Raw genomic sequence first — 243793 nt, 5'->3', positions numbered from 1 at the left:
CTGTATCCATTTAGGTCAGCACATCTTGAGCATTTATCACCATTATACCAAAGATGTGTATTGATTATTGGCCGTTTAAGATTGATTCCTCAGTTTTTAAATGTCCTAAAATCTATTTGCTATTTTTCACTGTGCATGCAAAACATGCACAAGGCCATGCTAACTCATTAAGATGTACTATTTTCTTCAACTATTCATTTATTTAAATTGGATAATTGGAAAGAATCGACCCACTGGATGACCGGAGCATCTTCACTATCCCCAAGTAATTATATGTTAAACATTTAAACACTAAATCCTTAACATCAGCCCAAAACACCTCCACTGGTGCCTTTAAAACAGTTTATTAGTTCGGCCTTCCCAAATACTTGATACACTGGAGGGTGTTTCTGAATATTCCCATGGGTCATCTCTCATGCAAGCCTCTGAGCAAGTACTGCTCACCTTGTGCACTGAAGTTAGGAAATGACTCACGGGGTGCTAATAAATCAGTTTTGTTATACAAGCCAATTAAGCCAAACAATTTGAAAAACTATTTAAATGTTTAAAAAAATGGGATGAAGAGTTTACATTAAAGAAGAACACAAGCCTGGTTTACATTTCAGCATTGTACAAACAAATGAATATCAGGTTCAACGAGATCTGAGCAGAATGCTGTCTTTAGGAATGAACACAAAACATTAAGAAAGGTGGTTGTCTTTAGGTATAAATGGATGGTGCTATTTTGCATTTCTTCCATATCAAACACACTTACAACTCATTAGCTCATTATTTCATGCTTTGCATCCCAAAATGACTGTCAAATAAGAGAGACATTAAAAATATAAAGTAGAGTCCTTCAGGACTAGGACTATGGCCCACTGCATGAGGGTCTGTCTGTGGCAGGGGGTCTGATGGAATATGGATGCAGTACTGTATGGGCCTGCAGGTGGAGCTGTGATGCAGTGTTTTGAGAGCTTGGCGTTCAGGAATATTGCAGTGAATCAAGCATACCATGATGCCAACCAGTATTTTTCATATACAGCGAGGTGGAAAAGTTTGTCAGATTATTGGTTATGAAAGTAATGGACGTGGCGAAAAATCATAGAAACCCGTTGGACTATATTTAGATCAAGTCTGCAATGCGATTTTATGAAATGTTTAATATTTTATTTCAACTCAAAGAGTTAATATCCTATTAAATAACATTTGCACGTTCTTTTTGTTAATTACATTAACATCATCGCTTGGATTGATTTATTTACGAATCTATTTTGATTAATATCTGATGAATAAAATAATGAGCGTAAATAAATTAGTGTAAAGCTAATCTCCTGACATGATGTTTGTATTAGCTACATGTTTACATCCTAATCTCCAAATCATTTTGTCGATTAGATATTCAAATCCGTAAACCATTCTGTCTGCAGTATTGCATTCACCCGTGTTTCCCCCCCAAATCCGTGCCACTGTGTAATGCACGCATTATAGACACATTAAAAGACATTGGGGTGCAGCGTATGCCTCATTCATGCCAGCCGCGCGCGCTGATTGCAGCCAATGAAATTTTACAATTAGCCCAATCAGCGGCCAGATTCGGGATGTCACTGCGGGCGAGTCAGGAGGGTTTGTAAAACAAGACAGTCGCGCTGCGTCTTAGCAGAAAGCCACTGACTCACGCCTCTCCTCTGGTACTTGGGAGTCAGCTGCGACCCAGCAAACTCAGAAACAGCCTCTCTGACCGCAGCGCGCGTTCTCTCGCTCTCTCAACTGCTGCACGCGGGATTCCGGTTGCCGTTTCAGCGCGCTTTAAATTCTGTCAATCGGCGCTTCATGATGGAAACTATAGCGTGAGCGGCAATTTTAACGGTCACCAGCGCTTCAGCTTAGTCGTTGATGGGATTCTGCAGCTCGTTTGTCGTTTCTTCCTGGGGAAATTAAACGCGGAGGATCTTTTCGATAGAATTAAGAGTCGCTGATACGCGAAAGCCACCAAGTCGAGTGTTTTATTTGTGGCTGTGTTTGTGGAGTAAGTGAGTTGGGATTCCTGTGAAGGTGCCCATCATCCGCAGTGTGAGCGCGACTGCGGCGGTGAGGTGAAATCCGCAGCGAGAACAGGTAAGCGCTTGACACGGGACAACCGTATAAACGGGATTGGCGTTTTACATCTTGAACTTGTTATTTAACGGAATAATGCATGGGAAAGGTTATTTGAGCAGGTAAGCGAAGCACATTACCTGCGATGTAGTATAAGGGCGTGCTGTGAGGAGGCAATGCAGCATCCGCACCCGCGCGTTACAGGGTTGCGTGATGTTTTACTCTCTGGAGCTTTTACATTTAAAACAGCATATGGAGAGTGTTTTAAACTGCTAATTTACAATGTGTAGTGCTTTATGAAAAGCGCACAAGCGCATACGACTCTTAAAGGGATAGTTCACCCAAAAATGATAATTCTGTCATCGTTTGCTTAACATCAAGTTGTTCCAAACCTTTTTTACTTTCTGGTTAGCAGATATTGTGGGCATACAAACAGTTCACTGTCACTGTTTGGTGATCAAGGGTTGTCAGTCACTAATATTATGCCTTAACATCATATCTTGTGTTCCACGGAAGAAAGTCATAGCCTATGTTCGGAACAACATGAGGTGTAGTAGGCTTAAATGACACAATTTTTAGTGTTGGCCGAGATATGTTTATAAGACTTAACACGTTTAGATTAGGATATGCTGTTCCATTTGTCTCATCATACAAGGCTTAAGACGTGACTTAAAACACAAAGTCGAGCTGACGCAGTTCGCATGATATTCATTTTACGCACATGTTTCTCCGCAAAAGCGCTGTTTTGGAAACACTCTTTATGGCAGGCCAGTGATGAAACGCTACAAACAGCGCATATGGGACGGTTAAAAGTCCGTTTCAGGCATGCGGCTGTCCCGCGAGAGCGTTAACTAGAGAGCGCAACTCGCTCTCTGAGTCGCGTACGTGAGCGCTGCTTCTCAGCGTGCGCCCTTTACCTGACGGCGCAGGGTGGAGAATGAGCGGCTAGGATACGTGAGATTTTACCCTCAGCATTACTGGCTAATACCAGTAATGTTATGTTTAGACACTTAGAGTCTGATACAGTGGTTGTCTGTTATCGTGCGTAATTTTCAGTCATTTCATCATGGTCATCAAAGTATAGAGGTCCGTTTTAAGCGCTCATGATGGTACGCGTCACTCTATCTATCTATCTATCTATCTATCTATCTATCTATCTATCTATCTATCTATCTATCTATCTATCTATCTATCTATCTATCTATCTATCTCCATTTTTTTTATAGGCTACTGGTCTATTTACACACACAGTTGCAATTATGGGTGGGTTAAAAGTTTTCCCTAATTTACATGTGAAATCAGGGGAGGCTGCAGTAATGTCATGACTCCTGTTCAGAGAGGGAGCCGCTGACCATTTCCATTTGAGCCATTGTTTTGTGTCTCAAAGCAACGCATCTGCAAACCCTTATGTCTGCCTCAATGCAGCATAGATCAGCTGAGGACACATCTAATGCATGTTTCTGATGTTCAGTTTGTCCGGTGGACACGTCACCAGTCCTCTGCCCTCACCGCTGTGGAAGTGAGCATCATCTTTAGTAACCCATCACTGCTGTTTGCCAACCGTGTAATTGGCAGATTTTCATTGACTTATACGTGAACTGTTTTGTTATACTCATCTTTAGTCGGCGAGAGTGTGAGTCTGTGGGGTTTGTACTGGAATCTAAAGTAATCATAGGAGTTCACACGCTTGTGGTGAGTGGTATTTCTGTAAGGATTCTATTCATAGTGGGACTTCAGTGTTCACAGCCGCTGACTGTATCCAGAGGTTTCTGCCTATAAATTATGAATTCATGAAGATTGTGTTAATGAAGTATTTAAGCTTTTGTGAACTGAGTGGAATTTGTTCTCTTTAGAGGCTGATAAGAAACAAGGCTTTTGTACTGTGAGTGTACGTTGTGTCAGCATGTGGCCAATTATGGCTTGCTTTTTAATAGAGTAAAGCTATAGGTGAATGCCAGTATGTGTGTGCATTTACATTCAACAATATGGCAGTTTTTTTTTTTGCATCCGTTTGTTAAAAGTGTAGGTGTGGATGAATGTGTTAAGCACTCCGTGCATGCTTTTGCAGTCAGAGTGCCCCTGAGTTTCAAGGAGAAACAGCAAGTACCATCAGACTGTGATAAAACACGAAACTTAATCATTTCACTGCGTTCCAGTGGCGTCACAGCCTTGAACGTGTGACAGTCTGCTTGTCTCTCTGCCCCCAGAGAGCTTTCAGAGACCTTAAACACAGTGCTATCTGCAAGGATGAATATAATGCTGACATTTTTCAAAATCTTTCTTTTCTTGGCCATAGTTAGAGATAAGCTTAGAATAGATAGAATGGAGATAGAATGGAATACGGAATGCACTGAATGTAAACACAATATTATTAATGATATGAGAGTGAGACTTAATAAAATATTTGAAATAAAGCTGTTGGGATGAGAGTCCACTGGACTGTAAGAGTGTTCACTCTTCAGTATGAACTCAGAGCAGCTGACATGAGGCTGAATGACTGGTTTGGGAACTGGTGAATGACTCTCTCTGTCCGTTCTTCCAAAGAAGAGCCGCCCCCTCTGTTCTTATAGGTTGCTGATTGGCTGTACCAGCCAATCAGGTTTAAGTTTTTCTTTCGCTCTCCAAGACAACAGCATCTGTATTTGAGTTTGGTTATTGCTCTGTTTATGCTCTCTAATTGGCGCAGTTATGGTGAGAATAATGGCAACGTAATGGCATCTTCTAATTAAAAGTATTATCCAACTTTATCATTTCAGTATTACACTCATGTACAGCCATATATACTGTAGAGCAAATCCCAACTACTTGACTTTTGTTGCAAAATATAACTACTATTGCTAAGCTCTTTACAAAAAATTTGATACAAGTATGTTTAACTTTATCTGCATACATACAGTATATACTTGCAAATGGCGAGATATACTATATAGCATTTCTCAACAGCTTTATTGCTTGTATTGACACAAAATGTGTCTCTGGACCACAAAACCAGTCATAAGGGTCATTTTTTTGAAATTGAGATTTATACATAATCTGAAAGATGGATAAATATGCTTTCCATTGATGTATGATTGTCCAAATGAAGTTCTTGGCAATGCATATTACTAATCAATAATTAGGTTTTGATATATTTACGGTAGGAAATTTACAAAATATCTTCATGGAACATGGTCTTTACTTAATATCCTAATGATTTTTGGAATAAAAGAAAAATTGATCATTTTGATCCATACAATGCATTTTTGGCTGTTGCTACAAATATTCCAATGTGACTTATGACTGGTTTTGTGGTCCAGCATCACAAATGTAAAGTATATTATCACCCAACTATAAGGCATGCAGATATTATAAACGTCGTCCTCTTGATTTTCCATAAAGCTTCTCTGGAACAATGACTTGACATTGGTTAGCTCTTCTATGGAGTTTATAGATTTGCTGTTCTGTATACTGTGAGAATGTGTATATCTTTACCTATGACCCAATTAATTATCAGCTCGATGAGTTGACTTCAGGAAAATGATCTTGAACTGCATGAGCTTTGATCATAAAGATGTGTGCAATTTGAACAGCTCGGTAAGACACAATAGCCAACAGAAATCTAAGAGGAAAAAAAATCAATTTTTGTAATCTTGTTGTGCTTAATGAGACTCTGCTTGACTGTTTCCCTCTACTGGCCTGTTGAAAACGTGTTTGGGCATGTGTGGTTGAGCAAAAAGTACCATGTACCTAACCCTTCTGCTGTGACTTATCGTTCCACTATTTATGTTAGCTTAGCAAAAAAACACGTCCTTGATTTTTGTCCTGTGTATTTAACATGCAGTGTTTCTTTGGGAAGTAAATTAACCTTGTACCTGGAAAGTGTTTTGTGCCTTGGCAGAGCACAAAGTTTATTTGCGCAGTAAATATTTGTGTTAGGAATGTAGAGAGAGTTTCTAATTGTAGATCTGTCCATGCATATGCACATATGCTCATGTCATGTGCGGTTCTGTGTGCGACTGGATGGGATTGTCTGTAGGTAAATGTGTGAATTGCGAGTGACAGTTCTGTCTGCTTGTGACATCTTCAGAATAGACTCCTGCTGTGCGTCCCCCATGTCCCACCGTGTGTGAGTGCTGGTGAGTATGTGAGTGCGTGTGTCTGTGTGGATAATGAGGAGAGAGTGATTTCCTCCAGTGAGAAACTCCTCTTCCTGTCACCACTGTTGCACACGTGAGTCCCATTACGAAACCACAGGCTTTCAGTCTTTTTGTATATCTGCTTTTTTTTTTTAAAACCTTTTGATTTTGCCTTTTTTTTTTTTTTAAATGCTGTCTTTTTTTATACAACTTAAGCCTTGTGTTTACAATATGTTTCTGTAGGTTGCATGTGTAAATTTCACTAGCACTTCATTTGTGTGCTGCTGATTATACAGTGATGGAAATGTAATAAGAGAAAGCTAAATTTTTTTGAAGTTTTTGTTGTGTTATTGCTTAAAAGTGTTTAAAGTTCTATGTTAGACTTCATACACGCATGCATTGTGATTTTAGCTTAGTGGCTAAACATCTGGGCTAGTAAATCAAAGGTTAAATGTTCAAATCCATGAACTAACACCATTGTGCGCTGAACCTTAAACCCTGTTCACACTGCTGGCATTTTTGAAGCAGAAAAGCAAACGTAAGTCATTGTTTTTCAATGAGAGTTTCTTGAAACATTGTCAGATGTTGTCTGCTTTCTGAATGATTTTATGCATTGATGATTGTTCATTTTGTTCATGATAAAACATTATGCGCTGCTGCAGTGTTCTGTATACAAGTGTTTTCTTTGCAATATTGGTGCCTTTTCAAATCGGTGATCTGTCTAATTTATAATCAGATTTTCCAAAAGCCATGCAGCGGCAGCAATGTTACTAGCAGCTATCAGTACAGTGTCATTGTGAACAGGGATTTAGGTTGTTCCAAATTTGAAACATTGTTACGATGAACTTGGTGATGTGACCTTTCCGTGTATTTTTAGTAAAATATCTGAGGAAAGAGAGCAGAACAGAGTATTTCTGGTGCAGATCTTCCCATGGGTTAGGTCAGGAGGATTACATCCTTCTATACCGGCTTTTATATTTGCCTCTGCTAAGCCATGCGTGATAGGTAATAAATTAGTATTGTTTCAGATGCATGAAATGATTTGAAACTTGCAGACATGCATACGTATCTTGTTCCTTTTGTAGGTGAACTTGCTCTTTGAAACGTCCACCTTAAGTCTCAGTTTTAAAGTGGCATCAGTGCCAGCAAATGTGTATGAGTTTTAAGCAAGATTTCTCGTTCTTGCAAAAAGAGAGAGAAAAGATGAAGCAAGATTGTCATACTGGTTTTCTATTTGCTTTTTAATATATCAGTTGTGTTCAGGATGTCAGCAACATTTCTATTTTGCCATTAATATCCACTCATGAAAACTTTAGGATTCTCTAATGATGCACTTGTCCTTTGCTGTTATAACAGTGAAATGTACTCATGTTTTGAAGTGAGTCAACTTCCTGTTTAGTGTTTGTCTGGAAGATAGACCGAGGTGTGTCTTCTTTTGTCGTTATGCATTCTGGGTTGCCAACGTTGGGTTTAATTCCTCTTGACAGTGAGCATCGGACTAAACAAACTAACATGTTTTTTGCTGTCTTGATTTGTGCAGGCATAGGTGAATCCATTCAGCGTATTGCAACCATGTTATGAATGTCTATACTACATAACAGATGCATTGAAGCTTGGCAGTGTGTATGTCTGCAGTTGCATTCGTGTATTCAGTCTGTCAGTGTGTATGTGAGTTTCTTTCTCTGTGTTCTGTGCATTAAGCATCTCCGTTGTATCAGTGTGCTTCAGTCCGTCAGCCACCCACTCACACATCTATAAGTGTTCCCATGGAAACATGACTTTTTAGCTCCATTATCCTTCTTAATGTACCTCCCCACACGCAGATGTACACATACAAATCCCAAATGCAGTGTGGGCTAGAGGGCGCCAGTGAGTCTGTCATCATGAGTGTTGATAAAATGCAGGGGGGGAATGATCAAACTTGTCAAATCAACATGGTTCATGGAATGGAATCAGACACTGAATGCTGATTGAGTATTAAGCCTTATTCCTCATTTTAAGAATCAACATGTTTTTCAGGATTTTGTATTGTGTTATATTTCCAAACATTTCAGAGATGCAGACAAGAAACTACTGCTGTCACATGATCCTTCCCACCAGTGTTTTATGCCCTTGGCATCCCACATTCTTCCAGCGCCTTCAAGATAAGCGTTTTCAAGCCCTCATTGGATGCGCTTCACAAGTCGTCTTATTTGGTGCAGCTAACATGAATGAAGATGATATTAGAATCTTGTCAGAGCAATTCATGTCACCTTAGTGCCATGGGATGGAACATCCGCTTAGAGTAAAAAGGAAGGTAAATGTGGTAAACACACAGGTTATTTCCACTTTTCCAGTGTCACTGTGATTTAGCTTCTGGGGAGCGGTCATGCATGCTCACCAAGACCCCTCGGATTCACTTGCACAAGAAATGTGACGTGGTTAAGCATGTAGAAAATCAAACTAAACAGCCTGACCAACTGCAGAGAGGGAAAGAAAAGAGGAATGGATTACTTTTCCTTCATCCCAAACCACAGGAGCCCCTGCTGAAAGGACTCGAAAGCAGCCTTGCGTGTTTACGCCAAGGGCTCTGACAAACAGAGCGAGCAAGGAAGGTAAATAGAAAACAGAATGGAGTGCTATCTTCCGGTCCCGACTCTTGCACGCAGATGAGGAGGAGAAGAGTGCTGGCGTCAGGCCAGGCGCAGAAAGCTGGGCGCAGCAGCACCCGCCGCTCATTCAATGAGAAAGTTGTGGCAGAAAGTTAAGCTAGTGATTCTGCAGGCAACCACGGACTGCATTTACATTTTGTTTTGTATAAAATGCATATTGATGTGGCTCATCTGCATATGTTTTTTTGTAGTCACTTGTATTCTACCAGCAGTGGACAATAGCTTATCTGTCTACTCACACGCAAATGGATGGAAGTGAGAATATCATGGTTAGCCATCATCAAAGAAGCTTCTGTGTGCCTCTCGTTCTTCATTATCTCTACATACAACACCCATGACAGTTTGCCTCCAGCCCATTACCAATGTGACATCTTCACTCACGCTATATACTCGTGGGTCTGTGTGTGTGTGCTCATGCGAACGTCTTTGTCATCGGCACTTGAATGGTGGTATGGAATATCAGTTTGACCAGGAAACCAGACAGTGATGGTTTTGTGACATTGCGTTGCTTTTACCTTTATGGATACGTCTGGACCATAGAGCTTTGGAGTGGGAAGTAAAGGAATAATTCATTTTTGAGTGTGTGTGAGAGTGGGAGAGAGAGTGCGCACTCACTCTGTTTATTGATGACTCATACACTTTAAATGCGAGTCCTCCAAAATGCCTCTAAATGAGTGAGTCATTTCTTGAACTCATTCTTATCAGTAATTTAACAGCTATGGTTGTCTGAATATTGTGTTATTAGAATAACTTCATAAGACTTGACATAAGCAGATATTGACTTGACTCGCAGCATGATTCCTCAAAAACCAGCTGTAAGTATCACAATAGCGCTAATGTAAGCAGTCTTGAAATACAAGGTAAATCAATTTGTTTTGCATGGGGTGGAGAAATCCAATAAAATTCCATCCATGCAAAAATTGTCCCCTTGTTCTTAAACTCTCTGCTGCCTTATGATTATGCTGGCTGACTTTGTCGACTGCTGTGTTGCTAATGTTATTTGATATTTGATTCGTCTCCTGTCGCTCCAAGAAGTAAAACACATAGACGCAATGTTTTTCTTTTCTTTTTTTCTGGAGGCACAATTTTAGTTGCTTTTCTTGTGACCTTTTGGAAAACTGTTTCCATCTCTATTCTCTCTCCCTCTGTCTGTTCTTCCCTTTGGTCTCACAGTTAATGTTGAGGCAGTGATTTATCACTTGTGTAAGCCTGTAAGAAAATGGGTTTTCTCTTAGAACAGAGGCGGAGCTGACAGATTCTTTGCAGTCTCACTGGCTATTACAATGTGTTTCCAAGCTGTTCCAGTGTGTTCAATTGACTTCAGTGGGGCAGTGATTTATTTTAGGCTTTGAATCTGCACACATCTGCTTTAAGATCACTAGATTTAAAGGAAAAGCTACTGACAGGGTCTTATTGCTCTAAGTGTGTTAGAATTCAGCGGTCATGTTCCTAAAGTATGTCCACTCTCATCAGCTCACTGGCAACAAGAGGGAAGAGGCTTCATTGTTTATGGCCAGGGCTTGTGTCCAGTCTTAAGGGCTGTTTACCCCGAGGATGATAACTTTAATGATAATTTTAACTGTCAAGTTTTAATAATCATTCTAATTCCGTGAGAGCAGGGAAGTCCACACCACAGCTGTAATGATAAAGAGTGAGGGGAATTATATCGTTGGAATTACTTAATGATAAATGATAAAATCATTGAACCCACAGATGACAAAACTGCAGTGCACATTAATAAACAGAACGCTGTATGTTGGTGTGAATTCAAATATAGTTATTGTTCTTGATGCAATGCTCCAAATGGAGTCTTTCCCACATTTTATGTACTTTGAGGGGAGATCTGTAAAATAGACCTGGACACACACAAAATAAATGTGGCGAATGACAAGATTTACATGTCTTTTTGAAATTTAAATTGGGATTTCTGAGACTCTTTTGAATGGAGAATAACTGGAGGAAAGCTTCCAAGATTCCACCTAAGGAACACTGAGATGAATATGCGTGTGTGTGTGTGTGTGTGTGTGTGTATGTGTGTGTATGTGTGTGTGTTTGTGGAGAATGGGAGGGAATAAGTTGGATTACCAGTGTTGAATCCAGTCGTGTGTATCAGGGCCCCAATCCCAAGATTATTCCATCCCCCTCACACACACACACACACACACACACACACACACACACACACACACACACACACACACACACAAATTAAAAACACAGTTTAACGGTTTATAATAATCAGTTCTAAGCTTGTGATTATCAGGCATTCATGTCTAAGAAGTTAATCTTACAGGTCCAATTCATCCAACACTATTGGATGAGATTGAGTATTAATACTGTATGTAAACCAGTGCTAGATGGGTCACATCCAGTTCATCTTGTAGAATATGGCTCTAACAACGACAAAATCATACATACCCTGCTTTGGATAATTGGTTACAAAATGAATGTGAATGTCTCCCACATCTTCCTTAATATGGACTGTGTTGGCTGTTGGCTGAGACCATATCTGACTATATTTGTTTTTACATGCTTGCCCTCCATACATCATTATTCAGCTCACTTTGACTGTGCAATTTGCCTTTGGGATAAAACTGTTGGTTCCATAGAAAGGAAAAAGCTAGGAAGCTGTTCAGTTACTGATCTAGGGCCAGCTGTTGCCATCTAGTCACATTCATTATTAAAGACAAAACTAAGCTCAAGTCAGCTGAAACCTCTAGCCATCTTTCCTTTTAGTTGATGATAAGTGGCATGTAGTGATGACAGTCAGACCCCACCTCCGGCTGGCCCAGCACACATCAGCACTGTATTAGAGATCTGCTGTGTGGGAAATGAACTTTTACGATCTCTGATTTATTACCTGCATCAGTGCCTCTGAAACGCCCCAGGATTGCTTTGAGGAAAGCTGAAGGGAAAAGCCTTCAGTCTGGGTGAGAAATCAAATCTACACCTCCCATCGACCCCCACCACACACATCACTGCTGTCCCTCACTGCTGCAGCTCACGTGTGTGTACGCTATGAAGGCATGTTTCTATGTTTGTGTGTGTGTATGCAGTTATATGTCAGCACTGTCACTTCTTGTGTATGTTGTGCATTAGTTGCAGGGAATATATTTTGTTTTACATTTATGCTAATATGTGTGTTTACTGTATATATTTTTATATATATATATATATATATATATATATATATATATATATATATATATATATAAATTGGACCAATTTATTGGCAATATTTCACATTGGCCAGTTTTTCTCGTATCACTTGCATTTCATAAACTTGCAGCTCAGCTATACTACATATTTTTGCTGTAACGCTGCAGATTCAGCAGCACTGCTCCGAAACACTAGTGTGCTGAATATATTTGCTGTGGAAGTGGCTAACGTTTTAATTTAAGGTGCTGAACTGTGCATTTGTCTCACAGCAAGTGTTGGGATCATAAATAAGACTTCCTCTTAAACACTGAGAGGTGACCTCTCATGAATACCATTGAAAACTAATCAAGTAGTGTAAAAAAAAAAATGTTCACAGATTGAGCAGAAAGAAAGAACATAGAAAAGCCAGAGGAGAGCACATAAAATTTTCAGTGTGCAGGTCTAACGTGGTGTGACTGACCAAGGATATGATTTGAGCTCCCCGCATCTTAAATGTGGAAGTGAAGAGCGAATGAGGAAATGTGTGGAACGTGTTGAGACTCAGACCTTCAGGTGAAAGAGGAAAGGCCTGATTTGTCTACACGTTCTGCTTCTCTTGTCTAAAGACTTTTTAGGAGCATTTGGGAGTTTGAAAGATACACTTGGTTAGGATTTGGTTGGTTAAGCAGCCATTGAAAACTGGAAACCTCTTGTTTACTTTCCAAAAGTGATGATAGACCAGTATATCAGTGAGGTTAAGTAATTAGCCAGTATTTGACTTCTGACTACTTTAATTCAAGGTTAGTAATGTTGTGTAAAAGTGTTAATTTCATATCCATTTTTTGTGTTTGTTGTTTAATGTCATTATTGGTGTAGATGTTTGGTCCAGCTTTGATAATGCGCCTACTCGCCATAAGGAATTAAGTGTTTAATTCAGCTGTCAGACAGACTTGTTTTGTTTTTACATCAGTGTATTTGTACACTGTTGTGTGTACTTGATAATCTGTGTCTTTTGTTGGGCTGCTTGCTCGTCTTTTGTAATCTGGATGAATGTCTAAATGAAGAAAAGGAGGATTTAAAGCCTCTGAAATGACACATAATGATTTCAGTCCTTTGTTAAAATGGAAAATTCTCCAAAAAACTCTTTACTCTCTTCTGTGGTACACAAAAGATGATATTTTGAAAAATATTTTTTTGTGTTCTACAGAAGAAAGTCATGCAGGTTTGAAACTACATTTAAGAGTTGGTGTATTATTGCAGAATTGGATGAACTGTCCCTTGATTGCACACTTCTTTGTGGTCTTCCTGAGACATCAGTTAATTGAATACAAGACCTCATCTAGTCATAATAACGAGTGACAAATAAGACATTTGTTTATATGATGAGCTGGGCATGGCAAACAGCTACAGGAAGCAGCTCGGAATCTAACCTAATAACAGGATAATGACAATAAGGATCAGTAGCTCTTCAATAGGCCTCTTAACAGTATCAAAACATCTTTATCTGAAGAGATAACATTCAATGCATTCAACGCCCATGACACTGGGCATCAGCACAGATAGCGAGCAGGTGGACCGAGTGGGAAAGAGAAGTTATGTTGATGTGCTTCTATGCATGATTGAGCGTGTATCTTTATCTGATCGTTTATCATTTCCATGTGAGTCTGTGTGAAGTGTGTGTGTGTATGTATGTGTGTTAGTCAGAACAGCCAGCCGCAGTATCTTTTTATGGTCTGCAGGAGACATGTGCCCGCTCAAGGCAGAAAGCACCCCTGACAAACATGTTTTCATCTTGGAGTAAGACCCTGACTTGTTTGATAAAGGTGTGAGAGGGGAAAAATGCATTTGTGTGTAAAAGCGAAAGGAAGTGATTTGTGTATGTGTGTGAGCGAGGGAGAGGAAGATGGATGGAAAGCGTTTGACAGAGTCAGTTTGAACCGAAAGCTGCTGTGGAGGATTACGGTCCCTCTGATCAGAGCGAGGGAGGAAATAGAAAAAAGGAAATGGGAGAGAGAGCTAGGACAGGCAGATGTCAACATGTCTCTCAGATCCACTGGATTTGTCTGACCAGCGTTTGGTCTCAATCCATTGCTTTGAAATGCCACGATTCAGGGAGAGCTGTAGTTTTGATGAATTCTGTAAATAAAAAGGAGCAAGTTTGATGCATGCAGACATCAAACACCACAATAATTAATGATAAATGCTATAATACAATAATTCAAATTAGGGCTGTGCAAATAATTAAATGCGATTATCTTGTGCATCTCGTCAGTAATGTCGGTTCTGTGATTAGTAGTAAATCTCCATCAACTGCTTTTAAATGGAGCGGCATTTACTACACAGAGCCATAGTTCACTAACAAGCTACGCAATATCGCATTCATTATCTCGGGCGATACATCGATTATTTGCACAGCCCTAATTCAAATGGCGATTCACTAGTGCCGAAGTCACTTTGACCTTGTGCTGTGCTGACCAACAATGGTTTTATAAATGTTGGCCCTTAAATTCCATGTGATTTTAGTTGATTTTTATTGACACAGAATTTACTGACACAACACATTATTTGTGTTGAGTGTGACCTTTTTGTTGCTCTCTCTCTTTTGAGCATCCTAAAGTCCCATCAGATTTTGGTGGGTGGAGCTCCTTAGTCCTCTGGGAGGGCTGTAGATAATTAAAAACCCTTATCTGTATGTGCTCGGTGTATAAACATAACTCCCTTTCTTCCTAGCATCCTTCTGTCACCCTTTTCTTTAGACACCCACATCAGGGATGAATCCCTCCATCTGTCCATAGAGGGATGAGGAGTGCAGGCTGTGCTAATGAAAGTCGAACAGGAGGATGTGTGCGTAAGCGTCTGTGTGTATGCGTGATTTTGCCTGTGCGGGTGTCAGAGTATGAGATTTTGTGACATGCCGTAATCAAAGTTGAATTGCACTGTTCTGAGATAATGCTCTTAGATCAGGGAGGATAAATTCAGGATTGTTCAGATGCCCTTGGCCCAACACCCAATCCCACACACATCTGATGAAATTCAAGGTTGAGTGTTTGCAAAGCCTGGAAAGGCTCCAGTCAAACACTCTGGTCTTAGGTGAATTTAGTTGCTTGTTCTTTTCCCATTGGTTTTTTGGACCTATGTCAATTAATGCCACCAACTGGTCTCTGAGACCTTCACTTGACCTCGTTTGACACTCAGATGGCCTGGAGTTTAGCTCGAAATGCAAAAAGTAGCATGAAAATATAGAGTCTACCACTGCCAGTATCCACCCACCTACTTGAAGCCAGGATTTAAGCAGCCTGGTGTCAACTCAGTTTGCCATACTGATGCCCAGTGTGGAGCGTATGGTGTTTGGCAATTGGTGCACATTTTAGCCAGAAGGCCATGAATGAGACAGGGAAACATAGGCTTGTTCCAGCAGATTCAATCTGAGATGTCAGAAGGTAGTGTAATAATGCAAATGCTCTTACAATGATCCTTAAGAAATCATTTTTGACTGGATTTTGAAGTCTAGATGGTTTTATTTCATGTAGCTCATAATAGACTGAAATCAATATATCTGTGTCTTGCTTTTTCCAGTTCTGTAGTCCAGTCTTTTCAAAAATGCCTTTGACTCCCGATTACACATTTTCTTGTTATTGCTGTGTTACTCTGATTATTTGTGCTGGTTTTCTGAAAGCACAAAAGAAGCTGCATCAAGTGAGACTTCACTGTCGCAGTTGTATTCTAGAAAGACAAAAAATTGGAATGAGAAGCATGAATATCCAATTATTTATCAAGTGAACAAACACACAGCTTAAACCCTAAATGTGCCGTTTCCTCACATTCCCAGAGATACTGCTTGTGTGTGGTATTAAACATGAATTCATTAGCACTCTTTGATGTGACTACTCGGCATGTGGTCTCCAGTCCATGTATATGTGTGTGTGTTGCAAGCAAGCTTTCCAATAGAAGAACTGGTTTTCTATTGGCAACATGCTGGACTGTTGGAGTATATCCGGTCTGGAGGTCAACTCATGTTTCCTGTTCAAGATACTGGGAATGCTGTATCCAATCCAACTGGCAATCTCCTAAAGCAACCTATGGGAAGAGGCTAGAATTATAAACCTCTGTTTTTGGATGACCTTGCAGATTAGCTGATCCTAAAGCCCGGCACTAGATGCATTTTTAAATATTTTACCACCATGGATTGGCATGGATATTTAACATCCAACCATGCACCGAAAAGCCTCTAGCAAACCAAGCTGCTTATTATTTTACAATAGTTTGATACCTGCACATTAATATTTCAGAGAGTTGTTGGAGCCATAGCCTAATGGTTAGTAAACAAGCTACAGGTCCATTGAGCCATAGTATTCTTATGGGAGATATAGTTTTAAGTCCTCATCCCATTATTTCCTATATTCTCTCCATATAGTTTCCCGTTGTGTCTCTACTTTGTCCTTGTAAAAAAAAAAAATAGTATGTAATTATAGAGCTTGTACATGTGATTGCTTTATGGGACGGATGTTGATTCGTCTTTTGGTTGCTGTTTGAACCCACCAACGAGCCGAGGGGTCATAATTTGTGTTTTGATTCAGCTTTACAAGACCACCATTTCCTGATGCTTGTTTTTACCTCGGCTCACATCTCCGTTTTCTCCCACTTTAAATGTAATCGCTAGTAAATGATACCTGCTGTAGTGTTTTGAAGTGGTTCTTTGCTAGACTTTTCTATCAGAGAACATTATCCCCCACTGCTCAGATTACACACACTACTATATTTCAAACCATTCTCTTCCATGCACATGAACACAGCTGCAGCAGGACTGTTCTCATGCAGAATGGAAAGTATACCGAACTCTTTATTACTCTCCTATGCCTCTGAGTGGGCTAACGCTCCCTCCCCTAGTGCGTCTCTGCTTTCTGTTTCAATGGCTAATCATTACTGTGGAGTCCATACCCTTTTCTCTGTATACCATCTTAATGCCCACTACAATGGCTAGGCAGTGATTTTCACATCTGCTGTGAACCTCTGCAGTTAAGTGCCTGCCTGGTGTACCACTACTAGCTTTCTCTACAACTAAAAATATGGCTTTTATAAACTATACTCCTGTATGCATTCACGTTCAGACCTTTAGCATGAGTCAAAAGTTGCTTATTTTACTCAAGTATAACAAGCGAACTCTGTTGTTTTTTGTCCCTTGTCTTTTGTGCAGCCATTAGCGATTCCATCTAATTGGCCCCATGGTCCCACCACTACTCAGACATTGCAGGCATGACTGTGAGCTCTGCCCCTCCTTCAGCTGTGTCAGCAGGTGAACTGCGCTATCTGGAAAGATAGAAGAAAATCGGCAAAGCATGCAAATCGCATACTGAGGGGAAAATCAATTAGAGAGCCAGAGGTCCGGCTGTGAGGTGGGGCACAGGCAGAGAAATTGTGCCCATCCTAGCTGTTAACTCCTGGGGAAAATGCATTATCCCATTGAGAATGGCATCCATTCATGCCAACTGTGCGAACTCCCAGAGTGCCCTTTTCCACCTCTCTTTCTCCTTTCTAATTACTCTTGCGCTTTTAAAATGGTAGGAAAACTGTCATGTGGCTTTAATAATTTGTCTACCTTTCTCCTTCACTGAGAAGCTTTTGTGGAGGATACAGTGAATTGTGATATCCAGTTTCATTGCTGTCGAAGCTAATGTCTTCAATGCTAACATTCTTCTGTTCTTTCTCTCTGTTCAGGTACAGAATGTCCCCAACTTCACAAGAAGCCTGAATACTGATACAGAGCACAGGTAGCAAGCAGTGGACAGAGACACTCTTCCCGTAAGGCAACAGGACAATGGCTTCCCACAACAGTAGATGGAACTTTTTCACTTTTTCTTGCTGCATTATTGTTCTGCTAGTCCCCCTCATGGCTACGAGACCACAACAGCCTTCAGTGGCATCCAGAGTACATGAGAAATATAGCACATTCCGGATGGAATACCCAGAATGGACATTTAACCATCTTGCGGTGGACCACAGAAATGGGAATGTTTACCTTGGGGCAGTGAACCGCATCTACAAACTCTCACCTGGGTTGGACATTCAGGTGTCACATCAGACTGGTCCAGATGAGGATAACCGGAACTGCTACCCGCCCCGTATAGTGCAGCCTTGTAGCGAACCACTCACGTTGACCAACAACGTCAACAAGATGCTGCTCATGGACTACCGTGAGAACCGACTGCTGGCCTGCGGCAGCCTGTACCAGGGTATTTGCAAACTCCTCCGCCTGGATGATCTCTTTAAGCTTGGAGAGCCCTTCCATAAAAAAGAGCACTACCTCTCTGGCGTCAACGAGAGTGGCTCCGTTTTTGGGGTCATTGTGTCTTACGGTGACGCCTCGCCTGATAAGCTGTTTGTGGCCACAGCTGTCGACGGAAGACCAGAGTACTTCCCGACGATATCCAGTCGTAAGCTCACCCGTAACTCTGAGGAGGATGGGATGTTCGCCTACGTCTTCCACGATGAGTTTGTTGCCTCCATGATTAAAATTCCATCGGATACATTCACGGTGGTACCAGACTTTGACATCTATTACATATATGGGTTTAGCAGTGGAAATTTTGTGTATTTTCTCACATTGCAACCCGAAATGGGAGGAGGTCCAACGACTGGGTCATCCTCGGCCGGGCGTGAACAGGTGTACACTTCCAAACTGGTGCGACTCTGCAAGGATGACACTGCGTTTAACTCATACGTCGAGGTTCCTCTCGGTTGCGTTAAAGGCGGGGTTGAGTATCGCCTCCTGCAGGCGGCCTACCTGTCCAAGGCAGGTACCATCCTGGCACGTTCACTGGGCATAGGACCCGATGATGACATCCTTTATGCTGTGTTCTCCAAAGGACAGAAAAGGAGGCCCAAGGAGTCATCTCAGGAGTCAGCTCTATGCGTGTTCACTCTGAAAGAAATTAACGAAAGAATTAAGGACCGACTGCAGTCGTGCTATAAAGGAGAGGGAACCTTGGATCTTGCTTGGCTCAAAGTGAAAGACATCCCGTGCAGTAGTGCGGTGAGTACATTCAGCACACGCCTGCTTACCTGCCATTAGTGGAACAATTCTACTTGTGACAGTTACTATAGTAACTCTCTATGACTCACAATGATTGATGTGAGCACTGCTATTACATTCAGGGCTAGTCATCAAATTGTATACAAAGTTTTTTAAATGAGACCATTCAAGTTTTTGCCAGAGCGTAGAGCTAATTTTGTTCTGATAAAGGCGCACGTATGAGGTAGTGCCCACTAGCAATACAAGACCACTTTTGATCAATTACCACTGGCTGTGCTTATAACAAGTCTTTTGACAACACAGGACAAGGTATCGAAATAAAGTGACATTTTTAATGGTTCCCTGGAAGCTGTTTTGAAAGCAAAAAGCTTGTATTTTAAACTGTGGGTGTTTGGGCTAAATGAATTGGAGAATTTGTCTTTCCAATTTCAGTCTGCGTTTTATACCGATATTTACAGAAGGACAGTGATATTTTATCTTGCAGTAGATCTCATAACTATATCTGTATAAATGTATGTAAAAAATTTTGGCATATTTTTCTTAGTTTAATTCTCACAGTAGTGACAACATAATTGCTAATATTTTGGTTACCAACTTACAGCCGGTTCCAATTAAATGATTCATTTGGTCAACAAATTCCTTCAAAATAATGTCAGAATGTTTATCACTTGTTTACAACGTCTCCTTTAGGCTATGATACTCGGTGGGGATTCAGTTTTTCTAGACCTTTTGATAAAACACAGCCAAGCTGTAGAAATGTGAAATTGCCTTACTCAAAGAATCAAATTATTATTATAATAACACATAACTGAATTCCAGCCAGGGAATAAATGAATTATTACCACACATACCACTCAACACCAGACCCAACAAATTCTTGCTCCTTTCAGAAACATCAGTGCTGGTTTAATAGAGTCAAGTCAAACTCTACAGCAATAGAATGAGTTCAGGCATTTATAAGAAATATTCCATGGTAATAGCATTCCTTTGAGATACCTTGGAGTAGCATGTAAATACATTATGAATACCATGGTATATGCCATCATATTATTTTTATCATTACTGTTCCATAATACTGCCTATGTGCCTTTCTTAACGTGGTAAATGAGGTAACATGAGGGGTTCTGCATAAAGGGTGCGATTTTTGTCAAGTTTTTCCTGATGTGGAAAGGATGTGTGCATGAACTGAGGTGGAAGTGAAACTGACACACACACTTACAGGCACTCACACACAAGAATAAATGTGAAGCAGACTGTGAGAGAGTGGTGATGTGATAAGTGTACGGCTAGAGATGGAGGAAGGAAAGGAGTTATGTTGAGGAATGGTGCCATTTTTGCATGCACTGCAGTATTGCCACTGCAGCATAAATTAAAGAGAGAGCGTCACAGTGAGGAGAGAGAGATGGATGGCCTGCGTCTCCTCCTCCGGTAACTATGGCTACTAGCTCCTCATTTAAAAGCCAGGCAAGTGTTTGATTGGGGAAGAGAAAAAAACAAGTGAGCTCAAACACATTATATCCGAGACTGATAAATGCTCTGTTACTGTTTAAATTATCTTTTCCGCGAGCTGTTAGATCTCACACACAAATATAAACACGGAAATATGCAAACACATTATTACACAGGCTTATTAAAGACAACATGAAATTAACATTTCCCCCTGTTTACTGTAATAAATGCTTCTGGTCTCAAGCATGATTCATCAGTGCTTCATTATTCTTGATTCATATGATTCTGAAGAACACCGTATTTCATACAGATTGGGGATGCATATATATATATATATATATATATATATATATATATCTATATATATATATATATATATATATATATATATATACAGATTGGGGATGCATATATATATATGCATATATGCATGCACAATACATATTTAAATATATTGTTGTAAATGTATCGATTATTTTTTTTTATCAATATCTATTTATTTATTAAAATCTTTATAAAAAAAAATGTAAACTTGTACTGTGATGTCCAAATTCACTTGTAGAGTTAAAATGGTTGTTTTTTTTAATTTTATTTAATTGTTTATTATTCATTTACTTTGACCAAATGGATAATATTAATATTGACTTTCAAATTGTAATGTTAAATGTCATGGCTGATAACTAAATATTATTAATGTTAATGTTTTATATTTATATCAATATATTTATTTATAATCATTTTAATATTTATGTAGTTATATATTTATGTATGAATAATGTGTAATAGTTAAAATATTTATAAATTAAAATGTTATGACTTTCTCTACTTAATGAGTTGTCATGTCTGAAGATTTAACCAAGACTGTGGGTTGGGAGAAATAATTATCAAAACAGTGCCCACTTTTTATGGTGCAATTACATCCCAATGGATAAAACTTGAGCCTTGTCTTATTTGCTTGCCACGGAATATTGCGTCATCTAAATATACGGAACATTATGGAAATTGAATGCATTGTGAATGCTGTTTCATGTTGTCTTTCACAGTGAGCAGACTACATTAGGTATAAAGCAGCTTCCAAACACCCACAGGCAGAAGAAACATGGGCACGATTGCGCTGACTCACCTATGAATAAAAGCACACGCTCATAGACGGGTGCATTCAGACACTCATGTGTCTCAGAAAAACACCCACAAACAGACATATATTCGAAAGCGTCCCAGGGCAAAAAGAAATGACATATCTTCCAGGCGGTTTTGTGACTGAAGTTAAACGCTCTTGGGCTGTGGTATTCCTGAGTCTGCACTCAATGGGACCAAGCTGACAAGATAAAAAGTGGGGAATGACAGGAGTGAGAAAAAGGCACATTAACCTGCTATCTTAGTGGGGGAGATGGATGTTTCGCTAATATCACTCGGATGATTTTACAAGAATTGCAGTTGTTGGTCTCGGATGGGTTTGTGTTTTCAATAATACATGAAAAACTCACTGCTGCCAAGCTGGAATATTGCTTGAATATTGCACGTCATCACTTACCAAACATATACAATCTTCTCAGCACAAACCAAGAACCAAGACCGAAAGAAAAAAGAGGGAAAAAAAACTGGTAGCGACTCAGTAGCTTTTTGACTTTCCTGATATGAAAGTCTAATTAAGTAAGCAGAGAAGCGCAGTGAGATCAAGCAAGCCCTCCTTCATGAATGTGAAGATAACATTCTCTCAATATTCAGCCCTCTGCAAACATTACATCAACATGACATGATAGTAATGCAGGTTCGCTGAAGATATGAAAGTGATGTATATCTTAATATCCTCTCTGTGCCCTCTGCAAATGATAAGGATATTATGCTGTGAAAAATCATAGCATAATATAAGCCTGGCTCATATGAGATATATCTCTAGTTCTGTCCAAAAATCAGGTCTTTACAAACAGTCATCGTGATGTATCATGTGCAGGCAGATGGCAAGGATGAATAGCTTTTTTATTATTTTAGATGTATATCAAACATAATATAGAAAAATATATGAACTATGATCTAATCTTGCTGAGACCCAACAATGAGAATATTTGGCATGAATTCCATTACTGCTTTAATGGCAATTCTTCTATAATTTTAACAAGTGTTTCTTTCAAAAATGTTTTATTTTTTAACATAAATGTGCAAGAGGGACATCTGTGGCTGTTGCAATGTGTCTCACAGTGTCTTGCACCAAGAGCCACGTTTAGGATGGTGTGTCAAGTTCTACTTTGTAAAACACATCCTGAGACCCCTGTGCTCTGTTTTCTGTCTTTTAAACTTCCATGGGCAGCTTTTCCTGTCATTTTTTATTTACAGTGATGGCTTATGTCACATTACCATAGTTTTACTGTAGAAATAACAAGTAACTATGGTTACCATGGTAAGAAATGTATTTGCAGAGGCAGTAGCAGTACTCTGTGCTGACTCTTTCAAGCTCTTATGGTGTGTGTTTTTTTTCCCCAATTAATGAACAGATGAGCAGACCTACTGCTCATTAGGGCAGTCAGACTGCATGAAGGGGCACTGTTAATGTCAAACATGACATGTGCACACACACAAACTCACAAAAGAAAGGGTGTGCATTTCACTACGTGAGACAGACTAGCCATCTTCATCAGTTCATTAAAACAGACTTAGACTAAATCTTTCTAGATGGCGGTAATGAAGTCATCTCGCACGCACATACACAGAGGCGTGGCATGTCACACACAATGGTCATGCTGTCACCCTCACCAAGAAGAGATCGTGCCTCTTTGAAATATGCACCACTACATGTGACATGAGCTCTTAATTATGTCCCATGCCTTACTATTTTAGATATTTTTCTACTTCATTTAATTATGTACAAAAACGAATATTTATTTGTAATAAATATTATTATCCCCACTTTCCCCCCCGCAGTCAACGAATGTATTATTTGCCCAATGCAGATATGCGTTCATGAGATTTGAAGTCAGGCCCATGTTCTCTTAATCCCAAGTCCAGGGTTCGATAAGTCATGCTCACAGCTTTACTCCCACAGGGTTACAACTGGCAGCTGTGTGCTGCTATTTAAAGATCAGACACAACGAAGGGGAATCCGAATGCAGAGGGAGAGATCTGAAGCTCGCTCAAGAATACTGTAGCTTTGGTTGTGCCAAACATCTCTCAGACTTCCCAAGTGCCTTTGGCCCAGACAGATGAGTGTTCAAACCTGAACAACAAAAGGCATACTGATGTTTGTATGTATTTTTTTGCTTTAAAAATGTATGGGTTTGATTTGTGATGGACTGGAATTTCACTGCCTTGGCATGCTTTTTATTTCGAACAAAAACAAGTTAATTGTATTGTTCTGTTTTTGTACGGCCAAATATTTTAATGTTTATATCCAGACTTTTATATCCATTGTGTCTTGTGTCCCAATTTGCTTCAGGTGTGTCTGAGAATTTATATCTGTTGTCAGTTACAAATCCTAGTAAGGGAGAAGATGCTTTTAAAGTGCTTGTGATGATACAAACATGCATGGCAGTATCACATAATGAATGTATCAGTGTGGAAGTCTTGGTGTCTATAGATCATTCTTTGTTGACATCTGACCTATAAAAAATAATCTGCCAGCGCCCCATGTTCCCTATGTCAGCAGAACGAAATGGTGTGAAAATGAGTCTGGCACAGTAAATTCACCCCTCTCGTCTCCTGGAGAGATGTATTCAAGCAAACAAGGGCAGCCACACTAATAGGTTTTTTTTTTTTTTTTTGGTTAATTTATGCATTTTTCTCAACCTCATTCTCTCTTATAGAGACATTGCGGTCAAAGAGATAAAAACATTTTAAATTAAGATTGGTCTCATTATTATTCATAATCATCTCAATTATAAGTCATTAAAATCAGGCTATGGGCTTTTCCTACAGCTGTCAGTCTCTCTGCATGCTCATTACATATTATTGCCAAATAATTAGCGCTTTTCACCCTTCCTAGACAGATCAGGTTTTTTTAGACCTCATTCCATTGAAGTGGCTGTCAGTTCTCGTTAGTTTCCAACTGCTAGTCTTAATGTTTTTCTCAGTTTTTTTTTTTCATTAAAGGTGCACTTTGTAATTACTGTGTTGCGTTGAGCTGGCAGTCATGTTGGACTTATCCTGACATGCAGCGTTACACAAAAGCAAGCGTTTTCAAATAATTCTGCTATTCTAAAAGTGTGCTATTCATAATTAGGGCATTAGGGTGAAACATTTTTCCATGCAGATTTTGCAATGGGTTTAAATTTCACGCGAATTCACTCTGTTGGCCAACAGCAAGCTGGTTTTAAAGTGACTTCTGTGTGAGCGGTGCTTAATTTTTTTTTGTGAAATGTAGGTAGAATTAATGAGTGCACCTCTGAATTGAAAAACATTGCTAGCTTATCAGTCTGAAACACTGCAGTTCCCCTGAGATCTCTTGATTTTTCATTAATATGGCTCCAGTTCCTCGCCAAGTTTCCTCTTTGGTGACGCTTTCTGGGAGAACCACTTTATGGGTCGGTGTGACATGGTTTTAATCAGTCGCTTGCACTGTGCGCAGTGCATTTCCATTCATTAAAGTTGATCTCCAGGTTTATTGGCCTCAGTAATTACATCTCCCATCGTAACTACTGCAGCAAAGGTCATAATCCATCATAAGATCGTTATCTCCTAATCAGACTAAACTCACTTTACATGTAGATGTGAAAAGGTTATGCGCTCCAGAACTTGTTGGATGTTTCTTGAGCAGTACGTCAATTTTACCGCCTTTTCTTCATTCGTTATAGCCATCATAAACCTTATGTGGTTCTACACATGCATGTGCACGCATGTTGACATATGGGAATGTGTACTCAAGCACAGCTACAAACACTTTCAAGCGGTGAGCTGCATTGCCGTTGTGTAGCTTCTGACAGTTGAGATATCGGAAAACACAATGTGCATTATAACCTGCCTTCAGCATTTCATAAATGCATGAATTTTTTAATATCCACCCAACACACGACCTCAAACAATGGCTTAAGAACACACAAATGCAAACACAAGCTCTTTCTTCATAAGTGCTGACATTTCACATCCCAGGGGTTTCATTGATCCACAAAGAATGATGTATGCGGTGACATCATTGACATCTGCTGAATGCTTTTTTGTCACTGAGCTTTACTCAGCCAAATCAAATAAATGCCTCTTTTCTGATTGGTCTCCTGAGCTTTGCATAATGCTGTAATCGCAGAAATCTGACAGTTTCCATTTACTTCAGGTAGGTATTAGAGAATTTTTTTTTTTTTAAATATCTGTTTAAAGAAGCTCGAGGAGGTGTAGATCAGATGTGAGAAGGCTTCACAACTCATCTGCTTTTTAGATACCATCAAAGATCTGTGAAAAACCTGTCCTGTGGCTGTATTTAGATGTTGAACTCTACTGTATATCTTTACGCCAGCGTAGTGCCATAAGATGCGATTTCAGGGTTTGATTTTTGTATCTTTAACTCTCATTTTGATATATTTTGATAATTTCTTTGAAGCTCGAAGATTCAGTTGGAAGTAGTGATATTGCTCAGAAAAGGCCAATGTTGGATCAAATAATACTAGCAAAGTGCTTTCAAATGGAGGTCTTTGCTATGGAAGCGGAAGCTTGCCGAATCTTTCTTATCGAAAGGGTTCACAGTCATTAAGTCATTAAATGTCATTACGTGCAGATAGTTGTGCGATATTCATCACTCACATCTTTTCATTCTCTCTTAGCTGAGTTCTCTAGTAAAGTCAGCACTGGGTAGAGGCCACAGCAGGATGGAAATCGAGATGATGAGGCCTTTAATTCAAAAGAGCAGTGTGAAAGATAAGCATGAGTGAAAGAGAGGTACAGAAGGATGGAGTGTAGGGATGGGTGATAATGGTGAATACAGTGTTCAAGATTATTCAAGATCTTTCAATAAATAAAAAAAAATCAGTTGCTATCTGGTCATGCCTCCCTACAGTCCAAGTTTAATTGTCTTGAGACTCTAGCTCCATTCGCTTGATCTCTGTCAGAGATCTGTTACTAAAAATCTGTTACTAAAAAGTTACAGGCAGGTGAGCTAAACTCTGCAAGAAAGTGGACCTTCTTATTAAACAGTCAAGTAGTTATTCAGGCAACCCACCAAACAGTTGAATTTGAAAATTTGTTGTTTTGTGCATCTCTAATAGAGTGCCATTATGTTGTTCTCCCGAAAGGTTTTTCTCTGCGAAGAGCCAGCGTGATTGTTTATCAATCGTTCAACCCTGATAAAAACCATTAAGACAGAGCAAGTGGAGAATGCACCTAATCAAATGCATAACGGACACAAAAACAACCTCTTAAATGCCGCAGGATTGTGCGAGCACAAGGATTGCCGATCTCCGAGCTGACTGAGTGTTGATATAATTACGTCAAACATGGAGCTGAGATTTGTGGGAAATAATGTCTTTGTTGCTAACAACAATCCCTGCGTGAGATATTACTTGAGCATGAAAAGGAAAGACTCTGAAAGGGTAATTATATGACTGTGCAGAATTAGCTCTTGAAGAGCCGATTCATCATCTGAATGATGTACACTCGTAGCACTGATCAGGGTTTATTTGCATAAATTGTGCATTTTTATCTGTGATCTATTAATAGTGCATTAAAATGTTTTGCGCCCTCTCCGCTAATAGTGAGGAATACAAAAGGCGTTTTGAACTAAATAAGTGTGTAGTTCATGCCCCAGACTGCAACCAGGGTTCCTTTTACTTCTTCTGCCAGATGCTCAAGGTTAGTGCCCTATGTGCTCAGATTGGACAAAAAGACTTGGAAAGAGCTTTAAAAAAAAAAAGCTTGGATTTCACTTGTTGTCTTACTATCCAGGGACACAGAGACGCCGGCGCTAGGAAAGAGAGCTGCCTTTGTGTTGCAGGACGTAGCCAGGCAGCGAGCGGTCCGAATGACCTGATTCTGCTTCCTCATTCTCTGGAACCAGTTCAAATGAAAAAACGGCACCTGTGCCAGTCCAGAAGCTTTTAGTTGCACTCATCAAACCATTCCCTCCTTTCTTTCGACCCCCCCCTCCTTTACACCTTCAGATGCGCAGCGTGAAATTGCCAATAATGCTGCAGCTTGTTCCTGCGCTCTGTGCCGAGAGCGAGCGAGGCAGTGGTAGACGAAAAGAAAGCATAAAAGGCAGAGAAACGGAGCGCATAAGCAAGTAGAGGAGGGTGGCAGGCTGGGCGTCCCCCTCTTGCGCATGGGGCATTGAGAGATGTTATTTACATCGGGATGGGGGGAGAGAGGAAATGTCATGTTTATGTGGCTAGGTAATGAAAACGTGTCTGCTTCCTGAAAGGTTGACAGACAGGAAGCCTATTTCATTAGATTGCAGCACATAGGGTCTGATTGGCATGTTGTTCACTTTGCCAGAAATATCGTGGCATATGCCAATGAGAAGACGTCGAGACACATGCTCCATCCCCACCAAGTCTGTGTCACAGGCATATGCTCCCTGCCACGCAAAGGCCTGGGCTTTCTGATAAAATATCCGCAATGCCAAAAGGCATTAGTCTGTGTCACAGCTATGACTGTCATTGTGTTTATTCTTAGCACAGTTTTCTTAACCTCAAAGGTGGCAAGTCTTTGTAGCTGTTGCTAACACTCTACTGCGTTGGGCCTTTACACATTTTGACCCATGTAAGCAGGATGAAGGGTGCTGGAGGCCAGGATTGTGGTCGAGTTTTATTTTTATTTGCGTGTGTAAGCAGGTGCGCACGTAGAAGCAGGTTGCTGCTGCCTCAACAACCCGCGATGATTCATGGCCCCCAATATGGACAGGAGACATCTGCAGAAAGACTAACACTGCAGAAAACAGATCTTTCATGTAGCTGCGGCTTTCTAACAAGAGCCGTGCACTAGAAATGAGCGCAATTACTCTGGGCTGGCATTGGCGAGCCGAGCAGCACGCAGACTTTGGCTGACAGCAGAACATTTCTAAAGGTCAGACATCTGCGGGGAGGGAGAGAGAGAGAGAGGGGAAAAAACATATACGACGTTGAACATTTCCCTGTTCCCTCTCCCTCTCTACTCTCTCCTTCATTTCTCTATTTATTCTTCATTCCGGCTTGTATTGAGTGAACTGAGAATTGAGTGCGTTGTTCGCTATCGATTCGGCCAATCACTCATAAACCGCCATTTTAGAGAGACAGCCCCTGTCTTCCATTTGCTTAATGAAGGGTCTTGTATCTCCTGACCGCTGACAAATAGACATTTGCTATATGGCATGTAAAGACCCATCCGGTCACTTGATTGATCGCGTCTCTCCTAGGTTGGTCCTCTACGGTTTTGTCCCTTGGCCTGCATTTTCAAATAACATTAGCTGGGAGTCATTGTTATCAAGATAAATGCTACTTCAGATATAATTGAACTCTCATCAAGGGAGTATGCACATTATGTTGGTACATACACAAATAGTTTGTGAGTGATAATGTACATCCAGATGCTTCCTCTCGCAACCTGGGCATCACTCAGGATTGCCCTTCACCTACTTCATCACTGGGGACTGTGTTGTGGGTTGGTGCCTAGGGGCAAAACGCAGCTCAAGCTGTCTCGTATTTCATGATCCAATTGAGAATATATGCCATTAAAAACTGAAATATTAATGCTAATAAAGCAGTTTGAGACACCTGTTAGGCTGCGTAATGATGGACAATTATGGGTCATGCTTTCAGAGTGAAATTAGATATTTTAAAGTGCCTTACATCATCATGTAGGTCACACTACTATAGATGATACACAAACAGTGGAGGTTTTTATAGTACATACATGTAGGTTTACATAAGATAATGAAATTTTCTTTTTTTCCCCCTGTGGTTTGACAAAAATATTTGCCCTTTTTTCCATATCTATGTGTGCTGCTGGTTACTTTTTCTGACCTTTTACCAAATAAAAGAACATCATTTAAGGTTTATGATGTTGCATTATGCATAATCTGTGTAAGGTCAATTTATTTTTCTGTGTTTACAGAAAATGTTGCCGATTTTTCTTTCTGGAGCAAGTTACTGAATTTTGATAGATATTGGGTTTTTTCTTTAGAATAACATGAGTAATTGTTCACATTTAGAGAACAATTAGAAGGAATGTGTGCTCAAGTAAAATTGTTTTAAATAAATGTTTTATTTATTTATTTTTATCCTGAAAGATAAAGATTTTAAATGAATCAATTTGCATATATAAAAATCAGTTTAAATTAAGATTGGAACTTTATTTTCTGAGCAGGCCTTATCAGAGCCTGAGGAGACACTCATGAATGAATTAAAGGCCGTGAGCGTATCATATTTGGCAGTGCTTGAGAAGTGTTATGGTTTCATGCCCTCAATGAGTCAAAGCCCTGGGCATCATTAATCATGCTTTCGATTTGTTTGACATTTTATCCTGAGGTCTGTGCAGCTGTTTCAATGGATGCCGTTGTTTCCAAAGCCCACGCAGCAGACTGAAATATGGAAGCATTACCAAATTATTATTTCTATATCAAAAGCTGTAAATCACTCCATTCTGGCTGACACTGGCAACTTTCCCAGCCATATGTTACATGTCACATAAAGTCGCACGGCATCACCTGAAATGCCACATTTAAAAGATGTTTTTTAAACATGCTTTTCCACCTGAAATGATAAATGCACTTGGTCTTATATCAGATAAACCCCACAACCCTATTTTAGATATGACTGGCTGAATTGTTGCTAAGAAGTGACAATGATGTATCTGCTGTGAAGCTGCCTTGCTAATGGTCTAGTAAACATGCATGTTGCATCATAAACTAGTCAAAGGAAAACAGAAATGGCTTTGTCTGCAACATTTGTAGCAATTTCCATATCCTTGCTAATATTCATCACATTTCTCTACTAAACTAGAACTGACTCAACTAGCCACTTTATAACCCATTAGTTGACTAGTCTCATGCAGATTTACTATGAATAGATGAATTAAACATTATTTATCGTTCTCCTTTCTAGCTCCTCACCATCGATGACAACTTCTGTGGTCTGGATATGAACGCCCCACTCGGCGTCTCGGAGATGGTACGCGGAATTCCACTGTTCTCCGTATCCAATGACAAAATGACATCGGTTATCGCCTACGTGTACAAGAACCACTCTCTGGCCTTTGTGGGGACCAAAGGCGGTCGTCTGAAAAAGGTAGGACTCATGTTTCTTTTGCAGGAGAGTGAGAAACCGAGTTGACTGATCCAAGGATTGCATCGCAGTTGTGCGCTTCTAAAAAAAAAAAACTCAGAGGTCTGTCAAGTCTTGTTTAGTAATTGCTGACATTGGCTATTTTATGACACATGAGAAGATCAGAGCGTGGTCCACTACATCCCGCTCTGTAAGAACGTTAGATCCAGTGAGTTCAGTCTTCTGCCGTTGTGTCTGACGCATGTAGAGAGGAACGGTTGGTAAGCGGCGCAGGCAGAGAGGGCCATGGGAATCCCTGCACAGGCAGAGGCTGTCGGGGGTAATTGGATGATGCGGTGCAGGGGCTTTCGGCCCGGTACCCTCTTCTCTGACTGTGCCTCAGAGGAGCCGTGTCTGAGACAAATCCAAGGGCCAGCCAGACACTGCACAGAGCAGAAAATAACATTAAAATAGAGAGAGAGAGAGAGAGAGAGAGAGCATGACAGCAAGGGAGGGACAGACAAACAGAGAGGGAGAGAGAGAGAATGAGAGTATCATTTTTCTCTTTTTCTCAAGTGCTAAACCTCCAGGGTGTTGACGTTACAGACGGGCAAATCTTTGCCAAAAGGCAGGATTCCAATTTGACGCATTCTTGTTATTGTGGTGGTGTGTTTTGTAGTTGGATCTGGCTGTGGATGAAAATCCGTGGCATAACAGACTAGTCCTGTCCCAAAAATTTCATCCCTGAAGAAGGAAAGAGAGGAGCCATTTTGGTGGTGATAAATGCTTTTCTGGAACTTTCCAGCCTGTTCACACCAAGAAAGATAACTATAGCCTAATATAACTAAATTAGTGGCCACACCAATACGTGATAATGTTGTGTTTATTATGAGTGCATGTACACTATCAGTCAAAAGTTTTTGAACAGTACATTTTTTGTTATGTTTTTTAAAGTAGTCTACTGCTCACCATTTATTTGATCTAAAGTACAGCAAAAACAATACATTTTTACAAATATTTTTACTATTCAAAATAACTGTTTTCTATTTGAATATATTTTAAAAAGTAATGTATTCCTGTTATTTCAAAGCTGAATTTTTAGCATTATCACTCTAGTCACATGATCCTTCAGAAATCATACTAATATTCTGATTTGCTGATATATGATATTTGCTATATATATATATATATATATATATATATAAATATAATAAATATATATATATATATATATATATATATATATATATATATATATATATTATTTATATATTATTATATATATATATATATATATATATATATATATATATATATATATATATATATATATATATATATATATATATATATATATATATATGGTAGTATATACTCTGTTTTCAAAGAGTTAGAATGATTATTAAAACTTCATAGATATCTTAATAGTTATCTTCCTTGGTGTGAATGGGCCTTTAGCCATTTAATTAGACATGCTGCTTTTTCAAAATCCATCCAAAAATATACTTTGAGACTAATGTAATTGGAGATGGAGCGCTGATGCATCAAGACAACTCAGTGATGCCTTTTAGGTAATGAGGATGTTTCTGAGGGCCATTCCAATAAAAAAATCCATGTCTTGTTAGAGACTATAATTGACGAAATGACACCGACACCAAATTGCAGATACGAACAAAAGTGTGCAGCCAAACAAATCTCCAGGGAACAGACAGACAACACAGTGACGTTCTCTTTCAGGCAGACGGACAAACATAGCCATGCACACATACACAGAAACCTTTTAGTTGCCATTTCGGTGATTGCAGATCTCTGCGGGAAAACAGCAGATGATGTCACTGTTGCCTTTTAGACAAAACAAGAAAATAGTCCACACTGGCAGTCATTAATCAATGAAAATGAGTTTATTACCATCCCTTTTGCATGGTGATTTATAGGCCGCCAGCACGTCACACTCAGTAAATTGTTTACTAGCTGAAGACGAGCTCATCACGGAAAGTAAATATTATCTGGAGCAACTCTGGTCTTTCATGAGATAGATGTACGGGAACTTGGTTCAAAAAAGAGACTCCATAAAATCAAAATGAGAGTTTTGTGGCTTTTGATGCGTGTTTGATGGTTTTGGCATTTACATGCTAATGAACTCTAAAATGTTGACTAAATCCATTAAGCAATTTATACATTTGCAGTCTTTTTATTCTGGGAAATTGGAGCAATAAGGCAAATCACTCATCTTGCACTGGATTTTTGTCCAGTCTGTAAAATGAGAATGTCTCTTCTAAAACCACCTGTAACTGATTAGCAAGTTGCAAATTAAGCTTATTGGCTATTGAAAAAGAATTTTCCCTTCCCAAATTTTGTTTTAATTGGAAATACATAAGCACATGCATGAAAAAGAAAACTGTGACATCATTGGGGTCTTAAAGTGGCTTGTTTCAACAGTACAGCTGAATAAAAAAACGACAACATTGTAGATAATGTAGACCTGCTGAGACTAGAAAGTTCTGAGATGTATCTCTTTTGTGTGCGTGTTGCTGTGTTTGATTGTTTTCATTTAATGCAGTATTTTCTGAATGTAAATGTTGGTATTAGGATTATTTGGGTGGAACATGACAGCAGAATCCCCACCAGGTATTTATTTTAAATGTGTACAGGATAATCCAAGGCTTACAGCATTCAGCATGGCTGTGGTTCTCTAACTGTAGTTAGTGTTCGCAGTGTGATTGACTCCGAGAGGAGGTGCAATGGCAGAATGTTCTGTGTCTCACCGCGTTAAAAGAAAGAGCTGTAGCCAAACCCCAGAGAGAAGCAGTAAACACTAAACCCTCCAGAGAATATCACACAGACACATTTTTATGACGTGCACACACACACACACACACACACACACACACAGCCATCAGCATAAAGAGCACAGAGCTGAAAACACGAAACTGCTGCGTTTGCTGCAGCAGTTGTTCAGCACCCCTGGCACTGTGGCGGACCCCCAGACCAGATGTGGTTTTGGGACTTTGGAACCTCTTTGTCCCCTCTTGCTCCCTTGTTCTTCATTCATCCACTCACCCATCTCTGTCTCCCTCTCCCATGTGTCTCTCTCTCTTTTTTTAATATGTGCCTAGTACAAATAACGGAATTTATGCTTTAAATTGATTAAGATTTACATTATATGAATTATATTATAATTCATATTATTTATCATATTATTTTATAATATTGATTTTCTCTTTTGTACACACAAATATATATATGAAGAGTTAATTTGCAAAGTCAGATAGCTCCTTTTTTTTATTTATTATATTAGTAATGTTATTAATTATTAAATAATGGATTTTTTATGCTTTATTGTTGTTATTATTAATAATGCTGTTGTTTTTTTTTTTTTATTTAATAATTAATAATTATTGCTGATTAATAAAGTAGTAGCATAACACAATAAAAACATGATTTATGAAAATTAATAAAAACATCTATATATATATTAGTGCTGTCAAATGATTCATTATTTAATGAAAATTAATAAAAATTTTTAAAAATATTTATTTGTTTTTAATTGTTTATTTGTGATTAATTGCTTCTAAATTAAAGTAATGATTAATTGCGAATAATCGCATCCAAAATAAAAGTTTACATAATTGTGTGTACACTTTTAATATATTTATAAATTATATAAATGTATATACATGTAAATATTTTCAAAATATATACTGTATGTGTGTGTATTTGTAATAATATTGTAATAACATAATAAATATACACAGTACACATATTATGTAAACAAAAACTTTTATTTTGATTAATCGTTTTACTTTTATATAAAGAATATATAATATTCTTTGTCCTTCATTTTGTTGCACTAGTACTTAAAAGATTACTTTGTTACTCAGGAAGTTGAAATTGGTCAACGTGCTTGTTTTGTTCTGCCAAAAATCATGTTGTGTAATAATAACTGTTTTTAATAACTTGCAGGACTTCAGTCAGTAACGTGGCCACCACATATGATTTTACACGTTAGCTTAAAGCTCTCCAATCCCTTTAGTTCTTCTCATTGACATCTACATTATCCTTTCAAAAACCCCTCATGATGCTTTTCAGTGTTTACGTATAATAAAAAGACCATATGGCCGAGGCCTCAGTCTTCTCTTTTGGCCGGTAGCTATGTCAAAAAAGGTGAAATTAAACCTATTAATTGCGGTCAGTGCATCCGTGTCGAGCCAGGGGTGAAGTCGACAGGCTTCTAATCCTTTCGTGTGAGGCATTTGCGGTGGCCCGCTTCACGCAGACCGGGAGGGCCGGATAAGCTCCCCCGCCGAGGTGATAATGCATCCAGTAGGCCCACTTGCCGCTGAGAGAACCTCAGCCACTCACTCAATACAATGAGCAGCTAACCTTGAAGCAGACCTGGCACAGGAAGTCTGGCTGACAGCGCACTGCGTGAAGGACAGAGGGGAAAGTGTGTGCCTGTGTGTAGATTGGTCGAAGTGTGTGCGTTATCTGATGGGGTTCTGTGCATTTAGCCATGAGGTGTGCACTGAAGTGAATTCTTCGGCCCTTGGAGACGCCATTGAGGAGATGCACAGTTCAAAGGGCACGATTCAGACACTGTAAAATTGTTCAGGCAGTGGAGACAGGTTGTTTTAGGATGACGGCTCAGATTACAGGTTGTCGATGGTGATGGCTGGTGGAAAAGGCTTCAATTTGTCTATGAATGGTAGATGGTGGTGGGGAAAAGGTCATGTTATCCTTTAGATACGACTCAGCCTGTTCATTCTCCTTTTGCTTATTCTCCCCATCCTTTTGTATTGGTGAATAGACAGTTATTTAGGCTTGTCATTCTACATTTCTTCAAAGTAACAGACTTCTAAAAATATCACATTTAAATAAGTGATTGGTTAATTAGTAAAAAAAAAAAAATTTTTACATTTATTTTGTAATTAAATTACATAACGCAATTACATTAAATAATTGATTGTAACTAGTTACTCCCCAACACTATATATATATATATATATATATATATATATATATCTATATATATATATATATATATATATATATATATATGAGTAACTAGTTACATGTAATGGCTTTATGTAATTTAATTACAAAATAAATGTAACTGTAATCAGTTACAGTTACCAAGAAAAAATGTGTAATTTAATTACAGTTACTTATGAAAATTTTCTGACAATTTTTACGATTACAAAAGGGATTACATTTGAATATTTACACACATCCACATACAGATTTAACTGATTTCTTTCACAAATTGCACTGAGACATACGGCCCTATAATTCCGCACTGCAGAAAACACAGACTGGTTCATAGAATCCAGTCATAAAAACAGAATTCCTATAGCCCAATAACGTGGACGGAATATGCCACATTTTAGACAAATAAATCAAAAGTAGGTCAGTACACTTGAATCAAAACATGATATGGACTAGTGTCTTTGAATATTATGCCACAAAAAGACAATATATGAACCCTGCACATTCTGCGTGTCTATGGAAATCAGGCGCAAACTGGACATCGGGGAGAACCAGGACAATTCCTGGTGGCCTGGCAGCCGATTTGGCCCGCTATTTTAATATTATTATTGTATAATTGCCTGCCGAATGTACTAAAGCGATTATTTCTGAATTTGCCATTTGATAATTAAATCCCTAATAAATCATGAATCGGTTAGTTGTGACTGCAATGCTTCGTCTCGCGCGCTCTCCGCGCCTCCGCAAAATGGTTTGGATCAGAGTAATCAATGTGAGAGATAGAATGGAGTGGACTGTGGAAGCACACAGGTGGAGCAGAGAAGCAAAACTACTGTTCAGGGTTTCAAGTGCAGGTCAGTTTAATCTGTAAATATGCTATTGTAGTTTTGTCTTTGTTTACTTAGTTAAGCAGCAGCAGCCCATTGCTCATCATCACTCAAAATACTGTATAAAGGACATCATTATTATCTATTGTAATGTTACAGTAGTAATTTAGCAGACAAATAATCATATTTAATAATAGGTTTAGGGGGAACTAGGGCAGACAACAACACAACAATGTATTAATGTTTTATTATAGGTTTAGGGGGAACTAGGGCAGACAACAACACAACAAACTACACTAACCATAGTGTAACCATGGAATGTGTAGTAAAAATAAATGAACTAGGGCAGACAACAACACAACAAAAATGGTAATTCATTTGCCCACTTAAAAGAAAGGAAAAAAAAACTTTGTTAATATACTTAGTTACCAAACATGGTAAAAGCATGGTTAATTTTTATAAGGTAAAAACATTTCTCATGTTCAGTATTAAGATTTTTCTATAAAGATGTTGTAGTGATGTACTAATTTTGACATGAAGGCAATTTAGAAAGTATAGTTTTGTTAAATCTTGAGTATTAAAGTCATGAGAGAAATAGATATCAGGGCAAAATAAAGAGAATGGAAAGAGAAATGGAAGTGAAGGTGCAGTTCAGGAGAGAACTTTTAAATATTTTGCATGTCCCCAACCTAAGGATTTAAACATGTTTTATGTTAATACAAAAAATAGGGTTGTCCATGTTTCAGAATGTGTTGTGGGTATATGAGTGTGAGATTTCCCGGACTATTTTTTTTCCCCAGTCCACCCCTTAGTGGAAATTAATGGCACAGACATGCCATTTCATTTACTACACATACAGTAGGCCTACTGAAGCTTACAGTGTTTTCAACCTCTGCCACCTCAATATATGAGTACATGAACACACAGATTGCACAGATTTGATTGCACAGATTCTATTAAAACTGAACTGAGCTGGATGATGACATCACTGAATTCAGTGATGAATTGCCTTTAACTGAAAATTGAGTGTTTACTATTGTCCTTTTGCATTATTGACGCGCGTTTTCCTATTTAATACTGTAAAGCTGCTTTGACACAATCTGTACAACCGCCATAACTCTTGCACAAAGTTTGCACATTACTTATGTGATATCTATTGGCTCGCCTTCATGATTTACAACAGAAATATTTTCCAACATTGAAACGTTATCATTATCGAACATTATCAACATTATCGTAAACTTACCGAAAACGTATGACACCACTGTGTCGTATCGAATCGAACCGTGAATTTTGTGATCCGTTACTCCCCTAATATATATTATATGTATATATAATATATAATAAATATATATAATATGTAAATATTTAAAATGTTAAAATTGTCTGTTGTTGGATGACTAGTCAATTGGTTGACCACTGTGCCCCTTCCCTATTTTGTCTGCCCAAACTCAGTTGGTTGGCTCACATTCGTGCATGTGTGTGTTTGTTTGGACGCTCACCACAGATGCAGATTATTGAAATGATGCGAGAGAGCTGGAGTCACTGGAGCAGAGGATTAAGTGTTGAAATTTAATGATGAAATATGCTGCAGGACAGCGTGCTTTAGATTCAGGGGAAACGGCATGTGTGTGTGTGAGAGTGCATATGTGAATATGGGCATGTTGAGTGTGTGCGTGTCCTTGTATACAACAGTTTTATCACTCTCTCTGCAGCTGCTTATGCCAAACCCCAGAGGAAAACACAGTGTTTTCGAGGCGGGCCTTTCTGTAGAGAAACGGAGCAACCTTATAGAGAAACACACAGTGTTAAAATGCACAACTCATTTGTAAGAGACACTTCAATATGTGTGTGTCCTGAATACGTCTGTGATGACAACAAAACTTAGGCCTCTTCTCTTGCTTATGAATCTATGGGAGGGTTGCCATGGCAGCCAGCTCTCTCTCACCTGCCGTGTGTTGTGGCATGTTGCAATAGCTTTACTTGTCAGAGAGAAAAGGACCATTTCCTGTTGTGCGACAACAACCCAATCTAGTGATCATACTGCCTGAGATTAAACAGCTATTCTATAGTCTGCTTTGGACCAATTTATTACATTCAGGCAATCATAAGCAAACAATTTCTCAATTTTGGGTGCTTGGCAAAGCTAGCATTGATGTTCAGTTCAAAATATAGTAGTATATCTCAAAATAGTTGTCTTTTGTTTTCCTGAGGCTGACATGGTTTCAGTGTCCACACCATAACGTGTTGGTACAGCCCCTCCTGTCTGTCTTATTGCCCACAGACCTTTGCTCGCTCTCGCTCACTCTCTGTGTCTGTTTCAGTTTTAATGACTTGTTTGTGCAGTTTTTGAGGCGAGTTTAGCTGCAGTTGGTCTGTTCTGAGGCAGAGCTGGAAACCTTTGCTGTGGTTGTTTTGTGGGCAAAGCCTGCAAATGGCAAATGAGAAGTGAGGCACAATAATGACCTGGAAGCGGTCTGAGATCCACACTGCAGACAACATGCTGGCCTGTTAGTGTACTTGGGGTCAGATACGCACACACACAAGCATCTTCTGCTAGGCTTGTTATTCACCTAAAGCCTCAGAAAAAAAGAGAGGGCACAAGGGGGAGAGAAGCTAATACAGAGAAATAGGAGGATACAGCCTCACCTTTTCATTCTGGGAAACAAAACTGTCAGTGATCTCCAGAAAGCCTTCCTAAAGCTGCCATGGCATCGCAACGCCACGTCTAATGATCTTGAACAAATTCAAGTGAGCTTTAGAGATAAGCAAATTAATATTTAATTACTGCAGTGCTTATTTCTCTGAATAATTGGAATTGAAACGTGATATTTAGAAACTTAATGACTAAATTACTTTCAACAACTCTGTCGAAAGTATTTTTGTCATGAGCTAACTGCCTAGATGTTCGCATAAAGGACTGTGGGATATCATAGGCTTTTTTTATCTTCTGTATATAATTTGGCTTTCTTCTATATATATTTTTAAATCTAGTTACATGTATTGCATTTGAATGAATAACTTTATCATCCTGCTAAGTTCTAAAGAAAAGTATGTATACAACCATTTGAAAGTTTGGGATCATTTGTGACCATATAATGTTTTGAAAAAAGTCTCTTTGGGTTACTAAGACTGCATTTATTTGATATTTTTAATTTATTTGAAAATGGCATTTTTTGGATTTCTCCAAACTCCAGTGTCACATCCTTTTTTGTTAGTTATTAGCACATTTTGAAACAGTTGTGCTGCTTAGTGTTTATGTAGAAACCATGGAGAAAATGGCATTTTTTGGATTTCTCCAAACTATAGTTGAATCGATTGTTTATAGTTAGATCATATAGTTCAAAATGATTTCTTTGAATAGAGAGTTCAAAAGAACAGCATTTGTTTGAAATATTTTTTGTAACTGTATAAATTTATATTCTTAAAGTGAATAAAAAAATTTGGTAACACTTTTGATAGAATATGTTACTCTTTCAATGCATTGGCTAAGCATTCATGTCCATGTTTGTGTACTTTTGTAGAATATGATCCTGGCATAAGATTCAGTCTGTTAGATCTTTATCAGTTAGAGAGAGAAAGGGAGGGAGGTCTGAACTACAGTTTGAACACACTGTGTCTAAAAAGAGCCATGACACGTCATGCATTTGATGTCTGTCTATTTATAGTGGAGCTCTGTTTTGTCTACCTCTCCTCTGTGTCCTCTATAATTGATAAAGCCCGTTTGCAGCTCAGTGGGGTGACACACAGTGCACATGGCTTCTTCTGTTACGTCACTGATTACACGTAGCGTAGATGGAGCAGAGCATCATGGGACATGTAGTCATTGTGTTATTCATTATGTGCTTGTCTTTATTATTAATACGCTGGTTTTCTGTCTTGTAAGTACAAATAAATCATGCTCAAGCCTTCTTGTGTTGAAAATTTTGAGTGCAACAAAGACATTTTTCCCTGGCCGTTTTAAATTCAGCATATATTAGCCACAGTTCCACATTTGTGAAATTCTTGGATATTTTCTGAAAGGAAGTGAGAAATCAAAGCTGACAGAGACACCAAAAGAGCGAGAAAGAGAGAGAGAGAGAGGGAAAGAGAATATTCCTGGCTGTGCTCATTCATGAGGAGGGTTATTCATCCCGAGGTGAAGCGAATGCCAGAGCTCTGTAATCATACTGCAGTAATGGAGGATACGGGCTCCGCTCTACCATTCAGTGCCAGTTAAAGATATGCGGGGCTTAGATTACCATGTCTATTTTAGCTGGGCTGCATAGTGTCTGTGGAAGGGGTTATTCTTTGTATTTGTGTGTGAATAAAAGGCATTATGGGATCTGGGATGTGTGGATGTGGCAGTGTTAGAGGGATATTTCACCAAAAAATATATTCTGTCATCATTTACTCACCCTCAAGTTGTTCCAATCCTATATGAATTCATTCTGTTAAACAGGAAATAAGATATTTTGAAGAACCAAAGAGTAACCAGACAGTTGACGGCAGCTACCATGGCTACCATCACCCGTGTGGTTACCAATATTTCAAAAAAACTACTTTTGTGTTCAGCCGAGGAAAGAAACAGGTTTGGAACAACTTGAGTGTGAGTAAATGGTGACAACTAGTATCCCTTTAAAGAAGTAATTGTACAGTAGCTTGACTTTGTTAAGCTAGACGGCTTCACCAATGGTTCTTAACTGGGTTTGTTTCAGGACCCAAGACAACAAGTGATGGTGATTGTTTTATTTTGACATGTTTGATTATTGTCCTTGACTATTGCATGCTACAGTATATTTGTTGGAAAAGCAGTACTATTTTAGAGACGGCTGATTGTCATGCTGCTGAAAAATTACATTAGCAGGCCACTGCCTTTATTGCATTGTTCCCCAATGCTGGAATGTGGGTGTGCTCATCTGGGTTTATATATTCACATATTCTCTCAAATCAGTCCTCCAAACACCATGACTGTCCTTCTTTCATTTTTCTCCCCCAACATAATTAGCATGTCTGGATCCACCCTCTGAAAGTCCAGAAGCCTCTAGTATTTTATGAGAAGTCCTACTGAAGCATTATGAGCCAGACCTCTCCTTTTAAACAGCTGTAACCAGACCATTAAGACTGCCGTAAAACCACCCAAATTCTCTGGCAGAGATGGCTGCTTTCAAACGGCAACTTCGGATACCAGAGCTTCTCAGAACTAATGGACAACTGTCTGTTAGAACCATCTCTATCTTTTTCAACAGTCTCTAACCTCTTACAGGGAATCAAACTGTCATGTACCAACAGAAACAGTTTTGTGAGCCAGTGAGTGGTAGTCGATGCTGTATGATGATGAATTTTTAGAAGGTGAAAAAGCAATGTTTATTGAGCATCTTATTAAAAAAAAATTATAATAATTATGTGAAATAGTATGCATTATGCAACAATTTCTTTCATGAAGTATTTTGCATTCGTACAGTTTGATACAATGAGAGATTTATAACTTATCCTTAAAGGGATTCAACCACCCTCATGTCCCACAAAAAAACGTGATGACAGAAGTTCCATATTTGGGGTGAATTAAGGAATTGATAATCATGGCCAATTTTACATACAGATCATCCATCATGTTAGAAATGGATGATCAAGTTTAGTGCATTGCATAAAACCCATAAATCACCAGTGGAAGTGTAATTTTCCATAAATCACCACCATAATCACTTCTGCCGGTCACATTCGCCAGTTGCATAAGGGCTACATCCTGTCCAAACAGGCTCAGGCTTAGAACTTTAATATCTTTATTCTTGTTTGTACTCAGTAATGTCTTGTAAATTGTATTACTCTGTGAGCAGACAACTATACCAAGCTCAGGCCTCATGTTCAAAACATACTACTGTTTGGTTTAATCAACTCGGTTTGATCTGATCCATGCACAGGCGATGTCCAATCAACTGTGTGCGCGAGTGACAGAGTTTGTCAACATGTTCTTAAGCCTACGGAAGCAGTAAGTGTGTAAGATGTTGAGGGAATGATTAGAATCAGACATGCTGAGGCGCCACTCCTTTCAGCCAGATAGGAACTCCTTGATTCTACATTAATTACTCTGTGTAACAGACTGTGAACGTTCTCTTTCAAACGTTTAATTAAAACCAAAGTTGATCTTTAATTAAACAGTGTGGCGAAAGGTTATTCATATTCGTTCGGCAACTCCAAACTTCCATTGTTTTAATTAGTCTTCAAAACGTCTTTGTGTGTGAGGGTGACGGTTGAGAGCAGTTGTTTAATAGTTGAAAGCAAAACCAGCATAAAGAGTTTGAGTAGAGGGGTTTAAATGTGTCAACATTTTTCCACTCGTTTTTTTTATTCATCGTACACCTGTCATTTAAACGTGAAATAAAATCCCCAAATAGGCTGCACAAGGATGTGGATATTACACAAGCACAATTCATTGCTTTGTCCCCTGAGTTTATGCTACTTTGAACATTAAACTTTACAGTTACGTAACTCTCAATATGCGAGGCCTCCTTTGTTCAGCTGATTTGTGTTCCTTGAAACCGTACTGCATAAATTATGACCGCCATTGAACATGTTGTGTTAGCATTGCGACGGAGAAATATCTGCTGTCCTGCTTAACCGCAGAGCCAGCTCTTTATCTTTTTCCTTTGTTCCTTCATCTTCATTTCTTTTTCCTTTCTCTCTCTCCCTCTCCTCCTCATTCTCGCTTTCTCTGATTTATGAGCCTTGGTCTTCACATGTCACTGTAACAGTAGAGGACATATTGCAGGTGAGCTTACATTAGCCAATCACAGCGCTCCCTCCGGTCTCAAGAGGTGACCGGTGCAACTCTCTGCTGTGGAAGCAGGAAAATGGGCTTCCTCACAACTGGGTCACTCATTTTGTTCCCTTGACAATACAAGGCAGGAACAACCTAGAAAAGGTGCGCAGCGAGTGTGTGTGTCTGCTGATATAGAACTCCTTACTTTCTTTCCCTCCAGTTTGCCGCTGTTTGTAGGATAAATATAATTTGCATATGAAAACGGTTACACTGAAACCATAACACTTTTTACATGCGCTATATGTACAAAATGCGCTAAAATGTACAAAATGATGCAGAAATTAGGACTCTCAGTACTCCTTTCCTTCATTCCCTCCTTTTTCTCATCCCTTCTTCCCCTGCCGACAGAACCATCACCCAAACCTTAATAAGTGGATTTTTATCTCGGCTACACCGTCTCTCCCAAAGGATTATGGGGCTTTTCACTACGCTCATGGAATGGTAATTACAGCTCTTTGAGAGAAACACTTTCCTATCCAGTGGATGAGAGATACATGAGATGGGCTGCTCATTAGAGTTTGTGCCCTGCGTTTGACTACACATGAATTCATCATGCTGTGTCCTTTGTTTATTTAAAGGGTATAAAAGTGTATGTTGCTTGCAACTTTCCTTAGGGGATACAGAAATAGGAAATTATGAAGATCATGTAATCCATTGTACATGCATTATGGGAATTTCCATTTATTGTACCCTAACCTGTGAGAGTTGCTTGTCTGTCCAGAGATGTTAATGAATAAAAAGCCACAAAGACTCCTAAACATGGGATTGCTATGGTTGGTAGCACAATAGAGCCTTGGACCATCAATTAGACATAAGTGCGGGGAAGATGTTTTCATGTTCTCTGCGATATTTGACTGTTTAATTCAGCCTGCTGCTCATTAACTAATTTACACATTACTCAGTTTATTTCACCAGGCTGAAGAGTTAAGGTGCAGTCACATTTGTGAAATAAATGTTTGTTGTGTTGTCAATAGTGTCACTCTCAAGCTAAGCAGCTTTTTGTTAGTCTACGTGGTGAATTTGTATGACCATCATCTTGAACCAGTTGCGAAATCTGCGTGGGGAAATCTTTCACACTTGGATTTCTATTAAGTGGATTTCGCCTGCAAAAGTTCACAGAATAATGGTAAATGTAACCACACTTTTGAGATTCTGTGGACAGATCATTGCAGTCTCTTTCCACGTCTCACATCTTACTAGAGTTCTGATCTTCGGTTTGTTCAGCCATAATAGCCAATGATAGATCTGGGTTATCTTGTTCTCTGCAGTTGGATGTGCCCTTTTCAGTAAAAGACAACAGAAGGGAACATTTGAGAGAAGATATTTTTTTTGTTTGTTTTAATCAATGGTTTTCACCTAGCCATGGATCACATAAAATGGCTTTTCATCCAAGTGGCCATCAGTAAAACTTGTCTACTACTTTTCTAAAGGATGAGTAAAAAAAAAAAGTAGTTAGTCCTATTGTGCATTTAAATGAAAATAAATATTAATGTTCAACAAAACACAGAGGATTCACCCCCAAAAATACAAGGCATCATGGGAAATTAAGTTTCAAGGTTGTTCAGATGAGAATAGTCAAAGTCTTTGAGTTTTTATGATGTTAACAAAAGAAACTGCTGACAGCCATTTTGCTCTCTCGAGTTTGTGTCCTAGTTTAGACAATCGAGCAAATCTTTTTACTGAAAACAACATAATGAAAATTTGAGGCTTAGTCATAAATTTTTCGTATTTTGTAAAGTTAAAGAGGCATGTCGTGTTCTCTTTCCCTCCTTAAAGAGATTTTCTGTGTTACCTGAGCAAAGCACCAGAGAAGGACCAGGGCAATTCTATTGGATTTGTCTCTAATTGGTTTCTGTTAATTCATTATAGCTGTTTAGTCTCAGCTGTTCGTCTGGCAAACCAACCGTTCGTTCACCGTAGACTTGTTCGTCAGTGGGCTATACCTCATGCTGACTCGTTGCAAGGCCTCATCTGTTTTTATACGGTAGGCTCTTAACACAAACACACATTTCACTCTGTCACCAAGTCCTTCTGTTTACACCATTAAGAGAGCTGAGAATTGATGTAATCTTCTGCTGCAGAAGGTCTAATGGACCTTATATGGCCTTCAGGCGTTTCCCTGAAGAGTCTTGCTGGTTCTTGTAGCATGGCAGAACTCTGTGTACTTCTACACTCTCAAATCTTTCCCACCTTTTCTAAACCTCTCAGCACTTCATTATTAGCTCGATTTCTACTGCACATACAGTAATAATTATTGATATGTTTATGGCTACTACAATCCTATTCTAGGTTAGCATATGGAACACAGCCAGATCACTTGGGTTGATTAGGCAATTACCAAGAAATAGAGAGCATTTTGGAGCGGTGGAGGGGGTGGGATTGGCATTAAGCCAAAAGGTTTCAGGACAGAAGCAGAAGCGATGGGGGGCTCTCTTAAAAGAATAATTAATCTACGTATTGTCTCTGTAGCATGTCATTTAAAAAAATAAAAAATAAAAAACCCACAGCGTGACACAGCAAAAAAATTCAGAGTGCTTCACTCAAACCGACCTCATGACTAAACGCTAACCTTGACCTGTTTCTTCATTGCACTTCAAAGCTAATATCGGGTTTAAATAACCCTCTACCCCATTGGCATCTGCTGAAATGTAGCTGGAGTGCTCCTCTCACTTAGCACTTATCAGTGTTTAGCATTGCTTTATTGGCTCTGGGCTGCGCTGCACACTTGCTCCTGTTGTGTCATTAATTAATCTCAGCCTCTGTTCTGCGTGGCCCAGAGTAGGAGACCCATGCCCATTCTTTTTATTGTTTTAGCAAAGTGCTCTTCACGGCAGACCCTACTCGTCGACCCCTAATTTCCCCTCGCCCCTTGGATTGGCACTGATGCTCTTCTTATCAGGGGAGGACATGCATAATTGATTCAGGAATGAGGAGTGAAATTACGATGATCCACGGAAAACGCCGACTCAGACCAGCGTGACTATTTTGGGTTTGCCAGGCCGGAAACTGTCTCTCTACGGGTGTCTAACAGCTCACTTGACCTCAGGATGGTTTTCATGGACACTGGATACTTGCCTCCTGGGCTTTCTACAGATATTTACTTAAATGCTTAAGTAAAAACAAAACCTGAACATTTTAGTAATTTACCTCAATGAGCTTCAGGTTTGCTCAACAACAGCCAATTTGCTCTTAATCTTCTCATTGGAGCCATCTGTTTGAAATAAAAAGATCTTGTTAGAGTCAGTGGTTTGATTCAGAAACATGGTTTTGTACTATATTCTCTCCCTGTCTTTTGATATAACAGTATTACGCTTGTATTGTGTGTGGCAGAAACCCAATACGGGCTGGAAAGCAGTGAAGCGCTGGTGTTTTTATGAAACGCTATCCACTGTTTCGGCAGCTGAAGTATCTGTTTCCACACCTTCTACGGGCCACAATCGATGAGGCCGATCCATTTCTGTGGAGTTTGGTGTGCAGTGTTTTCCCCTGGCCGTGGGTTAATGAATGGCCATTTTGCAGAGAGAGGGACTCTCTCTTGTCTCTCATCTCTGATCTGAGTGCTAGTAATCGCTCTCTCTCTTTCTCTCTCAGCTGATAGGCCATTCTCCATACACACAGCCACTCTCTCGGATGTCAGGAGCTTTCTGTTGCAAAGTGAGCTACCTTGAATGTCCCAAATGGCACACAAAACAAGCAAGGTTATTTTATTTTTATTTTATTTTATTTAATGCATTTATTTAAATATTTGTTAAATATTTTGTAGTTTTTGGAGCTTAATTTTTAATTGTCGGACACATTTATACTTTTTTTGTTAGTAATTAGTTAATGATGGAATCAGCAACGTTTTAATGCATTCTGATGAACTTTTGTCATAGTTTATAGTTATATGGAGTGGTTAACATTCAACCTGTTATTTTTCTTCAGTATTTGAGATCTGAATTTTGTGAACGGGCGATCCTCTTTGTGACAAGAAAAGATAATTGTCTGATTTGCTTACATACATCTATACATATTTCACTTTTTAAGACTAAAACAAAAGATGGATTCTTTGTTATTCTTAATTAAAAAGTACATTTTAATGGGGGTGTACTAGAAAAACACATTATTCTAGGTTGTTCAAAAAACACATTATTTTTCACATATTTTACATTATTACAACACCTCTTTCCCCAGTCTGGCATGAACGGCTCGAATAGTTCCTGTATCAAATGAAGGCCAACCTTCTTAAATACGAAATGTGCTGTGATTGGTTAGCTGGGCCAGTGTGTGTTGTGATTGGCAGCACTCGGCGCCTGGTCAGGAAATGTCATGCCCCTTACCATAGTTGCCTGCTGTGAGCTTCAGTGTAAATATTGCATCAAAATCAAATAAATTTGAGCGTGATTTAAATCCGGATGATTGTAACCACTCTACGTTTGTCTGCCTTGGGAAAGCTAGCGTATTTCCGACATAGTGATAACACTCATTGCCTTCTCTAGTGCAGCTCAACCAGGTCTCGTCCCATTCGTCGGTATTTGTTATATCAAAAATCCCGGAAAATATGCGTTGTAGTCCAAACGAGTTGTTCGTTGTAGTTTTTGAAAAGCTTTCAAACTTTGCAGTTCTTTTATGTGCTCAAACAGCAACATTACAGACTAACTTAAGTTGAAAAAGTGAAAAAGCCTAATAGCACCCCTTTAAGAATCGGTCTTTTACTTTAGCTTGAAAACCATCCATTGTTTCCTCAATATTTGCGTCAATTTTGCTTCGTGCTCCTGCTGAAGTGGCGAGTATAAACCAGGCTCCACTCTCTAAGTGCTGCGCAGTTCAAACGGGTAGCGTCATTTGATGTTCCTCATATGCAACAGAAATGGCATGAGCTTATGAGTTGAACAATGCTGTTGTCGTGCCAGTGCAAGCGCTCTCAAAATTTTGTCGCACAGGCTGAAAAAATGGTTGCAAAATGCTACCATTTGGTCGCAGTCTGGAGCCCTGGACAGGTATAATTTATGTAGCAAATGCATGTTGTTTTATGTTGATTGGTGCCACAAAATGTGCATTAAAACCCTTAGATCTGTCCTCAGACTTTACCGCCATTAGCCTGTGTACTGCATGTGAGCTTGGCTTTTAGCTATATTAGAAACACGCGTTTGTTTAGCCCAGGGGAGTCCAGAGTTACAGTCTCCTGTCTGCGTGCTGTCATAACACTTGAGCTGTTCTCACCTCATTTCTGAACGCGCTGCTGATTTATAGGTTTAGAGGTGAACTATGCAGCACATCATATTGTTAGAGAGAGGCCATTTATACATTGCTCGCTCTCGCTCTCTCACCTGTCCAACAGTATTGATTATGCTCTCCTTTTGAGCTCCCGTAGAGGTGATAGTGTGACCTTCCCAGCCATTCCATTAGCGCTATTACTATTCAGTTCAATTGCACTTTAGACTATAGACACACACACACGTTCATGCTACCACATTATTATGTCGCTGCTAATTCAGGTCTATATTACTAATGTTTCAATTGGAAAAGATGAGGAAATGTCAAAATGAACAGGCGTCAAATGACCGTGATTAAATCAAAAACACTCCCTATGGGGCAAAGTGCCAAATTCCTTACAAGGGCTTGCGGCTGTTATTTACTATGTTTGATAGCCATCTACTATTATACGTTGATATATCATTTTCTCCATGGGGGCTGCATAGGTTCAATTTTGGCCCAGTAGCAAACAAAACTGTGTTTATTTCTGAGTGCGTACTTCACTGTATATAAATAGATAAGACTGCCTTTAGCAGGTTGGGGCTTGTAAATAGTAGACTACATATAGAGATACTACATATAGAGACTACATATTAATTAAAAACTTGTTTCATAGAGAAAGATCTGATGAAATGCATCATGGAAAGACATCTTTCACTGAGAAATTTATTGTCACGCTGATCACCTGTAAACATGTGGCTCTGAGTGCAGATAATAAATGTCACTCTGTGATAGGGAGATGCGATCAAGCCGGGAGTAGAAACGCATGGGATTGTAAAAAGAAGCCACTATAAAAATGTACCTCCCCAGATGTCCTACTGTTTACGAAACCTCACATTTCCCACTAAGTCTTTCAAAAGAGACACCCCACTGATCAAAACAAGGACATCTCAGCCCCCAACCAGGGGTCAGAAAAGTTGATTAATCTGGCAGTGAGTGTAAATAGGATTATTATTCTGAGTTTAACATGGATATTGAATCTGATTAGTGGGAGTGCAAAACAACACAAAAAGAAAAACAGCGTGGCTGGTGTTTAAATGCCACACACATACACCGTTTCTCCATTCTCGCGCCAACGCTCGGCGCATCCCCACAGCCCCCGGTTGTGTCTCTAATTGGAGTGTGTTATGAACTTTGTCATTTGCTGTGATGTGATGTTGAATGGTGACAATAAAATGACATGGGTGGGTGTGAAGGGGAGAGTAATGGGGAGAGTGAAGAGAAACCGGAAGGACACGATTTGCTGATGGCTTTTTGTGTCGCTCGCAGGTTATGTGCTAAGTAAAATCTCTTAGACTGCCCACAATAGGCTTTCACTTGGGTTATGTTGTCGGCAAAGCCTAAGATCCCTGAATTTCGGTGACTGTTATTTTGGATTTCTGAGGCTGTTAACAGTAAGCACGTCATGTTTTTTGCAGCGCATCCTTTGACTTTGATGAATCAATGAACCAAGCTGAACTCCTTTAAAGGGATTATTCATCCAAAAATGAAAATGCTCTCATCTACTCACCCTCATGTTATTATTTACTGAAAATCTTTCAGTCCGCTGTAGCAAAAAATGGCAGAATTAGGTCTGATGTCAATGTTTGACCATGAGACACTTGAGAATCAAAGCTGTGTTAGATATCAATGATGACTAATGGTGTCAGTGTGTTTTTTGTAGCCTTTTGTTACTTTTTAGCTCATATTTTTATACTACGATATATTTTTGGTTGAGCTATTCTTTTAACAAATTGCAGTCTAGGATACAAAGGGGAATCATTTCCTTCACATGTCAACAAAACTGACATATGTGACTGATGACTAGGTTGGTCAGACATTAAACCAATTGACCAGCTGTTTGTATACTTTGTTGCCCTTGAGCTTTGACCTTGATCCTATGCCTGACCTTGACCTCTTTATGTAATGCATTTGGGAAGACATGGACAGCTGCCGTCATTGATTTTAGTGACCTTTCACATGTTTGACTCTGACTTTAATCACATTTTTTCTATTTGTTTATCCAATGCTTTGAATTTCCATTATTTGAAAATCAAGTTTGGCTGCCCCACTTGTACTGATAAAACTGTGTACTGTTCACCTGCCCAATCCTGTTGGAGCCTTCAGGCCCCAGAGACCCCTGCTATGCTTCTTGGCCAGGGTTGGTTTGAGTATATTTGTTGTGTTTTGTTTTGGGGAGCTGGGGATAGAAAGACACAACAGGGAAGGTTTGACTCATCTTCTTGTGGTTTGTTTGAAAATCAGTATGTCACTTTTCTTTTGATGTCTCTCCCTTTGTCTCCTTCTGTCTGTCTCGCTCTCTCTTTGCTGTCATCTCTCGTTTAGGATGAAGGGTTTAGGAATAGTGCAAAGGTTTACAGTGTTTTCATCTCTGAAGTGACATCTACTGTAAAGCACAGTTTGGGTTTGGTTTGAGATATCACATGCACGCACACGCAGATCTCTGTTGCATCTCTGAATAATTAACATTTTGGGAGGCAGCATGTGTTCCTGTAAGAAGTCAGCCCAAACTGAGTGTCAGATCGAATATAAATACCTCCTAGATTGCTTGTTGCGGTATTAGACAACCTCAACGCACCCTCACAGGACTGTAGTTCATACGCTGTATCTACTGAAGAACGGTTTCATTCTGTTTGTAAATGTGCACTATTCAAGACATCAGAACATGCAGATGGTAGTTAACAAACAGCCATCAACAATATAGATTATCCACCAGTTTAAATGTAGAGTTTGAAAAAGGCGAACGGGAGTTTCTTTGCTCTTTTTACTGTCATTGTTTGGAAAAGACCTGATAAAGATTTATTATTGGGTGACCCATTCCTGTAATCTCACCACATACACTCATTCAATAATTCAAATCAAATTATGGTGTGAGACATGAAAACAACATATTCATTCGCTGTTAGAATGTGTCAATGAATCTCTGCTGTATGAATTTTAAGTTTAGAAGGCTATCAGTTAGGGCTGTGCAATTAATCACATTCGATTGTCATGCGCATCTCGTCAGTAAAGACAGTCCCGTGATTAGTAGTAAATCACCATCACCTGCTTTCAGATTGAGCGGCTTTCACTACACAGAGCCGTAGTTCACTGACAATTAGGCAAAATCGCCTCCATAATCGCAGATGAATCGCATTCGTTTTTGAACACGATATCGTCTAGCTTGTCAGTAAACTACGGCTCTGTGTAGTGAAAGCCGCTCCATCTGAAAGCAGGTGATGGTGATTTAATACTAATCACGGGACTGGCTTTACTAAAGAGATGTGCATGACAATCGAATGCGATTAATTGCACAGCCCTGCTATCAGTGGTATTTGTTATGATAGAGAAAGATGCATTTATGATATATAAATTATGACACCCCAAATATAAAAAGGCGATGAAGTGCATATCTGTGCAATAACAAGTCTATTTCCCATTTCCATGATTGATGCTTGACATATCCCAGCTGACCAGTACAGCAGAACTGTGATCTCTCTCACCCGCAAACACCAGGAAATTAGTATTACAAATGAGCTTGTTTATTAATACGCTTTACAGAATAGCAAACTACTGACTGATACTCTAGCCCCTGTTTGAATATTTGATTATTAGTACATTCATGAATTATAAATTGCTTTTCATTACTGAATACAGCTACAAACCAGTGATGTTGACACACTGGCTACATACAGCAACATGTGTGGCCTTTAGGGGACTTTAATTTATTGATGCGAAAAGAGCTTTGAACCATGTTAGCTAGAAAAACATGATAATCATAAGGGGAAATTTCCCCAAATTGAAGTCAAACTCCAGTCTTGGCCTATAGGTTTATTTTTAAGTATGAAGTGGGTGTGAAGTTGAGAGGGAGAGACAGCATTGGTAAAACTGTCATACAGCGAAGACAGAAATTGAATTGCGAGTGAAGAATAAGGCTCTATTTTTAATCTCTCCTCTATTTCAGCGAGTGGGGACGAAAGGCTCTGAGTGCCGCTGATGGAGGGATGATAGAACCAGCCCTCCCATCAGATAGCGCAGCATCTTTCCTCTCACACACAAGATACTAAGCCCAGTTCCTGTTCCAATGTTTTGTGTCTATCTGTTAAGACAACAGCACCATCCAATCCCCGCCTCTAGATAAGCATGCTCAGGAGCAGGAAAGACTTTTATTAGCTGATTTAATGATTTGGGGATGATATAAATCCTCCCACAGGCGTTTTATTTGATAACACTTTCTTTGTAACCTGTGTATATAAAAATGCATTAAAATTCACATTGTAACCCATTATATCTTTACAGTTGTAGATACTTATAATGTCACGTTCAATTCAAAGTTTGATGTGGGTAATTCATACTTGACATAATGTTGGTATTTTTTGTGCATTTCTGTGCTTAAAAGTGAATATTTATTATATTGGCACATTCATAAAATCATACACTTGTACCTTGGCAGTGATTGGTATGAAATAGTTTAATTTTCATCGAAAGTTTCAAAAGTTTATTAGTCTCACTTCAGTTGTCAGTTTTAATGCTAACTATTCATAATTGCATGTTTTTTTGCTCATGCTGTGTTAATTCATTATACAAATTATGAATAGGTGGGTATTATATCTATGGTTACCTTTGTTTACCAGAACATACAACTAAATATAAGGTATTATGTGTTCATTATGTACACAGGCTACATAGAAAGTGTTTATTTCTTACCCCGTCCCCCCATTGTCTACCTTCTTTCACCATCTTGATCTCACAGGCTCTTTCTTTTCGGTAGATGAAAGTCTCCCCATGACTCTTTTCTGAAGCCCTCAATGAGCCCAAATGAACGGGGAGAGATGGCGGCCCCTCCTCAGCCTGCCTCTCACTGCAGGCTGCGCAGATCAGGATCCGGGAACAAGGCAAGGGATCCGGGCGCAGCCCCCCGCGGGCAATTGGACGACATCAGAGTCAGTGTATTATGGGGGTGTCGTGGGGTGTGTGTCAGTGGGGGTTGGAGCTGGGCATTGTGAAGTGTTTTTTTATTAAACCGTAATCCGGACAGCTGTTCTGGATAGATGCCCGCTCCCCAAACACACCGCCTCACTGCGACTCTGCCTTTGTGGCTTCCGCCTGTGGGCAATAGATTCCTCTAATTATACACATCAAGACACACACACATCAACACACTGGTGTCATTTTCCTTATTCCATGGTGTACAGTGTGGCATCCTTATTGTGCAATTCACCAGGGAACCATTCGCATACGTGTCTGGGTGCGATATGAATCGTACGCGTGCCAAAATATTAATCACGTTTTTATGTGTCATAATAATTAATGAGTTCGGTTGAAGGTACAGCTGTACCCTGGTTTCTGGAGATTTATCTGTATTAATATAAACACACGCTCATCAACCCTTCACACTTAAACACAGTAGTAGGATCTGAGGAGCTCCTTATACCTGCAGCTGGCTTTTGATTGAGTCGTGTCTCGCTGGGGGACCTCTCAAGGCGAGACACGTGCGTCCCTCCCTTAATTACCCCTTCAGCCGCCTGCCAACTTTCAGTTCCCTTCTTTTTAACGAAGGCGACTTCTCGCACAGAGGGGTGCGGCGCTCCTCTTTTTGGAGGGCAGATATCAAAAGAGCCTTGGTCTCAGTGTCTGGATCTCCTAGAGCTTTCAGAAGTGTATTGAAATGAAGCTAATGACTGGTTTAACACTCGCCCTGTGGGATCATTCTGCGTATGGGCCGAACCTGACACCACTGGCGCACAGATTAATCTCCCAGGAAGGTCAATAAAAGATCACATAGGGCCTTATGTCACTTATCTGACCTGAGAGGAGAAAGAAACAGAAATGCAGAGATTATTTCTTCAAGAGCTACTCTAAAACATTCATATTTTGGCATAATATTCAATAAATCTCTACCAGAAGCTTCGTGCCCATTAAAAACTGCCCTCTCAGATTTTTGAGCCAAGTGAAAAAATTTTACCCGAGCCAAGACTAAAACTCTGTGACAGAAATCGAGAAAAATTACACATTCACATGTCTAAATTTGGTCAGTCTGTACATTTCACAGATCATTTGCTTCACAATGAATTTGGTGTCACTTACCCAGCACCGTGCAGCTCAGTGTAAGACATTTTTAATGTGGAACACAAAAGAAGTTTCTGAAAGAAGTGTCAAAATGTCAAAGCTGCTCTTTTACATACACAACAATGAAAATGCATGTTGATCACTGGCTGTCAAGTTCAGCTGCAGTTTTGCTTAGTTCTTTAAAAAGTATGGGAAGGAAGGATGAGGGCAGATCTTTTAAAGCTGAAGGCAGTGGTTTGCTCTTTGATGTATTAAGTGTACGAGTGGGCTCAGTGCAGTAGTGTTGCTCTTTTAACAGCAGGAGTGGTGCGTCAAGTGCCATGCAGCTGTGGATATGAATATCAAGAATCAGATTCAAATCAGGCGAACTTATTACATCAGTTGATGTTTTCATGCCTGTGTGGTTGTATGAAAGTTCATTCGTTTGGGTACTGTAGCCGAATTGAAGACACACCATTGTCCTGTCTTGAAGTCTTGATTAGATGTCCACATCTGTTTTCCTTAGCCCACTGTGACATTGGTTCAGGAAAAGCCTCTGGAGAGAGACACTGCTGCAGGCTAGAGGGTTAACAGTGTCCCGTGACTGTGTCTGGCAAAATGTCTGGATTAAAAATAAATGCGTGTGATGATCAGACTGCCAGACTGAGTTAGACAGTTGAAGAGAAGAGGATAGAATATATGAAATGTATTCTTCTCATGCAGAAACCCTCCCTTGCTTCTCCCACTATTTTGATAGTGTCATAGCTGAAGCACAATCTGGAATCATTCAACACATTTTTAGCTTGTGATGGCTGAATCAGATGCTGAATAACTTGGTAAATTTGGATTTGATTTGGCATTTTATTTAGCATCTGAATCAAATGACATTGTGAAAACTCATAAGAAGTGAAAGCAAGGCCCATGATGTGCAGTATTTATTTGTGGAAATGTTATGGTACATACTCCAGTTTTCTGAAGTTAGTTGAAATACATAATGGTTCCACAAGAAATGTACAAATCCTGGCTCAAACCAGTGTGATTTTAGCTGGAAACATGCGGCCAGTTTTCTTTCTCTTTCACATTGTTTTTCTGTTTTACAATAATAAGCAATGTGAGGCAGGTCGGCTGCAATGATTAAGAGAAATGCACTACTGGGAGATGGACAGTGGCCTTTCTTTGCATTGTTTTCCCCCTCCATTGTTGCTGGGTGTGAAATGACAAGAAGAGACTGAAAGAGAGCAAGAAACAGAGCAAGCCAGAGCTGAATCAGTCCTACTTTTTTTGTCTTGAGAGGTGACCCTTCGGAAAGGGTAGCATTTCTCTCCATCGTTTTTCTTGGTTCTTTCTTGGACACTGAAGCACGAGGCTCTCAGCCAAGAGTTTTTAAAACAACACCCTCAAGGTGTCACTTTTTAGAGAGTAATTTTGGGGATAGCTGTTCTCTGTGATAGAGAGCTTACAGTAGGCGTCCACAGGAATAGACAGGAAGTGGCATGTGTCTGGAGAAGTGTCAGCCGTCTGTTTGAAAAGGTTGTTGCTGTCGATCCAGAAGACAGCTGTTTTTTTTTTTAGAACCTGACGTGCTCTGTTATAATTGACCTATCGGTAAGCCACTCCCCTCGAATGCAGATGAGCCAATGGCAGTCGAGTAGCAGTTGCACTGTGAGCGGAACTCAGACATCTGTAGGTTTCAGCACCATAGAGAAACATTAGAAGATCCAAAGCTCGCATCGGTTTGATGGTGTTTATGCTACAAAAATGGAAAAGCAATGTTCCTGGGGTACTTGTAACACTGATTCCAGGTATTCTGAGAGGATGGGCAATGGAATTTATTTTATTACATTTCCTAAACCTAAACAAAACAGAGCAAAATGTCCATAAGCATTCAGCTGTAAACCGAACGAAGATCTGGTCGTCACACTCATTAAGTTACAGTTTTCATCTGCTCAAGCAGAACATTAATGCCTTCTTGTGCTTCAGCAAGGTATCACTGGCTAAAACTAGCCAAAGTTGAAGTTAGTGAGTCCATGCTAATGTACAAACCAAAATAGCAGACTGTTCTCACATCATGTAAAGTGTAGGTCAAAAACACATAAACGAAAGTCTACATTTCAGTCCCTCTCCATAGTAAAATGGTTAAATGTAAATGAATGTAATGGTACCCTGATTGATTCCAAATTAATCGAGTTACCTACCATATTTATTTTTATATCTTTATATATCCCTCCATGGCATATTTAATTCCCACTTGAATGGTGGTCCTTTATTGTTCAAGAACATCTTGTGACAAGGTTTTCACACTGACAGCTAAGATTGTAGGAGCGTTTGCAGCTCTGTTTGTTTGTCCGAGGGAGCAACAGTATCTAAGGGGGACGGGGCTTACAGATAGGTCAGTTGTTCTTTTGTTTGTGTATATTTATGTGATAGACACTCAGCACTCCGATAAAATGACACTCTCAACCCCCACCCTCACCCCAAATCAGCACGTATATGCAAATCAGTAACCTAACAATCCAGCTCTTTCAGTCCACAGTATTAAACAATACACTATGAAATAGAGGTTCATGCTGTGAACAGCTCAATGACCTTGCAAAGAAAACTGTTTTTTACTTTTCCTCACAGTTTCTGTGCTTTCTACGCAGGGTTTTTATAGTTGATAAGTGTATTTAAGAGAAAATCACAGCTGTGTGCTGAAGAGACGACTGCTTGATGCTGTTGGCACACAAGTCAGTCAGACAAAGTAGCTTGAGGAGATCAATTTTGAAACATCTCTATTATGCAACTGTATAATGAACTTTAGGTTAGTGCTTTTTCTTAAAATGGGTTCCCTCTTGAAAATAGTTTTTTCATCAGTTTAGAGTTTTTAAAGTGGCTTTATGGTATATGTTACATGACAAGGTTCCTTGGATCAAGGTTTTGGTGTCTGGATTCCTGTAAAAAGATTTTTACAGTATTTCCTAAGAAGGAGAGAAAGAAAAAAGTTTATATGCAGCTGTATGGGTGTGTTTTCTTTGTGTGCACGTCAACTCCTTTGTTCCTTTCAACACTAATGGGAATGAATTTTAAATAGGTGCCGGTTGACGTATGGCCATGTGTTTACAGGTTCTCACATATGCTAGTTGTCTGTGTGTTTAATGACAGCCTCTAGTGTTGCTGACAGTCTGTTTGGGCCATGTGTCTGCTTGTGTTGTCATAGATTTATGGCATTACATTACCCAAGAACGACACCGGGCCACTTACCCTCAGTCCCATGTGTGCATTAGCACACCTCCTCAACACACACACATACGTCTATACATCAGACACACATGCGCGTCTGCTTCTAAAGTGCAGGTCGGTGACCATACGACTGAGTTGGTTCAATATCGCAGCAGCTGCATGTGATCTCACCCCGAGAGCAGAGTGCAGGACACAAGCATCGCTTTAATGGCTTTGAACTCGTGTTGGCCGCTAAATGAAAGTATATCCACACTTACACTTCCTGTGCACACATACACCCTTCGTATCATCTACACTGAATAATTCTACTCTGTTGTAAAGTTTCCAGCCTGTGCTTATTAAGGAAGAGAGATGAACAAACTGTACCCGTCCTGCTGGAAGAACGATGAGAAAGAGACAGGAATAGAGACAGCCATTCTTTCGGCCTCAAATCATTTATGTAAAAAGCACTTCATCATGCTTGATTCTGCCCTGTGTGCTCCCACTTCTCTCGCCCTCGCTCCGTTTCTTAATTTGTCTGCCTTTCTGTCTTATTTCTATCTCAGCTCCAATGTTTGTCTGCCACCTTGCCTCAGAACACTTGCTGTGTGAATATGTGGGTTTTAGTGTGTGCGAGTGTGAAATTGTTGGCTCTCTTTGAGCTTGTCAAGCCTTTATACAGCAATCACATTGCATATAGACTGATTAGTGGTGTTTACTAAGGCAAGCATCACTATTACTAGTGCTGATGCATGCGGAACTCCTCAGCAACCACCTACCCTGTCATCTTGGCAACAGCTTTTACACATTTTCTTGCTGGTGCTTCAGTTTTCACATGCTGGAGCTACATTAGGAGGAATAAATTAATTTATTTTTGGATGAACTATCCTTTTTCTAAGCAGATGTTTTGAACTTAATTTTTTTATTTTTGGATGAACTATCCTTTTTCTAAGCAGATGTTTTGAACAATGTCTATTTAAAAAAAATGTGTTTATTTTATTTTTTTATTTTATTTAACCACCCACATTAGGAAACAAAATATTATTATCTTTTAGTGCACACCTTTTTTGTGAAGTAAGTGATCTAATGTCTTTTTAATTAATTCCTTTTCTTGTTTTTTGTATTTTTATCAGCCAGTCTAATCACATTGTACACGCTCTTTTATTTTCACTGTCCTTCATTCTGTTGACGCCTTAAGCTCATACACACTCACACGCACACACATATATGCATCATCAGCCGTCCCCTTTAGAGGAGTATCACATGGTGTGGTCTTGTGTTTGTGTGTGTTTTGTGTGTGTGTGTATTTTTTGGAACTGTGGATTTTTGGGACTGGCAAACGCTGGAATGATATGCTATGTATTTGTATGCTATGTCACTGATGGTAGCGCTCACCTTTGTTGCGTTTCATGATGCAGGCTTCGGAACGTGTACAGCTTGACTTTGTGTCTGTGTCCATGGCTATACTTTATGCAGAAGCTTTTGTTTATTTATGCACCTGTCTCTCCTTCAGTCTCACCTGCCAGTCTCTTTCTACCTCATTTTGTCTTTCTCTTTGGTCTTCCTCTTCCATTGTTGGACTCAGATGAGGCTAGCCGTTATATATTTAGTTGTGCTTCCAAAGGCAAGCATCACTATTATTATTATTGCTCACAACTGATTATTGGCCAGTAAGAAACCTTCCGGAATAAAAACATAGCAACCATGTAGTAACAAAACAAAACAAATACCTAGCAGTGCTTTAGCAACTGTATTGGAGAGTTTTATTGATAAGCATCATTCATTTTCTTCAAATCATGTAAAAACTCCAAGTTTGGAAAAACATGAGGGTGAGTAATGTTTTGCCTTTTTGTACTGCCTTTATTTGGTTTATTTTTGTGTCTTTTGTTTTGTTCTGTTCTGTTTGTTTTTTTTTTGTTTTACGTTGCTTTGCTTTTTTTTTGTCTTGCTTTACTTTGCCTTTTTTGTCCATGCATTCAAAGTCAAAGTTGTTGTTTTGGACACCATACACTTTCATTGTATAAAAAAAGTGTATTATATATATATTAGGGCTGGGCGATATATCGCATGTGATTGTCACGCGCATTTCATCAGTAAAGCCGGTTCCCTGATGACCGCTTTAATATACAGAGCCGTAGATCACTGACAAGCTACGCAATATCGCGTTCATTATCGAAGGCGATTCATCTGCGATAATGAACCCGATATTGTGTAGCTTGTCAGTGATCTACGGCTCTGTCTATTAAATGCCTCTCCATTTGAAAGCAGGTGATAGCGATTTAGCGGTAATCAGGGAACCGGCTTTACTGACGAAATGCGCGTGACAATGCGATATATCGCCCAGCCCTAATATATATATATATATAATTTGTTTTATTTATTTATTTGTGCTTCATTTTTGTTTCAAAGAAGAAAGTAAGGTTTGACATTGACGATTATATTTGTAAATGGGTTTGCGTTCATAAGTATGTGTGGGTTTGTTTGATATCATGTTAGTTAGGGAGATTTCTTTCTACGGTCTACGGAGGCAGTAAGTTTCCTTCTGTGGTCACCCTGATGACGTGTGGACTGAATACCCATGAGTGCAAGTGTGTTTGTGTGTATGTGTGCACTTGTATGTGTGTTATTGCGTACCATGTCTAGGCTTGCTCCTTCACCTGGGAACTTTGGATGCAAACACAATAGACATAACCAAATCTTTCCATGAAAAGTTAAGTTTACCAACCCTTAAACTAAGTTACAATGGAGCATGTGGGGTTGACTCCAGGTTACAGGGTCTCAACAGGGACTGCGTGTTGTGGAATATAAGGGAGCTGGGAGTTCTCCGGAGGGGGTTTTCCTCTCCCACAGTCTCTCTGGAGGACATGGCGTTTGCCTCGACTAGTATTTATATATACATCAACCTGCGGCAGGAAAACACACATTATGTACACACACAACGCTTGGTCTGATCAATGGGCTGGTGACTGTTTTGAGATTTATCCTGTATATATATATATCAATTGGACAGTGCAGCGGGTTTTATAAAGATATGTAACTCAGGCTTGGGGGACAAACCACCGCCAGACATTCATCTCCTCTCTTTTCAACTCCACTCGCTCACTGCCCAAAACTGACCATTTATGGAGAGAGAGAGAGCTCTGAAAGAGAGAGAGAAGAGAGAATACAAAGCAAGAATCCTTAGAGAAAGAAAAATGATTGTGTGTATTGTGCACTTGTATACAGCAAAGGAATAGTGGAGAAAGTCTAGGCAGGCTCTGTGAAGTATTGGAACTTTGGTGCATTTTTTATGGTGTCTGGTCTATGAAGGATATGTGATCTGTGATATTATGCACCAGCTCACTTAACTGCAAGTTACATATTGTTTGACCACTGGAGACGTTACTCCAGTGACAGGGTCTGAGCAGGGACTGCGTTTAATGCCATATAAGGGCGCTGGGAGTTCTCCTGACTCAAAAATATCCTCTCCCATAGTGTAACTGGAGGACATGGCGTTTGCCTCGTTTGTAAAAGTATTGGCATAAAACCTGCGGCAGTTTTTTACACATTTAATTATACGCTTGACCTGTTTTTTATTCATTTAATTATATTTCTGACCTCATATTAAATAAGTAAATAGTAACAGATCATGATAAAATATTATTTATTATTCATTTAATTATATTTCTGACCTCATATTAAATAAGTAAATAGTATTCTTCTCCTATCTATTTCAGTACAGTCCACTCACTTCCCATTCGTGTGCCCAAACTTTTGACTGGTACTATATGGAGAGACAGTAGATACATAAATAGAATAGGAGACAGAAACATGTTTTTTGCAAATGATCACTCAAATGTGGTGAAAGAAACAATGATTTAACATGAAAGATCTACAGTAAAAGGAATAGGGCATTTAACAATTTAACAATAAACTTGAATTATCCAAAATGAGCTGACATCATGTCTCTGCACAACAAAGGCTCTGTGATCTTCCATTCAACTTTAGTCCATGCACCATGGTTTCATTTACATGCAACATTAATCACTGTTTGACCACTGGAGTCTTTACACAGACAAACATTATTGAAGTGTCAAGTTAAAAAAATGCCATTTAAATTTGCGTCTCGCGCACTTTCTGCCCTTTGAATGTAAATATCAAATCCCTTGGAACTGTAATCATGGCGAAAGTTTGTGAAACCCACTTTGCGAAAACTTACGGTCGAAAAAAAACTGCACTTGAATCCTGCTATTCATTAATTAAATTTCTGACCTCATATTAACTGAAGTAAATAGTGTTGGCTGGTGTCACTATCTTGCAAATACGGTGGAGGATCTCCACCAAATTCGGGGGATCCCTTCAGCTCGAGGAGCCCTCTCGAACGCCACTCTCTGCGCATCGGTAGCCCACCGGGATCACGAGATGGACTCCCGACCACAAATCGATGACATATTTGCTGTTGCGATATGTGTTCAAGTGGTTGATTCCCGACCACAAATCGATGACATGTTTTATGGTTTTGTATTTACTCTTTATATAAAATATTACCTCACCTTAAATGCAATTTTAAATTAAATGGTCAGTGGGGTGTTTCTTAAATCTGTTTTACACAGGTACAACTGTTGCTCTCTAATTGGACTGGATTGTACTGTGCTGTTGTGAGTCTTGTGTAGACATCTCCCCTCCCCAAGAGTGCTGTGTGTACCTGCAGTCAGTAAATTCAGCCTCTCAGGGAATCTCTGTGTTTGCCAGAGCTCATGCAATGCGAATTAAGTAGGATGATTCTGACCTTGTTGTTGTGTAGATGTCTAACACTGAAGTAACTGATCTGCTTTTGTGGTCTAATCTGAAACCCTTTCCCACTTATCCCTACATTTTTTTTTATTTATTTTTTTCATGCAGAAGCCATTTTGTTTTCTGCGTCCAAGAAAGTTTAAACTGAAGTTTCGGAGATCAATGAGTAATTTTAGGGAAAACGCTTCTTGGCATTTATTGAGCCTTAGAGAAATCATGTTGTCTTAATAGTTCACGCTCTAATGCACAAGTGGGTTTCGCTTTATTTGGGTAGAAATGTCTATAAACAATTTCATCGAAGAGGCCTTCATACAGCGCTTTGCACGCTGGGACGGCATAATGTAATAAATCAATTCGCCCGTGGGTCTTGACACGTCTGGCAGCCCTGTGAAAGCCTGGCGTAAACACACTGATATCATCTGCTTCTGATCGGCATGGAAACTTAATACCTTATTAAATGTTTCACTAGAACTGATGCTCATGCCTACAGCTAATTGGGAAGGCAGTGTGTTTGTGAATGCGTCTCTTCTCTTTAACCCCTTGATGTCCTAGAGCGAATGCCAGCATGCCAACATTGCCTTGCCAAATGGTAAGCACAGGTGTTAATTCAACATTAGACAGATGTTAGATGTTAGTCTTGGGTGAAAGTGTCAATTAACCCCATAACAATGCATGTGCTTTTCTATGATTTGATTGGATGGTAGAGCGAAGACATAAAGTTCAATCTGGTAATGCATTTATTACCATGTCAGTGGATAGTACACAAATTTCTGTATTCAGTTCTTTAGTAATTTGAGTAAATATTGTGTTAAGGGGTCATATTTCAGTGATTTGCTGTACATATCAGTTGCTTTTATTACAATACGCATTAAATCATCCATTGGCCACCCTGATATATAAATCTCAAATCAGTTAACCACTAGTTGCTTATCTCCATCTCTTTTCATGCATCCTCATTACTTTGACTGGTTCTGAACTCTGCAGTGAGCCTTTGGTGCCGGTGCGGAGACTCTTTAGCTCAGTGACCCAGTAAATCCTCCCAGACATGTGGCCTCCTGCCCCCTGCCGTACCCAGGCCATTAGATCTGCCCCAGGGCCCAGGGACCAACCTGCACGAGAGGAGATGAAGGGATGAATGAGTCTGGATGATTTAACACCAGCATCCGAGATGACCTCATCAACCTGTTTTGGACTCGTGTAGCTTTGCCATTCAGCCTCTTGTTGGCAATCCTTATTTAAGTTAACCAAGAATGCTGTTTAAGGAAACTGTGGTATGTTGGTAGATAATGTTTTCATAAATTATACAAGGAATGCCATTGACAACTCATTTTACTTTTGTGATCTAGCATATTTCCAAGTGAAAAAAAAATATTACACTAGAAGAAATATCTAATAGGAATTGATTTGATCACAAAAAGTAGTGTAGAGTACATGAAAGAAAGCAGTTGATTAGGTTGAAAAAAGAAAAAGGGATTTATAGCATTAACTTAAGGGGAAAGTCGTTTCAGAGGTGAAGCAATTTATCATACTAAAATTCAAAGGTCAGTAACTTTTTATAAAAATGGTGATAATCATGTTTTTTTAAATGCTGTTCTTTTGAACTTTCTGTTCATCGGAGAATCCTGAAAAATATGTATTATGATTTCCACAAAAATATTAAGCAGCTCAACTGTTTTTAACATTGATAATACTAGTATTCGTTTCTTGAACAGTATAATTATCTTGAATAGTTATAATTATTTCTGAAAGTTAATATAACACTGAGGACTGGCTGCTGAAAATTTGGCTTTGTCATCACAGTAATAAATTACATTTGAAAATATATTAAAATAAAAATCTGAAATTTTTTTGATAAAATAAATGCAGTATTAGTGAGCATAAGAGACTTCTTTCAAAAAAATTTTTTTATATATTACCTTGTTTTTATAAAAGATTTCAAAGATATATTTGAAATTATGTGCATTAATGAACTTTCATGAAATATATATTGAAATATATATCTGAAATGATGTGCACTGATGAATTGTGCACAATAGGTCCAGGATTATATATTTAAAGTAATTTTATTTGATTTATTTTTTACTTTAATCATAAGTATAGATTTGGTTGCTATATTTGATAGCAGTGTCCACAATCAAGGTTATTTTGCCTGCAGTTTTAATGTCAAACACTCAGCTGGTGTGTGTGTGGAAGCTTGTCATAATGGTTCTCAATGCATTATGTTAGACGCAGCTGCGTGCTACGAATCTGCTCAGCTGAAGTGTACGAGTGAGAAATGAGCTGTTGTGTCTTAGCTGGAAGCCATCTTACTGGAGCACAGACGATAGAGAGAGAGAGAGAGACCGGGTTTGTTGCTCTTTATAAACAACGCTGCACCTGAATCAGAGAGGGGAGGGATTTTTTCCGACACTCGTGAGAGCGATGGAGAAAGAGGGAGGAAAAAAGAGAAGGGGGAAGAGAGAACAGAAGGAAGGGTGGGGGAGAGAGTCACCTCCACAAATAAACAACTTTGCTCAGTTGATTTGAATTATTCAGGGTTGTCAACAGCAGAGAACCAGAAAAACAGCCCAACAAATAACAAATTACACCATCAAGCTCACTGGGGCGGAATAGACAGAGTGTTTGGTTGTGCAATGAGAGCTGGAACATGCAGGATTGGAAATTAAAGGAATGCAAATGCGCTTTACAGGAACATGTGTTTTCCTGTAAACACTGTCAGGTTAAATCAAGTCCAAATCGCATATATAAGGTTTTACTAAGTTTTTATTAATTATGCATAGGGGAAATGAACATGATGTAAATGGACGGGTGCATAAATGCATTTTTGTAGAACCGCTCAAAAGCCAACTGAATATATGAGCATTCTACATACACATAGCAATTCATCTGATTCACATTTGAAATCGACTTAGTTTAATTTGAGTCTTTAAGCTAATAATGAATTTTAGATTATGAATGGTTATAGCAAAGTCTATGAATCTTCCATTAAATACATGAAGCTGTAAACTAAGAGCATTTCTGAATAATTAAATTAAGCAAGAGTCATTAAACAGGGTTTAATATTTAGCCTTTTTTTAATTAAATTGCAAGTTCAGTGTTCTAAGTAAGCTCAGATGTTTCCCATACTGCACCTGCATGGCTGAAAGCACCAGTGAGGTCAATAGAGCGTGACTTTCACCTGCGTCACCTTTACACCTGAGACCAGCAGGTCTCTCCCCATTCCTTTTTTTCTGTCTCTTTCTTCCAGCACAGTACACAGGTGGATCAGTGCATTCCTGGACTATTTAAATAGGCCATTCCTTATAAAAATAGCACCGATCCAGCCAAAGAAATGCCCAGATCTCACCTGGACCAGGTATTACCGTTTTTCAACTTGGTTCATTGCAGACTAACAAGATCTGTGTAAAGACAGAAGGAAAACAAGTTTCTTAACCTTGAACTTACTTTCTACTGCCCCTGTTTCCATGGCAATAGCACTAGTTCAGAATAGAGAAGTTCCTCTCTCCTGCCTTTAGCTCAGTCACAGATACACACTGCTCAACCCCTTTATCAGCAGTTCTGAGGGATAACATGGCACTTCACACAAACACAACTGTCAGGAATTCACAGCAGCACACAAATCCCAGCATGCCATTCTACACACTTAATGCTTGTCTCTGTGGAGACTGGCACGCAGGGACGGACAGAAACATGCAGTGTACAGGTGTAGCCTAGGAGATAGTCGTGACAGACTCCTGACAAACCTTCGCCTGGAGTCTCTCCTCCTGTCTTCAGAATTCTGCGGTGGAGAAGTTTCTCAGTAAATAACTATTGTTGGACGTTTTATTTTGATTTAGGTCTGTGGAGTCCCTAGTTGATGACATCACAACGTATGTCGTCTGTTCACACCTAGCAGGTGCTGCGTCATACCAGACTCACTCTCACTCTTGGGGGAAAGAAAAAACATTAGGTATTACACCACACACACTCACACATGCAACAAAGCTTACTTGGCATCCACTGTTTGCCATGGGCAACATGATGTGTTAGTCTCTAATGGCTGCTGTATCAGGCTGGGGAGTATGACGGAACAGACTCGAGCTGTGTCTGATGCAATGAAAGCTTCTAACTTTCACTCTTTCGTTTTCCTTCCTCTCCTACTTTACCATCACAGTGGGTGGGTGACTCAAATCTTTTAAAGAAGTGTTAATATTTCACACCAAAATGAAAAGAATAGACTATTTTGCTGAAATAATTAAAAATGTAGATTATCTTTATGGCCGGTGCATTGTTTATCATGGTTACATTTTTTTTTTGTATGATAGTTGAGCATGTTTGTGCTCCATTACTCATTATTGCAATACCTAAATATCAAATTCTTACTACTGCAATATATATGTTATGAATACTATTAATTTATTAACTTGTTCAACTAATTTGTTCAGTCATTTCAGTAGGGATTTTTTAGCAGGTTCAATTTGGTTTGCGCGTATTCGTTACACTGGAAAGCAGTTTGATTTGAAAGTTTATTAAACATAGCTGCACCATTAACAATAGACGAAAGATCTTTTTGACCACAAAATATTTCCAAAAACACCTTTAAAATGGGAATTACAAATAATAATAATAATAATAATTCATTCAGAATGTCTCAATTTATCCTCAAAATGGGAAATTGTGGTTGATATGTGCTTAATTGTCAGAAATAATTCCTCAATGAAAAATAAAATCCAATTTTATTGACAAAAAAAGCCCACCTGATGCATTTGTACAAACAATTCAAAAATAGCGCAGTAGAAATTGTTCCATCTCTAGACAGTCTCTCTGTTCCGGCTTAGTGGCTAGCCAGGGAAATACTTTTGGCCTCCAGTAAACACTTGGACAGAAATTTTGCGTCTTTCCTCCCTTCCGTTTCTTTTCATCCCTCCATTCCACACATGCCCACCTCCTCTCAGTCTCTCCATCCCGTTTCATTCCCAGTTGCCCAGCTGATTGAACAGAGCTACATATCTTAAGCTGGAAGCACTGCCAACAATTAGAACAATTACTGCCAATTTCGCCACCTGCGGCCCTACTGAAAGGAAGAGCGGAGCCTGAGCCAGTGTTTTATTTGCTGGAACGCCGCTATGCACAATGTTTAATTACAACTAAGCAGCCAACATTTGTTTAATCTGTCTTTGAATATACACTGCTCATTACTTCCTGCCAGCTCGGTCTTTCCATCCCTGATTTTTCTCTTTTTCTTTTTAAATATGTGTGACGTGAAGTGGGTGTGTTGAATTTGTCTGCTTTTGTGAGGAAGTGTTGGATCTGTTTCCTTCTGGATCAGAGACATCCCATCTCCACTGTGAGCTACAAAACATACACACACACACACACACACACTAATATCACAACCATGCCTGCATCAATGCAAGTGAGCCCCACTCAGCACCTGCAGCCGGGTCGAACGGCCCTCTCTGAATCCTAATTCAACCTGTAAATGGGGAAGAGAAAAACAGAGGCCACTCCTTTGTTGCATCTCAACGAGTGTGCGAATGTGTGTGCGAATGCCTTCTAAAACCTTTGAATGGGTCTCCCAGATTACTCCAAAGTGCAGTCGTTTCAATGACATGACAAGCTTGTCAATTGCTTGTGCTATCCTTCCCTTGCGTAAATGGTTTGTCTAAGCGTTTGTGCATGCCATTCAGTTTTAATGGGTTTTAATGGCTCTGAAGAGGGCTCTGATGCAGGGGCTTGTTTAAGAAAAATGCTCAAGGGCGGAGTCCCGCCGCCTCGCTTTTTGGGTTCTTATTCGCGAGACAAAGCCTTCTCATCCTGTCTCATTTTGCTCCCTTTCGTATGAATAAGTGATGAGATTTCATACATCACTGACCTCGGGCCTTTTTTACAAGTTCATCAATCATCGAGCCCCCTCCTTTTCACAAGGAGCAGATGTTTGGGGGTGCAGTCGTTTCAGGGGTACTACGATACTGATGACCACATCAGCATCTGACCCCACGCAGACCTGAGTCAGCACACAGACAGAGGGAAGGTGGAGGGAAAGGTAAAAATGCTGCAGTGGGAAAGAATATGTTGGGAGAGGGGAGAAGTTCGGAAGCAAGAGAGGCTAAGAAAGACTGATTGTGGGAGAGGTATTAAATGAGCCACGAGGGATCATTGATCTGCTGAAAGTGCAAAGTCTGCACTGAATTGTAAGTGTAGAAGCTGTGCTTTGAACTTGTACAACATGTTTGTGTGAGATGGAGAGAAAGACAGAAAAGAGAGATGGAGAACCATGTCTGACAATGTCTGAATCAAACGACTGCATTTGTGTTTGTAGGAATGTGTCTGTTGAATCATATAAGATACTGATGATTCAACTATTCAACTTTGTCATCATATAAATAAATTACAACTTAAAGTTATTAAAATAACAATTATATTAAGTTGTAATATTCACATTATTACTGTATTATAACAGTATTGTTACTGTTTTCAAATTTTCAAAAACATAAAAATCCCATGCTTTTGAAATCATACCAACTGTTTTTAAGAAAACTGTACTTGGAAATTGAATTTTTAATTTCTTTAAAAAATAATATAAATATGCACACACTTACAGTACAATAAATGAAAAATTGCAGTGCAACTCCAAAACAATGTTTCTCTCTGCGGTCTTAATGTGCTGTACTCTTCAAAAGGTAAGCAAATATTTGAGAAATGGAAAACTGTTTCCAATTTGATATCCGCATTTGGTGCGGTTTCAGTTCTGATTCAATTATAATATTGTGGCACATTGCAATGTGTAGTGTCATGATGCAGTTTACACATGATATCCAGCCCTAGTTTGTAGAATACTACAGTACATCAGCACCATATAACTCCCTCACATACTTTTGGTTAGTCATCTCAGAATGAATAGGGAACCAATTCTCTCCTGCATTTCCCACTGTGGTTGTAAACGGTGTATAAAAGTGAAATCGATATTTATTTTCTTATCAGAGATTATGATACCAGTACATGTGGTTGCAGAATGCTGCAGTACTGTATGATGTGTTGCATGATGTTTTTGCAACCAATAGATTGCAATCAGTCTTAGTGAGGCTCATGGGAAAGACAAGCTGGGAAAGGTATGAAGTGGCGATAATGCAAATCTCATGCAGTTTCTATGCACTATATTATAAACACAAATACTTGCATAACACAGACAGAGAGACTGTTCAACCGCAAAAACAATCGAAATGGAGATGATCAGACGCTGACTTCTGCTTTGCCACCAATTTGTATGCCCTGGAAATGGCTGTATTACTTTTGAAACACTTCTGTATGCAGCTCTTAATGTATTGTCTCCAAAGCAGCACTGAGGATGACGTATTGATTTGATCAATCAATGCAGTAAAAAGCTATAAAGGCATGCTGTAATGGTGGCACTTAAGGAGAGAAGGCAGAACACTGATCATTCTCAAGGAGATACAAAGAGAGAGGGAAAGAGGGTCCAATAAAAAGTGAGAAACAAAATGAGTGCTCAGAAGAGTGCATGTAAAGTGGAGTTAAGGCTGCGTCTGCTGCCTGTCTGTCTCAGTGCTCCTTTTGTATTTTAATGATTAATGCGCAGCTAAGCAGGGGGTCTGTTTCATCATTACTCTAGGCCTGGTCCTTTATTCCTTCTCCGTATCCCTCTGTCCTTTGTCCCTCATTTGTTTCCACCCATTTTCATTATTCAGACAATGAGCGAATATGTGAAGGTTCTTGTCTGCATCTACATTATTAGCTTGCTGTCCATCATATTGCAGACAATGGATCATCCTGAGATGTTTCCACACTTGCCCCGGTTGCTTGATTGGAACCAGAATTCGATTCTGATCCATTTTCACTTTGTAGTTTTGACACGACTGCATTAAAATCATGTGAACTGTACCCCGGACAACCTTTCTGACCTTTTTGAGTTTAGAAAATCATTTGTGCACTCAAAGCTCAAGTAGCTTATGTGTGTTCATGTAATGTAAACTGTATCAGTCCTGTTCATTATCCTCAAAGGACCACCCAGACAACTTTTCTTCCGTTGTATCCACACCACTCTCCCATCATCTGTCTGTTTCCAGAAACTCATTTAGTCGCACTTCTGCAACACTAAAAGCCCTTCGTTCCCTGGCAGCTGTTTGAGGGATAAAGCCATTTTGGTTCATCAAAGATTCATTGCCCTAAAGTATGTCCTACGGAAATGGCCAGTATATGTTTTAAAACAAACCTGCAGAAGCCTTAAACGATTGCTAAGATACTGTAAAGAAAGGCCAGGGCTGTGTCAGGGATGAGACTGAATCTATACTGCATCGTTTCACTGCAAACACATTCTTTTCCTAATTAGGATTCAATTTTGGTGACACAAGTGGTGCAACATTTCCACACTTCAAGTTTAAATATTTATGGGTGTATGTTTGGAGGTAAGGTCAGGCTGAAGTAAATAGTGAGAATGGTTGTGGGAAGTAGATGAATGATTGGGTTGGGATTGGGAATGTTGGTTGATGAGTGAAATGTTTAACCCTAATCCAGTAAAACCTTTTTCCACTTAGTCCTGGGTCATTCGTTTGGCCTCCTGCAGGCAGAACGGCTCCTGGGCTCATGTATGTTTTAAGACGGCTCATATACAGGGATGAAAGACGGTATTGACTTGCTTGATGAGCTTCTTTCCTCTGGGAGGGGGTTAAAGCTCTTGAGTGCCTTCCCCAGGCAAAAACAGCATGGAGAACGAGAAGGGGTCTTTTACCTCACTGACCTGCCCAGATTGGGCAAGGCTTTGGACACCGCAAATGGGCTTTTGTGGTTCCACCGTATAGCCATAAGTATCTCCATTGGGACTTCCATTCTGCCTCCCAGTCATCACCCTCTGTGCCAGGCGCTGTGATGTTTGTGGGAATAGCGTGGATCACAGGGAATGCTGGGATAGAGGGGGAGAGGGGTGCACAATCTGAGCCTACAGAGGTTAAATATGTTATGATTGATGAGGTAGCTTTAATAGCGCACGTCTGGCCTCCTCTATCGATTAAGGGATGGATTATGCATGCATTTCCCCATTGTGTTGGCACAACAGATGACTTAGATTACAGTGACGGATTCGGGAAATGTGAACTCTGAGCTGATTGCTTTTCCGTTGTGTCTCAGCTGCATTATGAATGATGAAGCATGCTAGTCCTTCGGATGCTCCGAAAGCAGAGGCAAAGAAACCTTCCGGAAGCCTATAATAATCCTGGTGTAATATTTGGGAAATCCTATTACGGACGTTTTTATGTGCCGAAGAAAGAAAAATAGGTAAAGACGACGGCATCTCATACAAGCGAAAACAGATTAGGGCTTAACAAGATAGATGTAGACATGTATTAGTCTTTCCTTTTCCTCCTCCCTGTAATCCGCTCCCTCCTTGTAGAACAGGGCCTACTTTCATATTTCTATTGAGTTGTGTCTTTTCAGAAGTGGAAACTGGGTGTAACCAAGATAAAATGCCATTAACAATAGCCAAAAGGAGAAAAAAAGATTTATATTTATTTAATTTATCCTCTTATGGTCACAGACAACCAAAAGAGCATTTGGAAATATTAAAGCTGATTTAAGCCTCGTTCACACAAAGAACGATAACTATAAAGACAGCGATAAAGATATCTCAATATTCTCAATATTAAAGAATAGCCACACCACAATGACTTTCAGAACATTTTTTTTTCCCATCTAATGTACAATCCAAACATTGACAGCCAATTAGAATCCATCCTGTTATAATGAGCTTGTGAATTTAAAGTGGCAGACTAGCGTGTGTTTAGAATAACAGATTGTCCAACGGTGTGGATGCTAATATCTTTATAGTTCTCGTTCTTGGTGTAAACAGGGCTTTGAAACTGTATACGATTATAAATGTATGCATATTATTAAAGAAAATAAAAAAAATAGACTTTATGACTGTTTGTAAAAATTATTTTTATATTGTATCTTTGAACTAAAGATGTGAAGCTGTGTTTCTGGTTTATATTCTCTTCAGTTCAAATGGAAGAATCTGATCCTACTACAGCTGTTTTTGGTGTTCAGGACTGGACAAGTTCATATATAGATGCAGGCCATGTCTTATTCAGACTCCTCTAGTGTTTCATTGAGTCTCTGATTTGTGTTTCAACCCTGAGGGCCAGAATTCTCAGACCTCTTTAGCCGATCACAGAGTCTGACCGCTGCCCTGCAACAGCCGGCTGATCACAGAGTGCAGTGGAGCCTGATTCCACTCAGTGGCCCAGTGGGTGTCTAGTGACTCTTTTCAAAAGCAGAGCAGAAAAATTTCCTTGTTTATTTAATCACACACAGAGTAAGGCCCTCCGCCTAAAGCCATGACTGGTCTAGACACATTCAACCCCTGTGTCGCAGGATCAACCCCACAGGTCGAAGGTTGAAGGTCAGGCTGAATGGGAAGAGAAATGATTGTGTTGATGTCACCTCAGGGTGTGTGGAGCACATCATGCAAGCGTGTGATAAGGTTATACATGCATGAGGTCTCTCTCATTTACAGCCTTTCTTTGCATGGATGCTGATTATGAAGATTGAGTCGTTAATCGTCCCCTGTGTGTGACTGCCAGCGTGAACTAATATTGTAGAATGTTGCATATGAATGAAGATCTTGATTTATAGATGCAAAGGTAAGCGTTAATATTACAACAGTTCCTGTCATGGGAATGCAAATAAAGCATGAAATATAGTCTAGATGTAATGAAATAACAAATATATAGTCCCATTAGATTCCCAAATAAAGCTTGTTAAGTGATAAGCACTGAATGAGCTTTCACTCAGAGAAGGGTTTCCTCTGATTTAAGTAAGGGCTGCTGGATCTGTGTTCATTTGTTATGGCTAATGTGTGTGTGTGTGCGAGCCAGTTGGAGTCGAATAATGGGCTCAGGCTGAGACACAAGTAAAGACTTCCCTGTCTCTCGCTCTTCTCTAGATACTCTGTTTAATTGAAATGACCCCATGGGGTTGTAGCACTGACCGCAGCAATTAAAACTGCCATGCAGCACAGCGGAGGGAGATAGGTCAGAATGAGGGGGATACAGGGCCCTGTGAGTGTGTGACTGATTGGGTGTGTATGTAGTCCACATTCATGCTCAATCAATAAGAGCTGATGGCTGTAGATAGTGGCCCTGATACTTAATATTTAAAAGGGTCAAGTGCTTTACCTCCCCCCTACTCCCTCCACCCCTCTCTGTTCTTCCTATCTGCTCCCAATTTGCATATTACCTCTTTATGGTCAAACACTGATTGAAACCTCATGCTGGTTTTGTGTGTGTTTGAAATTTGCTCTGTCTGTCCTCTTATCTAGAGGTCTATCGATGAGTCTTTTTAAATAAGAGTTAATCTCATTTTTTGCCTTGTTGTTAAGAGTGCAAAATTAATTCCTGACGAAAAAGACACTGGCTACTGGGAGATATTTCAGTCCACATGGACTTTTTTAGACACGTTTATTTAATAACATTTATACATTTTCAGGTTGACTTGAAACAGGTGGTAAAATCAGGTGTGTCTTAGATCTTAATACAGACAAGTTGTTGGACTCCATTTTACTGTAGTAATTCTCATCTACCTTTTGATTATTTCAGACATTTGTGGTATTTCAGCATCGCCTTTTATTCATAAATGAAATCACTAAAACGCTAAGAAAACAGAACGTGCATTGAAGACCCAAGCAGACGTGCAGGTATATGATTCACAATGACCACATCTGTTTGCTGTAATTATGCACAGGCTGTTGATAAACTTCTGGAAGCGTCTTTATAACGCTGGCATATGACCATGTGTAGGATGCTTCCTCCATTGGGACATCAGACAGTATGTGTCTCTTTCTCTACAGCGTGGCAGCAGACACAAGCGCGCCTGTTTATACCAATATTCAAATTCATTTCCCAGAAGAGGGCTTTGGGCTTGAGAACACAAGTCCAGATATTTCCAAGTCCAAATGAGAGGGTGCCTTCATCTTAAACAACAGATGGGCTTCTGCGGTTGTACTCCTCTTCTTTCGCCCTCAGCCATAAAGAGCCACTTTCTTTCTGCATGTTTCTTCGCTGACAGTTTGAGTTGTTGGGAGCTCTTGTGTCATGTACGGCTGTCTCTGTTGTCAGCATACACCATACTAATAGTGTGTGAGCAACCATATTGAATTTCACATTTACACACCCTGACTGCGACACCAGTGTATGTATGTAAATACATAAGCTGTTCCAAAACCTAGCAAGCCGCCCTACATAGACAGTGGGTCTTATTCACTAACCATTTGTACACACAAATCTCTGTATGAAATTTTTTTTCTAACATCTTAATGTCAAACTGTGTTGGAATCATGTGAGTAGTGCTATTTTTGTTTTTTGCTTATGTAGAGCATTTCTAATCTGCCACCTGCAGTATGAGAAATGTTTCAATTAGGATGCTGCCATAGAACACAAGGCAGCCAGCTAGGTTTTGGAAACATCTGTAGTGCGTACTGACATGCCTAGTGTGGTTATCTGTGCCCGTGCTTCTGCTGCTGAGATAATTAGAGCCGTGTGATTAATGAACTGCAGGTTAATGTATAGCTATAGAACAGGATGTGGAGCTCACTTAGATTCACAGGGAGTCTCAACACGGCTATAAAGCAGCCCCGCTTCCTCTCGTACTGCCACATGACTGATTAACGCTAGATGCATAAGGACCTCCAATTGATCATTTATAACCCAGCTCAGGAAGCCACTCTCACTCTTTAATGATACAGGATGTTGTGGTCTACATGAACAGTGTTATGTGGTTTTAATCCAGATATATTATACAATAGCGTGTCTCAGTCTGTGGAGGTCTCTTTTATTCATCCTTCCCTATCTGAAAGCAAATGGAAATATAGTGGGCTGCTCACTGACCATGTGCGTGTGGATAAATCCTGACATGAGACAAAAGGAGAGGCCTGTGACCTTTTCAAAAGGGAAGATTTTCCCTGTCGTGACTTGCCTTCGACCTACACGCTGCTGGATGATCACGACTGTTCCTAGAACAGCAGCTGCTGCACAGGGATGTCAAAGCTGTTTCAGATGTGTCTAAAATGTTACACTACCCAACAGTAAAATGACCTTAAAAAGGGAACGAAGTCTTGGTTTACTGCATCACTATGTATAGTCATGATCAATAACCAAGTCTTGTTTTTTTTTTAGTTACCCCACATGGGATCCCTTTTTGGGCCTTTGACACTTTTTAATAAATGGTGAGGAGACTAAAAGATGGAATAAATGGACACTTTGTAAGCTCTCCTCAAACCTGAATCACCTGCATGAGCACCATAACTCAATGTGCCTGGAGAGTTTTTAATGACAGTATTAGTCAAGAAAATTATGGCTAGAAGAAGTGGCCTATAGAAGCACAATGTGATGTAGCACTGATCACTTAACCAGGGGACCAGGGCCCACGTGGGGTCCTCAGCAAACTTAAAAACTTTAAAAAGACAAAATAAGCATTAAAAACAACAAATCAATTTTTTTTTAAATAATCCAGATATGTGATGACAGCCTATATTGTGAATTGTGATTTTTAGACCAAATGGGCATTTTTATGCATTTTTACTAGTTATTCCAAGCTCTAAATTATTTTATGTAGAAACAACTGGAAAAGCCATATCGTCTTTTGAATATTATCCTTGGCAACTGGCTCTTTGAAATCAAGCAAGTTCTTTGGAATTTTCAAATGTTCTTCAAACTAACTGTTAACTGAAAGGTTCTTCGGGGAACTCATAATTGTACTTCTATGACAGGGATCCTCAAATCTGGCTCGCGAGATCCTCTTTCCAACCCTGTTCAAACTCACATACCTGTGATTTTCTAATGATCCTGAAGACATTGATTAGCATGCTCAGGAGTGTTTGAGCTAAACTCTGCAGGAAGGTGGATCTCACGAGCCAGATTTGAGGATCCCTGATCTATGGCATTGCCATTGGAACCTTTTTTTAAGAGTGTAAAATGCAACATTTTAAGTTGCTCTGTAATAGAAAAACCACCATTGACACATTTGGTCAGTTTCCAACATGAAATTGCAGTGAAGTGCTACCAATTTGTTTAATTTTTTTTGCTAGTATAATTCCTAGATTACACTAAACACAGAGTCAAAGTATAGCCAGAGCTGTGTGTTTAACTGGAAGTGTCATCCTGCTTCATTCCCTGGTATTCTAGCCCCAGGCACTTACTATGACATACTGTGGGCAAGATGTTCATTTTTCACACAAGCAGCATGAGCCCCTCAGCGCCCACAGCCATACAACACGAGACGTGCGTCTCTCCAGGAATCTCTCACTGAATGACTTTATGGCCTCAAATATTCCTGATGGAAATGGTGCTGCCGGCCTCATGGACATGCAGCGGCCCCGGCTCTGATCAATAATGAATGGCCCTAGTGTGGAGCTAACAGATTGTGTGAAAGGAAAGGGAGGGTTGCAGACAGTCCAGTGCACTGACACAGTGGGAGCTGTCACTGACCTGCCTCTCTGACAGTGAAAGAGAGAAAGAGAAAGAAAAAATAATAAGATTAATGCTCCAATTAAATAGGGAAGTGATAGCGGAGAGTCCTGTTGTGCTGCCAACTGGAAAAGGAGACTATGCTAGCAAAACGAAGAATGAAAAACAGACGGAAGAAGATGTAAGGAATGTGTAAGGTTGGAAGAGTGATGGGGAAAGAGAGAATAAACATGTGGAAGGAAGTCTCTGGTCCATTAAATCAGAGCTGTCAGTATGTCTACCCATCAGCCCCGTCTGGAGAACCCTTGACATGTCTGTCCCCGCCTCATCTGCACAGTCGCTACTGTTGTTATTGTCAATTACGTCCAATTGACAGGTAATTACCATCGTTTTAAGCGCCATCATCATTCAGTATGAAGTAACAACGTTAATTCTACTGGTAATTAGTAAGGCCAACGCTCACATTTAATTTGCAGTGAACCACAGCATTGCTATAGGGCTCATTCTGAATCAACGTTGGAAGAACAACTCGCACTTATTCTCTCACTTACGTTGCAATGATTTTTACTTTGTCTTTTATATATATATCTTGGAACGATTTGTATCATAGACATCTCCTAGTGGTGAAATGTCATGCAAAGCCTAGCTTGATGACTCCCATCTGCTCAAACCTCATCAGCGTTCCCATAATTCTCCCCCTCTCGCGTTTTCTCCTTCTGTTTTTGTGGGCGTTTATCTTAACAGAAATTGCTTTTGCAGTAGTGTAGCGACTCGAGGCGCGAAGCACCTCGGCCATATTTGATTACATGGTGACACTCTGAATATTTTTATTATGCGATAGAGCGTCTTTCTTGTATGTCACACTGTAACATTCATTGGCTTTTATTAATCTCACACATAAATCTGTGTGATCGGAAGTATAATCCTCCTGCAATGAGCTTCCATATTTTCAAACCATTTATATTATAATGTAGCCTTGCATTTAAAAGAGTAAAGAAATTCATGTTGTTCTTTAGGCATTTGTACTGTTATATTGTGTCTAGATTTTGCTGTGGATCTCCTGTAAATGTAATGCCTCACTCTGCAAGCTTCATATTGCTGTAATGTTTATTTAAAGCCTGTGTTATTGTAGCATTATTGTATTATATTGCAGTTCCTTCATGTGGGTATTCCCAGGGTAAGGAAATAGTCGCAGATCAATGAACTGCTCCCAGGTCAGCGTCTGAGCCGAATGATATGTTGTTGCTTTACAATTGACTTGGCCTCCGTGTTTCACCAATGCCGACCACACATATCAATATGGCTGTCCCCTTTGACCCTATGCAATCCAGACATTATTGTCAGGAGAATACAGCAGTCTCATATTTGACAGCACGTGCGGAAAGGAGAGTTGTTTCAGTTATGACAATCTTCAGCTTCTTTGGAAAATTACATTTGTATTATTTCAATGTTGCTGGATGTCTTTGGGTTCGATGCATAGATCGTTAAAGGAGGATTGAATCTGGTGTCTCCGCCATGGCATAAACACTGAAGAAAAAACTTCCTCCTCCTTCAACACATAGGCTATTTAGATTAAATAAACCTCTGTTAAACTCCAGATGTAAACCTTTCAAAATCCAGATGGTTCTTTCGGGAACAACCCATCTCCTTGCGAGTTGTGCGTTACATAAACATTTTGCATATATCAAAGGCTGGCTCACTTTCCATGCATCCTTCTTACATGACTGAAATGGGCCCTCCCAAAGCTCATCCATTAGAAATGTGAACTCTGGGTTGCCCGAGTGCCACAGCGAGCCTGTCCTCCAACAAAAAACGACCATATAGGTCGTTTGTGCAAGCACCTTATTACGACCTATATTTACGTTTTAAAGTTAAGCGGCCTCTAGCGGGCGTAAAAATAATGACAGTATCGCGTTGCGTCTGTCGTCATGAAATGACGTATAACGTCATGACCAATCAAAAACGCACGTTTATTTAAATGCAATGTGTGGGCTTTTTACACCGATCTCACAGTAATTCGTACATATTTTACTAGGTGGCTTATTCGTTCGAATGACCACACCTAACCCCACCCCCTAAACCTAACCCTCACAGAAATCATGCTAAATTATGATTTATTGAGCATATACATTTTACATGCACGTCCGTTGTCTGGGATCGAACCCATGATAGCATGATTGCATATCAAGGGATAACGCAATAATCTACCAACTGAGCTACACGAAACGCAAATCACAGTGCAAATAAAAGAGTACAAAACATTAATATGAAAACAACCTTTTGCCGATAGGGGCGCAATTGTAGTATACGCTCTGATGGGTCGTATTTCAGGGATTTGGACAAACGACCTATACGAGCGTATTAGTTGGAGGACAGGTTGGCCACAGCGCATTAAACAGTGTTATGACAGCCCCGGTTACCCTTTTTAACATCCAACCCCTTCTGGGGATATTTGAGAAAATGCCTATGTGGGCCGCACAGGACTGTTTAATGCTTCAGGACGTGCAGTGTCGTTCTCGGGGCGGCTGGAGTGGATGCCAGTGAGCTGGCATGGAGATCAGAGCCATTAGGAGATGCGACTAAAGCCAGCTGCCACACTCAGCAAATTTAGCATTGACTCAACATTTAGAAGAAAAAAATCAGGATAGTGGATACCGCAAGAGTTCTTGCCAGGAGTTTAGATTTGATCTGTTACTGTGGAGGTGTTGAGCTAAAAGGTTTTTGACATCAATTTCAGCTGTATTCAGACAATTCTCATCCTTCAGGTTTTCTATAGATTTATGCTGTTCTAGCAGCCTGAAAATTAATTCATTATGTTCTGCAGGATCAAAGAGAATGCAAACATTAAAGTTTCACACTTTTATCTCTCTCCAAGCATGTGCAACAGTGAAATCTTGCTAAGTGGCTTTATTGCAGACCTAGTTTTTGGGCCAAATCCATACCCACATTCTTCTAAATCCAAACATCCTTCCATTTTGCTGGACAATAAAGCATGTGTTGGGCCTTAGAGGTTCCCTGTTTTGGCTTGTTGCACGGTGGACCTTTAAAATTGTCGTGCAATTGCCGCAATCCACAATCTCTGGCCACGTAGGACCTTATTATTCTGGACATTGATTAATAATGCCCTACTACATGCAGAAAAGACACATGATTGGGTGAGAGGAAAGAAAGGCAACAGAAATGTGCAGCTTTCTGATAAAAAAACAACCTTGCCTTCAGCTAATTATCCGCGGAATACTTGTTTCCCTCCAAACAGCCAGATTCCTTCAGAGGCGGCTCCCCTGAGGATTTGCTTTATAAACGCATTGTCATATCTATACTTTAGGAGGACAGTGATAGAGAAGGAAGGGGATTTGCGGTCAGCATTGAGAAGTGAGGGGCGTCAGGGTGAACATAATAAGGTTACTCTTGGGTCTGAATCTGATTAATGAATTTCAACTGTAACCAAAAAACCTTTTGGTTTTTTGTAAAGCAATGCAGAGAGGAAGTACCTCTGGTGCAGTCACATTACAGGCAACGAGAAGGAAGAAATGTTCTTCCATCTGCAAAGAGGCAGCAGAGGACTTGAAGCTGTGGAGTCACAGCAAAGACGAGGCGGTGCTGATTTACCTGCCAGAATGCCGTATGTCTGGTCTGTCTCTTTCTGGCCCCTGGCACTGTTGAGCGTTGATCAGATTGCATCTGTGTGCCGGGCTCAGGCAGCATCTGCTGTCTGCTCTGAACTGCCCACCCTGCCAGCCGGCCCACTCCACTCACACAGAGCCATCTCAGGGTCGAGAGCGGTAAAACGTGCACCCAGAGCGCCTGGTAATTACCGTTTCTCTCTGGCTCTTTTATGTTCTTGCTATAGCTTCGTTCCAAAACCAAGTGAGCTGCTTCACTGCCTACGTAGGCAGCTGCCTTTTAAGAGAGCATTATAACGTCACATAATTTGACTGGTTTGGAACATTCTACAATTTGCATGAAACAAAAATACCACGAGTGATGTGGTTTACAATATATTCCAGTAAAGTTTCATGTTAACATGTTGCCAAGCTAATGTTTAGTGCATTTCTATATATTGATAGCACACCTATAATGCTCATTGTATTTTGCTATCTTGAACATCAGTGAGATTTCTCTTGCTCTTTGGCTACCATCTCTGCAGATATGCTAGTAATGAGTTTGTTGATGCGAAAAATGGAAATTAGACACTGGAACGCACATTTATTATCATGTTTTACCATCATGATTCAGTACCTGTATGGCCGAACAAGGTCTGAAGTTACATCAGTGACATTTAAAGACCAACAATTTTACACCATTGTGGTATCAGTAATTAAACTACATAAAGAACAGTGATGCTAATGCTAGCTGAAGAACTACTGAATGCACCCTTAAAACATAGCTCACTGCTTTTTGAAACAGCACATATCTCTTTTGTTCATATCTCTTCACCTTCTGCCACTTTTTTCCTTTCCTTATTGACTATCTTCACATCTCTTCTGTCCTTTCTCACTCCCGTCTACCTGTGTGTGGCCACTGACCCTTCCATCCAAGTCCAGATGGGATGGCCACTGAGAGATTAATGAAGCACACTGGCCCTCGTCTGAGTTTCTTCCGCTGTCTCTTCATCTGACCACTTGTGACCAGACCCCACACCTTTAGGCCATATTGCGACTGGCTCTGCAGTCACACGCCAAAGCAATGAGTCAACGCATCATATCCTACACCTAGTAGAGCAACGCTTCAGCGACTACATGACTCAAACCATAGGGGTTTCAGTTTGGGGTCTATATCGGAGGCAGTTTTAGTGGTGATATTAACTCCAAAGAAAACATGAAGCTAGAATCAACCCTATTTACTTTCTTTACTGCTGCTATTAAGCACAGTTCTTCAGGGGGAAGAAAAAATTGCCTTTGGTGAGACTATCTTTTCCAGACACTCACTGAAAGTCATCCGAGATTGGCAGATTTTCTGGCCTCTTAGTCATTAAAAGTGACTCTTGAGCTGTTTCTGTCTGTCTCCTCGTGCCAGCCTGACACTTTTGATATTGATTTAAAGGTTGAGATTTGATTTAAGGAGACAGAATGCAACAGATCCAGGTGTGCTGGTGTGTAGAAAGGGTTGAAGAGCTGTGTTTGTGTATTGATCTGAACGAGCTGCTCTGTGTTGATATGGCTCTGTCTGGTCTCTATTTGAAGGAAATGACAGATATGTTTGTGTCTGGCACAGTCTCTCAGTCCCTCGTGCCCTCTCTGGCATGAACTCAGCCTATGGTCAGTGATATAAAGTGTTTACAGTGTAAATGAATGCCTGTGTCTGCAGTATGTGTGTATGAACACGTCCTTGCATTGTTTGTTTCTGTATATAAAAGCCAACTACACACAACTCGCACACATAAACACACTGGTAAACATTATTTAGAGCATGTTTTACAGCTCTGACCCAATCCCAGCAGTCAATAAAGGGGCTGAGCAGATGTATACATTGGACATTACTTTTATATAAGCTTCTCAAAGGAGTTTAGACTACAGTTTGCCTCCTCTCGCTCTAGAAATGTGCTCCCATAAATACAATTTCTCTTCCATTATCCGTTTATGTCCATGCATGAGGTATATCAGATATAATTTCAGGAGATCAGACCGCATCGGGTCTGCTCTCTGTCATGATTGGCTTTCATCACCGGCGTGGACACTGAGCTCAGTGTCACCTTGGTTACGCCTTGAACATAGCTGCATAACTTAATTACTGGCATTTTCACTCCATTTTCTCTGACTATTTTGAGCAGTTTGAATAAAGCTAATATCCCTGCTGTTTACAACAAGGACAGATAACCCGATCAGGCCTGTAATGAAAGTGATTAGTTTAAATTGTGTTAAGACTCGCTGGTCGTGATGTTTTTTTTCCTTCTAAGCCTTTGAAAACATGCTGGTTGACTTGATCTTGACCTCATCGTTTTACGTGGGGTCAGAAGAGCATAGCTCTCTGCATACAGACATGAAATGAGATTGCAGTATTGGAAAAATAAGCCACAAAAGTGAGTTTCCATCAAGTGATACATGAAACCATACATGAAAGGGTAAAAACATGTCCTGGAAATCCAAAAGAAAAATAAGAAATTATATCATGAGTTGAGAAAATTAGTAATATTTTAGCATTTGGTGCTTTCTGGCATTATTTTCATGAGAATTATGCACATATCCCCCTCAATTTATGTTGTAATGTGCAAAGAAGTTTTTGTATTGCTCTCATTGGTGACTTGCTTAAGAATCACTTCCAATGTTATTTTTTAACAGCATAAATTATAAGCAGTAAATTAAATATTACTCTTAAATAGCACATTACAGTAATGAGATCTGAGGGATTTGTGTACTACTACTAATACCAAAAATTTAGTTGTAGACATTTTTTTGGCAGGATTTGTAAGACTGACCCTGATATGTGGTTAAAACACTGTACTCATACTGCTTTCAGTTTAATCTAATTCAGTGCAATTATTTATCTATTATTTTGTCAATTGTGTTCCTAGCAAAACTGTGCCACTACTTCTTTCGTTCTATCTTTTTTTAAGGCATAGATTGTGTACCTGTTCTGCTCTGGTGCATTTTTCTTTATTTGTTGTTATGAGAAGACACATAACCCTCAGTTTCTGCTGCTCAGTAAAGGAAACAGGGATCAGGAACTGATCTGTTTCAGATAATTCTTCTCACACAAATACCATCCTCCTGCTATCATGATATCTAGAAGTCAGATGAAAAGAAAAAAAAGAAAATACTTGACCTTTTTGCATTTTTTTTTTTCTTTTCCAAATTGCAGTTGACGGGATTGAGCGCTTAAGGGAATATCACTCATGTACACTGTCCTGGCTCTCATAAATGCTTTTTTGGTGAATGGCAAATGGTGAATAGACGAAAGCACTTAATCTGTCAGGATTTGTCAGGAGACTGGAGGAGTTGTGATGTGTCAGAGGGGTTTGTCTGAACGTGTGCACCGAGACGTTTAAACACGTTCTTCCTTACGTCTCCTCTTTCCTCTGTCTCACTGCTTCGTCACCTCTGACTCCCAGGGTGGCTCACTTCCACCTTGAAACCTGCGAAATGCATGCAGTTAAATGAAACATGCTTATTTACCCACATACACACTTCTTACATGGGCCTATGACAGCATCCAAATCATTGTTGTTAGCATGTTAGCATGCTGCTAAGTTAAGGCATAATACTCTAAATATTCAGTAAACTAACTAATTGAAGTGCATTCTGGGTTTGTTTTCTCTGCATAGGATAGATCCAATGGCAACTTAGAATTTGGCTAAAATTGGATATCTAATGAGGTGGCATTAATAAGCTGATTCTAAAATCCCTTATAATGCTCCCTAAGTAAGCAGCTCTCTAGATTTTAGAACGTCGCAAACTCTCTCCCTCTTCTTCCCTCTCACCTCAGTGAACTGCGGCACCCTTGTGCTTAATAACCCACTGAGTTGTTTTTCCAGCCCCTCAGAGCTCTTGCCCCCCTCAGAGCTCCCACAATCCACCACGGCACCACACTGCGCTCTCTTCTTCCTCTCTGAGCCCTTCTCCATGCCCTGCCTGATGCGTAATGAATGCAAATTTAGGCAAACGAGATGCACGAAAGAAGAGCCACGTGTCCCAGCATGCCTCCCTGTGCTGACTCGTTACCTGCAGGATTCATCGGTCCGCAGGAGCAGCCAGACAAGCATCTGTAGGACGAGCGCTGAGAAGAGATGCAGCTGCCTCACAGTGTGATTGGCTGCTGCAGCAGGGGGACGAGTCAAGGGGGGTTCATTTCCAAAGAAGCTTGTCTCTTTTTTTTTTTTGCCGGTTTTGATTTGGTACGTCGAGTGGAGATGCGCTTTCATGCTGAATGGGATTTTGAATGGTAGGTTGAAAATAGATGGCACACTCAAGATGACACCACCTGGTTTTCAGTGTCCTCTCCAGACCCGACGTACTTTAGATCACTCGCCATTTATGATTCACGCTCTCGGCTACCAGTTACGGCCAGACTAGTCCCACTAAAGCTGCTAAATAAAGACCCAACTGTCCTCGCAGCGGAGGGAAACTGAAACTGTGAGCTGCATATTTGATGCCATCGCCACCATCTGCTTTATTGAAATTCACAGAGAACGTTTCCACCCTGCTGAAATGCTGAGTCATTATCTCTCAGTGTCATTACACCTTATGAGTGACAGAGTTGAGACTTTACAGGTCACGCTAACACCCATCAGGCGTGCCGAAACGCATCATTACGCCCTTACAAGGGATTATGACATCACAACATCATGACATTGAGAGAGTTTTACAGTATTTTAGCTCATTCGTGCTGATTTACATTAATCATTTGTCGACTGAACACTCCAGCTATGTTGAGCAGCTGTAACTTTGCTAACACAGCATCTTAAGCATACCTGCATAGGATGATCTAAAGAAATTAGATAGCAGCTTCAACACTGAACATTTCTATGCTTTTTAAAAGCTTACCATTGGACCTGCCTAATTATCATTGAACGTGATGACCGTGTGGTCTTCCTTCAAGTCCCCCTCCTCATTATTATGCACTATGACTGACTCCTCGGGCACATCATAGTGCTATCATAGTATCATCACTCCCAGGAGTGAATATCTGATTAATCTGTCAGGCGATGATATAAAGAGAGCGTAAATCATTTATTGATGTGTCTCTCTTAGGCGCTTTTCTTTTAAATAAATGTTCAGTCTTAAGCAAGAGGTGACACTTAAATCCAGGTCCTTTAGGATATATAGGCGGTCTTTGCCAAGCCTGTCTTTTAAAACCCTGTGAAAATCTGGTCTTCTGTGTCTTTAGTCTCTCTCAATTATGTATGACCATCAGTTCTTGAATCAATTCAGAGAAAAAGCATCAACGTACTAGCCTGATGTGGCATGGCACTGCAACATCTGTTGAATGTAGTTTCCATGGAAATGACGTGCTCTCAAAAATGCACTTTATTGTGTGCGTATGAAAAATATATTTTTTTTAATTAAATTGGCGCCTTTGTGTATGGGCATGTCTTTTTCTTTGGCGATGTGTCCTTCACTTTTTTTTTTTTTTTAATTTAACATTGATTCTTCTGAATGCACCTTTGAAAGAAATCCGTTCGCAGCGGACCTTTCACCGCAGCTGTTTTGTGGGTTATTACTGTAACTGGAAGGCGACCCTGATTTCTGCAACAAGCCATACAATGTGTCTTCCACCTGACAAGAAAACTTCTTTTGATGCCCTGAAAGTTTTGAATTTGAATAGCTTCAGTTGCAGAATTTGTTACAGCACATTATGCCAAAAAATCCACTGCTATCATTTAATCAAGCTTTAATTTATGTTAGTATGACTGCTATCTTAAAGATCTATGCAATGGCTTTGAAATGGCATTTTTCTGCCTTGTGTTGGTGTATTTCCTGTCAAAACAGGATGTTTCATATGGCTCATCTTTTTTTGAACAGGCTTTAGTTGTGTTAAACATTTTCATTCTAGAGAGCATTTGATTGGGATTTTTTATTTTATTTTAATTGCATATATCTGCTTAAGCTTTAGGAGACAACAGATGGTCTCAAAGCTAACAGACTTTGACTAAAGCCACAAAAGTCACTGGGTCCAGTGTTCCAGTGATGGTTTTGACTGGTCAGTTGCATTAATTTGTAAACCAAAAAGATCATGGCAAACCTTTCCAACAACAATTATTAGGTTTTGAATTTAAATTGAATGATTATAAGTAGGGCTGCACGATAAATCGCATGCGTTTATCATGCGCATCTCGTCAATAAAGCCGGTTCTGTGATTAGTAGTAAATCTCCAGCACGTTTCAGATGGAGCGGCATTTACTACACAGAACCGTAGTTAACTGACAAGCTACTCTATATCGCGTTCATTATCAGCGATGTATCGCATGTGATAATGAAAGCTGTTTGTGTAGCTTGTCCATGAGCTATGGCTCTGTGTAGTAAATGCCGCTCCATCTGAAAACATGTGCTGGAGATTTACTACTAATCACAGAACCGACTTTACTGACAAAATACACATGATAAACGAATGCGATTTATCACGCAGCCCTAATTATAAGTGAAATTTCCCCAACAGAGTTCTGAAATGTTAAAACCATTATTATCATAGAGCTTAGTCTATATTTGTTAAATCTTCCAGCAAGCACATTGGTGAATTGATGTTTTGGTTAAACAGTTCTTGTATAAAAGCACAAATTTGTTCCCCAAAATCTCCCTGAACTGCAGTAATTTGTTGCTGAGGCTGCCGTCCACCTTTGTGATTCACTCATGAATATGCATGTATTTGCTGTCCAGGAAGCTTTTTCACAACCGTATTGTTTGTTTAACTTTGAGTGAAGGCTAGTTACCACCTACGGTACTGGCTTCACAATGGCAGCCTGGATGAGAATCAGTGTGTTCATGAATATGCATTAACACCTGCCCACAGTGGAACTCAGGTTCAGTGCGGAGACAGAACTTTGGATCGGAATGATGGGGAAGGAGAAAGAACGGAAATAGGAAGGCAAGTTGTTTGGTGGGGGCTTCCGTTGGGAAACATTTCAAGTTGTTTTAATTGTGTAAATAATAGAGAAAGAAAGATGAATGCACTCTGCGAGATGTCATCTTTTATAACTGTGACTAAAACACTGTTTAATGGGTGACCATTCTCTCATCAATGCTCTTGGTTTGACTCTGTTAATAAGCTCTGCCCCAAGGCACTCACAAAACTCCATCAAAGCATAACACACAGACACTCACATAAATGAACACTCTCAGAGATTAGCGCACTCATTAGATAATGATGCACACATTAACTACAGTAAAGGGCGCGTTTGTTAAATAGTTAGCATGCACAGTATTTCAACACAAAACCTTTAACAAATTGGGTGCTAAAACAATTTAGACAATTAAATTCCCCCCAAATAGCTTAAAATGTGATTTACTACAACTATTTGTTTACAGACACATTAAATCCTGGTTATCATAAGATCTCTGTGGAAACTCTTTGGCTCATGCTGGAGGCAGGTGATGAAACGCCGTGTAAACCACAGGAGGCATGAGTCAGTTCGAGGCCACGGCTAAAGTGCCAGTTCTCCACTATCACGGTGGTCCTCTGGGAATTCCCAGCTCTTGGGCACAACAGGTCAACCTCTTTGCCTAAAATATTAAAGACCACTGAGCCTGCAGAACAGTGCAGTGATTAGACTATTGAAAATTCAGCGTTAGACAGAAAGGCAGGAGGGGGTTACCTCCTGCAAGTGTATCCGGCTGATAATTAGCCCACTCTTTTTCTCTCTCCAGCTCATAAAATTGGACGGATGTGTGGAGTAGGAAGTGAAGGAACATGGCATGGCTCTTAAAGAGTGAGTTTTAGATGAACTGTCAATGAGAAAAGGAGAATGGGCAGCAATTCTCATGACGAACAGTAAGGCAGCTGACAGAGCAAGAGAATGAAGTAAAGTTGTCAAGTTAATACTTGCTGTGCAGGTGTGTATGTGTTTGTTTGTGTGTGTGTATAAAATTGCTCGGTCAATCAAAGGGCAAAATCATACACTGTGAATTGCTTAGGGGCTGATGACCAAAAAAGCACAACATCTTGATAACAGCACACTCAAATCAGGTTACTTGACTATTGCCACATAGTTGTTATATCTGGGTGTTCATGTTAAGCACAGGCATTGTGTCATGCAGACAGGCTGGGGAAAGGTGAGCAAGGTCTGATTAGTATTTATTGACTGCCTGTCACGCTTGGATTGGGCTAATGCTCGTCTGTTTTGATGGGTCTGAAGTCAGCATTCATTATATTCTTACTCATGGAGACATCATCAAGACAGCACATTTCTGCTGTGTGTGCGTGTATACGATCATAAACCATGGGTAATGTGTCACTGTGCCACAATGGCAGCCTGATAGAAAAGCTTGCCATGGCCACAGGTTGCATTTTGTTCCAGACTCTCTTTATACAGCATGATTTCTTGCTGACAGGAGGCATGGAAAAGAAGAAAATAGAAACATTTAGAGAAGAAAGGGGGCAGAATTAGACAGAAATGGTGAGAAAGGTTTCTAGGTTCGTAAGCTTTTTCCTACACACTTCTTTTCCAAGCTATGAATCCAAGAAAACATTCATCAGAAGTATATTTACACTATGTAAAAATATAAATGTAACCGTTTTCTTTCACTAATTTAGAGCCAAAACTGTTAATTCCACAAAGCTGTAAGTCGTCTGTTGTGTACTTGCTTTTTAAGTAGTGTGTGACAAGGCAATCATCACTATTACTATTATTGAGTACAAACTTCTAAAAGTGCAGCCACATTCATCATTGATTATTTGCTGGAGAAAACCAGTCATTTCAGTCGGAATCCATGTGATCAGGAATTCTGCATGCATATTTCACATTGGTTTCAAGTTGGTTGCATAAATTGGCACGTTGACCAACAGAAAGCTTTTTGGTTTGACTGTTTGAGAGATGCCTTAATCCTAAGTAATTAACTGCTTGAGGAGATGTTGTGCTATTACATTTCTAAGTTATCAGCCTTGTGATTGAATTTTTTTTCCTGGCAAATAATAAAAATAAATAAAATTTTTACCCTTTCATTGAGGGAGTAATCCAAACAACCACTTAGCAACCACTTATCAATACACTAAAAGTCTCTGAATTTCTTAGTGACCCATCACTCAACATCATGGCATACACCTGGCAAGAAAACGGTGAGTTTTGCATGTGCTAGCATCACTTTAATTTTCTTAAGTGAATGTAAAGGTGTAGTCATCTATCTCAAAAAAGTTCCAGAGCATACTACAGAAGTTTTAATGGAGAGGTCGGTTTAGAGAGCACTCAACACAATATATCACAATATATAGAGCTCCTCCGCTTCTGCAGAGCCTATATTAGCATGCTAAATATAAACCACCCTCTGAAGCCATCAAACTCATTAATCAAACCTATCCAGCCTGCTGTTCCCCACCAGGGTGTTTGTGTACTGTGTAAAGTTGTCACTGTCGTCACACAACGGAAAGAGTCTGAAACAAAGTTCATATTCTTCGGAGTGCTGATTTGGGATCAGTTTGTATGTGGTTCTGTTCTTTTTTTGGTCGCAGTCCAAAACAGACGTCGCAGAGGCATCCTGTGGAGTGATGGAGGAGCTAATATTACCTGTTTGTCCTTTCCTGTCTCTCGATCTCTCTTCATTCTCTCCTAACTTTTTCTTGCTCTTCCTGGAGAAATCCAGGAGAATAAAAGTCTCTCTGGCCTCTCAAAATGACCTCCACCTTCCCCACCAGCATGATCTCTTTTTTTGACAGAGAGAACTGTCACAAGAGAGATGAAAGCTCTGTCCCAAAACCTAGTGAGCAGCCTGCCCACATAGACAGTTTTCTAACAGTCATGGAACTTCATAGGTGACCCGATTTGGAATATAGACAGCAACTCATACTTGAGTGAAGTTAAGCATAAAAAATACATACACACCCAATTATTATGTACAATAATCTATTTTTCATAACATCAAGCTATTTTTATTGATACTTTCTAATTTTCAATGAACTGTGTATTTATATTCAACATTTATTTTGCATCTTTCACTATCTTAGTGCAATGCAATTCATTCTAGCAGACAATGCAACCTTAGAAATTTGATGAAACAAGTTATCTTAGGAGGTAACATCATTAAATTGCCTACAGTAGCTTTTGGTGATGTGTGCCTGGTGCCTTAAAATCCTCTCTCCGTGTGCTCACTGGGTTTTGAAATGGAGCAAATGTCTTTGAGCATTACTGGCCCTGCACTCTCATTTTCCTCTTCCTCGTACTCCTTTCCACTCCTGTTGTGATTCTGCATCAAATAGGCCCCAATCCACAATGACTCCTCACCAAACACAGACAGCGAGAGAGGAGAATGAGAGGAAAGCCTTTGGGAGGGTCAGAAAGAAACTTTAAAGGAGAGATTAATTGCAGAGGGACTTTGCACTGTGAGTCAGATATGAAAAGTACTCCGAGCTGAATTTGGGATCTCTTTCTCTCTCCGTCTCGCTCTCTCTAACAGTGTCTCTCACATACACATATGCCGTGGCTCTCAGTTAGTTACTTGGTTATGAGTCAGTGATATGATTTTTCCCCCCTCTCCCATAAGGCGTACACAATCATGCACAAACCCATATGAAAGGAAAAACACAAAGGACATCTTTATCTCATTTCATTCTCATAGACAATAAATGGAGGAAGTTTTTACTCAAGTTTCCTGCTGTTCAGATTTTTCTCTTGAGAAAAAGACCTTACAGTTTTAGTATCTCAGATTTCCCAATATATTAAAGCCTGCAGTTAATTATTTATTTTATTCTCTTTTAATTTTTTAGCAAGAATCAGACATTTCTCATCAAATTCTGTCCACATTCATTTGATAGCTCTTTACTTTTATGTCTCATTTGTTTCCTTTTTTTTAAGGCAACAATGATGCTTATGTGAAACACAATGTGAAACCCATTTAGGTCTTCTGATCTATAAAATATAAATCTGAGCAATTGTGTTTTACTTGGGAAACACTCCCAGGTTAAGAAATCAATGTTTTCTAATGGTAAAGATATCTAGTGTTTTTAAGGGTCTGTCTTAAGGTCACATCTAAAATAATCTACTAAAAAAATCTTGAGAGTCCATCTGTTATTATTCCAAATAGGCAGTAATGTTTGTTTGTTTTGCTGTGAGCTTTTGCCTAATGGTCCTTGCTAATGAATGGATTGAACATTTCATTTGTAAAGCTGGCATGCATAGATTTTTGCACTTTTCATTAGATTTTTGCACTTTTTTTATTTCCACACACACAATCATGTTGAGTTTACCATGAGTTGTAATTAATTTGCTTGTTGTTGAAGGATATTCTAATGGAGTGAGGAATGACTGTCCTGATTGGATCTGAAAGGTGCTGAGGGTTGTAGTGATGCTCCATTACTCTCTCCACCGTGGACATTAACGATCTGTCCTACTGAGTCCTACTGAGTCTCATAATAATGATCAGCTATTGATGATTGTTTTTCTGCATTTAAAGCTCCAGTGGTATTATCTGTTGATTTGTGTCATAAAAGATATCTAGCAAAAAATAAACACGTGTCAATCCTGAGTCACTGGTCTTCACATGTTGAATGGATGGATAGTCACCAGGAGAATGGCTCAAAAAAGACCCTTGTTCAACATGCTACACAGTCTCAAGTATTTGCTAAATACATAAATTCAGCAGGTTACTGTAAACAAGCAATTTGTCTGTCTATACTGAATGCAGTTTTTCTGAGACATCACAGTTTCAGCAAATCAGATTGTTTAATGTAGTTGTGTGCATTTAGATTTTGAATCAGTGTTATAGGTTTTAGAGTAAAAACAAATGAAATGAGAAGGTTTTTGTATGACGTTGGCCTTTAAATTCCATATAAGCTTTTTGTGGCCACAGATTCCATGTAGGCCTTCTCATAAACTTTCATTATCATGCACAAGTCATCAGTCTTTAATATAAACCCGTTCTGCATCAATTGGCTTGAGACAGTGACGGACACTAGGAGCACATTTTGAGTTGGAAGCGCTCACAATAATGAAGCGATCAGTGTCTGCGTAGACTCGAGTCTTAAGTGCCAGGGAATGGCTTTTGTTCATAACCAAGAGTGACACTTTGATAATTACGATTCGGTCTTGTGACGTCCCAACTGGAACGTTGACAAATGACTTATTCATGCGACTTGCCCTTGCACGCAGGAGTGAGAGTCCTCATACATCTCTGCGTTGATGTTGAAGGACGTTTCAGTCAGGAAGCAGTTGCGAGGAATTTGCGCAAGTGCTCTTAGTATTCAGAGGAGACTGTATTGTTTCTCCAGAGAAGAAAAGGGAAGCGGTAGATGGAAAGAGGGAGTTGAAAAGTGCTCGTCACACTGTGCCAAGATGTTGGATCTCTATAGGCCTCTGGGTACCTGGCTCCAGTTAGAGACTCTCTTCCTCCCCTCTCTCTCCATCCACACCCTCCAACTCCAGTCCACCATGCAGGCCCTTGTTGCCATGGTAACTGGCGGAGCGAGAGCCGCAGTGATGGAGGGAGAGCCGTCGGAGGGATTCAGACAGAATCTCTGGAATGTGGTCTGACATCAAACACGCCAAACTCTCTCTTATTCTCTCACTCTGTCCGTCTTTCACCTTCTGTCTCTGAGTTTACGATGGAGGAGCTGAAGGTGTGTGCCATCTGCTTTAAAACTAGATGTTTCCTTCTTTCTCTCTGTTGCTGTGAACATTCAAACTCTCAGGGTGCTCTCCATCTCTCTGATAGTCGGTTTGTGCTCACATTCTTTTGATGGGCCTGCAAGTGTGTGTGTGCGTGTTAGCTTGAGTTCAGTCTCAACAGACACTTTATAAAGGGAAGAAAAAAAGAACAGACAATACCATAACACCGGCAGTTGTACAAAAGATCTCCCTGTCTAAAAGAAAAGAGACCATATGGCCACCAAATCTACCAACTTATCTTTCCATTGCACACCTGAAGTTACACCTATTTTTCCCTGCGTAGTGAAGTATAATGTCAGTCATGTTTATATTCTATAATTGTGCCTATGAGTAACCAAGTGTCAGCGTTGGTTCATCTGTATCGTGAGCTTTTGACAGGTCTTTATAAGTGGCTGGGAGAAGAGCTTATTAACAGAGTCAAGCTAAGAGCTCTGATGAGTGAGTAGTCACCCATTAAACAGTGTTTTAGTCACAGTTATAAAAGATAACACATCTCAGTGTGAGCGTTCATCTCTCTACTGCCCTCTCTCCTCTTTAAACGGAGACGGTTCATTACTGCCTGCCTCCAACAGCCTGCTAGGAAAAAAAGATCACTATCCAAAGGAAATAAAGGAGATTGAGGGGAATAGAGAAGGGAGATGTTAAACTCATTCGTTAGGCGGAGTCACTCTGACACTGATTGGTCGACTCAGCTGTGATTTGATCTTTCAGTTTTGTGAATGGAAAACAAGTAGCTGTAATATTAAATGCATGCATTATACTGGATAAATACTTTAGCCCAGTTTCAAAACGCTGCATCACTTAGTCACTTATGTTCATGCGTGTCTCATAAACTGCATTAATTTGAACAAACATACATTAAAAACAGTATATATATGTGGTTAAGAAATATTTATTTTCTAATATTTATTAAATATTTATTAAGTCATGCACAAGTTTCTTTGAGTCTTTGATAATTGGCAATATAATTGAAATATAAATGGCTTCCCCTCGAATTGTGCCAGTGAACAGATGAGTTGAAGAGAGCAACCTGTGTACATGTACAATGAACTACAAAATACAACATTTTCAGAGAAAGGCACATTCTGACTTTTAGTAAAAATAAGAGGTGAGATGACCTGCCATCATGATGTTGATCGGTCACCACCAGATCACATTTCTGCTATATTTATTGCCCATTTTTGCAGTGTTGTCGTCAGAATTAATAGGGAGACCCTGCATGTAGGCCCATGAGTAATAACAGTGCATGTTTACTGTGTGGACAGTAATTAACCCCCTGAGTGAAAGAGATAATTTCAGTGTAATTACAATTCTGTGTAATCAATTTATTTCTGCACTCCTTTTTGCTGTGCTGAGGCAGCCAAACAAAGCCAAATGTGTTGCTCACTCACTCCTAATTGCAAACATATCCAATTAATTACACACAAACACACTCTCTCATCTGACTAGACAGACAGAGGGATAGGCACATGTACAGACAGACAGGAAGACACACAGTCCTTCTGTTAAACAGATATGTCTTGATTAAAAGCACATGCATGTACATTTGATGTGGGTGGCATTCATAAACCCACAGATCTCGGCTGGGTTTCACAGAAAAACAGGCGCGCAACACACACTGTAACAGATCACTCATGTACTTTAGATGTTTTTCTAGTACCTGCTGCGTTTCTGTCCTCCCTCCTGCTGAACGCACACAGAAATACATACATGTACACACAGACTGTACCACACCTTCATGATCCTTTCAAAAGTAGAATCAGATCAAATGGAGCTGTGGCTTAGCAGTTTAACATTGAGCCTTGGTGCTTGTGTGGGAAATTTGAGTTCGAACTTTGCTTATTTCTCAAACCTGCTAAATTTCTATAATTTCCGGTCTTCATTTTATTAAATCAGTAAGTAAAATTATCAACAACGATTTTTTTTTAGATGCAACTTGCTATGTTAACACACTGACTGCGTTTTTTTGCACATGAACCATACAATAATTATTCTCCAGGATGTCCCTAATTCCCCCATGCATCTATGATAATTACCACATCTTTGAGTAAATTAAACATGATGCCCTGTGTGGATAATACCCTCTAGAGACCCCTGCACCCCAGTGGTTGTACGTCCCAGCGGGAGCTGGCCATCCGTCTCATGCTGCAGCTGGCTGGGACATGGCCTGCCGGGGTCATACAGGAAATGCATTAAGAGCTTTACCCGCATATGTGCCATGTGTGCCGAACCGCTCCAACAGGCCCAGCACTGCATAAACTCACCCAGCACAAGCACTCAGCCGTGATGTTACACTGCTAACAGGAATTATGTAACAAATAGCCCTGCATCGCTGAGACTACACTCGCCTTGCACACTTCCTTTTCTCATTCCAATTCATGGGCGCTCTTACATTAACTGTTTTCTTCTTTTTTTTTAAGAATACCTTTTAATTTCTGTAGGCATATTTAAGTTTATGGTCAGTTGATGTCTTCTGCTGCCCCCTAGCTCAGTTTGCTAACAGCCAACCAAGTCTTTTGTTTTTTAAATTGCATGTTATGTGAACCTGTAATAAAATGGTAAATAATGATAGTATTAATTCCTTAATGCTCTGTCCAATACTGATCCAAATAGAAAGGAACCTAGGAAAATAAGTAAATAAGTATAAATAAACATTCTGGTTCATTTGTAATCTAATTTTAGATGGATAATGATGTTTTTTTTTTTAAATGCTTTTAAAACATATGTAGAATTAGAAAGATGCTTTTAAGACCACCATCCTTTCACTTTGACTGTATATGGTGGGCTTCAAACCATAATATAACATAATATCCTCCAGTATACTTCAAATTAATGTTTAACCAATATGGGTGTTTCAGTGGTTGACTTATAAATGGTAAAATTTGGTCCTTCTCAGTCACAAACGTGTGGTTGCATCTTGCCCAAAACTCCTAGTAATTTGCACCCAGATCCCTGAATCTCTTTGATTCGCTCTTTCTCTGTTTTCCTCCTCTCCTCTTTCCAAATTGATTTAGTCTTTATGTCTGTCTGTCATTCTTCCACTGCTTTATCCTGTCTCAGCCATGCTGTCTGTTCGTCTGTCTGTCTCTCTGGCGGGACAGTTTGCAGTTATCTCATGAATTAATTAAACCCTAAATCAGTGCCTTGCACTTTTCTCCTGATTTTTCATTCATCCGCTTGTTATCTACAGCCAACCAATTGTCTTTGGATTTTATTAAAGTGTGTAAATCAGTGCTGAGCTCTTCCACTACCCAAATCTGTTTTTCAAACACAAACTTGCTCATCCCTTATCTGGGACAGTGAGTGCAATAATTAAATCCATAATGATAGTATCCGACTGGAAGGTGTTGGAGTTGGTACATCTGCTCACTGATTGTTCTTCTGGTTCTTGTCTGCTGTAGTTTAGAGCTGACTCAACCGTGGAGAATCTTTGACTCATCATCTGGTCTCAGACATGCAACATGCAGATTTATAGAGGTGTTAATGTGTCTATTTATTCATTCATTCATGCATTCTGCATCTTCTCAAGTTCAATAGTCACTGACCCATTCTTCGTCTGAAGTCGGGCCTCAGCCCTGGGGCTCTGCGGTGAATGCCGTGGAGAACCAGTCACACTGGCGTTCTCTTTGCCTCAGGGTTTGCGGCCGTCTTCCAGACCGTGAACACTGACTTCTGCCTGTCAAAGGCCCCTGTGCATTCATATTGCTCTCGCACCACAAAGAAAAGGCCACAGCCAAGCGTCTCTTTGTAAAGGACTCGTTTTTATCACAAAAAAAAGTCTAATTTCAGTCTCATTCTGATGCATGGCAGTTGAGGTCAGTCAAGGTTATTAGCGCCTTTTGAATGAGATTATCCATGCATTCTTTCATCAGCAGTCAAAGGCTCCAAGACAAGATGGAATCTTTGGAATTCTGATTCTCCATTATTTGCAGAACACTAAACGAGCCTCTCAAACGCCCCTGATGAGTGGTACCTCTGAATGTGCAATAGAAAAGCCTCTTTCCGGCCCTTATTTGAGGATGGGGTTTGTCTGTCTGTTGTATTCTGGCCTTTCAAGATATTTCTTTGGGAAACGTCCTTTGGCATCAAAATTGCCTTGCTAAAACTGTTAAATGGAAGCGAAATGTCAAAAAATCTCTCCACCCTCATCTAGTCCTCCTTTGTTCCATTTAGTTCTACTAGGAGTAGTATTTTACTCCCTCGTCTTAGAATAAAAGCATGTGGGCATCTGTGTGTCAATATTAGTTACATTCATGGTAAATGATAGTCACATTTGATTTCACTGCTCATTTTAAGTGTGATTCAAATATTAGATCACACTATTCAAACTGTGTCTGGTATTTTATATTCACTTGAACAGCCTTTGTTGTAGAGAGTAATGTATGCAAATGAGTAGTGGGTGTTTCTCATGGATTTATATGAATGTTATTGTCTTTCAAAACTAATGTAGCAAGACTATTTAAATAACAATGCACAATGTATACATTATAATATGCTATTTAGTCATTTACACTTTGTCTACTTTTTAAAATTATGCTTTAATATATGCGATTTTAAATTGTCAGTAAATTTATGTTCCTGTAATTACCTTCCTACTGTAATAATTATCAGTAAAATGTAAATGTTCTTCTCTATCTGCATAGTTCACACAGCTCATCTATAATGGTTTCAGAAGGTGTTTTCCATCAAAGGTCATAAATTGTGTTGTACTTCAGGGCTGTGCGTCCCCTCCACTCCTGGTGTCTTCTGGTTCAGAACGTATCAGCTGGGAGGCACAGGGCAGCTCTGCTTAATAATTTACCCCACCATTCCTCTCCTTACCCGCACTTACACAGTCGACTGATGCAGGATAAAGCGCCTCATTAAAATGCTAAAGAGTTTCAGGGGTTTGTCATGGAGCAGGCCTTCCGTGTATGATGCTCGAAATAAAAAAATAGCAGGCTGGTGATTGTCGGCTGGTCTGAAGTCAGCTTTGGATTCCCTTATATTGGTTTATATACAGTACCTGGGAGAGTTTGAAGATCAGGTTTAAAGTGCTTGCTGGTGATTAAGCATAGATCTTCTCATATGAGTCACTGATTTGAGGGTGTGTGTGTGTTGAGTTGATTCCCCCTGAAGGTAAAACAGCATGGGTTGTTCATATGTCTGTACAGGGACATACAATTATTGCTAATGATGTTAAACGCTGCATGAAATTGCTCAGCAAGCTGTGTTTTCTGTCATGTGCTGATGTATTTTCTATTGAAACTGGAAGTTTAGGTTGGGACATGCTGAAGGGCTCGTCACATGAGTCATCAATATTTATGATATCTTTTTCCTGAAGAGAAAGACTGTAAATTTTAAACATGTACAACATAGTCAATGCTTCTGGATGACCTCAAACCTGGATTATAACTCTTATATTGATTCCATGGTGTCTTTATAACTGCTTAAGCATTGAGAGGGTGGTCAAGGTGCATAAACAGCCTGAGCACAGATGACATGGCATAGGTCCGGTCCAGGTGTTTTGAGCGCAGGTGACCTGTGTGTAGAGCAGTTGGGAAGGGACTGAGGTCATGCTGACACGGCCAAGAGGAGACGTGAGTGAGAGCCGACCATCTGTCTACCTATAACAATCATATAGTCGCTCATTCAGAGCCCTGCTCTCAGCTGAATATCTGCTGGCTGTGAGTTAGCACTGCAGCTCATGCAAAGCTTGACTTTTTGTAGAACTGCTTGTAAATCTAAATTTGGTTTGTATTGTATTAGGTTTTTATACTATTTGTTTGACAGGTTTCATCAGTTGCTGTCATTGGCTCAGTAGCATGTACTGGGGCCAAGGCGAAATGTACATATGTTGTATGCCTGCTGGCACAGCTTATGTGTGTTTCAGTAAATATGTCCAGTAAAATTAAATTGTTTTCTCCCCAGTGCGCTGATGCAGAATTTTTTCATTGTTGTACTTCTTACCTAAATGATTATTCTGTACAAACAGTGAATCAAAATCCTTCCAATTAGCCTTTTTGTAAATTCATGAGATAATTAAACACTAAGCTATGCTCACTCTGTTCATTCTGATGCTGTTAATAATGACGCCACATTAATTTATTCATTTATTAAACTATAATTTCAGTCCTACTTCACTAACTTTATAGAAAAACAGGAAATAATTGAATAATTTTCAGCAAGTGCTAATGGTTTTAGTTTGTTTAAAAGCGTTGTGCCTGAATTGAAGTTTTTTTCTAACCATTTTCTCTGCATTGAGATAAAAGAGGTTGAATGTGTCCACAATTTGTCCACAAGACCCGGACTCTAACCTCAGATAGAAAATGTCAGCATTGATCAAACCAACATTGCATAATGGGTAAAATTTCAGTAAGTCCAGAAAGGTTTTTCTGTTTGTGTCTGTGTATGAACTGGAGAGGAAAATTGTAAAAGCAATTTTCACTCAGAAATTGCTAGTAAATTTCACAATTACTTGCAAAAAAATGGCAAGTAACACACTGTATTAAACATTACATTTTGAAGTAGGAAGACTGAAATAGTATTTTTTGTAAAACATGTTCCAATATTTGTTTTTTTGTCTTTTTGGTTATTTGGTTTTTCTTTTAATTCATGAATTTTCAGTTCGAGTCTCGGGCCGGCAGGAATTGTAGTGGGGGGAGTGCATGTACAGTTCTCTCTCCACCTTCAATACCATGACTTAGGTGCCCTTGAGCAAGGCATCAACCCCCAACTGCTCCCCGGGCGCCGCAGCATAAATGGCTGCCCACTGCTCCGGGTGTGTGTTCACAGTGTGTGTGTGTGTTCACTGCTCTGTGTGTTTTCGGATGGGTTAAATGCAGAGCAAGAATTCTGAGTATGGGTCACCATACTTGGCTGAATGTCACGTCACTTCACTTCATAAGTTTGTGTTTATTTGGCTATAGTTTGGGGACAAAAATGTTTTCTAAAATGAGCTTAATCTCACAAGGGGATAGTATAGTCCTATATTCCCAATATGTTCAGAAATCTTAACATGTTGCAAACCCATGTAATGAATTGACTGGAGAGTGTGTGTGTTCATGAGTATGTGTGTGTGGGTGGGTGGGTGGGTGGGTGGTTGTGTGTACACAGAGGTCCTAGAGGACACACAAGCTTTGGCAACACCTGCCCATCTGACTCACAAGTTCTGCGCTGTCTCCGTAGCTTCTGTCTTTGGGTACAGGGGCGGCCCGGTCTGCCCAAGCCCTGAAGGTTTAGCACTGCCTGGGCTTGTCATGCTTAACCAGCTTTGTGCAAGAACTCCATTCCGGCTTTAGGCCCACACATACAAGCATGCACACACACGCCTCTATACATAAACATAAGAGACATGCAAGCAAGTGTGGGATGAGCCCTGTGATTATTGATGTTGCCTTCAGGCATTCCAAGGTGAGATGTTAATACTGCCCTTTATTAAACACAGAGTGCCATTGAACGCACATACAAACACACGGCCCTCCAGTTGTCCAACTGCCAGCACTTATAGTTACTTCAGGGCAGCTCTAATTAAATTTGTGCTGCTGTTTGTGAGTTGTCAGCATCTGCTAAAACATGCAGCGTCAATTGGTCTGTGTTCATGTTTTCGAATTCGATCATGTTTTCGATTTCTTAAATGCATATAATCTGTGTAAAACTGTGTTGTTTGATAGGTAGAACCTGCATTTAACACTTCCGGAACTGTAATGTACTGCATTAAACTCTAACTTGCTAAATTTTATTTTTATTTATTTTTTGGTCAGTAGGATATTTTGGGTCTAGCTTGATCAATAGGTCATTGGCTAGAATTTGAATAACATTTTCTCTGGCTCCATTTAAAAATAAATAAATTAAAATATTTGTTATATAAAACATTTTTAATTTTGTATTTTTTACATTTTTATTTTATTTTATTTTATATTTTTCTCAGAAGATACACTGAATCCTCACCCCAGAGTATGTCATAATGGCTTTTGTTATGGTTAATCTTATGTTTTATTAGCTTTCATGCACTGATGTAAATAACCCTGAGTGAAAGCGTGAGAAGTAGAAGTGTGCCAGCAGGTCTAGAGTTAAGTCAGTTTGCTAACAGTGCTTTGAAATATGTTTAGACACAGTTGAGGGAAGGACCGTTAGCTTCTCTTATTCCCCGCTCCCTTTATATCTGTCGTTTTTTCCACTTCGCTTTTTTCCTTTTTTTTTTTTTTTTTTTAAACAAACAAGTGCACGGATAAAAAGCTTCCAGGAATGCTGGCAGACAGGAGTGCTTTACAGTAATCTAACCTGAGAAAGATGAAAGCCTGCAGGGAAGCGCAGAGCCAGAGAGCAGCGTCTCTCTCTGTCTCTCAAACACACATATACACTCACTCAAATCGGTATTTTACATAAATACATGGATTTTTTTAATACACTGCCATTCAAAACTTTGGGATCAGTAAATATATATGTATATTTTTCCAAATATTAATACTTTTATTCAGCAAGGAATTCATTATTAGAAAAGATTTCTATTTTGAATATGCTGTTCTTTTTGATAATTCTTTAAAAAACTAAAAATCTCACTTTTGAACGGCAAAGAATATTTTTGTAATTTATTATATTATGCATTAAAATGTTTACACATGAATATACAATATTATATATATAATATAACATTAATGTTAACATTTGGATTTGATCCCAAATGTCACATGCATATTGCCACAACCCTTAGCTACATCCCTGGAGCTTAATGATATAGAAATTAAGTAAAACACAACTTTCTGGATGGATTAATAGAGGAAAAGAAAAGAAACGGGAAGGAGGACAGGAAATGGACTCCCTACAGTTCCTGTTCTGTTTTCTAATTGAAACCGCATGAAAGGATTTCTTATGGCTGTTGACAGACACAATCTTTGATCCTCTTTAGACTTCTGTCTCTGTGGGGAACAACCCATTCCCGTCTCTCCCGAATTAAAGCTTTACGCTTATAAGAGCTGTCTTTCAGATTATACACACACACACACACACACAAGTACACACCTTTCTCTCTCCGTATTTATTGCAGCATAGTTTGCCTTGTCACTCAGCCTTAATGTATACAAAGACAACGCCTGCCAGGTCTCGCTCTTTGCTCTTTGATATGTCACCATGCAGAAAATGATGAGAGCACACACTAAGTGTAATCTCTGATATAATCTCTCTCACACATATTGTGTCTGTGTCAGATTTTGAAAAAGAGGTTTTTGTGTCTACTATAATAGAGTCACAAACATGAACAGAAATCAGAATAGATATTCTCTATAGCTTCTGTTAGTTTCATATGCATGCTAGTGTTTTAGTGTCTTGTTGTGTGTGGTTTACATTGTGTGTGTGTGTGTGTGTGATGAAGAGAGATAGAGCTCTCCCCGGGCTCATATGGAGTGCAGATAGCTAGTGACAGAGCACTGCTGTTAAGTGCCAACACTTCTCTCAGGCAACTGAGAATCCGTGTTTCAGAGCTAACAAGGCGTAATACAACCTTCACACCTACAGACAGAGAGAAAGAGGGATGGCCTCGCACCTCTCAGTGCACATGGTGGTCCAGGAGTTGATGGATTTAGAATGGAGTTTATAAAGGCTACATATAGCCTAAGCCAGGGATCTCCAGCCCTGCTCCTGGAGAGCTACCATCCTGCAGACTTCAGTTCCAACCCTGCTCCAACACACCTGTCTGTAATTATCAAGTAGCCCTGAACACCATGATTAGCTGGTTCAGGTATGTTTGATTGGGGTTGGAGCTGAAATCGGCAGGACAGTAGCTCTCCAGGAGAAGGGTTGGAGACCCCTGGCCTTAGCTATAGCAAGGAATCAGTGGTTGAAGCCATAGGCAAAGTGATCACATGACCATCTATGCAGCCATCTAAGGCTTGGTACAATGCATGGACAAAATTAGCTTTAGATGAATAAACAATGCTTCACATTCATTTTGTAGCAAAAGTTATGCTTTTCATTGAGCTTGTATATTACACACTTAAAAAAGCAAATAAAAATTAATTAAATTAAATCAATCAATTAATCTTCAGTATTTTTTATTTTAGAAACATATTGTAAAAGCTAGAAAGCTATACAATACATATACAATATAATAATAAATGAAGCCTGCTGAGTGTTAATCTTTATGTAATAAAGTTTAGGGTTAGTTGTTTTTGATTTTAATTAGACATGTTAACTTTAGATTTTTATAGCAATAGATTTTCGATGACAAGTGAATATTATTAGTCTTTCTATCATCTATTATTCACCAGAGAGCATTCTCACAAGTGCAGTGCGTAAAATATGAATTATGGTAATTTGATTTATTGTACAAGTGCTGGAATGTTAGATTGGTTTGATGTGTGGTCGACTGTCTTTGTTGTGAGGCGACGAACACATTTCAAGATGTGAAAATGTGGTAAGGTGAGAAATGTGGCTTATTGCTTATTTTCTCAGTGTTTCAGCCCTTCACTTTGCTTGAAATGACAGAGTGCAAAAAAGTGCGAAAAAATGCAGATGGATGCAAGAACACATCCTGTGTCAATACATCCTTATTAGCTGAGCTACTAGTAAACAAGATTCAAAAGAACATCTTTTACCAATGTTGTGTCTGTTTTTTTAGAAAACATCTAAAGTTAAAAGAAGCTCATGTTTAAAAATTGTGTAGCGAGATCTGCATTTCTGTTTTGTTCTTTTGTACTGTGTGTAGCTGTTTGTACACACAAGAACAAACACTGCGTGAACTGCTCCTACGAGAGAATTTTCTTTGAGTACCACAGAGAATATGATTGGATGGTGCGGACCAATCAACCTACAGTCATTTTAAATGATTCTCATTTTTTGTGAGCACTTACACACCAATACAGAATCAGTTCACCTCACTTTCTCTGTGTAATGTGTGTGTGTTTTAGCAAGACAGAAATGAGAGAGAGAGAGAGGCAGACTTCAGGGCTTTAGGGACGCTCAGTGGTAACTGGATCAGCGATCGGGTTCTGGTCTGATGACTGTTTCTCGTCTGGCCTCGGCTCTTCATGCATTATTCACACCTTTAAGGACTGTTTTCACTCATCCCTCTTTCATCCTCCCTTTCACCCCTCTCTCTGCTCCCTGAAAGGATAAAGTGTGCTGTCACACTCCTGACTTCATCTGACATTTTCTATTTCCAAATCTGTTTCATTCTTACTGATAAGCAGTCACTTATCCAATACAAGTCGTGATGCTTTTAATTCTTTTGATTCAGTTCTTCAAAAAGATTCATTCTGATTTGTTCTGTCAATCTTTTATGTTACATTATTGCATCAGTAGATGGTGACCAGTATATTTTTTCTATATTAATAAATCATTAAATGATTTACTGAATTAATTTGCTTGAAATCAATTGAAACAAGGGTTATAATTACTACATTTATGGCTCTATTAATTTTCCAGAGCAGATGAGTTGTAATGCACTTCACAAGGAAGAGAAAAAATGAGAATGATTCATTATCTGAAAAAAAAAAAAAAAAAAATCCATTAAAAAAAACATTGATTCACTCATTACAGAAACACCATGACTTTAAATACACTAATCTCAGGCGAATCAGTGGGGGAATGAGTTCAGTGGCTTGATCATTGCATAAATAGTCATATAATTTCCTGTCCAACTTCTGGGTGACCCCTGTGTGAACCTGCAAACTTTTTGTCTGTAGTCTAAATCCTCACATATTAGACAAGCCTGACCGTTTGAAGAGACGCTATTATTGCTGCCAGCATTTATCAGACTTTCAACTGAACAGACACGCACTCTTTACCTGTCGCGTCTCTCCACTCTTCTGTCCCGTTGGCTGTTAGCTGCTGTGAATGGAGTGGCATTATGTCTGTTTCAGGTCTGCCGTCGAGAAGCTAATTGAGGGTTGTACGTGTGAGAGGGGAATCAGACCTGTTGTTTTAGCTGTCGGAGCATCTATCATTTGCTGAAGTGCCGCATGAAGCTCAGACAGGGGAAAGTGTCAGGTGTGTGTATGTGGTATGGCAGAGAGACTGACACACTCTGCAGGAGTCTATCAGCATCGCTATTTCAGTTAATCAGCCCACAGGTATCAACTGTGTGCGAAGGCATCCTTGAATTATTCCTGAGCTTTTCAGAACAGTTCAGAATGCCCTGCGAGTATATCATTTCACTTTAAATGGCATTGGTAAAAATTCGCAAACTTCCATAAGTACGAAGTACAACTTGGTAGCAAGTTAAATAGATACCCTCAAGCTTTGTTTTCTAAATGATGTCTGAGAATTAAGTGCCTATTATTTATGATAGGACAGAAATTCTGATTACAGTCACCTGCTGCATAGTAGCAATCGGAACAGCCCCAAATCCGTAGCAGCTCAAACAATGGCCTCTTTTACTGCCAAAGACCATAGATCCCTGAGAAAGAAATGTCTCTATGTAACTCTATCAGCATCTGGTCTACCACAGCCTCAGTCTGCCAGACACTACAGACAGAGAGAAAGGGAATTATTGTTACAGGATAGCTTTGTTTGTCACTCTATCGTTTGGGTGCATTTCTGATTGCATTTTGTGAGCTGTTGCTCATGCAAGTCATCTGTGACAGCAAAATGTGCTCACACACATACTGTTCAAAAGTGTGGGGTTAATAAGTTTGCTTTGTTGTTTTTTTATCAAACAGGACAGTAAAGCATTTCAGTAAGTATTTCAAATAAATGCTGTTTTTTAAACTTTCTGTTTATTATTAGCATCAAAATTTAGCTTTGCCAGCAATTGTAATAATATTTCACAATATTACTATTTTTACTGTGTAAATGCAGCCTTAGTAAGCATAAGAGACTTTTCAGAAATATGAGACTTTTCAAAAAATCTTACTGACCTCAAACTTTTGGAAGTTAGTGCATACGTTGTTGTTTTTGTTTTTTTGGTCAGATCTACAGTTTTTCTTCTTGAGAGATGATCTGCTCTTTCTCCTTTCCTCTCCCTGTTTTTCTCTCACTTCAAAGCTATCAAAATTCTCATCCACCATATGTCTCGCAGCCTGTTCCAAAAACTCTCACAGGTGCTCGAGCACACACCTTCCCCTCTTTTCCTCACACTTGCTTTCTGTTGTAATGTGCATCATCTTACAGGGCTCATCATTCATGCTGAATGTAGCTTATATATGGAACATAAAAACCATTTGCGCAACATAAACACTGTTAATGGTGGCTAATTCACCATATGTAGCCAGTATCAGGCTCCATTCACACTGACAGAGATGGAGCGGACGTGTGCAGAGAGTTTTCTAATAAATTATCTCAAGGAAATGGATCACATAAGCTGTCTTTGGAAGTCACTGCATCATGTTGTTTCTCATTTGCATAAAGTTCAAATTTTCTCAACTTTGTTGAGTCAGTGGGTCGCCGTCAGTGTGAATGGCTTTGACCCATACCACACATGGAGCCTGTTGTTGTAAAGTGTGCGTTTTTGGCCACTGGGCGCGTGTGTGAATAAGATAAAAGAGGAAGAGTGCAAAATAATTGTTTTTATTTCCCAGGTGGAAAAATGGGGCCGATGGAAAATAGGTTTGTCTCCCTTCTGCAGGTATTTGTCTCGGATAAATTACCTCATTTGAAAATTCCAGCAACGCCCGTCTGTCCCTCCACCCTGCAGTGACTATAATGAGGAGCTGGAGCGAGAGAAAGAGCTGTATTAAATAATGAATGGCCTTATTGACGGCTGAAAATAACACACGGTGAAAGCGATAATAGTGGAGGGTTTTTAAAGATGTATGTGGAATGAAAAACTGAATTTTCTATGTTAGGGACTGCAAAGTTCTTAACTTAACCAAACTGATTAAAATAAACATGAAAATGCATTCATAACCCATTTTAATTCTGCAGTGTGACACATTCCCGATTGAAATAGTGAACATTAAAATGTTGGAACAACACTTGAAGTACGTTTCAGTCAGTGCAACATAAACAAAGCATTACTGAAGTAACAACGTGTGTGTGCTGTGTTTTTCTCTCTGATGGATGTGGAGGAGTCTGAGAGCATGTGCTGGTCAAGCATCAGCCCTGAGCCCGCACCGCTCATGACTGAAGAACCACAGTGAGACGTCTGCCTCTCAAAATAAGGGTGAAGAGAAAAAAAGATCTAGTGCTACTCAGAGCAGCTACAGGCCATGAGGCTTCCTCTCAGACTGAATACACAGAGAATAAAGCCTCTCTGAAAAGAGCGAGAGAGAGAGAGAGAGAGACCGAAAGAGGGATAGAGTAGAAAATGGAGAAGAAACAGCATGTGGCCCAGAGGTCACATCTAACCTCAGATTAAACCAGGAACACCCAGTGGGAGAGGATGAGAGAGACAGACAGAGGAATACGGTGGAAATTGGTGCACAAGGCAGGTTTTACGGGGTTGATGGGAATGAGCAAAGAAATGGCGAAATCATGAGTGACATGGGCCTAGTGAGAGATGGAAATGGAATGGAGAGAGCTGAAGAAGAGCACATGAGAGGAGGAAGCATGGGTGATAAAAGTAGAGAGGAAGAGGAGAAAGATAGACTGGTGAAAGGTCAGACTCACAGACACCCTGGAGAGAGAGTGAGAGGGGTGTCCTGTCTGTCACACAGGAGGAGAGAAGGGCCACCCTGCGGACACACGTCCCCTTTACTTGCCTCTACAAACACACAGCCAAAATAACCTTCGATCAGCAGGGAAGTATTTTGGAGATTAAAATACTTTTTCTCCAAAAATAACTGTATGAAATTTCAGTTCCACAGAGTATGTGTCCACAATTTGATTCAATAATATACAAAAGAGTTCATAATATAGAAAAGGAAAAATCTTTTCAAAATATACTTTAAAACTCATGGGCCATTTCATGTGACGTACTCAAGTTCAAAAACCAAAAGTAGTAAACATTTTCTTTGCACCCTGAGCACATGTGAGTGTTCACATCTTCACGGTGTATCAATCGTGTTTTTATTTTTCATATTAATTTACATTGAGTTCATAGTTTTATATAATAATTTTGAATAATTTAAAAGATTTTTTTCAGCGTTATACTGTATATGTTTTAGTATAAATTGAGATCACTGACCCAGTTTCATGTATTTAAATTTAAGGCTTTAGATCAAAAACATGGTCAAGTCAAAAAATAAAACACCAATTTTGTTAAGTTTCAAAACTTTTGACTGGTGGTGTATACATGCAACATCAAAGATATTATCTCCAATTTTAGGCACTTGTGGGTAATATCTCCCTCTTTCTCTCCCTCGGTGAGGGGTTTTTAACAGTTAGAGCAGTGTGATCCCAGCTCTCCTCTCTGCGGGACTGCAGGGTAAGAGAGGTGACACAGAAACTTTCGGCCTGCTAATATCGCTTCCATCCTCTCTACAGCCAGCGCAAGCCCTGCATATAAAACACACCTTTTTCAAGCAGAACGAGGACATTTTTAAATTTTCGACTTCGCTAAAGGAGTACAAAATATGCCAAGATTTTGAAGTTCACGCAGATCGACTGAGAGTTCAACGCAATTACATAAAGGTTAACTACATTACGAGCAGGGAAACAATGGCTTAAATTGTGTCCCTAAATTGCGTATTCATGCCCTACAGTGTGTTTCGGAGCGTTAAATGAGAAAATGAATGTAAAAGTTTTTAAGCCATTTAAGTTCAGACTATGTTGGTCTTGAGCTGGTGTATTTAAAAGCTTTAAGCTTATTTGGAGGCCTATTGTTGAAGAGTAAAGTTAATTTGGCTGGCGATGACATTGCCGCAATCAGTGTGTCAGAGCAGGTTTGTGCCGTGCTGTTAGAGCCCTGGTAATTAAAATCCTGCCGCGGCACCGATCTGCTGATTGCGAAGAAGAAACCAGAGGGACGAACGGATCAGGAAATCTGATTAGGTCTCTCCTCCGCAGGGTTCTGCCTGTGAGCTCCCTGAGACACCGGGGCCTGGCTTTGTACACGCATGCACGCACACGTGTTTTGCGGATCAGAGCTTTTCAACAACCTCAATCTCATAACCCGGCAACCAAAACAAAGCCTTTCTCTCTTGTGAACATGGCAGCTTGCTGGGCGCGACTTGTTTAGAGCGGAACAGGTCCATGTCTCGTTCACTCATTAGTGATGGAAATGCCATATTAGAGGGGCCAGTTGCCTGGCTGCGGTGCTACCTGATTATGAAGCCGTCTGATGGTTTGGTGTGCTTGTCTTGGCATTCATGTTTGCTTTAAAAGTGGCATTTCTGGTATTATTGTACTCTCAATCTATGCCATTTTAGAACTAAAGCAGCGGTTCTTGATCCTGGTCCTCACAATCCCACCGCTCTCCACATTTTGTATGTTTCTCTTATCGCTTCAGAGGTTTTTCCATTTGACCATAAATGCGCGAGATGTGACTGTTAAATAACCTCTGTAATAACTTTTAATTACCTTGTAGTAGGTTTTGTCTGTGTGTGAATGCGCTGCAGCCAGTGCTGTAGTGCAAATCTGTTCTTACATGAAGTGGACTTCAGCAGATTTCCCATATGAAGGGAGTAGAGGGCAGTGAACACTGTGTAGGGACCACGTCAATTTTAACACAGTTTATTCATGGAGCTAATGAGCAGGTGATATGAATCAGGTGTGTTAAACGAGAGACATGCAAAATATGAAGAGCAGGGGGTCGCGAGGACAAGGATCAAGAACCACTGCACTGAAGGATTTATGCAAATTAGGTAATGATGCAAATTATCAGGTGGCACTGAAATGCAAAACACTGACCATAAACTTTTTAGTAAGCTTTTGACTATAGAGAGAAATTTAGATATTGAGAGAAGTTTGATAATATTGAGATTAAAACTTTTGTGCATCAAGCTGTCCTAGAACTGAATTAGGCCTATAAAAAAAATCTCCTCTAACAGGAATCTTTTTTTCCCTTCTGTAGTGTTTATTGTTAAATTTTTAGTATTTTTATATATGAGATTGTAAAAATCTGGTGACTCATGTGGTGATAAATGTGAATGAACATACTGTCACGCAAGGAAAATTTCAGACTTCGTCTGACAGTTGTAACATTTTATGCTCTTTAGAAGCAGCTAAACCAAGGTTACTATAAAATAGATTGGAAACACTGACCACCAAAGTCTTTATTCCCCACTGAAATCATCTTATTTTTTTATATATTTTTTTATTGCCTAATACTTAGTGCTCACCATGACGGCAGACAATGGCTTTCAGGACATGATCATCTTTAATTCCCCAGCTTAGCGTCAGCCTATTCAAGTTCCTGTGAAAAACCAGTCGCCTTCAGCTAAGTATCGATGTTGCAAAATGGGAATTTGCAGATTTCTTTCAGCATTGATTGACATTAAGAGACTTCCCAGTCCACCCACTCTGGCTTTTTACTACAGCACACTCCGGCTTATCCAATGGAGGCGTCGAAAACAAAGCAAACCTTTCGTTCCACTTTCCTTGACTATAGCAGGCTGGAACATGTCAAGATCTCCCGATGCATCAAGAGTGCTGATGCACAGGTTCTATCTCAAACTCTCCCAGGGGATTTGGCTCAAAAAAACAGAAAACAATCGCTTAACACCTTGACACAGAGTCACTCACGGTAGTGAGGCCGTTCTGCTTACAGTTGTTGACACGTGCGGCTTTATTTTTGTTATAGTCTGGGTTTAAATGTCATAGATCAATATCTCTGCATCAAAGAAGCTCTTGCTTCTAAAGGAACTCTCAAGGGAGCATCAGCATGCTGGTTAATCGTAGTGGCCTTCACCCAAACACTGCCTAGTGTCTGGTGTCCCACGAGCTTTGAGACGGGAAGTGTTAGTACTGTCAGATGTGCACCTCTGCAGCCAATACTGCTTCAAGAGCAGCTCTGTTGAAGTTATTTGTAGTTTTCTTTTGTCACAGCTTTTCAGTGACTCAGTGCCTCTTTTCAGCTTTGTTCTATATCAGTGTCGGCTCGTTCTCAGCCATAATGTAACGGCCAACCAGAAGCATCCTGTGTGCCGGGGCGAACAGACTTTTGCTCTGTGTGAACGGTGTATTCGTGGCACCGCTGTTGCCCTCACAAATGGAGAGTGTGGGCTATCTCTCGCTCATTTTGAAGGTAACAGAAGGAACACCTCCCAAGTGACTGCAGCTTGTGGAAGAAAAGCTCACTGAAAGATCACAAGACGGCTTTTGCCAAGGTTAAATTTAGGGTTGGTAGAAAGTTCTGTCGCTCTCTTTCCTTTGCGAAATGCTTTAGTTAACAGCAGGCTTTAGCAAGGGTTGCCTTGTGCCAAAAGTAAAGCGTTCTCCTGAGACGAGTGCTTACGTGCTTATGCAGATTGTTTGAAGTCAGTGGCAATAGCTAGATAGAGCATAAAAAACCGAGTTTGAAAGGGCAGCTATCACTAGTTGAATACAACTGGATTGGCAGGTTTTATCGAGTGGGGATTACAAGACAGCTGAATATTTTCTTGTGAGTTATTTGTACTTTGCTTTGAAGTGTACCACATTGGAATTTTCTTTCTGGCTGTTATGTGTTAAAATCAATAAATAAATGCTCCTGAATGTTTGTAGGTATCCAGTTGTATAGATTTAAATAGAATAAATAAAATAAATATGCATTCAGTTGAGAACTGCATTGATATTGCATGTTCTATTTTAATTCAGTGAGAACTTTTAACTAGAGTTTAACTAAAAAAAACATGATTAACATTATTTAATGCTCATTAGATTTCAATTTCACATACACAGTGACTTGAGCTGAAAAAAGAAATTGGAAAAATTGTGAGTGGCAATGTGGTAAAGTTCTGCATTCATCAGTCACTTGAGAGCTAAAGGGTAAATTTTTGGTTTTGACTTTAAACCTAGCTCCTAAATCGCCTCTTCAGTGCCTGGTTAAACTGTACTGCCGGTGGGTACAGAATAAGATATAGCTTTGAGATACAGGCTTCCAACTGTTTAGTGCATTTATCCCACAGTTTTTGAGAAACTTCTCTATAGCATCAGTTTCTATATCTATAGTCTATAGTCATACCACTGGCCTGATAGCAGGGCTTAAGATCAAGTTGTTTTGAGCCAGAGGAAATTGCAGTTTCCATGGATGCTGGGTAGAGTCCTGCCCACATTATGAAGCTGCAGAGCTCCTGTGGTTATGGCTGCTCTCATCACCTCTCCTTCTGTTTGCTCTACTCTTAGCTGATCTTAACTAGAGTTAGCTTGCGGTCTCTACTATACTGCCCTTTGACAGTGTGATGCTTTAACCTGTGCTCTATATCACAAATGAGCAATGCTGTGACAGTAACTTAATCATCCTTTTCATTTTTATACTGAATAAAAAAAAAAAAATAGTTAAACTAAAACTAAAAGCACTTTTGTTATGCATAATACACTGACCTTGGTGTAAATGATGTAAAAGAGCTGTTAAACATCAATATTGTTTGTAATTTACCCTTGACCACATTTAATCACTACATTTATTGTGTAACCTCGCATACTGTGGTGTAGTGTGTCTCACATGACTGGCCACTGTTGTTACAGTCCTTGACCACTAGGGGGACTGTGCATTGGCTGCACACCTGAGGTCCCACAGCACACGATACACAGAGCAGAAATGTGCAGGCTTATTCTACTCCAAAATTAAAGCTCATCTATTCCAAGAATAGACAGTCTGCAACCAATTGTTACTGTAATGTGACATATAATTTTTTTCAATCAGTTTTTTTTTATTTCAAAATCAGAGGCATTTCAAAAACAGAGAAAGTGTGACATTGAATACGAGATAACTGTTGAAATGGTGTCAGTTGTGGGTTTGAAATGGAATTAAATCCGAATGATTATATGATACACAGATTAGCAGTGTAATCCAATCAGGTTTTAAAGAATATAATCCACTTTATTGATACTGAAATGAAAGGGAGACAATTGTATTGTTTTGTTCAAGGCTTCAATTCAATTTGTTCAACTGGAATTCACCAGTTTACAATCTGAGAAAGAAAAGAAAAACTTTTATAAAACCAGTACTGTTTAACCATTAATAAAACCTGTTTTAATTGCTTCTTGAGTTTAAAGTGGGACTTTTACCAGTCCTGTGTCACTATATATTTTGTCATGTATATTAGCATGTTGATTTAGACATGTTTTTATTTTCCTCCTCTATCTGTGATCATACTCTCCTTTTTTAATGCTACTAGTCATCCCCTGTGGCTAATTTGTTTAGCTACGGTTGTGATAATGCCCATCTGCTTCACCCCGTCCCTCCAGTGATCTGTTGGACCACTCCGTGTATCTCTCTTGGGGCTCGACCGGGGCTTCGCAAAACCTCCTGCACTTCATTCTTGCACTGTCCACACGCTGCTATCCCAAACACTGCAGCTCTTCCTGGCCGAAACCCAATCCCAACCAAATTAACCAGCTTTTGATCGGGGAGATTAGATAACCCTCTTGCTGAATAAGCCTTTGGCTCATGTGAAGGGTTTTTGCTTTCTTCCGCCCCTTTCCTTCTGTTCTCTTCTTTTGTTGGACCTCTTTTTTGTTTTTTGTTTGTGACCCTCAGCATACAAAGCAAAAAACCCCGGAGAAAGTGAGAACGCAAAGGCAACACTTGAAACATCACTGAGTCTCAGGCAGGGACTTTTTGAAGTGGTGGCACAAAATTATTTTAGAAGTCTCTTGTGGTAAGATGATCTTAGGTTGACAGGACTTGCGGTCTGATGGGACTCCAGGCCATAAACGCAAAGATAAAGTGGCTGATTCCGATGGGAATAGACTTGATACCTCCTAAACTGTTTAGTGTCAAAAAGGGAAAGGAAAATTGCTGATTCATTCTGTCGTAATGGGTTATCAGGTGCATTGTAATGTTTAATGGCAGGTATAAAGACTTAAGTTCTCATAGGGCACTTTAGTGAGTGTTTGGTTAGAAGATGTATTCTGGAGGGGGGCTAGGGTTATATCAGGACTGAAACAGAGTGTGAGTGTGCACTTTTGCGTCAGCAACAACAGATGTTCAAATATAGTCATGAGACCTCCATCACTGCGACCCAACTGTGTGAGGATGTTACAGCTCTCTGCTGAACCTGCGATTTATGGCACGTAACGTCCCCTACAGCTGTCTAACAACTCGACAACTCTTTCCCCTTCCCCTCTGTTTTACTCTGTCTCTTTCATGCTTTAGTAGCTTATTAATGCTTGAGTAACACAGTTTATTCTCTCCTTTCAGATTCGAGTGGATGGTCCCACCTATGGTGCTTTACAATACGAAACCATCCAGGTGGCCGACAACGGGCCGATCCTACGAGACATGGCCTTTTCTTCTGATCAGCACTTCTTGTATGTGATGTCAGAGTCCCAGGTGAGTCACTGCTACCATTTGCCCGAAATGCATCACGATTTACACAGCACGCAGAAGCCGGGAACGAAGGAGAGATAAAATTATACCAGAATTTAGGGGTTTCACTTAATGTAATTACAGCCTGAGAGGTGCACTTGGACAGCCAAAGAGAGGGACACTTTACATTATAAAAAGTGACATGTGATGGATTGGTGGATTGGACTTTTACACACCGTGTGTGTCCAAAATACACACACAATTTACACATCAGGATATGCCGGCTCAAAATGGCCCAATCGGTGTAATGGAGTAGATTTGGCTCCGGATATCTTTAGCACTGCTGAAAGCTTGTAAATCTCAAAATCAGAAAAATACTGCATGCACTTAGTGCTGTAAAAACACCCTTACTCAGATAACCTGTCATCAGGTTTGCAGCTCAGGCTTTTATTTCTTGTGGCATAAATAATGCTTTTCATATTACCCAACACAGTGTTTTATGCCGCCTGTGTTGTGGTATACACTGTTTATCATTCAGTGAAAAGTATCAAGTCTGCTGCATAAATCAAAATAGCACTTAAAAGGTTGTTTATGTGGCTATTAGGTGTTTTAACCTTTGACCTCTGACCCCACGATGAGGTTCTCCACTCTTTTATATAATCTTGAACACTCCTGACTGCACTTAGCAGGATTTAAGGCTCCCAGCTCCCTCTCACACAAATATACTTACAAAGTATCCCAATACTTTGTTCGAATATTGTGGCAAATTCAAGATGACATTTTTACCCACAAATCCTTTTACTTCAGTACAAAGCTGCTGTAATGCCACACTCAGACCTGAAAGCAGACACTCAGCCAATGTCAAGATTTATAGCAATGGCTATAAATCTGAAATCTCATTCAGTAAAATTCAGTTCACTAGCAGTGAGGGTCAGTGGATGGCATCCTGGGATTGAAGGCACGGCTACGGTGGAGCTAGACAATCACATTGGCTGGACACAGCTTATGAGTTGCCTAGTCTGCAAACGTTGGTTGTGTTTGGACACACTGTCTGTTAGTAACTCAGATGATGCATATTTCGCAATGGATTCAGATTCATTGTGTTGTCATCAACAAAGATGTTAAACTAGAATCTAGGTTCTTTAGGTCACTCTCACCAACTTAAGCAATGCTGTAAACATAATTTAAGACCAATTGAAAGTGTGGTTTAAAACTAGGCCATGATCATCGACTCGAGTCTTATGGGAAAGGAAAGATGTTTTCTTTGACGTGAATAAATACCAGAGCTGGACCTGTGGTGCTTTGCCAATGAATAATCTCACCCTGTTGCAATTAGCCTATTAGCCCAGTTAGAGAGTTGTCGCCTGGTTTCTGTTTAGTCCCAAACATCAGGGAATCACATCTACTGGGGAATCATGCATATATTTAGAAACTATTTAGTGAACATGCATTCTCTCATCCAACCTGTAATTCTACCCCGACCCCCCCCACCCCCCACAGCACACACATGCACTCTAAAAGATCTATTCCATTTTGCTTCAAAATTTAATGATCTGTGATGTAACACAGCACTCCTTGCATCACTAGCACCGATGCCGAATTGACAGCACCTCAGCAAACCAAATGATATTTTACCCGAGTTGTGATCTTGAATTAATGTGATGTAAAATAACTTGAAGATTGTGCTGTGTTGATATTTTTAATATATTTGCACACATTCAGATCTCACACAGACTTGGTTTTCATCTCTGTGTTTACACTTTTGTTTGTTTGTGAGACATGCCATCTTTTGGCTTGTTTCTTTCTGTCTCAGTCTCTCCCACTCTCACAGTTTGTCTCTAGCTCTGTGGTTGAGATGTCTGCATTAATATTTATGACTGATAACAAAATGCAGAAATTCTCGTGACTGTTTTTGTGGTCGGGTCTGGTGCATCTGCTCAATGCTTGCGTGCGCACACACAAAACTTGTACCACTTAAAACATTTACCACTTTCTCTTTCATGTACCTTAAACTCCCTTTCCTTCTCTCTTATACTTTTTTTTTTTTTTTTGTGTTTGTTTTGTGTTATATTGTGTGTTGTGTGTGTTGTATTGTATTGTATTTTGATTTGTTAATTTAGTTTAGATTAAGTTACTTACAAAGTAATAAAAAGTCTTTAATGCCATTTTCCAAGGTATTAAATTTTGTAGCATCTTTTCATTATGTGTATCTGTCCGAATAGTGGGGCTCTGTGTAGTTTATTTATAGACGTCATCTCTTACGTTGCTCCGTGATAGCACAGGGCATTTTTACTTGATCCTGCTCTCGCTGAATTTCTGACCATTAACGCCCGCTTCCATGCACCAGGGAGCCGCTATCAATATGTGGGGTATTTAAATCTCTTTTGAATGATGCGATTGTGATTTCGCGATCACGCACACACTGTGTAAAGGGGACACACAGACGATATTACGATATAAGATATTTGTCAATGAGCTCAGGATCTGTAGAGGAGCAAATCCTCCAAATCTTGTCAGTCATCTCTCCTTACTCTCGACCCATGATCAGTCAGATCTGACTCCTGCAGCTTGTGTTGGTTGCAGGGTTGTTTTTTTTCCATGGAATTGGGCTGCTTTTAAACTGTTGCCATGGCTTGATTTTTCCCCGTGGGTTAAAGGTTTGAAATATTGCATAAATTAGATTTGCCTGAAATGCTTTTACTCAAACATTTTGCATTCTACCTGTAATAAAACTGTGCTAAATGTTTTGTGAAGGAGGGCCACTAGTAAGAAGCCTTTGAGCTGTGTTTATGGTCAATGTGCATAACAGTGACTGTAAAATATGTATTTTAGTGATGGAAATTACATATTTTGATATTTGGGACATGGTCATTGCGCTACTTTGGGATATTTTTTACTGACACGGGATGCACAATTAAAATGATGTGGTGTCATGTGGTAGGGGGGAAGTGTGGTGGGATGTTGTTTAGTGGTTGACTCCTAACCCTAAGGTTGTGGGTTCGAGTCTCGTGCTGGCAATACCACGACTGAGGTGCCCTTGAGCAAGGCACCGAACCCCCAACTGCTTCCCGGCGCGCCACAGCATAAGTGCCGCCCACTGCTCCGGGTGTGTGTTCACGGTGTGTGTGTGTTCACTGCTGTGTGTGCACTTTGGATGGGTTAAATGCAGAGCACGAATTCTGAGTATGGGTCACCATACATGGCTGTATGTCACTTTACTTTTTTTCACTTTTTTAGTTGTGATAATTATTTTACCTTCCATTCAGACTTGATCAGGTGCATGATAAAGCTTGGAGGCTGCTTGGAAATTCAACATGATACACCAGTGACTGAAGTAAGTGTACACATAAGGAAATTTATAGGTTTAGTAAACTGGAACATGCAACATTTTTGGATTAACCTGCAACGTCCCAAGTTTAGTGTATGCTAGAACAGTCATGAGCACACACTGTCATACAAATTCCCTGCGGGAGTGAGGAGCAGGGTTGTGTGTTCGAGTCTCGGGCCGGCAATACCACGACTGAGGAGCTTGAAGGAAGAGAGAAATAGGTATGTAGTGTGGTGATGGTAGAGGTTTGGAGGCAGGGAATGATAGTGTTTGGGAGCGGAGGAGGCCTGGGTTATGTGTATGATTTATGGCCGATTGATTGAACAGAGCTCAGGTTGTGTTGGGGTTCGAGAGCCCATAGTCCCCCACACTGAGTCATTGCTGAGGTCAGCTGTTAGTACAGCACTGATCACGCTTCCCATGAAACCAGGACTGTTGATGTCTAGGTTATACTGCATGAGCGGTCTGACACATGATGTCCACTACAGTGGTCTTACCTTACTTTAAGTCATTTTTAATTACCAAGTGTCAACTATAATTCTCTATGGCTGTCGTCTTTTATATTGCATAACAGATGGGGTGTAAAAATCCAATTCATTTTTTCTGTAGAGGAATTGATATTTAAAGATAATTTGTAAACCTTTAACGATCTGCTGTGAGCTACAAGGATGATGGTATAATAATTATAATTATTAAAAAAATGAATAATTGTTTAACAGTGGAATTCTTTGTGAAAGACTTCAATACCCCTGATTTTTCCAAAAGAAAATCAGAGAATCAAAACAAGCAAATGATCTATATACTAAGGGTCTTTGAAAGTGAAGTGAAAGTGAAAGTGAAAACCAATAGAATATAGTATAGTTTCGATTTATATTGGGTTATTTTGGGTTTAGGATGGTTTAATGGCTTATAACTCTTGAACTAAGAAAAAATCCCTATTGGAAAAATACTTTGGCAGCCAAGAATGGTGAAAAGGTTGGCAGACACTGTTGCACTTTATTGAGGCTTTTGCCTACATAAATTCAAAGTGACTGACATCAAGAAATACATGTTAGCAAAGTTTGTTGCAATTTATTGTAGATTTTGTTTTTATATTTTGTATTTGGATTAAATAGAGAAATTTAAGTTGATCATTTAAATATTTCTAGTGAATTAGAATAGTTGGGGATGTTCTTTTACTTTGTATTATAAATTATAAGGAGACTTAATTGACTTAATGAGTTTTTTGTTTTTTTTTACTTTTACCTTTACTGATCACTTTTTTTCTTTAAAGTCTCTCTGTTTCTTTCTCTCTCCCTGTCTTACTCTCTCTTTCTAATTAATCCCCTGATTATCCCTCTAATTAAATCTGGCTACTTTCCTGTATCATTTTAAACAGCAAGATAAATGCGTCTTTTTAAAGAAAGGGGCTAGACTGTCTGTTGAGAGTGATGCAGATTACAGTTATCAGAGCTCGCAGCTAATTATTGCACTTGGCTTTTTGTCCACGTTTGTCATCCTTTCTTTAAGGGCTAAGTGTTTTTATTGTAACCTTAGACAATGTCAGCATCAGGCGCGTGTGTGTGGTCAGAGGGACAGCTGGGAGCGCTAATGACAGAGGCCTCAGCTATAGTTCCTCCTGCATTAAATGAATGACAGGGAGGTTCAGAGCTCAATGGAGTTACACAAATTACCGGTCTTGGCACATTAAAGCCTTTTGTTCTGTCAGTACCATCCAAATGGAAGTTGTGTTCTTCTCTCCCGCAGTTTACTGTCATTTTACACCGGATCTTCGGATCAGTCTTTTGTGTGAAACACGCCGAGGTGAGTGCGTACGCCTGGGCTTTGTCCTGCCCTAGAATGTTCTGTCCGCAATTTAAGACAAGTGCTGCTTCAGTGGCTTCATTTGAATCTAAAGAATCGATGCTCGTTTTCCTTATTTTCAAGGAGATTAAATTGATTTTCTGTCTGTGTTTCTCATAACAGCTATGTCACAAAGCAGGCTGGAGATGGTGGCTTCGCTACACTCTCATGCTTGCAGCATATTCATAATTCATGCAGGGCAAGTTGAAACTGCAGGTAGTATAAGTGTTAATAATTTAAAGTGTGTCTCACACCAGCCAAACAGCTCAAAGTCAAACTCTTTCGTTTCAGATCAGCTCTGGGCATTCATAGGTGGGATAAGGCATCTGCCACCTCATCAGAACAGGTTTAATAAAGACGACCTTTAATTTCAATTACGAGCTGCCGCTTAACGGCAGTCCCATATGTGGCATTCGCCACCAATCCCCCAGTGTGACATCGGGATCTTGAGAACATTTCGTTGTGATATTGCAGTGGCCTACTTAGACCGCAGCCCATTGTGTTTGAGGGAATAGAATTACTCAGGACCTCTGGATGCGTTTGGTACACCTTCGGGGAAATTTTAATCAACGAGAGCAAAGGAAGTTCTCCTGAAACACTGATTTTGATTAAAAGAATTCACTCTTTTTTGATTAAAAGAGTGAACACAAATATCAGTTTGCAAGCACATATGTAGAAGAACACATGCAACAGGTGTGTGTGGTTATATTTCATTTTAGGGACAAAAGTTCAATTTTATTTTTTATTTTTAATTTTTTTGGCCAGATATTTTCTTCAGAAATAGGGCTAGGGTCTCTCTGTATTAATTGCAGATTGCTTTATTTTAAGGTAAAGTGTGACCATTTGTTTTAAGGCAAAGTGTGTAAAGTATTTATATTAAATATTTACAGTAATTTAAGTTCTCCTATGTCAGCTTAATGTAATGCTGTGTTTGCATCATGTCCATAGTAATTAGCATACTATAATTGCCACATATTGAAAATTATCATAATAATGAGCTTCCAACTAGTTACCCCCTTTCGCGTAAAAAACATTTTCACACAGCTTTGACTGTGAATTTCACTAGGTGCATTTCCATTACAGATTTGCACTAGACTTTTGCGATATTTTATAAATGTCTGCAAAAAACTATTGCGAAACTATGGCGTTTCCATTAACCAATGTTATGCGACTAAAACTAAGTTTTTCCTCTTGCGATAAGTCATGGCGACACATGTTGGTAGGTTTACGTATATCACAGCCACTGCCCTAGCCATTATCTTTAATAAAAGGAGGTGTACGCGTGTATCTTTAGCAAAGCAGTGTGGAGAGCCACTTCTGGGATTCTTACGTATAAGATGTATTTTATTTTATGGGGTGGCCGTGTCAGAGCTGTAATGCCCTGCAGACATGTGCAGTGTAAATAAGGGGTTATCCATCCAAGCATTAATGGCAAGGAAAACCCCTTATACTTGAGAGCAGCCACTTATGAGGTGTTTCTTGGAGGTAATAGTACATTAAAGGATGATCATTTGATTTTTACATAAGCCAGGTGACCTGTAAATGCAGTTTTGCGATATAGCACTTTTTTTTTTTTAATTGCCTGAAAAACCACCTCACATGAGCGTAAAAACTTTTTTGTGATATATGGGAGTTTTAGCAAAATTGATGTTTTTTCCATTAGGTGTATTTTCAATTTACAATTTCAATTTGAAGGGTAATGGAAACGTAGCTACTGAAAAGTTGTAACATTTTGTAAAAAGATTTTACTGTGACTGTAGAAGGTCTAAAATGTAGGCTAAAGAGTAGTTTAATGCTGCACATTTAATACACTGTTTTATTAGCTGATGCTACCTGTCACGCTTTTTCAAACACTTTGAGCACATATAGGAGGACTAATGTATTAATTTAAGTAATTTGCTGTCATGATCAGCAAAGCTGCATGTGGACCCATTATTAGAGTTACCATAGAAACTAAACACAGAGTCCGATGCCTAGAACAGCTCCAAGTAGAATCTCCAAGTTACTATCTTGTAATTACAGTAATTCTGACACGCAGCAGTAGTAAGACTTTTGCTTGATTGATTCCCCAAAGCATATAAACAAAGCTGTGTTGTTCTCATAACTCGTTTGAGTGGCCTGACACAGCAACATTGGCTCAACCAATGGTGTGACTTTAACCAACCAATGGAAGACAAGGAGTGTAAAACTATTTTAGCATGTCCATTTGTGCCACTAGTAGCACAAAAATCATCCGCGTCATATGTCCCTGCAATAAAAGGTGAGAGGGAGAGTGTTGCTCGTTCAACGTGTGTGTGTGTGTGTGTGTGTGTGTGTGTGTGTGTGTGTGTGTGTGTGTGTGTGTGTGTGTGTGTGTGTGGCTGCCCAGATCTGTTTTCTATAGTGTGTTTAGTGATGTGGTTCCTGGGTTTGGTGCCTGTAGGCCTAATGATGTCGTCTGGATAGAATCATCTCTGATATGTTTGTGACGGCCGGGAGTGGAGTATCAAGGCCTGAATGTAAATCCAGTTAGCACACAGAGTGGCTGGGTTCACAGCACACATAATTGCATTTTCCATCTGTGAAGCCCCCAGGGCCTCGCAGGGCACAGCCTGTTTAACCATGACTATGACCAGCTACCAAACCTGAGCACCCGCTGCGGTTTTATGGAAAGATGTGTGTCAGATTTTGACCAAATGTCTCCAGAAAGATGCTGTGCGGGAAACTGATATTGTAGGGTTACAGTTATTCTAGCTTCATCTAAAAAATCTTTCCAGTTTAAACAAAAAGTATAAACACAAATGGCCCAACATCAGCTGAATTGCTTTGAGCAATAGATGTCAATAGGAGGTTCCCACAATGGTATATATATAAATGTGTTAGTGCAAATGTATCTAAACTGTAGTTGCTTTAATGAGGGGTGTATTTTAATCTCAAAATTGTGTGTAAATGTATTGCATGTTATGTGTGTTAATGAGAGGTTGTGATCAAGGTCACAACATCTCAGTGCTGCTGTGTTTGTTACCATGAGAGACAAGAAAATCACAGCTCATATTACCAGCTTTCATCTTCCACTGACACGCTCCCTATACACACATAAATGCACTTTTCATGACCCCCTCTGATACCTAAATGACAGCGATATTTCTCGTCAGCCGGGCTTTGTGTGTGTGCGTTAGCAGTGAGATTCATTTAAGACGGACATTGATGGATTCATTTCATAAATCAGTTATGATGGGAAGTTGTCATCTGTCTTCTGCTTCACTGGTGGTTAAACATCCAAAATTGGTGTGTGTGTGTGTGTGTGTGTGTGTGTGTGTGTGTGTGTGTGTGTGTGTGTGTGTGTGTGTGTGTGTGTGTGTGTGTCCGAGGGAAGATTTCATTTAAATATTAGTGTGTGCATTATTGGTGCTAGCTTCAGTGTTTGTGCTTATTTAAACATTTATTTTATAAACTTTTATCATTTTATTTATATATTATTTACTTATTTATCTATTGTGCTGTCTTATCCCTAGCGATAATACAGCTTGTCTGTGATTGGCTGAAGCTCAGCTAATGTTTGTTTAGCAGATGATTGGCTAGGTCGATCTTAGTGTGTTGTATGGCAGATATTGTTCTGCTACAAGACAACAATGTCGCTTCTTCCCTAAAGCCTGTTGATTCTGTGACTCATCGTTTCTCGCAAACACTGCATTATGCCTCTGATAAGGGCAGCTGTCTCATGCACACATTTTTTGATCATGGTGGAGACTTCTATTGTTTTTATACTGAGATAATATATATTTATCCCCTACCCATAAATCTAACATTTACAGAAACCTTTCAGGAATTGTTTTCTTTTATACATTAATTAATAAAAACCCAGTCACTTGTCTTGTACATAGGTTTAGCCATCTCAGGTGAGTTCAAACATTCGGTTTGATTATATAAACATATACAGGGTGCCAAAAAATGTCATCCAGATAGGCAGCCTACAAGGTTTTAGAACACAGCCATGTATTGTCACCTTTCATGCTAGTTCAGCATCAGCATGCCTTGAACTTTCGTAGATGTACAAAAGAGTTGCAAGAAAGGGCTCTCAGTGAGTCAGAGGAAGTTTGTTAATGCCAGCAGAGGAGCGTTGAGCTACAGATGAGCCCAGTGGATTAGACTCCATAATAAACCACAGCTCAGCTCCGAGACGACTGAGAAACTCTGCCAGTCAGTCAGGTCTGTGGGATTTACTGACGGATTTCGTGAGGAGAGAGAAATGGAAGAGGACTTTGGGTTTGATTAGGTTATTAGGGTGAATAAAGTGGACTTTAATGACCAGGTATTACAAAACAGGTGATGAGAAGCCTACTTTTAATTTGACACGCAGTGTGTCATCCTATAGCCATTATTATGGAAGCTCTTATATAGTTTTATTAACATGCACATTCAAGCAGTCGTGCGCTCTGTTCCACAACATTCCTACCATCAAGAATGAGCCTTTGATGCCTTAAAATTCTGTCTTCGTAGGCAGCTAGTTTTTTGAAAGAGAACGAGAGATGCCCCTCTCTGAGTTAACAGCTGCATTAATCTGTTGGGCAGTGTCATTTGTCAGTTTGCCTCATTATCTGCTGGTCTCCATCCTCTTACAGAGCTTTCAGATAAATGACTAATAATCTAACGGATTTACAACATAATGAGATTCCTGAGTCGGCGCCGCTCCTTTTCCAGCCTGGGAGGGCAGTGGGAAGTCCTCTTTCTGGACACATTTGTCTTCTTCCTTCTCCTGTTGTCTCCGTCTCTCTCTATTGCCGTGGGGAGTGTGTTAAAGCACGCTCTGTTCTGGGCCGCTGAGACACGGTGCAGAATTCACAGTCATGTGTTAGCGACGGCAGAGAGCGCACATCCTCTCTACACCAGCGGAGTGTGCTATTCATAGACTCGCTTGCTGTATCTCACAGGAAGTGCGTGGAATATATATGCTACCTAGGATAATGATGCAATTCCTGATTTAATTCTGAAGTTTTTTTGATCTGTTTTGATTTTTGATTCAATTTTACATTTTGATTCAATTTGATTAATTTGGATTTATCTCTATCTTATAGTTATATTGTCTATTCTGGTTATACTCTCAGCTGATAAATTATACAGAGAACCTTCTACTTTTACAAAACTTTACAAAAAATATATATATTTAAAAAAAAAAATTATAATAAACAGCAGGGCCCAAACATTGCAGTTCAATTTCCATTTAACACATGACTTTATTATGATTCATAAGAAGGACTGGTTTAAATGAATCATTTGTTTGTGTATCAGCAACACTGGTTCTGCTAAAAATAACTTTAAGGTAATGATAATTATTAAACATTTATTTTCTGTTGTTGTTATTATTTTTATTTAAAGTTATTATTAACAATAATCGTTGTTATTCATAATATATTTAATGTACAGTGAGAACTTGAAAATATGCTTATTTTGTCTGTTAAAATACTTTCAAAAAAGTTGGGAGTTTGGAAAACCTGTTTGAATGCAGTCATTATTTTTGCATTTGTGTTTGGTGAACCTATTGGCACAGAAATGACACACCTGACCTTTAAGGTTAATGATCTGAGCACAATCTAGAGATGTGAATATAATTTTTGACTTGAGGGTCGAGTCTCGAATTGGGCCAAAAACGATCCAGCCTAACCTAGCAACACAATAGCATTGCAATACCCTGTCAAGCATGATAGCATTATAGCAGTGGGTTTTGCATGGGTAGGCACCACCAAATCTTGTATTATCAGTATTATTATTAAAAGAGAGGTGTGCAGACAGATGGCTCTGCTTTTGCCCTAAAAATAGGCTGCTTTTCACATCATGTGATGATAGGGTTTATGCCTAGCTGAATGGAGGGAGTATGAACACGCACACACATCCGTACTCGCACATAAGATTATATATTTCATCTGTCGGTTGGTCTTATTAATTTCATTTTTTTTTTTTTTTTTTATCAGTCATGTGTTGCATACAGATGTGATGCATTGTGAAAGCTCTTCACAGTCTGTGAACACACACACACACATACAGAGTGAGACACAGACATTTCCACATGCGCAACAAGCTCTTTCATAAATAGGAAGAAAACCCGTCGTATTAGAGAGGAGAATTTCATGGGCAGCTCCTAAACCCTTATCATTTTCTAAAGGTAATGAGAGTCAATCTCCCTCTCTGCTCACCAAGGCCTAACCTGCAGTCTCTCAGGCCCCCTATGCTAAGGCAAGCGCTCTATCACAATGCCTGATAATTTACCTCTTCATAGCTGTGAAATGGAGGAAGAGAATTCAGGTGTGCAGCCGGGGAGAAACTGGGGGCTTTGTGGCGGCACCAAGACCAGCTGACAGGCATCATGTGTGCGTGACAAGAGAGAAATGACTTTTCTCTTGGATTCAGAACCTCAGACTCACACACGGCGGTGAGATCGTGCCATCTGGAGCACTCTTCCAAAGGATGCCCTCTTTCAGTCGCAACCTCCTGGTCTCTCTTTTTCACCTATTGCTTTCTCTTTATCTTTCTCTAATAGCTGTAAATGTATCTATCCCGTTAAAGCCATTCAGAGGACTGCTTTTTTCTTTCTTGCTCACATTTTCTTAGAAAAGTCTAAGATATTTTCTGTAAATCCCGGTCAAAATGTTACTGAAAGAGCCTTAGGATGGAGAAATCAGAGGCCGATATTAGATACGGTTTAAATGGATGTGCTTTTAGACAGCAGAGCCTAGTGAAAGATATTTTTCATCTTGTCGTTCTCAAAATGTGTCAAAAGGCCAAGATTTTATTTACAGAGCTATGATAAGTAATTTAACTCTTAATGTGTTCAAGCTCTTATTGTAACATAAGTCAGTGTTTCTCTGAATGTAAACATTTACATTCAACTTGTGCCTTTCAGTTAAAAACTTTGTCCTTCAGTTAATTCTATTGCCCATTGATACCAAAAGTTTGCCCTGTACTTGCAGAATCATATGAGATCGTTCCAAAATTGCGCATTTTGACTATGAACCCAGTAAGGTTTTCATTTTTTCTCCTTATTTTCTTACGAGCTCCCAGTCTCCGTGATGGGCCAGGCATGTAATTTTATTCATGTTATTCATTTCCATTGTGCCTAATACCTAAATTGTCATTAGTGGCCAATAGTAGCCCTAAAGCATTTAGCAGTGGTCAAAAGAGATTTTCAGAATGATTTGTTCTCCTTGTACACTTTAAGATGTCAATTTGGTTTAGAGTATTTAATCATATCAGGTGATATGATAAAAAGCAGTAGATAATTCAGTCTAGAATTTTCTCTTGGGTAGTTTAAGAAAATACTGATAATAAAATAACTCCACGAATGTTGAAATGACCTCGCATCCCCTCGCAGAAAGTTTACCACATGACATTTTTGATTTAGTTTTTCTGCGTTGTTTTGAACTCTGTATCGTTTGTGTCATGTGTCCAAATTACATCACATAAATGTCGCTGAGATATCTGTAGGAATGTTCCAGAAAGAGAAAGAGTTTGACAGAACTTCAAAACACAGCAAGCAGTAAACATGCTGATGGATGAGCGCTGACAACAGAACAAGAGCGAAGTAAATATAAGCCGTGATTCACTGCGACCGGTCACTCTGCTCTTATATAAATGTTATAGTCAAATCTTCTCAATCTTAAAACACCGTCTCACTCTCAAGCCTGACTGAAATGAAAAAAAGGCCCATTTCTTTCTTAAAAAATAAAAAGGCCTCTGTGGTGAGGTCAGTAATGATGTCGTCTGTCATTCGTCCTGCCTGACCGCTCTGGACCTATCGGCTGTCATCTAAGCTGTGATTGACAGTAGTCATCCACTAGTGACAAGTCATCAATCAAAGCAAAAGAAAACTGAGGGCTCTGGGCCGTATCCATGGAGACAGGAATGGCAGAGGTTCCTCGCTTTCCCAGCTCTTACATCTACGGTTCGGCTCTGTTCGGTTTGTTTCCCATCAGCTCCACAGCGCCTCTTCCTTCTCTCAAGTGCTAATTGGCTGTAAACGGTAAGATGCACTCGCTGGAGTTGACGTCCCAGGATGAGCTCTCTCTGCAGATCTTTATCCCGCTGTGTGTGACGAAATGCCACATTTAGCAGATGTGTACATGTGTGTTCTCGTGAACCTCTCTGCAAGTCTCTTTGCTTTCTGTTTGAGTTAATGTACAAACTACTGCCAGTTTAATGATGGTTTTTAGAGCGCAAAAAATAAAGTCTTCATTTTAAATCTCAGCAGATGATTTTTTTTATATCATTAAATTAAAACAATGAGGTATGTCATTCTATCCACGCATTTCATTGAACACCTGGAAAGTGTTGACTGGGGCCCAAGCACCGATGGTGTGAGGACCCTATTGGAATTGTTCAGTTTCTTCTTCTTTTCTAAAATTAATCACGTTTTTGAGGGCCTAAACATTCTCAAACTCTGAAAACTTTGCACACACACAAGAAGTGGCGAAAATTGACATCTGATATGGGTTTCAGAAGTGGGTGTGGCAAAATGGCTTAATAGCGCCACCTATAAAATTTCAGCGAATTGCCCCTCAAGTCATGTTTCACATACATGTGTAAAATTCGGTAGACACAAGTAACACACCAATTCCTACAAAAAAGTCCCCCAGTACGAAGTCAGAAACCCAACAGGAAGTCTGTTATTTTCTCTGCAAGTTTTGTGCCATTTTTGCCATTTCAGGTGTTGTATTTAAACAAATTCCTCCTGGAGATTTAAACAGATCAATATCAAATCTGGTCAGTGTAATCTAAAGCACTTTGTGACATTAAATTGTGACGATCTTGAGATTTCGCTGAAGGGTGTGGTCAGTGGTGGGCTGGCAAACTTTATTGTTTCGCCATGAAAAAGGAAGTTGTTATAATTCAGGCATACAATGTCCGATCTGCCCCAAACTTCACATGTTTGATAATTGATTGAGTCCTGTCCTGAACACATGCTCATGCCCCTATTCAGTTATAGTCATAGCACCACCTGCTGGCAACAGGAAGTGGCATGTTTTACACTCAGCAAGTTTTGTGCCATTTTTGCCATTTCAGGGGTTGTATTTAAACTAACTCCTCCTAGAGATTTAATGGCATCAACATTATATTTGGTCAGTCTACTCTAAAGGCCTTTGCAATGTTTAATTGTGAAGATCTTGAGTTTTTGTTAAAGGGTGTGTCCTTGGCGGCCTGACAAAGTTTGATGTTTCACCATGGAAAAGGAAGTTGTTGTAACTCACATACAATGTCCGATCAGCCCCAAACTTCAAATGTTCGATAAGAGTCCTGGCCTGAAGACATCTAAAGGCCGATATACAGTTATAATCAGAGCACCACCTGTTGGCAACAGGATATGTCATGTTTTACACTAATTCAAATGTACCATGTTCAATCTGCACCAAACTTCATGTTCGATCAAAGTCCTGGCTTGAAGACATCTACATGCCAAAATTCAGTTATAGTCATAGCACCACCAGCTGGCAGCTAAACGTTTGGCACATATAAATGACTCTGACATTATTCCTCCGATATTACTTTAAACGCATATTACTGACAATTCACTGTTTTCCTAAAGCCACCTGGTGGTGGTGATCCTGGCTGCAAGGGCCTTTTTAATGCTGCTGGCAGCTTTAATTTTCAATGAGATTTGACAATATGAACCTTTGTGATGAGGCACAGTTGAGTTGAGTTCATCTTGTCTGCCTCCAGTGTTGAAGTCAATGTGAACACACCTTAAGAGAGACATAAATTAATCAAAGTCTCACTCCAGGCATAGTCTAACTTCTCTGTTTCTCTGTTTGCAGCTGACCCGTGTCCCAGTGGAGGCCTGCGAGCAGTACTCATCCTGTAAAGAGTGTCTGGGATCTGGAGATCCTCACTGTGGCTGGTGTGTGCTTCATAGCATGTGAGTACAACACTCCTGTATGTAAAGGTGGACAAGCTCCTGAGGATCATATAAAGGACATACAGTATGTGTACTAGATGTTGTTTAAAGGGATAGCCCCCCAAAAATGAAAATTCTGTTATTATTTACACAAACAATTTTGGTTCCCATTTACTTCCATTGTACAGTGGAAGTCACTGGGGGCTAAAACTGTTAGCCAACATCTTTCAAAACATATTTTTTGTTTTTGGTTTGATTATGACAGTTAAGAGCATGTGGGGTGATATGTTCTCATTTAGAATAATTAAAGTAAGTCACATTTAAGTAACTGTGTGGCCTTAGAGTTAAGGAACAGCTCTCTTCTCCCCCCCACATTTTTCCCACTAATGGATCTCAGACACGTGCACACACATGGAAACACGTAAACACAAATACTCGTACACGGCCACCTTTCCACCCACTGTGTAGAAAGCGAGGGTGATGGATGCTTCAGGCCCTCAAGGGATGGCCACATTTCCCACTCCACTGTAAATTGAAAATTGGATTCTTGTCCTCTTTTGAGGAGTGTGTGTGTGCGGCATGGTGAGCTCAAGCTTTCTCACATCATAGCAGCTCCATATTCAGTGACGTCTAGGTCTTAAAACACTTTACACACACATGCACACATCACCTGTGCCACTAAGGAGTGACAGGGCCAGAGAGGGTCTTGCAGACATTGGCAGTATTTCAGACCAAAAGCAACCGTACACTCTTAAGTGCAGGAGAAAGAGAGGGAGAGTGGGGAAAGTAAAGAGATGTGTAGAGATTCAGGGCCTATCTCTCTCTGTCTCTCTCAGGGCTTTTGAGTGCTCTAGACGCAACAGGGGCCATGGGCATGGCGTTTGCCACATGGCTGCCCAAGGTCAGGCATGCTTAAAATCTCACACTCATCTGTCTCTCACCCTCCCGTTCTCTCTCGCTCTCTCTTGCTTTTGTAAAAGCGAGAGCTGCAATAGTGCTGGACAGTGAGACAGGTGCTCAAATGGCCTGTGCATGTATCATTTCCTCCTGAGATCTTTGATAGTTTCGGTCTTAAGCTTTGTTGCTTAACGTCAGCTCTAGAGCACTTCCTGATCCAGACGATGTTTAAAGGATGAGTACAGGTGAATTGAGACACTTTGTACTTCTTGTAGTATAAATAAGCATACCCTGTTATTTATTTATTTTTATTTAGCCATTTAGCAGTTTTAATTATTTAGCCGTTTTTTTTTATATTGATCATTATATTTGAATCACACAATATTCATTCAGTCGTTTTAACCATTTATTTATCCTTTTAGTCATTTTAGACATTTAGCTATTTATTTAGCTAATTGGCAATTTTAGCTATTTAGTAGTTTATGTTGTCCATTATATTTAATGTATCACTTAATTTGTATTTTCATTAATGATTTCATTTATTAGCTCTTTACCAATTTTAGCGACTATATTAGCAGTATATTTATCATATTTAAGTCACATAATTTTTGTATTATTTATTAGCCATTTAAATATTTATTTAGCTGTATATTCATGTAGCCACTTAGGTTTCCTTTATTTAATTTTTTATTTAATCATAATTTTTTTTTAACTCACAGGCCCACAATTGTTTTTAATATTTAAATACTAAATACAAATCGTATCAAAAAATTAACTTAAACACCATTGACTTGTGAATTCACAAGTAATAGAGGATATAAACTTCACAGATACACCTGTTGATTCAGGTGCAGTCAAAGGCAGATTGTGTTTTTATTCAATTTGAATTTTGTCGTATTTGTTAAATTTTTTATTTATTTTGCTGGTGAGAATGATATTATTAGTTTTGTGTCTAGTGCTGTATTAGCACTGCAGGAGCAGGCTGATCAACTTGCCATGGCTGTCCATGAAGGAAGGAGGTCATTTGTGACTGAAAACTGTGCGGCTAGAGAGAGAGCTGCCTCTTTCTCTCCTTCACTCTGTCATTTCTCTCTGTCCTCTGGCAGCAGAAACAGTGTCAAGTGTACACGGGACACAATGCTAATAAAAACAGCAGCAGTTTGTTGTTTAGCCTCAGGTGGTAGTAGGGCCAGCATTCGCAGGAGGTCTTTATGTTGGTTGGCAACACAACCAGTACGGCTGCATCCGCAGAGGCCAACCTCGCTTCCATTCAGGCCCTGTGTCGCTTCTTATTTTGGACTCTTTTGTCTCTGCATTTTTCATATCCCCATTCTATTTGTCCCTTCTGTGTTTTTCATTACTTTCTCATAGCACTCTCTCATTCTCTCTCTCCTCTCTCCATGGCCTCATGCCCAGGGAAAGTGAACAGCACCACTCTCTGATGGAGTCATGCAATCCGACCTGGCCTCCCTGGGTCCCTGGCTGATTGATTGCCCTGGAGTTTACCTTTACCATCCTCTCCTCCCCTGCATACTTAACCAGGGTCCCTGTAACTCGAGCCCTGTCCAGAGAGGGCTCTCTCACACCAGGCATTACTTCTGCCAGTGCTCCCCCTATTTGCCTGCTGTACTCTACCTGTTTTTCATAGGTAATGATGCTTAAAGCAGCACATCTACACAGCACATCTGATATTCCACAAAGAGATTCTCTGTCATACAGCAACTGTATGGTTGTCTTTTTAATGAGAAATGAAAGACACTGTAAACAGTGTTGGGAGTAACGCGTTACAAAAGTAATGCATTACAGTAACAGATTACTTTTTGCTGTAACTCAGTAGTGTAAGGCATTACTAATGATTTTTCAGTAACATTTTACTCGGTACATGTTCAGTAACGCTTGCATTACAACACACTTTTAGCCCAAAATGCAAGACTGCGAGAAATAAAAAATGCCGCAAGTAAGTTCTATTTCCTGTTCATGGTCAATCTATAGCAGTGTGTGGTGTCCAAGTTTGTAAATAAAGACTTAACGAAAACTTCTGTTTTATTTGTTTTAGCGATTTATTATTTAATTCATCTCCCTCTCGCTGGTGGAACCATGGAATTGTGGACGTCGTCCTGTGAAGGCGTGTTTAGGGTTGGTTTTACTGTGATGGTTCAAAAATAGCAAAAGCACATCTTGTGTTATTTTACCTCAAATTTGCATGCCTATAACTCAAAAAGTATTAAAGATATCTTTAATACTTTTTGAGTTATAGGCATGCAAATTTGAGGTAAAAAAAAAAACACAAGATGTGCTTTTTGCTATTTTTGAACCACCACAGTTTGCATTTAATGAAACAGAGATTGCGAAAGTCAACAGATTTTACAAATAGACCTACCAATCTGTGTGTTGAAATAAAAAAATGATGCAGCCAGCTTCTAAAGTCATTTTTACACCCCTGTAAATTGGCTCCAAATCTTAAGTGAAAATTGTCATTTTGACTCCTTTCTACAAAATAGTGGAGAAACCAGGAAACCGGGATTTGTGAATTTTTGTATTTTGGTTTTTTGTTTTTTTATTTGTTAATATTTTTATATTTTTGAAAAATTTATGAATTAAAAAATTAAAAATGTATTAAAAATAATTCATTTACAAATGTTTTAATGAGAACTGGAATTGTTAATAATTGCCTAATATTGCTTATTTTACTAGACCATAACACTGCCTCTGCTAACTCATACAATTATTCTTCCCCTGCGGAGAAAATCCCAGTTACCATAGTTAACCATAGATTTCTATAGAGGAACATGAAGAGGAATATCTAGCTATTTATGTAAAAAAAAAAAAAATTAGCCTGCGTTTTATTCACCCTCGAGAACATGAAGTCACTTCTTTCGACGAATCTGTGTTTTATTCACCCTCGACGCACCTGGCTATTCCAAGCTCTATCATTGTAGTCAGCGGGTGCTGCAGTTGAACAGTCCACAAGTCGTCAAATAAAGTGCGCACATCCATAATAAAAAAACGTGCTTCACACAGGTGTGAATAAAGGCCTCCTGTAGCAAATCCATGTGTTTCTGTAAGAAAAATATCCATATTTCAAACGTAATAAACACTTTCTCTCACTTCTGGTATCTGTCATAGGTGGAACGGCGGATGACGCAGCATGTATGCGCAGTGCACACGTCTCTGAGAAATGCTTATGTCACGAGTTTAATTATAGGAGCAAAGGAAGCAAAGTTTCCTTACTTTAGCAAAGGAAAACCAGTCTCCTCTTGGCTTATATCGAAATCCTCCAACATTTTTCTTTGCATATCTTCAGTTTGTACTTCTAATTCATGACTGGCATTTTGTTTCGTTCTCTCTCCGCATTTGTCACTAATCATGCAACACATATGTGCTGCGTCATCCGCCGGCACGGCTTCTGTGTATGACAGATGGCGGAAGTAATAGAAAAGTGTTTATTACGTTTGAAATATGGATTTTTTTTTTACGAAAACACATGGATTTGCTACAGGAGGCCTTTATTCACCCCTCAGATCTGTGTGTAGCATATTTTTATTATGGATGCATGCACTTTATTTGACGATGTGTGGATTGTTCAAATGCAACACCCGCTGACTGCAGTGATAGAGCTTGCAATAGCCAGGACAATTTTTTAAATAGTTTCGACTGGATTCACCTGAAAGAGGAAAGTCATATACACCTAGGATGCTTCGAGGGTGAGTAAAACACAAGCCAGTTTTCATTTTTGGGTGAACTAGCCCTTTATGTTCTACTTCTGTACTTATTTTGGTGAAAGTAACTCAAAAGTAATACAGGAGTCATGTAACGCATTACAATTCTGAGACAGTAATATTGTAAGGCAAGGAATTACTTTTAAATAACAGTAACATGTAATCTATAATGTATTACAGTTTGGAAGTAACTTGCACAACACTGACTGTAAACAGATCAATAGAGGAGTGCAGAGATCAGATGGACTACACTTCTCATCCTGTTCATTTCAGAGAGTTTGAGAGATTTGTCTGTCTGTCTCTCTCTGTCTATCTAAGTTTCATTCTATTCTATAGTCATTCTAATTTTTTTTTATCGGTAGAAAGACAAACACATATAGTGATGAAAGCCAAATTTAAAATTCAACAATTTGAATATGGAGCTGCTTTGAAATAACCATATCTATGGGAATGAACTACAAACCCCATTCCAAAAAAGTTGGGACACTGTACAAATTGTGAATAAAAACAGAATCCAATGATGTGGAAATTTCAATATTTTATTCAGAATACAACATAGATGACATATCAAATGTTTAAACTGAGAAAGTGTATCATTTTAAGGGAAAAATAAGTTGATACCTTTCAGCATTGATGGTGCCTTTTCAGATGTGTAAGCTGCCCATGCCACACGCACTCATGCAACCCCATACCATCAGAGATGCAGGCTTCTGAACTGAGTGCTGATTACAACTTGGGTTGTCCTTGTCCTCTTTAGTCCGGATGACATGGCGTCCCAGTTTTCCAAAAAGAACTTCAAATTTTGATTTGTCTGACCACAGAACAGTTTTCCACTTTGCCACAGTCCATTTTAAATGAGCCTTGGCCCAGAGAAAACGCCTGCGCTTCTGAATCATGTTTAGATATGGCTTCTTTTTTGACCTATAGAGGTTTAGCCAACAACGGCGAATGGCACGGTGGATTGTGTTCACCGACAATGTTTTCTGGAAGTATTCCTGAGCCCATGTTGTGTTTTCCATTACAGTAGCATTCCTGTATGTGATGCAGTGCCGTCTAAGGGCCCAAAGTTCACGGGCATCCAGTATGGTTTTCTGGCCTTGACCCTTACGCACAGAGATTGTTCCAGATTCTCTGAATCTTTGGATGATATTATGCACTGTAGATGATGATAACTTCAAACTCTTTGCAATTTTTCTACTCCACTATTTTTCGCCGCAGCATTGGGGGAATTGGTGATCCTCTTCCCATCTTGACTTCTGAGAGACGCTGGCACTCTGAGAGGCTCTTTTTATACCCAATCATGTTGCCAGTTGACCTAATAAGTTGCAAATTGGTCCTCCAGCTGTTCCTTATGTACATTTATTAACTTTTCCGGCCTCTTATTGCTACCTGTCCCAACATTTTTTGAATGTGTAGCTTTCATGAAATCTAAAATGAGCCAATATTTGGCATGACATTTCAAAATGTCTCACTTTCAACATTTGATATGTTATCTATATTCTATTGTGAATAAAATATAAGTTTATAAGATTTGTAAATTATTCCATTCCTTTTTTACACACAATTTGTACAGTGTCCCAACTTTTTTGGAATTGGGTTTGTATATGGGGCCTTGAAAATTAAGATTTCAAAAGGAAAGTTCAATACGAATGAGAATCTTGGATATTACAATATTGTGAATAATTTTAAAGTTACAGGCATGAAATGTATAATATTTATGGCACTCAAATGGGTATGTTCTATGCAATTGTGTTGATAGAAAATCACGGGAAACATTTCTAGTTACAACATTATTTGTTCTTCAGATATTCCTCTTCAAAAGAAAGAAAAGTATCAGCTGTATGCAAAATGACCCACTTTTGGTTTTTGACCACTGAAAATTTGTATAATTTGCCAGTTTACTTATGGAGCTGCATTAAGATCACAATATCTCTGGGACTGAACCGTTTAGGTACTTTAAAACAAAGATACCAAAAGGAAAGTTTGTTAAAAACCAGAATCTAAAAGGACTTTAGCAATCTCTGTTTCAGTAAATGCATACTGTGAAGGTTCAAAAATAGCAAAAAGCACATCTTGTGTTATTTTACCTCAAATTTGCATGAATATAACTCAAAAATATCTTTAATACTTTTTGAGTTATAGGCATGCAAATTTGAGGTAAAAAAAAAAACACGATGTGCTTTTTACTATTTTTGAACCACCACAGTTTGCATTTAATGAAACAGAGATTGCGAAAGTCAACAGATTTTACAAATAGACCTACCAATCTGTGTGTAGAAATAAAAAAATGATGCAGCCAGCTTCTAAAGTCATTTTTACACCCCTGTAAATTGGCTCCAAATCTCAGGTGAAAATTGTCATTTTGACTCCTTTCTACAAAATAGTGGAATAACCAGGAAATATACATTTGTGAAATTTAATATTTTGGCTTTTTATTACAACGCATGTTTATCTTTCTCAAAAATAAAAAATTTATGAATTTAAAAATTAAAAATAATTCATTTAAAAAAAATTAACGAGAACTGGAATTGTTAATAATTTACTAATTTTGCTTATTTTACTAGACCATAACACTGTCTCTGCTAACTCATACAATTACTCTTCCCCTGCAGAAAAAATCCCAGTTACCATAGTTACCCATAGATTTCTATAGAGGAACATGAAGAGGAATATCTAGCTATTTATGTAAAAAAAAAAAAAAGAGAGAGAGAGAGAAGTTTTTGTGCAATTTTGGTAAAAAAAAAAATTATTAGTGTTCAGCACAAAATGAAAGTATGATGGCTTAGAAACAGGACATTTTAGGTATCATTCATGTCTGTAACAAAACCTCTGAGGCACCAGTTTAACACCAGGGTTAGAGGTTTGTTCAGATCACTCAAGGAAGTTGTTAGCTCTTTTTCCTGTCTCTGTTTCTCTCATGACTCTCCCGACACATCAAATAGCATGAAACAGTCTAATGGCACAAAGCACCAGAGTTTCAGAGAGCTGCTTTGTGTTAAGTGAGGTCAATATGTTGGCCAGCAGAGCATAAATATAGTAATCTAGACTGCTGGAGAACAGAACTCTGTGATGAGACAGATCACTCCAGTCCTCAAGAGGGATGCAAAAGTCAACAGAGTTCCACACAATCACTAGAGAGAGAAGGAAAACAACACGCAGAGGGGATGGATGGATGGCTGGGCTTATTTGCTCGCACTACTATTGATCATGGGGAAAACGGAGCAGAGGGGTTAAGGGTCAGGGGGTCCGTTTGAGTGCGTGTATGTGTGTATAATCCTCTTGGGAAGATTGTGTGTCACTAAATTAACAATGCATTAACTCAGGCTCAGGATGCTTAACTCTGACCTTCAGTTTTTAGACTGGATAACCACAAAAACCCTCAGACCCTCAGGTTTTTTCCTCTCTCTTTTACCACTGGTGAACAGTGTAAACTAATCCTAAATCTTGATTCCTTGAAATTTTAAATGCAATGGGCATTAAAACATACAACAAATTTACTTACGAGGCTGGATTCAGTTGTGCTGGGGAGGTGAGAAAGAAAGAAATCTGAAGTCTTGAATACAAAATGGCCTCTATGCATCTTTCATCTGAATGTGAGTTATAAGACAAACCTGAGGCAACAACAATTCATTTTAAATATATTTTAAAGCTATAAAACTGTCTGATTGGATAGCAAGGGAGAAAAGACAAATATCTGTGAGATGCTGTTTAGTTTAAGAGCCTCTCTGCAAGTTTGTTGTTTCCAATCAACCTTCAGATAACCTTCCCTCTCACTGTCAAAACAGGAGCAAAGCCGCCTGCTCCAGACTTCTGTTTACCCAGAAGATCTCCAGAAGAGTCTGTTAGTCTTGGAAAACAGGACCAGAGAGGCAAAAAATCAATAACTCTAGGAGAGGGGGAGGACGCTGCCCAAGTTTAAATGTTCAGATGTGTAATTTATAAAGCGGTTTGTTTACTTGTTAAGGCTTTCATTTTTTCCCATCTGAACCCTCTCTGCCCCTTTGACTTGGAGAGGATCATTTGTTTGTGTGTAAGAGAGAAGGAGGGCTTTTTAATGTAAGAAAAGACCATTAGTATTGTTATATATTCTAGACCCACACAAAATTAATACATTTTTATACTTATTTATAAAAATTTAATTAGGGAACAAATAAAATAAATAAGTGAGAAAATGCTGTTGCAATCAGCATAGAATTTGGTGAATGAAGGTTGTTTGTCGAGTCTGTAGTATTCATTTGATTTTATAATCCCAGATTGAGTGGAAAACGTATTCATCACAGTTTAAAAACATTACATCCATCCTTGACGATCACACTAGTTCCCGAGGGCTGCAGTGAATAACTCCCCTGACTTCTTTACAAATGTCTTGGAAACATTGCCAGAATGTTTCGCAGGCAGTCATTTTGCATAGGGTGTGAATGAGCAGCGATTGTGATGCTTTGGAATGGCGTGGAGACTGATAGGCTGTAAATCATAATTAAGACAGGGAAAATAAGGCTGTCAGATTTCCGTCTCTCTTTTCGAAGAAGGTTGACAGGCTGGGATTGGAGCAGATTGACGGAGATGCAAATTCACCCTCCATTATAATATATTTATGTATCTTTATTAGGATGGGTATGAGATAGATATTATTTTAGGGCATATCAAGAATATCAATATGTCTCTATCCATCAGTATCTTTGACAGCTTGTTACTGAGGCTTTATGAGAGATGAGATCATTGTTTAAAACTGTAATAGCCATGGTGTCCTTCAGGAACAAACTTTACAGATCCACAAGTGACTAGAGTTTATTGTTTTATTCATTTTTTATCATTATTTGTTTGTTTGTTAATTTTATATTTTAAATGTATTATTTTTTATTTTTTTCAAAATAAGGTATCAGGTGAAAACAAAAATTCTTATATTACAAAAAACATGTGAGTAATGATTTTTACAACCTGATCTCATGACCAAAATTGTCCCTGTATGAAATTTTTCACAAAACGTAAAATAAGTACCAGTAAGTACATATAACTGCAGTTTCCAACAGAAATAAACACTAGAGGTGGTAAAACAGCGAGTGCTTGCAATCGTTTTCAGTTATGATTACAGCTCCATGTGTTTGCTTTCCGGAAGTAACAAACTTGCTCGGCAGCTCAGCTGGCATGGAACTGGACTTAGGATGCGGAATCCTTGGGTACAAATCCCATTAAAAACATGACTCACGATGAAAGAGTTAAAAAATGAGAGATCGAAAAACAAGTTAAAGTTTTACACTTTGGATGAGTTATAATTTGGTAGATATAAAATTAAGTTAAAGTTTTAGGTTTAGGTGTAGTGCAGATGGTGTGTTATTTTTAGGTGTTGTGGAGATGGTGTGTTATTTTAAAACGTTAGAGAATATTCATACAAAATCAATAAAGTCACATAAAACGTACATTCATCTGTTCAAGGGGGGAAAAAAACGACAACTTTTTTAGCACTACTCAGTGGACATTTCAATATCAAATATGTCCCAAAGTGTACATGGCGCTACGTTTTTCGCGTCTTGCAAAAAAGATCCCACAGGTACGTTTTCGTAATGAGATCAGGCTTGATTTTTTAAATTGCATTTTTCAAAAAAAAAAATTCAACATTGTTAAATATTTTTTATATTACATTTTAAAATGACATTTTTAAACTCAAACAGTAGAGCATGGCGCTAGCAATTTCAAGATTATGGGTTTCATTCCTAGCAAAATTCACTTTTATAAATACATTTTTTTAATAAAAAAAATTATAAAAAATTTGCGGCTTCAATGCAGCATACACTTCTGTGTACCTGCCTTTAACCGTGAAACCAAATTGACAACAATTGTAACATAAATTTTATTCAACAAGTTGAACACAAGAACATAAGAAAATTTGTCAGTGCTGGGCAATTTTTTTTATTTCTTTATTTATTTTTTGAACAATGACATGCTAAGTGGTTACGGCACTTTTACATGTGGCATTTCTAAAATGATGTAGACTGCACATGCAAATAAACAGTACTATCATCAGGCACAATTTATTCTTAGTGCATTCCTCCTGTGCCTGTCAAGTCAGTCCTGAGTTGTTTTGGACCCAAAACACGCACGGCACCCTCTGTGCCCAGCAGAGAGTGGCGTCTCCCTGGGGGAGCAGGACCGGCTCTGTCGCCCCTGGTGCTGAACTCCTGAAGAGCCGGGAGGAGGAGTTTGCGGCTGGCTGAGGGAAAGGAACATGCTCCAAAAGTGACGGAAGCATCAGGACAGAACTACATCCACGCTCACGACTGTCAGCGAGATCTCTCAGAGAGCAGGCAGTCCTACACAACTCAACCTATCCCTCACTGTCACCATGCTGTCACCAGAGAAAGTGCAGGAGACACAGAGAGAGAGAAGGCAAAGGGGGAGAGGGGGTAGAAGACAGCAAGCGGGGTGGCCTGTCCTGGTGTGACAGAGCGTGAACTAGACATGGAGATAGACACACCTGAGAGAGAGAGAGAAAGCGTGCAGGCACTGATTGAAAAGGCAGGAAATAGATGTGGAGGAAGTTAAAGGAATAGTTCAAGCAAAAATGAAAATTCTGTCATTATGTATTCAACGTCATGTCATTCCAAACCGCATTACTGTCTGCTTTCCAGAAGTGAAAAGAAATTCAAATGAATTTTTTTGTGTTTAGCAGCACAAAGTCAGTCATACATTTTGGAGTGACACCAACATAAGACTGATCACATTTTAATTTATTTTATTAATTAACTTTTTTATTATATTATACTAATATTTACACCACTGAACTGTTATTAAATTCTAATAAACACTTTATTTTAAGGTGTCCTTGTTACAGTGTAATTATACATATAAGTACTGAGTACTATTAATTAACTACATGTACTTACTACTGTATATGGTTAGAGTTAGGATTAGGGTTTGGCTTATGGTTACTTGCATGTAATTATGAATAATTTATTGTTATAATGATAGTAAGCACATGTAACTTGTTTAACAAGGACACCGTAAAGTAGTGTTACCAGTATTTATATATATACAATAAAGTTCCATTAATGTTAAATAATGCATTAACTAACATTAACAAAAAAAGAGCATATCAATCTTTAACATTAGTTACTTTGTATACTGCACAAAAGACTCAATGAATCCATTGATTTAAATGAATAATTCCAACCAAATCACTAAAGTTTTATGCTAAAAAAATTATATTTGAGGTTTACAAAAAGCTTTCTGAGCTCTTTTAACAATAGAAACTTCTTGTCACAGTGTGATATAGCAACTAAAAAAGTGCTGTTATAATGTGCTTCTAAATTTATCTTGTGAAAAATTTCCTTTTCATGATTTTCCAAGTCTTTGAATGGTCTATAAAGCTGTGGGAATAAACACCGCTGTGAATTATGGAAAGAACATTGGGTTCATCACAGCAGGTGTATGGTTTTGAACCAGCACAGGTAGGATACGGAATGAGACACAGTCTTGTGTTCATCGTAGCCTAATTTTACACAGGTTTCAAATGTCATGCGTGTTGCTCTTTTCCAAACAGCTCTAGAAATGTGATATGCCAGTTCGCAAACTCATTGTAATTGCCATTCACCTTGCATTGGCACAGAAGCAAAATGTTTTCATAAATGTTTGAGCAGATCAGATCGTTCTCTCTAATTTGAGCGGCACATTGATTTTTCCTCTGGGCACACGGGACCTGTTGGATCATTCTCTCAGGTGGCTGAAGACCCGCTTGTTTGCCCTTTGTGATAGAGGACAGACACTCTATCTATAGCACACACACTCTCAGGTTACTCTCCTTTCTTAGGCGGAGTCTTATTGAGTGTGACCTCTTTAAAATGCTTTGTATAACTTTGAAGACAAAGAGTCTAAATGTCCTCACATCCACTGTGCCTTTGTCTTTTTCGGTCATTCTTAGAGGTTTTCCATGTTCTGTATTTCTTTCTGTTGAAAACTCAGTTGACCCCTGCAGCTGAAAGCAAAAAGATCTGTCTGCTCGATCTAAACAGCAAGAGATACGTTCCTCTGAGCTGGATCCTGACAGCCGGAAGGCAGGCACAGGAGACAGATCGGGTGTTAATATGTGCAATGTTTGATCAGATCTGTAGGGGACTTGGTGTTGGAGGAGACTGATAATCTGTTTAATATTAGCAGGGTAAGATGGGTCCCCTGGCCCAGGAGGAACAGGGACAGCAGGGAGATGATCAGATCTGTAGGGGATTTGACTGCAGCTGAAAGCAAAAAGATCTGTCTGCTCGATCTAAACAGCAAGAGATACGTTCCTCTGCTTTTATGGCATTGAGATGAATTGTGGGTATTTGTGTGGGTGTGTGCAACTTTGATAGGTAATGTGTCTCTCCAGCTGTGCCGTAGTCTGGAGTCAGATGGATTCAAGTCACATGAAGGTGCTCAGAAATGCAGCTCAGATTCTGAGGTCATGCTGCTTTTAGGCAGATATGGTGTTGAAGTAAATAGGGTTGGGCAAAAGTACAAGAATCCATGGCAGTCTTTGTAGACTACACTTCCAAACAACCATTAAAGGTATAGTCTACCCAAAAATGACAATTCCGTCATCATTTACTTAATAGGGTTGGGCAAAAGTACAAGAATCCATGGCATGAAATGACAGTTACGTTATGTTTTAATAGAAACTTTTTGGTTACCAACATTCTTCAAAATATCTTCTTTTGTCTTCCACAAAAGAAAGTAAACCATAGGGCAAAGTTTGATTAGAATGAATCATTTACATGATTTGTTACTTTTAATTACCCCTTAGCAGATTTTGACTTATATAATCAACAGTCCTATCAAATTATACAAATCTTTCAGGGCTTGTCGAATTGGCTCTTTCTTGAGTCTTTTGTTTTAAACCAAGCTGTTACATAATGCAAATTATGTAATCTTTGCACTGTTGTCAAACTTAATCATTTGTCATGAATAATCTTGTTTTTTGGTTTGTTACAAATTCAAAAGTTCCAAATAGAAAATGAGATACCTTATGTTTCTTTTTAAAATATTTAAATTACTGCGTTAACTAAATGAGCATTATATATGTAATGAATATTGGATTCTATATTTTGGACACGAGTGTTGCAGCCTGGATGTTTTTTGTGCAAGCGTTTGTTTGTGTGTCTCAGTATGCTTCAGTGTTGGGGTCGTTCCCGGGGTGCTCCACACTAATTTTCCACTCAGCTGAGGTTTGTGGCCCAGTGGGGGGCAGTGGCCCCGAGGTCTCTGCTGGGAATAATCGGGTCAGAGCCACTGGGCTGCGTAATGACTCTCCTCGAGTCTCTTCCTCTGTCTCTCTTCTCCCCTCCTTCCTTCTATCTGCTTCATGACTCCCTCTTCCCTTCCATCCCTCTTCTTTGCTCACTCCATAATGATGGTGACCAACTGGCTGTTCTCTCGCAGGGGGCTCTGGGGGTCTTGCTCACAGCACTGCCTCTAAATTTAAACCTGCCATTTGTCAGTGTGGCTGCACCTTCTTTTGTCAGTGCTCTTCCTTGCTCCCTTTCTCTCTGGGTATCACTGCATTTTAAAGGCATCTCATTTTCTATTTGTGCAACTTGGACGGGGTTTGTCTGTTTGGCCACTGGGCCATAGTTTAGGTCAATCTCCTCTTCTTGCTCCTCATCCATTAAACGTTGGGAATATGTCCCAAAGGGAGGCTTGATAACCATCAGAATGAATGTGTATTTAAGTGCATATTCAAATATACATTGACTCATCCATAAGTAATATTAACATGTCAGTATACTATATGTAGAACTGGCTAGAGTTCAAAAGTCTGTCTTCTAGCAGCTGAACTCCGTAGTAATACAGTACTGTGGCTCTGCTTTTTATTTTGCGCGTAATGGAATTTCAATGAGATGTTTAGAGTAGAATTGGCTTAGGAATGGTAGGCGTTTCACAATAAAAGGTTTTTCTTCTGCTATCAAAACTGACTACGGAGGTTGCATTTTAAAACACACTTCCAGTTCCAAGGTTATGGTAAAAGGTAGGATCTTAACTATTCTGCTTCCTAAGTTATCTGCAATAATTTTGGCCACATTCTAAAGCGGCAATCACAGAATGCACTGCAACAAGCTCAAAAAACTGTGTCGTTGGGTGAGATGAAAGAAATGGCAATTATAACTCAACTTCTATTTTATTAAATACTGAAAAGTATGTATATATGCTTATTTAGATTATTGTGTTGTTAGCTACATGCTAATGACAAACTGATGAAATCAAACTAATGTATTTAGTTCTTTTACATTTCTCTTTCTTCCTTTCTCCGCCTTTTACTCTCTTTCTTGAAGTAATTTAATCCAAGATTTTTTTCATTTTTAATTTAATTCATTTCAAGACATGAATGAAAGAAAAAGGTAAAAAATGTTAATTGTTTTAATAAAGTAATTGTTACACTACTTCTTAAATTTTAAATAGGGTCATTTATAATCTGTAACCTATTACATTTCCAAAGTAACCTGCCCAACATGTACTCCATAAATCCTAAAATTACTTTGTTGGTTTGCTTTTCGAAGCATAGACAGTCTCTATCTTATGAAACCTACTTCTGTAGTATTTGTCTCATTAGACCTGTCTTTGCTTCATGCTGCTGGTCAGACCTTGGGAGTTCACACACTTTAAACTCCACTAGGCCACTGCCTTCAGTCACACATGAGAAATGTACTTCCTCATGTTTATTATAAATTAGTCTTGGCAAAGCACGGTTGCTACTATTTTCCAGTATGAGCTCGAACTCATTCTTACGGTAAATTAAGTTTTAGTTGCACAGCAAGTGAAACTCTGTTGAATAAAACTCCTTGAGGGATTTATTATTTTAACAGAACTTATTAATTTAGCTGCTTCTGGCTGACTCTGTTAGCTGCTTTCTTCTGAAGACATCTGTAGTCTCGCTCTATCTGTGGGTTTGATGTGAAGGGTGGCATTGCAAACTCACTACAATTCTTTCCCCCGATCAAAACACAAAACTGGCAAGTAAAATAAATTTGAATGCACTTCTTTTAGCAATGTGCATAGTTTATTTATTTGTTTATTTCATCCTCTGCTAGCATGGGTGATGTAATGGAATTTAGGTCAGTGTGTCAGAGAGCAGAGTGAACAGAGGGTCATGAGGGCAGGCGAGATGTCAGGATGCCGTCCTGAGTGATTTGCATGTGCCCACTCCAGCGCTTCCGTCTGCCTGATCGCTTTGATGTGATTTCATTTCCTGTTCATTATTCATCAAAGTACCGCATTTCTCCATGTTCGGGCAGCATTTACATAACGAGGGAAACAAATTGCTCCTTAGTCGTCTAATAGAGCAGTTTACTTTACTAATGATAAGGTATTAAAACAAACCTCCTGCGTGTTGACAGGTGCACGCTGGATGACTTATCAAGGAGATCACCAATTCATCAGGTGGAAAAGCGTTTGCAGAGAGCTGAGATGGTTTTAATAAACTCATTTAACTGCACATGCACACATGTAGAAATATTACACACAAATACACACCAAAAAAATTCTTGAGACTGGAAATGCAACCCATTTTAACCTTAGATCAAATGTAATATAATGTATTATACTGTAATTAACTAATAGAAGTCAGTTAATATTAATATGAAATGTGTAGTATATTGTAATTTCATATATACTGTATAAAATGTAGAGTGTATTATGATTTTATATTACAAAAATCTACTATGAAATGTGTTTCATAGTGTTGTATGAAACACAGTTTTGTATATATTAACATTTTATATTTATAATATTGTTTATAATATTTCCAAATGCAACTGATATTTCAGAAAGATTTTTTTTTTTTTTTTTTTTATCCATTAGGAACTGATTGGAGAATTAAATAAATATTACATTGAAATAAATAAATAAATAAATAAATAAATAAATAAATACTGTTCACTATTTAACTGGAAATGTGAATAAAGAACGTAAATAAGGCCAGTTTCACACATTTCATTTATCCAATAAATGTTTAATTTATTAAAGGAATGAGATACACAAACAATGCTATTTATCCTGCTGATATTTGTCTCTGGGCCTTTTACACAAGCTCGTAAATGAAGGCTCATAAATGTTTTTACAGTGCTCTCAGGCCATAAGCAGGCATCTCCTTTATAACCCTTTTAAATAAGAAATATTCCCGTTCTTACAAGCTGAGCTGATTTGTTTCAGCCACAACATGTCAAAGCCCCTGTAATCTCCAAATTATAAACAGACAACCCTCATACGCCCCCTATTGGTGAGAAAGAATAATGTCTGTATTTAAACAGGCTTCACTGCCTACAAACTTTCCTGTAGTCTTATGTAATGGGTTCGGACCGAGAGGGACTTGTTAGGTGTGATGTTTTATTTAAGGCCTTTGTCAAGTGTGTCTAACTGCGGGATGTACAGCCCCGCCAAATCATCCAGAGGCTCGCACAAGACAGTTTGTCTCTTCCAAAATGCTCTGAGAATGCTACACACTCTCTGTTGTTTTAGAGTTCAATTTTTCACCACCCACAGCTTCCACCTAGTGTAAGTGTGTGTGTGTGTGTGTGTGTGTGTGTGTGTGTGTGTGTGTGTGTGTGTGTGTGTTTGAACACGTAGTACAGCATGCTTATTAAATCAGCTACAGAAAAGGGATTCAGGCTGTGTGATTGGAGCTACAAAGGAGGCCATTCTGATTAAACACATCTTAGACCTGCTTAGCACAGAAGCACAGAGAAAGAGGATGATTGTTGCCATTTAAATCTCTTTCGCTTCCTCTTTCATTCACCAGCAGATTATTCCCATTCTGTTCCCAGAGTTCTCCACATTAGGCTTCTTAACTTTTCAATTCATTCACTGTCCTACCTCTCTCTCCCGCCGTGGAAGAAAACCCTGTCACAACTGTCATCCGTTATAAACTTCTCTCCCTCTCGTAAGGACTCTGTGCTGATTCGTAGTTAATTGCTTCACAGATTTGAATAAAGCCAATCTGGATTAGTCAGGGGAATGACAGGCTAAAAAACCCAGTCAGAGCAGACTATTTTATCCACTGTTGTACTATCCAAGAAAAAAAAAAAAAAAAACTTTGAAATGTTTAAGTGTAGGACTCAATTGCACGCTTTCATATGCAGGTATATTTTATGAACGATTACAACATGTGTTTTGGGTCTTTTACCAAAAATTGTATTATGATGGTTCTTATAAATACTCGCAGTGTAATTTGTATTTTTAATTGATTATATTTTTTTATTATTTAATAATATTTTCTAATAAAAACATAAAACATTTTATTTATTAATAAATAATTTATAAATACATAAAATAATTTTATACATTATATTTAAATTTAAATATAAGCTTTATTTTAATATTTAATTATAAGTACATTTGTGTTTAATTTTCTACTCAATAGCGCTGAATTTAAATAATTTTATAATTAAATATTACATGAATTAACGGTCACAGGGTCCAGGAAAACAGCACTCTGTATTAGTATCTGGGTTCTTTAGCACCAGTTTGTTACTTGCAAGTCTAGCAGTCAGAACTAAAAGTCACCAGTATAAAATAGTCTTAAATGTGCTTAACCTTGTTCCTGTAATCTGATGTTTCTGGATTAGATGTCACAGTGTTAGGGTGGTCTCCTCATCGGCTCTGTGACCCAGTGTTGTGAACGGATCAGAGTGGAGGGTGTTTGGATCTAAAGGGAGGGTCTCTCTCCCCACCTGCAGAACCCGGCAGCAATGAATACGCTTCATTAAGGGTAGAGCACAAAGCTGGCTTGTCCCTTGGCTCTTTGGACCTGCTCTGCTTCCACAAATAGAGTCGCTGTTGTTTTAGCACCGCCGAGAGAACAGAAACAGGATAGAGTCACCACAACCAACTGGCCCTTTCTTTCTCTCTGTAACTGCTCCCTCTCTCCTGAAATATGAAACAGAAATATAATGCATGGATTTGGACTAGTAACCAAGCTTGTGTTCTATTTCCTTCATGCTGTGCTGGTCACAGATGGGAGATGGTTGAACGCATTTGTGCAGCTGTTTTGATCCCCCCCTATTTTATCAAATGCTTTGTCTTTCTTTTACACGCTTTCTTTCTCACGTATTTCTTTTCATCTTTGCTTTCCAGGTGCACCAGGAAGGAAAAGTGTGAGCGGTCGTCCGAGCCTCGTCGTTTTGCCTCTGATATAAAGCAGTGTGTGAGACTCAGCGTTCACCCGAACAACATCTCCGTGTCTCAATACAGTGTCATGGTGAGCACTAATTTTCAATTCTCACCTCAGTTCCGTCTGTGTAATCACACCATAAAATATTCTTAAGGAATACTGAGGAATTACAGAACCCCTTTAAGTGTTTCTGAGGATAAAGCCAAACACTGGACATATTGACATTAGCCTTCACTAACTCAGTTATAGAGCCCATTACTCTTCTGGCTCCATCATTAATGTGATCATGGTCTTAAGTTCAGCCTTTATGGATCTGCCTGTTACACTGATGGGTTTATGAGGACACGTCATGCAGCCTGACCGTACCACACGTGCCATGTTATTTCAGTGACGTTTGCATCGAGTCACACACATGACACAAAGCTGATTTACTCTTTTTCTGGGTGGTGTACTTCATGAAATCAAACAGATCATGTTCTGATTAAAATCCAGCTATTTTTCTAAAAAAGATGTTTATATTCTCCACTGCTTTTGATCTGGATAAAGTGCTATTCTCTTTAAGAAATACTGGAGATGCTTGCTCTTGCCATTTATTATGCTATATTTTTGGTAATTTTGGACAGTAATGTAACAAATTCATTAATTTTCAGTCATGGCCTTAACATTAACACACAAGAGCTTGATTAACTGAAAAATGTAGGACAAGAGACTCCTATAAATGTAGGTCATGATATTTCTTTTAATGTGAATCTCCTCCTTGCTCAATAAATTTTTTTCTTTTCTTTATTTGTACCAAATATCACTCAATATGGCCTGTTCGGTCACACACAGATCTGAATGAATGTTATGGGTTTGTGAATAATCTATATAATTCAGATTTCTGGAAATTAGAAAATTGGCTTAATTTGGTTTACGTGATAACCTTAATGTGACCAAATAATAATATTGTTGTGCATGTAAACACAGTCAGGTTGTCATATCAGGTCTGTTTTCTCATGCCAGTCACTGTGCCCATATCCCTCAGTCAGGACAGTTACTTTTTTGTGTTGGTGTTTTTTGTTGGCTGATCCCAGCTAAGTGCTGACTCTACCACTCGCTTGTTGAGTGTGTGTGTGTGTGTGTGTGTGTGTGTGTGTGTGTAAAATCCATCAAAGCAGGCCATGGTTTCAGACCTTATCCTCATGTAATCCAGCACCTCCTCTGAGCCTTTATATCAGATTAACGTCTCCACTAGAGAAGCTGGCCTTTCAGCTGATTCAGGATCTGTATTCTGGGCCCAAAATCAAAACCTCAACTGTTAAGCGGTATAAGAGCTAATAAACTCCCATTACGTCACCATATAACACAAGATCTGTGCTCTGTGGAACGATGTTTAACCAGGTACATTTAGATAACACTAAATCATTTACACAGTAGTGTTTCTCCATATGTAAGTACTGTATTTCTTTCAGTCAGAGCATCCGTGTCGACTGTATCTAGGCAACCAGTCAAAGCAGATGACAGGAAATTCAGTAGTAGCTGTTCACAGTCATTGAAGAGTTGATGTGATCATATCGCCAGATTCCCATTTCACAAGAGGTCCTTGTATAAACTCTCCAGGTGTGTTCTGAGAGTCCTAAGGCTTTAAGCTTTAAATAATGAGCTCAGTCCTCTCAATTTTCTCAATCCTTTGAATCTTAATATGACTACATCCCTGCTGAGAAGACCAGCTTAGACCAGTAGACTTGAGTTGGTCTGATGTATACATGTAAAAAATAAACATCACAATATATTATGTTCAGTATAATAATAATTAATAATAATTGTTTATATTTATTTTTACTTTTATTAAAAGTAAAAACTTTTATTTGGCAATGCATTAAGCTACTCAAAAGTGACAGTAAAAACTTTTACATTTGTTACAGAAAAATGCAGTTCTTTTGAACAATCCATTTATCAAAGAATCCTGAAAAAAATCAAGGTTTTCAGCATTGATAATAAGACTTGTTTCTTGAGCAAATCAGCATATTAGAATGATTTCTGAAGCATCATGTGAATAAGACTAGAGTAATAGCTGCTGAAAATTCAGCTTTGCTATCACAGCAATATTAAAACAGAAAAGTTGTTTTAAATTGTTCAGAATGTTACAGTTTTAACAGTGTTTTTATTAACGTGTATGTTTGTTATGAAATGACTGGTATGCAATTTACACAGACAGCGTCAGAGAGAGATTGACCTTTTCCTTCAAACTGGAAAACAACACATCTGCAATGCAATAAATTGCAAACTGTGCACTGAACACACTATAGGCATTCATGCTGCTTCTTGACCTTTTTCATTATTAAATATTTGTTTGAGGAAATAAGCACAAAGCTCCTTTGTTCAGTCTGCAGGGAGAATTTATAGATTGAAGTAAGTTCCTTATCAAAAAATATATATTTTTTTTTTTGACTGTTTCATATTTTCATGTTGTTTCACATTTTATCCATAAGCCTTTCTGGACTTCCATCCAAACCACAGTAAAGTCTATCTTAAGAGGAATTTGCCTCTTTTAAACTACTATGAATTGTTCTTATTACTACGTGCATTTACCAAAGTTTCTTTTTAGATAATACCAAGGCTGATAAGCAAAGCACATCACAGCTTTAGCATTATTCTGAAGAAGGATTACACTAGTTGTTTACGGAAAACATCAATCATGACTGGATTTGACTCTATAGGTGCTCTCAGAATTCATTTAAATGTAGATTGATTTTATCCATGCGATTTTAAAGTACAACAAGGGGGTACAATAGGTAGAGTCTCATAGCTCTCGGGGTCTCTGGGGGTACATCGACATCTCTGTTTCCCTCCACTCACAAATCCTGAAGCGTAATTAGAAACCTGCATCAGCATCTGAAGTCCGTGAGAGTCTGCCGTCTTGATGCATTCTTCTGTTGAGGCAGGAGGTAATCAAAGACACCATATTCCTCATGTCGTACCCTCTGCAGCGAAAGGCCTTTTTGTTTGTTTGTTTGTCGGGTCCCTCTCAGAGAGGGATGATTTTCATATTTATCGTGGGCAGCGAGGGTTTGTTCGCCGCTGCTTGAAATGTAATTGAAGAAATTCTCTCTGCATCCCTCTCTAAAAGGAAAAATAAATTAAATCCCAGAGTGGCGCCGCCATCCACCGGTGCATTCTGAACTTTAATGGGAAAGCGGAAAACAGTGAGAGAGGGGGCGAGATGGGAAAAGAGTGTCTGCTACATGTCCCTGCCTTTTCATTAAACAGCAATCTAAAAACAGCCCCGGTCAGCCGTTCTGTTGAGTAAAGGGTGTTTCAGGCCGTATCACCAGTGTAATGCAGGGTGCAGGGCCACTCCATGCAAGGCTGCGGCTTCCTATTAGTGTGGATATTCCGATTTCATCCACTTCACTTCCCATGATGCCCTCACAGAGTATTACTGCACACTTTCCCAAATGGACCCCCAACAGAGTCAAACTGACAGAGAGCGCCACTGTGGGAATTTTAAACGAGAATTTTTGTTGCCTTTCTTACTGTATACAACTTCATTATTCTCTCTTCCTGCGATCTCCTTATTTCTGAGCTTTCTTTGACATTAACATGTGATCCGTGTAGTATTCAGATAGTATCTGGGTATAAGGGGTAAAAAAATAAGAGATTATAAAATGTGGAATCAGTTGCTATTAACAAGAAAAAAATAAAACAAAAGTTCTTGTGATTTCAAAGTCACAAATGTATTATTATAAATGATTGAGTATTTAAAAGTGTATTTTACTGCATTAATGTTTTACTGACAATAAAAATTTAAATTGGAAAATGACTGATTATTGGTGGTGAAACTTCTGTATTATATGTTAAATACATAGTTGTATGTGGATAATAAAGGGGATATGTAAAGGGGAATTTCTTTCATTCTCATGATAGTTGCTCTTCTCATTCTTTTCTATGCCATCGTCTCCTTCTGTTTCTCACTTCATATGACTCTGGTGTCAGGCAACAGATGTGCTTCGGAGCAGGGCTTGAAATTCATTCGAAGGCTGGGAGCCAGAGGGCTTTGTGGGTAACAGAGATGGAGAGGACGCAACGAGAGTGAGAGAGCGAGCAGCGGCTCTCCAGATGAGAGTCATAAAGAAAAAAGAGAATGAAAACTCTCACCCCATAGCCAGCTCTCTTTCTCATTCTCTCCTTCTCTCTCTCAATTTCCCACCCACTTGTGTTCAGTGAAACACATTAGAGTCAGTACAGGCTGACTGATGGCTGACTGAAGTCTCTTGATGTCTCTGGACATTTTCCTCCAGGAAATTAAGGAGATATGTGGCCACTGGTTCAATGGCCTGATTTCACTGTGCGGTTGGCCACGTGTCAGCTGGGATATTTATGGAACGGCTGCGTGTGTTTTCTGGGATGTCTTGATGTCTGCGGCTAGATTGAGATTTCCCATGTGTAGAGTCTGCAGACTTCCTTCTCTCTCAAGAGCATTTCAAATCATGGACATGAGAAAATATCCATGTTACAGCAGTTTTAGGGGCAACGGCAGCAAAAATTTGTTTATTTTGTGCACAAAGCTAGTGTGTCAGTTTGTGACACACACTAAAGTTTGTCCTGTCCGTTATTGCCTTCTATTTTCTCTCCTGAATAACTTCAACTTATCTTTTCTTTTTCCTTGACAGCTAGTGCTGGAGGCACATAACGTGCCAGAACTTTCTGGAGGGGTCAACTGCACCTTTGAGGACCTAGCAGAGATGGACGGAATGGTCGAGGGGAACCGCATTACCTGCAGCTCTCCTGCGGAGAAGGAAGTCCCACGCATCGTCGTAGACCAAGGTATGAAGATATGCTGTCACTAACCAATCAAATACAATGGAAAAATTGGGCGAAATGACTGAATGTTGGCATTCGTTGAGGCAGAGTGAGACTAAAAGTGAGACTATGACAGCTTTATAATTGGAGATGCTGGATCGGGAGATCTGCTCCAGACTCCAGAGAAGCTGGATTTATATCAGAGGGAAGGAGAGAAGACAGTCTAAGAAAGAGAGAGAGTGTGATAGGCATAAACTCCTGAGCAGAGATGGAAGGTTACATGCTCATTATCTTGCCTGCAGCTGTTGACTTTTGCCGCAGGACATGTTTTGTAATTGAGTGAATAAAGGTCGTCAAGAGGGAGGCAGTTTTGGCATTCTGTCTCCTGTGCTCTTGTCTGTCTCTCTCCATTTCACTCTTTCATTCTGAGGCTCCATTGGCACTGAGGTTTGAGAGATTTTTCAAGTGAAGTGATTGGATTGGATCTCCTGAACTGATGACACTCTTCACTCCATCTGCTCAGCTGAAAATGGTTTTGACAGCATTCACTCCAGCAGATAAGAGAGAGAAGATTTTTCAAGAGAGAACATTTCGCCATCCTCTTCCATACTCTCATTGATGCTGTTCTTACGCCTCTGTTGTGCTTGGTTACCCCAACGTAATTGAAACGAGTGCACATCTGGGCAGCTGTCTAGAGGCTGGTAATTTTTCATAATATGAAAACGTCTCAACGTAAAGATAATGAAGACGCGCACTACAGCGGATATGGTGGAAAAGAGGGGAAAAAAGATTGTAAAACACAACAAAATACAAGGCGGAATAGAAGCAACAATGTTCTTTCACAGCATCTCGTATAGAAACACCCACAAATTACCTTAGTAAGTGGCACAGCGGCCTGGATGTAAGGTAGAAAGAGCCGTGTGCAGGGGTGTGAGGTGTGTGAATAATGATGCATGCAATTCTCATTGGAGATGTGAGGCTAGTCAGGCCACCATGAAATTACAGGTCGGCCCAATCTGCAAGGGCCTAGAGCTCTGAAATGCTGCAGTGCAAACACGCACTCACGCCATTGGATAAATACACTATTACACACCTGATGGTGCACATTTACACACTCACCTGCTCCCTCAGAAAGAATTTGTACCCCCTCAGTTTTCTTAACGACTGATTTATTTAAACCGTTAATGGATGATTAATTGGAGGAGCATGGGCGCACCTTCTGCAGAATGCATCAATCAGCGTCTGACTTGAACCAGTGTGGCTAGCCTATCAGTAGGCTACTGCAAGAGCGATTCGTGAGCAGATGCGGGTTATGGTAATCACAGTTTCTCCAGTTCTCTTTGACTCACTCACTGTATTTCGTCCTGTACTTTAATAGGGTTACAAACTCTTTTCATGTTATATTAATGCTATAGCGTATTGTATCATGTCATTGCATCGTTTTGTTTATGTCATAGTGAATTTTTTTCGTCCTGTATTTTTGTGGATTCTGTGTGCACACGTACGCACACCCCTGCAGTTATAGGTCATTTATTTGCTCTCTCTCCCATATTCCTCACTTTCCTTCCATTTCTTAGTGTCATGGTAACAGTGTGTGTCCTGAGTGACTCATTAAAGACAGACACACTCTGCAGCGGGTGGCAGGGGGCTTGCGCACACACATGCACACACACACTGGAGATACCAGCCATCAAGGTAACATTTAGGTGAACTAATTAGGACAGATTCATTGTCAGGCACACTTTACAGTGATTGATGAATGATTCGCTCTTTGTTGAAGAAACGTCGCATGACAGGGAAGGAGAGTGCTTTAGGAGGACAAAAAAAGAGGTTGAAGAATAGTATGTGAAAAAAGGAGAGACAGGAATAGATAGAGAGGGTGAAAAAGTACGATCTTCCTTCGAGAGGGGAGATGTCGTGTCCGGCATGTTGAATTAAACATGAGCTTCTTCATTAGCTCAGACAAAAACACGCTGAAGATGGGCACTTTTGTGCCACATTTCCATTAACTCATACAGGTTTCTTTCTCTCGCTCTCTGTCTCTCTCTTCCTCTTCTTCAAGAATGTTTTTTTGGGAAGGGTTTTGACTCATTTTTGGCAGAGAGGAGCAGTTACCTGAATCCACACACTATATAACCTACTTGCTATTAAGACGATCAGCTTGTATGTATAAAAGATAACTGCTAGTTTGCTATATAGAGTTTGGTAGAGTGTGTTTGGTATTTTACAGCCTGAAACTCTAAGCACTAAAATGCACAGTAGACTTAAAATCACTTTCAAGCAAAAAGTACGAGGAAATAACAAACTGCTTACTAAACTCATATCTAAACGTTTCAAATCAGCAACAAAATCTGATATGTGTTCAAAAAAAGTATATATATACTATAAGGTTGGTCCAGTCAATGCTCATTTACAGTACCAAGTGCGCATTTCAGGACTGTTTCTATGGGAACCGGAGCTTCTTAAAGCTGCTGCAGTGTTGCGATGACTTTACCAGTTGGTAATTGGCTATTTTATTTACAAGACAGGACATATTCTGCCATATTGCTCGCTGTACTTTCTCCCTTTCTTCATAATATGAGTTAAAACCCTTGGTATAAACTGTAAAGTGCCTTATTATATGAAAAATATTGAGTAAACCTTGTTGCAGTTCATTGTCAGCCACCTTTAGGAACAAACTGTGGTCTCTGTAGGCAGCTCATTGGGCTTTAAACTAATATTTCTGTGGTCAGCACATTATCAGCTATTTCAACACTCTTAATGTTCCCCTCCTCTGCCTCTTAGGTGACCATCAGATTGTCCAGCTCTACCTCAAGTCAAAGGAGACAGGACTAGCTTTTGCCAACACTAGCTTTGTCTTCTACAACTGCAGCGTTCACAAGTCGTGAGTATCTTTTATATTTGCAATGATGCAGTCGTGTATACTTTCACAAACACTCAATCTAACTGCATTAATCCACACCGGTTTCCTATCCCAGGTGTCTGTCCTGTGTTGGAAGCCCATACCAGTGCCACTGGTGCAAATATCGTCACACGTGCACCCATGATCCGAGCAGCTGCTCTTTCCAGGAGGGCCGTGTCAAACAGCCAGAGGTGAGTTACTTGTGATTGGTCACACATCGAGTTTTGTAATTGACCCTCATCATTCTCAATTGAACTTAATTGATTAAATTGGTGCAGGAGTATGGTTCAGGTCATGTCCTGATTGTGAGAAGTTACCCAGCATCACCCCGTCACGATGAGCACATCTGATGGCTTTGAATTTAACTTAATTCTCATTAATCTCTAATATTTCTGTCTGGATTCCCACCAACAACTCATTCCATGTAAATTATCAATAATATTGGCACTACTTGCATGTCTAGAGGCCACCGCAGGCCCATCAGATAAATTAAAAGCTGCTGTTGGGGCTCTGCGCTTTGTGCCGGAGCCAAACCCTTTCCTAGCTCACTCTCCGAGATGCCAAGGAGGGTCGAGCCGTCGAGTTTGTATCACTGAAACACCCTTTAATCCCTCCCCGAGGGTCTACATGGCGCGGATCACAATGTGTTTATTTCATTTGCGTCACGCAACTGAAGAGAAATCGGCAGCTTCCATGAAGATACGATTATGTACATCGTGCTTAGCTTTGAAATGTGTAATGAATTATGAGGACACCTGCCCCTCGAGGCTATGTGTTTTAGCCACACAAATGTGTAGCCTCATCATTTAGCATTCATTAACATCTCTTAACAGAGCGTTTCTCAGGCTGCCAGCATCTGGCGTTCCAATTATCAAATGGACACGCTGTCAATATTGACCAATGTAATATTAGGATTCCCTATTGTGTGTCGAGAGACTTGCACACAAAGCAGCGACTGAATATTAGCACATGTTAATGACATTTCCACTGGATGTTTTTGTTTGATTTTTGTTTTAAGGCAGGTGTTTTGTCCAGTTAATGAGTTTAATTTGGATTTCATTAACCCCTCATACTGGAGGTCTCAGAGCCGCTTCCAAACTCTGGGTGGCTTAGAATTAATGACCGACGATGTTTACCGTGCAAATCCTCTGAGCAGACGCTGACGAGTCAACTTTGCATGGAGAAATGAGATGACCTTTTGCATTGACCTTCCGCAGATGATTTTGGGTTTTATACCAATTAAGGGATTGCTGAGAGTGATCTGAATAATCCAGACTTGTCTTTCAATGGTTTTTGGAAGTGAGAAGCCCCCCTGTAGTTAGAGCTTGTTTCAGTATGCACCCATGAGCACAGGAGAACAGTCCACATTCAAACAAACAAAACGTGCCACGGCATCAGAATGTCGTCTCTGGCAAGATTTAACAACAGTGTGTGTGCTATTCACAGTCTCTTACATTTAAATATCTGACCGGTTTTCTTAAGCTGTCTGCTTTTTGTTTCATTATCATATTTCATTTTGTGTGACACTTGTTTTTTTGTTTAACGACAACAGCAAGAGAAATTGTTTAGTGGAAAAATTCAAATATTCTAAGTCACATCCTTTGCTTCTAACAAATTTTGATCAGATTTTCTAGGTTTGCATCATAAATTATCTAGTGAAAAGGATGTACTGTATTAGTGTTATCCTGTAAACAATATATATATATATTTGGCCTAGTGGTTAGACAGTTTGACTCCTAACCCTAAGGTTGTGGGTTTGAGTCTCGGGCCGGCAATACCACGACTGAGGTACCCTTGAGCAAGGCACTGAACCCCCAACTGCTCCCTGGGCACCACAGCATAAATGGCTGCCCACTGCTCCGGGTGCACGAATTCTAAATATGGGTCACCATACTTGGCTGTATGTCACGTCACTTTCACTTTTTCACTTTTTTTTATGGAGTTTCTATATGGCAGGTAAAAAGTTTTGTGACGGCAAACTTTTCCAGGTCTAGAAATATGTCATGTATTTTGATAAATTGCCTGCGGATGGATCCTATGGATTATTCAAGAATTATTAAATAAAGCATTTTTTTTTTTTTTTCAAAATAGTAGCTGTGAGATAAAGTGTGTCAGATGCTTTGGGGTAGTCACTGTCAGTGGAATATCTAATGGTTGATCGTAAGACTAGTAAATTTTGTCATATTGTTTCAGAATTATGGAATTAATGTAGAAATATGTAGTAATGATTGTTTTTTAGATTAGACACTGTTTTTCCATCATAGCACAGCTAATCTAACTCTCCCATACAGGTCTTGATTTCCTCTCTGGCGAAAGTGTGTATACTAAGGATAGTGCTGAATCCTGTCAGTCGCTGACTGTGTTGGTCCCCCATGTCTCACTCATGGCCTCTGGCATAATCCTGCATGACTAAACACATCCCAGACATCCACTGCACTTTAGCAAACAACTTCTGTTATGGCTTGGCTTTTTACATCCTTTTAGGAATTGCAAAGTGCCTGTTTACATGCCTTACCGATGGGTATTGTGAAATTGTGTTGTGATTTTGAATAATAGATACACTAACAGTAAAAAACCTTGACACTAGACCAATTCACATGAACTTGTAAACCTTTTTATCTGAATGCTTATGCCTAAATACACTGAAATAAGTTTTGGAAAGTAAAATTAAAATTTTACAAAAAAAGTATGAGAGAATTTGATGCAACAATACCTAATATATTTATGCTTCTTACAATACCACAATTTGTTTTCATGTAGCATGTAGTGAAATCAATTGTGAGAGGAGTCTTCAATGTGCTTGGCATGATAAGTATTTTCCAAATGAGTCTCTTGAGGTCCCTTGACTGTTACAACAAGCTACCTAAGTAGACAGTGGGAAGCAAGGCAGCTCACTCAGTTTTGGAACAATATGGAGGTAGATGAGAGAAAGAAAGAAAAGGAGAGAGTTGTGGGAAGCAGGAACTGATCGATCCAGTGCAGTCTCTACCATCTTATTAAGATGTTAATTGACAGGCAAAATTGGCAGCTTTGAGCAATGAGCTGCAGAAACTGTGAGCTCCAGCTCCAGTGTACTGTGAGTAGGAGGATTTGGGTCTGAGTTCAGAACCGTGAGATGGCCTCTCTGCTTTGCCTACAGCCCTCAGAGAGAAACTTTGAGGTAAAAATCATTTAGATTGAGGTGGAGGACAAGACTTGAAGAAGAAAAGATCAACTCGGGAGGGGAGCGAGAGTGAAAACAAACAGATGAAAAGGAGGGAAGTGTCAGAGGTAAGAGGAGATAAGAACACGCGTGATGCCGCAGGAAGTGAAATGTGGCAAGGAACGGGAGGGGAGGGTTTTTGCCTGTGGCGGTAGGGAGGAACGCTGAAGCACAAGGAGTGCAGGGAAGCCTTGGTAATCATCCTGCTAACACCGCGAGAGCTGTGGAGAGAATTAGGCGTTTCATCTTCTACCCAACTGAACGCTGCCATTATGCATACATACTCAAACAGCTCTAATTATGGATCTATCACTGCGTGCCAGCTCGCTATCCTCTGTTCTCTGTGCCAGGGCGTCTTCCTCCCTGCTTGCACTCAATGACTATCTTTGTCTCGGCGCATCTCTAACAGAAGTGCACGTACTGAACTTCAATCTTTTCTCCCACCTACAGTACCTCTTTCTTCAGCGTCTAATTATATCAGTCTTGTTCTGAGACATTGGAGATTCAGCTGCAGTAAGTTGAATGCAACCCCCCACCCAAGTAGTAAACAATCGAGAGACCAACTGCTGTCTGCCTCACTCCACGTCCCTTTGACAAATACATCATGCTTCAGCTCACCCTCAGGCCTCTCTTGCTCAGACCAAGACTGTAAACACACTCTCAAGAGCTTCTTTTATCTGAAAAATGCCTATTCTTAATAATAATTTCCCTTTTTTTTAATCAAACCCTGCTTTGTTTTCCAACCTCAAATGAGCCGCCTCGGGCACCTCTTGTCAGATTTGACACGCGTCATGGACAAGGAAACCCTAGTGTCGAGTCATTTGTCTCATGAATGCATGTTGAATTACCGTCTCTGCATTTTTATTAACGTCTCTTCCAGTAAGACTCTTCAGCTGTATCTGGCTTGAGGCTACAGGAATCATTCTCTTCCTGGACTCAACAGACACTGGCTCTCTTTCTGAGCCTCAAGACAGGAAGTGTGGCCACTTTTTTTGATCTGCTTCAATTATGTTCAAAGCAGCAAGACCACAAGATCTAGTTTGATGCTGACATGGTGATGTGTTCGTCATTGTGTCCTTTAAAGTTTTTTGTGACACATTGTATATTGAGGCCTGAAATGGAAGCAGCCTTAGGTTTCAAAATCAGCAATGGAGCGTTTAATTTGTTCCCGTCCAGCTTTCTCTCTCATTGTGTCTATCTCTGTCCTTTCTTCTCTGCCTCCTTGTAAAGACTTAATAACCTGGCCCTAGTCTTCAGTGTCTCTGAAGACTCCATATTAGAGCCTCCCAGCCTTCAATTATAGTGTTGTTATGCTTGGAGTCAATCTCCCTTCACATAAAGCTGCCAGCGGAGCTCTGCTCATCCATCAATAAGAGGCGTGGAAAGTGGGGGGACCGGCCAGAAGACAGCACATACCGGAGAGACTTGGGCGTGGATGGACGGAGATATTGGCGTTTTAGTGGGCGGTTTTCCCTTGTCGTGCCTTATTTATGACTAAGACCACTGCCAATAAACATGTTCACATTATATCAGAGTAATAGGGAGATAAATCCTTGGAGGGTGGTCTGGGGAAGGACTTAGAGAGGCCCTTGTAGACCATAGCGCTGGGTAGCTATTATGAAGGTGAGAGGGCTCTAAATGGGGATTTAGAGACCTGAACGTCGGGTCACAGTAAGGCTGCCCTCAGCAGAATGGGTGTGCATTTTACACCCGGCATTTACTGATGACTTTAATATCTGGAGCCCGTGTGGGTGGAGATAAGAGAGTCGGGCGTGTTGTAGTGTCTATGCTGTTTTATTTAAGACTGCAATTATGCATGTGGGTGGTGTATTTGTTTATTTGGCATGTTAAGATAAGTGTTTATGCTTACCAGCATTGGTGTGCTTGCGAAGGTGTGCATTCATGTATGGTTAAGTGAAACACTATGTGTCTCCTGTACTGTGTAAAGTTAAAATGAAAGGGGTTTATGGATCATCCTCTTGCCCATACAAAATATTACCTCGCTGCAGTCGGACTGCGGTGCATCTTCAAATTCGCACTCAGTATTCTATCTGCATTCCATAGCCGCTTTGGTCCAGATAGCACCTCAGTTTGTATTCATCTTACGAAAGCCACCTGAGCACTTTGAACATCCCTGCACTGCATAAATACCACTCTGCACCACCTCGTTGGTTTCTTTCGTAGTATCCGAAAGACAGTGTTACATCAGTCTTATAGATTGTAGTCAGGGACATAGAGAAAAAACACACACTGAAGAGTTCGTTATCCTCTTTCTTCCTTTAAAATTACATCTTTTTGTCTGCTTGAATTAACAGCACTCACTTTTATTCTTTATGTAGATAGCCTCTCAAATTATCTATAATGGCTTTTTTCAAACTCTGCCCCAGAGCAATTCAGCCATGCTAATGAGCTTCAGACCATCGTTATTGGCCCGTCCCTTCAGCCTAAGGAGCAGTCAAGGTGGATTTTGATGCAAAGAACAGGCCCATGCCCATTCTGAGGATTTGTTGGGCTCACACTCTGAGGAGAAACACCAGGGAGTTTCTGACTTGTGTTAATAAGGGATACTTTTTTGGTTGTTTTTGACGTTGCAGTTTGTTGTTCCCCTGCAGGAATGTCCTCAGCTGCTTCCAGCTGATCGTATCCTGGTTCCAGTGAACGTGGTGAAACCCATCACCCTTCGGGCCAAGAACCTGCCCCAGCCACAGTCGGGTCAGCGCGGGTATGAGTGTGTACTCACAATACAGGGTGTGGAGCAGAGAGTTCCCGCCCTCCGCTTCAACAGCTCCAGTGTACAGTGCCAGAACACATCGGTAAGACTGTGTGTGTGTGTGTGTGTGTGTGTGTGTGTGTGTGTGTGTGTGTGTGTGTGTGTGTGTGTGTGTGTGTGTGTATGTGAGTGTGTTCAGTAAACGTTTCAGCGAATTTGTCTGTGGACACAAGGGTACTTTCAGAAACAAGGCGCAGAATTTTAAGCAACACAAAAAGTCATAGATGGGATAAAAGCGAGCGGTTGTTTGGAGATTGTGTGAGAGCAGCTTATTTTAGTCGCAAGTGCGTTCTGTCCTGAATATTTAGTGCATGTTTGCTTGTTCTCCCAGCATCAGCAGTGTAGGGATTTTGGAGTCTTCTCCACTGTGTGCTGTGATGACTTACCTGAGGATGAACCTGCCAAGAATGATAAAAGCGCTCTTCCGGCAGAACACAACTAGTAAATGTGTCTCTCTCGCTCTCTCTCTCTCTCTCTCTCTCTCTCTCTCTCTCTATCTCTCTCTCTCTCTCTGACTCTGTTCCCATGGCTACAGTACTCGTATGATGGGATGGAGATGAGTAGCCTCCCTGTGGATCTGACGGTTATCTGGAATGGAGACTTCAGCATTGACAACCCGGCCCAAAACAAAGGTGAGGCCTCTGATCCGGCAGCCCTGCTAGTACCTCTGGATTCAGTCTCCATAGCAACAGACTTGCTGCATCCATCCCCTGACATCCTGATGAAGTTGACTGCGGATAGCCTATGTTTTTGCTTAACTTCTTCCTCATCTCTTTATTTCTGTCTTTTTTTTATCTTCTGTTTAACATAATATATCACAATATCTCATGTTCACACCTCTCATTTTCTCCCTGTGTGTATATCTTTGCACAACACAGATGGTCAGAGACATGCTGTGACAATTGGATCTACCATAGTCTTTAAGTGTGTGTTAAATTAACCTGTGTGTGTCAAAGACAGCTGTTCGTTGGCCAACAAACACTTTCTACAGAGAGGAAGAGAGAGATAATAATGACAACTAAATATAATGAATTTATACTCAACCCAGTGCAAACCTAATCCAATATAAAACCTTGAATAATTTTCACCCTAGTCTTAGACGTCACACCAGCAGACCGTTGGCTGAAGGTCTGATGCATAAAGCACACAAAATGGGAAATACTTCTGTTCACAGCATAGTTTTTCCACAACTGAAGATGATGTTCTTGAATGAATGATTTATTGGTTGCTATTTTCACACAAAATCTTCTATTTTATTGATTGCTATTTTAACATAATATTTTATCTGATCATAATTTTATATAGTCTATTTTGTTATTAGAAAATAACTGAACAATATATGAAGTATTGTTATTATAATATATATATATATTTAGTGCTGTGAAACGATTAATCGCAAATACACACATACAGTATATGTATTTTTACATGTATTTATATTCATATAATTTATATTATATATAAATATATTTAATATATAAACATAACATATTTTTCTTAAATATATACATGCATGTGTGTATTTATATATACATAGATATACACAATACACACACATATATTATGTGATTAATTATGTGATTTTACAGCATATATACACTTTTTTTTTCCAGATTTATGCTTAAAAAATTTCAAGATGGCTAAGAAAAATAACATACTCCATATCACATCTTAATGTTGTGCAGTTTTGCTTCTCAAGTGGTTTTCATCAAATGGATGTTTAGATGTTTTACTGGAAGACAAAAACAACAAGACAAAAATACAGATTAGGAAATGATTTTTTGCACTTAAAAATATTCCCTGACCATTAAAATAAAATTCAAAGTAATTGCAGAGGCAGTCTAAGTCCTCAGAGATTTTAAAACATGTATGCCCAATGTCAAGACTAGAAGTTCAGAAAACAGTTTCATTGATATGAAATGGGATTTGGATTCAAGTTAAACGTGCCCCTGCTTTAATCCAAATCAATGAACATAGTACGAAAGTGTCTGAGTGTTATTAAAGCACTGTGTGTGTGTCTGTGTGAAGGTTAGGCTAATTTAAGAGGGGAAGGAAAGTTTGTGAGATTTCTCTCTTGGTTCCCACTGAGGGGGAGCCACTCAGGGGGCAGCAGTTGATGGACAGATCATACAAGCATCTAATAGCAATTAAAAATGCCTTTTTGGTTGCCATGGAGATGAAACTTAATATCGCTGTACCAGGGAGAGGAGGAGATGAGCAGTTATCTTCAGAGCTGAGAGGAAACCAGCGAATTGGGAACTATATGATTTCGATTCTATATTTTTTTTCATTATTTTAGAAGTACTTTAAGCCATTGCTGCAAATTACATCAGTTTCAGTTTTGCTTTGATCAATGTCCCATGGTTCTCACAACTTGACTTGCCTTTTGCCTTCCCTGTATCCCCAGTGCACCTGTACAAGTGTGACGCACGGCGGGAGAGCTGTGGACTGTGTCTGAAGGCGGACCCTCTGTTCGGCTGTGTGTGGTGTAAGGGAGAGAACCGTTGCTCTCTGAAACAGCACTGTCCTCACCCGCAGAGCATGTGGCTCGAGCACAATGGCATCAATAGCAAGTGCACGCACCCCAAAATCACAAAGGTAAAACTGTGCACCAATCCACACACAAAATAGACCATATATAGTCACTAATGGAAATGCATCTGTTTTTCAGTTTTCTAATCCAATTCATTTCACATCACTTTTCATAGTTTTTGCATTCTTAAATTTCCTGGTTTGAATAAGATGTTGTATAGAAGAATTTTGGGTCTTTCCCAGTGCCAAGCCTGTACTTTTACAACTGGTTTAGAGGTGAAAGGCTTCTCAAAGGTTAACTCTAAATGCTGAAACAATCTTATATAGAGTCAAGCTTAAACTATCTGTTAAATCAAAAATATCTGGGATTTTGTCATTCTTAGTATATTATGTTCCACGGGTACAATAAAACTCTGGTAACATAAACAGATGTGACCGAAATGCTCAGTTGTACTCACTGAAATATGCATGTTTTATGGTTAACCATCATTGCGAAGATGAACAGTTGATATAAACTGAAAGAAAAGCGGAGGAGGAACAGATGGGTGCATTGCTGAAAGAGTTATGATGGAAGTGTGACCTTGGGCGGAATACTGAGGGTGAAAGAATGGCGAGGAAGAGTGGAAGGATGGAGGAGAGGAGGAACATTGAAGCCTCTGCACCATCAACTCCATCTGTAGCGCCCCATCAAAATGATTGATGAACATATAGCAGAAAGGGAACGCTACCTGTTTGAGTGCCACAGGCTCTGAATGACGAACAGCAGTTTTGTCTGAAGCTTGTTAATCAAATTCAGAAACTTGTTGGCCCGAGGAAATGCTCATTTACAGAAAAATACAAGAAAAATTATAGAAAGTACTGGAATGAAGTAGATTTTTTGTCTAGTTTTATCATCCGTCATGTGTCCAAACAATTAGAAAAGTAAAAGTATTCCTATCCTCAACAAGTTCCACAATTATTAACGTTTAATACTAATTATATCATAAATCCAGTTCATTCTGCATCATTCTGCAATCTGTTTAAAGTTGGTCACTACTATCACTTCAAACAATCACTTCAGTGCTTTGTTTGATCAGAGCTGAGGTTCTAATTGCCAATTAACACTTTGAAAGTCTGAAATGGAAGTAAGCCAAGCAGAGCTGTGGGTATTGTGAAGGGAATTCCTGGACTGAGCTCCTCTATTTTTATTCCATCTCCAGATCCGAGCTCTCCTCGCGCCTCATAAATACTCTCATTCTCTCTGATTATCATTCTCGGCGTCTTTCTTTCAATTGATCGGCTCACAGGTCGTAATGTATTCTAATGCACTATTACTGTGACATTGTAGATGAGGAATCTTTCGCTGACATTGAAGTGGATGGTGATTAAGTGTTTTTCCTCCAACAACTATCAATTAGCTTGTCAAAATCACAAATCTAATCAACTCCCCATCTCCTAATGAAAAGAAACTGCTCTGTTTCTCTCTCCAGCTCATACTCATCTACACTCCTGCTTCATTCTCTCAGCGGAAGGTTGCAGTTTTACAATGACTTTCCAGTAAAGTATCAGTAAAGTGGGTTTGTTATTTTTATTTTATTATTATTTTATTTGGCGTATCATAAAACTCAAAGACGTCCCAAAAAGCTATAAGGCCCTAAAGGCATTGTAAAGACATTGATAGTATCATACGTAGAAGAGGAAAACTCTGATTAAACTGAATTACTGGAGAGATAAATTACAACAGTACAGTAATGTTCCTTAAAATGCTTGGTCCAGACAGGGTGTGTTCGTAGTACACTGGCATGTTTAAAATTTAAACACACAGTCAGAGCCTTTGAGATATCAATATTCCTATAGTGCTCTGAAGCCAATAAAGAACCTGTAAAAAACTTGAATCTCTCTGCTACGATCAGTACATGTGATGGGTTAAAGGGAAATTACCTCTCTACCAGGCTGCTAATGAGATCTCTGACCTAAAGTTGGATCATTATCAGGCAGGAAATAATGACAGAGCCAAGATGTTAACATGTCTATATTGCCCTTTGGGATCCAACGGTCCCTCGTTGTGCCAAGATGAGGAATGGGTGTCCTACATTTGGCCTAATAGCCCAGCTGTCAATACACTTATGAGGCCCGACCTCAGACATGTGGGTCAAGACTGTTTGATAGGCTCTTTTTATAGTGTTGATGGATAGTCACTCAATAAAAGAGCTGTTCATCTCGTGTGGTTTCAGCTAAACACTGGCCTGTGTTATTCACAAGTACATTTATTCAAAAATGCATTGTGGGAATGAATTGCGTGCTAGCATTACACCTCTTTCTTTCCTTCCCCCCATATTTCATATATCTCTTTTTATTTGATTTATTTATTTAAATTGTTATAATCCCTCTGATCAGAACCATGGAGTTGGAAGAATAGTTTATTTTGATTGGATGGATTGTTCGTTTATGACTATTTGGACCTGGCTTATGGCATATCATTTAATAATAATATCCTCATCGAGCAAGACATGACTCTGTCTTAACATCACAATACATGTTTTATGGCACATGAATTGCCAATTAAATTATTAAGTGTGATTCACTACATTTTAATGCACCATAAATGCCTTCCTTTAACAGTGTTTAATAAATCGGCAGCCAAGTGTTTCTTGTGTTAATGGTATAACACCAGTGAAAGCATGAAGATGCTAGAGATAGCACCATGCAAGTACAGTAGATATGTTAACTCTAATCAGCCAGATTTGGTACTGCTTAGCATCCCTAGGAGCAAAGAATAAAAGGTGTTTGATCGCCTGACATGCACAGATCCTCGTGCACGCCCGTGTTTATATTCCAATCTTAGCAGCATATGATTTTACATGCTGGTGTCTGCATATTTCTTCCCAGATGCTGACTCTGTGTTCATAAATTAGCATGGCTTTGTTTTTGCTATAGGCAGGGCTCGGCTGGCTCAGCTGGCTGTGCGGCTGATCATTATTCACCATAAGCACGCAGGCTTTGCTGCTCTGACAGAAAGTGGCCCAATTATCCCACTGAACCAAATCACTCACAGCTTCTCTCGCTGTTGCCCACCCCTCACACCGTCTCGCAATCACTGACTACTGCAGGTGCATGAAGGAATCGGTTGCGAGTCATTCTCCACTTCCTGTTGGTTCGTACCAACGATGGAGATGCCGGGGGGTGGGGAGCTCTCCATGTTGTTTCTTATTCAATGGGAATGATGGGAATGTCTCTATGGCGACTTGTCTACAGATCACTCCGCTTCGAGGACCGCGTGAAGGTGGAACCCTGGTGACTATTCGTGGCGAGAACCTGGGACTGGAGTTCAGTGAGATTAAGGACCATGTGAAGGTTGCAGATGTGGAATGTATACCAGTACCCGAGGGATATATCCCAGCAGAACAGTAAGTGTTTAAATTCAGAAACAGTTTTTGTTTGTAGAGCATACAGGGTTTACTATAGTGCCAGGCCAGATTTGACATTTCTTTGTCGTTTTGTCATTATGGCATATTTTTAACCTGGATTTAATGGCTAAGTGATGTCATCTCCCTTGAATCGCCTTAATAGATTTGTTTTTAGTCTCTAAACAGTTGTCCTTTACAGACGCAGCCCGAGTTACCATAATGCAGGCCTAATAAATGCTGCCAAGAACCCTGTGTCTTTTAAAAGTGCCTGATATGGATTGGCAGTAAACACAGAGAAAGCATTAAAGAAACTTTTAATCCGAGGTCAGGACAGCAAAAGATAATTATGCGTTATTTGGCAAGCATTTGAGAAAGCCCTGCTGACAGCATGAAAAATTCTCCAGTATTATTGTCCTGACCTGAAAACCCTCTCTTTTATCCTGAGTTTCTCTGCTGCAGGTTGCTGCAGCACAAGTTTATTATTATTATTAGTAGTAGTATTTGGACGCTGTGATAAGCCTCTTTCTGTGGTGCATGAGAGAGTTTGACACCTGTCATGGAATGAGGAGGCAGATTAACTCGTTCATATTAACCTATCTCATGCATATATTATTATGGCAGGGACAGACATTAAAGTCTCTCATGTAAAGTTTCATAAATGGTTTGATTATTATTGTGGAACTGTTCTGGTCGACTAATTGCATATGTGTGTGTTTTGCAGGATTGTGTGCGAAATGGGAAAAGCAGAAAGAAGCCAGTTTGCTGGAAATGTCCAAGTGTGTGTTGGAGAGTGTCGCCCCGAGTTCATGGCCAAGTCGTCTAAGTACTACTACTTTGTGGTGAGTACCTCAGCAAATCACTGGCCATAAAATAACCCTCAATAAACTGCTGGTACGTCTACCATGTTCTGAATCATGTCTGTATAATTACAAGTCTTTGCCGCTTCAGGGTTGAAAGTGCTTGGATTTACTGTTGTGTCACTAATAAAGAGTGAACACTTTGGCCATGTAGCCCTGCTGATGTACTTAGTCATATCAGCAGGCACTTGACCCCACCAAGTGTTCGGTCAACACCCGGAGAGGCTACCCATAAAACTTGCATTTTACTGCTGCTGTTGTGTAAGATTGTTCCTCCCACAGAATCTTTTCCCCCTTTGCACAGGCATTTTTGCGCATGTTTTACATAATGTAATTTACTTAACATTTCCCTTGATAGGGATCTTGATTTACTAAAACAATTAGTGAATAAAACAATGTAAGCTAAAGCAAATGTAAGTTTTTGTGTATGTGTGTGTGTGTGTGTGTATATATATATATATATATATATATATATATATAAAGAACATAGTGTATACATAAACCCATAAGGAAGGCTGGCAGGTGAATTATTTACCGTTATGCTAAGCCAACTGAGAAAAACTACGAAGAATTGTTAGTTTTAGTTGTTTTGGTTATACAATACAAGATATTCATCAGCATATTTATAGTGTTGAGACCACATATATAAATTGATTTTGTAAGATTTTTCAGATCAAGAAAAGCTCTTTCAGCCAGTAGGATTCTGTCTTTGATAGGATCTTGTGTGACACTGGCCACACTCAGTTTTATATCCATCCTACACTTTTCTCTTGCTTCCAGTACTCCCAGTGAACATGCTGATAAAACACCCATAATCAGATTGTGATCCAGCCATCCAAATGAATTCAGCTGCAGTGTAACTTTTCCTGTTATAGAGCCATTTTATAGTGTTTTATCAGTTTTATGCAAACATTAATGGCTTTTATGTCTCATTCAGATGTGGTAATTGGATTATGTGATTCTTGGGTGAGGAGGGCAGTTGGTGTTCTGAGAAAAGGAGGTGATAATCAGATAGGGAAAGAGATACAGAAGAATGAAAAACATGAGGGATTGCTGCCTCACATTCGTCATGTGATGTGTGAGCTTGTAAATAATTCCCATTGTTTGTGTTCTACAGATCCCTAGACTGTTGAGTTTAAAGCCGAACCGAGGGCCAGTATCTGGAGGCACCATAGTTAACATCACCGGCAGCAACCTGGATGCGGGCAGCAATGTCTCAATCATGTTTAAAGACCAGAAGTGCACCTATCAAAGGTAGGGTTGAATGGAAAGGTACAGCGCACTGCCCTTTGAGATGTCATCATGCTTTTTGGTTAGTTTGCCGGTCATTCAAAGCCTCTGGCGGATCCAAACCACCAAAGAAAGTCAATACTGATCTTAAGAGCTTGAGAGTTTGTGATCTGTAATCAATAACATCAATAGCCATCATTCTAGTCTTGCATCAGGTGCAGCCACAGTGTCTGATCATATGAGCAGAAGATTAAATTAGGTCTAGTATGCTATGCTTTAATGAGAATACTCTTTACAGCCACATAAAACCAACAAAGCCAACTGTTTAATAATACAAATCCAATTAACTGAACCAATTCTTAAAGAAGGTATCAATACACAATTATAATAGATAAAAAATTTTTTTTGCATTTTTACGTTTTTTGAATTATATAAAACTCTTAACTATTGAAAAGTGTAAAGAACATCTACTCATACCCTGTTTTTTTTTTCTGTTTGACAAAACAGGCGAGGAGGACAGTGGATAACTTGTCGTTCTCACGCCTCTATGCAAGGCTATGGAAACGTGTCCGTATCGGTGTTTGTGGATAAAGCCCACATTCACAAAGATCTCAAGTTTGAGTATGTAGAGGACCCCACTATCACCAAACTCGAACCTGAGTGGAGCATTTTCAGGTGCGTGTACTACAAAGCAAGTTAAGACAAGGCGGTTGGGGAAACAGCCCATAATTGTGCCCCCAGACTGTGCAATTTTTCAAATTGATTATCATTATGAACTTTTTATGGTTAAAAATGAATGCACTGTTGATGTTAATCTAAAAACATTATCTGAAGATTATTCTAAAGAACCTCACAAAGTGAAAGTTTAGCAAACAAGGTGTTGTTTTCACAGTGGCAACACACCAGTGACTGTGACCGGGGCAAACCTGGACATCATCCAGACTCCTCTCATCAGAGCCAAGTATAAGAACTTGGAGACGGTCAACGTAAGTGCAAACGTTTTCCACAGTAAACGATCACTCGGCCTTCACCTAACCTGAGGCTAGTGAACTGGAATGACCATTAGCAGACCATTCCCCCTGCTCCAATCACCTGTGTCGGCTGTGCACCATTGGATCCGGTGCAGTAGCTGCATAAAAGAGGGAAATAAGGAGAGAGAGAGACAAAGAAACAGACAGAGAACGGGAAAATTGCCAGGTCTCAGCAGCAGTAGCAGCAATGTTCCCATTGTGCGGGAAAGAGGAGAATGCCGTAACACAGGGTGGATGCATAGACAAGGATATCATGTTCCCCGTCTTCAGAACGGACCCAAAGAGCCATGGGAGGTTGCACTCAGTGAGATCTGATTGAAAGGCAACAGAGACAAAAGAGCGTAATGTTATCTCGGGCACGTATCTCACACATGGCCGCATTTAGCATCTGGGCTGCGATATGATTAGGCTTTGGCACACTGCTCCTCGAAGCACGGGAGAAAAAAGTCATACCCTACATTGCAGTCTCTGAAAGAAGTTGTTTGTGGGGCACAAGACGTCTCATATCCTTGTTTGTAATGTGATATCTCATAACTAGTCTGAAAAGAGTTTGACCAGACTTTGTGCAGTGAAAAAAGAAAAAAAAAGGTGACCTGAAATCTTTTTTATCTTGAACAATTCCACCCGTTACGACCTTCTATAGAAGCCTTTGTGTTAGAGGAAGTGAAGGTTTGACTGCCTGGCTGCTACAGCTTTGAGAGTCTTCCAATTAAAATGACTGGAGATATCTGTACGGATGTTTTTGATGGCGAGTCTGCTGTCTGGGTATTTTAACAGCCAACTGCAAAGCACTGTGGGTACACAAAACTCGAGGGTCTTGTCTGGCTTTTTATTTATACACTTCAAAGTGAATGCATATATAGGTTTAAATAAACCCATACCATAACTTTGCATTTAATAAACCTGACCTGTTAATAAGAAAGAAGGCGGGAAAGTAAAGAAGTAGGCTGAGAAACACTGACTACTTAATCTAATTCTGTACACATCATTATTTAAAGAAAGTCAAAAGCCTGATATCTGCATTTAGCTGCTGTATATGTGACCTATGTGAGAGAAAGAAGAGAGATGAAGACAGAGAGTCAAGGAGAGAAGACAATGTCAAATCTCTCTCAGGGAAGTGCAGTTATTTATCCATTGGTGAGTCACCAGCACTGTAGGCACAGTCAAAGTGTGGCCATTTTAAAAGTGCTAATTTAGTGCAGCTTTGTTGAGACAAAACCTCTTTTGTAGGAAGTTGAGATTAAATCCAGGTATTTTTATTAATGCATGATTAAAACAGTCTTAATCTGAATTACTGTTTGTAATGAAAATGGTGTATTTTATTTTATTTTATTCTAAATTGCACATGGACTGCAAATGACTTATTGAATGTTCAATGTCATCTGTTTCCCTTTACCAGATATGTCAGGTTCTGAGTCCCACCACTATGCAGTGCATGGCCCCAGAGCTTCCCTACAGTCTAAGCAGGCAAAAGGAAGAGCCAGAAAGACCCGATGAGTTCGGCTTCATCCTGGACAATGTTCAGTCTGTGCTGGCCCTCAACAACACCAACTTCATCTACTACCCAAATCCAGTGTTTGAACCGCTCAGTGTGTCTGGGGTCCAGGAGCTCAAGCCAGGGTCTCCCATCATACTCAAGGTAAATCAAATATTTAAATAAATTTCAGCATTGTTGGTCTTTCAATTGGCCATTTCAGTTACTACATTTTGTAAATGTGATTTTCAGGGTAGAAACTTCCTCCCTCCAGCCCCGGGCGGCAACGGGAAGCTCAACTACACTGTTCTGATTGGAGACAAACCTTGCACATTAACTGTATCAGATACTCAACTGCTCTGCGAATCGCCCAATCTGACTGGACGACATAAGGTTCTGGTAAGCTGCTGAATACTGGGGCGCATATCTACTGCCATATCTAGTGAACTAATGCTTTGGGGACTTTGTGGTTATTGAACGTTCTGAGAAGTTGACAGTGAAAATACCTCCTCAATAAGAATTATTAGAGCTAAAAAACCTAATAAAACATTTTATGCTTCTCAGTGGGTACTTTAGGTGGCTGCCTGCTTCACTGCCTGCTCGTTGACAGTCATGTGAAGTGAAAGTACTGAAACCTTTAACAGCCTTGAGCTCACAAAAGAAACAGACACATTGTTACCCTCTGCTGTTAGGTCATTATGACACAATAACAACAAATAAAATAGATTTTCTCCATCTTTAGATATATATTGATCTGCTTCAATTGGTAGCTCAGGTTATTGAACTAGGTAACAGTCTGCTAATTTTACCTACTAAAAAGTATTGGATTCATTCAAATCTTCACAAAATGTGCTTCATTTTAGGCCCGTGTAGGTGGCATCGAGTTCTCTCCAGGTGTGGTCCACATCACCTCTGACAGCCCCCTCAGCAGCACCGCCGTCATCAGCATTGCCGGGGCAGGAGGCCTCCTCATCTTCTTCATCGTCATTGTCCTCATTGCCTACAAGCGCAAATCCCGTGAGAGTGACCTCACTCTCAAGCGCCTGCAGATGCAAATGGACAACCTGGAGTCCAGAGTAGCCTTGGAGTGCAAAGAGGGTAAGTAATTGGGAAGTGGTTTGACTCTGGAGTAAAAAGGTGATGTCAGAATTTTGCAACACCTCTGCAACATTTGCACAGATTATACGTTTCCGAGAAGTATTTAATGATCTCAATCTATTTGTTCTTCTTGTTTTGTGTCTTCCACAGCATTTGCAGAGCTGCAGACAGATATTCACGAGCTGACCAGCGATCTGGACGGAGCTGGTATTCCATTCTTAGACTACCGCACATACACAATGCGAGTCCTGTTTCCTGGCATTGAGGAGCACCCTGTCCTTAGAGACCTGGAGGTAATCTAACAGTTTTATTGATGCAGAAATGTTTTGTGAATAAAACAAATTTGCATCCAAAGGCCCCCTTACTGAGTTTCTGAGATGTACATACATACATTTGCATATTCATGTATGCATGTAATTACTGCACATTATACCTGTCTGAGGAACAGTCACAGTGATGGCTGCTAAGTATATTTTTTTCTTTCTGTTTTTCGGTTCTGAAGGACTAACAGCACAGTGGGGTTGTTGGGAATTAAAGCTGTCACTGTGCAGTTTGTGTTCACCCTCAGTAAACAAAAGGCAGCAGCTCTCATTATAATCTACATGCATGCTCTTTCTCTCTCTCTCTCTCATTTTTTTCTTAAAGTAATGAGCTGCTCTCTGATTCACAATCAGTCTTTCGTTAATAACAGTAATGACATGCGACTCAACTGTTTTTTTTTTTTTTTTCTGAGTGTGGGGAAGAGAATTAAAATCCAATGCTGGGTACACCAACCTACGGGTTATTTACGCCCCACTATGACAGTGATGGACAGTTTTAATTGAATCACACATTTCTTCAGTCAACATATGAGCCATACCTTACCTGCTTATGCCAGCTGAGCTCTGGTTCTAATCAGCTATATCAATTAAGACTTAATTGGAATAAACGTCCCCTCTCTCTGGAAAAGTTTATTGTAAAATCACAGCTAATGACAGGAACCGTCTCGAGATTTTGACAGGTGTTTAATGTTTATTGATGAAAGCAAATGGCATCAAATGATGTCACGAGGTCTCTGCGTGGTTAAGTGTTTGTCATCAGGTATTCTAAGTGCACAGTAAATGCATTTTAGGTTTGGCAATATTTTGGATTTTGAAAAGCCTATTCATTTGTATCCTGGATTGTTTAGCCTTAGGTTTGCTTTTTAATTTGTTTAATGTGTTTGGTTCTCTTCAGTTTAAATGCCTGTGGGTGTTTGATTGGACACTAGCAGAGGATGCTGTAGGCCAAATAAGAGGGTTGGAAAAAGCTTTTCAGCCAAATAAGCCTAGTTGATGTTTAAGTGAGCATTCTTAAACATGACAAAAATAACAATTGACAGTTGTGATGAGTTGGTTAGCTCTGAATGGAAGGCTACTTAAAGTCAACATGAAATTATGCAATAATTGGATGCATTTCTGATTGAAATGAACCATTCATTGAGAAAATGTAGAGCAGGACTTGATTTTAATTTATCAAATAATAATAAATAAATACAACAATTCAAATAAAATATTATTTTTTCTTAACATTCACTAATGAATTCTGCAAAATAAAAACAAGCATATGTATGTATAAAGCAAATGGTATCATAAATATGTTGCTGTTGTATAAATATGCTGGTGAATTATCACATTCAGGCTGTGAAATGTCATCTGTTTGTAACCATTTTTTTTCTGTAGGTGCCAGGTTACAGACAGGAACAGGTGGAAAAGGGCCTAAAACTGTTTGGACAGCTTATCAACAACAAGGTTTTCCTGCTGTCCTTCATCCGAACCCTAGAGTCTCAGAGAGGATTCTCCATGCGAGACCGCGGTAACGTCGCTTCCTTGATCATGACCGTTTTGCAAAGTAAACTGGAGTATGCAACGGACGTGCTCAAACACCTGCTGTCTGACCTCATTGACAAGAACCTGGAGAGCAAGAACCATCCCAAACTCTTACTCAGAAGGTACTAGACACATTGCATATGAAGAGTCATCTTAAAAAAATCTAGCCCTGCAGTCCAGTGGGTTTTACTGATTATAAATGCCCCTCAAGTGAGTGGATTCAACAGAGCATGTGTTCTAAATTTTGTGAACATTTCAATCTGCCTGATTCTAATTATAGTCAACTTCATAAACGAGAGCAGATGACCTCTGCGAATTGTCTTTGATACGTGGACTCTAGTGCACTGAATGGGAGTAATTGCATTTGGGGACATCAAAATGCACACTTTCTCTCCCAAACATGTAATGCACTGACATACTCATCATTGAATTGTAATTAGGATTAATTAGTTTGAGATCCAATTAACAGTGCACTAAAAACCTACTGAATGTTGGGAGATATGTGAACCTCAATTCCCTATGCAATCATCACCTTTTTGTCTCTGTATTCTAACAGCATAGAGGACAATATTATTACCATACTTTCATCATCTTTGGGTTTTTGATTTTTAACATATTATATTCATATATTATTGATTTTTAATATTTTTTCATTTTTAATTTTTCTTTATTTTTTGTTATCGATTTGTAAAGTTAGTTGACTAACACTTCTGATATTTTTTTTTTCTGAACAAGCTTGCTAATAGCGATAGGCTGATCTTGTGACAACTACAAGAGGAGCTCCTTGACTGAATCATAACTAATTCAACACCCTTGATTGCAATGCATGATTAATTGAAACAAGTGAAGGGAAGATTAATTGCACAAAGAGCTGTTGTGCATATTAGCGGTGGAAAATAAAAGAGATTTTTCTTTGTTTCAGTCAGGCTTCTGTCAGAGTCAAAACCAACCATGTCACCTTTTTATATGCACCCGAAACATCTGCACTTTTTTGATATGGATGTCTCATCAGGACATAGCTTTCAACCAGTGGCTCTCAACACATTCCAGATTCAACATTTTACAAAAATTCTTTATTGTATAAAAATTATCATTAAAAAGAAACACTGAAATTTATTAAACCATGAAGTGTGTAGATGAGAAAGCACCGTTTTAGTCCATATATTTCAATGGATTAGACCCTCACGGTATATAGAGCGATCTTCACCACATGGAACCTGTCTAACCTCCAGCAACTGCTTAGCAAAGGACGATACAGAGCACTGGGCCAGAACAGAGAAGCTTAAGCTGTTGTCTGAGAATAATTTTCTCATCCCTGTCTCTCTTTCACTGCATGATTTCTAAATCTGTGTTTAAAATGCAGAGAAGCAGGACATCTTTGGCAGAAGCCTCCAACCAGCTTTCGTTTCCCCATTTCCAAGAAAGCGCTTGCGATGGCCGCCCCATCTGTCCAGCATCAACCTGAGTTCACAAGCACACACAGGCTAACTAACGGGCGGCTTCTAGAACCATCTGTCGCATTTCTCCTTCTCCCTGCAGCCCACTCTCCTCGTCTACGAATAAAAATAACCTCTCAGATAATGCAGCCCATTTTCTCTATATGTATAGCACCATTGAAGTCCACGTGGGTCTCCTGTTCCTGCATATGCTCGTACACATATTTTTACTCAGACATTTAGTAACCAACACGTTTGTGCACACTTTCATACACATACACACACACTGTCAGGCAGAGCTGAATAGAAGTCCTGTGATTATTCTTTGGGGATAATCCTTCGTGAAGGGGGACCATGGTTACGCAGCGGGACCCGACAGTGCGCCGAGCGGACAATCTTCTCCACGTGAGGCGGAGTGCGAAATTGAAATTATTCCTGGCTCCAAGCTGCGTTCTTTAACACACGTGCATTAAGGAGGGGGAGTTTGTTTCAACCGATGTTTGTTTGGTTAAGAAAATAAAGCCTATGATGCTGCAAGGTGAATAACATCAGCCCATTAGCCAGGTGTGTGTCTGTTCCTGGCCAGCTTTTAGCTGAAGCATAGTTTCAATTTCATAGCATGCTGAGACTAACTCTCAGTAAAACCTTTACTCAGTCAACGCCACGCACTTAGCAACACAGTTAAATCTATGAACTTGTTTACAAGATGCATTTTCTGCATGTAACACACATCTGCAGTGCAGTATCTGTCATAGGGTGACAGTTCTCATTTTTGCAGGGTGTCTGGAATCATAAACCACTCTCAGGTCCTCAAAGTTGGCGGAGCTGGCTGTTCACATCCATTTGCGGTGGCAGAAAGCAGCATCAAATGTAAATGGCCTTTGCTGTATGCGAGAGATGATGAGGAAGATATATGGAGCTCTTTTCTCTTTCTCTTGTTTATGGAGCGTAGATCCAATGTGCCTCTTTGCACATTCAACGTGGAGGAAACCTCCAGCAGATTTTGTTTCGTTCCACTTCGAAATGGCTGATTAATCAGGGGGAACTAAGCACCAGGTGCTGCCCACATCCCATTCCTCACCGCTGGATGGGCATCACTTTTCCTGCCTCCCTAAACCAAAGCCAAACCAGTGCTCGCTCTCTATGCCAGTGATATGTGACATAAGGATTTGGGGGACAGTGATAGTTGGTTGCCCTTGGCACTGTGGCAAAGTTATGGAGAGGTTGTGCCAGGATTGTCTGGCAATGAGGCTATTTATTCCCCCTCCGGTGAGCCGAGAGGTAACACAGGATACGGGTAAGTGAGTTTATGGGGTCTTGCCAACAATAATTACCATCAAACCAGCCGATAGCACAAGAAAGAGAAAGCTAAAGAGAATAACAGTACACCTAGGCAAGAAGGTAGTGAAAAGCTGTTTTCTACTTTTATCTGTTTTTTTTATACTGCGGTCCATCTCCGGGTTTTCCCCCGCCTACCGTTTCTTTTGTAATTGGTCCAGGCATTGAGAACAGTCCGGGGTGAGGATGATTACAGAGCAGTGTTAGAATGGAGATGAAAGGAAAGATGAAACATGACCCCGCTGACCCCTGGACCTGTCCTCCTTTGGCCCACTCAAGGCAGTGGCTACAAAACAAGGGGACACTAATCCTTTCCAGGTGTTGCGCCAGCTTAGTGGGCACACGCAGACACGAATACGTGCACATGTACACACGGTATTGTGCAGCGGCAGGTCTCAATACAGCAGCGGGACAGTGGGAATGCAGGTGGCAGCAGAGGAGGCATAGACGCACACACACCACAATGCTGTAATCCTGAAATATTGATGCTCTGTGCCATGGCTCATTGCAGGGCGCCTTGGCAATTCACCAGCTCCCTGCGGCACACACAGGCTGGAGACACTGGATCCACGTATATTGAGTTTCACTTTGTTATAGCTATTATGTATGTACATCTCTCATGCCGGATCAGAGCCTGTGGTCCAAGCGAAGGTGTTAGCCAATCATGATGTACTCCGATGCTCCCCGGCCCTCCATTCAGCCACCCTTTATTGTAACCTGATCCATTACGAGCTCAATGGCCGGACGGTGGGGGGGGGGAAATGAGTCCGGTCTTATTCCAGGCCAGAACAGGTTCACTTGGCATCAATCCAACTGGATCATATAAAGGCTTTTAACTGGGTTTCTTGTATTAGGGTCTTGTGGATTATTTTTGTAATACAGACAGTAATAGAGCCTGCAGATTAGGGCTATAGATTCCAGAGCACAATTCATGTTCCAGCAATTATGTTTATTTAACAAAGTCCTATTCATTAGGAGACACCGTCCTTTGTGAAGTGAATTTTTCATGGTCGTGGTAATCACATTTGTGTGTGACACTCACAGTGATAATCATGGCTTTGTGCTGCTTTTTTTATTTATTTACTTACTCTGTTTATTTGTTTGTTTTTCAGAACGGAGTCTGTGGCTGAGAAAATGCTCACAAATTGGTTCACTTTTCTGCTATACAAATTCCTCAAGGTAAGTTTGTGTTGTGTGTGTGTGTGTGTGTATACATCGCGTTTGTGTGTTACCACATCTTCAGGTCTGGGCAGCTTAAATGTGCCTAAATTTTAAGAATCAACCATTAAAATTGCTGAAGAATATTCAGATAAGCGGTTGGGCGATATGCAAAGAAAAGAGATCAGACAATTTCAAGGTCATTTGGCACATGCACTGTTGAGCACAGAGGAATCAAGTGAAGTCCTGCGGGAGCATGGGAAGTGATGCACTGCAGGTGTTTGACAGAGAGAGTGTGTGTCTTGTGTATGAATATGTGTAGGTGAGTATGTACATCTGTATGTGAGTGTGCTTGCATGCACTTTTAATCAAAGAGAGTTTAAAGTTGAACGAGTCTTGCTGACTTCAGCATTTTTCTGTTCCTATAATGAGACAGTCAGCTTAGCAGGTGCTGCTCAATTCTACATATAGCACTGTGACCGTCAGCACCACCACGGTCCTCCCTAGCACTTGTCATTAATCTCTTAATAAACACATCTGCTGCAATCAGAACATGGCATGTGCAATTTTGCAAGTGTACAGAAATTTCCTGAATTCTAGAATGTACAAAGCAGGCAATAAATTCTGGAAGTTAAGACTGCTTTGTCCAGTCTGGTTTAACGGATTAGACCTGAGTGAATGAAGCCAATGCATCACTCGAGAGCTTCAGGATTCATTTAAGCTCAAATTGGACTCTACTGTAAGAGAAGGATTTTATTGTGACCTCATCCATGTGAAACCATAACATTATTATTGTAGTCACAGCACATTGATTTGAGTATTATTGAACAGTGCTTGACCAGCTGCCCAGACCACTAGTCTGTTTTACAGTCCATTTCTCATTTCAACAAGCATATTTGCCCAAATTCAGCTAAAGACACTGCAGTTCAGCTTAATTTCTAGCTCAGGGATCCTCTACCAATTGTTGTTTGATATTTGTTTTTTGTTTTATTTTAAATATAATTTTTTTCAAAAATGGTTAGCAGATAATGTTTATCGAAATGTTTCATTGTCCCTGCCACATTGTTTTAATTTTACTACATACATTTTAGTATGTATTATTAAAACGATGTAAATGTGAAGTAAAGTAAAAACGATGTCTATTATTTTAATGGCTTTGTGATATAAATGTACACATGTGGCCATTAAGAATGCACATTTTTTTCTCACGGCATACCGCAATGTGTCATAATCATAACAATATTTTAAGCCAGGCTAAAAAATTTTTTTTTTTTTACAATATTTAACATTGGGTCCTAGCTCTGTCTGTCTGTCCACCAGGGACCGAGTCAAATTGTTGTGTCAGTTGAAATTGACACACTAGTGCCACAACTGTAAAGCTCCTTTCAAAATGTCTATTACTGTTACTGAATGATGTAATGACAGCCCACATTCTCAGTAGGTGGTTGGTGTGAAATTTAAAAGAGTGAAAGTGACAGTGTCTTTTTTTTTCCTCGTGAAGAATGTGCCGGGGAACCCCTCTTCTCTCTTTTCTGTGCCATAAAGCAACAAATGGAAAAAGGCCCCATCGACTCTATCACCGGAGAAGCCCGCTACTCGCTCAGTGAAGACAAGCTCATCAGACAGCAAATTGATTACAAGACTCTGGTAAGGCTCTGAACCACACCATGGATGAAGAAAGGAAAGAGGAACAGTTTTGGAAGGATAGAGAAGGAGAGGAGTAAACTAAAATAGGAATGAAGAAAAAGACGAGGATAAATGGGTGAGAAGGAGGCTAAGGAGCATGAAAGCATTCAGAAGCAGACAGGTGTGGAGGTAGAGAGTAGGGTAAGGTAATTTGTTTGGGTTGACGCAGCATGCAATGCCCAGTCTTCACGCCTGACAGGGAACATGCAGGCTTGTTATGACCTTTGACCTGTCTGCTGTCCTGTGGTGATTGGCAGTGTTGTGTTTGGCTGGCCACTGTGACAGGCATGAGCTAAGCCCATTTTGTCAGGGCTGCACGTATGCCAGGACGGGCTGTTTAATGGGACTGCACGTCAGGAGGGTAATCTGTATTCTGTGTGAGACTAAAAAAACGAAAGAGGAGGAATGTGGTGAATATTGTCATCTCTTGGCATCCGACCCATTCCTTTGAACATTGCACTGATTTGATGACTGTAGGACCCGTTTCAGCTTCATCATTCTGTCCTCACTTCCAAAACACTTAAACGGCTGCAGACTCACCACAATACAAGCCACTACAAATAGCACATTCTGCCTTCCCTAGAAAGATATTTTCCAGTCAATCATTTCTTACACAAAAAGATATGAGTGGTTATGTTATACTGACCAATCAGCATCCAGATTTTAGCACTGATTAGAAGTCTTCTTCTACACATATTTCCTGTTTTAACTTCAGGGCACCTAGATACAGATCTTAGATCTGGATTAAAGTTTGGTTTTGTTTTCAATGCGAAAGCTTTTCTGACAGTTTTTTTAGTCCAAGAAAGGGCTTAGCGCTGGCCTTTATTGTTTAGAGGTTGTTCTGTGGGGAAACACACTATATCCCTTCTAAAGGTCTGACAAAGCCTTTCCTTACAGCCCACACACAGTGCATTTAATTGTATTGATTCTGGTTTTGGTCCTTCAAGAGAGTCCATTATACTACTGGACTGTAAGTACGTGAGCTCTTTTGCAGTGTGTGGGCTTTTTATCATAACAGACGCCAACAAGGGCCTTCACAGCCTTTATATACCAACTATGAGCTATGTAATTACATCTGATGATGATGACAGTACCATTGGTGGCGTTAATGACGGCTATCATGGGAGACAGAGAATCTAACAGGAACTATGATGAGGAAAATTAGTGTTTTAATTGCATACTTTTGCAGGCTGAGGTGAGTGAGGTGACGGCTCCCTCAGGGTGGCCAATGGGCTTTTACGTTTGCGCCATTACACCTGCTGACTGCATTCACTAAAGTGCACCTTTACAGGTTTGACTAGACAACTGTCATCCATTAAAGTATGATCTTTTAGGTGTTAAGCATACAGTCACTATGGCCTCAGTAGATACAGTATGTACTGTACATGTTACAAGCTCTTCATATAGCTTGGTTAAACCTTTTAACAGGAATTTGTTCTCGTGATTCTTCGGCTCACATACACGGATGCACTTTAGCATTCTTTAAACTCTCAATACATTTCAAATCATGCAGAAAGATAATTTTACAGCCACATAAATATTCATGTTTCTCCCACATGGGTGCTAATTGGTGTAATTTTGTTCTGTGTTGTGTAGGTGGTGAACTGTATGCATCCAGACAATGAGAAGAGCCCAGAGGTGCAGGTAAAGGTACTGAACTGTGACACTATCAGCCAGGTGAAAGAGAAGATCTTGGACGCCATCTACAAGAACGTCCCCTACTCACACAGACCAAAAGCCTCTGACATGGACCTAGGTAAGACTAACATTATATGCCTTTACCCTTTAAAACCCTGTTTTCTTCATCAGTCCTTCATTTGCTCTTGGACAGGAGTTTCAGTGTGTGAATCAATGACATTGACTTTTGTGGAATGATGGGTCAAATGAAGGTGATTGGTGTTCATAATATCAATATCGGCCTGTCTCAAAATCTGTTATTTCTCATTTGACAGACAGGGTCCTAGGGCATAATCATGATAGAGGTTCCACTAATAAAGTCCATAAATCGCCCCTTATGGGATTTGAACCACTGACCGTGGGATTATTAGCCCAATTCTTTAAAAAACACTCCACTAGCAAAGACAGTTGGCATACACTTTTTATCCAAAGAGACATGAGACGAAGCAGGGTCAATGCATTTATATTGTCCTCCAACCAAATTCCAACACCCTAACCCAAAGTTCATTGGAGATGCCATAATTTTAAAGTTAATCTGTCCTGGTTTCTGGATTTTGAACTGGCAACCTACTCATTACAACCCCAGCACTTTAACCACTAAGCTCTTCCCTCCTCCATGCACGTGTTAAACGTACATGCTGATAAACAAATATCAACTGTGACAGTATGTGAGTTTATTTACAGTATACACACCTAATTGACAGGTGGGAGCATCTCACAGGTAATGGGAAAAAATTGGTAGGCAGATCCGTGCAGATCTATTTTTCCACAAATTCCAAATGAGAATCTGATTGTTTATTCTGTACACTATTCCTTCCACACTGACTGGACTAATAAATTTTTTTGTTAGCATATTTCTCAACTTGTAGCCTAACGCTAGTCTATCCATAAGGGATTAGGACCATGATAAGTGAAGAAATAATTTTACCCTCTTTGACAGGCTTTCCTGTGTAAAATGCTTTTATGGGCCCCGGAGGGCGAGCGTGTTGTTTTATTATTGTTTTATAAGGGGGGAGAATTGGACGATGTTTGTGGGACTGTGTGTGAGTGTGTTGTAAGATAAAGCAACGGGCGTCCCTGGTTGAGAGGAGGCATCTCGGCATTCCGTAAACGGATCTCAGGGTCTCCTGAGCCCCAGCACACTCTCTGGCCCTGATCCGGGGGCCAGATAAAGATAATGGGTAATAGGAATGAGGTAGCCTCCATCTCCTCGATCCCTCTGAGACAGATTGGACCGGAGTGTTTCTGTCCCTTGCCTTTGTTTTTAATTCTCTCTGTCACAGTCCCCTGAGGGCAGGGATGGAGGGAGGGAAGATAGAGGGAAAGAATGAGAGAGTGATGCAGACAAATCAATGCACTTCAGCCCATCTCAGTCTCTATTTTAACAATCTCTTTGGCTTTATTCTCTATCCAGCTATATACTGCTGCTGTTGCTTTCTGCCCTATTTTATTTTCATTTCTATTCCGTCGTTTTCATTTCACTTTTATTAAGTTTATTTTCTTTTTGTAATTTTTTTAGTCACTTTTTTTCTTTTTGTGTTTTTAGGTTTTCTCACACCTTTCTTTTATACTTTTTTCTTTTCATTTGTTTTTTCTTCTAGTTTTCTTTTTCTTTTAGCTTCTATTCTTCCCTCTGTTTACTTTTCTGTTTGCGCTTCCAGTCGAGGCTCATTTGCATGTTTATAGACAGCACTGTAGTGAGATATAAAACAATGGTCGGGCCTCTCCTGGAGATTTGAAGTTATTCTCATCACCCGGAGACATGTTTCATCATCTTGCCTGTGATTGCTGTTTTGCTTTTCTGGTTGGGATCAGAGCGAAAGATAGCAGCAGGCGGCGTGAAGAGGCCTCACTCCTCCTCATTCCAATCATACATTCATTTGCAGCGGAGGGGAGTCCAAAAAAAAAGAATGAGAGAGACGTCTCTCTTGTTCCTGTTCATGTTATCTGTACATCACATTGCAAAGGGATATGTTTATTTCATTCAGCATTGACTCCCATCGCATTTGTTTCACGTTGCTGTTTTTGCTGAGGCTGCAGACAGTGGCTGGTGGGTAATGAGGGGAGGGTGGGAGAATATCTTCGCATTTTGTTGTGCATCTCTAGTGAGCTCAGTAACTACAATAAGAGCAAGCTCAGCGGGAGGCTTAACGCGGTCGATCAGGGCAGTTTGGGCTCAGGATGCTCGACCCACTACAGATGAAAAAGGAAGTGGCTTTCAGCAGTGGCTGTAATCACGCCCATCGATCCACTGGCCACGAAGGCCCGGCTCTCTAACAAAGGGCAGAAGAGATTAATTTACCTTTCCTTTCCTTCCTCCCTTTCTCAAATGCTCCTTCACGTACCCTTATTTTCTTTCTCGTTTTTATTTCTTTCTCCTGCTCTCTCTCAGTATAGGCTTTGTCCCTTGCCTCTTTTCTTCTATTGTTTCTTTTCGTTTTTAAGTAAAAGAAAAAAAAGTCATTTTTTAGCTCTACTTTTTCTTTTAAAGCTGAAGAAAGAGAATAATTTTTAAGATTACTGTATACTATAAATAGCAGCAAATTTATCATCACAGTACGTGTGTCTGCTTCAATGTGAAAGCTTAAAGTGGCTTAATGCATTGAAAATATTGCTTGTACTAAAACCGAAGAAAAATAATTGCTGTGGTTTGCTAAAGTTTTTGTGCTTGGAATACTTTCTTTGTCCAATTAATATTCAGAGGCAACTAGTTATTTCACTCTGTAAACCGTTAATATCTTTAATGATATAATTTAATTTAATATAATTAAATGTAAGATTCCGTGTTCATTAGGAACACATGACATTGTATCACTGAAAAACACATATTCTTGTAAAGCTACATTAAAACAATATTTTTTGTTGTAAAAAGTGATATAATTACAAATATACGTTATGTGAATGGAATTTAATTGGTTTGTATTAATCACTGGATGCTGTCTTTGTGTTCTTGTTGCAGAGTGGCGTCAAGGCAGAGTAGTACGAGTCATCCTTCAAGATGAAGATGTTACGACAAAGATTGAATGTGACTGGAAAAGACTCAACATGCTGACTCACTACCAGGTAAGATCCTGTGTATGCAGTATTCACAACAGTATTCATAACTTATTCCTGTAACGAGGTGTTCAGCTTTAGATTTTTATACAGTCAGAGGTCCAAGACATGAATGCTTCAGAAGGGGTGCATTCGTTCTTCTTTCTATCATCCCTACCATCTACTTCAAGGCTTCTTGTGAGAAAAATTGTTGAAGAGGTTGTTTGCTGTTTTAGACTGAAATCTTTTTCAGTTAGTGTATAGAAAGATATCTGCTGTCACAAAAGATTGTTTTCAGCCTTTGAAATCTATCTTAAATCAGAAGGAAGACGAGCATTGTAGCTGCTGGTTTCTATTTAAAGCAGCATCTCCAGATGTCCCAGTACATTTAATCTGACAGCATGGGGATGCAGGTGCAGGTGGATCTGTAGCTTGACACCCGGGTTAGATGATCTAGCTAATGACTTTTGATAAACAGCTCTCTGCGTGATGTGAGTTTTGGTGTGGGCTTTCAATAATAGCACAGATTCTGACAGAGTAACTAATACTGGAACAGAGAGATTTGAATGTGAGATGAATGTCTTTCATGAAGCTCAGAAGTGTAATGCTCTATTTATGTTCGTCTCAGATGAAACAAGAAACCTTTATGAGGTGATTAGCACAAAAAAAGGATGAGCAGAGAAAAGATACTCTGTGATGGTAATTGCTTTTGGTTGGTGTGTCTTAGCTGATCTAGTTTAGGGAAACATACACACTACATTCATTGAATCTCAGACCTATCGAACACTTTTATGCCCCCGTAGACCTATATAATAGGGTGCAGTCAAGGCACCTTCAGGTCATTTAGAAAATCTACTCTGACTGACAGATCTCTAACGTTGTGGACAGGGACCATCGAGTTTCAGGGGTCAGGTATGGCAACGCTGTCTCAGCCGGGCAATCTGCAATTATATAAACACTCAAAATGTGAGAACTGGGAGGGGCAGTTTAGGGTGGAGAAGAGACAGGCGGCATTTCATTATGGTGTAAATAATTTCCTCCATAAGCCACCCTCCAAATGAGCTTTTTGAGAGAGAGAGGAGTCTACACAGTACTCAAATTAAATGTCATGGGGCGGCGCATGGGTGCAGGGCTGCAAGCGGCAGGATGGATTAACTGTTGATTGGAATCGGAGATGAGATAATGAAGACAGAAGTTAATTATTTTTCGGTCGGGGAGGGCATGCTATCCTTGACAAAAAAGCTATCAGACACCCTAAGCCTGTTAGAGTTGCTGAAGAGGGGGAAAGAGACCCTCCGTGCACCCCGTACCATCTTCCATTTCTTTATTTCTGTCCTTGCGCCAAATACGTGTTCATGACAGACTTCCTTTCATTTGTAATAGCACCGAATTCCCTTGTTTAGTCTAGTATACAACATGAAATGTGGTACAGTGTCACACTAAATCATTAAGGATCCTCTGTGCATTTCTAATGTATATCTCAAGTCATCTTTGATACTTTCCTCCAAATCGAGGTGCTACAAATGCATCTGGCTCTGACATAAATTCTTTGATGTCTTCTTGGGAAGCTTCACATTGGGGTTGTATAAGCCCCATCTCGTAAATCTGACATGTCTGAATGCTATCAGGAACACAGAGACTCTCTTAAAGCATAAACTTGCCCACAGAGGAAAGATAAAAGAGAAAATCTCTGCTGTTTTCTAAAAAGCCCCTTTTCAGGGAAATATAGCCCTTATCTGAAGTCATTCATCTACACTGAGGTGTAAGAAATATCTGTTTGATTCTGTTGAAGTTTGGACAGCTGTCCTCATGGGCCGCGGCAGTAAACGAGGACGACTTCATGTCGAGTTTGTCCAGGGAGAAAAGAGGTTAAGGGTGTAAGAATAATGTCCTAATGGTCTGTGAAGCCCATATTCTCCCTCCTGCTGTGGTTTGGGTCCCCATGCAGTTCTGAGCCTACATCATCTAGATCTACACAGTCACCTCAATTAACCCTACTGTATAAGTGCCGCAGGCATCCAATGGCAAATTATGTGGATGGAGGGATGTGTGGTTGGGGAGTAGAGGCCCCCATGTGTTAATTGAATTTGGCTTGCTAAGGCTTACTGTGGTTAGCAGTTGCTGAGGCATATAGTTAAATAGCCTGACCCATCCCACTGGAAGGGACTTATTGAAATGGAAGCAGATTATCCCATCCCGTCCCTCACTCATGCAGTTTGACATTTACCTAGATGAGAAATAAAATATTTTTGGACCAATGACCCAAACTCTATGCAACCATTAAGGTTTTAAAGGCATCATACTAGTTTTTAAAGACGTCTGAAATGTTGTGTATGATAATCTTTGTTTCTTTGTCCGCAGGTGACTGATAATGCTGTGGTAGCTCTCGTACCAAAGCAGGTCACTGCATACAACTCTGTGAACAACTCCACTGTCTCCAGAACCTCTGCTAGCAAATATGGTTTGTGTTTGTCAACATCTTTTCTAATTCTAAAATGCATCCATATCTGCGAAACGAGACATACGGCACACTATATAAAACAATAATCAACTGACTAAAGTTTCTACAGCAGGTTAGGGTAACATTCCACCTGAGTGTCACTAAGAACAGAAAAGGAGTTTAAAAAACAGTCTTGTCATCTCACAGGGAGGTAAGAGATGTTAAATGTGTAGCGTCTCAGCCACTCACAAAAGAGAACAGGAACGAAGCTCAAACAGAATTACGTGGAGAGAGCTGAGATAGTCTGGCAGCATATAAAGGTAAAAGCAGGGAAAATGAGTCTCTTTGCACTTGACTTCCCTCCTGAGACTCTGAATCTGTCTCTGTCATTCGCCCGCCATCAGTCCCTCGTACGATTGGGTCTGATAAAGCGCAAGATCAAAGCTCAGGGCCGTCCGAGCACTCCAAATAGACATCAAATAGACCATTAAAATCATCTCATCTCCATATACTTTCCTGCACTCTAAATGAGCCTTAAAGAAGAGAGAGAGGGAGTGTGACTGATGGGACAGAAAATGCCATACATCACTTCACTCTTTCAGAATTAGCTTCAAACGACATTGAGGCTCTTCTAACAGGTTCAGCAAGAGACACGTTTTGAAACACCTGGAAAGACATTTTGTAAGACCGTTCTGAGGCTGGTTATTAATTAGATCTCTACCAAATATAGGCTACGTTCACACAGTCAGTGCTTATAATGAACAATTTGTGCTACAGACAACTTGTTTGGTTAATACAGCATATATCAACACACTCTCAAAATCTGGTTAAGTCTTGAATATTTGAACTCCAAATTGAGGCGGTGTGAACGTAGCCACACCGAGATCAGCACCAGGGGAAGAAATGCAAATATACACACTCAACATCATTCCTTTTTTGTTTGTCATCCTCTCTGTTCTTCTCTTCCTGAAGGTGTTATTGTCTTTCTTTATCAGGTACCTCCTCCTCTTCTCTTTCTGCTTCTTTCCCCCGGAGAGATTGATTTCTGTTGCATCTGCCACTGTGAACCGTTTTTTAATCTTACCAAATCAGGCCTTTGCCAATCAATTTTTTTTCACACTGTGTAAACATTCATTGAGCTCTGTTTTTTTAAATGTCATGGCTGATCTATCCCTATTGCCTGAAGCATGAATATTTCATCTGGCCTGACACCTGTTCGATTTTGTGTCCGCCAAAGTGAGCAAACGCGCACGTTCGCCAGAGAGAAAGTGCGCAGGAGAGCGAGGGATGAAAAATTAAGCATCCATACATTCTAAATGATTCATATCCAATCTCGAGTACTGCACAATAAGAGGCAATGTGTTTTGTACAGATAGGAACAGATTTGAACAGCTGCATGGGACAATTGTCAACAAAGGAAGATTGAGGAGGAACCATCATCTGATGGGTCTTTGTCTTTTCACTCCAACAGAAAACATGATCAAGTACACGGGCAGTCCGGACAGCCTGCGTTCTCGCACACCAATGATCACACCTGACCTGGAGAGCGGCGTCAAGGTGTGGCATCTGGTGAAGAACCATGAGCATGGAGACCAGAAGGAGGGAGACCGTGGCAGCAAGATGGTCTCGGAGATCTACTTGACCAGACTGTTGGCCACCAAGGTAAGCTCTGCCACCATGTTTAATATTCCAGCCGTTAGACACATGCCAGAATGTATTGAACAGCCCCGAAAAGGGTTGAAGTTGTCAACAGATTTAATCCTTCCTGAAACATGTGAAGGTTCTAGAATGAGATCAAATGGCAAGATTGCAGAGTTAGTGATTGTCGCAAGAGGCCACAGTGTCAGAAGGTTCTTGTTTATGCTGTTTGTTCCAAACTGCAGTTTGTCTGTTATTTCCATTAGTTTCACACTGACTGACTTGACTTCACAGCAACAGCAGAGCTGGTAAACATAGTGCTGATCCCTCACTTCCAGAAAAGCATAGTACTTCAGTGACATCAGGAAGCTGAAGAAATGGAATAGAAGGTTTTGTTTTACTTTGGCACTCATTTCATCCTGTACTGTAAATCTCAAAACATAGCAGTTTATTGAAGACAGATGAGCTATGACTTTTATAAATAACTGGACGATCCACAAAGGGAAGATTCACCAAGAAACTCCATAGTTTCGATTTAGGCCCCTGTCCATGTTTTCTTAAAGTACTGTCACAGAAATCTGCTTTTTGCAGAAATGCATGTGTCTATGATTCTGACCATCAAGAAATGTTCCTGATGTAAACAAGCAGGAGTGTCACACAACTTTTTTGGAACACACACATGCACAAATGCCCTAATGATTACCCTACTCCGCATGCAGACTGTGTGTCGCATTTTTAGATGGATTATTTCTGTGAAATAACCAGTTTATCTCAGACACCATCTCTCTTGGTGAAAAATGATTGGTGTGACAGCACAGTAATTGACTGTTTGGCTTTCACCCCTGCAATAAATGCCAGTGATCTGCCTGGGGTGCTGATGCTTTCCGCATTTGGTCCATCAGTGTCTCTGAGGATGGGTGAGCATTGCCTCTTTCCATCTCCCTCCATTATGCCAGGCTTTATTTAATATTTCTTCCTCTACAGTTCTGTCTTCTGCACTTTTTCCTCCTCTTTCTGTTTTCAATTACACAAATGTTCTTTCCTCACCTGTCCGGAAAAAGATCACTTGAAGTTTAATGCTTCTCCGACTGCCTGCCTGTGTCTGATAGCATGCTTTTAAGTGCGCTATAATGACCAGGTACATTTCAAACGGCTGCAAATAGCCACTTTGGTTTCTGGGCGACTAATGATGATGTCAGTCGTCACACAGGATGACACCTGTCAGAACCCTCGCAGCCATCCCTGTTGCCAGCATCCTGCAGCTGTCGCTGGGTTGATACAGGACGCGAGTGAGAAATATGTATTTTCATCTTCATAGGGAAAAGATAAGCTGTCAGGCATCTGGGACACAGTAGAATTATTGTCGTGATTGTCAGCTAACGGGATTTTTTTCTTCTTCCCTGTCGACTCTTGCCGTCTGCTCAAACTGAAATAGGATTTTGTGTGCTGTGCCTTGTGCACACCTCATCCGGATGCGAAGCCGGTGCTGGCTGCGAGATACGGGCGGCGCTTTTTGATACTTTCCTCTCTCTCTCTTCCGTGCATCCTATCAGTTCTTTCATTACAAGTGGATTAGATTCTGTCATCTTCTCTCCTTCTTAGACTCGCTGCCATTAAATCAAATTAGGGGCAATGGTGCGGGGTGGACGTTAATCCATCCGCACAAAGCAGCTTAGGCAGAATCGCTTCCGTTACGTGATATTAAAGGTGAACTTCAAAGTAACACTTTCACTATCAAAGAGCTTGATTCAGGAACGCTGGTTTCGATGGTGGGATTACTGACAGGTGGCCCACAAATACTCATAAACACAGATAACTGTTCTGAGGAACACAGCAGCTCATGTCATTGCAAAATATCAGGTCCGTGCAGAGTCTTCATATATGGCCTGCCTCTGTAATGCTGGTAACACAAGTGTATTTGTCATTCAAATAAAGCATAGGACAGAGTGAATTGGATGGGATGGATGAAAATTAACCCTGTTCTCCATTTCTTTGTGGTTCCTCAGGGCACTCTACAGAAGTTTGTGGATGACCTGTTTGAGACCATCTTCAGCACAGCACACAGAGGAAGTGCCCTTCCTCTCGCTATCAAGTACATGTTTGACTTCCTGGATGAGCAGGCCGACAAGCACAACATTCACGACCCACACGTCAGACACACATGGAAGAGCAACTGGTAAGAGGCCTCATAACCTCATAGTAGTATATAATTTTGAATAAAATGTATATATGAAAAATAGGTCCATATATAATACAACCTAAATTAAAATGAAACTGAAATGGAAAACTATAGTAACAGACCCATAAAAGCAGATACCTTGACACTGCCACTAATGTAGCTGTAACCATGGACATCACCATGGCAATAAGTATTAGAGGAATTAATAACGCTCGTTTCAAAATTAATTTCACCCAACCAATTTAGAGGGACGTCCCCATGGTGGAAGGGGGTTGTGGGGGTTAAATAAACAACTAGCAGATCGAGTGAGAAAGGAAGAGGGGTTGGAGTGGATGAGAGGAGAAAGGAAAGCTTGGCATTACAGTTAATGAGTGGTAATCTATCATTAGCCTCTGCCAACGTCCCATCACGCACCACCCCAAAGGGCTATGGGGGATGAAGCGATGATATTGATGTGAGGGCACGGCAGGGGGGCGGTGGGTACAGTCCCTATTTGCTCTGTTTTATAGACCTAATTTCTCCCCGTCTCCCCCCGCAGTGTGTTTCGGGGCCATTTGAGAGCGTTAAGTGTTTTTGGAGAGCACAGAGGGTCACTCTTGCATTGCACATTAATGGAATCGTTCTCGCAAAGAGTGGAACGTTAAATAACGATTTATCATCTCACACTCATCGCCGGGCATTACAGCCCAATGCCACTGTGGCGTCTGTAATATTTTTAATGCGCGTGAGAGGGTCTTCTACAGGACTAATGCACTGCTACCCAGCTTTTTGCTGACAACTAATGTCTCTCACAGAGAATGAAATAGCTCCATTTTCAGATATTGTGCACGAAACAACAGGCTCAGCTTTATTTGTGTAGCTAGATGTGCTGCTGCCACCACACAAGCCGTTAATTGGACCAGAGCCATGGGTGGGGCATATTTGCCATCTGTAGCGGATTTTAACACTCTAAAGCTAAATGCTTTTGGCCATGAAAGCACAGGCATAATCACTATTTTGTTTACAGCCTGTTAGTGTTTGCTCATCAATTCTCTTTACCTATTATTATTGTTATTAATGGGGAAGTGAAATTATTTTTGCAGGGTGCTGTGAGGGTTTTCTCGTTTTGATTGATTTTGCAAATGAGAGACTTCCAGACAATCCAGATGGCAATTTAAGATGGCCAAGTCTCTTCCTTATCCTCTTATTTGAGTGTGTTTTTCAGTGTGTAATAAATTGTTTAATATTTGTTTTGTGTTTGTGGGTATAGTATAGCCAAATCAAGTATTTCAGCAAAAAAAAACTTTAATCTTATTCACTAACCACCCATAATCGAACACATTTTAACCTTTTTAAAAACAGATTTTTGGCCATCTGATTCACATAGATTAGGTGAATCTAGTGCTAAAACAATGCATAAAGCAAATTCAAATTAACATATGATAAATTGACTTTTATCAAACACAAAAGGATTCATTCAAACAAATCACAACCTAAATGATGGATTCCCCAGTTTTGTTACAAATCTCTTCTTCAAATGCATCAAAGGAAGCCTTAAGCATCAGATCTTTAACCAAAGCCAGGCAGAGATGGATTGCTGATGGACGAGGCTCTTGTGAATCATCCATCATGCCATTGTCTATCTTGTGACTGGGCAAGGATTGGGCGGTACAGCCTGTCAATCAAAGTAGAAGCTGTCAATGCAGAGATACAGATAATCAAAGCAGTTTGTTTGATGTGTTTAAATTAACTCTCTTTGTTGAGCTACTCAAAATGCAGTTGACCAAAATGAATGCTATTGCTTTAGTTTTGAAGGGGTTCTCACACTGACAGTGATTTGTTACAGCAGAACAACTGGACGTCATTGATTTTTATGAGTTGGAAATTTGAGGCAACGGTGACGATGCAACATAGTTAAACAATGCAAAAAAGTTAAACTGTGCCAATGCTCATTGGCACATTGCAGTGGCTACCAATGAGCTATTCATCTGATGCGGTTACATACTTTAGTCAGGCATTATATGTTATGCTATTATACCTACAGACACTTTAATGTCCATAAACAAATATCAAGTAAGGATTTGCAAAAGTACATATTTTCAAAATAGACTAGTCAATTGGTCCAACTTGCAGTCACATTCAGCGTTGTCCAGCAAATTTTTGTGGGTTTTTTCATTAGGATTCCACACAACTGGGAAGATTTTCCAAGTTTTTTTCAAGTTGGTCAACACGGTGGACCTTTCTTGCCTGTGAAATTTGGCAGAAGTTTCACTGAATTTTGATGAAGTGCGCGCACATTTAATGTCCTGTAGAATTAGGTTCACCTCAGTTAAGTTCACCTGACCTCAAATACATTTCTAGATAAATCTCACTAATAAACTAGTTCCAACATAGAGATAAACAAGACATTATTTTAGGCACTTTATTGGACATAAAGCAGTGGTTCCCTACTGCATCAGAACCATTTTGCACGTTACAAATATTTCTATCTTTACACAAAAACAGACAGAAGAAACCCAAAAGACTTGACAGAAGAATGTGAGGCTTTTCCCAGAGAGGGCTGCGCTGAGCTGAGTGCTATATTTAACTGGGATCTAGTCCATCCAGACATCATTCCCATCTCCTGATCCACTCACTCTCTCCGCTGAGAGCTCTCTAAAGTATGGCGCTTTAGACACGTCCTGCTTTTTGTTCTGTACAGACAATATGATCTTCACAGATGCCAACTGTGGCAGGTTTACGAGGATGTCGACTCGTTGTTAAAGCACTGATATCCTTTTGATAGAGCGCAGATAATCCCAGTTGATTCTCTCTGATTAATTTGGGAGTCATAATACATGGTTTGCGCTCTAAATCCTCTTTGGTGCATTTGTTATTGTTGAATGAATTCAGAGGGCAACAGAAAGGAGGCTGCTATGGAAAAGCTTTTGTTGACTGTTTTCTCTCTTTTCCTTTGATGCGAAACTCTGCGTCCATTTCACTGCAGTGTCCTTTCTTAGTCCCTCGTCTCCTCTCTTCAGTTTTTGTTATCTAAGACAAAAGCAAAGCTGTCTTGAAAACTAATGAGAACTCTGCAGTCTCTGACACAAGCACGCAAAGTCCCAGACCAAACAACACTGGTGACCCTCGAGACGTGCACGCACACACTCCTAGGGCCAAGGCTAAGTTGATTTTATTTTAGCACAAATGGGCTGGGGTATAAAGTAGCCTTGTATACGTTTATTGTTTTGGACAGGTGCACAATTGCAGGGCAGTGCTCGGATATAAACAAACTAATATGAGATATATTAGTAAAGCTCTCTGAGTATGGCGCAAATACTCATGGTGCCATTTCAGACTGGAAAAATTTAATCTGCACATCTAAATTAAAATAATTTAATCTATCAGGATCATTCTACTGTCTAATCAATATATAGTTAGATCATTTAAAAGCAGTCTGAAGTTTTCTTATGCATTAAAAGAGCTTTTTAAAATAGAATGCCATTAAAACATTCTCTACTCTTCACAGTCTACCTCTACGGTTCTGGGTGAATGTGATCAAGAACCCACAGTTTGTGTTCGATATCCATAAGAGCAGCATCACGGACGCCTGTCTGTCTGTGGTAGCGCAAACCTTCATGGATTCCTGCTCGACATCAGAGCACCGCCTGGGCAAAGACTCCCCCTCTAACAAGCTGCTGTATGCCAAGGACATTCCCAGCTACAAGAGCTGGGTGGAGAGGTGAGCAAGAGCATTTCCTTGTTTATAAGTGATTAAACAGGCAAACCCAAAGAATGTCATTCATGGTATCTGGTGGACCACCGCAGCCTGACAAACCCATATCAGAAAAGTAGACTTCCTGCGGTTTGCATGGCTCTAAGGTCTTAGTGTGAAACAATTCTGTAGAAACTGCTGGAATGTTTTAGTGTGTGTGTGGGAGAATGAGAAACTATTTGTAAGGTGCACTTGTGAATGTTTTTAATCAGAGGAGATGCAAAGATACAGTGTTTGTGTGGGTATCAGTGTGAATAAAAGCCCAGTATTTTATGATGTCCTGCAGGTTGTGTGTGTGTGTGTAGCTGCTAGTAATCAGACTGAAGTGTGTTGTAGAGCTCCAGGATGATGAATTGCAGCTCTGTTGTAGTTCAGTAGATCTTCTGGGTCTACCCAACACTGCACCAGAGCAATTAGTCACTGTTTGGTGAGTGAGACAAACTTTTCTGCTTTTCCCACAATCCTCTGGGTCAGAAACTCTGTGTTCAACAATGCCAAGAAAGGAGAATCATGTGTAAATAAAGCTAAAGAACTCCATCTTACTATATGCAATGACTGTAAAAAGCTGCGTCTGAGATTGCATGCTGTCTAGTAGGTACTGCATTTGGGTCATTACTCTGCGACCGTTAATGCATGCCAAACATAACCAGTCATATTCAATCATATCATTATGGAGGCACTATGTTGAACAATGTTTCTTTAGAAAAAAAGCAAGTTATGTATACACTTTTCAATGTTATATTTTAGCATGGATTTTCTTTTCTCATTCAATATTTTGAGGAGACACTGTCTGCCTTGTCTCATCAGAGGAAACGCCCCTGGTATATAGATAGTATGAATGAAATTCAGATGTTGTCACTGTCACATGACCTACCAGCATCAGTTTTGTTGCTTCACTGCCATTCACAACTCCTATCGTCAACTGTTTTTAGAATGCTATGATTTTTTTTTTTTACATACCACATTTTTCGCATGCTATATAATATGGAATAAGGCACATTTGGACCCAGTGAAGGAGCTTTAAATGATTCTATTGTTTTCTGCTCAATTCAGCTCACAGCACTGGTCTACTCAAGCCCACCACCCTACAGTAAACAGCTCTGATAAAACTCATCAGCGCCGTGTGTCTCTGCTCACGCACACTGACCCTCAGCCTCTGACTAACGTGTTTATTTGCCGTGAGGTATTAGAGGCTGCGGGAGGAGATGGGTGGCTGGCAGACGAGCGTGATGGGGAAAATGATAAGAGTGTAATCATGCTGCCAGCTCACATTCACTACGAAAGAGCTGAGATGGAGAGAAAGCTCATTTTCATGCATTAGCTAATGTGTTACACATCTTTAAGGACTGAGATCATACTAAAACGTGCCTACTGAGGTGAGAAAAGCCTGCTTTAATTATAGGTGCTGACATCTATGTGTGTAAACCAGGTGAAATACGTTTTCAAAGATACATTCTTTGTTCTGAGTTACAGCTCTCACGTTGCTCCTTAATTGGTTGTTTTCGGTAATATCCTGATAGGTGACAAATCTGTGCGAATAGAGACAATCCTTCTGTTTTCTTTTTGTCAGATGATTTGAGAAGAGAGAGTTACAGATTAGAGATGCGCACCATGCTGAGACTCTTTCGCGCACACATTCAAGACTGCAGGGCACATGAAGAGGGCCATGCTAAAATTACCCAGCAAAAAAGACAGCAAGAAAAGCGAGTGAGTCAAGGACAGGTGCTGAAGTGCTGCCTTTGATCCTTTCATGTCTTCATAAATGCAGGGTTTGATCTATTTTAGGGGAAAGAGGTAAATGAGGCAGCGTTTGGTCAGGGTGTGTTTGGGAGGAAGCTAAATTCACTGTCAGGGGTACCATGCCCTTGAGAACATGTTCATACAAATCCTTTTTTATAGGATGCTGGGCAATGATTAATCACATCCAAAATAAAAGTTTTTGTGTACATAATATATATGTGTGTACTGTGTATACTTATTATGTATAATATTGAACACATATATTATGTATATATTAAATATATTATGCATATATATTTTTAAAATATATATACTGTGTGTATGTATATACATAAATATACACAGTACATATTATATTATATTATATTATATTATATTATATTATATTATATTATATTATATTATATTATATTATATTATATTATATTATATTATATAAACAAAAACTTTTATTTTGGATGCGATTTATCACGGTTAATCATTGCCCAGCACTAATATATATAATTAATTAATTGCTTATATATATATATATATAATTCTTATGTCACAATGTTGGAAATATTTCAGTTTTAAATCATGAAGGCGAGCCAATGGATATCACATAAGCAATGTGCAAACTTTGCGCAAGAGTTATGCCAGTGGCCAACTCAGGTCTCAGTCAATTCACTATGCAGAAAGTGGAAATAAAAACGGAATGATGGTGCTTTCAGCATCTGACGCTGCATATTCTCTCAGAGACGATGAGAGTCCAGTCTACTTCAACATATGCTGATAATGGTATATAGCTAACTGTTTTAATTTATTCCCCTAATATTTCTCTTGTGGCCTGTATATAGTGAGAAAAAAAATAGAAGAAAAGTATTTCATGTTAAACAGGATGTTTTTTGAAAGTTGGTTCTTGAAATGGGCTAAAGCTTTTTATTTCATTGATTTTTATTGATAACTGCAGTGTTAATATTTGAATTATAGGTCTATAATTCATTGTACAATAGACCCGTTTTAAAAGACCTTTTTTAAAAAAACAATTGAGGAGTAAATAGTTATTCTCGCAGCGTGTCAGTTATGCGGTAGCCTAATATTGCAGGGCAAATTAGTTGTAATTTTAATTTAATAATAGGGCGAAACGTAATTTCATAATAATGACAGGCATAATAAAAATAAGAATGTAACAGGCCTAAATTAATTGGAAATGCCAAATCCTCAATTTATGTTTTTGACAAAATCTCTGGCTATCGTCGATACAAGATCATCGTCTTTCGATGCACCCCAGCAAGAGGAGGTTATCACGAGGCAGACAGCACGATGCCTGTTACATCGTTTAGTCTGTCTTATTGAGTGCAGTGGCACTGAGAACATTATATTTCACAAACTTAAAGCTCTTTTTGTTTCCAAATTGAATAAGATTAGTCCAGTGAATCATTCGGTTTGTAATGTGTACCGAACCAAAAGCCTTTTATCGAATGGTTCAATATGTGTATCGTAACACTACAGTATATATATATATATATATATATATATATATATATATATATATTAGTAATTAACATATAAATATTATATTTTTCTCTCTATGCCATTTATTTTTAAATGCCATTTCCAGTCCTTCATTATTATTTCTGTAAAAGTCATGGACAGTGTGTAGCAACTCTGTTTTTAGCCATTTGCAGTACATGCACGATACGAAGGAATAACCAACATGGACTCGTTCTGGCTGACGAACAGCTGACATTTAAACGTGGTATTAATTAGTGCCAAACGAGCTGCCAGTCATTAGCCTGGACACAGAGAGGCGCAGAGAGAGAAGCTAAACTCTTCTAGGGAGTGTACCTGTCACTGGAGAATAGATTCCTTTGGGAAGGCCATACCTGGAGATTACAAACCCTCACTATCTCTCCCATTCAACACCATGCCATTCTCCCCCACTGATGCCCCATGGTGCATTGCAGCACGTACTTGCCACTCAAGGTGCTCACGGGAGCCTGAAACAGACATGCACGCCACCGATTAGTCAGTCAATGTGTTGAGTCCAGGAGTTGGCATGGTGCAGGAATTAAAAATGTAAATGACCTGCCTTAATTAAAGAGTCGACAGAGCCTCTGCAGCTGCAGGTGACAGTGACTGATTGCTTTTCCTCCACCAACACTCTTTCACTCACTCACACGCACCAGCCACCCAAAGACAACAGATAATGTTGCTCCGTTCCAAAACCTAGTGAGCTGCCTACAGAGACAGCATTTTAAGGCATCGTGGGCACTCACCAGGCACGAAGCCTGTTCCAAAAGATAGGCATCTTAATTATACTGCCTCATAAGATACCCTGTAGCGTCACATGTATCTCCATGAAAAGACATTCCCAGAATGCATTGATGAGTTGAGTGAAGTCCAGATGAGTTGAGTCCAAGATGGTGAATGAAGCAGGAGAAATATGGATAACAATAACCATATTTAATTCAAAATTAAAATTATAGATAAAAAAAAATTGTGGGCACTGTGTTTTTAAGCTTATTAGTGTATCACAGCATTAGCTTATCAACATGGTAACATCAAACACAATTGCCAGTTTTGATGCAAGAAGTAACAGTATGACTGTTGCAATGCTGTCTACCTAGACAGTGGTTTAGGAAGAGTATCTGTATCTATAATAACAGTATGCTTTCATGTGAACATTTTGTTTTGGATGTGCTAAAGTGTGTTTAGTGTCAGCATATGCGTGGGACACATTTATTGAATATTTCCAGCATCCTATAGATTCCGCTGATCGCTGGAAAACTTTCAAGGACAGCAGCTCATTAAGACTCACAGTCACTCACTGATGTAAGCCGCAGCTGTACTGCCACAGAAAGTAAATGGCAAACTGATTGGAAGGGGCGTGACAGCTCTCACTCCATGCCAGAAATGACCCTGAAATATGCTATTCTTATTCCACATGAATTATAAAAAGACTTCATAAACAAGCCCTGTTACCTGTCCAAGTTCTAAATGTTCATTGAATAACCTATTATTTCTGTTTCTCTATGTTTCTCTGCAGATATTACTCCGACATTAGTAAGATGCCTGTGATCAGTGATCAGGATATGAACGCATATCTGGCAGAACAGTCCCGTATGCACATGAACGAGTTCAACACCATGAGCTCCCTCAGCGAGATCTACTCTTACGTGGGCAAATATACAGAAGAGGTATGAACCAAAGTCAAGTCGCCACAATTCCTGTTAAGAACATGTCCAAGATATATTCTACTAGGTATTGAGCTCCCTCAGAGAGATAATGAAAATGAAAAGTGCAGATGAGAGGAATATGTGGTTATTTGGAGGCATGTGTAACTGATGTGTCATCTTCCTCTGGCAGATTGTGTCTGCGCTGGAGCAGGATGATGGTGCCAGGAAACAGAGACTGGCCTATAAGCTGGAGCAGGTGGTCGCCTTCATGAGCCTGGAGAGCTGAGGACCGCATTTCCCAGAGTGCACTGGGAGATCCATCAGAAACCGAGCCGTGCCTGAGTGAAGACCTGTCCATCTATTTCATCTCTTCTGTTTGCAATCTTCCCACAAAAACAAGCGTTTGCATCATATTAGCTCTGCTTCATAGAAGAGTAGAGATGGGAACTGGAGGGTGCCAAGGACTACATTACCCATGATGCAGTAGAGTGGGTGGCCATCCGGCTCTGCTGTGTAGAGGAGGGGTGGCTGCCTAAAAGTTCCACATCACTGCATCCTCCATCCTTCTCCCTGACTGGAAAAGAAAAAAAAAACATTTCTGTTGCCTTCAAAGTTAAGCTGATAAGCAGAAACCACGATGTTTGGTGTCAATTTGTTCTGACTTTTATGACTAGGGTAGTGTACCACACTAATATAGAGTCCAGTTCATTGTAGTACCTTTATTAAACACTGAAACGCGAGACAAAAAAACTGGTACTGCATGCATCGGAAGAATGCAGTCCATTCGGGCCATTTCAAAAGACACAAAACACCTCGAGGACACTGGATTTACGGGACATGCAAGATCATTTATATGCTTTGATAAGAGAACAATCAAGCCTTGAGAATCCCGACTGCTTATTATCACTTTGAAGACAGTGAGGTTTGTTTAAACCCTCGGCGTTAAGCAGGACGCAGCAAGTTAGTGCTTCAATTCTTTCGTTTCTTCCAGGACCTTACTTGACAGTGAAACTAAAAGACGAGACCTGTCGGCTTGTGGGATACCCACATCTTCACCACTTCACCCCCAGCCTTCATTTCGGCATTTATCTGGCTTGTGCACATCTGAATTTATCCTCTCTTATCTAGATGAGTGGAGGAGAAGCCAAGGTTCGACCCCCTTAGAAGCAAGCACACACACACCTCTTCCAGAGAGCGACGCCTTCTCTCTGTACTCCAGCGAGGTTGCCAGGACCTTCGCTGTGCTGCAAGAGGACGAAGTAATCTTAACAACAAAAAAAGCACATTCAATAGGTGTCTCAGTTCACACATCCAGTAGGGGGACTTTAATTACAAAATATCCTACTCAGAATTAGCTGTTAAAGGGGGAAATGGCGTGTTGTTGAAACTGCCACAGGGTCCCACCCAAACGAAGACTCTGGAAGCCTCTAGAAAAACCCACATGTGGACAAAGTTGGTCAGCAGAAAACCAAAGGAGCCCAATTTAAAAAAGAGCAAAGCGAATAAATTACCCCTGAGAAAGCGAACACAAGGCATTGTTTGTTTTATGACCTGCAGAATGAATCTATCGCTCTGTCTGCAGCCTCATATTTGTTTCTGTCCATTATTCTGTGCACAGCACAGAGGCCGTACTTACCCTTGCGTGTCCGTGTTCGGTTATTGCACAACTGGGAAGGCGGAAAGAAATCCCGATCTGAAGTTTAAGGGCTTGCTGTAGTTTAAGTGTTGCTGGCGGCCTTGAGAGAAAAATCTTACCTGGGCTTAACTACTCCAAAAGCAAACGGATGGCATGACGAGGACGTGACTAGTATTGGATGTAACTTTGACAAAGGGAAAGAAACAATTTAGCTGCCCACCTTTCCTCTGTCCTCTGAACCCCTCTTTCCCCTTGACAGCGTACCCTATGTGGTGATGTGAATGTGTGGAGAATCTGCCCAGGTCCACCTTGGGTGCTTTATTGGCTTTTTCAGCGCATGTATTTCAATTTAAACTTCAAAAAAAAAAGAAAAAAGGAAAACAGAAAAAAATAAGCCTTGCAATTGATGATGTGGATGTGTTCTTTTCTTTCTTTTGCTTGGAAGAACGAGATGGAAAAAGTGGCTGTCATCTTCAAAATTGCAACCTCTGTTAAGGTGGAACCTTTATCCTGCCCTTCCATTCAATTGCCATGACCATGTTTTGTGAATGTGTTAGATGCTAATAAGACTAAGGTGAAACCTTAAGCAGATATAGTATATACCCTTGCATGCTGACCTATTTGGATGATATGAAATGAACTGCCTTGCTATCAATTTATCTAATACTACTAGGGATTTCTAAACCATACCAAACTCTTGTTAGACTTTCATCAGACTCCTTTGCTCTTCCTGTCAGGTGGATCGCCTTTCTCGAAGGCCGTCCATCTGAGAGTTGTCGTTCAACGCTGAGCAAATGTGACCACGACCTCACATGCCAGTCCAGTCACACCTAACATACAATCACAACACATTACATTTGTGTTTTTTTCTGTACGTCTTTAATGTGCAACTCTAAAGAGTTGATTCCCTGAATGTGTTCAGTTGTTGTTCTCCATATCTGTCCGTATATTATATTGCTGCTTTTTTTCTGTACATTTGAATCATTTTGATGCAACCTAATGTTTTCAGGATTCCATTAGCATTACACCAAATTATTTTTTAATGTTGTTTTGGATATTGTCTCTGTATGTGTGATTGCTTTGGGCTCCCTTGTGTTGTTTTTCGGTGTAGCTTAGTAACAGAGGATTGTTTCGAGGTATTTCAGGATTTCAGGTACACAGCTGCCCCTGGCTAATGATTCTAATGAGATAAACCAATAAAATACCACTGTCACCACGTTAGGTATTTTCATTTTTATTATTGTTTTAGTAAATCTTTCAACACTGATATTTGGTAATGAATAACAAATCTTGCAAATGAGTTCAGAATTGACACTAGAAAGTGTTTCATTATTTCTTCTGGGAACTCATTTATAAAATCCACAGAGGTTTTAAACGAGCTGATGATGATTGATTGGAAAGCTGAAATGTTCCTGGATTCCCTCATGACTTTGATCCTGTGTTTCATGTTTCATCTCTCATGTACGTTTGAAAAGACGACCCCTTTCCTTTACGCCCAAAATACCTGATAAAGTTTCCACCTTAAACATTTTATAAGAACTAAAAAGTCCTTTTAGCTCAGTGTTACAACAGGCATTACACAGACCTGTTCGAAAAGACTTTTTAATATTTCCAGATTTGATGCAAGATAGAGTTATCCTGATGGGAGGCGAGAAAGAGAGAGACCAGCGGAAAGGCAAGCTTCTCTAACTTTGTTATAATTAATTGTATACCTGTGTATGTAAATATAATGCATTCCTATTTTGCAGTCAAGAACAAAATACTATTTGTAATATAGAATAAACTTTATTATGAAAAAGATTTTCTGTCTTTCATTTTGTGTCTCTACCTTGCTTTGAATTAGCCTAATGGGGAAGTCAGAGAAGTTGCGGTTTCCATAGAAACAGAAATTGCGGCAAAAGAGCTCTGCAGTGCTTGCTCCCACAAAGCCCATTCACACAACTTTCAAAACTATTCCAAATAAACCATTTTCAACACAGCTGTCTATGAAAGAATACAATCTCACTCAGTTATGTGCACCAACCTCTAATCTGATTGTATACGGCCTCAACCTTCACGTTCACCCCTCTAAACCAGACCTTTACTATTTCTTTTCCTGCTTCAATAACACTAGAGCATTTTTACAACCGTCATCTTGCAGAAAAACAAAGACTCCGGCTTTAACCTCCTCCTGTCTCAGAGTGCCAGAGGGTTCAATTGCCACCTTTATTACATTTCATCTCATTGGACTGTATCGCTTCTCTCAGTTAACGAGAAAACGTTCTCCTCCACAACTCGTGCGTTCCCCTGACCTTTCAGCATTTGTCTCTGGGCTCTCTTGGAGGAAGGTTAGAGTGAGATGGCGATTTTAAAACCTCTTCACAAAAATGCCACCTCACAATAGGTGCTAAAAGCATCTGCCCCTTTTGAGTGATTTCTTGCCTTTTAGCCTTGAGCGCAAGGTCATCGTAACAGCAAGGATTTTCCACATAGTGGTCTGACTGGTTCTTTTGAAATGTTAAACCTAGTTCCTCTGTTCCAATCTACAAACTCGTTTTCTTCCGAACCTTTTAATTCCGGAACATTCCGGCAGAATTCTCTCCAGCTGCAGACGCAGTGCGGGCCGGCTAATAAGAATGCAGGGTGAACGTTTGTTGCTGGGATTGACTAAAATGGCTATTGACAGCTGCGGGGGAGCAGATGGAAGCAATTAGCATTATTAGTTGGTTGTGCTTTGTCCTATCTGTCTAAGTAAACATCTGTGAAAAGACAACAGATCCGGCAAAGGCTCCCGTCGAGTAAACAGAGAAACCAAACAGCTCAACTGAACAGAGACGCTGCAGACAGCAATGAGATCTGCCATCCACGGCCCACACAGAAAACTGAACAGCTTAGAAATAAATATGATAAAAATATCAACATGCTGTCTGCGCCCATCTGGAGGAACGGAGACGCAATCATTATCAAATTCACCAGAAATGGCCCAAAAGGTAGAGCTAAGAAACAGACTGAGCTGAGTAAGAACACTTAGACTTCTGAGACTGTCTAAAGTCATGCTGAATACCTTGTGCTGCTCAATTTCCAAAAGTACCATTTCATGAGGCGTGGATGAAAAATTGGAAAACACACAGCTTTTTTTTTTACACATCCACTGTCAATTTCTGTATCGGTGATAGAGCAGCACTGCCCTCCACTGCTTCGGTCTCTACCAAACACAACCCCTCTAAATCTATTGATCCGTTTCTTTTCAGCACCAAAACATGGGTTTGACTCACAAGTAGTGTCTGCTTTGGAATCAGTTACCAGCCCAGGTTCCTTTTCAAAATGGATTTCATCGTGTGTGGAGCAATGCTTAATTTCCTAATAAATGCGTGACGCTCTGGCAAATGCATGTTTCATGAGAAAAAATTGATTGTGGCGCAGACCATGTTCAAGTTCTGATTGCATCATTATGTTTGCATGTCTCTGACAGAATTGGCTGTTTAATAATCTAATTACCGTTTTCTTGTGTGGTGAGATCTAAAATAGGTATTCTCACAAAGAGTGCATCTATGATTGAGTAGACGAGTATATAATGTGTCGTAAGACAGCATACGAAGCACAACACTTGTTTGATATCAGTGGTTTTTAATTGGTGGTGGTTGCCAGTCTGTTTTGATGGGTTGTGGACATCAGGAAACAAGAAGGCTAAATACAAGCACTAAAATGCAAAGTATCATATAGTCATGGATAGTAATGACAGCAAAATAATCTTTTAAAGTCTATTTTGTAAATGCATGTTAAAGATGTTTTTTTTTTTTTTACGTTATGTTTTTTACGTTATGTTAATCTAAACTGGCATAAAGTTTAATGATGTTTGATTTACTTTTTTTTTTTTTACGTTATTTATTTTGCCTTTTTTTTATTTAAAATTTCATGATTTTTTATATTTTTGAATGCAATGACCACATCTCAAAATCAACAACTAGTAGATAGAATCAAGTCCCTGCCCTACCTTTTTTTTTCTTCACGGTTACACTTTACTTTAAGGTCCAGTTCTCGCCATTAACAAACCATAACTAGGACTTTTGCCCCAATAAACTCCTATTTGCTGCTTATTAATAGATAGTTATGTAGTTGTTAAGTTTAGGTATTGGTAGTATTAGGGATATAGAATATGGTCATGCAGGATATGTGCTTTATAGGTACTAATAAACAGCCAATAATAGGCATGCTAATAAGCAACTAGTTAATAGTAAGAATTGGTTCCTATGCTGAAATGTTACCTTTTTCGCAAATTCAGAAAAACAGATCTGTCGCTACTTTTGCTTCATTGCAACTTTAAAAGGGGGAAAATGCTTCCCAGTTGTTGTTGTTGATGTCAAAGATTGTTTATCTTATCAAACAGGCATAAACATACATCTGTACCTTTTTAGCTTATCCTAATAATGCATATTGTTGTGTCTGTTAAGTTCCTGGTAATATAAATACATTTAATTTTTCTTTTCTTTTGTGCAACAATCAGTTCTGTTAAAGTGTTGGTTTGCCGTTTGATATCCAAAGTAAAAATGTGGGTCCTGCAGCAAAACCAGCTGAGATTCTCTGTTTTATGAATCATTATGCAGCTTTAGGGATATTATGCCCAAGCACTGTAAAACAATCCTAAACGCTGTAGGGACTGACTGATGTTGGTGCAAACTGAAAATGTTTTTTCGGAATATATCGCCTGGCAACAAACATTCCATAACATATGAGCCCGTATGCCACACATTAATATGATTTCTGTATTTTTTATGCAAAAAGCTTCAACAATCAACAGTGTAGAACTAGCGTTTCTGTACATGAAAGCATGACGGCACTTGATTGCATCTGGCTACCTGTATTTTTTCTGTCAAACATATGCACTCAGTCCCTCTGAATCTGTCGGTCTCTTGTCACTTTTCCAATGCTGGTGACTCTTTTCTCCAATGTGAACACTGCTGTAATTAAATTCCTTCCCCATCGCTTCAGTCAAACAGTGGAAAGATGCCCATCACCTGTGTCTGGCCACCCTCTGCCTGAAAAACCCATCTCAAACATCAACGACTGACTGTGCATTCATTTTCATGCTATTGATCAATATCAGAAAAGCTGACAGACATGCCCGCCATGTCTCTGTTGGAAGAACAAGCAATATTTTCTAATGAAAAGCAACAACAATGTCAATTTGAATATCAATGGAGACATATTTCAGGTGGTTTCAAAAGTTCACAGTCTCTTATACACCTAGATTTTGCCATGCAACTAACAAAAAGTAAGCATGCTGCTACAAGATCATTACTTCGGCCATAGCTGAGTGGTACACAACACTCTGTACGAATTCTGCATCTACCTGTGATGAGCTTTGTATATCTTAAAATTGTCTGCTCATCCATATTCATGTGTTTGCAGTGCGCACATGTGGGCAGTGGTGGTGAGGTGAGTCTCATTTGCATGTAAAGTGCTTTGGGTGTCTACAAAAGCTCCATACAGATGCTATGACTCATTTATTCAAATTTCATATGTTTAATCAATACATCGCCAATGAGTCTCGCAGATAGTGTGGGACGGCTTTGAGAGGCCACATATAGAGGTGAGTGCATGTCTGATGAATTGTGACCTGCGATCCAGCAAATAAACTTGTGTGGATGAGGATTCAATTGCCCGTATATCACAGCAACCCAGCTAGAAATGCACGGGGTTGTCGGGTCTCCGCTAACTGAAATAAAATATGCTACCATCTTCATACCCCCCGCAACCCTGCACACGCTGCACTGTTCATATTTCATTCGTGCACTAAAGTTTCCTTCCACCCACTGGGTATGAGATTAAAATGCAGAGATGGTCGGCACACGGCCGCTGTGAAGCAGATAGGTGCATCCAAGAAAGTTTGCAACACTATATTTTGTTGGAGCTCATTTCAATTTATCCGCCCATATGGAGAAGTCATCGTTCACACAGACTCTGTGGCGAAGGCTGGCATGAAAACGAATCAACAGCAGTGCCCTTCATGCAAAGTGCACTTCCTTCACATCCCTCTGCATTAAAAGTACATCATTGTAGCAAGTTGTCTGCATGTTATTCGTTCTGCTGATGGTGCCGTCACACCATGATGGGTGAGAGGTCAAGACACGGTAAGGGGTTCAGGAAGTCAAAGAGCAACTGTTATATTACAGTTAGCATAGTACAGCACAGTACATTCCATTTTCTCTCCTTTAAAACCTTACTTTTAGTCAAGGGTTTTAAAATTATGTAAAATATGAAGCTTATTTTCAATGAGTAATTAAAATGGTTAGAATACTTGATTCTGATTGGTCACATTGGTTACCCTATTGGAGCTGACTACTTTTTAAAACATCATCAAAAATGTTCTTTTTTGCTAATGTAGCCAGTTATTCCAGTACATTGGCACACATTATAAAAACTATACAATGAAGAAATATTAAGAGTGCTATGAAAGAGTGCTGAACATTGTCTAAACACTACCACTATAAAGACATGCAGGCAGAATGCGAATGATGTTAGCAGTAACCCTCTGGAAATCTCATTAGATCCAAGCAGCAAACACAGAAACCCTTTTTCACGACTAGACATTACAATTCATGAGAGCAATTTGCCCATAATGTTTGTCCATTGATATAATGAGTTTTATAACTTAAACGCCTGCTAAGATAAAAATTTCCATTTATCTTCATGAGAGGATGAATGTCACAATAAAAATCCACATCTCTGACTATTAGCTTTCTGTGAGGCTAATGTTTGATCTGACATTTACTATCAAGTTAAAAGTTTGACATTGAACCTCCTATTGGCTTCAAAACACATCAATCAATCCTGTCAGGGGAGGCAAGGACCTTCCAGTTGTCATTGAATGATACTTTAAATGATTAATAGCCAGACAAAATCAATCGATTTTCGTGGGAAAATAGGGTGTGATACTGAGGAAAAATGGTTGGCTTTCTCTCTTGGTCATTTAGATGGATAGAGATACAAAAAGGGAAACAAAAAAGCACCATAACTATCAACTTCAGCAAGGCCTGAAGACAAACCAGTCATTCAACTAGATGGCTTGACAAACTTTTTGAAAATAATTTGATATTTGATAAATGGTTTTACACACCACACTGTCATTCAGTCATAAGAAAGTGATTCACTTTTCATTGAATCTAGGTTTGGAAGAACATTTTTTCAGCATTCTTGCAAACAAGGGGTTAACATCCAAGTGTTTGTTAGAGGGGGCAGTTTAATTAGACCAGGGGAGTCAAACTCCTGGAGTTCATGGAGGGCCACAGCCCTGCAGAGTTTATCTTCAACCCTAATTAAACACACCTGATCCAGCTAATCAAGTCCTAAAGGCTTATTTGAAAACTACATGATATTTGGGTTGGAGCAGGATTGGAACTAAACTCTGCAGGGCTGCAGTCCTCCAGGAACTGAGTATGACACCCCTGATTCAGACATTGACTGATCTCACCTCCCCCAGTGGGCAATGCACCGGTCAAACACATGATGGCGCTGTATTTGGTTGCACCTGAGCAAGTAATACACCTGAAGAGAGATATTTTGTAGCTGGACTTCTGGAATAGTATTGTTTGCTGCTACCAAGTATTCAGTTAGACTTTTTACAGCTCCAATTTGTTGGACTCTGTTTCCCAGAATGCACTGTATGAATGAATCATGCAAATTACTGCTTCATTGTTTAATGTTTTTACTCTTTACATTACATTACATTACGTTGTCGTCGCCTTTGTTATGCCACAAGATTTTAACCATTAATCAGTGTGTTATTGTGTCACCACCTTTGTGTTCGTTTCTAAAAAATAAAGGGTCATGCTGAATTAAAACAAACTGATGGATTATTTTTTTATTTGCACCTCAAGGTGGCATTCTTGAAAGTTCAGTTTAATCTTTAAAATAGTGCTGTTGAGACGGGCAAGAAGAAGATACTTCTCTTTGAGATGGCAGAGACTCGTGTGCCAACATCAATCAAGACACAAATGCTGATTTTGATGTATATTTATTTTTAGTTTTTTTTATAGTTTTAAGTTTTCAGAGTTCTGCCACTCATATCTTTTCTTTTTTCATATTAAACATCACATACTGAAACTGCCCTAATACTTTATGAGAGACCGGTTGGTGTGGTGGTTAATTGCAGGTTTTTGTTAAATAATATAAGTACATAAACATAGATTCAAATCAAGCAGATTAGTTTTTTCCCCCAGTCCATACATATATACAAGTACCATTACATTGCGGAACAATTCGCTGGCACAAAGAGTAATTTTGCCTTTCAATTTTAAAAGCTTCTTTATGTAACTTTTAAAGTTTTATGTAAAACAAAGTCATACAGGCTTCTGTTTTATCCCTAAAAAATTGTGCCTTTTCTGAAGAGAGTGGCTGGTTGGTGTTGTGGTTAACAGCAGGAGTTTGACAAACAAAGCCACAACACAAACATAGGTTCAAATCCCACAGATATCAGTCTTTCAGTTTAACCTAACCCAAGTTCATATACATATATTTGCACAAGTAGATAGTGGCATGCAGCAATTCAGTGGCGCACCGAATAATTGTTTGCCTTCCAACCTGGATGTCTTAGTTCAAATCCCATAATGTTTAAAGGTTTCATTATATAAAAACAAAGAGTTTTCATAAAATAAAAAATGTCAACAGCTTTCCTAAAAGACCAGCTGGTGTGGTGGTTAATAACAGGTCTTTGATCAAAAAAAGAAACAACAACACAAGCATACATTCAAATCCCATAAATTAGCTTTTTTTTAATTACCCTAGCCTAAGTTCTTTTTGCTGAGCAATTCAGTGGTGTAAAGGATAATCTTTTGCCTTCCAACATTTAAAGCTTGGGTGAAATTCCATAACTTTTAAAGTTTCTTTAATATAAAACAAAACATAAAGAATTGTGTCTTCACCCCAAAGTTTTGTTTACTCCACTTGCAAAAGGCCATCTGGTGTTGTGGTTAACTGCAGGTCTTTGACAAACAAAACCACAATGCAAGTATAAGCTCAAATCCCACAGCTGTACAACTTTTCTTTTTCATCTAGCTTAAATTCATACACAATATACTTCTACAAGTACACACAACAAATTTGACGATTGAGTGGTGAAAAACAATTGTTTGCCTTCCAATACAAACATCTTGGTTCAAATCCCATGACATTTAAAGTTTCCTTTATATAAAGCAAAGGATAAAGGCTTGAATTTTCTTTAAAAAAAATTGTCAGCAGTCCATATGTAAGACCTGTTGGTGTGGTGGTTAACAGTGGGTCTTTAATAAAGCCAAGCCCCAACACATCAGTGGTTCAAATCCCAAGTGTAAAGTGCCTTTTTTTTTTACTTCACTTAAGATCATAAACACACTTCTACAACCATGAGCAACTGCTCAGCAATTCAGTGGCACAAAAGGTAATCAATTTGTCTTCCAATATCAATGTCTATGTTCAAAGAAGAAAACTTTTCTTTAAATAACAAACCAAAACGCTGCAATTTGTCCTAAAAAATGACACAGCATTTGCAGGAGAGCAGTTGGAGTGGTGGTTAACACCAGGTCTTTAACACATCAAATCACAGCTCCAGTGTAGGTTCAAATCCCCAAATAACAAGCTTTTGTTTTAATGTATAGTATATTCAGCAATTAAGTGGCGCAAAAGATAATTGTTTGCCAACATGAAAGTACTGGCTCAAATCCAACAACTTTTAAACTCATAATAAACATCATATCCAACAAAGCTGCCAAAAACACAATGTTCAGTGTGAAAGCCATGGTGGCGATAATGGCTAAACACACTAATTAAACAGAAAATAAGGAATACAAAATGCCGAAAATACAAATACTGTATACAAAAACATATTTTGTATATAAAACAATAAATAAAAGAAAAATACATAAATGGTATACTGGATATGTATAAGTTTTTTAAAATTTGTGTCCAAGTAAAGCTAAGATCTCACAGATATTATTTCACCGTAAACAACAGCAGATTTGAACATGGATTAATCCTTGACTTGCACTGTATATGTGAGGGTTATTATTACAAGCAAACTGCATTCATATGACTAATTGTCTAAAACAATTTCAGTGTTGTTCCATTCCTGAATGATTCAGTGTTGTGAAAGAAATCGGCTGAGTGAATCATTTTGAATCATAATGTTTATTATGAGTTATGAGTCACGGCTCCTACTGGCGTAAACACCAGAAAGAGTCTCTGAAAATGCACAAACACAGATAATCACAGTGATACAAACAGTGACAATTGACATTATTTGGGGAATACAATCATATTTTACTCTCATCACATTCAATTTGAACTGCAAAATTGTTGTGCCGTGCATCTTCCGCAAGGGCGCGCCCTCGGTGACAGCAGCGCAGGAAAAACTGCCATAGAGCAAAAAGATCGATCTTCGGAGATTGAGATAATCGCTATGAACAAAACGGAGTCGTTTTAAAAACATTTTATTGTAAAAATAGACATTTTTAACCAGACGTGTGGCTTTATAATGCATGCAAGTAGACAAGCTTCAAGTGGAAATGTAGCCTACTTACAGGTGAGTCACTTAACTCTGTTCCATTTAATCGCAGTGTATTTGTCAGACTGTCATTGTTTACTTTTGTGAATGACAGTCTGCTCCAGGCGTTGTTAGGGTCTTCTTGTTGGTAACCAGGCGTTCCTAAGTGGAATTATGAACCGATAATCAGTTTTGTTGAAAATGACAAATGTTACAACTACAGACTGTATAAGTTAGATAACAACCGATAAACTTACAGTGCAAAGTAACTAGAGTAACTTAGTTTGTCCGATTAGTAGTCCGATTCCCGAACGACTGATTCAAATGGTTCTTTTTAGTGAATTAGCCTAAACTAACAGAGCTTGCAGATCGTGTATGCTTAAGTCCTGGTTGTTCATATGACATATGTTGTTCATATGAAGTTAAAGATACCCATAAAGTTAAATAAAAATAATAATAATAATAATAATAATAATACAATAATAGATGCTTTTATAAAGTTACAGTAAAAGAAAATGCTACAGTATATTTCTATTTAAAATAATTGCTGTTCTTTTGATCTTTCTGTTCATCAAATAATCCTGGAAATTGTAGCCTATCAGTTTCCACAAAAAAACATTAAGCCTTTTTCAACATTGATAATAGAAGGCAAAGGTTTCTATTTACAGTGTGATTTTGCAGCGTTAAGTATTGTAGCCAGTCACAAGCATGTCTGTTGCAAGTTTTGTTGAAGCGTTATTGCTCACTTTTTGTATACAATCCATTCACAATGTGAAGAAAAGTGTGATTCAGTCCAATTATTGTTCATCTTGAAATATTACCAACAATATAAAATTTAATATCATACAGTATTAAAGTATCAATACATTAATGCATTGTATTATGGGGACGCTAAAAGGTAATAGAAAAGTACACCTTTAGCAATTACTGTTTTAAAATAACTTAACAGTGATAGAATTCTGTGATTAGATTCTGCAGTGTTTGTTTAGTTAACACAAAGAATATCAGGGGCACATTTTATTACCTGTACATGCAAAAATTAACACTGCACTTAAGATAGAACTACAATGATGTGTTTACATGTATCAGAAAATATATTATGGTTGATGTTTTTCATGAATTTTCATGTAAATTGATCAAATCAGCAGCACATCTTTTAGGCAGTATGGCCTTCTGCCCAGACAAACCCAATTACTGACAGGTTCAAAAATTACTATACAAAGTGACCCTTTCTGGTTAGTCTTCTGTATTGTTATTTCTGGCTCGAAAACAGAGCATTGCAGCTGTTGTTGAGATGAGATCCATATGTTCTCAATTATTTAAAAACCTGAGAAAGCAAATTTATCATTTTAAACTCACTGCCTGTAAGAATATCAGTACAACAACAAAGTTTGTTCCTGAATGAATCCATGTTTTTGAAATGAATCGATTAAACAAATGATTTAATGAGTTACTCTTAGGCAGTCACTTTTGTTGTTAAACAAATCAGTGTATTTGAATGAATCGGTTGACTCAGTGATTCAATGAGTCACATTTAAAGGCAATCACTTGTTTCATTCCTGAATGAACGATTCCATGATTCACTCATAAAGACTAATAAAGTCACTTGGTGCCACCTACTGGCGCAATAATATAATTGTAGAAAGAGTCACTGAAAAATTACTCACCTCTAATGCCCTGACTGAGATTAGTGACACTAGTCAATCAAATTTGAGGATAAAAAAACTAATTGATATGTAAAGTATAATTCAAAATATTATTAAAAGTTAAATTTAGATCAACTCATGATGAACAAATTGCAACTATGTCAATTATTACTCATTATTAGTTTTATTAAAGCAATAAAAAACAGCAGACAAATCAGTTTCACCTGTCTCCACTCTCACTGCCCAAAGACTGGGTCAGAAATTTGAACGTATGTTTCATGTCTTAATATAGACCTTATGTAGCCCCACCCCTTTTCAGCACTGTGCTTGTTATCTTTTAACAATAAGTACATTAACTTCAACAGCTAATTACTCTTCAACAGTGAGGCTATAGTGCTTCTGCAAAAATTTAAGTTCAAAGACAGATTTTTTTAAAGATGGCTGCACGCTTGATCCTCTGACGTATAAGGTCTATGGAATTACACGGAAATATGATATTTTCACCTGCCTTTAATTCCCCCAAAGTCCAGAATTTGGGCCGTGTGAGTGGCGATTAATCTTTCACTGAAGCACTAAGCGATATGTGTATGTCTGCCAGCATAATGATGACACAATACATACCAAAAGAAAGAAAAAACAAAGAGCTCTCAGCAGATTGGAACATATCACACATCTAAACATACCCCTGACTGTCTGAAAACGCTATAAAAACCATGCCTTTTGTCGTCACCACAGGCACAGAACGGGAAAGCCATCACTTTCAGCTAGTTTGAATGAAAAGCCTGACAATACATGAACACATAAGCTCAAGTCTAGCCTTGTTGCACAACAGGATGCTGCAGTCTCAGAAAACACAGGTGTTATCTCAGGGATAAAAACCTCAGGCAGTCTGACATGTATTCTTATCAGATTTCCCACAATCCTTTTTGGCACATGGAGGAATGTTAGGAGACAGAGTGGAATGGAGGAATCCAAATGCCTGAGGAAGTGAGATAATTGTGTATCGCACTTAACATCCACCACAGCAGCCTGGGCAAACAAACTGAATCAAAATACTGACCGACCCAATGTAGAGTTAAAGCAGGCAAACAGAACTCAAAAACCTTGAGTCACCTGGATTTTTACAAGAACAATATGAAGTAACGTCTGTGTTTTTGTCTTTCCCTGCAGATTAAGGGAGGTGTTTGAACCGTGACATCTACAGTAGCCAACAGAAACAGAGTGCTGGGACATGTGGTCAGACATTGACTGTAATGATGGACATCTGCTGATGCACAGGTAATGCTTATAACATTTAAATCTGTGTTGTTGGCTTGTAAATGTATAGGTTACTATCATCTTGTTTTTGAAAGAGGCCCCCTTTGAAAAGCAAATGATGGTAACCTAAGTAGGTGGGGAAGGGATGGAGGTTGAAAAAATTTATAGCAAATTTTATTTTTTTCAGACAGAAGTATAACCCCTGCTGGACATTGTGCTGGAACTCGGGGAGGACACCATGATCGCCCACACCTTCTCACTCACACCAGACCATTCACTCATATCACGGAGATCTGGCTGGACTTGAACCAGCAACCTCTGAAACCATGAGGCAGCGCTCTTACCTCTGAGCCACAGATCTCATGTATGAACATGTGCAGGAACTTATATTTCACTATTCAGCTGTATCAGACTTGGGATTTTACAATAAATGAATTAAAGTTACACACAGGATTGAACCTGTAACTCCACTGCAACCATGTCCTCAACTGTGTAAACGTGTGTCTAGCCACTGCACCATCATGGCTTTCACACTGAGCAGTGGCATTTGTGGCACTTTGTTGGATATAAAGACAACAGTTTAATATATGCAAGAGTGGGATTTGAACTCACACTCCATTGCAAGCATGTTCACACCTAACGTGCATTTAACCACTGCACCATCATGGCTTTTACATCAAGAAAAGGCATATGGGGCACTTTGTTAGAAATAATGACAACAATTTAACATCTGCAAGAAAGGGATTTGTACCCATAATTCCACTGCAACTTTGTCCACAACTAATTAGTGATGTGTCATTCATGAATGATTTGTTCAATTTGAACAAATCTTTCATATGACTCGGGATCATCGAGTCATCTCATCGAGGGATTCGTTCATTTCAGGTTTACCTAATGACTCAAATTGACTTGAGAGTTGAACTAATCAATTCTCTTTCTGGTACAGAGTGCATAGCATTAACTGAACGAACGACTCGAACCCGAGGACTCGAGAGGTGAACTAATCAATAATGTTTCCGGTACAATGTTCAGTGTTCAATTTATTTATAAAGCACTTTAAAACAACCTTAGTATACCAAAGTGCTGTACACAGTTACATTGATCCAATCACACAATAACACGTCATTAGAAAACCACAGTCACAAAACATTAAATGCATGAGAAAAAAGATACGTCTTTTGAAAGACTTTTGAACTCAGAAACTGAAGAAGCTATTCTGATGGATAATGGTAAATTGTTCCATAGCTTGGGGCCATCAACAGCAAAGGCTCTGTCACCCCTAATTTTCAATCTAGTTTTGGGAACCAAAAGCCGATGCTTAGTCTGTGATCTGAGTGATCTAGCTGGATTGTGTACTACAATCAACTCAGAGAGATATGGAGGAGCAAGGTTGTTTAGAGCCTTGTACACAAATAGCGAAATTTTGAATTGAATGCGATAATTAATCGGTAACCAGTGCAATGAACGCAAGATAGGCGTGATGTGATTCCTTCTGCGACTGCCTGTGAGCAAACGAGCAGTCACATTTTGGACAAGTTGCAGACGATGAGTAGATGAGATAGGCAGCCCATAATATAGCGAGTTGCAATAGTCAAGTCACGAAGAAATTAAAGCATGAATGACAATCTCAAAACTCTTCTGCTTAGGAAGGGTTTAACTTTTGCTAATCTTCACAGATGGTAAAAGCTAGCACTCACAGTAGAATTAATTTGTTCGTTCAGCTTTAGGTCGCTGTCTAGTATGAAGCCCAGATCCTTGACCTCGGCAGAGCAATATGAAGAAAGAGAGCCCAGATCAACAGTGCTCAGATCAGTTTTCTTGTTAGGTCTAAACAGAACAATTTTAGGTTTATCGTCATTCAAATGCAGACAATTATTGGTAAGCCATGTTTTTAATTCTTAAAGACAGGATGTTAGTTGGTATAATGCATGCAATGAGTTGTCATTGCGCTTAAGTGGTATGTAAAGCTGGGTATCATCATTACAGCAGTGATACTGTATGACACAACAAATCTCCTAAAGACTGAACCAATGGGTAACATGTACAGCGAGAAAAATAATGGCACCAAAGTTGAACCTTGAGGAACACCACATGAAGAATATGCTACAGAAGAGGAGTATTGCCCAATACTGACTGAAAATCTTCTGTTGGACAAAAAGGCCTGAAACCAGTCAAGTACAGTGCCTCTAATACCAATGCAGTGCTCCAAGCGAGATTACCATGATCAACAAAATCAAACGCTTAACTGAGATCTAAAAGCACTAAGGCCATAGTATTACCAGAATCATTAGATATTAAAATGTCATTAAAGACCTTCAGAAGGGCAGACTCTGTGCTGTGTAAACTTTTAAAACCAGACTGAAAAATATCAGAGATACAGTTAGTACTCAGATAGCTTTGTAATTGCATAAGTAGTATTTTTTATAAAATTTTAGATAAAAACGGCAAATTTGAGATCGGTCTAAAGTTTGAGTAAACTGCAGTATCTAGTGTGGGCTTCTTACAAATTGGTGTCACTACTTTAAGCTACTTTAAAACATTCTGTTACAGTCCCTGTCTTTAGACAGTTATTAATGATAATCACTAGGTCTGGACCAATGGTATCAAAGATTTGTTTAACAAATCGTGATGGAATAAGATCAAAGGGGGAAAAGGTGGATTTTAATTTTCAGGTGATTTCTCTGCATGTCTGTATAGAAACCAATTCAAATTCACTCCATTGAGTAGTGGATAAAATAGGATCTAAAACGGGGTTTGCCATAATAGCTAACTGAGCCTTAGCATTAATAACTTTACCCACAAAATGTGTTAGAAAATTTTCACATTGTAATGGTGAGATCTCAGGAAAAAACTGCACTGAGGGGTTTAAAACAGAATTGATTGTTGAGAAAAGTGTTCTAGAACAATGTAAGTTTTTGCCAGTACTTTTTTGATAAATATTTTGCCTTTGCAGCCTTGGCACCCTCATGAAATTTGTGCACTGAATCTTTCCGCATTTCGTATGACACTTGAAGCCCATCTTTCTTCCACTTACGTTCACATTGGCGACATTGCTGTCTGAGCTCCCGAATGTCACTATTTATCCATGGCTGGGTCTTGCGTTTTAAATTAATACGCTTGCGGGGTGCAATAAGTTCTAAGATATTGGAGCACCTATATTATTAAAAATCTTTACCTGTTCATCAACACTCGAATGTGAAGTGATAGGATCTAAAATAAAAGGCTGATGAACCTCCAGATACATATTTGAAAAATCAGTACAGGATTGAGCAGTCTTCAACCCAAAGACTCCAGAGGTGAACTAATCAATTCTGTTTCAAGTTCTGCATAGCTTCAGCTTATAGGGATATGGTGTGACAAAGAACAAACGACTCCGATCAGGATGCGAGGTAACAGACTACATAGCCTGAAGCTGTGAATTAATTGATTCTGTTTGTCATAATTTGGCCTTGGATGCATTATAGTTGTTTTTCTTATTCAAAATATGATCAGTGTCGCGTAAGTAGATTTGTTGGTGAATTTGGCTATTAATGTAAGATTTTAATTATATTCTGTTGAAATGAACAAAATGACTCGAAAAAAGTTTTGTTAATTTTGATGAATGAGATTCAAATGAATGCACCATTGTAGCTTTCACATGAAAAAATTACATTTAGGACACTTTTCTGGATATAATGACAACAATTTGAATGTATGCAAAAGTCAGATTTGAACCCATAATACCGTCACAACCTTGTCTGCTACTAACGTATGCTTAAACCACTGTGTCATCATGGCTTTTACAACAAGAGATGGCATTTAGGATATTTTGTTGGATATACTGTCAACAATTTAACATTTGCATGAGTGGGATTTAAACACATAATCCTACCACAACAACCAACATGTGTTTAAACCACTGAATTATTGTGGTGTTCACACTGAAAGATGGCATTGGGGTGCTTTGTTTGATATAATCATAATTCAGTATAGGCAATATCGTGATTTGAACTCAGGACTCTTGTGTTTAAAACAAAACATTTTATCTCCTCAGCCACTGAGTCTGTGTAATTTAATGAGGGTTGTGGACTGATAACTGTGTTTTATATGATTTTTTAAAATAATTGCAAATTGTGGGATTTGAACAAATCCCAAAGTTCTCTTTCATCATCTCGTATTGTTCTCTTCCTTTACCAAAAAGGCAAAAGATGACAAGAGACATTATGCAGACTCTTTTTAAACAAATATTTTGTCTTGTGTTTTCGATAAAAATCTAAACAATCATTAATCAAGTAAATTCTCCTTGAGAAAATTACAAGATATAAAGTCTTTTTTTTTTTTTTTTTGAAATATTCATCAAAACTCATTTTCCCTCTGGATTACTGTTTGATTAAAAAGAAATACAATTAAATAGAAATTATATATATATCATGAGTCACGGGCCCAGAGTCAAGACCCCATATGTTTGGGGTCTCTTTGTATGTGTATATATATATATATATATATATATACAGTACAGGTCAAAAGTTTGGAAACATTACTATTTTAAATGTTTTTTGAAAGAAGTCTCTTCTGCTCATCAAGCCTGCATTTATTTGATCAAAAATACAGAAAAAACAGTAATATTGTGAAATATTATTACAACTTAAAATAATACTTTTCTATTTGAATATACTTTAAAAAATAATTTATTCCTGTGATGCAAAGCTGAATTTTCAGCATCATTACTCCAACATATTGACATGTTTTCTTATTTTAAGTATAAACTCGATTTGAATACATTGATTAGATAGCACAATATTTGCAAAACAAGTCAAAAATATTTTTTTGCAGTGTAGGTGGCTGTCGCTACATGCTAGACATGCACTGTACCATATCTGACTCTAGGTTCAGGGTGAATAAGACATGTTATGTTCACTAGAGTGAGTTGAAGCTGTTGTTGTATATTCAAGGAGGCGTCCATCTGTTGCTTGGCGAGTCAAGAGTCACGGGCCCAGAGTCAAGACCCCATATGTTTGTTTCTAGGGGTTTGGAGCAGAAGGTGGGGGACGGAAATGTCTGTGCAACCCAAAGCCTTGGACCAGAGAGGTGACGGTCAGCACTCAGATTGCAGACTGTGACCTCTGGGTGGTTGACAGCTGACTTTGAGATTAAAAAAGTTCACTGCTGATGTCTAGCAGAACCAGCCCTATAGTAAAAGCCAGTTAAACAAAAAAGGTGCAACAGGTAAGATTTTAAAGGTTCAACCCACTATAACCATAACATGTATAACATACATAAGCCCTAATGCACAGAAATCAAGCTTGAATTAACAATTATGTGCTCTTCATTAAATAGCTGTCTGTATTTTTTTACTGAAGCCTCTTTGCGTGTTTATTCAACATGTTCCAATGTGGCAGAAATCCATTCCACCGTTTTGCTTTCGAAAACGAGAGCAGAACTCGAAAACCCTGAATGCTAAAGTGTTCTTCAGAGCACCTGCACGCTCGAATGGGCTTCAGATGGCAATTAGGAAATGGCCTGTGAAATGACTTGATAACAGCAGACTCCAGAGATGGTGGAGTCCAATTCGTTTAAAGCCGAGTATTTGTGGCCTCTGGGGCTTGGGGGCAGAGGCTTGCTGATAGTACATTTAAATTATGTCTTGACCACAGCAGCCTGAAGTCAACCTTGAAAAACATCATTCAGCTGATGCAAAGTCAGAGAAACTCAAAAGCCCTCTAATAATACAGCAGCATCCGAGTGAACACAGGATAAACTCTCCCTTCATACACTGTCATTCACAACCACAAATAAATAAATAACCATCCACCGGAGGAACAAAAACTGTCATTGTCAACATGCTGGTGGAATTTCTTCTATTAAACTGAAATGACGCAGTTTAGGAGGGGAAAAAATCACTTGCATATGCATGTGTTGATAGGTTCTTTTGCATTCATTTTGAGTTCTGCTTTGCCTGATTTCGGTAAGACTTGTTCTCCCAGTGATTTCCCAGTGTATTGTTAACTAAAATTAAAATGATTAGATTTTAATTTTTATTTTGTTATTAAAATAAAGCTGAAATAAAATAAAATAAGTATTAAAATAAACATTAGATTAAAAACTTAAAAAATAGAAATAATTAGAAATGTTGCCTTGGCAGTTGAAGAATAAAAATTATTAATTGATTAATGACTGATTAATGATTAATATATATATATGACAGAAATCATAATTAATAAAAACTAAAATTACTAAAAACAAAAAAAGTTAAATAAAATTAAATCTAAAATTAAAAATGAAATCTAAAAATATAAAAAGGAAAGTGAATTCAATTTTATTAAATACTATAATGGTATATAAATACTAAACTTATACTGAACTACCTATAAAATAACAAAAGGCATTGGATATTAATTGTCAGCTTTACTGAAATATGTAAAGACAAGAAAAAAAACTTATGTTACTATTGCAACTTTATTTCTCACAATAGTGACTTCATATCTCTTGAATGCAACTATATTTCTCACACAGTGACTTTATTTTCTTATAAATACTTATACTTTTTTTTTTACTTTTTTTTTTTAATATGATTTAGAAGTAGGCTTTAACTGTAGAATAAATATATATTGGTATTTTATTGGTGTTTTGTTGATGGATTGTCTTAAGTTGATCAATGACCTTATGTTTGCTACAAATTTGCAAGGAAAAGTCATTCTGTTGTCATAGATTTATAGCTGGTATATTTTCCCAATTCAGCCACCAATGATATATGTCGTACAGTGTGAATAGTAAGTCAGTTCAATCTAATGGATTGTTTCCCCCTTATCCATATGACATATTGCCAGCTGTGCCTGTCAGACTGAATTGAAAGCTGTTGATCATTATTTTATGAAATATTCAGCAGCTAAAATACAATACATTTTGATAAAATAACAAATAGCTGAGGATAGGACCACTAAGACTTAAAAATAAAAAAAACCTGGTCTAGTTATTGCATGACCATAGTTGCATTTCCTAAAAGCAGGATTTCTCATTTTGCTATTTTTAGAAAATTAAATCCTCTTGTCACAGCCTTTATTCTAATTAATGACATCTATTCCACTCAACCAAGAAAGAAAAAAATCCATCTCACATTAAACTCCTATTCCTCTGTCAAGCCCCTCATCAATGCAAATGGAGATGCTGTAATGTGGTATCAAAACAAAGACTGAATGGACATGGAGATAAGCTAATTGGTCTCCTAACAGAGCGAATTCTGCGGCCCATCGCATAATTGCATTGCTGTATGACTGAAGCACTTCTCGTCATGGAAACGGAAGATATTTACATTCTGACAATTGAGATCAGTGTCGAACCACTCACTGGCCTAATTAGTGGGACGGTCAATGACATCACATGCTACTAAATTGATTAACAAGGAAACTGGAGGAGACCTTGACTGGTACATGAGAAGACAATGTTACAATAACAGCTTTTTTTCTTTGCTTTATATTTGTTATATTTATTGAATTTTATATCTTCCTCCATCTTTTAAGCTCCAATATTCTTTGTTCTAAAACACTACATTTCATTTTCATAGTTTATGGTTAATTTGCCCCAAATATTTCACTCAAACATCATTGCGTATTATTGGCTGAATCTAGTAATTAAAAAGGATCAACTGTAAACTGTCCAGCTAAAAATTGTGATTAACTTGTGATTAAGTGGCAAGTCTGATTTGACACCTAATAACATTTTTCAATTCACACTTGGCATTTAATTCAAATCCAAAAGTGCTTTAATCTAATGAAAGGTAAATGGCTTGCTGCAGTAGCAGCTACAGTATCATTGTCAATTTTAAAGGGATTATATTGTTGTGTGATGATATTTCTTGAAAATCAAGCCATTCTATAGTTCCCCTTGCATGCACCCCGTAGCTAATATTATTTTTCTTGCTATCATATTTTCCATTTATTTGCAAAACTATTCATGGACCACTGAACCTAACATTATCAGAAGCACACAAACATTTACTCACTGAGATTTTCAATTTGTAAATAATACAAGAAAAATACACACTTGGATGACATTAAAGACTGATTTAATGCATCTCAATGAGTAATTGTTTTAATATAATGGGGAAAGACCCACAGCAAGAAAAACAATCACAATAAATTATAGGCATCTTTAAACAATATATTTAAAGTCATATTAAATAAATGTATTTTAATATATAAAATTAATAGAAGCAAAATGAAAAGAGAAAAGCATATTTTTATTTTTTCCTATTGCAGAAAAAATTGACTGCATTTTTCAACAACAAGCATGGTTTCTTATTCTCACATCTCTCTGAGTTATCTTTTTTTAATGAGCCCTGTGTCTATGCAGGCCCATTCCAATGTAATAAACGCTAAAGCATTATCCAGCTAGGTTAATGACCCACAAACCTGCTTCGCTTAAACGATTTGGACCTGAGCTATTGTGCCCCTCAACAGACACATTGACAAGTTGTCCCATATACACACATATTCCACATCACGCACATTGTAAACACTAGGGCATGTACACAAAGGACTGTGCGCTAGAACACAATTCATAAACTGTATACCGAAACTGAATTGAATCTCAGAGTAGATGGGGGACAAGAGGGCATTATTGGAGGCGTCTATAACACCAGGGTTATTGCTTGTTATGAGAATGTCTTCAATGGGAACAGAGACCATTTTAGAGGAACACAAAGCTAAAATGTTGCTCATAAACTTTCACCAATTTAAAAGAGGATGGCAAATGCGATTTTAATTAAAAAATATATAGGATCCAAGTAGGATCCAAATGCTTTTAGAACAAACAGTATCATAAAAAGAGGGAAATGCATTTTTTTTCTACAAGACAATATTTCTTGAGATTCTATATTCATGAAAGGCCATTTTAATATCCTGTTTTTATGGAGAATGAATATCTGGCCTTCATCTAAACTATTTGATTTATCTTCCAGATTCACATCTTTAAAGAAAAAAAAAAAAAGGATCTCTCAGTAAAACAAATGCCAAATCAGACAATCATTAAAAGCTTGCATCAAAGAACAGACTGTAAGCTTTGGGGGGAAAACAATATATGGCTGTTACAATGCTTACCTTCTAGCAGATGATAAAGAAAAAATGTTGCTTTTACACAAAAGATTTGACAATCTGCTTTGGGGTGGGCAGGATGAGGGAGCTTATAGAAGATTGATCTTGATACTTCTTTTCCCATTTATTCTGAGATGAATCATAATTGCCTAAAGGCCTTAATCATGGGTAGAATCACGGAGAAAGATAAGATGACAGAGACATTGAGGGGAAAAAAATGGAGTGACAGAAGAAAAATGCTCTCTGGTGATTGAGCATTGATCGCTATGGGAGGCAAACTATTGCTTTTCCCTGTTTCTACCCCACATTTCATGCAGACATAAGCCAGCGCAGTGACATCAGGTCCAATCAGCGCACAGCAATGTGACTTAAGCACTAATTACTACTGAAAGGGGAGGACAAAAGAGAAGCAAACAGAGATTTGAAAAGCAAGTGGTGGTGTGGGGGGCATCAGGATACTCAGTCGAAAGTGTTGACAGTGTCAGAGCATGGTGATATTCTCAATGGATGAGCAATGAGCAGGCCATCGAAATAATGCACTGAACTCCATCAACCCCCACATCGCTTTTCTCCACAGGTTCAAGAGGATAATTCTGTCTAGAACAATTAGCATCTCCTTAAAGTAGTTTAGTCAATGATGAAAAGCAATTAGTGTTGACACAAAAATTTAATAAAAAGCTGCTCTATAATATATTAGGAAAGCTATCTTTTAGTATTCTCATTCATTGCATTTGAGAGTATCTTATAGGACAGTTGATAGAACTGTCACCTTTTTTATTGGGCCAGTGCTTATTCATTTGGTTCTCTGTGAAAAAAAAAAAACAATAATAAAAAATTTACAAATAAATAAAAATTAAATAAATACTGTTCAAAAGTTTAGGGTTGGTATTTTTTCTTTCTTTCTTTTTTATATTTTTGAAAGAAGTCTCTTATGCTTTCTGGGGCTTTTTGGATCAAAAATACAGTAAAAACAGTAATATGAAAAACAATTCTTTAATAACAAGGATTAATAACAATCCTTCATTTTAATATGCTGATTTGTTGCTCAAAAAACATTTCTCATTATTATTAATGTTGAAAAGAGTTCAGCTGCTTCATATTTTTAGGAAACCTTTATGTTTTTTCAGGATTATTTGATGAATTTAATGTTCAAAAAGAACAGCATTTTTTACTGTCACATTTGATCAGTTTAACGCATCTTAAATAAAAGTATTAATTTCTTACTGACCCTAATTTTTTGTGTATTTTTTTGTAAGTGCATATTTTAAAAATAAAAATGAATTATTAACTTTAAAAAATAGAAATATACAATAAACAACAAACAAATGAAAAAATAGCTAAATGTGTTGCAAAATGCTGTTTCATGTTGACTTTAAAGAAATCAAATTATAGCACTGCAGCAAAAGAATCAAAGGGAACATTGTTATCAGTCTTCTAGATTACTCAATAAAAGAGTCAGACCTATGAAAACAATAAGAAGATAAAGTACACTAATTTGGCTAATCAAACCTTGTCTCTGTTGTTTCTGGTGTGCTGTTCTAGCTTTCATTCCCTTATCAGACCCATTGCAAAACTAAGTCTGGGTAATTAGCCAGCAGACCTGAAATCTGATCTGGATGAGGAAGTCCTTGGCAAAACTCATTCACGTCAGCAAGCAAAACAGGAAAAACTACAGCAGCTGGACTGTTGATGCTTTATCTCCTCAACCCTTGGAGAGATTGTGATAAAGACAGAACAGGAAAGAGGTGCTGATATACTAAGAGTCCGTTAGAGGGTGAATCCCAAGAGCGGTTGATGCCCTACATAACTCTTCCTCATGCTGCTCTCTAAGCAATTCTGGAGGCCATTACTCCTCTCTTAACCTCCAGGCCTTTAATAGGAAACCCCTGTTCCCCAAATATCTCCTGATAGACAAGCAGGGACACTAGGGGACGCCACTTAAGGGCCTAATGACAGGGCAGATAAGCTGCCACTCTGTGGCCACAGTGCCATTACCTGGCTGGGCGTCTGGATTGATGGAACAAACCTGAAATCTCATACCGAGACGACAGCATGCCTCTCTCTCCCCATTAACGACTCATTTCCCTTCGGATCCAAATTGAGTTTGGGCATTTAATATTCAGAGGCTTCGGTACCCTCTGCTTGTTGTTGTCTGACATTATTCATCATTTAAGTGCCGAATATTAGATTGTGTCACTCATCTTCAGTTTATAAGCAGCTGATGAGGGAAAGCGATAAATCTCGGATGTGCAGACCTCTGGCGATTTATTACAGACAAGAAAAAAAGTAAGAAAGCGAGCGAGTAGAAGAAGTTTGCAATAAACTTCTCTCTGCATTTAGGCTAATTTTGTTGTGGAAATTCCCTGAGGTACCAAAAGGACGATAGATGCAACCGAGCAAATAAAAGCAAAATCTAGTTTAAGGACTAAAAATGTGCACAGCCATGCACACACTTTCCCTTTCCATCAATCTGCATTATCAGATTTTTTTTTGTTTAGTTTTTTTGTGCGGCACTGTGAAAGGCACTTTCAGTCAGACCTGTGCTTGATAAATGGCTGGCCATCTAAATCCCACAATGCAATGAAAGACAACAATTCTCCAGGACGCACCGAGTAAGGAACAGATCTGCAGGGCTTATGAGAGGACTAGATGACAGAGGAGCTCTGAAAGTATGAAACTGTCAAACATTGTAAGTACCTTCTGTCCAAACCTCCAAATCTGATTTAGTAAAATGATTCCCATTGGTGAAAAGGGGCCTTTCGTTTCTAACTAACATTATATCATGTAATTAACTGGGGGAAAATAATAAAAATTCTATATATATATATATATATATATATATATATATATATATATATATATATATATATATATTATTATATATACACAGTATATACATTAGTGCTGTCGAACGATTAATCCTGAGTAATCGCATCTAATACATATGTGTGTACTGTTTATTATGTATATATAAATACAAACACATGCATGTATATATTTAGGAAAAATATGTTATGTTATATATTAAATATATTTATATATAATATAAAATGTAATAACATAAATATATAAATGTATATATTTTCAAAATATATACTGTGTATGTGTATTTATATATTCATAATAAGTAAACACAGTACATACACATATATTATGTAAACAAACACATTTAATCGCATTTAATTATTTGACAACACTAATATATATATATAATTTTTTTCCCATAACACCTACTGAAATCACATTAGTCACATTAGGAATATTTCAGGTTTAGTACAATGTTGTACTTGTAAATTCTTTTTCTAAAAAATCATTCAAGGATTAATTATATATTTCAGAATATAATTATATTTCTACACAGATTCAGAAAGAAAAAAACCATTTGCGGTTAATAAACACAAACTGTTCTGCCTTCGCTTCAGTTATTTACAGTAAGTGTAGGTGAACCCCAGAAAAATGCTTGGTTACACAATCACCATGGTTAACAATCAGTGTTTGCAATATGTGACTTTGTGTTTGGAAAAATCTGCATCAGATCTAAGCAAAATGCAAAGTATCAGCTGCCTCCGATACTTCCAAACTTGCTGGATGTTGTCTAAGGGCCAATAAGGCCATTAACTGTGAAGAGAGGTCAGTCGAAGAAGCTGTTAACACCCACCCAGCCATTCACACCAACTCCTTATGATTACGTAAATGAAGAAAATATGCTGAAATATTGGCTAATGGGAAGCCTGCATAAAGTGACACTGCAAACCAAACTTTTAACACCAAACTAGCATTACTGCTATATAAATGAGCCTATACAGCAAGCTATAAAAGTTCAATATGAAATTGAATTCAAACAAAATAGCAACAGGTGTTAACAATATGCGCATGGACAAACAAATTATTGCAGAGTAATTGAGAGATTAAATCTAATTTTTTTTAATCTCACGTCTCCCACTCTCCCATATCTTCATCTCTCTTTCTCAATTAAGTGAGTTTTAGAGATTCTATTAAAGCTCAGGCATAATAATCAAAAGGAGTGGGAGTGGGAGGGAGTAATATGAGAGCAGCTAATCTGTTTGTGATTAGCGAACTAATTTACAACATCTCGAGCCATCACTCTCCCAAACGGAAGAAAACAACAGCCGCCGGAACTTACTGGAAGCACCTTTATCTAAAGCAGCAACAGTTATAAATTATAGGTGTCTAACAGAGTCTATTAAATCTAGCAACAACAATACTTGCTTAAAGGTGCAGTCAAAAAAAATATATGTATGAAATATTTTTGTTTTTTATTTTTAATAGTATAGCTATGTTTCTAGGCATAGGTGAACTAGGCAGTTGCCTAAAGTGCCACCAGCTAAGGGGGGTGCCAGTAAGTACCACAACATTATTGTAAACACATGATGACACTGTATTTTAGCAAATATTCACACTTACTGCATCCCAAATGACACACTATACACTATGCACATATATACACTATGTACTTATGCACTATCTACTCAACCATGTAGTTTATGAATTATTTAAGGATATTTTGTCATTTATAATCGGAGTCTGATAGCTCCTCCCCCTTCGCAACGTAATTAAAGCTGCGACAGTGGAGTGCATGAAGTGTCCAACATTTCACACTTAATTTTTTCAGTTATTTAATGCATCATCCGGGTATTTAAAGTGCACTTTTTATTTTTGGAATTTTCAGTGTGAACGCACTACTGACACTATTTATACTACAAAACGTCATAGAATAGTCAATAGTATGCAATTTGGGATGCACCTGCTATATTAAGCACATTCAAGCTGCTAAATATTAGCATAACAATGTTTCAAATATCATGAGAAAGAAGGTGATCCAAATATTTACAGGGATGTGATCAGTTAGAGACAAAAATGAAGGAAAATCTGACCATGTCCCCAGCACTTATTACTAAAAATATACATTTTAGCACATTAAAAGATATATCTTATATTGTAATAACACATACTATTGTCCTGTAAAAAATAAAAAGCAGCATTTAATAATCATGATAACAATGTAATATAATATCACATCATATCATATATTATAATAAAGTACTAATATACTAATATACTAATATAAGTACTAATAAGTACTAATATATTACAGTAAAGAATATAGAATTGTTATTATTATTATTATATAATAGTACCTACCAAAAGTTTGTTCGACCGATTCTACACGAATTACATAGGTCAGAAAATATGGAAATCCATTATACAGAAAAATCATATACCTGATTTATTGTATATTGAAAATATATATTGAAAAAATTAACAAAGCCATCAGTGAAATAATGCAATTGTTGGGTTGGTTGCCATGACCAAATAAAAAAATAAATAATCCATAAAAATTTCCAGAAAACACAGTAAAGTGTTCAGGTATGAAAATAAAATCTAAAAGGTCAATGATACGTATAGGCTACGAACATCTATCTCATGTGAAATATTTCAATAATATCATTATTCTAATCAAAAACATAAATCATCATATCAGATGTACTGTATTATATCTTGTCAGATGAATTTAACTCAAATTAAATGACTTTTTTGAAATACTTCAAATTAAAATGGCATAAATATGTGATTTTTTGTCTGCATTAATTTAATTTACTTAGAATGTTGATTTTTATTACTAAATATTTGATTTTTGATTTTTATAAAGCATGCCATATTGAAAAAATAATAATTAGCTACTTTTGCATTATTGAAACTGAAAAAAAATATTGCTGTTCTATTAATGAAGAAATAATACTGTTGTATTAACTTAACTAATTTAGATACGCTGAACCACAACCACAGTGGTTCTACAGTATGCTGGTGAATAATTTCAATGCTTTTTTTAAGAGACGATGTGTTTATATAATTTGTAAACAGTTTAAAATCAGTCTTTAGAAACATTTAAGTTTTAAGTGTTTGTTTCTGTAGGTCAGTGCTGTGAATCTGCAGGGAAATCTTTCGCACTCTGTTTAAATTCCAAATAATTTCAAATCATATTGAAATTACTGGAAGACAATTTGCCAAATATTGGTAAATATGAATGCACCTTAACATTCAAAAACACAAGACAATTTTAAATTATTTTGGACAACAGATCCATAAAAAAAATAGTTTACTGTATTTGTTAGTCCGTAGATGTATATCAGTACATCAGTATTTGGTTGCACTTTTGTTTGAGATTTAACTTGAAAAAGAAAGCATCCGGATAAGAGACTGACGAACATTACCGCCCTATGACTGGGTCAAACACTGTCTATGGTGAAAGTAATACTTAATGTAACAAGCTTCAATGATTTAAATGACTGGGAAGGGAAGATTCAGAGTCAAAATGACCTGATATCTTACTGCTCCCGCTGTTTTTACAAAATGTGAGGAGAGATCACATAAAAGCACAATTTTAGGGGACAGCTTAATTGCAGATTTCTATGGGGGTTGAAATAAAAGACTTTCTCTCTAGCAATGCCTATTATCATAATATAGCACTGTATGCAGGAGAGAACTTGGAAATACAGGCTTGTGTGGTTGTAACAATCATTTTATAGGCAGAATGGCTTATTTTGCTGCCCACATTCATTCACAGGCCAGATAAACTATGACAATCTAGCTAGTGGGCCGACTTTGATGAGTCATTCTGACAACATTTCACTTGCACACCTACATAATGGCAACAAATATTGAACGCCGGGTTGTAACCGCCTTAGACATGTCCACCCTCGATATTCAAATTAGTGGTCAGCTGATGGGGTTTGTTATCAAATTATTGCACAACAATGTGATTGAACGTGATGACAAATACTTCTAAAACTGAACCGGTTTGCAACACGATGATGAGCGAGGAGGACAATATGCCTACATGAAGAAAACATGCTGAATTTTAACGAACTGTTAAAGCGACTCAGCAGAGGATGTGCGGCAGAAGAAAAAAGGCGAGCATCATTGTAATTACATGCCAGCACAGAAGGCAGTCAGACACACACATTTGTATGATTTAATGATTTAGACATGATGATGATGGCATGGCTCATTTTTATTCCATTATCTGCTGGTGCACGGATAGAGTGATTAAAAGATGGTAAACATTGAATTTGACGAAAATGAGACATACTGTAGGCAGAGAAAAGAAAATATCACTTTCTTTCTTTGACAGGCTAGACACACGACTGCAGTCACCCACAGAAGATGGCATTCCATCGCCGGGGCCTCTCATAGGATCCTTATGAAGCAATCTGATTTGAGAATAGTATGCTGAGTGCCAGAATGGAGGGCCTGCGCTGATTTATTGTGATGCTGCTTCTGAGAGATTTCATCATCACATTTATACTCTCCAGATGACACAAAAACAATATCTTGCACTTGCAAATTTTTTTCTTGCACAGAAACCCAATGCTTTGAAATCACTTTACTTTAAAAGACTTAAGACTGCCTCATATTTCTGTTTGTATATTACAAAAACATAGATAATCTTAATATTTAAAAACTTTTTTTGGTCACATATGAAAATATTAGTAAAGTAACATTGTAATAATTATGGTATATTTGGTATATACTTTTTTACTGCCACCTATAGTGTTTACTGTTGTATTTCATTTTTAATATATATATATATATATATATATATATATATATATATATATATATATATATATATATATATATATATATAATATATATATATATTTTTTATAAGTTGAAACACCAAATGTCTACATTTTTTTTTTTTTTTTTTTGTGGTGAAAATTACACTTAAAATATTTTTCGATTTTTTTTTATTATTATTTGTAAGCAATTTTTTTTAATGTATGTATCCTTAATGCACACACAATCTTTTTATAAAACATTCTGACAAAATTAAAGCTTGACTTGTAATTGTGTACCAAAAAAATATTCTGTTCTAAAGTATTAACATATTTTTGTAAAATCTTTTTAAAAAAGCTTTTTGATAAAAGTTCCTGTGGACCTGATGGGCAGTCATAATATGTGTAGCAAGAAAAAGCAATATTTTTCAAATAAATACTGAAATTATCATATACCAGTTTAATCTTTGTTTAGATTATCAAAAAAGTATGTATGTATATGGTGCATTTTCTTATTTTAAAAGTAAAAGGCTGGGTCTGAAATAAAGGTATCTATAAAAAGTAGCAAAAATAAAAAATAAAGGCATGAAATAAAATAATTAAATAATTAATTAATTAATAAGCACTTTTAATGTGACGATCATGTAACAAAGGAGAAACAGAGTTGGTTATAAAATACCTGTTGATATAACAATGAAAATTAGGAACAATCCAAAGTTTCACCTATGTTACACTATGCTCTTACTAAAACACCACAATTAAACTATGGTTACTAAGAACCACTTTATATTTTCAGGGTTTGACTGAAGCATCAATACTGTCCTATTACAAAACAAATAGGTCAAACAATAAGCTAAAAAACGCCTGATTGCAGCAGATGTGGACTGATTTGAATGCATTTCTTCATCTAAAGCTTTAAATCAAAGCCTATAAAAGCAAATCTGTGCTTCAAAGCTAAGAATCTGAAAATACATTCATTTCTAAGCGCTGATTTCTAAGAGTCTCTCTGCTTACTGTTATGATAATATAGCCAGAAGATACAGTCACAGCCGCAGCGTGTTCCAAATTCTATTTCTGCACTGACCTGGCTCATCCATCGCCACTATACATCTGAGCTACACACAGTGCTGTCATCCACAAGACACACACACACACACATTGCAGAAGAACGACCACAGATGGCATCTGAATCTTGTGCATCAGTGTGAAGGGAAAACTCATGGCACAGAAGGATAGGAGCCAGCGAATGCCAGCGTTCAAACCTGCGGCACACATAAGCGCTCCTGCCTCCCACGCGCTCCTCAAAAACAGCTATATCTAATTATTCTTAATGAAACCCTCCATCTCAGTCACGGACGCCACAGTTTGCAGGGCAAGTTAGGTTGGATGGATGGTGCTCAATCACAGCTGCTTCTCAGTTTTGTGTGTTGAGACGTGTGAAGGCCTGAGGTTCTCTTTGTCATCTTGAACTGTTGCGTTCAGCTTTAATGAAGAGCAAACTGGGGCATTAAGATGTAAACATTATGCGCACTCTACACAAAGGGCCAAGCGATAATTGACAAGTATTTCTACTGCATTAACAGATGCTTGCAGTGCCATCATTCACCATACTGATAGTGCTTTTATGTGGATGATCATAAAACCATAAATCTTTTTTACAGTATAGTCTGGCTGGCGCTATGGGGAATAAGGACTGACCCAGAGTGCTGGATAAGCGCCACCTGGTGGCCTCAATATGACCTCTGCCAGTATATTGAAAGCAGCTGGAAAATTTAAATAGCAAAACAAATTAATAATAAATAAATTAGCAAAAAAATATATGTGAGTTAGTGTCAAATTATTCTCTCTAAAATGGTGAGCTGCTGTTTTAAGTTTGTATTTGATATAAACATTAGGAATATCACACATATTTGCCTATTTTGAGTTTATAGAGAAACTTTTTTACTCACAATTCTTAGTTACTCTCTCACATTTCACAATTCAGTTTTTTGTTTCCACCATGAAATAAAAAAAAAAACTCCTTTTTTCTCACAATTGTGAGTTTAGATCTCGTAATCGCAAGATATGTCAAGGTAATTGTTTACATGGTTATTGTTTAATTGAGTTTACATCTCACAATTCCATTTTTTATTTCCATCATGAAAGGGTGGATTTATCTTACAATTTTGACTTTTCCCACAATCGTGAGTTTGTCACAATTATTTTTTTATCACTTATAAAAAAAAAAAAAAATCTGTTTTTTTTCATTTGAAATTTTAGTTTGCATTTTTTTTTAGACTTTTCGTCTCTCAATTCTGAAGTCTGATTTGTGTGATACGAACTTAGTCGTGACAGTTTTTAAAGATCTGCTTGACTTGAAGGGTCCAACTGAAGCTTGTTTTTGTGTTTTTATAATGGCTTGTTCAGTAACAACCAAGGATACTTGGTGCCTTTATATTTTTGTTTGAGAAGGTCTTGCTTGGATTTTTTTACTTTTATTTCACTTTTGTATTCCTGTAAAAGTGCTTCAAGGATAATCTCCACATTTAAAGTGTAAAGCACCAGCAAAATTTGACAAGGGGAGGACAGCAGCAAATTTTGACAAGACTGAGTTCTGACAGCAAAGACGAACAAATGCTAAGGGCTGTAAGCACACTTCAGCTCCTCTGCAGATCTCAGGTTCAGGTTATCAGTCTCTGGACCTGCGGGCATGTGACAAAGTGCTATATAGGATTATGCAGTCCACCGTAAACATGTTAACTCAGTCTCTACACTGGCTCAGAGCAAACAGGCAGCATAATACACTAATTTTTCCCAACACGGAAGAGACTTGCTGGGGATTTACTAAATAGCATTATTAAATAAAAATGAAAAGTTAGCATGTAAAAATAACAGTACATGAATAATCATGTACTAATGCCTAAATTAAATATTACTTTAATTTGAGCTAATGATGAGCTAAGGCATAAGAACTAACCTTAACTATACCATGAGCCAAATTAATTCATGTGAAAACTTTAATACCTAACCTAATAAACGCATACTAACATGTAGTCAAGTTGGTCATTATTCAGATGTGAACAAATAATGTTACTAATAAATGTAACTAGCCCTGGTTTCGCTAATATGTTTGACTTTGTAAAAAAAAAAACTGACAAGGCATATACAGTTCAGTTTATTTTTGACCTTGGTTCTTCAGGCTTACATTATTCTAAGGTTTTGTCAGTTTTTTTATTGTATAAAACACTTTTCTCTGCTGTTTAGCACATCTATTTGTGGTCGCTGCAAGCTAGTCAAATTCTGTCATCAGCTGTGCTGAAGGAACTCGTGAGACAAAAAAATGAGGAGGGTGATGAGGAAAAAAAGAGAGAAGAGAGAGGGGGAAAAGTAATGGAAAAAGAAAGAGCTGACGCTGAGGGCGCTATAAAAAGGACAGCTGATCAGGGAGAGAGAAAACCGGTTGATATATTGTGTGGACTTTTGCACATTTTAAATAATGTCTCACACATAAAGCCCAGCCAGTCATGAAATTAGGCTTTTACTGTTTCTACAGCAAACACGAAGACCAGCACCATCCCTGAACCGCTGCAATATCTGCCACAATGGAAGACTTCATAGTATAAAAACACACAATTCCAGAGACAGTAGTTTTGAATAAGTTCCCATCTTCTTACTTGTCTGTAAAAAAGGAGAAAACAGCATTCAAAAAAAAATGACAAAGACTTCTTGTTCACACTGTAATTTAAATGCATATCACTTTTACATATTTTTCAGTGCTTTAACTTGACATGACACAACTAACCTCCAACATGGGCTCAGTTTCTTTCTTTCTTTCTTTTATTTATTTATTTTTGATAAATCATACGTTATAAGCACTTTTGTTGTAGATCTTTTCTCATAATTTCAGATTAAATTAAATAATTTAATTGAATTATAATATTAAATAAGGATGCAACCTATAACATATGACATTCATTTTATTTATATCATAACTCTTTCTCATAGTACATCTTAAATAAAATTGTGGCACAGCTTACAATCTTTTTTTTTTTCAAATTTTAAATTAAATTAAATATAATAAAATATAATATAATATAAAATAAAAGTGTGAGGGGAGGGGAATAAAATAAAATAAAATAAAATAAACATTAACAAAAAATTGCTATGTTCATAATGTTTCATTGTTCCATATTAATGTTTTATTGTGCATATTAAGCAAAATTAAAATGTAATGTACATGGCTTATATCAATGATTATAGCTTGTTAATGCCTTTTGCAATGTAAGCATCATAAAGTGTTCATTCAGCGTTATAGGAAATATTATATGCATGACATTAAAGGCCAGATTTAAAATGCAACACACAGTTTCACACAATATGTAGCAGGGAATCCCTGATCCGTCTCTTTATCCATCAAGGGGTCTTTGGCCTGGAAAAGGTTCAAGAGTCTGCCTTAACTAAGTCTGCTTCAATTCATTTCACAAATGTCCTTTGTTTCTGATGGATTTGTTTCATTTCAATCTCATTTCACCCCTCAAATGCATTAAAGAACGGACACATCAGTAGACAGGGTTACAACTCATTCCATGAAGAACAATCTCTTTAAAGTTGAGGAGTGTTATTTACCTCAAACTCTGACTCTTTCCTCTTTCCACACTTCATTAAATAAAAAAAGAGCTGAATGTGACATTTACATTTCAAAGTGATTTTCATTCTTTACAGCAGCGAAAGAAAAAAAAACTTGCACAAAAGGTCAATAGGCACATCTTTGAGCCCAGACATGAGAGAGCGAGCCTGTGTGCATGTGTGAGAAAGAGAACTGAAATGAGTTGATTTACAGAGACAGTAAATGAAAAGCTTGTCAAATTTTCCTTAACTCACAAACTCTCTTTTTTCCTTTCTCTTTCTCTACTGCAATGCGCCAGTATATGACAACAGAACAGCACAAACCTGCGGTTCATCACAATGCTGTCTCCCTCTCTTACACACCTCTCCTAATCTTCGCCTTTCATTATCATGCTCTCATTCTTCCTCTCTCCCTCCATCTCCTTTCGCTTTTGTCCTATGTGACAGAGCCATTTTAACTCGATGTGTAACAATAGTTGCTGAAAGCATTTTTCAAACATCTACTGCCAATTGTCACTTCAGCTGGATTTTGTCTCCTCTCAAAAAAGGTAATCAGTCACACAGAGAGAGTTTGCCTAATGCATCTTGATCTCTTCTGCAAATACCCTAAAGAGTAAACCGCACATTGGCATTGTGCTGCAATTTTTGCAGCTTGATTTAGAGCACGTTCTTAGCTGCGACAAATGAACAATGCAAATGATTTGCTTCCCTCTTAAGAACACAAACAGCAGAACAGTTTTATGATTAGATTGCACATTAACAGAATATTTTATTCAAATATTTAAGTAGAAAAGGACGCTATTTGGCTTTAGTGTTCATTGTGAAAATGAACATATAAAACAGTCAACATAGACTCCAATACAATACATACAATTTACACCCATTCAAGCTGAAATAAACGCTATAGTGGCAGTAGAACACCACAAATGTTTATTCCTATTCACACAAGTTTTATTTACAGGGAAGATTAGCAACTAATAAAGACTTATTTTTGCGCAGTTCCTTGAACAATAATGTGTAATGACCTCAAAACCCTATTATCATAGTGCATAATTTGCAAACAAATCCATTTTAATATTTGCATCTCAAAAACATGTCCATGAATTTTTGGACTTGGTAAACTTGCTCAGAAGATCACCTGGTACAGCACTGTACTTGCGATGTAGAGCATTTAGGTACGAAACCTTCGAATGAAAGTGTGATGATTAGAAACAAGCTAAAATGGCATGGTTGCTTTAGCAACTCAGGTTTTTCAGCTCACATTTGTGTTGGATAACATTATCAGCTAGGTTTAGGGTAGATTTAGTGTATGTGGTAAGTTATTTTTATGCGAAAGAACATTTAACTGCCATTATTCTGAACTGCTGCGATGCATACAACTACCAGCATAATAAAAAGTTGCCAGATTTGCCTTAATCTGTTTTGGATAAAACAGAAAACGCTTTTAGCACCACTAACTGGACAATTCACTTGGAAAGTGTTGCGAAACATTCAAGAAGCAAAGGAATATCATTTTGCAGCAATGTCGCCAAAGACATGTTTTTCCAATAAGCCTGGGTTGAAATGGTGGGTTGATTTTGAATAAGATCTTGCTTGCAAAACTGTTGTATAAAAGTAGTAATATCAATAAAAAAGCAATAATATTGAGTAATTTACATTTCAGACAAAATGTGGCCAGTTCGTTTGTAGCTTATTGCTTTAATATTTTAGTTTTCATTGTCTCTCATTCTCTCACTATCCATCATAAACACACACAGTAGGCCTTCTCCAAAACGGACCCCCGAGTGTGCTAGAGTGTGACCCTGCTCTGTGGGTGAGTGTGCGCCCTCATTATAAATAACAGAAACACCCCAATGCCATAACGGCAGGACAATTAGTGGCCGGCAAGGACCTAATTATGGCCCTATGATCTCCTTTAATGGCAGAGACTGAGCGTTCACGCCCGGGGCAATTTTCCTCCCTGTTAATTACGCAATTATTCTATTATTGCAGATTGACTGATAGGCGCCTGCCATGGGTGTAACCTTGTGGTCTTCAGCGATGAGGAGAGCTCTTCAGAGCTGACTGAGGAATGGCACCAATCTCTTGCCCAGTGATGAGAATCCGCAGAGCTGGCCAATTTCAGCTGAAGGCCCCACTCCTCCACTCTGCAAGCTGCAGATCTGGGGATGAATGTATTAGATGTATATTAATGGCAAATATGAATTAGATAGAGGGGGTGGCACAGTGGAGAGCTGCTCTTGACATTGAGAAGAGCTCATTTAATCAATATAATGTAGCTTTGCATAATAAAAGTATACAGAATGTTCCAAATGAATATTTAAAAAAATATATATGGAAAATATCTGGTTTTCTGAAAACAGATATGCCTTGAAAACTTTTAAGATTTGTATGTTCTCTGAAATATCCTGAAACTATTTCCTAAATAATGACTCCCCCTATAGGTAGAAGACACTTTCAGTGGATAAGATCATCTGTCCAGGGACTTTGAGAAGCACTTAGATCTGACCACATGGAATGATGTAACCGTACATAATGGACTGTAATGATCCAGGCCATCTTTATGTTGGCAGGATGTACTAATGAACTGACCTCAATCTTCAGTGCCCGTCTCCACCTTACTGACTGATCTTAGATGTGTGCAAACGTCTACTCTGGTCACATTAGATATCTTTCAACAGTTTGGCACCAGAGCAAATACAAACAGCCCTGAAAAATGTAAGATGCTTCTCTGATATACATTCATTGTACTGCGTTCAAATCTTTAAGGTATAGTTTACAAAAAAATTGAAAATTTGGATGCCATTTCTCACCCTCATGTTGATCCAAACCTGTATGACTTGCTTCTTTTAACATTGTTTGCATTGCATTAGGATGACTATGTCAGTTCTGAATACTGTTAAAACCAGTCCAGCGTTAGGCTTACTTTGTGTCAAGTGACTGTTTTTTATAATGCTAACATACTTGCATATTTTGTTTTTCTTTAGGGCATTTTCATTTGCTCAGGCCATCATGGATCGCACCATTGGACCTGCCATTTAACGAAAATCATTCATGCGAAACCACAAATATGTGAACTCACATAAACATGTGTCCATACTGCTCATAGTAAGTGCAGTGACTTTAGATTTTATTGCATCTGCCTGAGGCTACAATCACTAACTCAATCTACAGAAAATGGCATGCTAGAAAATGCATTTCGGCTTCACACACGAGGAAGCAAAAAAGTATTTAAAGCAGCTAAGCATAAGCAGATTCTAAAGAATTCATGATAAATGTTGTTGTGAAATCTATAATTTACAAGAGGATGACCACATGTACAAATGTTAAGTAATCTACACAAAATAGAACCCAAACCCCAAAATGTAGCTATAAACTGCATCATCTGAATTCAGTCAGGTTTAGTGAATAGAAACAACCATTTTATGTACTTGTCTCTGTCTGTGCCTATATTACAAAATAGTGTTAATAAGTAGATTTAAAATGAATTTTAACACATTTTCTGTTGAGTTCAAGATGGTAAATGTGTGGCTTAGCGTGAAAACTGTACTCACACTTGCTACGCTGCACTCTATGTCAATACTTCAACCTGTTAACATGGGCACCGGAATAAATACACACTGTTTTCCCATATAGTGTGAAACAGGCTTTAGGCCACAGCAGCCCTCATGTTTCCCTGGCAGATCTCTCCAAACATTCCCGAACAAAAAATGCTTGACATTTGCCTCGTTAAATTCAGCTGAATTCACCATTAAAATGTGTTTCTTACTATGAGTAGGATGTCTTTGAAGAAAGGATGGCCTGTGGGTCATGAATGGGTCGTGAATAGACCGTGTGGTGGGGATAAGTAGGCTGTGTATGTCGAAGAGAAAAATAAAGATGGCTGGAGACTCAATCTAATTGCGTGATGATGGTATTTTAAAGTCCTCTTGATTATAAAGCTGCAGCTAAGTGCTATTGATCGGGGACCTGTAGGGGATGTCTTAGTCATGCGGTATTAGGACCCAAACCGTTCCACCATGCATTATTCAACAGGCAGCTGACAAGCTCTACTGGCAGCCAGCAATCCCAGGGCAACAGGAGCTCAGCTGTGACTAACTTCCCCGGCCACACACACAAACACACACACACTGGTTTGCTCACTCACATACCCACTGGCCCCTGGCTAGCCTGCTTTGGTGCCAGATTGTTGTCGAGAATTCATCGACCCAAAGCAGCCAGAGGTTAATATATGAACTGCGCACAGACTAGTTGTCTATACCTGCTGAAAATGAAGCAGATAATCTGAGATCACAACCCCTCTGCTCTGACCCAGTGGAGGGCGGAAAACAACAAGAACAAAACCATCCAAACATCCAAAGCAACCATCTGAAAGTCTGAAGACTGGCTTGCCATGGCAAGTCTGACACTTGTCGCCCTGGTTTTCTTGTTTTCTATCATGTTTGTATAGAATTTGCCATCCTTCCTTAGTTATAATCTTGAAATTCAGTTCTAACTTAAATTCATGAAAATAGAAAAAACAAACCTGAGCAAATTGGCGACTTGGAAAAGTTTTTAAGTCTGTTGTAGCATCTACAACTATTCACAGGAAGTCCCATGAGTACAGAATAAAAACATATTAAAGAATAAATGGAAAAGCAGGTAATGGGAATTGACTTTTTAACATGTTAATCAAAAGATCAATGAATCAAACCCATTCAAACCCATCCATTTAAAGCTCTTTACCCTTCCATCCCTTCTTCCAGTCCATGATTCACTGTAAGCTAAGCCCCACAAACCCTGTATAATGTATCTTTGTTTGCACCGATTGCAATTATCATGGGGATCAATGGACGTGATCAATACTTTACAGCAATTAACATTTAATATCCCTGCACAGCCACTTAGTCCATTAATGGGAGATTGATTATTCCACTGCCTAGCTGGAGCTCTGAGTGGCACAGATCTATTTCCTCTGTCTATCACGCAGAATCAGAGAAAACAGGGGTACATTTATGTTCTTAGCAGATCTTTTCTTACCAGAATTACTTGCTATGCAGTGCACAATCACATTATTGGCAAATACCAGAGCAGGGAGTTAAGAATACACACCAGCTGGATTGCTAAACTAGGCCTTACTCTGTCTGTGATCTCCTGGGAAGTTTCAACTTACAAGTGAAACCATAGTGAACAGCAAAAATGCATTTAATCGTACAATAAAGTGACATGCAAATTTTATGAAATTCATAAGTCAGTGTTCAAAGAAAAACAAAAAAAAAAATTCACTGGTAATTAGTGTGTACATGTTTCATTCCAACATGATCTGAGCCATCATTAAAAAAATAAATAAATAAATAAAATCCATGCTAAATATTTCCTATAGCTATGACAGAAATAGAACATGTACCCTAGTCTCAAAATGCTAATCATGTATATTATGGATGCACAATATATTGGTACTATATTGGATAACATGCCAACATAAGACATTTTTTGTCAATTTTAAAACAGCTGCATTTAAAGCAATTCGTTTTACTTTATAATGTTATATTTGAATTTTCATCCATTTAATAGTTGGCTATAACATGATAATAGAGCTCATCAAATAAAAAAATATAATAAATCATCTAGAATCAGCTAGAATTGTAATATCTGTGCATCCCTGTTATATATAATTGCTGTTCATGGATATTTAAACATGCATGTACCACAAATATTTCTGATAATAAGTTTGATAAGCTGGGTCCTATAATGGATGGAAGACACTTAGAGCAGTGTAAATCACATTAATGAATGAATCGATCATTAATTCCACGCATGTGATCCTGCCATTGTTCCATCTTCCAGAGAAAATCATTTTCCTCCTTTCACATTTAATCTGCCATGAAATAATTCTGTGTAGAAAAGGGTAAGACTGGCTGTGGTTGTTGCCGTCAATGACCGACCACAAAGACCTGCCATTTATGATCTGTCTGATATAATCACCAATATCAGCTGAGCGATTGGAATGAGAAATATCAATCTCTGCTGCTGAGATCTAAACTTGCCCTCGGGAGTTCAACCCTGCTGCAGCATCAGACACAAAACAAAGAACATTTTGCTTCAGTGACCAGGGAAAGTGTTTGTGTAAGCGAAAAAAGAAGGATTGGGCAATTAAGAATGCTGTCAGATAAACTCCTCGAGAGATGCTACGGGCATGCTTTACACACTCAGGGGGTATCGACAGGAGGAGGGCCGGCACAGCCTTAGACTCTGACGCTTGCGCCACTGCTGCATCGCCAGGGCTTCTGCTATATAAACACTTTGTTTCTGCTGACGATCAGAGGGATGAGCCAGCCGCTACATCCACAGTATTGATCCTCTGATTAGTTCCCTGCAGTTACTGCTCAAAGAACCACCATGGAAAAAGGGAGGATTATTTTAGGGAGGGGGAGAGAGATGAAAGGAGAACTGGAGGAAAGGGAGGGAGGCTGAGAAAAAAGGTTAAGAGAGAATAACCCTATTTGGACTAGTTTTCACTCGGGCTATTAGGTAAATTGGACATTTCACAAATGCATTTTATGATTTTAATCCTGTCGGAGTAGCACACATTTGTGTTTTTACAGAGTGAATTACCTGCTGTTTCTGCAGCTCACTCTGAGTCCTCAGAGAAATCGAAAACTGCCAGAATAGGAACTCCTCTGTTTGCAATTTTTTCCACGGTGCTTCTCACTTACTGTGACCTTCATTGAATGTCAATTATTGTTCAAAAGAATTGTTTATATTAAATCCATAAGAAGAGTCAGATTACAGTTCGGTATAGTAGCACCCTTAATTCTGTCCCTTAATTATAGACATAATTTTATATAATATATCCACATAAAATGATACAAAACAGTGTTTAAAAGCTGTGGTTGGTAATGTTTTTTTAATTATTAAATTATTATTAAATTAAATTATTTTTATGTTTAATAAATAATGCTCACCAAGGCATTTATCTGATCAAATATAAAGTAAAAACATTATAAACATTAAAACATAAAAATATAT

At 39.0% G+C, this 243793-nt stretch overlaps 1 protein-coding gene and 1 long non-coding RNA gene across 5 annotated transcripts; both read left to right on the top strand.

Annotated features, from left to right (window-relative positions):
• Window positions 1-1516: 1516 nt before the first annotated feature.
• LOC109084906 (plexin-A4) lies at window positions 1517-203934 on the top strand. Of its 4 annotated transcripts, none has more exons than XM_042722756.1 (32): window positions 1517-2097; window positions 17696-19010; window positions 30452-30634; window positions 114285-114416; window positions 129345-129445; window positions 148135-148258; window positions 152824-152977; window positions 155738-155837; window positions 155932-156046; window positions 161670-161870; window positions 162363-162459; window positions 164235-164425; window positions 167594-167745; window positions 168467-168584; window positions 169720-169856; window positions 170340-170507; window positions 170725-170818; window positions 172263-172502; window positions 172590-172736; window positions 173201-173435; window positions 173586-173728; window positions 175136-175404; window positions 179169-179235; window positions 180715-180861; window positions 182497-182656; window positions 185537-185640; window positions 187972-188071; window positions 189522-189712; window positions 191695-191864; window positions 195355-195567; window positions 200369-200519; window positions 200689-203934. In XM_042722756.1, the coding sequence occupies exons 2-32, from the start codon at window positions 17796-17798 to the stop codon at window positions 200782-200784; spliced, it is 5715 nt and encodes a 1904-aa protein (XP_042578690.1). In that variant the 5' UTR covers window positions 1517-2097; window positions 17696-17795; the 3' UTR covers window positions 200785-203934. The 4 variants fall into 4 exon arrangements, with proteins under 4 accessions (XP_042578690.1, XP_042578691.1, XP_042578693.1 ...); XM_042722757.1 differs by lacking the exon at window positions 1517-2097 and adding an exon at window positions 5395-6191; XM_042722759.1 differs by lacking the exon at window positions 1517-2097 and adding an exon at window positions 5395-6285.
• Window positions 203935-212480: 8546 nt separating this feature from the next.
• On the top strand, window positions 212481-215978 carry LOC109074856. Its single transcript, XR_002015104.2, has 3 exons — window positions 212481-212668; window positions 215446-215553; window positions 215720-215978. It is a non-coding gene; the product is annotated as an uncharacterized LOC109074856 (long non-coding RNA).
• Window positions 215979-243793: the final 27815 nt, after the last annotated feature.

This window comes from Cyprinus carpio, chromosome B4, assembly GCF_018340385.1.
Source record: "Cyprinus carpio isolate SPL01 chromosome B4, ASM1834038v1, whole genome shotgun sequence".
In the NCBI taxonomy this organism is placed as follows: Eukaryota; Metazoa; Chordata; class Actinopteri; order Cypriniformes; family Cyprinidae; genus Cyprinus; species Cyprinus carpio.
The sequence above is the reverse complement of the archived record's forward strand: the minus strand, read 5'-3'. Positions and strand labels throughout refer to the sequence as shown.

Excerpts from the sequence above, each read along its gene's own strand:
- LOC109084906 (XM_042722756.1), top strand. The coding sequence starts at position 17,796 with ATGGCTTCCCACAACAGTAGATGGAACTTTTTCACTTTTTCTTGCTGC. Across the intron at positions 179,236-180,714 it reads TGCTATACAAATTCCTCAAG|GAATGTGCCGGGGAACCCCT; the intron begins GTAAGTTTGTGT and ends TTTCCTCGTGAA. Across the intron at positions 200,520-200,688 it reads TGGGCAAATATACAGAAGAG|ATTGTGTCTGCGCTGGAGCA; the intron begins GTATGAACCAAA and ends TTCCTCTGGCAG.